At 44.2% G+C, this 288,358-nt stretch overlaps 5 protein-coding genes and 2 pseudogenes across 13 annotated transcripts in view; 5 read left to right on the forward strand and 2 right to left on the reverse strand.

Moving 5' to 3' along the window:
* The first annotated feature begins 1,426 nt into the window (after positions 1 to 1,426).
* LOC135575018 (general transcription factor II-I repeat domain-containing protein 2-like) lies at positions 1,427 to 3,964 on the forward strand (annotated as a pseudogene).
* A 14,147-nt stretch (positions 3,965 to 18,111) lies between these two features.
* LOC135575019 (putative nuclease HARBI1) lies at positions 18,112 to 19,613 on the forward strand. The gene is made up of 4 exons (XM_065027145.1): positions 18,112 to 18,351; positions 18,421 to 18,536; positions 18,633 to 18,744; positions 18,839 to 19,613. The coding sequence occupies exons 3-4, from the start codon at positions 18,633 to 18,635 to the stop codon at positions 19,207 to 19,209; spliced, it is 483 nt and encodes a 160-aa protein (XP_064883217.1). The 5' UTR covers positions 18,112 to 18,351; positions 18,421 to 18,536; the 3' UTR covers positions 19,210 to 19,613.
* Positions 19,614 to 20,731: 1,118 nt separating this feature from the next.
* On the forward strand, positions 20,732 to 154,657 carry LOC115141934 (neurofibromin-like; annotated as a pseudogene).
* Positions 78,249 to 83,799, reverse strand: omgb (oligodendrocyte myelin glycoprotein b). Its single transcript, XM_029681357.2, has 3 exons — positions 83,341 to 83,799; positions 79,912 to 80,121; positions 78,249 to 79,601 (listed from the first exon to the last, which is right to left on the reverse strand). The coding sequence occupies exons 1-3, from the start codon at positions 83,352 to 83,354 to the stop codon at positions 78,611 to 78,613; spliced, it is 1,215 nt and encodes a 404-aa protein (XP_029537217.1). The 5' UTR covers positions 83,355 to 83,799; the 3' UTR covers positions 78,249 to 78,610.
* LOC115141935 (mucin-2) lies at positions 86,634 to 90,889 on the reverse strand. Its single transcript, XM_029681356.2, is given in 3 exon segments — positions 86,634 to 88,689; positions 88,691 to 90,154; positions 90,679 to 90,889. Coding segments are annotated over 2 exon segments (1,782 nt in total). The 5' UTR covers positions 90,112 to 90,154; positions 90,679 to 90,889; the 3' UTR covers positions 86,634 to 88,328.
* A 467-nt stretch (positions 154,658 to 155,124) lies between the features above and the next one.
* LOC115141937 (A-kinase anchor protein 1, mitochondrial-like) lies at positions 155,125 to 172,409 on the forward strand. Of its 2 annotated transcripts, none has more exons than XM_029681358.2 (11): positions 155,125 to 155,409; positions 161,635 to 163,403; positions 166,129 to 166,253; positions 166,411 to 166,537; positions 166,634 to 166,761; positions 166,970 to 167,147; positions 167,245 to 167,395; positions 167,859 to 167,926; positions 168,125 to 168,198; positions 168,511 to 168,576; positions 168,813 to 172,409. In XM_029681358.2, exons 2-11 carry the CDS (start codon positions 161,660 to 161,662, stop codon positions 168,873 to 168,875), a joined length of 2,724 nt encoding a protein of 907 aa, XP_029537218.1. In that variant the 5' UTR covers positions 155,125 to 155,409; positions 161,635 to 161,659; the 3' UTR covers positions 168,876 to 172,409. The 2 variants fall into 2 exon arrangements, with proteins under 2 accessions (XP_029537218.1, XP_064856533.1); XM_065000461.1 differs by lacking the exon at positions 155,125 to 155,409 and adding an exon at positions 160,828 to 160,846.
* Positions 172,410 to 186,069: 13,660 nt separating this feature from the next.
* LOC115141938 (RNA-binding protein Musashi homolog 2-like) overlaps positions 186,070 to 288,358 on the forward strand; it is a 384,574-nt gene continuing 282,285 nt past the window's right edge. For all 8 annotated transcript variants that reach the window (XM_065000462.1, XM_065000464.1, XM_065000468.1 and 5 more), the window contains exons 1-6: positions 186,070 to 186,269; positions 186,600 to 186,640; positions 186,933 to 187,014; positions 187,595 to 187,679; positions 192,104 to 192,145; positions 254,286 to 254,378. In XM_065000462.1, coding sequence (XP_064856534.1) covers positions 186,205 to 186,269; positions 186,600 to 186,640; positions 186,933 to 187,014; positions 187,595 to 187,679; positions 192,104 to 192,145; positions 254,286 to 254,378 — 408 coding nt within the window. In that variant the 5' untranslated portion in view covers positions 186,070 to 186,204. The remainder of the gene's footprint in view (positions 186,270 to 186,599; positions 186,641 to 186,932; positions 187,015 to 187,594; positions 187,680 to 192,103; positions 192,146 to 254,285; positions 254,379 to 288,358) is intronic.

The raw sequence follows: 288,358 nt of genomic DNA on the forward strand, positions 1-288,358 counted from the left end.
GTAGGAGCAGTGTAAAAACAAACAGTGCACATTAATCAACATTTCAGTAAAAGTGCCTCAGTTCCTGGGCAGGTTATTAAAAACAATTACAATAACAATAGAGACAATCAATGAGCAGTGAGCACACGCAGCATAGGACAAGCAAGACATAGCATGCACACAGAGCAACATAGCACAAAAAGCAACAAGACGAAATCCATAAAAGCAGTGTTTCCACACCTCACAAGCTACAGACAACAGACGACATGGAAAGCTGCAATACAGAAGTAGGGATTATGTTCACAAGTCTGACTGGCCTTTAGCCATGTTTTTTATGTGAAAGTGTGATAGGTGGTGTAGTTTTGTATGTCTGATGGCAGCATATTCCAGACATGGGAAGCAGAGAAACAGATGAACTAAAGGTGCTTTTCTTTAAGTGAACTATACAGTCACCTCTCATGGCAGGCCTTGTAGATCTGCTGCCATATGTTTGGGTTTTCTGTTTAACAAAAGTACTGAGTGGAGGGGGAGCCAGGCCATTTAGGATCTTGAATACAAGACATGCATCAGTGTATTGCACAATCATTTTCCAACTCAGGGGCTCATGCTTTCTGAGGATGTAACAGTGATGGTGGCTATTGGGCTTCATATCAAGCACTTTGAGAGCCTGTTTGTAGACTGAATGGGTTTTAATGTTGTACAGCAAGCTTGGGCTCAACTATTCAAGCAGTATGTTAAGTGGGGGAGTATCATAAATTTAAGTACAGTTTTGCTACCTCTGTATTCAAACAATTTTGTATAAATCGGAAATGAGCGAGGTTGAATTTGGTTATTTGAGTTACCTTTTTTACCTGCTTTTTACCTGCTTTTTAAAAGAAAGGTTGGTATCAAGTATGATGCCATGGTACTTAAAATCAGATACCACCTGGAGCTTCTCCTCTGACACATAGACATCTGGCTCAGTAGCATCAATTGCCCTCTTTGTGAAGAACATGCAGACAGTTTTCATCACATTGAAATGCAAACATGAGTCACTGAGCCACTTTGCAACCTGTACCAATGCAGCTGTCAGTTCTTGTGCAGCTTGTTGCTTTCTCTTTGCATGCACATATATCACTGTATCATCTGCATACATATGAACTTCAGACCCACTACAGACAGAAGGCAGATCATTAATGTACAGGCTGAAGAGGAGGGGCCCTAGCATTGACCCTTGGGGCACGCCCACACCATAGCTGAGAGTGGGCGACAGCTCTTTGCTCACTCTGACACGCTGAGTTCTGCCTTCAAGGTATGATGGGGGGGGGGGGGGGTAATAGATCCAACGGGATGTGTCGAGTTGTTTGGGAACTCGGCTGGGGTGTTCAGAGATTATTATTTTATGTACACCATTTATTTTCCTTTTATGTGTACGCAGCTGTAACTACTATCCACTTGTACCCAGCGATGACTTGCACTAAAGTTCGATTACTGTTCGATGACGATGACTAGTACCTTAAATCTATTGACATGGAACTGCCATGGTCTAGGGCACATATGTCAGAGTCAAGGCCCGCGGGCCACATCCGGCCCGCAAGAAGGTTTTTTACGGCCCCTGGGATGATCTTGATTTATTATTAGAACCGGCCCGCAGCAAGCCGGCAGCCCGCAGATCTTTTACACGCACCAATACTACATTTCCCACAATGCAAAGGTGACGCACCGAGCAGTAGGCTGCTTCATTTCAATATTTATTGGCACAGCAGTCGTCAGCATCACAGTAAAATTAACTTTCAGATACCCATCAAAAATGGCAAAACGGAAGGTGGATACTGAGAACCGGGGGTTTCAAACAAGGTGGGAGTCGGAGTATATGTTCACGAAGGTAGCTGGAAAACCTGTGTGTCTTCTGTGTGGAGAAAGTGTGGCGGTACTGAAAGAGTATAATCTGAGACGACATTATGAAACGAAACACGCGGACAAAAACAAGAATATGGACATGGAACAAAGGCTACAAAAGGCAGAGGAATTAAAACGAGGCCTCAAATCTCGACAGGCTCTGTTCAAAAAGCCAAATCACAAGGCCAGGCTGCTGTCAAGGCCAGTTTTATTTTGGCAGAAGAGATCGCTAAATCAGCCCGGCCATTTACGGAGGGGGATTTCATCAAAAACTGCATGATTAAAGTTTGTGACGAAGTTTGCCCAGAAAAAGGCAACTCTTTTTAAATGTGAGTCTGAGCAGAAACACCATTGCCGAGAGAGTAGACCAGTTGTCCATCAATCTAAAAGAGCAGCTTGTGAAAAAGGGAAAAGATTTTATTGCATATTCCTTGGCTGTGGATGAGAGCACCGACATTTCTGACATTGCCCAGTTGTCAATTTTCATCCGCGGAGTGGACTCCAACCTAAGCGTGACAGAGGAGTTTTTGGCTTTACGTCCTATGCATGGCACAACTACGGGGCATGATTTGTATGAAGAGGTGTCAAGATGTGTAAATGAGATGGAGCTGCCTTGGGAAAAACTCGTGGGTTTGACAACCGACGGAGCACCTGCGATGTGTGGACACAGGAGCGGACTGGTGGCGAAGATACGGGAAAAGATGCAAGAGGAAAACGCGACAGGTGAGCTGACAGCTTATCATTGTATCATACACCAGGAAGCGTTGTGCGGTAAAGCCTTGAAAATGGAGCATGTAATGAGCATCATCACGCGCACAGTTAACTTTATCAGAGCCAAAGGTTTGAATCACCGCCAGTTCAAGGCATTTCTGACGGAGTTAGAAACGGAGCATGGTGATTTGCCTTATCACACAGAGGTGCGATGGCTAAGCCAGGGAAAGGTGCTTCAAAGATGTTTCGAGCTTCGTGAGGAGATTTGTCTGTTCTTGGACAGCAAAGGGAAAGACACAACACAACTCCGAGACGAAATGTTTCTGTGTGAAATGGCTTTTCTGTGTGACATTACGAGTCATCTGAATGCAATAAACTTGCAGCTGCAGGGTCGGGATCGTGTCATCTCTGATATGTACAGTACAGTGAAGGCATTTAAAACCAAACTGACTCTGTGGGAGACGCAGATGCGGAAAGAAAATTTGAGCCACTTTCCCAGCTGCCAGACCATGAAAGAGAAGCTCTCTACCAGTGCGTTCCCGAGCACACAGTTGGCTGATAAAATAGGTATGCTTGCCGCTGACTTTCGACGCCGATTTGCTGACTTTGAAGCACAAAAAAGCAGGTTGGAACTGCTCGGTAACCCATTTGCTGTTGACGTGGAAAGCTCACCACCAAACCTCCAAATGGAGTTGATTGACCTCAATGCAATGATGCACTGAGGGCAAAATATGCGGCAGTGGGTGCTGCGGAGTTCGCCCGTTTCCTCCCCGGCACAATGCCCCAGCTGCGCATCCAGGCTGCTCAAACGTTGTCTATGTTTGGCAGCACATACCTGTGTGAACAACTGTTTTCTTTGATGAACCTGAACAAAACATCACACAGAAGTCGACTTACTGCTGAACACCTCCACTCAATTCTGAGGATTTCTTCAGCTCAGAGCCTTACCCCGAACATTGATGAACTTGTGGAAAAGATGGGACACCACCAAGTATCACCCTCAACCTCAAACAAGTGAACATTACTGTGCAATCACATATTTAGAGTTTTTACTCAGTTCAAGTTTAAAAGTTAAAATTTAATATTTGTTTTCACTGCATGTTACTTCTCCTTAAACAAAGTGTTGTTTTTGATTAATAGATTTTTGCACTTTATTTTTTTGTATTTCAATCCAATTATATTTTAAAAATATTTCAGTTGAGTGGATGATAGAAAATTGCTATTATTGTTTTTTCTTTGAAGTAAATTTAGCCCACTTTTGCTAAAATAGAAAATATAGTCTACTGATGGTGCCTTGAATACCGGTTTCTTTCATTTAATGTTCATGTTATGGGGATATTTATATAAAGGAAATTTGTCTTTTGTGTCTGTTGAAAATTAAAGATTACTGACAGAGCCATAAGAAAATATTGCTTTATTTATCTGATCATATTGTAATATATTTGTTAGGTTTTCAGTAGGTTCAATTAGGTTCACTAGACTATATGCGTCATTTAAAAAATTTTCAATGAACATTCGAACAGTCCGGCCCTCGTCTTGTAGCTGATTTTTTTATTTGGCCCTCCGTCCATTTGACTTTGACACCCCTGGTCTAGGGCATGCAATAAAACTGAAAAAGATACTATGTGCTCTAAAAAAGGAAAAAGCAGACATCGCGCTATTACAAGAGACACACCTCTGTGAAGCTGAACATGCCAAACTCCACAGAGCTTGGGTGGGACAGGTGTATTTCTCATCTTTCAAATCAAACAGTAGAGGCACAGCCATACTTATCCATAAAAATGTTCCATTCGTAATTGACAAAAACATATCTGATCCGGAGGGGAGATTTATTTTGATAACTGGGTCACTATATGGTAAACCAATTACTATCTTAAACATATACGCCCCTAACACAGATACTCTGCCTTCATGTCAAAAATGATAACCCTGCTCAATGAGCATTGTGTTTCCTTTGGCGTGGTGGCCGGAGATTTTAATTGTACCCTTAACCCAACCCTAGACAAATCATCTCAAGTCCCCACCACAAATCCGATATCTGCAAAGATGTTGAACTCTCTTACTAAAGAGATGGGACTGATAGATATCTGGAGAGAGACTAATAGCACATCTATGGACTATACATACTACTCTAATGTCCATAACACCTACTCCCGTATAGATTACATTTTTATCCCAAAGAGTTTCATAAATTCAGCCACATGTACAATCGGACCCATAGCTCTTTCAGATCACGCCTTTGTCCACCTCCGCTTTGACCTCTGCAAAAACATCCCGAGGTCAAAGAGCTAGAAATTCAACACCTCCATGCTATCAAACGTAGCGTTCCATACATTGGTAACTACATGGATAGACAACTACACACAAGACAACAAAGATTCTCCTGTTTCTCCGACCACAATGTGGGACGCTGCTAAAGCCACACTAAGAGGTAATCTAATTGCATATGCTTCCTCTAAGAAAAAAGCAATGGAAGCACACAGGCTAGATCTTGAGAAGGAGCTGGAATTCTGTGAAAAAATACATAAACAATCCCAGACAGCACCTCCTGGAGTCATCTTAAAGCAGCCAAAGCCAAACTGAATTTGGACTACACTCGGGAGATAAAAACAAGTTTTCTTTACTAAACAGAAATACCATGAGTATAGCAATAGGCCCAGTAGATTGCTTGCTAACCAATTAAAAAAGGAGCAGTCAGAGCGTACAATCATGGCTATCCGAACAGCAGAGGACGAGGTCACATATGACCCAAAAAAGATCCATTTAACTTTTCATGATTTTTACTGCAAACTATATGCCTCTGAGAGAAAACACATGGAGGCAGAACTCCACTCTTTCCTAGAGGGAATCTCGCTACCTAAACTATCAGAGACCGACTGTTATGCAGGTGAGTGAGGACCCAAAAGCGGTTTAACAGAAACAGAGTCTTTTAATGTCCAAACACAGGGAAGACATAAATCCTCTTCAGATGTATCGGTTGACAAAATAGACAACCCGCAGAGAGGGCGACAAATAAATCATAAAGTCCTCTGATCTTTACAGGAGAGTCCCCTTCTAGCAGCAGAGGAGAATAGCAGGGTTAGCGGCAACAGACTGCTGGTCTCTCCGGGTAGGCGCGGGTTGTAGAGGACAGAGGTACCTGATCACACGTAGCATCTGATGAAGAGGCAGATTACGACAGGACGGTACAAGGATGAAGCAAACGAGAATCTGACAAAGACAGAAGCAGAAACAGAGAGAGAAATAGAGACCTAATCAGAGGGAAAAAAGGGAACAGGTGGGAGAGAGTAAACGAGGTAATTAGAGGAGATGAGGAACAGCTGGGGGAAGGAAAGGGAGAGAAGGTAACCTAATACGACCAGCAGGGGGAAACGAAGTGAAGAGAAAGAACAGGAACAAGACATAACATGACAATACATGACAGTACCCCCCCCACTCACCGAGCGCCTCCTGGCGCACTCGAGGAGGAAACCTGGCGGCAACGGAGGAAATCATCGATCAGCGAACGGTCCAGCACGTCCCGAGATGGAACCCAACTCCTTTCCTCAGGACCGTACCCCTCCCAATCCACTAGGTACTGATGACCACGGCCCTGAGGACGCATGTCCAAAATCTTACGGACCCTGTAGATAGGTGCGTCCTCGACAAGGATGGGGGGGGGGGGGGGGAGACGAACGGGGGCGCGAAGAAAGGGCTTAACACAGGAGACATGGAAGACCGGGTGGACGCGACGAAGATGTCGCGGAAGAAGAAGTCGCACTGCGTCAGGATTAATGACCTGAGAAATACGGAACGGACCAATGAACCGCGGGGTCAACTTGCCAGAAGCTGTCTTAAGGGGAAGGTTTTGAGTGGAGAGCCATACTCTCTGACCGCGACAATATCTAGGACTCTTAGTCCTACGCTTATTAGCGGCTCTCACAGTCTGCGCCCTATAATGGCAAAGTGCAGACCTGACCCTCTTCCAGGTGCGCTCACAACGTTGGACAAAAGCCTGAGCGGAGGGGACGCTGGACTCGGCGAGCTGGGACGAGAACAGAGGAGGCTGGTACCCGAGGCTACTCTGAAAAGGAGATAGCCCGGTCGCAGACGAAGGAAGCGAGTTGTGAGCGTATTCTGCCCAGGGGAGCTGTTCTGCCCAAGACGCAGGGTTACGAAAAGAAAGACTGCGTAAGATGCGACCAATAGTCTGATTGGCCCATTCTGCTTGACCGTTAGACTGGGGGTGAAAACCGGAAGAGAGACTGATGGAAGCCCCAATCAAACGGCAAAACTCCCTCCAAAATTGAGACGTGAATTGCGGACCCCTGTCCGAAACGGCGTCTGACGGAAGGCCATGAATTCTGAAAACATTCTCAATGATGATTTGTGCCGTCTCTTTAGCAGAAGGAAGCTTAGCGAGGGGAATAAAATGAGCCGCCTTAGAGAACCTATCGACAACCGTTAGAATAACAGTCTTCCCCGCTGACGAAGGCAGTCCGGTAATAAAGTCTAAGGCGATGTGAGACCACGGTCGAGAGGGAATGGAAAGCGGTCTGAGACGGCCGGCAGGAGGGGAGTTACCGGACATAGTCTGCGCGCAGTCCGAACAAGCAGCCACGAAACGACGTGTGTCACGCTCCTGAGTGGGCCACCAAAAACGCTGGCGAATAGAAGCAAGCGTACCCCGAACGCCGGGGTGGCCGGCTAACTTGGCAGAGTGAGCCCACTGAAGAACGGCCAGACGAGTAGGAACGGGAACGAAAAGAAGGTTCCTAGGACAAGTGCGCGGCGACGGAGTGTGAGTGAGTGCTTGCTTTACCTGCCTCTCAATTCCCCAGACAGTCAACCCGACAACACGCCTCTCAGGGAGAATCCCCTCGGGTCGGTGGAGGCTACTGAAGAACTGAAGAGACGGGATAAAGCATCAGGCTTGGTGTTCTTAGAGCCCGGACGATAAGAAATAACGAACTCGAAACGAGCGAAAAACAGCGCCCAACGAGCCTGACGCGCATTAAGTCGTTTGGCAGAACGGATGTACTCAAGGTTCCTATGGTCAGTCCAAACGACAAAAGGAACGGTCGCCCCCTCCAACCACTGTCGCCATTCGCCTAGGGCTAAGCGGATGGCGAGCAGTTCGCGGTTTCCCACATCATAGTTACGTTCCGACGGCGACAGGCGATGAGAAAAATACGCGCAAGGGTGGGCCTTGTCGTCAGAATGGGAGCGCTGGGAAAGAATGGCTCCCACGCCCACCTCTGACGCGTCAACCTCGACAATGAACTGTCTAGAGACGTCAGGTGTAACAAGGATAGGTGCGGATGTAAAACGCTTCTTGAGGAGATCAAAAGCTCCCTGGGCAGAAACGGACCACTTAAAGCACGTCTTGACAGAAGTAAGGGCTGTGAGAGGAGCTGCCACCTGACCGAAATTACGGATGAAACGACGATAGAAATTCGCGAAGCCGAGAAAGCGCTGCAGCTCGACACGTGACTTAGGGACGGGCCAATCGCTGACAGCTTGGACCTTAGCGGGATCCATCTTAATGCCTTCAGCGGAAATAACAGAACCGAGAAATGTGACGGAGGAGGCATGAAAAGAGCACTTCTCAGCCTTCACATAAAGACAATTCTCTAAAAGGCGCTGGAGGACACGTCGAACGTGCTGAACATGAATCTGTAGTGACGGTGAAAAAATCAGGATATCGTCAAGGTAAACGAAAACAAAGATGTTCAGCATGTCTCTCAGTACATCATTCACTAATGCCTGAAAGACAGCTGGAGCGTTAGCGAGGCCGAACGGCAGAACCCGGTATTCAAAGTGCCCTAACGGAGTGTTAAACGCCGTTTTCCACTCGTCCCCCTCCCTGATGCGCACGAGATGGTAAGCGTTACGAAGGTCCAACTTAGTGAAAAACCTGGCTCCCTGCAGGATCTCGAAGGCTGAAGACATAAGGGGAAGCGGATAACGATTCTTAACCGTTATGTCATTCAGCCCTCGATAATCCACGCAGGGGCGCAGGGTCCCGTCCTTTTTCTTAACAAAAAAAACCCCGCTCCGGCGGGAGAGGAGGAAGGGACTATACGGTACCGGCGTCGAGAGCTACAGACAAATAATCTTCGAGAGCCTTACGTTCGGGAGCCGACAGAGAGTATAGTCTACCCCGGGGGGGAATGGTTCCCGGAAGGAGATCAATACTACAATCATACGACCGGTGCGGAGGAAGGGAGGTGGCCCTGGACCGACTGAACACCGTGCGCAGATCGTGATATTCCTCCGGCACCCCTGTCAAATCACCAGGCTCCTCCTGTGAAGAAGAGACAGAGGAAACAGGAGGGATAGCAGACATTAAACACTTCACATGACAAGAGACGTTCCAGGAGAGGATAGAATTACTAGACCAATTAATAGAAGGATTATGACACACTAGCCAGGGATGGCCCAAAACAACAGGTGTAAAAGGTGAACGAAAAATTAAAAAAGAAATGGTTTCGCTATGATTACCAGAGACAGTGAGGGTTAAAGGTAGCGTTTCACGCTGAATCCTGGGGAGAGGACTACCATCCAAGGCGAACAAGGCCGTGGGCTCCCTAACTGTCTGAGAGGAATGTCATGTTCCCGAGCCCAGGCTTCGTCCATAAAACAGCCCTCCGCCCCAGAGTCTATCAAGGCACTGCAGGAAGCTGCCGAACCGGTCCAGCGTAGATGGACCGACAAGGTAGTACAGGATCTTGAAGGAGAGACCTGAGTAGTTGCGCTCACCAGTAGCCCTCCGCTACTGATGAGCTCTGGCTTTTACTGGACATGAAATGACAAAATGACCAGCGGAACCGCAATAGAGACAGAGGCGGTTGGTGATTCTCCGTTCCCTCTCCTTAGTCGAGATGCGAATACCCCCAGCTGCATAGGCTCAGCACCTGAGCCAGTGGAGGAAGATGGTAGTGATGCGGAGAGGGGGCAACGGATAACGCGAGCTCCCTTCCACGAGCTCGGTGACGAAGATCAACCCGTCGTTCTATGCGAATAGCGAGTTCAATCAAGGAATCCACGCTGGAAGGAACCTCCCGGGAGAGAATCTCATCCTTTACCTCCGCGCGGAGACCCTCCAGAAAACGAGCGAGCAAAGCCGGCTCGTTCCAGTCACTGGAGGCAGCAAGAGTGCGAAACTCTATAGAGTAATCAGTTATGGATCGATTACCTTGACATAGGGAAGACAGGGCCCTGGAAGCTTCTTCCCCAAAAACAGAACGATCAAAAACCCGTATCATCTCCTCCTTAAAGTTCTGATACTGGTTAGTACACTCAGCCCTCGCCTCCCAGATTGCCGTGCCCCACTCACGAGCCCGTTCAGTAAGGAGAGATATGACGTAGGCGATACGAGCTGTGCCCCTGGAGTACGTGTTGGGCTGGAGAGAAACACAATATCACACTGGGTGAGGAACGAGCGGCATTCAGTGGGCTCCCCAGAGTAACACGGCGGGTTATTAATTCTGGGCTCCGGAGACTCGGAAGCCCTGGAAGTAGCCGGTGGATCGAGGCGGAGATGGTGAATATGTTTCGAGAGGTCGGAGACTTGGGCGGCCAGGGTCTCAACGGCATGTCGAGCAGCAGACAATTCCTGCTCGTGTCTGCCTAGCATCGCTCCCTGGATCTCGACGGCTGAGTGGAGAGGATCCGAAGTCGCTGGGTCCATTCTTGGTCAGATTCTTCTGTTATGCAGGTGAGTGAGGACCCAAAAGCGGTTTAACAGAAACAGAGTCTTTTAATGTCCAAACACAGGGAAGACATAAATCCTCTTCAGATGTATCGGTTGACAAAATAGACAACCCGCAGAGAGGGCGACAAATAAATCATAAAGTCCTCTGATCTTTACAGGAGAGTCCCCTTCTAGCAGCAGAGGAGAATAGCAGGGTTAGCGGCAACAGACTGCTGGTCTCTCCGGGTAGGCGCGGGTTGTAGAGGACAGAGGTACCTGATCACATGTAGCATCTGATGAAGAGGCAGATTACGACAGGACGGGACAAGGGTGAAGCAAACGAGAATCTGACAAAGACAGAAGCAGAAACAGAGAGAGAAATAGAGACCTAATCAGAGGGAAAAAAGGGAACAGGTGGGAGAGAGTAAACGAGGTAATTAGAGGAGATGAGGAACAGCTGGGGGAAGGAAAGGGAGAGAAGGTAACCTAATACGACCAGCAGGGGGAAACGAAGTGAAGAGAAAGAACAGGAACAAGACATAACATGACAATACATGACACCGACTAAGAAGATCTCAGCTCCCCCTTCACTCCTGAGGAGATCCTGGAGGCAATTACCTCCATGCCACCTAATAAGTCCCCAGGCCCAGATGGATTCCCCAGAGAGTTCTACAAAGCTTTTTGGCCCCAGCTCAGCCCTATCTTCATGCCGATGCTGGGGGATTTTTGCAAAAACGGAGTTCTCCCAGACTCAATGCACACAGCTCGCATTACAGTGTTGCTCAAAAAGGACAAGGATCCCCTATCCTGCTCGTCCTTCTGGCCCATAAGCTTGTTGGATTTCGACTATAAAATAATTGGGAAATTGCTCGCCAAAAGACTAAACACTCTTCTTCCCAAAATAATAAAAGCGGACCAAACTGGATTTATTAGAGACAGATACTCTTCTGATAACATTCGCCGTCTTTTTGATATTATTGATCAAGTAAACGCACAGAAGACGCCTGTCCTGCTGGCTTCACTGGATGTTGAGAAGGCGTTTGACAGGATGGAGTGGAGCTTTCTGTTTCCAGTCTTAGAAAAGTTCAATATGGGCCCAAATTGTATTAAATGGATCAAATCACTATACTCTCATCCAAATGCCATGGTGACTACTAATGGACTGAACTCTGACAGATTCCCTCTGGAACGGGGCACAAGACAAGGGTGCTCGCTGTCCCCCCTGCTCTACTTGTTGGGGGCGGAGCCTCTGGCAGAGCTGATAAGGAGCAATCCAAGTATTATGGGTTTTTCTGCAGGCGGCCTGCAGCACAAGATTTCGCTTTACGCGGATGATGTCTTGCTCTACATATCCAACCCTGAGAAATCCCTCCCTCTCATTTTAGACACAATTGCTCAGTATGGCAAGTTTTCAGGTTATAAGATAAATTTGAACAAATCCACTGTCTGCCCTCTCAATATTACACTCACCAGCTCTATGAAGACACTATGTCCTTTCCAATGGAAAACACAGGGGTTTCAATACCTCGGGATCTTCATAACACCAGATCTGAATAGCCTTTTCAAGGAAAATTATCTTCCACTCCTGGATCGAATCAAGAACGATCTCCAAACCTGGATCTCCCTCCCAATTAGCTTAGTAGGAAGAATTAATGTCATCCGTATGAATGTCCTCCCTAGACTGAACTACTTATTTCAGATGCTCCCATGCTATCTCCCAGTTTCCTTTTTCAAAACAACTAACCAAAGCATCCACAAATTTATATGGGGCAATAAAAAACCTAGGATCAAGTTTTCCACTCTATTAAAAACCTGAATCTAAGGGTGGTCTTGCCCTTCCCTCCCTTCAATTGTAATACTGGTCTGCCCAAATCCGCAACATGCTAACATGGATCACAAACAGACAGGAGTCAACGTGGATTCAGATAGACGCCCAATCCGGTGGTTCATTGCCCTTAAGCTCAATTATATTCATTAATAACTTTAGTGAAGTGGGCAACAAAGCCAAAACCTTTGATTTACAGCACCAAACCAAATCAAATCAAATGTATTTATATAGCCCTTCGTACATCAGCTGATATCTCAAAGTGCTGTACAGAAACCCAGCCTAAAACCCCAAACAGCAAACAATGCAGGTTTAGAAGCACAGTGGCTAGGAAAAACTCCCTAGAAAGGCCAAGACCTAGGAAGAAACCTAGAGAGGAACCAGGCTATGTGGGGTGGCCAGTTCTCTTCTGGCTATGCCAGGTGGAGATTATAACAGAACATGGCCAAGATGTTCAAATGTTCATAAATGACCAGCATGGTCGAATAATAATAAGGCAGAACAGTTGAAACTGGAGCAGCAGCACGGTCAGGTGGACTGGGGACAGCAAGGAGTCATCATGTCAGGTAGTCCTGGGGCATGGTCCTAGGGCTCAGGTCCTCCGAGAGAGAGAAAGAAAGAGAGAAGGAGAGAATTAGAGAACGCACACTTAGATTCACACAGGACACCGAATAGGACAGGAGAAGTACTCCAGATATAACAAACTGACCCTAGCCCCCGACACATAAACTACTGCAGCATAAATACTGGAGGCTGAGACAGGAGGGGTCAGGAGACACTGTGGCCCCATCCGAGGACACCCCCGGACAGGGCCAAACAGGAAGGATATAACCCCACCCACTTTGCCAAAGCACAGCTCCCACACCACTAGAGGGATATCTAGCACCCTACTAGCGTGGAGGGACTGTAAGAAATACCTGGGCATTTCCTCCCAAATATGTTCTCACTCGCCTATAGTAGGCAACCCAGACTTGCCAAAAGCCCTGAGGGATGCCAACTTTAATCTTTGGCATACTCTAGGAATCAGGACCTTTTCAGCCCTATTTCATCAGAAAACCACCACACTGAAATCCTTTAAAGAGCTCTGCAGTGAAGTCAATGTGCCAAGATCCCATTATTTTAAAATATCTTCAAATTAGACATGTAATTTCCTCATTTACCTCCAAGAGGAGGTTTAGAACTAAGTTGAATGAAGTTGAAACCCTTCTTGTCACAGCACAATCCATTAAAGGCAAAATATCTTACATCTATAGACTCCTTTCTGAGAAAGGAGGCTCCTCCTTTACTCCTTTGAAAATAATTTGGGAAAAGGACCTTGGTCTGACTATCAGTGATGAGTTATAACATTGTAGGATTTTTAATGAATTTATTTGCAAATTATGGTGGAAAATAAGTATTTGGTCACCTACAAACAAGCAAGATTTCTGGCTCTCACAGACCTGTAACTTCTTCTTTAAGAGGCTCCTCTGTCCTCCACTCGTTACCTGTATTAATGGCACCTGTTTGAACTTGTTATCAGTATAAAAGACACCTGTCCACAACCTCAAACAGTCACACTCCAAACTCCACTATGGCCAAGACCAAAGAGCTGTCAAAGGACACCAGAAACAAAATTGTAGACCTGCACCAGGCTGGGAAGACTGAATCTGCAATAAGTAAGCAGCTTGTTTTGAAGAAATCAACTGTGGGAGCCATTATTAGGAAATGGAAGACATACAAGACCACTGCTAATCTCCCTCGATCTGGGGCTCCACGCAAGATCACACCCCGTGGGGTCAAAATGATCACAGGAACGGTGAGCAAAAATCCCAGAACCACACGGGGGGACCTAGTGAATGACCTGCAGAGAGCTGGGACCAAAGTAACAAAGCCTACCATCAGTAACACACTACGCCGCCAGGGACTCAAATCCAGACGTGTCCCCCTGCTTAAGCCAGTACATGTCCAGGCCCGTCTGACGTTTGCTAGAGAGCATTTGGATGATCCAGAAGAAGATTGGGAGAATGTCATATGGTCAGATGAAACCAAAATAGAACTTTTTGGTAAAAACTCATCTTGTTGTGTTTGGAGGACAAAGAATGCTGAGTTGCATCCAAAGAGCACCATACCTACTGTGAAGCATGGGGGTTGAAACATCATGCTTTGGGTCTGTTTTTCTGCATAGGGACCAGGACGACTGATCCGTGTAAAGGAAAGAATGAATGGGGCCATGTATCGTGAGATTTTGAGTGAAAACCTCCTTCCATCAGCAAGGGCATTGAAGATGAAACGTGGCTGGGTCTTTCAGCATAACAATGATCCCAAACACACCGCCCGGGCAACGAAGGAGTGGCTTCGTAAGAAGCATTTCAAGGTCCTGGAGTGGCCTAGCCAGTCTCCAGATCTCAAACCCATAGAACATCTTTGGAGGGAGTTGAAATTCAGTGTTGCCCAGCAACAGCCCCAAAACATCACTGCTCTAGAGGAGATCTGCATGGAGGAATGGGCCAAAATACCAGCAACAGTGTGTGAAAACCTTGTGAAGACTTACAGAAAACATTTGACCTCTGTCATTGCCAACAAAGGGTATATAACAAAGTATTGAGATAAACTTTTGTTATTGACCAAATACTTATTTTCCACCATAATTTGCAAATAAATTAATTAAAAATCCTACAATGTGATTTTCTGGAATTTGTTTTCTCATTTTGTCTGTCATAGTTGAAGTGTACCTATGATGAAAATTACAGGCCTCTCTCATCTTTTTAAGTGGGAGAACTTGCACAATTGGTGGCTGACTAAATACTTTTTTGCCCCACTGTATATGTGTACGTATGTGTATCTGTGTGTATGTATGGATGTGTGTGTGTGTATATATATATATATATAAAAAAAAACTTGTATTATTTTTCTTAATCTTTTATTTTAATTGTATTTTTTAAAAATGTATTATTATTATATATTTTAACTTATTTTTTGTATCTTTTTTTAAGCCTGTCACATCTGTGAATGTGGAATGTGTTGTTGGTTGATTGAAAAACAAGAAAACTTAGTAAAACTTTAAATTGAAAAAAAAAGAAAATACATGGTAGTCTATTATGCAGTAATAATCACATTGTATGCAAAACAGAGTAATGTTGTCCGGAATACTGTGTAGAACATTCCAACACACACACACACACACACACACACACACACACACATACACACACACACACACACACACACACACACACACACACACACACACACACACACACACACACACACACACACACACACACACACTAGCATTAGTTTGATTAATGGAACACACACACATAGCACTTCAGATATGTCCCACAACCAACATTCAACCAAATATCAATGATTCACTGTAAAATAAATGTCCTGTAAAATAAACCACACTTAATTTACAAAAAATAAAATAATAAATGATGCCGGACACTCAGTGAGAAGGGAATGAACTGGTTAAACTTCTCAAGAAAAACACTCAAATTTCAGTCTTCTGTGGATAGCCTGCATTTACATTTTCTGTATGGTAGTGTGACCTTTGACCTGTAGATGGTAGTAAAGGTATACTTTTGCTGCAGATCCACTTCCACAGCACAAACCTTTCTGGACAAGTAGCCTACACATTTGTCCCTAGCATGTGTGTGTGTATTTGAAGCAAAAAAAGACTGAATATTGCAACACACTTTTATGATACAGATTCATTCCTCATTATGTAGCACTGCACAGCTATAGTTTTTTCAAATGCCAAATGCACCTGCAGCATGTTTCTGGCTTATCTGAGTGGCTTGTGTTGTGAGAAGAGAACCAGAATTCAAACAAGAACTCCTGGGGCCTGTTGCACAAAAGTAGAATTAAGACATCCGGGATAAATGACTCAGCTGAGCTCAATGAAGCCAAAACATGTGCGTCCAGGCTTAATTGGTTGCACAAAGACCAAGCCAGGATGAGCAGACACGGATTCATTAAGCCAGGTGAAACCAATCCTGGATAGGTGCGCGCTCACGGCTCACTCAAATAGACCCCGCCACAGATCACAGATTAACTGATTTACCATGGCAACTAGAGCCGCGTACTTTTCCCCGTCGGAAGCACAAATCCTCATGGAGGCATACAAGGAGGTAAAAGATATAATTAAGAAGAAAGGCAACACCGCCACAGTGATAAAGCAAAGAGAAAAAGCGTGGCAAAGTATTGCAGACCGCCTGAATGCGTAAGTAGTGCACAATTACACACTCACCGCTCCGCTGAAACATCACAATTACAATTCAAATATTTAATTCACATCTCCAAAAATGCAGTTGTACTGTAATTATGAAACGGTTAAATTTTTAATTGAAATGCACTGCAGATATGAGTGAAATTGTGTAAAGTAACTCCATCACACTGTATAAAGCTATGATACATTTTTTGATATTTTTACTGAAAACAAGACAAAAATACCAAGTAATTTTTTGCAGTGTGAATCCATTAAATGTGTGTGTGTGTGTGTGTGTGTGTGTAGATTAAACATGAACGGGCCAAAACGGACATGGCAGCAGGTCAAAATCAAATACAAGAACATTCTGCAGAATGGTATGGTCCCTGACTAATATTTAACAAAGCACAAGCATATATTGTACCCAGAAGGTGCCTGCTCACACATTGTCTGAACTGTTTTAGCAGTGAAAAAGAATACCCACAGACAAGGCACGGGTGGTGGGTCACCAAAGGCTGACCTTACCCCAGCAGAGGACATGGCCTTGGAGCTAAATAAAGGCAGGCCCGTCTTAGAGGGGATCCCTGGGGGGAAAGAGACGAGCATAGGTTCCTCCCAAGATGCCACCCGCTTCATTCAAGGTATGTCCTTCCATCTCTACATGGGATACAACCACATTCATATTGAATCAATTTGGACTGTCTGACTTTGGTTTACCTATTGCCTTGCAGTGCCTGGCAGCACTGTGTTCCTGTTAGAGCCACCAGCACAAGCACCAGACGATGCTGATCCAGTGAGTACTCCATCAAAGGCATACTGTAGGCCTGGCATGTCTTGTCTACTAGCTTCAATATGAATCCGATTAAATGTGATAGGGTGAAGGCCCCAGTGCAGCAGCAACAGCACATGATGGAGACGATGATGAGGAGGAGACCATCTCTCTGGATTCCAGAAGGCATGAGGTATCATGTTAAGACTGTGAAAGTACTATTTACTCTACAATGGTGAGGAGTCCTCATCAAAATCAAAAAATCTAATTTCTTTTACAGGACCCAGATGCTATACAGTGGGAAAACCAGCCTGGCAACATAGTGCGTATTAATAAAAGGACACCACATCCTGCCAAATTCCAGCTGCGCTAATTGTATTGTGTTCACAGAGCTCACAAGCTATCAGAAAGTTGTATGGCAACCACCTCCGGCGCCAAATAGAACTGGCAGACATAGACATTCAGTACAAGAAGAAAAAGATGGAAAATCTTGCACTGGAGTCCGAAATAAAAAAGAGGACAATTAGGAAACTGGACCTTGAAATAAAAAAACTTGAGAGGGAGGTGAGATATGCCTTCAATGTACACTGTATGCTAACTGTAACACAAATGTATTAATCATTATTTTTCTTTCCTCCCCAGCTCCAAGAAGATGACACAGCTCAAAATAAAATTAGGTATATTCTCGTAAAGTCAAGTGAGCCATGACATATGAGCTCTTATTGTGAGCACACAGGACGGTGGCATCTTTCTAAGTTTTTTTATTTTCCCAGCAATCAGTACAACCAAGTCATCGTTATAAGGCATCGCCCTCTTTGCCCACCCCCCAGCACCAGGTGTGGCCACTGGCCTATATGAAGGCCCAAAATTGTGTGTTCCTTTCTGCTCTGACAATGGCATGCCCATTCGTGCGAGATGTGGTGGATGAAGAAGCACTTGTGCTGAGGAGAGCCTTCAGGCGAGAAAGGGTCTTCAGGGACCGGTTGGACCCACTGGCCTTCCCTGATGACCATCTATATGAAAGATACAGGTTTTCTGCAGATGGCATCAGGTATCTATGCAGACTACTGGGTCCCAGGATTAAGCACCGCACTGCACGGAGCCATGCACTGAGTGTGGAGCAAATGGTTTGTGTGGCCTTGCGCTTTTTGCTAGTGGAGCCTTCCTGTACTCAGTGGGGGATGCAGAACAGCTGAACAAGGCCACAATTTGCCACACAATAAGGAGTGTGTGTCTGGCTATCAAAGCATTAGCAGATGTCTTCATCTCCTTCCCTGGCCACAGAAGACTCTGTGACATCAAAGAGGAGTTCTATAGGATTGCAGGTAAGAGGATCTACAAATTACAGGACAACTGTTAACACATAGTAGGATACTCATTACTTTGTGTGACAGGTTTCCCCAATGTCATTGGTGCAGTGGACTGCACACACATAAGGATAAAAGCCCCCTCAGGTGCCCATGAGGCCGATTTTGTGAATAGGAAATCCTTTCACAGCATTAATGTTCAGGTGAACATAACTTTTTGATATTGTCCATTGACGAACACTCTGCATTGCCAGTGATGTGCATTGATTGGTGTAATATTCCTCATCTTATGATTTCAGATGGTCTGCAATGCTGACTGTGTGATCAGCAATGTTGTGGCAAAATGGCCTGGCTCAGTCCATGACTCCAGAATCTTTCGGGCCTCTGAAATCTATCAGTGCCTATCACAAGGTAAGCCACACAACCCCTATTTATAACCATCATGGCTGTGTCAAGAATATCACTGTGTTTATGAGGTAGTAATGATGAGATTTTGTGTTGACAGGTGAATTCTCTGGTGTGTTGCTGGGAGACAGGGGGTATGGCTGCCAGCCTTTTCTCCTGACACCTTTCACAGACCCCCAGGAAGCACAGCAGGCCTACAACCATGCCCATGCCAGGACCAGGGCCAGAGTTGAAATGACCTTTGGCCTCCTGAAGGCACGCTTTCACTGCCTTCACAAATTAAGGGTCAGCCCTGTTAGGGCATGTGATATTACTGTGGCTTGTGCTGTCCTCCACAATGTGGCCTGCCTGAGGAAGGAGAGGGCCCCCAGAGTGCCACCAGCCATGGACTGGGACAATCCGGCAATCTTCCCTGATGACGACAGTGGTCGGCTGCTGAGGGACCAATATGTGTTGAATTATTTTAGTTAGTATGTGTGCTTTCAATTTTGGTTAAATATGTCCTGCGGTGGCAGAGGAATTTGGGTTTTTTTGGGTTCGTTTTTTGACGAATTTGGCCTCTTATGATGTTTGTGCGGTATACTGTGTGTAATACAAGGCTGCAGGGAGGCTACTGCATCCATTCATTTGTCTGTTCAGTTGATGTGTATGGATTTGTCCTGCATTTATTTTAGTGTGCAGACATGCAGGGTGTGTTATATACAGACCTTTGAATGTGTATGTATCATTTTGTATAATATGCTTGGATTCTGTGCTTTCCATCTTGTAGAGTCACTGTGACTTCAGTTTCGAAAGGAGCTGATGGTTTACCTGCTTTGTTTTGTCCTTATTCAATAAAGGAACATAATGTTACACATTGTGTTTTTATATTCATATGGAATGTGTATTTGTTTATATGACAGAGTACTAGGGCCACACTGAAGAAAAAGGATAAAGTCATAAATTTATGAGGCTGGTTCTTTCTGCAGAAAAGCTACATATTGTTTTTACAGTTTTGATACTTATGACAATGTGATACTTAATATTCTGGCACATCAGCATGTCTTTGTTTATGAAACCATACTGAAGTACAATTTCACGAAATGCCCCACATCTGTCATTTTAACAACTGTCCTCCTTTAAAACAACTGGTTACAATATTATGACTTGTGTTTTTTTCCCCTCTCTGGCCCTAATATTCTATCATTTTATATATAGCCTTATAGTCTATGGGAAACTGTAAATTATCTAATGATAGCAACATCATCTAAACATCATTTTTTTATCCAAAATCATTGAAATTAATGATCACAAACGTTTAAATAATAACAGTGGGTCTAGTTATATGTGATAACAATGTATAGTGAGCAGTGAAATAACTATTGGTTTCCATTTGTGGTGACTGCTGACTGACATTAGGGATGAGATTAAATAGATCCTGGAATTTAGCCTGGTCTGGAGCAGGCTAGCTCCACAGAATAAATCTCCATGGTAATTTATACCATAACATATCCTCCTGCCCCCTATCCATCTTTAGTGCAACCGGATTACGGATCAATTGAGCCAGGATCACCAAGATATCCTCGCTTAATCCCTTATCCTAGTTTTGTGCAACAGGCCCCAGGATGTCATTTTATAATATTGTTAAATATTTTAAGTAACATATGGTAGCATACACGTTCCACATGGTAGCAAATCAAGATAGCTAGTTAGTTATATGTTACAACGTTACATTATATTGCCTTGCCGATGTTTTTTATTTTTTTTAATTATTTTTATTTTTATTATTTTTATTAATATCAAATCAATACATAAAGCACATGAGGGAACACAAGCATACATAGATTACAAACAATAGACAATCGAGCTAGGGGGTACAATATCACATTACAATTACACAAGGACCTTAAGGGACATGCATATGCTTACAATTCTAACAGCTTTTTTGTTAGTAGAGCATTTGCCTTGCCAATGTTTGTGTGAATCCTATTCTCGCCGACCTTCCACATCAACAAGCGACGCACGCGCATCTTTGCTCAGCTGTCTCCTGTCCCTATCGGTTTCACTGGGAAGACTTCCGGTTGTGTCATGGCGGCATGGTAAAGCTTGCTCAAAGGGAAAAATAACCAACCCGTACTGTCTTTTTTAGACAGCGGTTTGGGGATTTATTTCGGGCTTAACATCGCCACGAACGTCCACATTCGTATTGGGAATTGCAAGCACTCATTAGCGGTCTCCATCCGCTCGGCCATGGCGGCACATAAACCAGTGGAATGGGTTCAGGCCGTGATAAATAGATTCGACGAGCAGGTAATAAAGTGTTTATGAGTTGGAAGTGGGAGGAACGTTAGTTAGCTGCAACCAGTTAATCTTTTGTAGATGGCTTGTGTCTGTAGCTAACTTATTTCTGCAATCGCAAAGTTTATGCTACCATGCTTTCTTGTTGTGTACAGTAGGTAGGTTGGTACTAGTAATATAGACAAAGTAACGTTAATAAACGTTACGACACATTTTTTATCTGTGGTTTAGATTGTGTAACAAACGTGCAAGTTACTTTCAGTTAGCAAGCTAACTAGTTAGCTACCCATGTAACTAGCTAGCTAGCCAACTAAACATGCATTTTCATGTTACATAGATTTTGGGTGTTGGTATAGCTAGGACTGTTAATAGACGGCTAATAACACACAACGGTTAATATTGATTAATTCTGCCAGACAATTTGGGGAAAAGATATCACTACTAGCTAGCTACTCATAAAGTTAGCTAATTGTAAACAAATGAGGTGTGACATGCACTGATTAAAATAAAATGATTAAAATGAAGTACTCTAGCTTGTTACCTTGCACATTGTTACTAGTTTTATTAGGTTTGAGTCAACTGAATGGACATATGCCTCCCTCCCTGTTATGTCACATGCAGTGAAAAAAACCCCGAAGAAAGCACGCTCCTTGCATGCTGTCAGCCAACAGTCATGTTACCGAATGTGGGTTTGCAACCTGGCCATGTTTCTGCTCTGAGGTAAAGGCCTCAATACTAAGATAAAAAAGCATTATGGATCTGTACTAATTGGCAGACATACGTTTTTGTATAATACCTACTTCTATAATTACTACATCCTTAAAGTAATATATTAGTACTGTGAGTTTCTTAATCAAACACAGATTTATGTGCTTGTGGTCACCACAGCAGCAGTCTACAAGGCTCGCCCAACAACCACAGATTGTTGGTGACATTGACAAGTTAAGCAACTTTGATTGTTTTAAGTAGATATTGCTAGATTCTGGCAAATAAAGGAACAGTCCACCCTAAAACTATCTTTTGGTATTTGTTTCATTAGTCCATTGTTGACATAGTCCCAAAATGTTTTGCTTGTCAGCAATCAGTTTTTCAAGCTAGACTATATATACAAAAGAATGTGGCCACCCCTTTCAAATTAGCCATACCCGTTGCTGACAGGTGTATAGAATCGAGCACACAGCCATGCAATCTCCATAGACAAACATTGACAATAGAATGGCCTTGCTCAAGAGCTCAGTGATGCTCAACGTGCACCGTCATAGGATGCCATCTTTACAACAAGTCAGTTTGTAAAATGTCTGCCCTGCTAGAGCTGCCCCGGTCAACTGTAAGTGCTGCTATTGTTTAGTGGAGATGTCTAGGAACAACAATGGCTCAGCCGTGAAGTGGTAGGCCACACAAGCTCAGACAACGGGATCGCTGAAATGTGTTGTGCCAAGAAATTGTCTGTCCTCGGTTGCAACACTCATTACCATGTTCCAAACTGCCTCTGGAAGAATTCTCAGCACAGGAACTGTTAGTTGGGAGCTTCATGAAATGGGTTTCCATGGCCGAGCAGCCGCTCACAAGCCTAAGATCACAATGCAAAGCGTCGGCTGGAGGGGTGTAAAGCTCGTCGCCATTGGACTCTGGAGCCATGGAAACGCGTTCTCTGGAGTGATGAAAAATGCTTCACCATTTGGCAGTTTGACGGATGAATCTGGGTTTGGCAGATGCCAGGAGAACGCTACCTGCCCGAATGCATAGTGCCAACTGTAAAGTTTGGTGGAGGAGGAATAATGGTCTGGGGCTGTTTCATTGTTTGGTCTAGGCCCCTTAGTTCCACTGAAGGGAAATCTTAACGCTAAGCATACATTCTAGATGATTCTGTGGTTCCAACTTTGTGGCAACAATTTGGGGAAGGCCCTTTCCTGTTTCATCATGATAATGCCCCTGAGCACAAAATGAGGTCCATACAGAAATGCTTTGTCGAGATCGGTGTGGAAGAACTTGATTTGCCTGCACAGAGCCGTTAACTCAACCCCATCAAACACCTTTGGGATGAATTGGAACGCAGACTGCGAGCCAGGCCAAATCGCCCAACATCAGTGCCCGACCTCACTAATGCTCTTGTGGCTGGATGGAAGCAAGTCCCAGCAGCAATGTGAGAACATCTAGTGGAAATCCGTCCCAGAAGAGTGGAGGCTGTTATAGCCAAATTGGGGGGACCAACTCCCTATTAATGCCCATGATTTTGAAATGAGATGTGTGACAAGCAGGTTTCTACATACATTTGGTCATGTGGTATATGTAACTTTCAATATACAGCATATGCTATTTTCCATAATTGATAGACTATCCCTTTAAGGGTGCCAAAGATTCCTCTAATGAACTTGAGATTTAAGCTGTGAGTCATTGGGTCATGTAGTCTAGCCAGTCCATCAATCATTTTTTACACTGTCTGTTGTCCCTAACTGTTTCTCATCAGGAGTCATTATCAGTCACCATGTATCATATTGTAAGGTTGTAAACAAGTCAGCTGGAGTATTTTATGTTGCTTGAGAGCTGGTATGTCTGTAGAGCAGCTCTGGTTTTCAATTTCATCCATTGGAAACTGGGCTTTGTCTGTTTTGGTCATCAAAGACCCCTGCCAAAGGGACTGAAACAGATGGTTCTGTTGGGATGGTTCTTGCAACCATGCTGCAGTGCAAGCAATGCTGCCAGAAATTCTTCACTTAAGACTGATTTGAGTGAAATCTGTTCTACAAATATACTTGAAAAGGGTTAGGCCTAGTTTAGGGCTACCAGAGATTGCACTATGCAATGGTTTGGATTTAGCCTAAACTTGCTTTAAGTGCCATCGCGCACTGTCAACTGCCCTCAACTCCAGTACAACTTCAGGTATAAGACTCTCTCTCATACCTCCCTTTTATTTGCCTTTTTGAAAGGGAATATCAGCACTTTGTGTTCAGTTTGGGTAGGTTCTGGGCCTCTGGTTTCAGAGGCTACAGAGGGGTATTGTACCCAGACTTAGCGGCTCTGCTCGGCTTATTACAGTTTGATGAAAATATAATAAGGGATTAAAACCACCTTGTGTTAAGACTATTTAGACGCCTCTAAGTCAGGGGTACTCGAGTACTATTTGTGAAGGTCGGGTCACACACATTTCCAAGGTGTCAAAGGTCCAGATGGATAATATAATTTATTGGCGTAGTAACAAACCCCCACCTCGCAACCCCAAACTGTTCACACCCTTCTTGTTGGTGTTGAGAGAATGTTTCAGTTTCAAAGTCAATTTCCCACAATTCTACACATTTTGCACGGGGCAGAGGTGTTTGCTGCTGTTTTTAAAGCTAATTACCTGGAATTCTATGCATTCTTCCATGTCTTGCGTGTTTATATGATACCAGGGGTTGAAGCCTGACCAAGTAAAAAAATACAATAAATATACAGTGCAGCCTCATCATAAAATTGATTAAATAAAACATTTTCCTTGGCAGTCTACACACAATATCCCATAGTTACAAAGCGAAAACAGTTAAGTATTCAGGCACTTTGCTATGAGACACAAAATTGAGCTCAGGTGCATCCTGTTTTCTTTGAGTATCCTTGTTGTTTCTACAACTTGATTGGAGTCCATCTGTGGTACATTCAATTGATTGGGCATGATTTGGAAAGGCACACATCTATATATATATATATATATATAGAAGTCCCACAGTTGACAGTGCATGTCAGAGCAAAAACCAAGCCTTGAGGTCGAAGGAATTGTCCGTAGAGTTCCGAGACAGGATTGTGTCGAGGCACAGATATGAGGGAAGGGTACAAACAATGTCTGCAGCATTGAAGATCCAAAGAACACAGTGGCCTCCATCATTCTTAAATGGAAGAAGTTTGGAACCACCAAGACAATTCCTATATTTGGCTGCCTCGCCAACTGAGAAATTGGCGGAGAAGGGCCTTGGTCCGGTAGGTGACCAAGAACCCGATGGTCACTCTGACAGAGCTCCAGAGTTCCTCTGTGGAGATGGGAGAACTTTCCAGAAGGACAACCCTCTCTGCAGCACTCCACCAATCAGGCCTTTATGGTGGAGTGGCCAGACGGAAGCCACTCCTCAGTAAAAGATACATGACAACCCGCTTGGAGTTTGCAAAAGGCACCTAAAGACTCTGACCGTGAGAAACAAGATACTCTGGTCTGATGAAACCAAGATTGAACTCTTCGGCCTGAATGCAAAGAGTCACGTCTGGAGGAAGCCTGGCACCATCCCTACAGTGAAGCGTGGTGGCAGCATCATTCTGTGGGGATGGTTTTCAGTGGCAGTGACTGGGAGACTAGTCAGGATTGAGTGAAAGATGAATGGAGAAAAGTACAGCGAGATCCTTGATGAAAACCTGCTCCAGAGTGCTCAGGACCTCAGATTGGTGCAACGGTTCACTTTCCAACAGGACAATGACCCTAAGCACAAGCCAAGACAATGCACGAGTGGCTTCAGGACAAGTCTCTGAATGTCCTCGAGTGGCCCAGCCAGAGCCTGGACTTGAACCAAATCAAACATCTCTGGAGTGACCTGAACATAGCTGTGAAGAGAAGCTCCCCATCCAACCTGACAGAGCTTGAGAGGATCTGCAGAGAAGAATGGGAGAAACTTTCTAAATACAGGTGTGCTATTCTTGTGGCGTCATACCCAAGAACACTCGAGGCTGTAGTTGCTGCCAAAGGTGCTTCAACAAAGTACGGACGAAAGGGTCTGAATACTTATGTCAATGTGATATTTCCGTTTTAAAATAAATATATAAATTAGCAAAAGGTAACTTTTTTATTATGCAGTATTGTGTGTAGATTGATGGGGGAAAAAACAATTACAGCCTTCTAAAATTGATGTAACAAAATGTGGAGGAAGTCGAGGGGTCTGAATACACACTATATATATTTTGACCCCGTTCTGGGTCCGAACATTGTCCGCCAGTTGAAGATGGGGGCTGTAAGTCATAGGATTATATGTGTTGGCTTTATGAGGGGAAGTTCATGCTCAGAATCAGATTTTCTGTGTGAACCTTTCTTATTTTGTCTGGAAACAATGAAAGGGTTGTGAACATTGAACACTTAAGTCTAAATCACAGTTGTTTGCAACTTCAGATTCCTAAATTGACTTTGTTGTTATACATGTCAAAATGCTCCCCCAGAGAGGTTGGTGGATGCCAATGTGCTGTACTAGATTAATGAGAAAAGTACCTCAACCTAGTAGTATTTGGCCTCACAGCCCAGAATTGCCATATTTCCTGTCACGAACTCTGATACCTCCTGCGCCCCGACCTGTTGCTTTGGCCTGTTGATTTTCTTATTTGTATTTTGTTCATAGGTGTTTGTGTCAACACCTTCTGCTAGCCAGCTAGCTAGCTCGGTTGCAATGTAGCCCACTTCGCTTGGAATAGCGAACAAACATTTCCAGTGCTTTAGAAGCTGAGTGTATTACGCTCTTGTCCGGGACAATGTTGACAATCTGGAGTTCCATTGTGGCAATTGTTTGCTAGTGAGGAATGAAGGAATGAAGTTGCAGGGTAGCCTAGTGGTTAGAGCGTTGGACTAGTAACCGGAAGGTTCAAACCCCCGAGCTGACAAGGTACAAATCTATCGTTCTGCCCCTCAACAGGCAGTTAACCCACTGTTCCTAGCCCGTCATTAAAAATAAGAATTTGTTCTTAACTGACTTGCCTGGTTAAATAAAGGTTAAAAAAAAATATTCTTAGCAAGCAAATCAAGGGAGGGACTGTGAGATGTTCTGAGCAGATTGATATAAGGAATGGCTTTCCTGCACTGGTTCCTCCTCTCTTGATCTGACAGGTCCAGACATCCCACAGCAGGCAGTGCCCCATCTCTGGTAACCAAAGGCGTACGTTATCCTGCTCCTCGTGGGCCCTTGAAAGGTTTAACGAATTGTGTAAGGGGTAGAAATGGGCAGATTTATCCATTCCCTTCTCTGGCCGTTGTATTGGGACGTTCAATGGTGAGAAATGTCTCAGTCCCTGGAGCAAAAACTTTGCTATGAGTACTGGACATCAATAAGCTGCTCCCTAACATTATAAACCAGCATCAGGACATCAATAAGCTGCTCCCAAACATTATAAACCAGCATCAGGACATCAATAAGCTGCTCCCTAACATTATAAACCAGCATCAGGACATCAATAAGCTGCTCCCTAACATTATAAACCAGCACCAGGACATCAATAAGCTGCTCCCAAACTTTATAAACCAGTATCAGGACATCAATAAGCTGCTCCCTAACATTATAAACCAGTATCAGGACATCAATAAGCTGCTCCCTAACATTATAAACCAGTATCAGGACATCAATAAGCTGCTCCCTAACATTATAAACCAGCATCAGGACATCAATAAGCTGCTCCCTAACATTATAAACCAGTATCAGGACATCAATAAGCTGCTCCCTAACATTATAAACCTGTATCAGGACATCAATAAGCTGCTCCCTAACATTATAAACCAGTATCAGGACATCAATAAGCTGCTCCCTAACATTTTAAACCAGTATCAGGACATCAATAAGCTGCTCCCTAACATTATAAACCAGCATCAGGACATCAATAAGCTGCTCCCTAACATTATAAACCAGCATCAGGACACCAATAAGCTGCTCCCTAACATTATAAACCAGTATCAGGACATCAATAAGCTGCTCCCTAACATTATAAACCAGTATTAGGACATCAATAAGCTGCTCCCTAACATTATAAACCAGTATCAGGACATCAATAAGTTGCTCCCAAACATTATAAACCTGCATCAGGACATCAATAAGCTGCTCCCTAACATTATAAACCAGTATTAGGACATCAATAAGCTGCTCCCTAACATTATAAACCAGCATCAGGACATCAATAAGCTGCTCCCTAACATTATAAACCAGCATCAGGACATCAATAAGCTGCTCCCAAACATTATAAACCTGTATCAGGACATCAATAAGCTGCTCCCTAACATTATAAACCAGCATCAGGACATCAATAAGCTGCTCCCAAACATTATAAACCTGCATCAGGACATCAATAAGCTGCTCCCTAACATTATAAACCAGCATCAGGACATCAATAAGCTGCTCCCAAACATTATAAACCTGTATCAGGACATCAATAAGCTGCTCCCTAACATTATAAACCAGCATCAGGACATCAATAAGCTGCTCCCTAACATTATAAACCTGTATCAGGACATCAATAAGCTGCTCCCTAACATTATAAACCAGCATCAGGACATCAATAAGCTGCTCCCTAACATTATAAACCTGTATCAGGACATCAATAAGCTGCTCCCTAACATTATAAACCTGCATCAGGACATCAATAAGCTGCTCCCAAACATTATAAACCAGTATCAGGACATCAATAAGCTGCTCCCTAACATTATAAACCAGCATCAGGACATCAATAAGCTGCTCCCTAACATTATAAACCTGTATCAGGACATCAATAAGCTGCTCCCTAACATTATAAACCTGCATCAGGACATCAATAAGCTGCTCCCAAACATTATAAACCAGCATCAGGACATCAATAAGCTGCTCCCTAACATATTAAACCGGCATCAGGACATCAATAAGCTGCTCCCAAACATTATAAACCAGCATCAGGACATCAATAAGCTGCTCCCAAACATTATAAACCAGTATCAGGACATCAATAAGCTGCTCCCTAACATTATAAACCTGTATCAGGACATCAATAAGCTGCTCCCTAACATTATAAACCAGTATCAGGACATCAATAAGCTGCTCCCTAACATTATAAACCAGCATCAGGACATCAATAAGCTGCTCCATAACATTATAAACCAGCATCAGGACATCAATAAGCTGCTCCCTAACATTATAAACCAGCATCAGGACATCAATAAGCTGCTCCCTAACATATTAAACCTGCATCAGGACATCAATAAGCTGCTCCCAAACATTATAAACCTGTATCAGGACATCAATAAGCTGCTCCCTAACATTATAAACCAGCATCAGGACATCAATAAGCTGCTCCCTAACATATTAAACCTGCATCAGGACATCAATAAGCTGCTCCCTAACATTATAAACCAGTATCAGGACATCAATAAGCTGCTCCCTAACATTATAAACCAGTATCAGGACATCAATAAGCTGCTCCCTAACATTATAAACCAGCATCAGGACATCAATAAGCTGCTCCCAAACATTATAAACCAGTATCAGGACATCAATAAGCTGCTCCCTAACATTATAAACCAGTATCAGGACATCAATAAGCTGCTCCCTAACATTATAAACCAGTATCAGGACATCAATAAGCTGCTCCCTAACATTATAAACCAGTATCAGGACATCAATAAGCTGCTCCCTAACATTATAAACCAGTATCAGGACATCAATAAGCTGCTCCCTAACATTATAAACCAGCATCAGGACATCAATAAGCTGCTCCCTAACATTATAAACCAGCATCAGGACATCAATAAGCTGCTCCCTAACATTATAAACCAGTATCAGGACATCAATAAGCTGCTCCCTAACATTATAAACCTGCATCAGGACATCAATAAGCTGCTCCCTAACATTATAAACCTGTATCAGGACATCAATAAGCTGCTCCCTAACATTATAAACCAGTATCAGGACATCAATAAGCTGCTCCCCAACATTATAAACCTGTATCAGGACATCAATAAGCTGCTCCCTAACATTATAAACCAGTATCAGGACATCAATAAGCTGCTCCCTAACATTATAAACCTGCATCAGGACATCAATAAGCTGCTCCCTAACATTATAAACCAGTATTAGGACATCAATAAGCTGCTCCCTAACATTATAAACCAGCATCAGGACATCAATAAGCTGCTCCCTAACATTATAAACCAGTATCAGGACATCAATAAGCTGCTCCCTAACATTATAAACCAGTATCAGGACATCAATAAGCTGCTCCCTAACATTATAAACCAGCATCAGGACATCAATAAGCTGCTCCCTAACATTATAAACCTGCATCAGGACATCAATAAGCTGCTCCCAAACATTATAAACCAGCATCAGGACATCAATAAGCTGCTCCCTAACATATTAAACCGGCATCAGGACATCAATAAGCTGCTCCCAAACATTATAAACCAGCATCAGGACATCAATAAGCTGCTCCCAAACATTATAAACCAGTATCAGGACATCAATAAGCTGCTCCCTAACATTATAAACCAGTATCAGGACATCAATAAGCTGCTCCCTAACATTATAAACCAGCATCAGGACATCAATAAGCTGCTCCCTAACATTATAAACCAGCATCAGGACATCAATAAGCTGCTCCCTAACATTATAAACCAGCATCAGGACATCAATAAGCTGCTCCCTAACATATTAAACCTGCATCAGGACATCAATAAGCTGCTCCCTAACATTATAAACCAGTATCAGGACATCAATAAGCTGCTCCCTAACATTATAAACCAGTATCAGGACATCAATAAGCTGCTCCCTAACATTATAAACCAGCATCAGGACATCAATAAGCTGCTCCCAAACATTATAAACCAGTATCAGGACATCAATAAGCTGCTCCCTAACATTATAAACCAGTATCAGGACATCAATAAGCTGCTCCCTAACATTATAAACCAGTATCAGGACATCAATAAGCTGCTCCCTAACATTATAAACCAGTATCAGGACATCAATAAGCTGCTCCCTAACATTATAAACCAGTATCAGGACATCAATAAGCTGCTCCCTAACATTATAAACCAGTATCAGGACATCAATAAGCTGCTCCCTAACATTATAAACCAGCATCAGGACATCAATAAGCTGCTCCCTAACATTATAAACCAGCATCAGGACATCAATAAGCTGCTCCCTAACATTATAAACCAGTATCAGGACATCAATAAGCTGCTCCCTAACATTATAAACCTGCATCAGGACATCAATAAGCTGCTCCCTAACATTATAAACCTGTATCAGGACATCAATAAGCTGCTCCCTAACATTATAAACCAGTATCAGGACATCAATAAGCTGCTCCCCAACATTATAAACCTGTATCAGGACATCAATAAGCTGCTCCCTAACATTATAAACCAGTATCAGGACATCAATAAGCTGCTCCCTAACATTATAAACCAGTATCAGGACATCAATAAGCTGCTCCCTAACATTATAAACCAGTATCAGGACATCAATAAGCTGCTCCCTAACATTATAAACCAGTATCAGGACATCAATAAGCTGCTCCCTAACATTATAAACCAGTATCAGGACATCAATAAGCTGCTCCCTAACATTATAAACCAGTATCAGGACATCAATAAGCTGCTCCCTAACATTATAAACCAGCATCAGGACATCAATAAGCTGCTCCCTAACATTATAAACCAGTATCAGGACATCAATAAGCTGCTCCCTAACATTATAAACCAGTATCAGGACATCAATAAGCTGCTCCCTAACATTATAAACCAGTATCAGGACATCAATAAGCTGCTCCCTAACATTATAAACCTGCATCAGGACATCAATAAGCTGCTCCCTAACATTATAAACCAGTATTAGGACATCAATAAGCTGCTCACTAACATTATAAACCGGCATCAGGAAATTGAGTCTCATAGTTAATGTGGGATTCAATGACATTGTAAAGGGAAGCTCAGAACAGCTTTTAAAGAACTGATTGGATCAGCAAGCACCCTTTAATATATGTCCCTCTGCCCTCCCTAAATCGTGGCTTTGAACGTTTCAGCAGACTTTTAGCCCTCCAAAACTGACTACGAGACTTGCAGCTCTGGGTGTAACATTTTTTGGACAATTTTGATTACCTTCTGGAAGCAAAGCTAATTTTATAAGGAGGATGGGATCCACCCAAATCATTTGGATTCCTGGATCCTTTCACAGCATTCTAAGGCAGCCTTGAGACAATTACTTATAATTGACTCAAGCACAGCTCAGTTAATCCCTAACATTAAGATGTCATAATGGTTCAGCAAATGTACATTATCCCAGGGGTGTTGGAAGACCCAATGTAAGCAACCTAATTGATTTCCCTCTTACTGCCCTGAATGCCTCTGCTGATCCCACAGCTATTTATTGTATGCAGTAGTCATGTGTTTATGAACCAGTTATACTGTTAGCACTGAGGCGGTGTACCCTAGTAGGAAGTCCACTGTGTGCAGCTCACCCTGCACTAATATAAATAACATGAGAATGTGCTTCTACACCTGCATTGCTTGCTGTTTGGGGTTTTAGGCTGGGTTTCTGTACAGCACTTTGAGATATCAGCTGATGTACGAAGGGCTATATAAATACATTTGATTTGATTTATTAATGCAAAGCTAGCCGGTTAAGCAATGAAAACAATCAAGCCTCCTTGAAAAGTGCTAAAAATAGCCAACGTTATGTAGCTTCAGAAACAAGGTTCATGAAATCAATAATTTGCTAATGACAGATGACAATCTCTAAAACTCACATAGATAAAAATGCCTTTAATACAATTTATAGTAACACTGTTAACAAGGCATGTCATAAAGGCTGTAGTTTTGTCGCACCTGAATTACTAAATAGAGCTATGGCAACATGGAACTCTAATCCAGCAGTAGAATGGGATAAAAGAAATACAGCTATAAATGCACCTTATGGAACAGCGGGGAATGTGAAGAGACACATACAGGTACAGACACGCACACGGGCGCTAGCACACACTCTACACACGTACATTGTAATATTGTTGTGTAATGGATTCATACATTTTGTGTTGTTGATAACAATTGGTAAGACAGACAAACATTGTCTTATTATATGGTGTCCCTTCCATTAATGAATTGATGGTATTCTAAGAGAACGGCCCTTGTATTCGCATGAAGATCATTGAGTCAAATGTTTTATGTTACACAAATTATACATAATTCTTCTTAATGTGAATGTTCTAAACTTCCCATCAAGGGACAATAACAGTTCTCTTTTCATGAAAAATAGGCCTCACTTTAATTACATTTCTTCTCGTGGCCCTGTCCTGTCATCCAATGTTTCTCTCCTTTCCCCTGTTTACCCCGATCATGTAATCCGAACACAGTGCTTTGGTGTGTACGTATACAATGTTAATCAGCTCTGCCAAAGTGCACATACGGGAAGAGATGGCTCCATGACCTTTCAGAAATTCCAATCCCGGCCTGTGAAACAAAGTGCTTACTGTCTGTGGTCCCGGACAGACCGGAGCTGAACTGGATGTGAAAGATTTGAAGCAGGGATGGTCCCGTGTGGACAGTGTGCACTCCAGTTCAGACTCCTGATTATTTTCTTACCCCCTGTCTTGGGACTTAAATTCCCAGGCCCAGGTTTCTCCCTGAGGGGCCCCAGTGGTAAAGTGGATCCCGATAGTAAGCAGTCATAGGTCTGCTGCTTAAGGCTCATGAACACTCCAGGCCTGATGTGCTCTGCATACGCACTAGCCAGCTACACCTCTAGGCAAGCTTAAAGGGGCTCCTCCTGCCCACAAGGTCTGGCCCAGCTGTGGATGTGATGTCTTTGTTCACACAGATGTAGCCTGCAGATGTACAGCTGTGGGTGTACACCAGAGTTGTGGCAGGGCGAGGTTCTTGATAGCACAGGGCTTCATTGTTCTGACTGCAGGACGTCTGTTCCTTGCCCTTCGTCAGGTGTTGTAGGTGTCCTCATAGCACCAGAGGTGTGGCATAACACTAGTGTGAAAAATATTAAATGTAGATATGTCTAGTGTGGATGTGTAGACATGTGTAAACACAGGATAAGAAGGTTAAACCATGGCTTCATGTAATTATATTAGTCTTGCTCAAACCTGCTGCATATAGTGCATTTGGAAATTATTCAGATCCCTTGACTTTTTCCACATTTTGTTATGTTACCGCCTTATTAAAAAAAATAATTGTATCGCAATCTTCACACAATACCCCATAATGACGAAGTGAAAACCGTTTTTTAGATTTTTTGCAAATGTATTAAAACAACCTACTTTAAACCCCTTTTTTCTCCCCCTATTTCGTGATATCCAATTGGTAGTTAGTCTTGCCCCGTAGTTGCAACTCCCGTGCGGACTGGGCAAAGGTCGAGAGCCATGCGTCCTCTGAAACACGACCCTCGCCAAGCTGCACTGCTACTTGACACACTGCTCGCTTAACCCAGAAGCACCAAGATGTCGGAGGAAACACCGTACAACTGGTGACCGAAGCCAGCGTGCAGGCACCTGGCTGCCACAAGGAGTTTGAGCGCGATGGGACAAGGACATCCCAGCCGGCCAAACCCTCCCCTAACCCGGACGACTTTGGGCCAATTGTGCACCGCCTCATAGGTCTCCCAGCCGGGGACCAAATCTGGATCTGTAGTGACGCCTCTTGCACTGCGATACAGTGCCTTAGACCGCAAGCGCTACTCGGGAGGCCGATAGAAATACCTTATTTACATACGTATTCAGACCCTTTGCTATGAGCCTCGAAATTGAGCTCCGGTGCGTCCTGTTTCCATTGATCATCTTTGAGATGTTTCTACAACTTGATTGGAGTCCAGCTGTGTAAATTCAATTGATTGGATATGATTTGGAATGGCACACATCTGTCTATATAAGGTCCCACAGTTGCCAGTGCATGTCAGAGCAAAAACCAAGCCATGAGGTCAAAGGAATTGTCTGTAGAGCTCCGAGACAGGAATGTGTCGAGGCACAGATCTGGGGAAGGGTACCAAAAAATGTGGAGGAAACCTGGCACCATCCCTATGGTGAAGCATGGTGGTGGCAGCATCCTGCTGTGGGGATATTTTTCAGGGACTGGGAAACTAGTCAGGATCGAGAGAAAGATGAATGGTGCAAAGTACAGAGAGATCCCTGATGAAAACCTGCTCCAGAGCACTTAGGACCTCAAACTGGGGTGAATGTTCAACTTCCAACAGGACAACAACCCTAAGCACACAGCCAAGACAACGCAGAAGTGGGACAAGTCACTGAATGTCCTTGAGTGGCCCAGCCAGAGCCCAGACTTGAACCCGATCAAACATCTCCAGAGAGACCTGAAAATAGTTTTGCAGCGACGCGCTCCATCCAACCTGACAGAGCTTGAGAGGATCTGCAGAGAAGAATGGGAGAAACTCCCCAAATACAGGTGTGCCAAGCTTTTAACGTCATAGCCAAGAAGACTCGAGGCTGTAGTTGCTGCCAAAGGTGCTTCAACAAAGTACTGAGTAAAAGGTCTGGATACTTATGTAAATGTAATTTCCGTTCTTAACTTTTAAAATAAATGTGCAAATATTTCAAAAAGCCTGTAGATTGAGAAATAAACAATTGAATCCATTTTAGAATAAGACTAACGTAACAAAATGTGGAAACATGTAGGGGTCTGAATACTTTCCGAAGGCACTGTGTGGTCCACTGTCTAACGCGTTCACCCGTGGCTAGATTCTCTTGTGACTTTAGAAAAAATGTTTTTCTTTCTCTTAGCTTCCCGTTAAAACAGGACATCAGAACAACCACACCAAAGTCAGCACAGAGCACAACAAGGAATGTCTCATCAACATCTCTAAGTACAAGTTCTCCCTCGTCATCAGTGGCCTCACGAACATACTAAAAAATGTGAACAACATGGTAAGTGGAGCTTTTAACTTAACACTTAGCTGTTTATTTGACTTTAGCATGAGTAATGGGCATCACTACATTGCACGTCATCAACCCTACTAGAGGCCGACCGAGTAATCGGCATGGCCGATTTAACTTGAAATCGGCCCTAATTTTCATAACAGTCGGTAATCAGCATTTTTGGACACCGATTACATTTCAATTCACGAGGAGACTGCGTGGCTGGCTGACCATCTGTTATGTGAGTGCAGCAAGGAGCCAAGGTAAGTTCTAGCTAGCATTAAACTTATATTATAAAAAAAAACAATACAATACATCTGATATTACTAGTTAACTAGCTTGTTCTGCGTTTCATATAATCAATGCTATGCCTGTTCATTTGTCATCAAATCACAGCCTACTTCGCCAAACGGGTGATGATTTAACAAAATTTTCAAAAATCGTTGTACAAATATACCTAACCATAAACATCAATGCCTTTCTTAAAATCAATATACAAGTATATTCTTTAAAACCTGCTTATTTAGTTAATTTATTTTAATGTTAGCAGGCAATATGAACTTGTTATGGCTGCAATCCCAATAACGGGGTAAGTGTCATCAACAACCGCTGAATAGCATAGCGCTACATTCAATAAATATTACTAAAAATATTCATATTCATGAAATCACAAGTGCAATATAGGAAAACACAGCTTAGCCTTTTGTTAAATTATGCGTTTCTTTTTTTTCTTCTTTTAAATGTATTTTTTACCCCTTTATTTTCTCCCCAATTTCGTGGTATCCAATTGTTGTAGTAGCTACTATCTTGTCTCATCGCTACAACTCCCGTACGGGCTCGGGAGAGACGAAGGTTGAAAGTCATGCGTCCTCCGATACACAACCCAACCAGCCGTACTGCTTCTTAACACAGAGCGCATCCAACCCGGAAGCCAGCTGCACCAATGTGTCGGAGGGTACATCGTGCACCTGGCAACCTTGGCTAGCGCTCACTGCGCCCGGCCCGCCACAGGAGTTGCTGGTGCGCGATGAGACAAGGACATCCCTACCGACCAAGCCCTCCCTAACCCGGGCGACGCTAGGCCAATTGTGCGTCGCCCCACGGACCTCCCGGTCGTGGCCGGTTACGACAGAGCCTGGGCGCGAACCCAGGGACTCTGCTGGCGCTTCAGTACAGCGCCCTTAACCACTGCGCCACCCGGGAGGCCCCGAAATTATGCTTTTCAGTGAAAGCAATCCAAGCGTTTGTAAGTTTATCGATCGCACGACAAAACATGAAGTACACTTAGCATCAGGAAGCTTGGTCACGAAAATCAGAAAAGCAATCAAATGAATCGTTTACCTTTGATGATCTTCGGATGTTTTCACTCACGAGACTCCCAGTTACACAACAAATGTTCCTTTTGTTCCATAAAGATTATTTTTCTATCCAAAATACCTCCTTTTGTTTGGCGCGTTATATTCAGAAATCCACAGGAAATAGCGGTCACGACAACGCAGGCAAATTCCAAATAGTTTCCATAATGTCCACAGAAACATGTCAAACGTTTTTTATAATCAATCCTCAGGTTGTTTTTAAAATATATAATCGATAATATATCAACCGCAAATGTCTTTCACAGTAGGAGAGGGAAAAGCAATACCTATCCAAAGTCTGTTGCGCGAGCAAAACTCATGTGACCACTTGACGCGATGTTATCGTTCTGGCTCATTTTTCAAAATAAAAGCCTGAAACTATGTCTGAAGACTGGTGACACCTTGAGGAAGCGATAGGAAAAGGAATCTGGTTCATATCCCTTTTAAATCCAGCAAAGGGTGGCTATGGAACATGGAGTTTTCAAAATAGAAGCCACTTCCTGTTTTGATTTTCCTCAGGGTTTCGCCTGCAATATCAGTTCTGTTATACTCACAGACAATATTTTGACAGTTTTGGAAACTTTAAAGTGTTTTCTATCCAATACTAATAATAATATGCATATATTAGCAACTGAGACTGAGGAGCTGGCCGTTTACAATGGGCACCTTTTCATCCAAGCTACTCAATACTGCCCCTGCAGCCATAAAAAGTTAACTAGGGAAATTGTGTCGCTTCTCTTGCATTCATTGCAAGCAGAGTCAGGGTATATGCAACAGTTTGGGCCGCCTGGTTTGTTTCAAACTGTATGAAGACCATTTCTTCCTAACAAAGACCTTAAATAATTTGCCAGTATTTTACATAATTATGACATAACATTGAAGGTTGTGCAATGTGACAGCAATATTTAGACTTAGGGATGCCACCCGTTAGATAAAAAACGGAACAGCTCCGTATTTCACTGAAAGAATAAACTTTTTTTTTTCAAAGTGATAGTTTCCGGATTTGACCATATTAATGACCCAAGGCTCGTATTTCTGTGTTTATTATAATTAAGTCTATGATTTGATAGAGCAGTCTGGCTGAGCGGTGGTAGGCAGCAGCATGCTCATACGCATTCATGCAAACAGCACTTTCCTGCGTTTGCCAGCAGCTCTTTGCATTGCTTGAAGCAATAGCGCTGTTTATGACTTCAAGCCTATCAACTCCTGAGATTAGGCTGGCAATGTCACGTTCTGACCTTAGTTCTTTTGTTATGTCTTTTGTTTTAGTATGGTCGGGACGTGAGTTGGGTGGGTTGTCCCTTTTTCTATGTTGTGTTTTGCGTTTGGCCTGGTATGGTTCTCAGAGGCAGGTGTCGTTAGTTGTCTCTGATTGAGAATCATACTTAGGTAGCCTTTTCCCACGTGTGTTTCGTGGGTGATTATTTTCTGTTGTGTGTATGTCACCTTTCAGAACTGTTTCGTTCCTCCTTTGTTATTTTTTTTTGTGTTCTCGGTTTAATAAATATATGACGAACACTTACCACGCTGCACATTGGTCCTCACCTTCTTCCACCAACGACCGTTACAGGCAATATTATAGTGCCTATAAGAACATCCAATAGTCAAAGGTATATGAAATACAAATGGTACAGAGAGAAATAGTCCTATAATAACTACAACCTAAAACTTCTTACCTGGGAATATTGAAGACTCATGTTAAAAGGAACCACCAGCTTTCATATGTTCTCATGTTCTGAGCTAGGAACTTATACGTTAGCTTTCTTACATGGCACATATTGCACTTTTACTTTCTTCTCCAACACTTTGTTTTTGCATGATTTAAACCAAATTGAACATGTTTCATTTATTTGAGACTAAATTGATTTTATTGATGTATTATATTAAGTTAAAATAAGGGTTAATTCAGCATTGTCATTATTACAAATATATATACAGTGGGGAGAACAACTATTTGATACACTGCTGATTTTGCAGGTTTTCTTACTTACAAAGCATGTAGAGGTCTGTAATTTTTTATAATAGGTACACTTCAACTGTGAGAGACTGAATCTAAAACAAAAATCCAGAAAATCACATTGTAGGATTTTTAAGTAATTAATTAGCATTTTATTGCATGACATAAGTATTTGATCACCTACCAACCAGTAAGAATTCTGGCTCTCACAGACCTGTTAGTTTTTCTTTAAGAAGCCCTCCTGTTCTCCACTCATTACCTGTATTAACTGCACCTGTTTGAACTCGTTACCTGTATAAAAGACACCTGTCCACACACTCAATCAAACAGACTCCAACCTCTCCACAATGGCCAAGACCAGAGAGGGTGTAAGGACATCAGGGATAAATTGTAGACCTGCACAAGGCTGGGATGGGCTACAGGAAAATAGGCAAGCAGCTTGGTGAGAAGGTAACAACTGTTGGCGCAATTATTAGAAAATGGAAGAAGTTCAAGATGACGGTCAATTACCCTCGGTGTGGGGCTCCATGCAAGATCTCACCTCGTGGGGCATCAATGATCATGAGGAAGGTGAGGGATCAGCCCAGAATTACACGGCAGGACCTGGTCAATGACCTGAAGAGAGCTGGGACCACAGTCTCAAAGAAAACCATTAGTAAAACACTACGCCGTCATGGATTAAAATCCTGCAGCGCACGCGAGGTACCGCTGCTCAAGCCAGCGCATGTCCAGGCCCGTCTGAAGTTTGCCAATGACCATCTGGATGATCCAGAGGAGGAATGGGAGAAGGTCATGTGGTCTGATGAGCCAAAAATAGAGCTTTTTGGTCTAAACTCCACTCGCCGTGTTTGGAGGAAGAAGGATGAGTACAACCCCAATAACACCATCCCAACCGTGAAGCATGGAGGTGGAAATATCATTCTTTGGGTATGCTTTTCTGCAAAGGGGACAGGACGACTGCACCGTATTGAGGGGAGGATGGATGGGGCAATGTATCGCGAGATCTTGGCCAACAACCTCCTTCCCTCAGTAAGAGCATTGAAGATGGGTCGTGGCTGGGTCTTTTAGCATGACAACGACCTGAAACACACAGCCAGGGCAACTAAGGAGTGGCTCCGTAAGAAGCATGTCAAGGTCCTGGAGTGGCCTAGCCAGTCTCCAGACCTGAACCCAATAGAAAATCTTTGGAGGGAGCTGAAAGTCCGTATTGCCCAGCGACAGCCCTGAAACCTGAAGGATCTGGAAAAGGTCTGTATGGAGGAGTGGGCCAAAATCCCTGCTGCAGTGTGTGCAAACCTGGTCAAGAACTACAGGAAACGTATGATCTCTGTAATTGCAAACAAAGGTTTCTGTACCAAATATTAAGTTCTGCTTTTCTGATGTATCAAATACTTATGTCATGCAATAAAATGCAAATTAATTACTTAAAAATCATACAATGTGATTTTCTGGATTTTTGTTTTAGATTCCGTTTCGCACAGTTGATGTGTACCTATGATAAACAATTACAGACCTCTACATGCTTTGTAAGTAGGAAAACCTTCAAAATCAGCAGTGTATCAAATACTTGTTCTCCCCACTGTATAAGATTTTAAAAAATCTGTTAAAAAAAAATCGGTCAAGGTTTATATATATATATATACATATGTGTAAGAATTGACCCGATTTAAAAATATATATAAAAAAATCGGCATTGGCTTTTCTTGGTCCAGTAATCGGTATAGGCGTTGAAAAATCATAATCGGTCGACCTCTAAACCCTACCTTCTAGTAGGCATGTGTATTGTGTGAAAACTCCAATTCAACTCAAGTGTAGGATGCACACAAAGGGCTGGAAGTGTTGTTTGCTGAATCACTGTGTCATCTGTGTCTGTAACCTCTCTCTCCAGCGTATATTTGGGGAAGCTGCTGAGAAGAACCTCTACCTCTCCCAGCTAATTATCCTGGACACACTGGAGAAGTGCCTAGCATCGGTGAGGAAACCCCCATACAGTCTGCATCCACTGTATCCCACCGTACATTACCTTTAGTTGGTCTGCTAACTTATCCCACTACAGTTGTTTGTGTGTGCTTGTGTATAAACCGTTCTCCATTTGAGTTTTTAGTCCTCCCAACTCACAGTTTTCTGTTATTGAATATTATCAGTCAAGAGCACTGGCCTCAATATATTGGCTCTTATTGCACCAATATTCTAAAACGCTATGGGTCTTCCAACACAACGTCAGCATTACTTTGGTTGGCTGGATCTCTGTTCTGTCTCTCTCTGTTTTTTCCAGACAGACCTCTGTTAATACACTTAAACCCCTTCCTTCAGTCGTGCTTTCTCTTCACCTCTGAAATAGGTGCCTCTGCTCTGATCTGTTCTGCAACTGTGCAGCAGAAGATTACATTTGCAGGTGTTTCCTTGACTTTTGTTAGTGCTTTCACTGCCTCCAATGGGATTCCCGGAAGTTTCCTGTATAGGTTTTTCATTAGTGCATGTTGTCAGATAGAACCCAGCTGCTCCCCTCATGGATGCTATGGAACTCTCGTTTTGAATTTGACATCTTACGTTTTAAAATTGAAGTATAGTAGTTGTGTTGTTTTGTGTTCGACTATTTCCTACATAAGGGTGAGCAACAGGTTTTGAATGCAGTTGTATGGAATCTGTCCTGGTATGAGGCTTCCAATTTGACCCAACGAGTTTTGGAAATGAGCCAATGGGAGCGCTGGTGAATCCCAGGTGGGACATGCTGTGCTTTTGCCCCAAAGAGAGGCACTTTAACCCACACATGTATAGCATATCCAGCTGGATAAATCCAAAGTACAGTCGTGGCCAAGAGTTTTGAGAATGACATACATTTTCACAAAGTCTGCTGCCTCAGTTTGTATGATGGCAATTTGCATATACTCCAGAATGTTATGAAGAGTGATCAGATGCATTTGCAATTGATTGCAAAGTCCCTCTTTGCCATGCAAATGAACTAAATCACCAAACAACATTTCCACTGCATTTCAGCCCTGCCATAAAAGGACCAGCTGACATCATGTCAGTGATTCTCTTGTTAACACAGGTGTGAGTGTTGACGAGGACAAGGCTGGAGATCACTCTGTCATGCTGATTGAGTTTGAATAACAGACTGGAAGCTTCAAAAGGAGGGTGGTGCTTGGAATCATTGTTCTTCCTCTGTCAACCATGGTTACCTGCAAGCAAACACGTGCCGTCATCATTGCTTTGCATAAAAAGGGCTTCACAGGCAAGGATATTGCTGGCAGTAAGATTGCACCTAAATAAACCATTTATCGGATCATCAGGAACTTCAAGGAGAGTGGTTCAATTGTTGTGAAGAAGGCTTCAGGGCGCCCAAGAAAGTCCAGCAAGCGTCAGGACTGTCTCCTAACGTTGATTCAGCTGCGGGATCAGGGCACCACCAGTACAGAGCTTGCTCAGGAATGGCAGCAGGCAGGTGTGAGTGCAGTGAGGCGAAGACTCGAATGGACAAGAATGGGCTGCCATCAGTCAGGATGTGGCCCAGAAGTTAATTGACAGCATGCCAGGGTGGATTGCAGAGGTCTTGAAAAAGAAGGGTCAACACTGCAAATATTGACTCAACTTCATGTAATTGTCAATAAAATCCTTTGACACTTATGAAATGCTTGTAATTATGCTTCAGTATTCCATAGTAACACCTGTGGAAATTATTATTTCTGTCATTCTCAAAACTTGTGGCCACGACTGTATGTGAGAAGTTGCCACTGATAACCTGAAAAGCACTCCTTGTTTTCTCAGATAACCTAAAGAATCCAGCTTGCACACATACTTTCCTCTCATGGTTTTCCTTCTCTTTTTCTATGTCTTCCTCTTCCCACTGTCCCCCCAGCAATCCAAGGACTGCCTACGCCTGGATGAGACCATGCTGGTAAAGCAGCTGCTGCCTGAGATCTGTCACTTCATCCACACGTACCGCGAGGGCCACCAGCACGCTGCAGAACTCCGTGCCTCCGCCTCAGGGGTCCTCTTCTCCCTCAGCTGCAACAACTTCAATGCCGTCTTCAGCCGCATCTCCACCAGGTAATGCCTGATCCTGAGGAGCTACAGAGTGTGTTGGCTAATTCTGTGTCAATGTCACTGTTGATGAGCAGTTGAACAGGTGTGTTAGTACAGGGCTGGAACAATAGCCTGCCCACCCTGTTGTTCTTCCAAGGTCCATGGCAATTGATCTACGTTTATTGTCTTTTGTCAAAAAATGCATTTGTCTTTTAAAAAGTTCCACTAGACCTGATTTTCCCAGAAGTGTAATATTACAAATTATTTTATGCCCTCAGAAGTCATAATGATGTTTGTGCCCCCATTCCTGCTCATGTCATATGAGAAGTTAACTTGTTTGTGTACCTAAGCAATTCCGTTTAGCAGCCAGTCATGGACAAGGTCACCGTGACTGAACTGTTAGCCCAGTCATGAACGAAATCCCTCCCTCCCCACCCAGGATGTTCAGGATGGTGCAACGTTATAGAAAGTAAAGAGTGCGATCAGGATTCCCTGTTTTATTGTTCTATTAGGTTCATTTTCCCTCATGATGAAATTGGGGAGGGCACTGTGGATCTGTCTCCGTACGTTCGTCACTACGATGAATGATACATCCAGCTATAGAGATCTGACATTTATAAAATGATACTGATTGGCCCAAGTGGGGTGCTATAGTAATCAACTGAAATTCCAAACTTTGAACAAGCATATTTCCTATCACTTTTGAGTTATTGTCATGAAATGTGGTTAATATTTGCAGCCTCTCATGAGCAACAAGTTTACCATGACAACTTATAATTTCAGTACTTACAAATGAAATGTCTTTCCACACAACATACAGTGCATTTGCTAAGTATTCAGACCCCTTTTTTCCACATTGTTAATTTACGGCCTTATTCTCATCAATCTACACACAAAAGCCCATAATGACAAAAAAAACAACAAATACCTTATTTACAGAAGTATTCAGCCCCTTTACTATGAGACTTGAAATTGAGCTCCAGTGCATCCTGTTTCCATTAATCATCCTTGAGATGTTTCTACAACTTGATTGGAGTTCTGCTGTGTAAATTCAATTGATTGGACATGATTTGGAAAGGCACACACCTGTCTATATAAGGTCCCACAGTTGACAGTGCATGTCAGAACAAAAACCAAGCTGTGAGGTCGAAGGAGTTGTCTGTAGAACTCCGAGACAGGATTGTTTCGAGACACAGATCTGGCGAAGGGTACCAACAAATGTCTGCAGCATTGAATGTCCCCAAGAACACAGTGGCCTCCATCATTCTTAAATGGAAGAAGTTTGAAACCACTAAGACTCTTCCTATATCTGGCAGCCCGGCCAAACTGAGCAATCAGGGGAGTAGGGCCTTGGTCAGGGAGGTGACCAAGAACCCGATGTTCACTCGGACAGAGCTCTGGAGTTCATAAGTGGAGAAGGCACATGACAGCCTGCTTGGAGTTTGCCAAAAGGCACCTAAAGGACTCTGATCATGAGAAACAAGATTCTCTGGTCTGATGAAACCATGATTGACCTATTTGGCCTGAACGCCAATCGTCACATCTGGAGGAAACCTGGCACCATCCCTACGGTGAAGAGTGGAGGCAGCATCATTCTGTGGGGATGTTTTTCAGTGGCAGGGACTGGGAGACTAGTCAAGATCGAGGGAAAGATGAACGGAGCAAAGTACAGAGGTCCTTGATGAAAATCTGATCAGGACCTCAGACTTGGGCGATGGTTCACCTTCCAACAGGACAACGACCATTCGCACACAGTCAAGACAGCGCAGAAGTGGCTTCAATACAAATCTCTGAATGTCCTTGAGTGGCCCAGCCAAAGCACGGACTTGAACCCGATCGAACATCTCCAGAGTGACCTGAAAACAGCTGTGCAGCGACGCTCCCCATCCAACCTGACAGAGTTTGAGAGGATCTGCAGGGAAGAATGGGAGAAACTCCCCAAATACAGGTGTGCCGAGCTTGTAGTGTCATACCCAAGAAGACTCAAGGCTGTAATCACTGCCAAAGGTGCTTCAACAAAGTACTGAGTAAAGGGTCTGAATACTTATGTAAATGTGAGACATTTCTAAAAAACAGTTTTTGCTTTGCCATTGTGCGGCATTGTGTGTAGATTGATTCGGGGGGGACGGGACAATTTAATCCATTTTAGAATAAGGCTGTAGAAAACTTTAAGGGGTCTGAATACTTTCCAAATGCACTGTAAGTTGGAAGAATTGAGACAGACCTCCACATCATTCGTCAGGGGCAACGTTTCTATCTGCAACATTCTGAACGTTTCACATCATTGATCCACATGTCAGTGTTCTGTCTTGAAGGAAGATGGGATGTCAAAAAGCCAGGCTCTACAAGGCTGTCCTCTTTTCCCTATTGTCCACGCCTTCTTCTTTCCCTCCTTTCTAATGAGAAGCTGTGGTAGAATAAAATCTCAGGATATCATGTTTGACAGGACAAACTTGTTCCCTGGCTGTGTTTAAAATTCCTTATCCATTGTGTTCTCCCCCAGGTTGCAGGAGCTGACAGTCTGTTCAGAAGACACTGTGGATGTCCATGATATAGAGCTCATGCAGTACATCAATGTGGACTGCTTCAAACTTAAAAGACTGCTCCAAGGTAGCTACTCACTCAATTCCCTGTATGTCATACTTCATGTATTTTTAAACTCCTGGATTCTGTGTATTTTGATGTTTTTTGCTAATACTCTATTACTTTTCACTGCGTCCTCTCAGAAACGGTATTCAAATTCAAAGCCCTGAAGAAACCTGCCCAACTTGCTGTCATTAACAGTTTGGAAAAGGTTTGTGTGCCAATATATCTGTATTCAGTGCTGCTGTTTTGTGTTTATGAAGTTGGTGTATTATATTATTTGTGGTTTTCACTACTGCCACCTCTTGGCTGCTGGTGAAATGTTTAAAATAAAATGTTCCACTTTGAGGACATCACTATGCAGGTTTCCATTGACCCAGGTTTATTTGGCAAAAGATGATGAAAACAATGTATTTAAAATAAATGATTGACTAATAACTTAGAAGGTACACAACTATAAAACTCCACAATACAGTTAATTGCTAAATATATATTTGTTTAACTTCAAAATAATATATCTTTGCAGGACACTATCCTGACTATTATCCTGACTTTCAAGAAGGCCTGAATTACTTTTACTTGCTTTTCTGGTTGGCTGAATGCAAGTTGCACTATCCAATTATTTTACAGGAGTGCAAGTTTCACCATGGCACGGACCGTTTCAATACGTGGCCACATGAGACTCATTTAAATATGGCATGTAGTAGTCAATTCTTACATTATTTCCATGCTGGATTTTGCGGGCTACCTGAGACATGAAGCAGATAGGAGGGAGGGCTACCTGAGACATGAAGCAGATAGGAGGGAGGGCTACCTGAGACATGAAGCAGATGGGAGGGAGGGCTACCTGAGACATGAAGCAGATGAGAGGGAGGGCTACCTGAGACATGAAGCAGGTGGGAGGGAGGGCTACCTGAGACATGAAGCAGGTGGGAGGGAGGGCTACCTGAGACATGAAGCAGATAGGAGGGAGGGCTACCTGAGACATGAAGCAGGTGGGAGGGAGGGCTACCTGAGACATGAAGCAGATGGGAGGGAGGGCTACCTGAGACATGAAGCAGGTGGGAGGGAGGGCTACCTGAGACATGAAGCAGGTGGGAGGGAGGGCTACGTGAGACATGAAGCAGGTGGGAGGGAGGGCTACCTGAGACATGAAGCAGGTGGGAGGGCTACCTGAGACATGAAGCAGATGGGAGGGAGGGCTACCTGAGACATGAAGCAGATGGGAGGGAGGGCTACCTGAGACATGAAGCAGATGGGAGGGTGGGCTACCTGAGACATGAAGCAGATGGGTGGGAGGGCTACCTGAGACATGAAACAGATGGGAGGGAGGGCTACCTGAGACATGAAGCAGATGGGTGGGAGGGCTACCTGAGACATGAAACAGATGGGTGGGAGGGCTACCTGAGACATGAAACAGATGGGTGGGAGGGCTACCTGAGACATGAAGCAGGTGGGAGGGAGGGCTACCTGAGACATGAAGCAGATGGGAGGGAGGGCTACCTGAGACATGAAACAGATGGGAGGGAGGGCTACCTGAGACATGAAACAGATGGGAGGGAGGGCTACCTGAGACATGAAGCAGGTGGGAGGGAGGGCTACCTGAGACATGAAGCAGGTGGGAGGGAGGGCTACCTGAGACATGAAGCAGATGGGAGGGAGGGCTACCTGAGACATGACACAGATGGGAGGGAGGGCTACCTGAGACATGAAGCAGGTGGGAGGGAGGCTACCTGAGACATGAAGCAGGTGGGAGGGAGGGCTACCTGAGACATGAAGCAGGTGGGAGGGAGGGCTACCTGAGACATGAACCAGGTGGGAGGGAGGGCTACCTGAGACATGAAGCAGGTGGGAGGGCTACCTGAGACATGAAGCAGATGGGAGGGAGGGCTACCTGAGACATGAAGCAGATGGGAGGGAGGGCTACCTGAGACATGACGCAGATGGGTGGGAGGGCTACCTGAGACATGAAACAGATGGGAGGGAGGGCTACCTGAGACATGAAACAGATGGGAGGGAGGGCTACCTGAGACATGAAGCAGGTGGGAGGGAGGGCTACCTAAGACATGAAGCAGGTGGGAGGGAGGGCTACCTGAGACATGAAGCAGATGGGAGGGAGGGCTACCTGAGACATGACACAGATGGGAGGGAGGGCTACCTGAGACATAAAGCAGGTGGGAGGGAGGGCTACCTGAGACATGAAGCAGGTGGGAGGGAGGGCTACCTGAGACATGAAGCAGGTGGGAGGGAGGGCTACCTGAGACATGAAGCAGGTGGGAGGGAGGGCTACCTGAGACATGAAGCAGGTGGGAGGGAGGGCTACCTGAGACATGAAACAGATGGGAGGGAGGGCTACCTGAGACATGAAACAGATGGGTGGGAGAGCTACCTGAGACATGAAGCAGATGGGTGGGAGGGCTACCTGAGACATGAAGCAGATGGGTGGGAGGGCTACCTGAGACATGAAACAGATGGGTGGGAGGGCTACCTGAGACATGAAACAGATAGGAGGGAGGGCTACCTGAGACATGAAGCAGGTGGGAGGGAGGGCTACCTGAGACATGAAGCAGATGGGAGGGACGGCTACCTGAGACATGAAACGGATAGGAGAGAGGGCTACCTGAGACATGAAGCAGATGGGAGGGAGGGCTACCTGAGACATGAAACGGATAGGAGGGAGGGCTACCTGAGACATGAAACGGATAGGAGGGAGGGCTACCTGAGACATGAAACAGATGGGAGGGCTACCTGAGACATGAAGCAGATGGGAGGGAGGGCTACCTGAGACATGAAGCAGATGGGTGGGAGGGCTACCTGAGACATGAAACAGATGGGTGGGAGGGCTACCTGAGACATGAAACAGATGGGAGGGAGGGCTACCTGAGACATGAAGCAGGTGGGAGGGAGGGCTACCTGAGACATGAAACAGATGGGTGGGAGGGCTACCTGAGACATGAAACAGATGGGAGGGAGGGCTACCTGAGACATGAAGCAGGTGGGAGGGAGGGCTACCTGAGACATGAAACAGATGGGTGGGAGGGCTACCTGAGACATGAAGCAGATGGGTGGGAGGGCTACCTGAGACATGAAGCAGATGGGTGGGAGGGCTACCTGAGACATGAAACAGATGGGTGGGAGGGCTACCTGAGACATGAAACAGATGGGAGGGAGGGCTACCTGAGACATGAAGCAGGTGGGAGGGAGGGCTACCTGAGACATGAAACAGATGGGTGGGAGGGCTACCTGAGACATGAAACAGATGGGTGGGAGGGCTACCTGAGACATGAAGCAGATAGGAGGGAGGGCTACCTGAGACATGAAACAGGTGGGAGGGCTACCTGAGACATGAAGCAGATGGGAGGGACGGCTACCTGAGACATGAAACAGATGGGAGGGAGGGCTACCTGAGACATGAAGCAGGTGGGAGGGAGGGCTACCTGAGACATGAAGCAGGTGGGAGGGAGGGCTACCTGAGACATGAAGCAGATGGGAGGGAGGGCTACCTGAGACATGACACAGATGGGAGGGAGGGCTACCTGAGACATGAAGCAGGTGGGAGGGAGGGCTACCTGAGACATGAAGCATATGGGTGGGAGGGCTACCTGAGACATGAAGCAGATGGGTGGGAGGGCTACCTGAGACATGAAACAGATAGCAGGGAGGGCTACCTGAGACATGAAGCAGATGGGAGGGAGGGCTACCTGAGACATGAAGCAGGTGGGAGGGAGGGCTACCTGAGACATGAAGCAGGTGGGAGGGAGGGCTACCTGAGACATGAACCAGGTGGGAGGGAGGGCTACCTGAGACATGAAGCAGGTGGGAGGGCTACCTGAGACATGAAGCAGATGGGAGGGAGGGCTACCTGAGACATGAAGCAGATGGGAGGGAGGGCTACCTGAGACATGACGCAGATGGGTGGGAGGGCTACCTGAGACATGAAACAGATGGGAGGGAGGGCTACCTGAGACATGAAACAGATGGGAGGGAGGGCTACCTGAGACATGAAGCAGGTGGGAGGGAGGGCTACCTGAGACATGAAGCAGGTGGGAGGGAGGGCTACCTGAGACATGAAGCAGATGGGAGGGAGGGCTACCTGAGACATGACACAGATGGGAGGGAGGGCTACCTGAGACATGAAGCAGGTGGGAGGGAGGGCTACCTGAGACATGAAGCAGGTGGGAGGGAGGGCTACCTGAGACATGAAGCAGGTGGGAGGGAGGGCTACCTGAGACATGAAACAGATGGGAGGGAGGGCTACCTGAGACATGAAACAGATGGGTGGGAGAGCTACCTGAGACATGAAGCAGATGGGTGGGAGGGCTACCTGAGACATGAAGCAGATGGGTGGGAGGGCTACCTGAGACATGAAACAGATGGGTGGGAGGGCTACCTGAGACATGAAACAGATAGGAGGGAGGGCTACCTGAGACATGAAGCAGGTGGGAGGGAGGGCTACCTGAGACATGAAGCAGATGGGAGGGACGGCTACCTGAGACATGAAACGGATAGGAGAGAGGGCTACCTGAGACATGAAGCAGATGGGAGGGAGGGCTACCTGAGACATGAAACGGATAGGAGGGAGGGCTACCTGAGACATGAAACGGATAGGAGGGAGGGCTACCTGAGACATGAAACAGATGGGAGGGCTACCTGAGACATGAAGCAGATGGGAGGGAGGGCTACCTGAGACATGAAGCAGATGGGTGGGAGGGCTACCTGAGACATGAAACAGATGGGTGGGAGGGCTACCTGAGACATGAAACAGATGGGAGGGAGGGCTACCTGAGACATGAAGCAGGTGGGAGGGAGGGCTACCTGAGACATGAAACAGATGGGTGGGAGGGCTACCTGAGACATGAAGCAGATGGGTGGGAGGGCTACCTGAGACATGAAGCAGGTGGGAGGGAGGGCTACCTGAGACATGAAACAGATGGGAGGGAGGGCTACCTGAGACATGAAGCAGGTGGGAGGGAGGGCTACCTGAGACATGAAACAGATGGGTGGGAGGGCTACCTGAGACATGAAGCAGATGGGTGGGAGGGCTACCTGAGACATGAAGCAGATGGGTGGGAGGGCTACCTGAGACATGAAACAGATGGGAGGGAGGGCTACCTGAGACATGAAACAGATGGGTGGGAGGGCTACCTGAGACATGAAACAGATAGGAGGGAGGGCTACCTGAGACATGAAGCAGGTGGGAGGGAGGGCTACCTGAGACATGAAGCAGATGGGTGGGAGGGCTACCTGAGACATGAAGCGGATGGGAGGGAGGGCTACCAGAGACATGCAACGGATAGGAGGGAGGGCTACCTGAGACATGAAGCAGATGGGAGGGAGGGCTACCTGAGACATGAAACGGATAGCAGGGAGGGCTACCTGAGACATGAAGCAGATGGGAGGGAGGGCTACCTGAGACATGAAGCAGATGGGTGGGAGGGCTACCTGAGACATGAAACAGATGGGTGGGAGGGCTACCTGAGACATGAAACAGATGGGAGGGAGGGCTACCTGAGACATGAAGCAGGTGGGAGGGAGGGCTACCTGAGACATGAAACAGATGGGTGGGAGGGCTACCTGAGACATGAAACAGATGGGTGGGAGGGCTACCTGAGACATGAAACAGATGGGAGGGAGGGCTACCTGAGACATGAAGCAGGTGGGAGGGAGGGCTACCTGAGACATGAAACAGATGGGTGGGAGGGCTACCTGAGACATGAAGCAGATGGGTGGGAGGGCTACCTGAGACATGAAGCAGATGGGTGGGAGGGCTACCTGAGACATGAAACAGATGGGTGGGAGGGCTACCTGAGACATGAAACAGATGGGAGGGAGGGCTACCTGAGACATGAAGCAGGTGGGAGGGAGGGCTACCTGAGACATGAAACAGATGGGTGGGAGGGCTACCTGAGACATGAAACAGATGGGTGGGAGGGCTACCTGAGACATGAAACAGATGGGTGGGAGGGCTACCTGAGACATGAAACAGATGGGATGGAGGGCTACCTGAGACATGAAGCAGGTGGGAGGGAGGGCTACCTGAGACATGCAACGGATAGGAGGGAGGGCTACCTGAGACATGAAGCAGATGGGAGGGAGGGCTACCTGAGACATGAAACGGATAGCAGGGAGGGCTACCTGAGACATGAAGCAGATGGGAGGGAGGGCTACCTGAGACATGAAGCAGATGGGTGGGAGGGCTACCTGAGACATGAAACAGATGGGTGGGAGGGCTACCTGAGACATGAAACAGATGGGAGGGAGGGCTACCTGAGACATGAAGCAGGTGGGAGGGAGGGCTACCTGAGACATGAAACAGATGGGTGGGAGGGCTACCTGAGACATGAAACAGATGGGTGGGAGGGCTACCTGAGACATGAAACAGATGGGAGGGAGGGCTACCTGAGACATGAAGCAGGTGGGAGGGAGGGCTACCTGAGACATGAAACAGATGGGTGGGAGGGCTACCTGAGACATGAAGCAGATGGGTGGGAGGGCTACCTGAGACATGAAGCAGATGGGTGGGAGGGCTACCTGAGACATGAAACAGATGGGTGGGAGGGCTACCTGAGACATGAAACAGATGGGAGGGAGGGCTACCTGAGACATGAAGCAGGTGGGAGGAGGGCTACCTGAGACATGAAACAGATGGGTGGGAGGGCTACCTGAGACATGAAACAGATGGGTGGGAGGGCTACCTGAGACATGAAACAGATGGGTGGGAGGGCTACCTGAGACATGAAACAGATGGGATGGAGGGCTACCTGAGACATGAAGCAGGTGGGAGGGAGGGCTACCTGAGACATGAAACAGATGGGTGGGAGGGCTACCTGAGACATGAAACAGATGGGAGGGAGGGCTACCTGAGACATGAAGCAGGTGGGAGGGAGGGCTACCTGAGACATGAAACAGATGGGTGGGAGGGCTACCTGAGACATGAAGCAGATGGGTGGGAGGGCTACCTGAGACATGAAGCAGGTGGGAGGGAGGGCTACCTGAGACATGAAACAGATGGGAGGGAGGGCTACCTGAGACATGAAGCAGGTGGGAGGGAGGGCTACCTGAGACATGAAACAGATGGGTGGGAGGGCTACCTGAGACATGAAGCAGATGGGTGGGAGGGCTACCTGAGACATGAAGCAGATGGGTGGGAGGGCTACCTGAGACATGAAACAGATGGGAGGGAGGGCTACCTGAGACATGAAACAGATGGGTGGGAGGGCTACCTGAGACATGAAACAGATAGGAGGGAGGGCTACCTGAGACATGAAGCAGGTGGGAGGGAGGGCTACCTGAGACATGAAGCAGATGGGTGGGAGGGCTACCTGAGACATGAAGCGGATGGGAGGGAGGGCTACCAGAGACATGCAACGGATAGGAGGGAGGGCTACCTGAGACATGAAGCAGATGGGAGGGAGGGCTACCTGAGACATGAAACGGATAGGAGGGAGGGCTACCTGAGACATGAAACAGATGGGAGGGAGGGCTACCTGAGACATGAAGCAGGTGGGTGGGAGGGCTACCTGAGACATGAAGCAGATAGGAGGGAGGGCTACCTGAGACATGAAACAGATGGGAGGGAGGGCTACCTGAGACATGAAGCAGGTGGGAGGGAGGGCTACCTGAGACATGAAGCAGATGGGTGGGAGGGCTACCTGAGACATGAAGCGGATGGGAGGGAGGGCTACCAGAGACATGCAACGGATAGGAGGGAGGGCTACCTGAGACATGAAGCAGATGGGAGGGAGGGCTACCTGAGACATGAAACGGATAGGAGGGAGGGCTACCTGAGACATGAAACAGATGGGAGGGAGGGCTACCTGAGACATGAAGCAGGTGGGTGGGAGGGCTACCTGAGACATGAAGCAGATAGGAGGGAGGGCTACCTGAGACATGAAACAGATGGGAGGGAGGGCTACCTGAGACATGAAGCAGATAGGAGGGAGGGCTACCTGAGACATGAAACAGATAGGAGGGAGGGCTACCTGAGACATGCAGCAGATGGGAGGGAGGGCTACCTACATTTACATTTATAGGCTGTCACCAATTGATTAATGCGCAAATTGCCGAAAACAAACTTCATGTTTATTCGATACCTAGGTTTTGGCCCTAATTTTAGTAAGGGGGGGTCTGACTTCATTACGTCCAACTGTTTTTATCGACAAGACAGTTGAATGGAAATGCACCGTAGCAGGCAGTTGATATATTTTCTATGCAAACATTCTAAATGTTGTAAAAAATAACTGGACAAGTTCATGGAAACGTACAGTACCAGTCAAAAGTTTGGACACTTACTCATTCCAGTTATTTTTTTCTACATTGTTGAATAATAGTTAAGACATCAAAACTATGAAATAACACACGTAGCCATGTAGTAACCAAAAAAGTGTTAAACAATTCAAAATATATTTGAGATTCTTCCAAGTAGCCACCTTTTTCCTTGATGACAGCTTTGCACACTCTTGGCATTCTCTCAAACAGATTCATGAGGTAGTCACCTGGAATGCATTTCAATTAACAGGTGTGCCTTGTTAATTTGTGGAATTTCTTTCCTTAATGCATTTGAGCCAATCAGTTGTATTGTGACAAGGTAGGGGGTATACAGAAGATAGCCCTATTTGGTAAAAGACCAAGTCCATATTATGGCAAGAACAGCTCCAATAAGCAAAGAGAAACAACAGTCCATCATTACTTTAAGACATGAAGGTCAGTCAATACAGAACATTTCAACAACTCTGAATGTTTCTTCAAGTGCAGTCGCAAAACCCATCCAAGCGCTATGATGAACTGGTTATCAGTTTCATCATAGCACCACAGGAAAGGAAGACCCAGAGTTACCTTTGCTGCAGAGGATAAGTTCATTAGAGTTACCAGCCTCAGAAATTGCAGCCCAAATAAATGCTTCACAGAGTTCAAGTAACAGACACATCTCAACATCAACTGTTTCGAGGAGACTGTGTGAATCAGGCCTTCATGGTCGAATTGCTGCAAAGAAACTCTACTAAAGGACACCAATAAGAAGAAGAAACTTGCTTGGGCCAAGAAACTCGAGCATTGGACATTAGACCGGTGTAAATTGGTCCTTTGGTCTGAGGAGACCAAATTTGAGATTTTTGGTTCCAACCGCCGTGTCTGTGTTTAAAATTCAAGACACACTTAACCAGCATGGCTACCACAGCATTCTGCATTAATACTCCATCCCATCTGGTTTGCGCTTAGTGGGACAATGACCCAAAACACACCTCCAGGCTGTGTAAGGGCTATTTGACCAAAGGAGAGTGATGGAGTGCTGCATCAGATGACCTGGCCTCCATGATCTTCCGACCTAACCCAATTGAGATGGTTTGGGATGAGTTGGACCATGTGGGAACTCCTTCAAAAATCATTCCTCATAGTTTTGATGTCTTCACTATTACTCTACAATGTAGAAATGAAGAAAAATACTTGAATGAGTACGTGTGCCCAAACTTGTGACTGGTACTTTAGCTACTGTCAGTTCTAGAGGACAGTTACATGTTTTTGTTCCTCCGCAGGCCTTTTGGAACTGGGTGGAGAACTACCCTGATGAGTTTACCACGCTCTACCAGAGACCACAGACAGACATGGCAGGTCAGTATTCTCAATAGCCTTGTATTGGACTGAAACAGATACTGTCACAACATGCACTTTAAAAAAAAATGCCATGTTAAATCTCAAAACAGATTAAAGGGACAGGGAACAGTTAAGGACACTCAAGAAGTTCGGTGAGTTTAGGGCTATCTCACTCATGTGTGTCTGTCTCTGTGCACGCCCTTTAGATGCTGCGGAGAGGCTGTTTGACCTGGTGGACAGCTTTGCTGAGAGTGCCAAGAGGAAGGCAGCGGTGTGGCCTCTACAGATCATTCTCCTCATCCTCTGTCCCGAGATCACACACGTCATCTCTCGAGAGGTGGTGGAGGAGAGCAAGGCCAACAAGGTGAGATGAGAGAACACACACACACACACACACACACACACACTGAGATTAAATAGGTAGTGTGACTTATAGTTGCTTTCTCTGTCTTGCTACAGAAGCTGTTCCTGGAGAGCTTGAGGAAGGCTCTAGCAGGCCAGGGGGGCAGCAAGCAACTAACAGAGAGTGCTGCCATCGCCTGTGTCAAACTGTGCAAGGCCTCCACCTACATCAACTTGGAGGACCACTCCGGCATCTTCCTCCTGGTGCAGTCCTTCGTGGTGGACCTCAAGGTCAGAACGACCAACCACTCTGTTGCCATCTGGGGGCTAGGGAATGCTACAGCAGTGGTGTCAAATCAAACACACATGGTTAGCAGATGTTATTGCGAGTGTAGCAATGCTTGTGGATGCTTGTCTGGGTTTTATGTTCGTCATTTATGTTGTGGAGTAAAATTGACAATGTCCTTTTCTGTATAGACATTTCTATCTACAACGTCCTGAACGGTAAACTCTGATTGATATGCCTACGGCTACCCCTTAGACCTTTTAGAAGTGCAACTGTTGTGCTAGTGCTACAGCTATGGAGCTATGACCATTTTTCTAATACCCATCCAACTATCTCAGAACTACACAAAGTCCTTTGTGTTATGGTTAATTGTGAATTTGGTTCATTTGGATATTGCAGACGGTGACATGCAGCTTCCTCCTCCTATCTATTCCATCAGGCCCTGCTCTTCAGCCCCACCAAGCCCTTCTCTCGCGGGGCAGGCAGCCAGAATGCAGACGTGGACCTCATGATCGACTGCTTCGTCTCCTGTTTCCGTATCAACCCTCACAACAATCAGCACTTTAAGGTCAGTCAGTCTGCTCACCTCAGTGCATCGGTTGAGAAATGTGCAGACCATGTCTGAATGATGCTTTACCTAACTGTCAAAGTGGCAATTTTGACGAAACATTGTCTTTATTCATCTCCTCAGGTCTGTTTGGCCTCGTCCTCCCCCTCTACCTTTCACTTTGTTCTGGTCAACTCCCTGCACAGAATCATCACCAATGTAAGTGTGTACCGTCTCCACTACTACTTACTACCAAGTTCAGTCTAAGTACAGTTGATAGGACGGTGTTGATCTCAATTGCCGTTCCTACAGGAGTGCAATATTAATGATTGTCTCTTTTATCCTCTTCGTCCTTTAGTCTGATCTGGACTGGTGGTCTAAGATTGATGCAGTGTACTGCTACTCTGGAGAGCTGCGACTAATGTTCTCAGACACTCTGAGCCGAGTGATGCAAGGCCTTCACACACATGCCCCACTACGCATGACACCGGTGAGAAAGGGGACCACACACACTCATATTCACACTCACTGTCGCACCAATTGTTGGAAACCCACTTACCTTTTGTTTTCCTGTATAAGCCAACCACCTAGGACCACTATGTCTTAGTTACACATAAAGGTACAACTTCTCTCTCTGACAGAGTCTGTCATTTAAAGAGAAGATGACCACCAGCCTTAAGTTCAAAGAGAGAACCACAGATCTGGACACACGCAGCTACAAGTGCCTCCTCCTCGTCCTGGTCAAACTCATCCACGCCGACCCCAAACTCATGCTGCACGTACGTCTTACACCAACCACCACATACATACTGAGACAATGTCCCTTGGCTCTGTTTGAATAGTTTTACACCCTCCCTTCCACTTGTGTGAATGTTTGTGTTTCCTCTCTGCCCTTACTTTCACCCATACATGCACGTTTAACGTGTGTGTGTTGTAGAACCCAGGGAAGCAGGCTCAGGAGACTCAGAGCAGCACAGCAGAGCTGATCGCAGGCCTGGTGCAGCTGGTGCCCTTGGCCAACACAGCCCAGCTCTCCCAGGAAGCCATGGAGGTCAGTTTATACTCCTTCTCTCTTACTCCCACTCCATCCACTCTGCTTCTTTATTCTTTCTCATTCTGTCCATTTCAACTCTATTCCCTAGCATTGAATTGTCAACTTCAAGTAAGGCACATTTCTCTCTGTCTCTGTTTCTCCCTGCCCAGGCTTTGCTGGTGCTGCACCTGCCTGAGACCATTGAGCTGTGGAACCCTGAGGCCCCCATTGAAACCTTCTGGGACATCAGGTACAAGGACATGGTTTAGTTCTATGGGCTTTTCAGTCCAGATATATTCCATGTAGACAGACACACTGGTCATGGATTCAGTAGTAGCCCCAGTCTTTAGGGGCATGTGTTGAGATTCCATTGGGCTTTAACACTTGCCTATCCCATTGCAGCTCCCAGGTTCTCTTCCTGATATGTAAGAAGCTGATTGGTCACCAGATGGTGAACAGTACAGAGGTGTTGAAGTGGCTGAGGGAGATCCTTATCTGCAGGAACAAGTTCCTCCTCAAGAACAAGGTGAGGTCAAGGACTCTAACCTCACATGAGAATAACCATTGAGGGCTAAAAAGCACTTTCAATGGAGAATCTCCATTTAACATTATTTTTAGTCTAGGACGAGGCTTAGGTCTAGAAAACCGTCCAGAGAGTTTTGCGTGTGTTGGACATGTCTAACTCCTCTCTGCTCCTCCAGGAGTGTGCCACGCAGGGCAGTGGAATCCCCATCTGCAGAAAGGCCCAGACCAAACTGGAGGTGTGTCTATACATGTTTCTGTGGAGCCCTGACACCGAGGCCGTGCTGGTGGCCATGTCCTGCTTCAGACACCTGTGTGAGGAGGCTGACATCCGCTCTTCCGCTGACGAGGTGCCCGTCCAGACCATCCTGCCCAACTACGCCACCTTCACAGAGTTCGCCTCCGTCAGCAACATGATGGCCACCGGTCAGTAAAAACATTGTGTTTTGTAGACTACTTTAACGTGGTCTGAGAGTCACGATATAGGCCAACGCTTTCAGAAAATGACTCCCTCTACGTGTTCCACTATGTGTTTGGTAGGACGCTCCACCCTGCAGAAGAGAGTGATGGCCTTGTTGAGAAGGATAGAGCACCCCACTACAGGAAACACTGAGGTGTGAAAGAATAGAGAAACATTAAATACAGTTTATCCTTGCTTACATCCCTCTAGTATTTGACGTATCCCTCCTTGTTTCCATGTCTCACCCCAGGCATGGGAGGACACGCTTGCAAAATGGGAGCAGGACACCAAACAGATTCTTAACTTCCCCAAAAACAAGGTGGAGGATGGTCAGGTAAAAGCACTTCAATTTTAGGATTTAGGTTTGTTTCACCGTTAATAAAAATAACACAGGGAACCACTGCTCCAAACTTGACCTAAATACCTGCTCGCTGTCTCCCCCTGCAGGAGTGGATCAACATGACAGGTTTCCTGTGTGCTCTGGGAGGGGTGTGTCTGTCTCAGCGCAGCAAACCCTGTGGCCCCGCTGCCTACAGCCCCCCCATGGGCCCCATGAGCGAACGTAAGTACTCCATGGTCTCTGTGGGCTCCTGTGATGTCTCCAACGCTGGAACTTCAGCCACCTGCTCTTCCTCCACTGAGACCCCCCTGGGCAGGTTCCTGGACCGCCTGCTTGCTCTGCTGGTATGTGGTCATGAGAGGGTGGGTCTGCATGTCCGCACCAATGTCAAGGAGCTGCTGGGGCTGGAGCTCAGCCCGGTCCTGTACCACATGCTCTTCAACAAGCTCAGGAACAGCATCGGACGCTTCTTCGACACACAGGGGCCGGTGAGTGGATGGGCTGGGGAGGAGGATGGGGACGTTAACCAATGATTTGAATTGTATTAGCATAGAAAATCTTATTAGGACAGGTAGGGTGCTGCAATCAGCATATCACATTTTATTAGTTCTTTATCAAATATTGGTCCGTTGACATTAGCAGGAATGTAGTTAAGACTGATTTAATGGATTTGTCTCTGTGCTATTGCAGGTCCCCATCAATGATACTAACACACAGTTTGTAGAACAGACCATCGCCATCATGAAGAACCTACTGGACAACCATGCTGAGGGCAGCTCAGAGCACCTGGGACAGGCCAGCATAGAGACCATGATGCTCAACCTGGTCAGGTGAGAGACACTCACTTACTCACCCAGGTCGCAGTTGTAGCCTACCTGGTTAAATAAAGGTGAAATAAAAAATAAAACTTAGCTTATGAAATGTCTAATCAGTTGTCACTCTTCAGGACCTTATTCAGTCTTATCTCACCCCCCTAGGTACGTGCGTATTCTCGGCAACACGTTGCATGCCATCCAGATGAAGACCAAGCTGTGCCAGTTGGTGGAGGTAATGATGGAGAGACGAGACGACCTGTCCTTCTGCCAGGAGATGAAGTTCAGGTGAGAGACAGACAGCACCCCCCCTGGACAGACCTAAACAAGCCAAACTAGCTAAACGCTACTTAAAAGTGTCAGTCAGTAGTTCAAACAATAAAAAAGTGTCTCCCTGTTTTGGTAAAAAGCTAAGGGACGGGGCTGGAGAAATATAACCACTCTCAAATTCATGGACAGAGCTATGGACTGACAATCCCTGATATAAAATTCTAGTTTTAACCATGTTTTGAGGCTGTATTGTTTGTTTACATTTACTTTGTTTACAAACATTGGAGTAAAATACGCTTATATTTTGGGTCCTCATGGGGTACGACAGTTGAACGTAGCTCATGAGGCATTTATAAGTTATATTCTTCAAGACTCAATGGGTATACATCAGAGGTGAGACCAAGTCATTGTTTTACAAGTCTCAAGTCATAATGTGCTCTTCACCAAATGTAATAGGATTTCATATTTTTAACAAGAGTAATAGTTATTTCAATGGAAATACATGGGTAGCCATGAGAAAGACCCCCCCCCCACCCAAATAATGATTGATTATCGAGGATCACTATGGTGCGCAATTGGGCTATGTAGGCTTGTACACAATCCCCAAACCTTAACACACACGCACACTGTGTGTGTGGTTACACTATGCCAACATATGTCAATGGTTTTAGGAACAGCAGTAACATCAGGCAGGATTTAGGCTTCCAACTGCCGTGCCAGTTGTAGCTCAATCTTGGGTGCAATGATCATGTTCCCACACTGACTGACTGTGTGGAGGCGCATTGATTTAACTTTACACTAGCCTACATGATATACTAGTAAAGTAATAAAATACACACTGCTCAAAAAAATAAAGGGAACACATCCTAGATCTGAATGAATGAAATATTCTTATTAAAAACTTTTTTCTTTACATAGTTGAATGTGCTGACAACAAAATCACACAAAAATGATCAATGGAAATCAAATTGATCAACCCATGGAGGTCTGGATTTGGAGTCGCACTCAAAATCAAAGTGGAAAACCACACTACAGGCTGATCCAACTTTGATGTAATGTCCTTAAAACAAGTCAAAATGAGGGTAAGTAGTGTGTGTGGCCTCCACGTGCCTGTATGACCTCCCTACAACGCCTGGGCATGCTCCTGATGAGGTGGCAGATGGTCTCCTGAGGTATCTCCTCCCAGACCCGGACTAAAGCATCCGCCAACTCCTGGACAGTCCGTGGTGCAACGTGGCGTTGGTGGATGGAGCGAGACATGATGTCCCAGATGTGCTCAATTGGATTCAGGTCTGGGGAACGGGCGGGCCAGTCCATAGCATCAATGCCTTCCTCTTGCAGGAACTGCTGACACACCCCAGCCACATGAGGTCTAGCATTGTCTTGCATTAGGAGGAACCCAGGGCCAAACGCACCAGCATATGGTCTCACGAGGTCTGAGGATCTCATCTCGGTACCTAATGGCAGTCAGGCTACCTTGGCCCCCCAAAGAAATGCCACCCCACACCATAACTGACCCACTGCCAAACCGGTCATGCTGGAGAATGTTGCAGGCAGCAGAACGTTCTCCACGGCGTCTCCAGACTGTCACGTCTGTCACATGTGCTCAGTGTGAACCTGCTTTCATCTGTGAAGAGCACAGGGCGCTAGTGGCGAATTTGCCAATCTTGGTGTTCTCTGGCAAATGCCAAACGTCCTGCACGGTGTTGGGCTGTAAGCACAACCCCCACCTGTGGACGTCGGGCCCTCATACCACCCTCATGGAGTCTGTTTCTGACCGTTTGAGCAGACACATGCACATTTTTGGCCTGCTGGAGGTCATTTTGCGCATTTTGTGTTCCTCCGGCTCCTCCTTGCACAAAGGCAGAGGTAGCGGTCCTGCTGCTGGGTTGTTGCCCTCCTACGGCCTCTACGTCTCCTGATGTACTGGCCTGTCTCCTGGTAGCGCCTCCATGCTCTGGACACTACGCTGACAGACACAGTAAACCTTCTTGCCACAGCTCGCATTGATGTGCCATCCTGGATGAGCTGCACTACCTGAGCCACTTGTGTGAGTTGTAGACTCCGTCTCATGCTACCACTAGAGTGAAAGCACCGCCAGCATTCAAACGTGATCAGCCAGGAAGCATAGGAATTGAGAAGTGGTCTGTGGTCCCCACCTGCAGAACCACTCCTTTATTGGGGGTGTCTTGCTAAATGCCTATAATTTCCACCTGTCTATTCCATTTGAAATTTATTGTCAATCAGTGTTGCTTCCTAAGTGGACAGTTTGATTTCACAGAAGTGTGATTGACTTAGAGTTACATTGTGTTGTTTAAGTGTTCCCTTTATTTTTTTGAGCAGTGTATTTAGCTGTCGGCTATATTAGCCACAACTTACCGTTCTTTGTGCAGCTTCAAATGTCGAACAAAGTTATAAATTGTTGCGCCTCCGTCTGTAATTTTCTTCCTGCCTGTTTTGCAAGTTGCAATCTGTTTTTTGTCTGTACAGCGTCATCTTTATCTGTTTTTTGTCTGTACAGCGTCATCTTTATCTGTTTTTTGTTGGTACAGCGTCATCTTTATATCTGTTTTTTGTCTGTACAGCGTCATCTTTATATCTGTTTTTTGTCTGTACAGCGTCATCTTTATCTGTTTTTTGTTGGTACAGCGTCATCTTTATATCTGTTTTTTGTCGGTACAGCGTCATCTTTATATCTGTTTTTTGTCTGTACAGCGTCATCTTTATATCTGTTTTTTGTTGGTACATCGTCATCTTTATCTGTTTTTTGTCTGTACAGCGTCATCTTTATATCTGTTTTTTGTTGGTACAGCGTCATCTTTATATCTGTTTTTTGTTGGTACAGCGTCATCTTTATATCTGTTTTTTGTTGGTACAGCGTCATCTTTATATCTGTTTTTTGTTGGTACAGCGTCATCTTTATATCTGTTTTTTGTCGGTACAGCGTCATCTTTATCTGTTTTTTGTTGGTACAGCGTCATCTTTATATCTGTTTTTTGTTGGTACAGCGTCATCTTTCCAAGGGCTCCATCTGAATTCACCCATCAGCGTTCCTCTGCACTGCCACGCGCAACTTTCTCTCAGCTGGCACAATTTGATTGGCTGCTGTCCGATTCAAACTGTAATCCGTTAAATGAAGAGTTGATGCGCTGGACACTTTTTAATAGCTTAATTTTTAATATTTGGGTTTCGATCGGGTGTCAGGTCGAGTCATAAGGCATATCTGTTTTTTGTTGGTACAGCGTCATCTTTATATCTGTTTTTTGTTGGTACAGCGTCATCTTTATATCTGTTTTTTGTTGGTACAGCGTCATCTTTATATCTGTTTTTTGTCTGTACAGCGTCATCTTTATATCTGTTTTTTGTCTGTACAGCGTCATCTTTATATCTGTTTTTTGTCTGTACAGCGTCATCTTTATATCTGTTTTTTGTTGGTACAGCGTCATCTTTATATCTGTTTTTTGTCGGTACAGCGTCATCTTTATATCTGTTTTTTGTCTGTACAGCGTCATCTTTATATCTGTTTTTTGTCTGTACAGCGTCATCTTTATATCTGTTTTTTGTTGGTACAGCGTCATCTTTATATCTGTTTTTTGTTGGTACAGCGTCATCTTTATATCTGTTTTTTGTCTGTACAGCGTCATCTTTATATCTGTTTTTTGTTGGTACAGCGTCATCTTTATATCTGTTTTTTGTTGGTACAGCGTCATCTTTATATCTGTTTTTTGTCTGTACAGCGTCATCTTTATATCTGTTTTTTGTTGGTACAGCGTCATCTTTATCTGTTTTTTGTCTGTACAGCGTCATCTTTATATCTGTTTTTTGTTGGTACAGCGTCATCTTTCCAAGGGCTCCATCTGAATTCACCCATCAGCGTTCCTCTGCACTGCCACGCGCAACTTTCTCTCAGCTGGCACAATTTGATTGGCTGCTGTCCGATTCAAACTGTAATCCGTTAAATGAAGAGTTGATGCGCTGGACACTTTTTAATAGCTTAATTTTTAATATTTGGGTTTCGATCGGGTGTCAGGTCGAGTCATAAGGCATGAGTCATTGGTGTTAAAATCAAAGTCGAGTTGCAAGTCATTATATTTGTGACTCCAGTCTGACTCGAATCCAAGTCATGTGACTCGAGTCCACACCTCTGGTATACATCATTTGTTTATAAGGCCAAAAATGTCTGTAGCAATTGCTGATTGCCCCTTTAAAGGCTACCAATAATGAACCTTTTTAAAAAGATTTTTGTTAATTCAACCCCTCACCACGTCTCTTCCAGGAACAAGATGGTGGAGTACCTGACAGACTGGGTGATGGGCACCTCCAACCAGGCTGCTGATGACGATATCAAGTGTCTGACCAGAGACCTGGACCAGGCCAGTATGGAGGCGGTGGTGTCTCTGTTAGCTGGCCTGCCTCTACAACCAGAGGAGGGAGACGGGGTGGAGCTGATGGAGGCCAAGTCCCAGCTCTTCCTCAAGTAACTACAACATGCTTTACTCATATACATTTGAGTCATGTAGCTGACACTCTAATCCAGAGAGACTTAGTTATCTGTTGCTGCTCTTCAGCTTTCTGTTTACTGTGCATGCTGTAACATTTCCACACGCAAAATAAACTCTGTTTCTGTATAGAAGTAAAGGAATGCATTTACTTAAATGTGCACTTAATTTGAATCCATACTGCCTGGTAAGTGTTCTGAACCCTGCTTTACCCCCTGTACCCAGGTACTTTACCCTGTTTATGAACCTGCTGAATGATTGCAGTGAGGTGGAGGATGATGGCCAGCCGGTGGTTGGGAGGAAGAGGGGCATGTCTCGACGCCTGGCCTCCCTCAGACACTGTACTGTCCTGGCCATGTCCAACCTCCTCAACGCCAACGTGGACAGCGGACTAATGCACTCTATCGGTGATCATAGCTTCCAAAATGAACAATCAAACCTCAGTTAAAATGTCCCTGCATCCACTTCCACCCTTCATCTCTCTCTGTCGCTCTGTCTCTCTCTCACTCCTCCCCCACCATCCATCCTTCTCCAGGTCTGGGCTACCATAAGGACCTGCAGACACGGGCCACCTTCATGGAGGTTCTGACTAAGATCCTCCAGCAGGGGACAGAGTTTGACACACTGGCAGAGACGGTGCTAGCTGACCGCTTTGAGAGGCTGGTGGAGCTGGTCACCATGATGGGAGACCAGGGAGAGCTGCCCATCGCCATGGCACTGGCCAATGTGGTGCCAGGATCCCAGTGGGTATGTACAAAAAAGAGCACTAGGTCATTTTTGTCTCATCTTGGGGTGACCAACCTTCACACTGAAGAGCACTACAATAACACACCTGTTTCTGCTAGTCAAGGTGCTGATTCATTAGTAGAATCAGACATGTTAGTGCAAGGCTGGAGTAAAAGCCTGCATCTCCTGTAGCTCTCCAGGAAAAGGGTTGGCCACCCCTGTGCTAGTATGAGTGTGTTAGTTCTAGTAGTTCTAGAAAGGTGTTTACGCATTTTTGTGTATTCAAGTTTTTGTCTGCGTGTGTCTTCTTCAGGACGAGCTGGCCCGTGTGTTGGTGACGCTGTTCGACTCCCGCCACCTGCTGTATCAGCTTCTGTGGAACATGTTCTCAAAGGAGGTGGAGCTGGCTGACTCTATGCAGACTCTGTTCAGAGGCAACAGCCTGGCCAGTAAAATCATGACCTTCTGTTTCAAGGTAAAACCACATTTCTCTCCCATACAGACAATTTTAAATAGTAGAACCTGAAGCACTCACACCAAGCATGACATTTTAAATAGTAGAACCTGAAGCACTCACACCAAGCATGATATTTTAAATAGTAGGACCTGAAGCACTCACACCAAGCATGATATTTTAAATAGTATAACCTGAAGCACTCACACCAAGCATGACATTTTAAATAGTAGAACCTGAAGCACTCGCACCAAGCATGATATTTTAAATCCATTTTAACGTTGAAATCCTTTGTCAGGTGTACGGGGCGGCGTACCTACAGAAGCTACTTGAGCCTCTACTTAAAGGGGTCGTCACCACCCCAGAGTGGCACAACATCAGCTTTGAGGTGGACACAACAAGGTAGGAACCTTCACTGGAAGCATTCCAACAGTTAGTTTGACTGTGGTAGCCTGTTGTGGTGGTAAGGGATAGCACATCGATTTGAGCAATTATGGGGGGGGGGTAACCTTGTTAAATGGAAGTTACCAAGGCAATTTTTACTTTCTATTTCATGAATGACAGTTGTAGGATTCTCCCCTTCCTCTCTTTCCCCCCCTCCGTTTCCTCTCTTTTTGTCCTCTCCACCCTCCCTGTCTGTAGACTAGAACAGTCGGAGAACCTTGAGGAGAACCAGCGGAACCTTCTCCAGATCACAGACCGGTTCTTCCTGGCCATTATCAACTCCTCCAGCGAGTTCCCTCCGCAGCTACGCAGTGTGTGTCACTGTCTCTACCAGGTAGGCTCATATTCCACCCCTGGCCCGACACTGCTCTCTGGGTGGGTGGAGTGCTGTCGCCACTGGCTTCCTTCTTCCACACTGTGCCGGTAATGGCATTAGTCAACAGCTCTCACTCACTCTAATACACACACTGCCACAACCTTCTTACTTTCCTCTGACTTTCCACTAACATTGCCGCTATCCATACAGTGGTTCCTCCTTTTAAAAATTCTGTGCTTACACCGCGGGACTTAGAGGTAACTAGCGTCACAGCGTCATTCATCCAGACCACCACAAGGGGGAGTTAGAGCACTCATTATGCATTTGGGTCCCAATGTTTTTATATGACCAATCAGATCGAGTGGTTCCAAAGACGAATTTGACTCGAGCCACCCTTCCCTGGTGACTTCCTTCAGCAAAGATGGCTGACAAAACATTACGGTGGAAGCAAATCTAAGTAATTATAACGTCATAACGAGTTAAGCAAAAACTGTACAATTGAGAGGAATATGTTAATATAGAAAAAAACGATTGTGCATATTTTTTTGTCAAAGTTAATTTACGAAATTCGCTATTTAGCAAGTTTTTTTCCAGTCATATCCAATACCAGGTGTATCAAACTCCATTCTTTGAATGATGCTGTGGCTGCATGTATGTGTTACAATTATATACTACAACAGTGTTTACCGCTCCTGGGACATCAATGACTACACATTGTAACTATGCAATAGACTAGAAACATGATTTAAGTAAAGGCTGATTTGTAATTCATATATACAAAAAAAAACAGTCCACTACACTTCCTATGCATATCTAACTCCCTTCATCTGCATTAATCTGAGGAGGTTCTCCCAGCCATGTGGACGACTTGAAAACAGGGCAGCAAAGTTTGTTTGTCACCAGAGCGGTTTAGAGCATAATACTATTTACCTGTGAGTTATCAGACCTTCATACAAACTTGCTATGCTAAATTCTTGACGCACAACCGAAGGTGCTGCCACATCCTGCCAGCACGCCCACAAGCGAGCCACTTGGGCGAAGAATGACGTGTGGAAGAGGGTGAGGAACGAGATGTGTGTAACAATCCAGGCTATTTGCTCTGAGACCGGCATAATAATGTAATGAAACAAACAGGAAGCAGGTTTCGAACCCTCAACATTCTCAAATCAAATTTTATTGGTCACATACACAAGGTTAGATGTTAATGCGAGTGTAGCGAAATGCTTGTGGTTCTAGTTCCGACCATGCAGGAATAATTAACAAGTAATCTAACAATTTCACAACTACCTTATACACACAAGTGTAAAGGAATGATTAAGAATATGTACATATAAATATATGGATGCGCGATGGCCGTGCGGCATAGGCAAGATGAAGTAGATGGTATAGAGTACAGTATATACAAATGAGATGAGTAATGTAGGATATGTAAACATTATATAAAGTGGCATTTTTTGAAGTGACTAGTGGAGGTCCACCGATTTTATGATTTTTCAACTCCGATACCGATTATTGGAGGGGCCAAAAAAAGCCGATACCGATTAATCGGACAATTTAAAAAATATATATTTAAAAAAAGTTATTTTATTTATTTATTTGTAATAATGACAATTACAAAAATACTGAATGAACACTTTTATTTTAACTTAATAAAATACATCAATCAAATCAATTTGGTTTAAATAATGCAAAAACAAAGTGTTGGAGAAGAAAGTAAAACTGCAATTTGTGCCATGTAAAAAAGCTAACGTTTAAGTTCCTTGCTCAGAACATGAGAACATTTGAAAGCTGGTGGTTCCTTTTAACATGAGTCTTCAATATTCCCAGGTAAGAAGTTTTACGTTGAGGTTATTATAGGAATTATAGGACTATTTATCTCTATACCATTTGTATTTCATATACCTTTGACTATTGGATGTTCTTATAGGCACTTTAGTATTGCCAGTGTAACAGTATAGCTAGCTTCCATCCCCCTCCTGGGCTCGAACCAGGAGCTCCTGAACCAGGGCTCCTGGGCTTGAACCAGGAACACATCGATAACAGCCACCCTCGAAGCAGCGTTACCCATCGCTCCACAAAAGCCGCGGTCCTTGCAGAGCAAGGGGAACAACTACTCCAAGTCTCAGAGCGAGTGACGTTTGAAATGCTATTAGCACGCACCCCGCTAGCTAGCTAGCCATTTCACAACGGTTACACCAGCCTAATCTCGGGAGTTGATAGGCTTGAAGTCATAAACAGCGCAATGCTTGAAGCACAGCGAAGAGCTGCTGGCAAACGCACAAAAGTGCTGTTTGAATGAATGCTTACGAGCCTGCTGCTGCCTACCACCGCTCAGTCAGACTGCTATATCAAATCATGGACTTAATTATAACATAATAATCACAGAAATATGAGCCGTAGGTCATTAATATGGTCAAATCCGGAAACTATAATTAAAAAAATAAAACGTTTATTCTTTCAGTGAAATACGAAACCGTTCCATATTTTATCGAACGGGTGGCATCCATAAGTCTAAATATTCCTGTTACATTGCACAACCTCAATGTTATGTCATAATTACGTAAAATTCTGGCAAGTAAGTTTGCAACGAGCCAGGCAGCCCAAACTGTTGCATATACCCTGACTCTGCGTGCAATGAACGCAAGAGAGGTGACACAATTTCCTTAGTTTAATATTGCCTGCTAACATGAATTTCTTTTAACTAAATATGCAGGTTCAAAAAATATGTACTTCTGTGTATTGATTTTAAGAAAGGCGTGGATGTTTATGGTTAAGTACATTCGTGCAACGATTATGCTTTTTTCGCAAATGCGCTTTTGTTAAATCATCTCCCGTTTGGCGAAGTTGGCTATCTTTGTTAGGAAGAAATAGTCTTCACAGTTCGCAACGAGCCAGGCGGCTCAAACTGCTGCATATACCCTGAATCTGTTGCACAGAACGCAAGAGAAGTGACGCAATTTCTCTAGTTAAAATAAATGTATGTTAGCAGGCAATATGAACTAAATATGCAGGTTTAAAAATATATACTTGTGTATTGATTTTAAGAAAAGGGTTGATGTTTATGGTTAGGTACACATTGGTGCAACGACAGTGCTTTTTTCGCAAATGCGCTTGTTAAATCACCCGTTTGGCGAAGTAGGCTATGATTCAATGATAAATTAACAGGCACTGCATCGATTATATGCAACACAGGACCAGCTAGATAAACTAGTAATATCATCAACCATGTGTAGTTAACCAGTGATTATGTTAAGATTGATTGTTTTTTATAAGATATGTTTAATGCTAGCACCTTACCTTGACTCCTTGATGCACTCACATAACAGGTTGTCAGCCTTGCCACGCAGTCTCCTCCTGGAGTGCAATGTAATCGGACATGATCGGGGTCCAAAAATGCCAATTACCGATTGTTATGAAAACTTGAAATCGTCCCTAGTGACTAGTGATACATTTATTCCATCCAATTTTTAATTATTAAAGTGGCTATAGATTTGAGTCTGTGTGTTGGCAGCAGCCACTCAATGTTAGTGGTGGCTGTTTAACAGTCTGATGGCCTTGAGATAGAAGCTGTTTTTCAGTCTCTCGGTCCCAGCTTTGATGCACCTGTACTGACCTCGCCTTCTGGATGATAGCTGGGTCAACAGGCAGTGGCTCGGGTGGTTGTTGTCCTTGATGATCTTTTTGGCCTTCCTGTGACATTGGGTGGTGTAGGTGCCCTGGATGGCAGGTAGTTTGCCCCCGGTGATGCGTGTGCAGACCTCACTACCCTCTGGAGAGCCTTACGGTTGTGGACGGAGCAGTTGCCTACCAGGCGGTGATACATTCTGACAGGATGCTCTCGATTGTGCATCTGTAGAAGTTTGTGAGTGCTTTTGGTGACAAGCCGAATTTCTTCAGCCTCTTGAGGTTGAAGAGGCGCTGCTGCGCCTTCTTCACGATGCTGTCTGTGTGAGTGGACCAATTCAGTTTGTCTGTGATGTATATGCCGAGGAACTTAAAACTTACTACCCTCTCCACTACTGTTCCATCGATGTGGATAGGGGGGTGTTCCATGATATTTTTAAGATATAAGTGTTGACTGAATATAAGCAAGTGATGTCTGATAAATAATCAAGTTATGTTTCTCCAGAAATAAATAATTCTAAATAACAAACTGTTTTTATTTACAAATTAGTGCGAATGTCTCACCCCATGTTCAAGAATTGCCTTTTTCTCACTCACTCTTGGTTAAATGAAAACGAAATCTTCAAAATATTGTCACTTTTTAATGTACTATTATAGAAATCCCTTAGGATCTGTGAGAATATCTAAGGGGCTTTTATATCATTCTAAATTCATTAATAATAATCGCTTTGTTTAAAAAGTAACGATATTTGGGAGATTTGGTTTTCATTTAATCAGGAGTGAGCGAGAAAAAGGCAATTCTTGAACATGGGGTGAGACATTCTCACTACTTTGTAAATAAAGCCGCCAATAATTGCATTTAGAGGATTGGAGGATTCTAAATTAATATCTAAAGGGCATTTTCCGTTTATCTGAGAATATCTAATGGAAAATTCCCCTTAGATATTAATTTAGAATCCTCCAATCCTCTAAATGTAAATGTTGGCAGAGAATCATTTCATTGAAACACATATTTGTCGACGTACTGTTGGCCTACCATAGGTGAAATGAGTCTCACTAGTGTTGAGTAATGTGCTGTTAAAAATGGTGTAGGTCTTTATTTATGGAAAAAGCATATTGAAGTTCGAGGCAATAGGATTTAAAGCAGTACGATTTTTGAAGCAATAAGATTTCCGTATCGTTTCGCCCTGTTCTGAGACAATCATGTGGACCAATGAGATTTTTGTTTTCACTCAATCTCCGTTTGAGTATTGGTTAGACTAGAATTAGAAAATTATGGTGTAGAAATGTTATGCTCTTAGTGTAACCTTTTTTTGTACTAGGCAAGCCAGTTAAGAACAAATTCTTATTTTGGGATTCTTTAGCTAAATAGTCCAGTACTGTACTGCTGACAGACTCGTTGTACAGCGCCATATTTTCCATTCCATCCTAACAGAAACCCAGATAGTTTTTTAGTTTTTCTTGGAATAGAAACACCATAATATTAATCAAATTAATTAAGCAAGTACCATTCAAAAGTTTGGAAATATCTACCCATTTCAGGATTTTTCTTTTTTTTAAACTATTTTCTACATTGTAGAATAATAGTGAAGACATCACAACTATGAAATAACACATATGGAGTCAGTTAAGAACAAATTCTTATTAACAAGGACAGCCTACTTCTTCCTCCCTGTCTCTCGCATGCCCGCATTCTTGTTTTTCTCGGAATAGAAACACCACAATATTAATCAATCCCATGTACTATGTTATTACAAAAGGTTTTAAAGTCTCTAGTAGTGCCAATATGGGAGACAATCGAATGCTTCTCAGAGGTGCCCTCTGGTGGTCAAAATAGCACTAACGTGCATTAATGTAAAATATGGCTGACAATTAATTAACGTGCCATAGAATGCTGCAGCAGCCCGCAAGTATGATGCAACTTTTAAAGGAGGAACCACTGTACTCTGCCCTCTCCTACATGTTCTCTCTTCATGTACTGTGACAGAACAGAATAAGGGCTGTACCTTCAATGGTGGTAGTTTGAAAAGGGGGAACATATGCAGTTGAATTACCTGGCTACAGCAACATCAAGACACCACAAAGCAGCTAGTGTGTGCCTGCTCACAGTCACCCAACCTCACACACACACACACACACACACACACAGAGACTTCCGTCTCTATTAAGCCTAACTTTTCCATGAAAGAACACCTCTGTATGGGCACATGCTACCCCAGCCTGTTTCCTGCTGTTTCCATCTATCTGCATGTCTGATGAGCCGACACCGCTGCCCTACTGCTCTCTGATTCCACAAAGGCGGAATTTCTCCCTACACTGACTTAAAGTAACACATCAGCTGTTTTGATATCTCATTGAGATGAACACAGGGTGCTTTGGAACCACTAATGTTATTTTGTGGCACAGAAAGTGAAGTTTATACATATCGATCTCCATTTGCTCGATACTCTCCCATACTACTACCATAGTGCTAAAGTCTGCCTGTAAAAAAAACCTGCACAGACACATGCTATGCTGTTCAATAGTAGGGCTGTGCTGGCAGATGCTCTTGTGTAGCGTGTGTGTGTGTGTGTGGCCGGTGCTGTGACCTGTTTGTGCTCATCTCTGTTCTGTAGGCTACTTGCCACTCTCTACTGACTAAAGCCACAGTTAAAGACAGAAAGGAAAACAAAAAAGCAGTAAGTTCAGAGAACTTTTTCCTCAGCCACTTTATTTTCAAAAGCAAAAATACGTTTTTGTTGCATTTAAAAAAAATTGATTTATTTTTATGGTTTGATTTAGTGCTTAATTTGTTCATCTTGAAACGGTTTTCACATTCAAGTCTGTGTTCAGCCTTCTCTTAAAATCCTTGTACTAATACAGGTGCCAACTTAGTTGCTTCCATTTCCTATTAACCATGCCAAGAAACCAGTGCATTCCGTTACAGCAGGGGTGTCAAACTTTATCCATGGCGGGCCTAGTGTCTGCGGCTTTTAGTTTTTTCCTTTCAATTAGGACCTAAACAACAAGGTGAGGGGAGTTGTTTACTAATCCGTTTTTAATGGTCGATAAAGTACAAGGGAGGATTGTAAACCCGCAGACATTCAGCCCTCGGTGGAGTGAGTTTGATGCCAGCATTCTCTTTTCTTTCTCCCCTTTCCTTGATTTCTTTTTCTTTCTTTCCTTTCTCTTTCTTTCTTTCATCAATGTAGTGTAAAAAAATGAAAAACAAGTTTAAACATTACGAGCTATAGGTACTTTAAATATATATATATATATATATATATATATATATATATATATATATATATACGGCTTATATATATATATATATATATATTTATATATATATATATATATATTACCCTGTTTTCGCCCCAATTTCGTGGTATTGGTAGTTTTGCCATTGGTAGTTAGTCTTGTCTCATCGCTGAAACTCCCGTACGGACTCAGGAGAGGCGAAGGTCTCAAGCCGTGTGTCCTCTGAAACCCAACCAAGCCGCACTGCTTCTTGACACAATACCCGCTTAACCTGGAAGCCAGCCACACCAATGTGTCGGAGGAAACACGGTATACCTGGCGACCGCGTCAGCGTGCATGCGCCCTGCCCGCCATAAGAGTCGCTAAAGCGTGATGGGACAAGGACATCCCTGCCGGCCGAAACCTCCCCTAACTCGGACGATGCTGGGCCAATTGTGCGCCGCCACATAAGTCTCCAAGTCGGCTGTGACAGCCTAGACTCGACCCAAGATCTCTAGTGGCACAGCTAGCACTGCGATGCAGCCCTATTTGGAGTTAAATACTTTGTGATTAGGGTCGCAGCACATCTGCAAGCACAGCACCAAAGACTGGGCAAATATTATTTCTCTCTTTTATTTTGATGTGTTAAAGTGCTGTATACAGCATCCTATGTATAAAAGTTGTCAATTGGCCTAAGTTCCCAAATTTAAGAGGATTCTTGTGGTATTTGCAGAAATCCATTCAGGTGTATTTTGTGGCTTTTGGCAAATGCGCGCTAATGATCCAAAGTTGCACTATTGCTACTGTTTGAAAACGCAGTCCAGTTCAAAGTTAATGATCGCAGGCCTATGTGGCAAATGGCTTAGCTCTGATTTGGTTATGGGGCACTGATCTGCCTAGACGCCAGTCCTGGACAAGACAGATATACATCTGGTTTTATTTACTGCAGTGTCTATTAATTGTTCAAAGGCACGGCCGCTTTCCCGCTCAATATTGCTATAGAATTTTCCCAAACGCCTTACTATACGTCATTCCTTAACATTCTATGAATTTATAAAACCATGAAAATGACCATATCTAAGATCTCCTGGGTGTGTAAATGAACAGATATGATTGAGATTTGATGTTGCTAAAACACTGTCAGTTCCATTAAAAACAAGCTCTTTGTCCTCTGCTGCTGGCATTTTGTTTGTTTTTCAAAGGCTTAATTTTCCTCTAAGCTTTAATTAAAGTGTTCTTGTCATAGTTACAGAAATCCAGAGAGAAGGACGTGAATAAAAATAATAATTCCCTTGTTATGTCGAGATCACAACTTATCTATCTCATGATCACTACATAACAAAAGTTGTTGTAACCCCTTTTCTTAGGTTACAGCCTTACACACAATAACCCATAATGACAAAGCAAAAACAGGTTTCTAGAAAATTATGGAAATATCACAAATACATAAGTATTTAGACCCTGTTTAGACCCTGTGTTGTAGCACCTTTGGCAGTGATTACGGCCTTGAGTCTTCTTGGGTATGACGCTACAAACTTGGCGCACCTGTATTTGGTGAGTTTCTCCTATTCTTCTCTGCAGATCCTCTCAAGCTCTGTCAGGTTGGATGTGCAGTGTTGCTGCACAGCAATTTTCAGGTCTCTCTAGAGTTGTTCGATCAAGGTTCAAGCCGTGCTTTGGGTTCAAGCCGTGCTTTGGCTGGGCCACTCAAGGACATTCAGAGACTTGTATTGAACCCACTCCTTCGTTGTTTTGGCTGTGTGCTTAGGGTCATTATCCTTTTGGAAGGTGAACCTTCACCCCAGTCTGAGGTCCTGAGCACTCAGGAGCAGGTTTTCATCAAGGAGCTCTCTGTAGTTTGCACCGTTCATCTTTCCCTCGATCCTGACTAGTCTCCCAGTCCCTGCCGCTGAAAAACATCCCCACAGCATAATGCTGCCACCACCATGCTTCACCGTAGGGATGGTGCCAGGTTTCCTCCAGATGTGAGACTTGGCATTCAGGCCAAATAGGTCAATCATGGTTTCATCAGACCAGAGAATCTTGTTTATCATGGTCTGAGAGTCCTTTAGGTGCCTTTTGGCAAATTCCAAGCTGCTGTCATGTACCTTTTACTGAGGAGTGGCTTGCATCTGGCCACTCTACCATGAAGGCCTGATTGGTGGAGTGCTGCAGAGATGGTTGTCCTTCTAGAAGGTTCTCCCATCTCCACAGAGGAACTCTGGAGCTCTGTCAGAGTGATCATCAGGTTCTTGGTCACCTCTTTTCCCCCAATTGCTCAGTTTGGCTGGGCGGCCAGCTTTAGGAAGAGTCTTGGTGGTTCCACATTTCTTCCATTTAAGAATGATGGAGACCACTGTGTTCTTGGAGACCTTCAATGCAGCAGAAATGTTTTTGTACCCTTCTCCAGATCTATGCCTCGACACAATCCCGTCTCTGAGCTCTACGGACAATTCCTTCGACCTCATGGCCTGGTTTTTGCTCTGACATACACTGTCAACTGTGGGAACTTATATAGACAGGTGTGTGCCTTTCTAAATCATGTCCAATCAATTGAATTTACCACAGGTGGACTCCAAGTTGTAGAAACATCTCAAGGATGATTAATGGAAACAGGATGCACCTGAGCTCAATTTCGAGTCTCATAGAAAAGGGTCTGAATACTTATGTAAATATATTTTTTTAAATATATATATTCGCTTTGTCATTCAGGGGGATTGTGTGTAAGTTGAGGAACATTTGTAATTGAATCCATTTTAGAATAAGGCTGAACCAAAATATGGAAAAAGTCAAGGGGTCTGAATACTTTCCGAATGCACTGTCTGTCTTCTCTGGACTTTTGTACTTAGCTCCCTCCCCCTCCCTCCCTCCCTCCCTCCCTCCCTCCCTCCCTCCCTCCCTCCCTCTTGCACTTTGACTCTTCCTTTATTTCTCTCGCTTTTTTCTTTCTCTCTCGTTCTGTGGTTGGCTTTGAGAAGGGTGGTGTGAGATCTTTTCAGTCATGTCGTACAAGCATCTAACTTTTCTTATTTTGTCTTCTCCCCACTCTGTTCCCACCCCTCCTGCTCTCCTCCCTCCCCATTGTTCTCCATCACCCTCCTCTTCCACTAGGTGGTGAGCCAGCGTTTCCCCCAGGACAGTATAGGGGCGGTGGGCAGTGCCATGTTCCTGCGCTTCATCAACCCTGCCATCGTGTCGCCCTACGAGGCAGGCATCCTAGATGAGAAGCCCCCACCCAGGATAGAGAGAGGACTAAAGCTCATGTCCAAGGTATGGGTTGGGAGCTTCCATCTTACTAAAATAAGCACCTCGTGAAAACGACAGTAGTGGCTTTGACCCGAAAGAGTTTGATAAAGTAATTGTAAAAAATACATTTTATTTATGACCTTTTATTTGAGTTAATTTGCGCTCTGTTTTGTGTTTTTGTCTCTGTCTTCAGATCCTCCAGAGCATTGCCAACCATGTGTTGTTTACCAAAGAGGAGCACATGAGGCCTTTTAACGACTTTGTGAAAAGCAACTTTGATGCAGCCAGGCGGTAAGCTAGGTTGAAGATGACAAAAAACTCTTTGCAACAATGGATTTGGAAGGGCACAGTTCTGAGATTTGTGACGACATCTTAACCTGTATATTTTCTGACATGGACGGTAAGTCAGAAGAATTTTAATACCAGCAAAGCTTTTGACAAAAAAGCCTCGCGTTGAAAGCGGATAATAGCACACACTGCTCTCTCAGTATTTTGAAAAGCAGGAACTGATCCGAGTCCCGACTTCGTTATAAAGCTGAGAATTACATACCTAGACTCGTTTTCTAAAATATTAAAGATTTTTGTAATCGATTTCCAGTTTTGTTTGAGCAATCTGTATTGTCCTGTAGGTTCTTCTTGGACATCGCATCTGACTCTCCTCCAAGTGACTCAGTCAACCACAGCCTGTCCTTCATCAGTGATGGCAACGTTCTGGCCCTCCACAGGCTGCTGTGGAACAACCAGGAGAGGATCGGACAGTACCTCTCTAGCAACAGGTCAGTAACCTGATGAGTCACCAGTCATCATGTTATTATGTGCACTACCAGTATAGCCCTCTTTGTCTGACAGCGGTCTCTTTCCCCTCTTTCCATTCCATAGGGACCACAAGGCAGTGGGCAGGCGGCCGTTTGACAAGATGGCCACCCTCCTGGCCTATCTGGGGCCACCCGAGCACAAACCTGTGGCCGACACACACTGGTCCAGCCTCAACCTCACCAGCTCCAAGTTTGAAGAGTTTATGACCAGGTAACTGTTCTCCTACTGTAGAGTTAGTGTGTAAAATGTTCAAAGACACTCCGGATGCTAGCAGTTAGTGAGTGTAGTTGATTCAGAAGCATTCTATTTTCCGTTTGTCCCTGATTTCCAGGCACCAGGTCCATGAAAAAGATGAGTTCAAAGCCCTGAAGACCCTCAACGTCTTCTACCAGGCTGGCACCTCCAAGAATGGCAACCCACTCTTCTACTACATTGCTCGCAGGTAAGACCAATCCAAGGAGTGTATGTTGGCGTCTATGTATATTATTGTTATTATAAACCAGCTTGATAAACAAACTTTATCAACACAATATCAGGGAAGCGTCCTTTTGAAGTTGATACTCATCTAGATTGGGCCTTGCGTTGGTAGGGAGAGGGATTGTGTCCTCCTAAAATTTTACCACTGCTGACTTCCAAGCTGTAAGGGAGAAGACCCAGGAAGGTCCATTCACTCATTACAGCAGGCTTTATGGGGCTTTTTATCATAGCCTCTTAGTTCCAACTCAGCTGAAGAGGAGGGCTACCCTATGCCTCCTCCCCAGGCTGCTGCCCACTGTTCTGAGGGAGTCAGGATGTCTGGTGAACCAGATTTAGAGCTACCCTTTACCTCTGTCTTTGTGTGTGGTAGGGAGTATAGTGGGGGGAAGTCTGCACCTTACAATAGTGGAAAGAGGGTCACTTTCTGACCAAATGGTCAATGATGTGTGAGGATTTCAATGCCCAGAGGAGAATAGTTTGGTTTCATTTTGTTTTAACTTTCTGTTATTTTTAGGAGCTTATAAAGAGTCAAGGTGTTTGTGTGCATGCATGTTAGGGTTTTAAGTACTTCTAGACATCCCCCCCCTAACCAAGCTGATGCCAAGGTGTAAAGATGAGGTATCTCACATCATACTCTGACTCATCCAAACCACACGTACAGTAAATGCATTCTAAATGTTCTGTTTCTGTGTTTATATCATAGAACGCATCAAACGCAGCAGCGTTTGTCAACAGAACACACAAGCAGTATAGACTACATGGAGTAGAGCATTCATGTTTCCACGCCGATAGTATTATTAGTCATGTATGTGTATACATTTGCCCTAGATATTATTTGTATGTGCGTTTGAAAGATATAGTCATACAGCACAACTACACTCACAAATTGTTGGAAGATGAGAGAGAATACACAATTATATTCATTTTTTTTAGGCAGTAACAGTCGAACATTCTTGAAAATTAAAACAAAACTCCCTTTAACATTCTGGGTCAAATGTACATAGGGTTAGCCCTCTCAAATCCATCAAGACTTGGCTCTAGTCTCTTTAGGAGGCTTTGAAGGCAGTCACTGTGACTAAAAGGTTCAAGGAGACAGCAGAACACACAATCTGTGTGTGTAGACCGTGGCCTCTGCTCCGCGTGCTTCCTGTGTTGGGCTTCTTGGTGGCAGAGTGCGGACGCCCCGTTGTGCTTGTGCGTGTGGAGAGGCCATGCGAGCGGGTGGAGGTGAACACGAACAGTGTCTGATCCCCCGAGCCGTTGGCCACCCCCCTGTCTCCATGCATCCCAGGCTCCAATAACGCAGACTTAGCCAGGTACCCAGAAGTGGCGACTGCAGCCCTAGCCGGTGGGAGGCCTCCACGGCCCAGCTCTCTGGCATCAGCCCCCAGCGGAGGCTCTGTGTAGGATGCAAAGTGCCACTCCCCTCCTGGAGTTGCCAGATGGGCTTGCCCACAGGTTGGCCTAGTGTAGCAGGGGCAGCCCAACACGGCAGCGCGGGTATGTTCGGCCCAGAGCAAGAGCCTTGTGATGTTCTCCTCCTCCTCACAAGCCCAAGGGTTATCCCCAAGCGTCAACAACTCGAGCCCCTCCAACCGGTCAAACACCCCCTCCGGCACCCAGGAGAAGCGATTAGCGTGCAGGTAGAACCTCTTCAGCCTGGGCAGCCGGTCCAACGACCCCAGGAGGATCTGAACCAGGTAGTTGTGGGACAAATCCACCATCTCCAGATTATGAGGCATGTTGGTGGGCACCGTCCAGAACCGGTTGTGACTCAGGTTGAGGGCGTGTAGGCTGGGCAGGGTGTTGTTGATGAAGACCACCCTCTCCAGCTCGTTGGCTGACAGGTCCAGAACCCGCAGGTTCCAGTGGTAGGCTGTGTCGTTCTTGTCCAGGGCTCGGAGCTGGTTGCCGGCAGCCCGGATGTCCCACAGGGCCCTGGGCAGGCCGGAGGGGAAGCGACCCAGGAGATTATAGGACAGGTCCAGGGTACGCAGGTGGGCGTAGTGGCTGAGCTGGCCCTCCAGACCACGAAGGCTGTTGGGAGAGAGGGGGAGAGGTCAGATGTTAGAATCACAACTATTTGACACAACAGGGGATAAATAAAAGATGCCTGTGGAATTGTTAGTTTAAATCAAACCACATACTGACCAAACATGAATTGCGAGAGTTTCTTCAACTGAATATGCAAGAAAGACTGAATGTAATTATTAGGATCCCCTCCCTGCTGATTCTGTCTGGCTATAAGTCATGTTGCTGCTCAATCTCAGAACCCAGACGTTTAGAGGTAGGATCCAACCTGATGAGAAGGAAGATGATAAAGATAAGGAAGAAGTTGTCTTCCTACCTGTTTTGTGAGAGGTTGAGGAAGCGAATGTTGTGCTGCAGGCCTGGGGGCAGCTGTGAGAGGTGCCGTGAGGAGCAGTCCACCACACGGTGGCCCCGGCTGCAGGAGCACACGGCGGGGCAGATGGACAGGACCAGCCCGCCCAGCACCCCCGACAGGAGCAGCAGGAGGAGGCAGGCTAGCGGGGTGCGGTAGAGCATGATGAAGGCTCTGAGAGAGGGAGAGACCCAGTGAGAGGAGACACTGGACTGTACCCAAGGACATAGATCTGCAACACTTCTTTGCTCCCACGATTTATATCGACTCACAAATGGAAGGGCACAGTTCTGATCCTGTATGCTGCCCTACCAAGCAAAAAGGTAACTGCTCATAGTGTGGAACTGAGAAAAATAGCTTTTATTTACCTTGGTTTCACAGTAACTTTATGCAGTTACTGCTAACATGACCCCCATTTTCTCCAAAACACAATAGAAGCAGGATACTTGTCCACATGATTAAGCATGTATTTAATGTAGGAAAAATGATTAAATAATTTTCGACCAAATTAGCAATTACTTCCTTTTTGCTTGGTAGGGCAGTATGGATCTTCGTCAAAACCATCACTCATTCACACACATCTGCAGAATAATAATACTAACAGTTAAATTAGCTACCGACATCATTAGCATTTAAATATTGGTTAGCAATAGCTCACTTAAATCCAATCCTTGCTAGCTTTTCCAAGCTGCAATTACCAGGAGCTTAAAGGGATATATCGGAATTTTGTCGTTGAGGCCCTTTATCTACTTCCCTAGAGTCTAGGGCTTACATAATTTAGTCGATTGTATGGTTGATAGGCTGTTGGTCGACGAAGTTTTTTTTTGTTGTCGAGCAGTAGCAAATATATTTTTAAATTATGGCACACATATTAAAAAAATAAATAATAATAATAATAATGAATGCACAGGAGACAACTATCTGATTCACGCCTGTCTCAGTGGACCAATCCATTGTGGAGGCCTGTCTCAGTGGACCAATCCATTGTGGAGGCCTGTCTCAGTGGACCAATCCATTGTGGAGGCCTGTCTCAGTGGACCAATCCATTGTGGAGGCCTGTCTCAGTGGACCAATCCATTGTGGAGGCCTGTCTCAGTGGACCAATCCATTATGGAGGCCTGTCTCGGTGGACCAATCCATTGCTGAGGACATGGGGTTGGCACACCAGTATCACCAGTAGTACATTTACCGTTAATTTTGAATCTACAATGTTTGTGTGGATACAATAATTTCTGTTAATGCATTTAATATATTACTATTACAGTCTTACCGTTGTATTGTAGGATTGGACATGTTGTTTGCAGAGCGCACAGCCTAGGCCACAAGTTTGTGTTTATTTCATTTATGAGTTGTCAATTTATTCATTGTCTTTTGTTTGGAGTGCTTCTGTCAATGTTGAGTAAGGACATGCATAGAAGTATACCTAGGCTACCTGGCCTGAACGCAGATGTATGTAGGTTAAGTGTGCCCGTTTTGGGGATCTGATACTATTTCTGATTGTCTTAAATCACCAACACTGTGTAGCTTCTCAAAGTCATTTTTCTTCACCTCAAACAGCAAGTAAACAAAGTCTGTTTTTACATCCCATTGAGAATGACAATAGTTCCTCAATGTAGCCTATTTGAAAAATCTTTCCAGCTCTCTCTCTTTCTATAACCACTCGCGTGAAAGGGGAAAGAAATGTCATGCTCTATCTATGGACACGTCATAAAATAGGCCTACCTGATTGCTTCTTATCCGTTGCACAAATACAACAGGCTATTAATAGTTGATACAATGTTTCAAGTTCCTTGCAAACAAGCCATGCATAGCCAATGTGATTTATAGGATATTTATTATCGGGATATTTTCTACCTGGTGTAGCCTGGCAACTGATGGAGCATAACCCCAGAATCTGCTAAGGCCAGCAGCAGTGGCAGGAGGGTCGAGAACAGGTTTTTGTTGTCCGGTTAGGCTCTATTGATCTCTGGCTCCCTCTTGTAATTTGTGTCTTAATTTTAAATCGCAGTGCTTAAAGCATCAGACAAGCTCAGTAGCCTACATATAGTTTAATTTATTCAAACATAGTGTGTGTCTATATACGGAAAAATACAAGTTTTAAAATTACGTCCAATCGATTGGTCGACCAAGATTTTTTTTTGTCGGGGACAGCCCTACTAAAGTCAATTAAACTAGTGGATACCATTTTTGGATACCATTTTTATGTCCAGTATGAAGGAAGTTAGAGGTAGTTTTGAGAGCCAATGCTGTCTAGCAATAGCGTGAAGACTGGAGGTCTATGGGTATCTGCCAGCATGCTAGTTTTCAAACATAGATTGCTAGACAACGGTGGTTGGTGGAGTTTTAGCTACATTATCACCCTTATTCATAACCTGCCTAGTTTCCCCCCAGTGGAATCTCTGTAGAATTTATTTAATACCTTGTCTGGAGCTGCTGCTGTTTTGAGATAACCTTTGATGCATAGCAACAGCCTCTCAGATGGGAGAGAGGCAGTATTAAACACCTGGACACAGTAGTAAAACACACTGGTTCTGCTGCCCACAGAACAATCCAGCCTGTTAGAAAGTCATGACTGGGAACCAGCTGGGTAGATTGGACCTTACTTAAACCAGAGCCCTCTCCCTTCCCATACCCCTCTCCTCCCTATCGTTCCCATTCACATCATTAACACCCCTCTGACATTTATAACAGTATATCATTGTATCGCCAGGCTATATGGTAACTGTCCTCGTTGAGGGTCAGACTGATATATCTAATAGCTTTGATGCAGTTTACAAGGGCCCCAGTCAGTCTGTGTGCCGTTAAGCTTGATGCCTTGCCAGCGGGTAGGAGCTCGGAAATACTGCAGTAAGAGCCGGCTGAATTCAGTTAGGGCGGCAAACACACACACACTCTTGATCCCATACGCACGCACACAAACAGTTGTGTTGTGTCCTGTCATCTCTGGCACAAATGACTGGTTATCTGGGGTGTGTGTGTGTGTGTGTGTGTGTGTGTGTGTGTGTGTGTGTGTGTGTGTGTGTGTGTGTTAAGAAGAGCTTGCCAAACACATGTGTCGCAGGTTAATAGCATTACATAATAAGCTGAGCTCTCTCTAGAAACTTGTTCAGGTCATGGCATACTGCAAGTTAGTCTGAGGTTGCATTTAACCTGTATAACAATAGTTGCAATAGTAACATACCAAATTGAGAGAGAGAAGCATATAGTAAATCTCTAATGAGAAGCATTAGACTGACATCGACAAATCACCCTGCTGCAGTCCACTGAGCTAATGTGGTACAGAATCAAATACATCACTGCTCTGTGAAGCACTGTGTCCTGTCATGTGCGCATGTCTTAGCATGTACACCCGTCTCTCCTAACGTTTTTCTCTCCATGCCATTAGTCACTCACCTTATCCTCTCCATTGCTTCAGTCCGTCATCTCGCTCTTTTCTTCCTCCTTCCCTCGGCCAGCCCTCTCACTCGCTCCCCCTTGTTTTTTTTCTGAGCAGCGGAGTGGAGAGAGTGATTGTCAAGTCAAATCTGGGGGGTGTTAGTTGTCAATATTCTTGCATCCTTTCTATTTCTACTCTGTTTTTGCGCTGGCTCTCTTTTGGGGTCTTTTTTTTTCAATATCTTCCTCACTTGTACACTTGCTTTATATTTTCTCCCTTGCTTTTCTTCCTTCTCTGGTGAAGGTGGACCTCTCTTCCTTCTATCTCCCCCCTCTTACACTCGCTCTCTCTCTCTCTCTCTCTAGTGCTGTGTTGGCACTGGTCAGTGGTGGGCAGGCTCTCTCGTTCTGTCTCAATACCCTCTTCTTGGTTATGGCGTCCTCCTGGCGTGCCAGAGCCGGGTGCCCTCGATAGCGCCAGTCAGTCTCCTCCGCTCCTCTGCAGGCTCTTGATGCAGCACTGTGCTCAAGGAAAGAGCAGTCTGAAAGGGGGAGAGAGAGGAGGAAGAACAAGTGAGGGAGGGGGAGAGGAATGGAGGATTGCAGCACAGTGCCGGCCCCCTCTGCTGCTAATGAGGCAGGGGTGGGGAGAGGAATGGAGGGTTGCAGCACAGTGCCGGCCCCCTCTGCTGCTAATGAGGCAGGGGTGGGGAGAGGAATGGAGGATTGCAGCACCGTGCCGGCCCCCTCTGCTGCTAATGAGGCAGGGGTGGGGAGAGGAATGGAGGGTTGCAGCACAGTGCCGGCCCCCTCTGCTGCTAATGAGGCAGGGGTGGGGAGAGGAATGGAGGGTTGCAGCACAGTGCCGGCCCCCTCTGCTGCTAATGAGGCAGGGGTGGGGAGAGGAATGGAGGGTTGCAGCACAGTGCCGGCCCCCTCTGCTGCTAATGAGGCAGGGAGGGGGAGAGGAATGGAGGATTGCAGCATAGTGCCGGCCCCCTCTGCTGCTAATGAGGCAGGGGTGGGGAGAGGAATGGAGGGTTGCAGCACAGTGCCGGCCCCCTCTGCTGCTAATGAGGCAGGGGGGCTGTGGTGACTTCTCCTCGCTTTTTTCATACACAAACAGTGCATTTGGAAAGTATTCAGACCCCTTGACTTTTACCACATTTTGTTACGTTACAGCCTTATTCTAAAATGGATTGAATTCCGCCCCATAATGACAAAAAAATAATGTTTTTTAGAAATGTTTGCAAATGTAAAATATCATGTTTACATAAGTATTCAGACCTTTTACTCAGTACTTTGTTGAAGTACCTTTGGCAGCAATTGGGTATGATGCTACAAGCTTGGCACACCTGTATTTGGGAAGTTTCTCCCATTCTTCTCTGAAGATCCTTTTAAGCTCTGTCTGGTTGGATAGGGAGTGTCGCTGCACAGATATTTTCAGGTCTCTCCAGAGACTCTTTGATCGGGTTCAAGTCCGGGCTCTGGCTGGGCCTGAAGCCACTCGTGCATTGTCTTGGCTGTGTGCTTGTTGTCCTATTTTAGAATAAGGCTGTAACTTAACTGTGGAAAAAGTGAAAGGGGCCGAATGCTTTCCGAATGCCCTGTATCTAACATCACATCTGGCACCTGCAACGACTGGCTGCCTCCACCGCCCTCAGCAGCGAATTAGCACTGTTTTTGTATTAACGGTACAGTTTTTAGTGGGTGTGTGTGCTGTGATTTGATTACTTCATTTTGAGTGGAGTGATTTGGGGGTGCCACTGGAGATTTAGATTCTAATTATGTTTTTAAATCAGCATTTCATGAAGTCACTTCTGTGCCCACATGCCTTTCCCTGTTTGGGTCTGTCTGTCTGTCTGTCTGTCTGTCTGTCTGTCTGTCTGTCTGTCTGTCTGTCTGTCTAATTCTTTAATAGTTTGGCAGATTGTGTCTGGCCAATGAAACAGTCCTCTGTAGTAGGTTTGGGGCTTCTCTCGTGGAAATATACACGAAGCATAACATTATGCTTATTGTTCTAGGCATTCCGTACTTAGCACCACAGAACTGCTCTGTTCTGCAACTAGCCGTAAGCAAGCAGTGAATATTTCATTCTGCACTTCTGCCGAAGCAGGCCGCCCTGCTACTGCTGGCAATATCAGTCAGCGACAAGCCAGCATTAATTGCTGGCAGCAATCACCATTCACAATTCTCCAGACAAAATGTCAGCAAATGAAACGCAGTAAGAAATACCCTCCATAGTACAGTGCATGGTGCTAGCATGGCAACGCCAGACCAATCCAAAGTGTGAAACTGCATAGCTACTCCAATCTGCTGTGTTTGTTCCGGATGTTCAACCAATAAGCTGTGAGAGTCTGTGATATCAAACTAATGTGGGCTATTCATCTCAGATTATTAGATGGGATCATTGAAAATGACTATCTGATTTCTGTAAATTTGTCATGTTGAAAGCTTTGTTAATAAGTTGAAGCATCAAGAGAATTGCATACACGAACCACAAGTGTTTGTACGAGGGAAAATATGTTTTCACAGGTTTCCCACCTTGCAATCTACTTGTGAAAACCAACGGTAGTCACAGCACATGCAATTGTTTTAGAATGATGAGCACAGAAAATATGTATTGTCATACTAAAAGTCATACTCTTACTATAGCTTATCATGATAGTAGAACGAATTGACCTGTGTTGAGATGAACATGGCATGGATTCTGTTTGTTGCAAATTGAACCGACTGTGTTGAGATGAACATGGCATCTGTTTGTGTTGGAGATTAAGATTGACCCCGACAGGCCTGATATGACAGACTGAGTTGGTGGTTTGAAATCTACATCAGACTTGGAACTGCAGATGTGTAAAGAGTTAGAATGAAACAGGACTGCAATTATTCTCAAGTTTAGCTACTTCTCGTGCTGCTTCCTCTCTACTTCTCTTGTGTTTCTTTCATGTCTGTGGCAGTATCAACACAGGGAGTTCTACAATCATTTTTCAATAGAAACATATCCCTTTTAGTACTCAGCTGGAGAATATGCCTGGAAGAAGTTGTGAATTTGAGTAGTGGGGGGGTGGTGAGAGGTAAGGGATTTATGATGGCTGTATCTTCCAGGCAACGCTCTTTATAGGGAGGGATGAAGCAGGTGCCGTGGCTGGCATCTGGGCGGGTGGAGTGGGGGATTGGCTTGTGGTGTAGGCAGATGATGCTCTTTCCTCAATCACCACCCAGCAGAATGAATTATAGCCTGGTGCTAACCAGTGAGCCTGTAGTCTGCCTCACTGTATGAGGCTAATGTAGTACACACATTCACACCAGTATTTACCATAATTGGATTTATTGCATAAATACGTGATTGATGAACAACGAGCATTTAACATCTAATTTGTTGACAAGTATGTGTAGGTGATTGGGTGTGGTGGTTGCTTTCCGTCTCCCATCTTGTTTCTGTGGTTTCTCTTCAGATGAGTGTCAAAGGAATTTAATATTTCATATATGTGTTCATTAACCAATTCAATTAAAATCACTCTGTCTTGGTTCTAAGAATTTGTAAGATCCTTATTTGCATAAAATAGACAGAGACCAGTCTATCAAAATTAGCCAATAGCATTTATTCTCGAGAGCGCGCTGCCCCGAGAACCATGTACAACAGCTTATATTTCACATATGACGTCATAGGTTTTAAAATGTCCTTCCCCTCTCGACCAGGACAAAGCAGGTTCAAAAGTTCATTACAACTCTCTAGCGCACATACATGACATACAATATATCTGGATTAACTCCTAAAGTCTCACCATAATTTATTACCACATTAGCAGACAGTTCCACATACGGAAAACCGCCACAGAGTGATCGCCACAGAGTTATAGTTGAGTCGGTTCAAACAGGTTAATGACCCTCTTTGCTTACTTAAGACACACACACACACACACACACACACACACACATTCCTTCCTACACAATAGTTATCATTTCCAATTACCCCTTATCCATGCTACATAACCTCTTTCTTAGGAACTAACATTATTTAATCAGATATTGTAAAACAGGGTAGAGTTGAATTAGTTATAGTTCTATTTAAATGTAGATATTGTTTAGTCATTATTCATAAAATTCCTAACAATGAGACATTGAGGCATTTTTTGTGGGTCTGACATTTCCCTCTTTCTGTCTCTCTTTACTGTTAGTATACTGCTGCACAGCTCTGAAGTACACTGGGAGCAACTGCAACACTGCAGTAAGGCACTGACTAACAGTGTTGGGCCAGCCCCACTGAGAGACTAACTCCCTGCTCACTCTTTCTCACATTCATTCTATCAATTGTTCCTCAGTTTAATTATATAATTCACCCTTTCGTTTCATTTATTTTTAGTACTTCTTCTTTCACCGTGAATGTTTCAGCCTGGGTAGATTGTTTTCATTGACTTGACTTATGCTCTGAGAATGTTCACTTGCCACACACACACACACACACACACACACACACACACACACACAAAATATTACAATTACATTACTTCAGCAGTGCATCCTTCTCTGAATTATCTCACCGCTGGGTATGATGCTGATGTTTAGGCCTTTACATCCTGTGTGATTCTCTCCAAAAAGTACACTGGAGAAAAGCAATTATTGTAGCATGAAATAATTATCACTGCTACAGATTGGTCAGGCGGAATTAAAATGGATCTGAAAAGTATCCACATATTGAATCAAAACATTTGGGAAAGCTTTCTGAGTGTACGTTTGGTTGCCTTCATACCAAAGAAAGATCATAGGTAAAAAAGCTGATTATTGTGGCCAATGTCAGTTATCCTGTTAAATAGGGAGAGGGTTAGCTTGGTTTTCACAATCAAACTATGGCTATAAGCCTAGTTGAAGATCCATTTCATGGAATGTTTTATCAGATAGAGGTATAGATAGAGGAAGCAAAACACTGATAAGCATCAGTTTAGTTTTTTGGTTAGTGGTTTCCTTTGTTGGGTGGTGGGGGAGGAGATTGGGTTTCCTGTGTGTTGCTATCTGTCACTGCTTGGAGATGGGTAAAGGCGGGTCCGGGGGGATGGGGAAATATGTGCTCTCTGGTGGAGGGGGGCTGGCCTGGTCTGAGGGGGACGCAGGTGAACACCCAACAGTGGTGGAGGAACAGCTTCTGGGATATCTGGTGGCGTATGAGAGGGAAAGGAAGAGCGATTGGGAGCATTGTCTGGCCCCAGATCAACATCCTGCAAGGAGGAAGGAGGCTGATGGTCATGGGTGGGTGCTGTGGCAGTGGTCTCTGAAGACGTCGGTGGCGGAGGAGATGAGGAGTTGTCTGGAAGTTGTACCTCCTCAGTATTTTCTTTGTTCAACGCAGCAGTCCCGTTGCACGGTTTAACAATCTGAAACCGTCTCTCTTCCGAATGTACTTCCTGACGGAATCTCACCCATCTGGAATTCCTGGTCAGTATCCTGGATCAGAGAGAACCTCTTGGAGAGTTGCTGAGACAGGAAGCCAGAGAAGGAGATTCCATTGGAACCCCTCAGATGGACATCACCACTATCGTCATAATCCTGTTGAGACTGGACTCCACCGTCCAGAAACGGAGAGGGGCCTGCCCAGGCTGTATTCTGCAGCTGGATCCTCTGTTGTCTTTGCTTCCTCACGAAGATGACCCCGAAACCCACCAGCATCATGAACAGCGTCCCACTAATCAGTACAGCCACCGCTGTGCCATGGTTCCCCGTCTTTTTTCGCTCGTCTTTGTTTGCAGTTTTTGTCGGAGGCTTTGGTTTCTTTTTTGCCGTGGTGGTGGCAGTGGCAACTTCTTTTTTAGTGGGGACCAGTGGTGTGGATTGACCCTTGCTGCTGGTAACGTCAACACTAGAAGTAACAGTGGTGGCTTCAGTGGTGGCAAGGGTCTTGGCAGGCTTGGTCGACGTCCATGGAGTGGAGACGTGGGTTGAAGATTTGGTCATGGCTGTAGATGGAGTTAGGGTGGTGGGGGAAGTGGCAGTACTAGGCAGCTCAGATGGGCCTGTTGGACCTCTTTCAGTGGGGTGTGAAGGGGTTGATCTCCTGCTTGTGACTGGGGCCTGGGAGGCGGTGCTGGATAGTTGAGCCTCTCCACCTGTGTTCAAAGTATATTCCGCTCTAGTCGGTGTCACTCCAAATCCAACAACAGTTGGCGTGGGTCGGTTCCTGTCTGTGGAGTCGTTGGACTGCGATATTGGAGAATTGGACAGAATAGGCCCCGTTTGGATCTCTGTTGGTTGATTTGGTGTCGGTGAGGTTGTTTGAGTGCACAACTCAGAAGGTCTAGGTGATGCTGTTGGACTAACTTCGTCCTTGCCGGAGGGTGTAACTTGCCTTACCAGAGGTTGATTCCACATAGCGGGCGAAGTTTCCCGGGCTCCATCTGCTGTGATCTCCACCGTAGACTTGTTTTTATATCTTGTTGTTTGGCGGTCCTGAGGTGACTGGGAGTTCCTCTTTGTGCTCATACGCAAAGGCTGCATTGAAGGCCGATCGTGGCTGAGAATGTTTCTGGTCGACACCTGGTCTGAAGTCTGTGGTTCACTTTTCACTGTGAGCTTCAACTCAACTGAAGATGCTACAGTGCTATGTTGTCCTTCATCCGGTGCGTTGTTGAGGGGCTCTTGAGCCATTTCTAAGGGTGAAACTTTATTGTCCGAAGTTGCAGTAACCTCACTGCTTCTGAAGTTGGTAGAGTGGAGGTTAGGTTGAAGTGTCACTGTGCCATTCAGTCCCCGTGGCAGCATCCACAGAAACGACACAATAACAAGACGCTTTCCCTCCATTGCTGTTTCCTGTTAACATCTGAATTCTGCTGTGTCCTGATGACTGATGGATGAAAAGAAGAAAAGCAACTGTCATTACTGTATCTACAAACGCACTGTACCATGAGGAAACAAGCAACATTTTAGCATAAAGGGCTGTGTGGTAAAATGTGATCGCCACTTTTGGCATTTCCTTCCTCAACTACAATTCAAAGTAGGCATACAATATTTAGAGTAAATGTGATCTGTTAATACGATCAGAATGTTTAATGGAGGAATCAAACAATATTTTCTGGTTTTGTCCCATTTCTAAGAATGAATGGCTTATAATGTTTCACATCAGGATGTCTTTGTCCAATCAGTATTGATTAGCTTACATTAGTGATAGTGTTTGTATAATGTGCTTTTTCACCCCCTACTTACCATTTAAAACTCCCACATCCCACAAACAACTCTGTATTTAAAAGCCTTTTATTCACAACTGCTTGCACATTCTCTGGCATATTACACATGTCCTCATTAGAGCCACAGATCCTGCAATAACCCATTTATATTTACATCACCCACCCTAAAGTTGGTTGTACTCACCTGAGGCTACACAGGATGTAACCCTCGAATCCTGGCCGTTCACAAAAATCAGAAACCCTGTATGAGTTGGTGTGTCTCAGTTGGGAGAGGTCCCCATAGTTTGGTGTACATGAAGCCCAGAAAGCAACCGCTGTAGAAGGCTGCGAGGCCACAGCCTGGTAGAATTACAGAACCTTCGCTTGCCTCACTTGTCAGGAAGTGAGAGCTGTGAAACTGAGGTCTGATGACAAATGACACCCTGTTTGTTTTAACAGAGCAAAGTTTGCAGTGATGGAAGAAGAGTGGTTTGTGATTTGAGCACTGGATGTTTCAATACAAAGATGTACATATTTCATTTTAATATGCACTCTGGGATAGTTGTCTTTGTCATATAGTTTGTTACAGACAGTACTGAATGCTGTGCTCTTGGGAAGTTTCTGTTAAATAAATAGCTGCCTATCACTCCTGTAGAGATTGTGTGAAAGTAGTTGGCCGCCTTGCTGCTGAATCCTGTTACATGGGAAGTGTTTCAGTTGTCGCTATCACTCATTCTGTTCAATTATACAGTCGTGTTTGTTTTCTGTATTTGTGCTTTTGGGTTAAAACTGTCAACAGAAATAAGATGCAGTTAAAAAAATATTCAAACACAGCAAGGTCTAGGGCAGTGGTTCTTAACCTTGTTGGAGGTACTGAACCCCACCAGTTTCATATGCGCATTTACCGAACCCTTCTTAATTGGAAAAATAAAATGTGTTTTTTTTTTCAAATTCAAAACATAGGTATATATTTTACTGGTGCACAAAATTAACCGTGCATCAACATCACTGTGTTCAAATAACAAAATAATCAAAAAATGATTTTCACACAAAAACATAATAATGAATATTTACTGCAAATCAGTGTGACTTCTGCTGTTGCCTTTCAGAGACCAGTTCAGAAATGCGCGGCTTCACCTTGGCAAGTGCCACTCTCATGTCATTTTCGCAACAAAGTCTGTTCCTTTTCTTCGTTTTGATGTCCATCCTCGAAAAGGATTGCTCGCAAAGATATGTTGTAACAAACGGTATGAAAATCTCCAGAGCTTTCTTAGCAATAACAGGGTACGTTACCATTTGTTGACACCAAAACGTTAAAAGCGTTGTTGTTCTGAAGAGTTGCTGTTGAACCTGGCTCTGCTGAATTTCAATGATTTCATCGAGGTATTCATCATTGACATCTGTTGTCTCAACACTAAACGTGAACGGCTGTCTCACCCATGCTGGATATGACTCTCTTGTAGGGAAGTATCCGTGGAGAGACTTTGCAAGCTCATCTAAGTGCGTGGCAATTGCTTGCTTCAGTTCCGCGGGTACAGAAATGTCTCCGATTCCAGATACATCTTCGATCTTACTTATTACACAGTCGTCCAGCAGGGGAAAGTTTGCAAAGTTATCGTTCTCTGTTCGTCGTTTCCATAACGGTAGCTTTTTTTGAAAAGCCTTCAGGTTTTCCTCCGCTTCGATGATGTTGACTCCACCGCCCGGCATCTTTTGATTGAGATGATTGAGAGCTGTGAAGATATCAGCCATGTACGCTAAAATGAGAATGAACTCAGAATTTTTGAAGCAATCTGCATGACAATGTTGGTGCTCTTGCAAAAACAGGGCTAATTCCACACGCACGTTAGAATGGTACAGAAGTACCTCGAATTCAGAGCCCATTTCTTTACACAGCTCACTGAAGATGTGGTGCCTCAGAGCACTAGTTCGCACATAGTTCACGCATTCCACTACAATTTTTAATACTTCTGCCAGTTTTGGAGGCAAGGTTTTTGTTGCCAACGCATGCCTGTGCAGAATATAATGCGTAACAATGATGTGTGGTGCATCGGCTTTCACTAGCGCACCAAAACCAGACTTTCTTCCCAGCATGACTGGAGCTCCATCCGAACAAACTGCAGAAACCATATCCCACGAAAGATTGTTGTCTTTGAAGAAGTCATCCACAAGTTTCTGTACATCGGCTGCCTTAGTTGTTGTTGTAAGAGGCTTACAAAATAAAACATCTTCCTTTATCACGTCGTCTTTCACATAGCGCACGAATACAGCAAGCTGGCTTAGATTGGAAACGTCTGTGGTCTCGTCGAGTTGAGGGCTGAATTTTGCCGGGCATGAAATCAGATCTGCAACTACTTGAGCCAAGATGTCTTTGCTCATGTCCTCTATTCTGTCGCTGATGGTGTCATTTGAAAGAGGAATTTGGAATAACTTAACTTCAGCCTCTTTTCCCAGCATGATATTCGCCATCTTCAACACAGCTAGTTTTATGAGTGTTTCACCAATGGTGTGTGGTTTGCCCAGCTTTGCGATCAGGTAAGCAACTTCGTATGATGCTGTGAGGATCGGTTTGTTGATGGCTACAAAGCCGAGAACAGGCAGAGTAGCCTTTTCATCGAATCTGGCTCTCTTCACCTTGAATTCAGTGAGCGTTGTGTTCTTGTATTTTCCATCTCCATGCAGTTTAAGGAAGTGTTCTCTTAGTTTTGCCGGTGCTAGACTAGAATTGCTCAACTTGGCATTGCAAATCATGCAGTTAGGACGCTGACTCCCATCACGTTCCGTTATACATGTGAATCCATATTGTACATATTTGTCCGACCACTTTCTTTTTTTGCTCGACATAGTAAGTATGAAGGGATTAAAATATTAAGAAAGAAATCACAAGACGTACCATCACGACAGTCACAAGTCGACTACTGAGCGCACCAAATTCCCTGCAGCACAGATAGGCCAAGCGATGTAGCGTGATCACCTGCAGCCAATGATGGCCAAGCGGGGCGTGTCATCACGAATCATATGAGTCGGATGTGTGTCTTGACCTCCGCCGAACCCTTGAGACTGACTCACCAAACCCCTGGGGTTCGATCGAACCCAGGTTAAGAACCACTGGTCTAGGGCATAGTGTCAAAGACAAGCGGTGGTTGTTTCAGTGTTTTCAGTTGAATTGTTGAACATAGACTGTGGTCACCACTACAGCGTTGTTCTCCTTCCTTTCACACGCCAACAATATCAAGCCCACATTTCTCTTTTCATGTACACTACCGCTCAAAAGTTTGGAGTCACGTAGAAATGTCCTTTTTTTTATTTTTAAGAAAAGCTATTTTTTTTGTCCATTTAAAGTAACATCAAATTGATCAGAAATATAGTGTAGACATTGTTAATGTTGTTATTGTAGCTGGAAACACATTTTTTTATGGAATATCTACATAGGCGTACAGAGTTCCATTATCAGCAACCATCACTCCTGTGTTCCAATTGAGCGTTGTGTTAGCTAATCCAAGTTTATCATTTTAAAAGGCTAATTGATCATTAGAAAACCCTTTTGCAATTATGTCAAATGTTTTTCTGATTAAAGAAGCAATAAAACTGGCCTTTAGACTAGTTGCGTATCTGGAGCATCAGCATTTGTAGGTTCGATTACAGGCTCAAAATGGCCAGAAACAAATAACTTCTGAAACTCTTCAGTCTGTTCTTGTTCTGAGAAATTAAGGCTATTCCATGCAAGAAAATGACAAGAAACTGAAGATCTCACACAACGCTGTGTACTACTCCCTTTGTAGAACACCGCAAACTGGCTCTAACCAGAATATAAAGAGGAGTGGGAGGCCCCGGTGCACAACAGAGCTAGAGGACAAGTACTTTAGAGTGTCTAGTTTGAGAAACAAGCACCTCACTAAAGTCCTCAACTGGCAGCTTCATTAAATAGTCCCCGCAAAACAGCAGTCTCAACGTCAACAGTGAAGAGGTGACTCCTGGATGCTGGCCTTCGAGGCAGAGTTGCAAAGAAAAAGCAATTTCTCAGACTGGCCAATAAAAAGCTAAGATTAAGATGGTCAAAAGAACACAGACACTGGACAGAGTAACTCTGTCTCGAAGGCCATCATCCAGGAGTCCCCATAGGGCGGCGCACAATATGCCCAGCGTCGTCCGGGTTTGGCCGGGGGTAGACCGTCATTGTTAATAAGAATTTGTTCTTGTTTGACTTGCCTAGTTAAATAAAGGCTACACACACACCACACTCACCAAAAAGTTATTTTGTTGGCATTTACATATGTCCCCATTACCAGTGAAACATAAACAAAACCTAGGTTTCAGATAGCCTTCCACAAGCTTCCCACAATAAGTTGGGTGAGTTTTGGCCCATTCCTCCTGACAGAGCTGGTGTAACTGGGTCAGGTTTGTAGGCCTCCTTGTTCGCACACGCATTTTCAGTTCTGCCCACAAATTTTCTATGGGATTGAGGTCAGGGCTTTGTGATGGCCATTCCAATACCTTGACTTTGTTGTCCTTAAGCCATTTTGCCACAACTTTGGAAGTATGCTTGGGGTCATTGTCCATTTGGAAGACCCCTTTGCGACCAAGCTATGATGTCTTGAGATGTTGCTTCAATATATCCACCTAATTTTCCAACCTCATGATGCCATCTATTTTGTGAAGTGCACACCCATAACATGATGCTGCCACCCCCGTGCTTACCGGTTGGGATGGTGTTCATAACAACGGTCATTATGGCCAACAGTCATATTTTTGATTCATCAGACCAGAGGACATTTCTCCAAAAAGTACGATCTTTGTCCCCATGTGCAGTTGCAATGGCGGTTTTGGAGCAGTGGCTTCTACCTTGCTGAGCGGCCTTTCAGGTTATGTCGATATTGGACTCGTTGCACTGTGGATATAGATACTTTTGTGCCTGTTTCCTCCAGCATCTTCACAAGGTCCTTTGCTGTTGTTCTGGGATTGATTTGCACTTTTCGCACCAAAGTACGTTCATCTCTAGGAGACAGAACGTGTCTCTTTCCTGAGCGGTATGACGGCTGCGTGGTCCCATGGTGTTTATACTTGCATACTATTGTACAGATGAACGTGGTACCTTCGGGCGTTTGGAAATTGCTCCCAAGGATGAACCAGACTTTCTGAGGTCTTGACTGATTTCTTTTGAGTTTTCTATGATGTCAAGCAAAGAGGCACTGAGTTTGAAGGTGGGCCTTGAAATACATCCACAGGTACACCTCCAATCGACTCAAATGATGTCAATTAGCCTATCAGAAGCTTCTAACGCCATGACATCAATTTTCACAGCTGTTTAAAGGCACAGTCAACTTAGTGTATGTAAACTTCTGACCCACTGGAATTGTGATACAGTGAAATAATCTGTTAAACTGTTTTTGGAAAAATGACTTGTCATGCAGAAAGTATATGTCCTAACCAACTTGCCAAAACTATAGTTTGTTAACAAGAAATTTGTGGAGTGGTTGAAAAATGAGTTTTAATGACTCCAACCTAAGTGTATGTAAACTTCTGACTTCAACTGTATGTATATGTCAAGCAGTGATGTTTAAGCTCTGTCTGCCCGTGGCTTCTTCCTCGGTGCTCACTGTCACGGTGTCTGTTTCCATCTTGTTCAGCTGTGTATGTAACATTACACGTAAACCCTGTTTCTTGTCTGCATCGAAGTAGCGGTCCAAATCAAATCAAATTTTATTTGTCACATACACATGGTTAGCAGATGTTAATGCGAGTGTAGCGAAATCCTTGTACATAGCGTGGTGGCAACACAGTAAAGAGAGAGCCACCGAATCGCTTGTTCACAGCCTGTCGGCAGTTTTGTTGAGCAGGTGTTTCAATGCCATGACAGAGGGTATCACGTCTGCTGCAGGCGCAGTTGATGAGCTTATTTATCGAGTCAGTTGTTTGAATGGAGCTAGCTAGTGTGCTCATGTTTCAAAGATGTTATCATAGGCGATTTAAATAGCAGCAGCTGTATGACAACCAGCATATTCCTGAGCATGCAATACGACTTTCCTCAGTACGAAATCCTCAATTACCCACTCTGCTGTCAGACTTAGCATGCTCATAGGGCTGATATCACTGGTCCACATGCCAGTCGTGAAGCTAATAGCAGTGACGCTATTACTGTGTAACTGCGGTATGGCAACATCTGAAAAATAGTGCACTTGGTAGTGTGTACCGGTGCTCGACCAGTTGGCGAAAGCCAACATCACCTACGACAGAGAACGGTTGATTGTCAAGGGCAATGGATTCCATTACCTTGCCGTTCATGGATTTTGCCTTTAAGTTGTCTCGCTGAAATGTCCTTAATCCTTCAAATGACTGCTCGACTTGTTGACTGCTCGATCCACACAGCAGACATTGTGGGCTTGGTAAGGAATGCTGTGTTGCACGTGTAGTTCAACATTTTAGGTGGCGTCATTACATCATGTGCCTACATTATATAGGTATGCACGTCATTTGCCTACATTATATAGGTATGCACGTCAGCTTTGACATCGTCTTTGCACCTCGGCGTTAAACTAGACATCGGGCCGATACCGATGTTGGCCTTTTTAGCAAATTTTGGCCGATTTCTGATATGGTCACCGATATATTGTGCATCCCTAACATCCATTATACTCTATAACTGTTCTAAAGTCACCATTGGCCTCATGGTGAAATCCCTGTGCAGTTTCCTTCCTCTCCTGCAACTGAGTTAGGAAGGACGCCTGTATCTTTGTAGTGACTGAGTGTATTGATACACCATTCAAAGTGTAATTAATAACTTCACCATGCTCAAAGGGATATTCAGTCTGTTTTTTTGTGTTTTTTTTCTACCCATCTACAAATATGTGCCCTTCTTTGCGAGGCATTGGAAAACCTCCCTGGTCTTTGTGGTTGAATCTGTGTTTGAAATTCACTGCTCAACTGAGGGACCTTACAGATAATTGTATTTGTGGGGTACGGAGATGAGGAAGACATTCAAAAATCATGTTGAACACTATTATTGCACACAGAGTGAATCCATGCAACTTATTATGTGACTTGTTAAGCAAAGGTTTACTCCTGAACTTATTTAGGCTTGCCATAACAAAGGGGTTGAATACTTATTGACTCAAGACATTTCAGCTCTTCATTCGTTGTTCATTTGTTAGAAATCTTACAAACATGTTTCCACTTTGACATAATGGGGTGTTGTTTGTAGGCCAATGACAAAACATCTCCATTTAATTGATTTTAAATTCAAGCTATAACACAACAAAATTAGGGAAAAGTGCAACTCCAAATTAGGACGGTGTTAATGTTTTGTACACTCAGTTTATATCCTATTTCTGTTTTGTCCGAGTTTGGATTGCAATTTGACTTGACACTTGGTTCTTCATCATGTTCTTGTTCATCAATGCAGTTTGTGTCAAATTAAAGCATCCTCAGTCAACCTAATCAAGGGCAGAGATTTTAATATTTCAATTAAATAATAGTTTTGTAAACTGCCCTAGGGGCTATGTTCCTGATATAAACTGAAATACAACATACACTTTTGTAATTGATTATATTAATAGAACCTATTAAACTAGTGCCAGGAGAGGTTTTTTACATTAATGGAATAATGTCTTGCTGCTTTTTGTTCTCTGTTGCTCTGTCTGTATGATAAGTCTTTCTTGTCCTATGTTGCTCTGCGTGTGCTCACTGCTCAATGATTGTCTATATTGTAATTGTTTTTAATAACCTGCTCAGGGATTGCGGTTGAAAATTAGACGGCTGGCTAAAACCGGCACTTTTACTGAAACTTTGATTGCACTGTCCCTGCAAAAATAAAATAAACTCAAACTCAATAATTTCACAGCATCCATTTCACTGCGATCGTTGTACACATGCCACCCCCTGTATTCATTGCAGTCAGTGCTTGACTTGGACAGGAGCTGAGTACCGGCACTCTTAAATGTTCTACTGCTTGAGTTCCTGTTCCTTTCATAGAATCTTAGATCAAAAATATTGTGGAGCTCCTGCTCCTCTCATAGAATATTAGATCAAAAGTATTGTGGAGCTCCTGCTCCTCTCATATAATATTAGATCAAAAGTATTGTGGAGCTCCTCCACCTAAATATTAACAGTACCCAAAATGAGTACCGGAACCTATTTCAGTCAAAGTCGAGCACTGATTGCAGACCACCATTTTCTGAAGCTCTTGTCTAAACACCATTGTGTTCTTACTCCATCGATTTGAAACAAGAATGCCATTCATTCACACATGATTACAAAACAGCCATTTATTTGGGTTGGGGCATTTAAACAGACATTGTATTTGAACAGAAAGTAGAAAAGAAGTTTGACTTAGTAGAGAGATGAGTGGAAACAAAAGATGTAAGAGTTCTGTGAGTGCTCGACTGACACATGAAGGTAGAGGGGCAGACTTATTAATGTAGCAAGGAGGCTTTGCAGACCCATTGCATTCTTTGTGCCCAGCCAAGGATGGCAACAAGATGTTTAAAGTTTACCCTTGATATAGTATTTGTGTCAGGACCCGGTTACGAACCCGGGTCTCCGGAGTGAGAAACAGTCACTTAACCAACTGAGCCACGAATAGTTGGCAGAACCCAGAAGATGAGGCAGACACAGCAGTACTTGAGACAATGTATTTAATGAAGTAAAAAGTGAAGTTCTTCGGGAAAACATGTAACTCCACAACATCAAAAGGAATTCCACAAGAACAAAGGTAATCCTCCAAGACAAAAAGGTAAATCCACAAGGTGGAAGGTATAGCACAAAAAGCCTCAAAAACAAACAAACAAGAACAAAAAACAGAATTCCACAAGAGAGTCCACCGGGATCAACAAGAGTTCACAGAGTACTAGGGCTGGGTGCTAACATACAAACACAGAGCAAAGGACTGAGGAAAACAAAGGGTTTAAATACAATCAGGGGAAACGAGGCACAGGTGCAAATAATAATGGGGATCAAGGGAAAACAAAAGGTCAAAAGGCACAATGGGGGCATCTAGTGACCAAAAACCGGAACAACCCTGGCCAAATCCTGACAATTTGTGCATGGAATCACTTAGGATGAGGGAAAGGAAGTTCACTTGAGTTGGTGTAAAGTAATAATTTGAACTTAACTCATGTCTGAAGAGCAAGCATGTTGGCATATTTCAATTTAGAAAAATTAAAAAATATATAAAAAAAACAACATCAAACAAGATATATAGACGTACAAGACCAAAGTTCAACAGGTACAGGACCAGACAAGTAAACAGGATAGGCTTCCATTCTATTACATATTGTAGTTGTGAGTGTACAACCAGTCCAAAACCAGATATCTCAATTTGACGCATGTCTTATGTTTAACAAAATATACTTTCTACATATACTCAATATTACACTTAGTTAATCAAATATTCCCAGTACTACTACTGCCATTATGTATAGTTGGCATAGTGTACTGTTAATTTGATTGAATGGGGCGGCACGTAGTCTAGCGTTTAATAGCGTTGACACAGTAACCAAAAGGTCACCGTTCCACCAATTCAAAAGTTCTCTCTAGAAATCAAAATTACATCAGATTAATGCATTTTACAAAGCAAATATGTATATATATATATATATATATATAAATTCGATTACATATAGATGCAGTTCTTAGAAAAAATAACATTATTGGTCTTGACTTGTTGAGGCATAAGACTGGAGGTGATCTGGCCTTTTGATATCTCTGTGCCTTAGTGAAGTTAAGCTCCTAGCCAGGCATGGCTCTCTGAGGCTAGAGGGAGTGCATGCAATGCTCATCACACCACTAGGGGCATGTTCTCTAGATCCTGTGGGACTTCCAGACACGAATCACTGGAGCTGAAACACTGCATATGCATGGGCATTTCTCCAGCTGTTCCTGGATCTCCAGTTTGGCTCCTTACCCCTTCTCTTGCCTGCTACTTTCCTTCCACTCTTCTTCTCCCTGCTCTTCATCATCCACCTGGACCTCCTCCAGCATGACGCTGGCATCGCAGGGCCCCACTATGCCCCCTCTGTGTGCTCTGTGCCCTCGTAGCCTATGCCACTCACCAGGTCCACATTACTGCGGGTGGGGCGAGGGGCACGGGCCTGGCGCCTAAGACTGCACACCTGGCAGGCCAGGACCACAGTAGAGACCAGCAGACACAGGACCATTATATATTTATATTTCATAAAACGGCATTAGCACTTACCTGTCCAGAAGTATGTCCTGTCCTTGCAGAAACAGCTCCTCAGCTCCTGTTTGAATCATAACACTCAAAGATTCCTCAAACAAAAAATCTGTCTCGCTTTCCCGATCAATCTCTTCTATAATCTGGTGCAAATCTGTATACTTTTGACTTCATTTTTCATGATTTATTCGCCATGATGTCTTCAATGGAATCGTTGAAAATACAACTTTCCAAAATACTGCTGTGCGTAACAAGCGTCACAGCAACTCCTCTGATAGTCAAGGCGAGAATGGAGTTCCTTACGCGTGCATTTACAAACAAGGAATGGTGGTCCAACCCAAAACCATTACATACTGGCGTTTACCTCAGCTTATTGGCTATCTACCCAGCTATATTTCAAGAAGATCAGTGGTCATTGGGCAGAAATACAGTCAATCAACGAAGCTTCGCTAAAATTATTGGTGCGCAAGGTAGTCATTGCACGTAGTCTTCAAATCAGTTCACTTCGGTCAATACTCCCCGCAAAAAAAAACAATGACATTTGGCTGTGTTGCAAACATCCAGAGGAATGCACTGAAACCAACCATGACTAGATAAACTATTGTTTACCGTGTGTAATTACGTCGAATGCTCTGTAAAAAATTGATAGAGATGGAATTCACAGCACAAACGGGTTACAGAATGTTTAGATTTAGGCTAAAACACTGGGACCCTCAGGAAGAGAAATAAGAGCAAGATATCAGAATGGAAGTCATCATTTTACCTTCACATGGGAATGTGTAAAAACTGTCATGACGGAAAATGTTTTTGTTGTTGATTGCTCTTCTCAAACAAAAGAATGGTATTTGTTCTCTGTAATTGCTATTTTAAATCGGAAAACGTAGTTTGATTACCAAGATCCTAATCTTTTGAAGGATGTAAAACACTTGCATTTTCAAGAATGTTTAATGTTACGACGTTGTATTTTTAGTTGTCACTCTGAAATTTCCCCTGATGTTGATCCCTGTACGGGGATCGCAGCCATAAGAGGGTTTTAACGTTTAAATATAGTTATAGAAGTTGTATGAGAAACGTATGCTTAGGGGTCTGCAGAGTGATTTCAGGGTGTTTTTTCAAATGTATTATTTGCGGACCCCCCCCCCCCCACCCAATGTTTTTATAAATATTCCTACCAACAACAAAATAAACACATTTTGAATTACATATTTACAGTAGAAAATATCTTCTTTCTGATGATGTCAACTTTATTTCTCAACTCCTAATATTGAGTTCATTACACTCATTGGAGCTTATTACACTGTCTGACATAAACTTTGAAAAGCACCTGCGTACGGGTCACGGGAAGTGCTGCTGGTAAGCTTTCTTGACTTCCACATTTTTGCCAACACATGGCTAACCTTTGTTTAACCAGATAAACGGCTGCATTTAGCAAAAATGTGTTTGGATGACCTTTTCTACAAATAGGCTATGTTGGAGTTTACACTTCCTCTTCAAATTATTACGTGAGTAGGTCAAAATAATGAAAAATATCTACCGAGTCGTGATAGTTTATTACTTCTCCCTGCCGTTATCATTCATCTGATAAGACCAGACGTGATTTATAAAACATTTTGCTAACTAGCCCAGATAAGTCATCCATTCTGTCACAGTACATCACAGTTTACTAAATGAATGAATTAATAAGTCAATGTGTTACTCAAGTAGACTTGCCTTACCATAGAACTAACTGGCTACAAGTTATTTATGCAGTACCTTTCAGGAACGTATTATGTACAGTAAATGTCAGAATAATCTAGACATCTTTGTTAAATTTGTCCAAATCGTCGTTTTGTCATTTTCATTGCAATGTCCACTTAAGTTAAAATAAGCTGAATCTTACCGCAGAAACACATTATTTGGTCATTACTTTTTTTGTACAATTTATGTTGGAGATTGTGTGGGCATCACTTACCTGGGCAAGGGGACAGCCTGTGAGTGAGTGAGTGTGTGGGGCAAGGTGAACTAGACTGGGAATATGTCAGTATAAGGAGCGGGCGGTGTGTGTGTCAGAATTGGCACCTGCTGTGACCCAAGCCTCTTGAAATGCACCCCCCTCCCCCTTCAGTCTTTTTCTGACTTGGTTATTTCTGGGTTCGTTGAGCCTCCTCTGTAGCCCACGACGTCTGAAAAGAGACACAAGGGTGTATGTAAATTAGTATAAGCCCACAATTCAGTCTGAGACTGCCAGCTACCAGTAAATGATACTAATAATACTGCTAGCGATGAACTCTTTCTAGGCCTGAGAAGCTGAATTATTTTTTATTTATTTAACTGTTATTTTGACAGTCATGCTGAGACCAAGGTCTCTATTTCAGAAGAGCCCTGTAACAAAAATATGTTGTGTACAGTATTACAATAGAAAGCTCATTCACAACAAGTTCATGTACAAATTAAGTGCTTTCAGAATGGTATGAATTTCAGATTTTTATCTGTATGAATCCACTGTGAGACTGTTCTATCTAAACCAAAGAGACCAGACAACACCAGTATTTTGGAATTTATTTAACCGGTAAAAGTATTTATTTTTTAGAGGTAGACCTGGCTGGCTGAGAGTGCACTTTCTACCAACTCATCTTCCATCAGACCTATCCTCAACTTCTCCTTCCCTTCTCTTTCCGCAGGTTTAAGACAGGCCAGATCAACGGAGACCTTCTAATCTACCATGTGCTGCTGACCCTGAAGCCTTACTACGCCAAGCCCTACGAGATCGTAGTGGACCTGACCCACGTGGGGCCCAGCAACCGCTTCAAGACAGACTTCTTGTCCAAGTGGTTTGTGGTGTTCCCGGGCTTTGCCTACGAGAACGTGGTGGTGGTCTACGTGTACAACTGCAACACGTGGGTGAGGGAGTACACCAAGTACCATGAGAGGCTGCTGACAGGCCTGAAGGGCAGCAAGCGGGTGCAGTTCATCGACTCGCCGGTGCGGTTGGTGGAGCATGTAGAGGCAGAGCAGCAGAAGCTCCCCGCAGCCACGCTAGCCCTGGAGGAGGACCTCAAGGTGTTCCACAATGCCCTCAAAGTGGCCCACAAGGACACCAAGGTCTCCATCAAGGTCAGTAGCACACTGGTCTGTGTGTAACCCTAACTTTCACACTGGCTACATGGAAAACAGGGTATGGGGAACAAGGAAGTATGGAGATAGAGGGCAGGCAGAAACAGCAGGAATTGTTTACAAAAAAAGTGCATTGGACATTTGTCGCAATATCAAATAATTTCTGGGTAACAATTAAGTACCTTAATGTGATTGTTTTACGTTAAAAATGGTCAAAAAGAAAGAGGAAAAAAATGTTTTTAGCAAAGGGCAGTTTCTCAAGCAAGAATTTTGACAGAACTGTCAGGGAGTGAGTGGGGAGGCAAACTGAAAATTAGCTGTGATTGGCATAGTACCAAAACTTACTCTCTTTATTATTGGTCTATTAACTAATTTACAGCATGGTGATGTCACCATGGGAGGTCAAATCTCCAGAGCACCAAAACAGGCTGAAATTTCAGGCAGTCTTTTCAAACAGCTTCAATGTCCTTTTCACAATTTTACAATATTATTCCATCCTCATAGTGTAGAAATATGCAATATAAAAAACACAGGAAAATCATGTTTTTCACTTCTCTATGCCTCAATTTGAATAGATTAGTTTGTTGCCAAAAGGGAAAGTGGAAGATTGAATTGATTGGTTATTGAGTCCTGCTTTGTGTTAGCAGCATAACAGCTGGTCTGTGTTGTCATTGTTGTCATGTACACACTTGTCTCTCAACAACAACCCTCCCTATTATCCCAGGTGGGCTCCACGTCCGTCCAGGTGACGTCAGCAGAGCGTACCCGTGTCCTGGGCCAGTCCGTGTTCCTCAACGATGTGTACTATGCCTCTGAGGTCGAGGAGATCTGCCTGGTGGATGAGAGCCAGTTCACCCTGACCATGGCCAACCAGGGTACACCCCTCACCTTCATGCACCAGGAGTGTGAGGCCATTGTCCAGTCCATCATCCACATCAGGACGCGCTGGGAGCTGTCGCAGCCAGACTCAATCCCCCAGCACACCAAGATCAGGCCCAAAGATGTGCCGGGCACCTTGCTGAACCTCGCCCTGCTCAATCTGGGCAGCTCTGACCCCAGCCTCAGGTCAGACATTCAACATAGCTAGCTTCTAGGGGTCAATCAGGGCAGGTCTTGGTGTAGCATGTTCTCTGAAATATGAGCAGTAGCTAAATGAAACAATTAATTTCCTGCAACTTCTTCATCCAACTTCCTGCTTTGAAATGGAATATAGTAACTAACTGTGTCCCCTCCACAGGTCTGCAGCCTACAACCTGCTGTGTGCCTTAACCTGCACCTTCAACCTGAAGATCGAGGGCCAGCTGCTGGAAACCTCAGGCCTGTGTATCCCTGCCAACAACACCCTTTTTATAGTCTCCATCAGCAAGACGCTGGCCGCCAACGAACCCCACCTCACCCTGGAGTTCCTGGAGGAGTGCATCTCCGGCTTCAGCAAGTCTAGTGAGTCTAGAACACGGAACGTGCATAAATGCATTGACTGAAATTAATTCCAAAAGATGGCCGCTCTTGTCTTTTCTATCGCACACCTGCTTGCCTACTCTTTTTATTTACAGACTCACACCGACACACTAACTTTCTCTCAACACACAAATGCAGACACGCACTCACAGACCGGCCCAACGATCCACGTCAACCTGACCAGTTGCCATTAGTTTTGGGGGGACTGTTTGATTGCCATATCCATCAGTGTGTATTGAGCCATGGCTTCAGAGTCCTCCACTCTCAGTGTGGGTGTCTTGTCATTCATCCACATGCCAACCTCTGTTCCTCAACACTGCAGCAACAACAGAGGAGCTGGTGTTATTCAACCTCTGTTCCTCAACACTGTAGCAACAACAGAGGAGCTGGTGTTATTCAACCTCTGTTCCTCAACACTGCAGCAACAACAGAGGAGCTGGTGTTATCCAACCTCTGTTCCTCAACACTGTAGCAACAACAGAGGAGCTGGTGTTATTCAACCTCTGTTCCTCAACACTGTAGCAACAACAGAGGAGCTGGTGTTATCCAACCTCTGTTCCTCAACACTGCAGCAACAACAGAGGAGCTGGTGTTATCTAACCTCTGTTCCTCAACACTGTAGCAACAACAGAGGAGCTGGTGTTATCCAACCTCTGTACCTCAACACTGCAGCAACAACAGAGGAGCTGGTGTTATTCAACCTCTGTTCCTCAACTCTGTAGCAACAACAGAGGAGCTGGTGTTATCCAACCTCTGTTCCTCAACACTGTAGCAACAACAGAGGAGCTGGTGTTATCCAACCTCTGTTCCTCAACACTGCAGCAACAACAGAGGAGCTGGTGTTATCCAACCTCTGTTCCTCAACACTGTAGCAACAACAGAGGAGCTGGTGTTATTCAACCTCTGTTCCTCAACACTGTAGCAACAACAGAGGAGCTGGTGTTATTCAACCTCTGTTCCTCAACACTGTAGCAACAACAGAGGAGCTGGTGTTATCCAACCTCTGTTCCTCAACACTGCAGCAACAACAGAGGAGCTGGTGTTATCCAACCTCTGTTCCTCAACACTGTAGCAACAACAGAGGAGCTGGTGTTATCCAACCTCTGTTCCTCAACACTGCAGCAACAACAGAGGAGCTGGTGTTATTCAACCTCTGTTCCTCAACTCTGTAGCAACAACAGAGGAGCTGGTGTTATCCAACCTCTGTTCCTCAACACTGTAGCAACAACAGAGGAGCTGGTGTTATCCAACCTCTGTTCCTCAACACTGCAGCAACAACAGAGGAGCTGGTGTTATCCAACCTCTGTTCCTCAACACTGTAGCAACAACAGAGGAGCTGGTGTTATTCAACCTCTGTTCCTCAACACTGTAGCAACAACAGAGGAGCTGGTGTTATTCAACCTCTGTTCCTCAACACTGTAGCAACAACAGAGGAGCTGGTGTTATCCAACCTCTGTTCCTCAACACTGCAGCAACAACAGAGGAGCTGGTGTTATTCAACCTCTGTTCCTCAACACTGTAGCAACAACAGAGGAGCTGGTGTTATTCAACCTCTGTTCCTCAACACTGTAGCAACAACAGAGGAGCTGGTGTTATTCAACCTCTGTTCCTCAACACTGCAGCAACAACAGAGGAGCTGGTGTTATTCAACCTCTGTTCCTCAACACTGTAGCAACAACAGAGGAGCTGGTGTTATCCAACCTCTGTTCCTCAACACTGCAGCAACAACAGAGGAGCTGGTGTTATCCAACCTCTGTTCCTCAACACTGTAGCAACAACAGAGGAGCTGGTGTTATCCAACCTCTGTTCCTCAACACTGTAGCAACAACAGAGGAGCTGGTGTTATTCAACCTCTGTTCCTCAACACTATAGCAACAACAGAGGAGCTGGTGTTATCCAACCTCTGTTCCTCAACACTGTAGCAACAACAGAGGAGCTGGTGTTATTCAACCTCTGTTCCTCAACACTATAGCAACAACAGAGGAGCTGGTGTTATCCAACCTCTGTTCCTCAACACTGTAGCAACAACAGAGGAGCTGGTGTTATTCAACCTCTGTTCCTCAACACTGCAGCAAAAACAGAGGAGCTGGTGTTATTCAACCTCTGTTCCTCAACACTGTAGCAACAACAGAGGAGCTGGTGTTATCCAACCTCTGTTCCTCAACACTGCAGCAACAACAGAGGAGCTGGTGTTATCCAACCTCTGTTCCTCAACACTGTAGCAACAACAGAGGAGCTGGTGTTATCCAACCTCTGTTCCTCAACACTGTAGCAACAACAGAGGAGCTGGTGTTATTCAACCTCTGTTCCTCAACACTATAGCAACAACAGAGGAGCTGGTGTTATCCAACCTCTGTTCCTCAACACTGTAGCAACAACAGAGGAGCTGGTGTTATCCAACCTCTGTTCCTCAACACTGTAGCAACAACAGAGGAGCTGGTGTTATTCAACCTCTGTTCCTCAACACTATAGCAACAACAGAGGAGCTGGTGTTATCCAACCTCTGTTCCTCAACACTGTAGCAACAACAGAGGAGCTGGTGTTATCCAACCTCTGTTCCTCAACACTGTAGCAACAACAGAGGAGCTGGTGTTATCTAACCTCTGTTCCTCAACACTGTAGCAACAACAGAGGAGCTGGTGTTATCCAACCTCTGTTCCTCAACACTGTAGCAACAACAGAGGAGCTGGTGTTATTCAACCTCTGTTCCTCAACACTATAGCAACAACAGAGGAGCTGGTGTTATTCAACCTCTGTTCCTCAACACTGTAGCAACAACAGAGGAGCTGGTGTTATCCAACCTCTGTTCCTCAACACTGCAGCAACAACAGAGGAGCTGGTGTTATCCAACCTCTGTTCCTCAACACTGTAGCAACAACAGAGGAGCTGGTGTTATCCAACCTCTGTTCCTCAACACTGCAGCAACAACAGAGGAGCTGGTGTTATCCAACCTCTGTTCCTCAACACTGTAGCAACAACAGAGGAGCTGGTGTTATTCAACCTCTGTTCCTCAACACTGTAGCAACAACAGAGGAGCTGGTGTTATTCAACCTCTGTTCCTCAACACTGTAGCAACAACAGAGGAGCTGGTGTTATCCAACCTCTGTTCCTCAACACTGCAGCAACAACAGAGGAGCTGGTGTTATTCAACCTCTGTTCCTCAACACTGTAGCAACAACAGAGGAGCTGGTGTTATTCAACCTCTGTTCCTCAACACTGCAGCAACAACAGAGGAGCTGGTGTTATTCAACCTCTGTTCCTCAACACTGTAGCAACAACAGAGGAGCTGGTGTTATCCAACCTCTGTTCCTCAACACTGCAGCAACAACAGAGGAGCTGGTGTTATCCAACCTCTGTTCCTCAACACTGTAGCAACAACAGAGGAGCTGGTGTTATCCAACCTCTGTTCCTCAACACTGTAGCAACAACAGAGGAGCTGGTGTTATTCAACCTCTGTTCCTCAACACTATAGCAACAACAGAGGAGCTGGTGTTATCCAACCTCTGTTCCTCAACACTGTAGCAACAACAGAGGAGCTGGTGTTATCTAACCTCTGTTCCTCGCCACTGCAGCAACAACAGAGGAGCTGGTGTTATCTAACCTCTGTTCCTCAACACTGTAGCAACAACAGAGGAGCTGGTGTTATCCAACCTCTGTTCCTCAACACTGTAGCAACAACAGAGGAGCTGGTGTTATCTAACCTCTGTTCCTCAACACTGTAGCAACAACAGAGGAGCTGGTGTTATCTAACCTCTGTTCCTCAACACTGCAGCAACAACAGAGGAGCTGGTGTTATCCAACCTCTGATTCTGTGTCTGTGTTTAGGTATAGAGCTGAAGCACCTGTGTCTAGAATACATGACTCCCTGGCTGCTCAACCTGGTGAGGTTCTGTAAGCACAATGACGATGCCAAACGTCAGCGCGTCAGCGCCATCTTGGATAAGCTCATCACCATGACCATCAATGAGAAGCAGATGTACCCCTCTATACAGGCAAAGATCTGGGGCAGCCTTGGCCAGGTGAGTAACCACACACACACACACACACACACACACATTCATACATCCTTGTTGTTTGACCTCAGTGTTTGACTAAAATGTAAATCTATCTTAGAGGGCACATGTTTACTTAATGTACTGTTAAATGTCTCCAAGCCCAATAAAAACGGCCCATGTTGGCTTTCTCAGAGATGAAGGCTTGCAGAGATGGGAGGAAGTCATGTAGAAGATGGGGACATATTGCATTTTTATAAGCACAAGGAATGCTTTATAAATCCTCCAACAGCCTGTTTTTCAATAAAAAAAATGTTTTTAAATATATTTTTTAATTGACAGTATCGAAATGACAGTACTTTGGGGTTTGAAGTGTTCTTCCTAAACAGCATTAGCATCTACGTTGTAAAAGTTTAATGGCTTGTCTCAAATGACTGTAGTATAGACATCTGAATATATCTCCATAGATAATAAACAACACATTCTAAACTCCTCTCTAAATTTTCATAACCATATTCATTCTGGGTGGTTTACAAGTGCACTTTTTGGGGAGAAGGGCAGTTCTGTGTTTCTGAGATATGACCTGTCAATTCTACACAATATATTTATTTCTGAACAGTCCCTAACGTTTAGCCCCACTGAATGCAACCCAGGTTGTATGTGACCTGGTGACCTGACCTGTGACCTCTGCCCTCAGATAACGGACCTGCTGGACGTGGTGTTGGACAGCTTCATCAAGACCAGCGCTACAGGAGGCCTGGGCTCCATCAAGGCTGAGGTCATGGCTGACACGGCTGTGGCTCTGGCCTCAGGGAACGTCAAACTGGTCTCCAGCAAGGTGGGTATCTACACTTTGAGCTAGTTTACGCAGGCTAACACATGCTAACACATGCTAACTGGGCCAACTGTTTTCAATGGCAAAATTGCTAACAGTTAAGTGTCAGTCTAGATGCACTGGGAACACTGTCTTATGCTAACAGACACTCCATGTCAAGCCCAGTGTCCCAACATGGATGACATCACTGTCCTTGTCTTAATGAACCCTCTGGTCGGAGATCGTTTTCCTCTCAAACGCCACAATGTCACTAACTCAAAGTATGCTTTAGAACAACTCTGTTAGAATCTTAATCGCGGCCATTTACAATTCCAATTGGGATTTTCTAAATCATTATTTGGGATTAAGCAAATAAATATTTCTGTATTATAAATATTAAGATGCAAACAGTTTTAGTATGATACAAAGATAAACTCATCAAAACAGTGTCCTAGACACCATATATTAAATGCTGTTTTTAATATAAAATGTCTTTCAAACAAAGACATTTGCATTTAAATTGATTAATCCTTACCAATTTGCTTTAGTTACAGCTTCTTTACACATCATCCAAACTGACCGACTCATCAACCCCATCTGTGAGCTGTTTATCCCAATTGTCCCTCTTACTGAAATAGAAACACACACCCTCACAGCCCAGGCTGACAATAGTAAGCCAGGCCCTCACTCCTATTAAGGCAGACACTGTAAAGCATGGCAGTGAATGGTGATCATTGTGAAGATGTTTTGCTAAGGAACAGCAAACACAGTGCTCTTTTAGTTGAGGTGTCTCAGCACCCATTTTAGTCATTTACATCTATTTAAGTGACTAATCAATGACTTTAAGCTTCACATTTGATGAATCATTTTCAGGGTTTGTATGTTCTGATATAGTAGTCTTAATGTCCACGTCATCCATCAGAGGGTGGGCATTGTTTGGTTGGCATGTTACAGCCCAGCCGCTACTGATGTCATGACAGGCCAGCTATTGGGGACAAAGGGGACTTTGTCTGGTCCCCATGGCCTATTTGTCACCCGGGGCTTGAGCCAATGGTGTTTTATTTACAGATATAATCACTGCCATCTTCTCTCTGCCTCCTATTTCGCCAACATCCCAAAATACATCTGAAGTTTTTTTAGGGATACCGCTCGCGTTTAAAATCAGAATAAGAACAAAAAGATGCTGCTCTTGGCAGATATTAATATTGTTGAAATTAACGTCATCAGGAAGTTAAAATAGTCCAGCACAAAGTATATGATGTCATATCACTGACTCTACCTTCTAATACCGCATATTGATTGGCTATTTCCACACACCCTCTGACCAGGTGATTGGCCGGATGTGTAAGATCATCGACAAGACGTGCCTGTCTCCCACGCCCACCCTGGAGCAGCACCTGATGTGGGATGACATCGCCATCCTGGCCCGTTACATGCTGATGTTGTCCTTCAACAACTCTCTGGACGTGGCCACTCACCTGCCCTACCTGTTCCACGTGGTCACTCTGCTGGTGGCCACCGGCCCCCTGTCCCTCCGCGCCTCCACACACGGCCTGGTCATCAACATAATCCACTCTCTCTGCACCTGCTCCCAGCTCAACTTCAGAGGTGAGGAAGCACACCGTATCTACCCTGCAGACTATATACCATCTGTAGTTAAACAGCATACCCTTCCCTGGTCATTAATGTGTATGGATGCCACTGGGCTCCCTTGCTAGTAAGATAATTGAAAGACCCAATGTAAGCACTGCATGCAGTGAACCATGAAACTACTCAATAGAGGTCAATGTCTGTTATTTATGTTTGTTTAAAACAGTTTGCTATAGATATCAGTGTTCAGGGTTTCTCTTTCAGAAGAGCAACAAGTCATATTTTCCTCTTGTCATGATCTCTTCCAGAGGAGACCAAGCAGGTCCTGAGGCTGAGCCTGACAGAGTTCTCCCTGCCTAAGTTCTATCTGCTGTTTGGCATCAGTAAGGTCAAGTCTGCTGCGGTCATCGCCTTCCGCTCCAGCTACCGCGACCGCTCCTTCTCCCCCGGGTCCTACGAGAGGGAGACCTTCGCCCTCTCCTCCCTGGAGACCGTCACTGAGGCCCTGCTGGAGATCATGGAGGTGGGGGAGACACACACACACACACACACAGGCATGCTCACACACACACACATTACATACTATACTATACTATACATTATACTATGTACCGTCCAGAATACAAGCAAAATACCAATATCTGACTGAATATGTCCTCTCTTGTAGGCGTGCATGAGGGACATCCCAGCGTGCAAATGGCTGGACCAATGGACCGAGCTGGCTCAGAAGTATGTCAGATTTCTTTTGAGACATATTCACTTTGACCACTATCAATGAATGTCTCTCAGTGCATTCGGAAGGTATTCAGACCACTTCACTTTTTCCACAATTTGTTACGTTATGGCCTTATTAAAAAAAAAAAAAATCCCTAATCAATCTATACACAATACCCCAAAATGACAAAGCAATAACAGGTTTTTAGAAGTTTGTGCAAATTTATAAAACACATAACTGAAATATCTAATATACATAAGTATTCAAACCCTTTACTCAGTACTTTGTTGAAGAACATTTGGTAGCAATTACAGCCTTGTCTTCTTGGGTATGATGCTACAAGCTTGGCACACCTTTATTTGGGTATTTTTCCCGTTCTTCTCTGCAGATCCTCTCAAGCTCTGTCAGGTTGGATGGGGAGTGTTGCTGCACAGCTGTTTTCAGGTCTTTCCAGAGTTGTTTGATCGGGTTCATGTCCGGGCTCTGGCTGGGCCACTCAAGGACATTCAGAGTCTTGTCCCAAAGCCACTCCTGCGTTGTGTTGGCTGTGTGCTTAGGGTCTTTGTCCTGTTGGAAGGTGAACATTCAGCCCAGTCTGAGGTTCTGAGTGCTCTGGAGCAGCTTTTCATCAAGGGTCTCTCTTTACTTTGCTCCGTTCATCTTGCCCTCAATATTGGCTAGTCTCCCTGCTGCTGAAAAACATCCCCACAGCATGATGCTGCCGCCACCATGCTTCACCGTAGGGATGGTATTGGCCAGGTGATGAGCAGTGCCTGGTCTCCTCCAGATATGAAGCTTGGCATTCAGGCCAAAGAGTTCAATCTTGGTTTCTCAGACCATATAATCATGTTTGTCAGACCAGATAATCTTGTTTGTCAGACCAGATAATCTTGTTTGTCATGGTCTGAGATAGGGTTGCATATTTTGGGGAATATTCCGTGGTGGAAACTTCCTGTGGGAACATATGGGAATTAACGGAAATATATGCAAATTAATATGAATTGTTTTTTTGCATTAGATATATTTACCATATCATATGGAGACAAACATAATTGCAAATGATAAAAATCCTTCCAATAGAAAAAAGAAAACGATTAAGTTACGAATAGAACTTAATTCATTAAATGAGTTCACTCTTCACATGGGATGAACTTTAATTAAATGAGTTGACTCTTCACATGGGATGATTTCACTGAACAACAAAATGGATTGTTGAATGATCCCCAATAATCTATCACATCTCCCAAAAACGTTTTCAACATGAATCTGTAAAATGACAGTCTAGAAACTAAAGCTTAGGTTGTCTTCCTCTCAGGCTTCCATGTATTCTGCCTGGACATCCTCAATGTCGACCTCTTGAACATCAGACTCTGAGGCCTCATTTTCACTGTCACTTTCCAACCTTGTTGAGGATGGCTTGTTGTCAGGTTGAAAAAGCCTCAAATTTGCCCGGATGGCCACCAATTTTTCAACCCTTGTATTGGTCAGCCTGTTGTGTGCTTTGGTGTGTGCATTCCCAAACAAGGACCAGTTGGCTCTGAGGCGACTGATGCTGGTGGGATTTGGAGGATGATGGAGGCAACAGGGGAAAGAGCCTCCGATCCGCAAAGTCCCTTCCACCAGGTGGCTGATGAGATATGTTGGCACAACTGCCATATTGCATCTCCATCCCAAAGCCCTTGTACTTCGCCAGACTGCAAAGAGCCTTTCCCTCATCCAGGCCAAGGTGGCGAGACACAGTTGTGTTGACACCATATGCCTTGTTGATCTCCGCACCAGACAGGATGCTCTTGCCAGCATATTTGGGGTCCACCATGTACGCTGCGGCGTGTATGAGATTCAGGCAGTAGTCTTCACTCTTTTTAATGTATGTCAGAATCGCAGTTTCCTCTGCTTGGAGCAACAGTGAAGTGGGCATGGCAGTTTGGATTTCTTCTCTCACATCTGCAAGCAGAGTCTGAACATCAGACAGGATGGCATTGTCTCCCTCAATCTGTGCAATGGCTACTGCTATAGGTTTCAGGCTGCTTACCACTCTCTCGGCAGACTGTGATATGGCCATTTCTTGGAGAGACTCCTTCCCCTCCAGGAGACTGTCAAACATAATAACAACACCAACCCAACGGGTGGTGCTGGGCAGCTTCAATGTGGTGTTCTTATTCTTCTCACTTTGCTTGGTGAGGTAGATTGCTGCTATAACTTGATGACCCTTTGCATACCTAACCATTTCCTTGGCTCTCTTGTAGAGTGTGTCCATTGTTTTCGTGTGGAGCATATTCAATGCATGAGCAGCACAGTCAATGGGTGTGATGTGAGGGTAGGACTCCTCCATTTTAGACCAAGCAGCCTTCATGTTTGCAGCATTGTCTGTCACCAGTGCAAATACCTTCTGTGGTCCAAGGTCATTGATGACTGCCTTCAGCTCATCTGCAATGTAGAGACTGGTGTGTCTGTTGTCCCTTGTGTCTGTGCTCTTGTAGAATACTGGTTGCGGGGTGGAGATTATATAGTTAATTATATCATCATATACTTTCTCTTCCAATACACATGGCCTGTGAGCATCAGAGGTGAACCATTTGCATACACAGCTCAAGCAAGACATTCATCAGCATTTCTGACTACGTTCCTCCATTGAGTCAAAAAAACTGTTGCTATCGATAAGGTGTCTGATTCATCATTTTCAACTCAAATAGAAGTGGAGGGACTTTTGTCAGTGGTTGCTTGTTGTGAGCGCAGAGGGAACTTAATGCTCTTGGCCAGATGGTTCTGCATCTTTGTTGTATTTTTCACATATGATTTGGCACAGTATTTTCAAATGTACACAGCTTTTCCTTCTACATTAGCTGCAGTGAAATGTCTCCACACATCAGATAGTGCCCGTGGCATTTTCCTGTAAAGATTAGAAAAAAACAAATACAATTCCATGTACAGTTAAATTGTTAAGCAGTTAGATTAAACAACTCCTTTGTAAGATAAATGTTTCAAATTGAAACATGTATGGAAACAGGTGAATTAACACTCCTCAGTTAGCAGGCTCAAGCAAGCTAAAACCAACATGGTAGCAAAAACTAATTAGCAGACATTTTTAACAAGTTAGAAATTATTTAAACACACTTTGTTGTAGGCTACTATTTACTAGTTAACAAAAAATAATGTATGTTCTATAAAATATATTTACCCCACCCAGTATTGTAATCCAGATTTAACAGAAAGCATGTAGTAGTGTGGGCTCAATAGCATCTCATTATTGTGCAAGATCTTGAGAATCAGCTGTACAGGCATGGAAGAGTGCACTGCACATGTAATGGAAGAATGCACTGCGCATGCAGTGTGTTGCAATTCCATTGAATTGGTGATAGTTTAATCAAAATATGCCACAAGACCTAGAATTGCCTTGTGTATCCCACTTTTTTTAATGAATTTAAGCAAAATTCCCAAAATTCCTAGGCTTAACTTCCCATGGAAAATCTCCAGAACAATTCCGGAAATTTACCTGAAAGTTTTCAACCCTTTGCAACCCTAGTCTGAGAGTCCTTTCGGGGCCTTTTGGCAAACTCCAAGCCGACTGTCATGTGCCTTTTACTGAGGAGTGGCTACCGTCTGGCCACTCTACAATAAAGGCCTGATTGAGGGAGTTCTGCACAGATGGTTGTCCTTCTTGAAGGTTCTCCAATCTCCATAGAGGAACTCTGGAGGTTTGTCAGTGACCATTGATTTCTTGGTCACCTCCCTGACCAAGGCCCTTCTACCCCGATTGCACAGTTTGGCCGGGCTGCCAGCTCTAGAGTCTTGGTCAGGGACCACTTCTTCCATTTAAGAGTGATGGAGGCCACTGTGTTCTTGGACCTTCAATGCTGCAGACATGTTCTGGTACACTTCCCCAGATCTGTACCTCGAACACAATACTGTCTTGGAGCTCTACGGACAATTCCTTCGACCTCATGGCTTGGTTTTTGCTCTGACATGCACTGTCAACTGTGGGAACTTATATAGACAGGTGTGTGCCCTTTTTAAATCATGTCCAATCAATTGAATTTACCACAGGTGGACTCCAAGTTGTAGAAGCATCTCAAAGATGATCAATGGAAACAGGATGCACCTCCGCTCAATTTCGTGTTCCAATAGCAAATGGTCTGAATACTTATGTAAATAATGTATTTCTGTTTTTTATTTTTAAAACATTTACAAAAATGTCTAAAAACATGTTTTTGCGTTGTCATTATGGAGTATTGTGTGTAGATTGAGGATTTTTTTTATTGAATACATTTTCTAAGGTTGTAATGGAGCAATGTGGACAAAGTCAAGGGGTCTGAATTCTTTCTGAATGCACTGTATATACACTCTATTGTGCTCTTCTCAAATGCCACCTATGTCGTCCACCAGGTTTGCGTTCCAGTACAACCCGTCCCTGCAGCCCAGAGCCCTGGTGGTGTTTGGCTGCATCAGTAAGAGGGTGACCCACAGCCAGATCAAACAGATCATCAGGATCCTCAGCAAGGCCAGTCCCCTGCTCAGCATAGACCGGGTGGGTCTACACACACACGCTGTTGGAGAGTTTTAATGAGCAACTCTGTCTTACAGAATTAACACATATACACACACGCACACACACACACACACAGGCTGTTGGAGCGCTGAGTTTTAATGAGCAACTCCATCTTCCAGAATTAACACACACACACACACACACACACACAAACATTGAGGGGTGGTAGTGAGTGTATTTTACCTTTCCTTAGCTCAGTCTGCCAATTTTTGTCTGGCTCAGTCTGTACAGGCTAGGCTGCCTGTGGGTGCTATCTGCAATATGTGTGAGCTCTATCTGCAATATGCAGAGAGCTAAGTGTTTATGAGTGCACCAACCCACTAATCCAATGGTTTCTAATCCTCTAGCTAACATTATGGATACTATGATACACTCTCTCCCTTTTCTTCTCTACCCCACTACTATCTCTCCCTCTCGTTTTATTTCCTCTTTTTCATTTTCGTTCTTTCTTTCTTTTATCTCTATCTCTCACCCCACACCCTCTCTCTTTCACTCATCCTCTCCTGTCCTCTTCCTCCACAGGGGCTGGAGAGCTGCTTAAAAGGACCTGATAACTACAACAGCCAGGTGTTGATTGAGGCCACAGTCATCGCTCTGACTAAGCTGCAGCCCCTTCTCAACAAGGTACACAAACCGCAAACACAGAACACATGCAATGCATAATGTGATTGTCTGTGGTCTACTGCTTGTCAAATTAAAGTTTTTTTGGTCACGTACACAGATTTGCAGATGTTATCGCAAGTGCAACAAAATGCTTGTGTTCTACTATTCAATAAAGAACCCAGCTGTAAGTTGTTGGTTCGTGATTTTTAATAACAATTTGGAATCGGAGGAAGGCTAGATTTGTTCTTTGTTATCTTAATGTGCTTGGTGCTGTTCCCGTATATAATGTATGTAACCTCATGGGTTATACTGTATGCTCCTCCAGGACTCCCCCATGCACAAGGCTGTGTTCTGGGTGGCTGTGGCTGTGCTGCAGCTGGATGAACTCAACCTGTACTCTGCTGGGACGGCCCTGCTAGAGCAGAACTTGCACACTCTGGACAGCCTGAGAGTATTCAACGACAAGGTAACAGGCAGACACTCACTCTCAGTTCAATGACAAAAATTAAACATATATTGACACTATTTATTTGCTGAATACACCCCCCCCCTCCTATCAAGAGTCCAGAGGAGGTGTTTATGGAGATCAGGCATCCTCTGGAGTGGCATTGTAAACAGATGGACCACTTTGTGGGCCTCAACTTCAGCTCCAACTTCAACTTCGCACTGGTGGGACACCTGCTGAAAGGTAAGGAGAGGGCACAGGGCACCTGACTACATCTTGGCCCTAGCAACTCCCCTTCCTGTGACTGTACTGTGTATCATATAAACCACGGCTTCTCTGTCAATATTTCTTAAGTAAACATTCTGAAAATAAACATTCTGAAAATGTTTGAATTTGTTTGGGTCTAATCTACCTAGATAAAGGATAGACGAAGTCGTTGGCCTGACTTGCCGAGCCACTAATGAAAACCTGTCTTCCCACTCAGTCAGAGTCCTGCAGTGACAAAGAGCTTGGCAGCAGTTGTTGGTGTTTTCACTTGTCTCTGTAGTCTGTACTTGTCACTAGCTGCATTTAATGTTGTGTACTCTGTAGACCTTGATGTGTTTTAATGCTAACTGTGTTGAATTAATATGGCTATGTTACAATCTACCAAGCAACAGTGGAGTGGTGTATGGCTAGGACTTACGTGCCACTCTGTTTCCCTTCTGTGCGTGTCAATGTGAAGGCTACAGACACCCGTCCCCCACCACGGTGGCTCGTACGGTGCGTATCCTCCACACGCTGCTGGCCCTGGTGGGAAAACACCTCAACTGTGACAAGTTTGAGGTCAACAGCCAAAGCGTGGCCTACCTGGCAGGTCAGTTCCAGTCACAGTCCTACACACTGACTCCACTCACCCACACTTTGTGTTGACTCACCAGACCTTCATTTTTTGTCAACTCACTGGACCTGCAATGTGCTTTTTGGATAGCAAGCAGTGCGTTGTTTTACAAACATGATTTGTTAAACAGATATGATACTCTGTCATGTACTGCCCCCCATTGTTGGAGTTGATTCCCTGATGCCGCTGAGGCATTTTAAGACTGGTGTTAAATTCATTAATTGAGGATTGCAGTTGTTCCCATTGATGTAATGGTTTATTTGTTGAAAGTGTACTATTGTAATTGTACCCTGTAGTCTATCTTTATTCTTATTTTATTTGGAATGTTTATTTTAAAATATTTGTGCTCAGGGCACAAACCTACAAGCCCTTAACCAACAGTGCAGTTTTAAGAAAAAAGAAGTGTTAAATTATTGACTAAATAAACTGAAGTAAATAGAAAACAGCAACGAGACTATATACGGGGTACGGATACTGAGTCAATATGCGGGGGCACAGGTTCGTCGAGGGAATTGAGGTAATATGTACAGTACCAGTCAACAGTTTGGACATAACTTCTCATTCAAGTGTTTTTCTTTATTATTACTGTTTTCCACATTGTAGAATCAAACTATGAAGTAACACATGGAATCATGTAGTAAACAAAAAAGTGTTAAACAAATCAAAATATATTTTACGTTTGAGATTCTTGAAAGTTGCCACCCTTTGCCTTGATGACTGCTTTGCACACTCTTGGCATTCTCTCAACCAGCTTCAAGAGGTAGTCACCTGGAATCCATTTCAATTAACAGGTGTGCCTTGTAAAAACTTAATTTGGGGTTTTCTTACCTTCTTAATGTGTTTGAGCAAATCAGTTGTGTTGTGACATGGAAGGGGTGGTATTTAGAAGATAGCCCTATTTGGTAAAAGACCAAGTCCATATTTTGGCAAGAACAGCTCAAATAAGCAAAGCGAAACAAAAGTCCATTATTACTTTAAGACATGAAGGTCAGTCAATACGGCACATTTCAATAACTTGGAAAGTTTCTTCAAGTGTAGTCGCAAAAACCATCAAGCGCTGTGATGAAACTGAATCTCATGTGGACCAGCACAGGAAAAGAAGACCCAGAGTTACCTCTACAGCAGAGGATAAGTTCATTAGAGTTACCAGTTTCAGAAATTGCAGCCCAAATAAATGCTTCACAGAGTTCAAGTAAAAGACACATCTCAACATCAACTGTTCAGAGGAGACTGTGTGAATCAGGCCTTCATGGTTGAGTTCTGCAAAGAAACCACTACTAAAGGACACCAATAATAAGAAGAGACTTGCTTGGGCCAAGAAACACGAGCAATGGACATTCGACCGGTGGAAATCTGTCATTTGTACTGAAGAGTCCAAATTTGAGATTTTTGGTTCCAACCGCCGTCTCTTTGTGAGACGCGGAGTAGGTGAACTGATTATCCCCGCATGTGTGGTTCCTACCGTAAAGCATGGAGGAGGATTTGTGATGGTTTGGGGGTGCTTTGCTGGTGGCACTTTGATTTATTTAGAATTCAAGGCATACTTAAACCAGTATGGCTACCACAGCGTTCTGCAGCGATAAACCATCCCATCTGGTTTGCGCTTAGTGGCATTATAATTAGTTTTTCAACAGGACAATGACCCAAAACACACCTCCAGGCTGTGTAAGGGCTATTTGACCAAGATGGAGAGTGATGGAATGTTGCATCAGATGATCTGGCCTCCACAATCCCCCGACCTCAACCCAATTGAGATGGTTTGGGATGAGTTGGACCGCAGAGTGAAGGAAAAGCAGCCAACAAGATCTCAGCATATGTGGGAACTCATTCAAGACTGTTGAAAAAGCATTCCTCATAAAGCTGGTTGAGAGAATACCAAGAATGTGCAAAGCTGTCATTTTATTTCATTTTTTATTATTTTTTCACCTTTATTTAACCAGGTAGGCTAGTTGAGAACAAGTTCTCATTTGCAACTGCGACCTGGCCAAGATAAAGCATAGCAGTGTGAACAGACAACACAGAGTTACACATGGAGTAAACAATTAACAAGTCAATAACACAGTAGAAAAAAAAAAAGAAAAAAAATGGGCATATACAATGTGTGCAAAAGGCATGAGGAGGTAGGCGAATAATACAATTTTGCAGATTAACACTGGGGTGATAAATGATCAGATGGTCATGTACAGGTAGAGATATTGGTGTGCAAAAGAGCAGAAAAGTAAATAAATAAATAAAAAAACAGTATAAAAACAGTATGGGAATGAGGTAGGTGAAAATGGGTGGGCTATTTACCAATAGACTATGTACAGCTGCAGCGATCGGTTAGCTGCTCGGATAGCTGATGTTTGAAGTTGGTGAGGGAGATAAAAGTCTCCAACTTCAGCGATTTTTGCAGTTCGTTCCAGTCACAGGCAGCAGAGTACTGGAACGAAAGGCGGCCAAATGAGGTGTTGGCTTTAGGGATGATCAGTGAGATACACCTGCTGGAGCGTGTGCTACGGATGGGTGTTGCCATCGTGACCAGTGAACTGAGATAAGGCGGAGCTTTACCTAGCATGGACTTATAGATGACCTGGAGCCAGTGGGTCTGGCGACGAATATGTAGCGAGGGCCAGCCGACTAGAGCATACAAGTCGCAGTGGTGGGTGGTATAAGGTGCTTTGGTGACAAAACGGATGGCACTATGATAGACTGCATCCAGTTTGCTGAGTAGAGTGTTGGAAGCCATTTTGTAGATGACATCGCCGAAATCGAGGATCGGTAGGATAGTCAGTTTTACTAGGGTAAGTTTGGCGGCGTGAGTGAAGGAGGCTTTGTTGCGGAATAGAAAGCCGACTCTTGATTTGATTTTCGATTGGAGATGTTTGATGTGAGTCTGGAAGGAGAGTTTGCAGTCTAGCCAGACACCTAGGTACTTATAGATGTCCACATATTCAAGGTCGGAACCATCCAGGGTGGTGATGCTAGTCGGGCATGCGGGTGCAGGCAGCGATCGGTTGAAAAGCATGCATTTGGTTTTACTCGTCATCAAGGGAAAGGGTGGCAACTTTGAAGAATCTAACATATGAATTATATTTTGATTTGTTTAACACTTCTTTTTTGTTACTACATGAATCCATGTGTTATTTCATAGTTTGGTAGTCTTCACTATTATTCTACAATGTAGAAAATAGTAAAAAATAAAATAAAGAAAACCCTTTGAATGAATAGGTGTGTCCAAACTTTTGACTCTTACTGTAAATGTAGGTAGAGGTAAAGTGACTATGCATCATATTTTATTGGTCACATACACGTGTTTATTATATGTTATTGCGGGTGTCGCGAAATGCTTGTGTTTCTAGCTCCAATAGTGCAGTGATGTCGAACAATTTCACAACAATACACACCAATCTAAAGTAAAATAAAATATAAATATTTGGATGAGCAATGTCAGAGCGGTGTACACTAAGATACAATATGTATGAGATGAGTAATGCAAAATATGTAAACATTATTGAAGTGGCCATTGATTTCAAGTCTGTATATAGGGCAGCACCCTCTAATGCAGGGGTGTCAAAGTCAAATGGACGGAGGGCCAAATAAAAAAATCAGCTACAAGACGAGGGCCGGACTGTTCGAATGTTCATTGAAAATTTTTTAAATGACGCATATAGTCTAGTGAACCTAATTGAACCTACTGAAAACCTAACAAATATATTACAATATGATCAGATAAATAAAGCAATATTTTCTTATGGCTCTGTCAGTAATCTTTAATTTTCAACAGACACAAAAGACAAATTTCCTTTATATAAATATCCCCATAACATGAACATTAAATGAAAGAAACCGGTATTCAAGGCACCATCAGTAGACTATATTTTCTATTTTAGCAAAAGTGGGCTAAATTTACTTCAAAGAAAAAACAATAATAGCAATTTTCTATCATCCACTCAACTGAAATATTTTTAAAATATAATTGGATTGAAATACAAAAAAATAAAGTGCAAAAATCTATTAATCAAAAACAACACTTTGTTTAAGGAGAAGTAACATGCAGTGAAAACAAATATTACATTTTAACTTTTAAACTTGAACTGAGTAAAAACTCTAAATATGTGATTGCACAGTAATGTTCACTTGTTTGAGGTTGAGGGTGATACTTGGTGGTGTCCCATCTTTTCCACAAGTTCATCAATGTTCGGGGTAAGGCTCTGAGCTGAAGAAATCCTCAGAATTGAGTGGAGGTGTTCAGCAGTAAGTCGACTTCTGTGTGATGTTTTGTTCAGGTTCATCAAAGAAAACAGTTGTTCACACAGGTATGTGCTGCCAAACATAGACAACGTTTGAGCAGCCTGGATGCGCAGCTGGGGCATTGTGCCGGGGAGGAACGGGCGAACTCCGCAGCACCCACTGCCGCATATTTTGCCCTCAGTGCATCATTGCATTGGAGGTCAATCAACTCCATTTGGAGGTTTGGTGGTGAGCTTTCCACGTCAACAGCAAATGGGTTACCGAGCAGTTCCAACCTGCTTTTTTGTGCTTCAAAGTCAGCAAATCGGCGTCGAAAGTCAGCGGCAAGCATACCTATTTTATCAGCCAACTGTGTGCTCGGGAACGCACTGGTAGAGAGCTTCTCTTTCATGGTCTGGCAGCTGGGAAAGTGGCTCAAATTTTCTTTCCGCATCTGCGTCTCCCACAGAGTCAGTTTGGTTTTAAATGCCTTCACTGTACTGTACATATCAGAGATGACACGATCCCGACCCTGCAGCTGCAAGTTTATTGCATTCAGATGACTCGTAATGTCACACAGAAAAGCCATTTCACACAGAAACATTTCGTCTCGGAGTTGTGTTGTGTCTTTCCCTTTGCTGTCCAAGAACAGACAAATCTCCTCACGAAGCTCGAAACATCTTTGAAGCACCTTTCCCTGGCTTAGCCATCGCACCTCTGTGTGATAAGGCAAATCACCATGCTCCGTTTCTAACTCCGTCAGAAATGCCTTGAACTGGCGGTGATTCAAACCTTGGCTCTGATAAAGTTAACTGTGCGTGATGATGCTCATTACATGCTCCATTTTCAAGGCTTTACCGCACAACGCTTCCTGGTGTATGATACAATGATAAGCTGTCAGCTCACCTGTCGCGTTTCCTCTTGCATCTTTTCCCGTATCTTCGCCACCAGTCCGCTCCTGTGTCCACACATCGCAGGTGCTCCGTCGGTTGTCAAACCCACGAGTTTTTCCCAAGGCAGCTCCATCTCATTTACACATCTTGACACCTCTTCATACAAATCATGCCCCGTAGTTGTGCCATGCATAGGACGTAAAGCCAAAAACTCCTCTGTCACGCTTAGGTTGGAGTCCACTCCGCGGATGAAAATTGACAACTGGGCAATGTCAGAAATGTCGGTGCTCTCATCCACAGCCAAGGAATATGCAATAAAATCTTTTCCCTTTTTCACAAGCTGCTCTTTTAGATTGATGGACAACTGGTCTACTCTCTCGGCAATGGTGTTTCTGCTCAGACTCACATTTAAAAAGAGTTGCCTTTTTTCTGGGCAAACTTCGTCACAAACTGGCCGGGCTGATTTAGCGATCTCTTCTGCCAAAATAAAACTGGCCTTGACAGCAGCCTGGCCTTGTGATTTGGCTTTTTTGAACAGAGCCTGTCGAGATTTGAGGCCTCGTTTTAATTCCTCTGCCTTTTGTAGCCTTTGTTCCATGTCCATATTCTTGTTTTTGTCCGCGTGTTTCGTTTCATAATGTCGTCTCAGATTATACTCTTTCAGTACCGCCACACTTTCTCCACACAGAAGACACACAGGTTTTCCAGCTACCTTCGTGAACATATACTCCGACTCCCACCTTGTTTGAAACCCCCGGTTCTCAGTATCCACCTTCCGTTTTGCCATTTTTGATGGGTATCTGAAAGTTAATTTTACTGTGATGCTGACGACTGCTGTGCCAATAAATATTGAAATGAAGCAGCCTACTGCTCGGTGCGTCACCTTTGCATTGTGGGAAATGTAGTATTGGTGCGTGTAAAAGATCTGCGGGCTGCCGGCTTGCTGCGGGCCGGTTCTAATAATAAATCAAGATCATCCCAGGGGCCGTAAAAAACCTTCTTGCGGGCCGGATGTGGCCCGCGGGCCTTGACTCTGACATATGTGCTCTAATGTGCTAATGATAACTATTTTACAGTCTGGCCTTGCGATAGAAGCTATTTTTCAGTCTTTCGGTCCCAGCTTTGATGTACTTGTACTGACCTCTACTTATGGAAGATAGAGGGGTGAACAGGCAGTGGCTCGGGTGGTTGTTGTCCTTGATGATCTTTTTGGCCTTCCTGTGACATCGGGTGCTGTATGTGTCCTGGAGGGCAGGTGGTCCCCGGTGTTGTTTTGGGCAGACCGCACCACCCTCTGGAGAGCGCTGTGGGCGGTGAAGTTGCTGTACCAGTCGGTGATACATTCTTACAGGATGCTCTCAATTGTGCATCTGTAGAAGTTTGTGTGGGTTTTAGGTGCCAAACTATATTTCTTCAGCCTCCTGAGGTTGAAGAGGCGCTGTTGCGCCTTCTTCACCACACTGTCTGTGTGGGTGGACCATTTCAGTTTGTCAGTGATGTGTACACCGAGGAACTTGAAGCTTTCCACCTCCACTGCTGTCCTGGTGATGTGGATATGGGGGTGCTGTTTCCTGAAGTCCACGATCATCTATTTTGTTTTGTTGACTTTGAGTGAGAGGTTATTTTCCACACCTCACCTCCTCCCTGTAGACTGTCTCGTCATTGTTGGTAATCAGGCCTACTACTGTTGTGTCATCTGCAAACTTGATGATTGAGTTGGAAGCGTGCTTGGCCACGTGGTCATGGGTGAACAGGGTGTACAGGAGGGGGCTGAGCACGCACCCTTGTGAGGGCACCGTGTTTAGAAAAAGCAAAGTGGAGGTATTGTTTCCTACCTTCACCACCTGTCAGGAAGTCCAGGACCCAGTTGCACAGGGCGGGGTTCAGAAACAGGTCCTCAAGCTTAATGATGAACTTGGAGGGTGCTGTGGTGTTGAATGCTGAGCTATAGTCAATGAACAGCATTCTTACATAGGTATTCCTCTTGTCCAGATGGGATAGATGCCAATTGCATGGTCTGTGGAGCTTTTGAAGTGGGTCTAGGGTGTCAGGTAGGGTGGAGGTTATACGATCCTTGACTAGTCTCTCAAAGCACTACATAATGACAGAAGTGAGTGCTACTGCACAATAGAAATTTAGTTCAGTTACATTAACTTTTTTGGGTACAGGAACAATGGTGGCCATCTTGAAGCATGTGGGGACAGCAGACTGGGATTGGGAGAAATTGAATATGTACTTAAACACTCCTGCTGTGCATGCTCTGAGGACGGGTCTCGGAATTATGTCTGAGCCAGCACCCTTGCGAGGGTTAACACGCTTAAATGTCTTACTGACGTCAGCCACGGAGAAGGAGAGTAGCGGGCCGTGTCGGTGGCACTACGTTATCCTCAAAGCAGGCGAAGAAGGTATTTAGCTTGTTCGGAAGCAAGACGTCTGTGTCCGCGAATTGGCTGGTTTTCTTTTTGTAGTCCGTGATTGTCTGTAGAACCTGCCACATACATCTCGTGTCTGAGCCGTTGAATTGCGACTCCACTTTGTCTCTATACTGACATTTTGCCTGTTTGATTGCCTTACGGAGGAAATAACTACACTGTTTGTATTCGGCCATATTCCCAGTCACCTTGCTATGGTTAAATGCGGTGGTTTGCGCTTTCAGTTTTGTGTGAATGCTGCCATCTATCCATGGTTTCTAGTTAGGGTAGGTTTTAATAGTCACAGTGGGTACAACATCTCCTATACGCTTCCACACCATCTGTGTATTCGTTGATGTTCTTCTCGGAGGCTACCCGGAACATATCTCAGTCCGCGTCGTCAAACCGATCTTGAAGTGTAGATTCCGTCATCGATGTAGATGACGTCATCGATGCACTTATTGATGAAGCCAGTGACTGATAAACTGGATGAACTCCTATCAAGACTATTATCCAATGACTGCACGTTGGGTGATAGGACTGATGGTAGAGGCGGGTTACCCACTCGCTGTCGGATTCTTACAAGGCACACCGACCTACGACCCATATATCTCTGTCTCTTCTTCATGCGAATGACTGGGATTTGGGCCTTGTCCAGTTTCTGAAGTACATACTTTGTGTCCGACTCATTAAAGAATAAATCTTTGTCTAGTATTTTTTATTTGATTTAACTAGGCAAGTCAGTTAAGAACAAATTCTTATTTTCAACGACGGCCTAGGAACAGTGGGTTAACTGCCTGTTCAGGAGCAGAACGACAGATTTGTACCTTGTCAGCTTGGGGATTTGAACTTGCAACCTTCTGGTTACTAGTCCAACGCTCTAACCACTATGCCACCCTGCGTAATCGCTGTTCTGTGATCCAGAAGCTCTTTTCGGTCATGAGATGGTGGCAGAAACATTATGTACAAAATATGTTACAAATAACGCAAAAAACGAACACAGTAGCACAATTGGTTAGGAGCCCGTAAAACGGCAGCCATCTCCTCCGGCACCATTATGTATATTCATGAATGTTTATGCAAAGATGGAAGTGTCCCATTACTGGTTTTCACCCTGATTGTGTGTGTGTGTGTGTGTGTGTGTGTGTGTGTGTGTGTGTGTGTGTGTGTGTGTGTGTGTGTGTGTGTGTGTGTGTGTGTGTGTGACTGTTTGCAGCCCTGCTCACCGTGTCAGAGGAGGTGCGTAGTCGCTGCAGTCTAAAACACAGGAAGTCTCTGCTGCTGTCTGAGATGGCCATGGAGAACATTCCCATGGATACCTACTCTCTGCAACACACTGACCCCAGCTGCAGGTGAGGCGCTCTCTACATCAAGACACTTTGATCCTGAATAGGTTTTAACTTTAGCTGAAGACGAAGCCCATTTTCCTTTATCCATAGTTGCATCTTGGTACAGTGCCTTGCGAAAGTATTCGGCCCCCTTGAACTTTGCGACCTTTTGCCACATTTCAGGCTTCAAACATAAAGATATAAAACTGTATTTTTTTGTGAAGAATCAACAACAAGTGGGACACAATCATGAGGTGGAACGACATTTATTGGATATTTCAAACTTTTTTAACAAATCAAAAACTGAAAAATTGGGCGTGCAAAATTATTCAGCCCCCTTAAGTTAATACTTTGTAGCGCCACCTTTTGCTGCGATTACAGCTGTAAGTCGCTTGGGGTATGTCTCTATCAGTTTTGCACATCGAGAAACTGAAATTTTTTCCCATTCCTCCTTGCAAAACAGCTCGAGCTCAGTGAGGTTGGATGGAGAGCATTTGTGAACAGCAGATTTCAGTTCTTTCCACAGATTCTCGATTGGATTCAGGTCTGGACTTTGACTTGGCCATTCTAATATCTGGATATGTTTATTTTTGAACCATTCCATTGTAGATTTTGTTTTATGTTTTGGATCATTGTCTTGTTGGAAGACAAATCTCCGTCCCAGTCTCAGGTCTTTTGCAGACTCCATCAGGTTTTCTTCCAGAATGGTCCTGTATTTGGCTCCATCCATCTTCCCATCAATTTTAACCATCTTCCCTGTCAATGCTGAAGAAAAGCAGGCCCATACAATGATGCTGCCACCACCATGTTTGACAGTGGGGATAGTGTGTTCAGGGTGATGAGCTGTGTTGCTTTTACACCAAACATAACGTTTTGCATTGTTGCCAAAAAGTTCAATTTTGGTTTCATCTGACCAGAGCACCTTCTTCCACATGTTTGGTGTGTCTCCCAGGTGGCTTGTGGCAAACTTTAAACAACACTTTTTATGGATATCTTTATGAAATGGCTTTCTTCTTGCCACTCTTCCATAAAGGCCAGATTTGTGCAATATACTACTGATTGTTGTCCTATGGACAGAGTCTCTCACCTCAGCTGTAGATCTCTGCAGTTCATCCAGAGTGATCATGGGCCTCTTGGCTGCATCTCTGATCAGTCTTCTCCTTGTATGAACTGAAAGTTTAGAGGGACGGCCAGGTCTTGGTAGATTTGCAGTGGTCTGATACTCCTTCCATTTCAATATTATCGCTTGCACAGTGCTCCTTGGGATGTTTAAAGCTTGGGAAATCTTTTTGTATCCAAATCCGGCTTTAAACTTCTTCACAGCAGTATCTCGGACCTGCCTGGTGTGTTCCTTGTTCTTCATGATGCTCTCTGCGCTTTTAACGGACCTCTGAGACTATCACAGTGCAGGTGCATTTATACGGAGACTTGATTACACACAGGTGGATTGTATTTATCATCATTAGTCATTTAGGTCAACATTGGATCATTCAGAGATCCTCACTGAACTTCTGGAGAGAGTTTGCTGCACTGAAAGTAAAGGGGCTGAATAATTTTGCACGCCCAATTTTTCAGTTTTTGATTTGTTAAAAAAGTTTGAAATATCCAATAAATGTCGTTCCACTTCATGATTGTGTCCCACTTGTTGTTGATTCTTCACAAAAAAATACAGTTTTATATCTTTATGTTTGAAGCCTGAAATGTGGCAAATGGTCGCAAAGTTCAAGGGGGCCGAATACTTTCGCAAGGCACTGTAAGTATCTTTACCAAGATGCAACTTATGTTCTTGGTAAATATCTTTACCATCAAGCTTGAAGTGTTATTTCCGTACCTGTGGCCCCCATCTCCTCCCCTCAGGACACTGAGAGAGTGCCAGCTGTGGGCATCTCCCAAGGTGTCAGAGCGCTATCTGAATGCCTACTATCCTACGGTGGGGCAGATCAGCCCCCGTACACGCAAGTCCATGAGCCTGGACATGGGCCAGGCCTCCCATGCCAACACCAAGAAGCTGCTGGGTAACTATAACATTGCTGCTAAACTACACTGGTAATGTTGTCTAGGTGTTCCCCTTAGCATTGGAGTAGCATTTTATACTGCTGCGCCAGAAGTGTATCATGCAAGCAGTTTTTTTGGGTGTATACTCTGTCTATGCTTTGAAGCCATGCTAATGCTGACTATCACCAGGCAGTATTGACTACAGCGTTAGTTGCGTCTCATGTCCGGCAAGAAATACACCCCTGATCTAAGAGTGCTGTAAGATGTACATCCCATGTCACCACTCACCACCTTATCTGCCTAGACCCTCTCCTCACCCTCTTCAATCATTAGCTCTACACTCTCTGTCTGTGGTATATTTCTTCAGGAACCAGGAAGAGTTTTGATCACCTGATATCTGACTCCAAAGCACCAAAGAGACCAGAGACCGAGTCTGGCGTCACCACCCCGCCTAAGGTTAGGTGCGTGGCCGAGAACGACAATGAGATAGACAACCAAAGAATGGGCCACTCCCACCTCCGCAAGATGTCTGTGACCGAGTCCAATGTCCTTTTGGACGAGGAGGTGCTGACTGACCCCAAAGTCCAGGCCCTGCTGCTCACTGTGCTGGTGAGAGGATTATCACACAAACTCACACCTGGCAAAATAAGAAATACTTATAAAGCGGGTAATAATATAATAATAATAATATAATATGTAACACACTCACTGGACATACAGTACATGTTGCACATAGTCAGTGGACCACTAGTTACTGCTCGGGTCCAAGTAGTTATCATGAATGGATTGCACATCGGGAGGCAGCAACATGCTGTGCATTTGGTAAGTATTCAGACCCCTTGACTTTTTCCATATTTTGTTTGTTCCCCTCATCAATCAACAAAATGTGGAAAAAGTCAATACTTTCCGAATGTAGCATACAGCTTTCTACTGTATATAACTGGTTCAGTCTATAAACGTATGCTGTATGTTTCTCTGTCCAAGGCCACCCAGGTCAAGTACACCACAGATGATTTTGACCAGAGGATCCTGTACGAGTATCTAGCTGAAGCTAGCGTCGTCTTCCCAAAAGTCTTTCCCGTCGTGTAAGTAAACATGCCCGAAAATCCCCAGGCAAAACCAAATACATAGCCTAAGAGCCTACTTTTCCCTAAGCTAATCTAGAGCCTCTAGGGAGAGGCCTGTCCTGCTCCAAATGCATCATGGGAGTTGTAGTGTGGTTTATCTAGCTATAGAGATTCTATGTGGGCGGCTGTATACAAGTAAAAATGTCACAGGTTCAAAATATAGATTTTTTTACATTTATTTTTATTTCACCTTTATTTAACCAGGTAGGCTAGTTGAGAACAAGTTCTCATTTACAATTGCGATCTGGCCAAGATAAAGCAAAGCAGTTCGACACATACAACAACACAGAGTTACACATGGAATAAACAAACATACAATCAATAATACAGTAGGAAAATCTATATACAGCATGTGCAAATGAGGTAGGATAAGAGGTAAGGCAATAAATAGGCCATGGTGGCATGTGCAGAAGATGAATGTGCAAGTAGAGATACTGGGATGCAAAGGATCAAGATAAATACAAAAATACAGTATGGGGTTGAGGTAGGTTGGATGGGCTATTTACAGATGAGCTATGTACAGGTTAACTTGAGAACTGTCTCATATGAGGCCTAGTTATTCACCAGTGTGTTTGAGTCCTGTCATGATATGTGTTGAACGGGTCACTGGGAAAGGGTGTTGCCATGCAGAGTGAGGTGTGTCTGTAATGATTATGGGGCCTACCTAGCTGATGTTTATCTTTGTTTCCTCCTCTTCTCAGCCACAACCTGCTGGACTCCAAGATCAACACGCTGCTGTCTATGTGCCAGGATACCAACCTGCTGAACCCAGTGCATGGCATCGTTCAGAGTGTGGTCTACCATGAAGAGTCTCCTCCACAATACCAACCCTCCTATCTACAGAGTATGTACATTCATCTACAGACATGCTCTTCCCATCTCTCTCCTCTGTTCCTCATCTACCTCATTTCGCATCATTCATCTCTCTCTGACCCCTCCCTTTGTCTCTCTCTCCTGTCGATCGCTGTCTGTCTCTCTGCCCCTATCTCCTCCTCTACTTTTCTCATCCTTCATTTCTCTCTCTCTGTTTCAGTCCCCATCTCCTCCTCTACATCTCATCTCCCATCCTTCACCTTTCTCTGCCCCCTCTTCCTCTCTTGCCCTTTCCCCTGACTGTTATGTTGTGTTTTCTTCTTTAGCAGTTTAACTTTGCCAATGATACCTTTCTCCCTCCATTACTTTTTTCCTCTCTCTCTCTCTCTCTCTCTCTCTCTCTCTCTCTCTCTCTCTCTCTTTCTCTTTCTTTCTCTCTCTTTCTTTCTCTCTTTCTCTCTCTCTTTCTCTTTCTCTCTCTCTCTCTCTCTTTCTCTCACACAGGCTTCGGCTTCAATGGACTTTGGAGGTTTGCCGGACCATTCTCAAAGGTATGATTCATTGCCCTCATATTTCCCTTTCATTCTCCCCAAGGCAGTGCGGCCGTGCTGGAAGAATTTAGCCCCGGTAAGCAATTACAGCCTTGCCAGGGAGCCTGCCGATTGCCCCAAGATTTATTGGACATCCTCCACTCTCGCTCTCTCTCTCTCTCTCTCTCTCTCTCTCTCTCTCTCTCTCTCGCTCTCTCTCTCTCTCTCTCTCTCTCTCTGTCTCTCTCTCTCTCTCTCTCTCTGGCCACCTCAGTTTCCCTTATGATGGTTCTGAGTAAATAGGACAAGCAGATTCTTCTAACTCTGAGTTGATGGTCTGGTTTCAGAATGGGGCCACATATACAGTACCAGTAAAAAGTATAGACACACCTACTCATTCCAGGGTTTTTATTTATTTATACTGCCCCTACCTTATCACAGCACAACTGATTGGCTCAAACGCATTAAGAAGGAAAGAAATTCCACAACTTTTAACAAGGCACACATGTTAATTGAAATGCATTCCTGGTGACTACCTCATGAAGCTGGTTGAGAGAATGCTAAGAGTGTGCAAAGCTGTTATCAAGGCAAAGGGTGAAAACTTTGAAGAAGTTATTTCATAGTTTGGGATGTGTTGGGATTCTCTCGCTGTTCTATATGTGTTGGGATTCTCTCACTGTTCTATATGTGTTGGTATTCTCACTGTTCTATATGTGTTGGTATTCTCACTGTTCTATATGTGTTGGGATTCTCTCACTGTTCTATATGTGTTGGGATTCTCTCACTCTTCTATATGTGTTGGGATTCTCTCACCCTTCTATATGTGTTGAGATTCTCTCACTGTTCTATATGTGTTGGGATTCTCTCACTGTTCTATATGTGTTGGTATTCTCACTGTTCTATATGTGTTGGGATTCTCTCACTGTTCTATATGTGTTGGGATTCTCTCACTCTTCTATATGTGTTGGGATTCTCTCACCCTTCTATATGTGTTGAGATTCTCTCACTGTTCTATATGTGTTGGGATTCTCTCACTGTTCTATATGTGTTGGGATTCTCTCGCTGTTCTATATGTGTTGGGATTCTCTCACTGTTCTATATGTGTTGGGATTCTCTCACTCTTCTATATGTGTTGGGATTCTCTCACTCTTCTATATGTGTTGGGATTCTCACTGTTCTATATGTGTTTAGATTCTCACACTGTTCTATATGTGTTGGGATTCTCACTGTTCTATATGTGTTGGGATTCTCTCACTGTTCTATATGTGTTGGGATTCTCACTGTTCTATATGTGTTGGGATTCTCTCACTGTTCTATATGTGTTGGGATTCTCTCACTCTTCTATATGTGTTGGGATTCTCTCACTCTTCTATATGTGTTGGGATTCTCACTGTTCTATATGTGTTGGGATTCTCTCACTCTTCTATATGTGTTGAGAATCTCTCACTGTTCTATATGTGTTGGGATTCTCTCACTGTTCTATATGTGTTGGGATTCTCTCACTGTTCTATATGTGTTGGGATTCTCTCACTGTTCTATATGTGTTGAGATTCTCTCACTGTTCTATATGTGTTGGGATTCTCTCACTCTTCTATATGTGTTGAGATTCTCTCACTGTTCTATATGTGTTGGGATTCTCTCACTGTTCTATATGTGTTGGGATTCTCTCACTGTTCTATATGTGTTGGGATTCTCTCACTGTTCTATATGTGTTGAGATTCTCTCACTGTTCTATATGTGTTGAGATTCTCACACTGTTCTATATGTGTTGGGATTCTCACTGTTCTATATGTGTTGGGATTCTCTCACTGTTCTATATGTGTTGGGATTCTCTCACTGTTCTATATGTGTTGGGATTCTCTCACTGTTCTATATGTGTTGGGATTCTCTCACTGTTCTATATGTGTTGAGATTCTCACACTGTTCTATATGTGTTGGGATTCTCTCACTGTTCTATATGTGTTGAGATTCTCACACTGTTCTATATGTGTTGGGATTTGATACTGTTCTATATGTGTTGGGATTCTCTCACTGTTCTATATGTGTTGGTATTCTCTCACTGTTCTATATGTGTTGAGATTCTCACACTGTTCTATATGTGTTTGGATTCTCTCACTGTTCTATATGTGTTGGGATTCTCTCACTGTTCTATATGTGTTGGGATTCTCTCACTCTTCTATATGTGTTGGGATTCTCACTGTTCTATATGTGTTTAGATTCTCACACTGTTCTATATGTGTTGGGATTCTCACTGTTCTATATGTGTTGGGATTCTCACTGTTCTATATGTGTTGGGATTCTCACTGTTCTATATGTGTTGGGATTCTCTCGCTGTTCTATATGTGTTGGGATTCTCTCACTCTTCTATATGTGTTGGGATTCTCACTGTTCTATATGTGTTGGGATTCTCTCGCTGTTCTATATGTGTTGGGATTCTCTCACTCTTCTATATGTGTTGGGATTCTCACTGTTCTATATGTGTTGGGATTCTCACTGTTCTATATGTGTTGGGATTCTCTCACTGTTCTATATGTGTTGGGATTCTCACTGTTCTATATGTGTTGGGATTCTCTCACTGTTCTATATGTGTTGGGATTCTCACTGTTCTATATGTGTTGGGATTCTCACTGTTCTATATGTGTTGGGATTCTCTCACTGTTCTATATGTGTTGGGATTCTCACTGTTCTATATGTGTTGGGATTCTCTCACTGTTCTATATGTGTTGGGATTCTCTCACTGTTCTATATGTGTTGGGATTCTCACTGTTCTATATGTGTTGGGATTCTCTCACTGTTCTATATGTGTTGGGATTCTCACTGTTCTATATGTGTTGGGATTCTCTCACCCTTCTATATGTGTTGAGATTCTCTCACTGTTCTATATGTGTTGGGATTCTCTCACTGTTCTATATGTGTTGGGATTCTCTCACTGTTCTATATGTGTTGGGATTCTCTCACCCTTCTATATGTGTTGAGATTCTCTCACTGTTCTATATGTGTTGGGATTCTCTCACTGTTCTATATGTGTTGGGATTCTCTCACTCTTCTATATGTGTTGGGATTCTCTCACTCTTCTATATGTGTTGGGATTCTCACTGTTCTATATGTGTTTAGATTCTCACACTGTTCTATATGTGTTGGGATTCTCACTGTTCTATATGTGTTGGGATTCTCTCACTGTTCTATATGTGTTGGGATTCTCACTGTTCTATATGTGTTGGGATTCTCTCACTGTTCTATATGTGTTGGGATTCTCTCACTCTTCTATATGTGTTGGGATTCTCTCACTCTTCTATATGTGTTGGGATTCTCTCACTGTTCTATATGTGTTGGGATTCTCACTGTTCTATATGTGTTGGGATTCTCTCACTCTTCTATATGTGTTGAGATTCTCTCACTGTTCTATATGTGTTGGGATTCTCTCACTGTTCTATATGTGTTGGGATTCTCTCACTGTTCTATATGTGTTGAGATTCTCTCACTGTTCTATATGTGTTGGGATTCTCTCACTCTTCTATATGTGTTGAGATTCTCTCACTGTTCTATATGTGTTGGGATTCTCTCACTGTTCTATATGTGTTGAGATTCTCTCACTGTTCTATATGTGTTGAGATTCTCACACTGTTCTATATGTGTTGGGATTCTCACTGTTCTATATGTGTTGGGATTCTCTCACTGTTCTATATGTGTTGGGATTCTCTCACTGTTCTATATGTGTTGGGATTCTCTCACTGTTCTATATGTGTTGGGATTCTCTCACTGTTCTATATGTGTTGAGATTCTCACACTGTTCTATATGTGTTGGGATTCTCTCACTGTTCTATATGTGTTGAGATTCTCACACTGTTCTATATGTGTTGGGATTCTCTCACTGTTCTATATGTGTTGGGATTCTCTAACTGTTCTATATGTGTTGGGATTCTCTCACTGTTCTATATGTGTTGGGATTCTCTCACTCTTCTATATGTGTTGGGATTCTCACTGTTCTATATGTGTTTAGATTCTCACACTGTTCTATATGTGTTGGGATTCTCACTGTTCTATATGTGTTGGGATTCTCACTGTTCTATATGTGTTGGGATTCTCACTGTTCTATATGTGTTGGGATTCTCTCGCTGTTCTATATGTGTTGGGATTCTCTCACTCTTCTATATGTGTTGGGATTCTCACTGTTCTATATGTGTTGGGATTCTCTCGCTGTTCTATATGTGTTGGGATTCTCTCACTCTCCTATATGTGTTGGGATTCTCACTGTTCTATATGTGTTGGGATTCTCACTGTTCTATATGTGTTGGGATTCTCTCACTGTTCTATATGTGTTGGGATTCTCACTGTTCTATATGTGTTGGGATTCTCTCACTGTTCTATATGTGTTGGGATTCTCACTGTTCTATATGTGTTGGGATTCTCTCACTGTTCTATATGTGTTGGGATTCTCACTGTTCTATATGTGTTGGGATTCTCTCACTGTTCTATATGTGTTGGGATTCTCACTGTTCTATATGTGTTGGGATTCTCTCACTGTTCTATATGTGTTGGGATTCTCACTGTTCTATATGTGTTGGGATTCTCTCACTGTTCTATATGTGTTGGGATTCTCTCACTGTTCTATATGTGTTGGGATTCTCTCACTCTTCTATATGTGTTGGGATTCTCACTGTTCTATATGTGTTGGGATTCTCACTGTTCTATATGTGTTGGGATTCTCTCACTGTTCTATATGTGTTGGGATTCTCACTGTTCTATATGTGTTGGGATTCTCTCACTGTTCTATATGTGTTGGGATTCTCACTGTTCTATATGTGTTGGGATTCTCTCACTGTTCTATATGTGTTGGGATTCTCACTGTTCTATATGTGTTGGGATTCTCTCACTGTTCTATATGTGTTGGGATTCTCTCACTGTTCTATATGTGTTGGGATTCTCACACTGTTCTATATGTGTTGAGATTCTCACACTGTTCTATATGTGTTGGTATTTAATACTGTTCTATATGTGTTGGGAGTCTCTCACTGTTCTATATGTGTTGTGATTCTCTCACTGTTCTATATGTGTTAAGATTCTCACACTGTTCTATATGTGTTGGTATTTAATACTGTTCTATATGTGTTGGGATTCTCACACTGTTCTATATGTGTTGGGGTTTGATACTGTTCTATACGTGTTGAGATTCTCACACTGTTCTATATGTGTTGGTATTTAATACTGTTCTATATGTGTTGAGATTCTCACACTGTTCTATATGTGTTGGTATTTAATACTGTTCTATATGTGTTGGGATTCTCACACTGTTCTATATGTGTTGGGATTCTCTCACTGTTCTATATGTGTTGGGATTCTCACACTGTTCTATATGTGTTGGGATTCTCACACTGTTCTATATGTGTTGGGATTCTCTCACTGTTCTATATGTGTTGGGATTCTCACACTGTTCTATATGTGTTGGGATTCTCACACTGTTCTATATGTGTTGGGATTCTCTCACTGTTCTATATGTGTTGGGATTCTCACACTGTTCTATATGTGTTGGGATTCTCTCACTGTTCTATATGTGTTGGGATTCTCACACTGTTCTATATGTGTTGAGATTCTCACACTGTTCTATATGTGTTGGGATTCTCACTGTTCTATATGTGTTGAGATTCTCTCACTGTTCTATATGTGTTGGTATTTAATACTGTTCTATATGTGTTGGGATTCTCACTGTTCTATATGTGTTGAGATTCTCTCACTGTTCTATATGTGTTGGTATTTAATACTGTTCTATATGTGTTGGGATTCTCACACTGTTCTATATGTGTTGGGATTCTCACACTGTTCTATATGTGTTGGGATTCTCTCACTGTTCTATATGTGTTGGGATTCTCACACTGTTCTATATGTGTTGGGATTCTCACACTGTTCTATATGTGTTGGGATTCTCACTGTTCTATATGTGTTGGGATTCTCACTGTTCTATATGTGTTGGGATTCTCACTGTTCTATATGTGTTGGGATTCTCACTGTTCTATATGTGTTGGGATTCTCACACTGTTCTATATGTGTTGAGATTCTCACTGTTCTATATGTGTTGGGATTCTCACTGTTCTATATGTGTTGGGATTCTCACTGTTCTATATGTGTTGGGATTCTCACTGTTCTATATGTGTTGGGATTCTCACACTGTTCTATATGTGTTGGGATTCTCACTGTTCTATATGTGTTGGGATTCTCTCACTGTTCTATATGTGTTGGGATTCTCACTGTTCTATATGTGTTTAGATTCTCACACTGTTCTATATGTGTTGGGGTTTGATACTGTTCTATACGTATTGGGATTCTCTCATTCTTCTATATGTGTTGGGATTCTCACTGTTCTATATGTGTTGGGATTCTCTCGCTGTTCTATATGTGTTGAGATTCTCACACTGTTCTATATGTGTTGGGATTCTCACTGTTCTATATGTGTTGGGATTCTCTCACTGTTCTATATGTGTTGGGATTCTCTCGCTGTTCTATATGTGTTGGGATTCTCACTGTTCTATATGTGTTGGGATTTGGTACTGTTCTATATGTGTTGGGATTCTCGCTGTTCTATATGTGTTTAGATTCTCACACTGTTCTATATGTGTTGGGATTCTCACTGTTCTATATGTGTTGGGATTCTCACTGTTCTATATGTGTTGGGATTCTCACACTGTTCTATATGTGTTGGGATTCTCTCGCTGTTCTATATGTGTTGAGATTCTCACACTGTTCTATATGTGTTGGGATTCTCTCACTGTTCTATATGTGTTGGGATTCTCTCACTGTTCTATATGTGTTGGGATTCTCTCGCTGTTCTATATGTGTTGGGATTCTCTCACTGTTCTATATGTGTTGGGATTCTCACTGTTCTATATGTGTTGGGATTCTCTCACTGTTCTATATGTGTTGGGATTCTCTCACTGTTCTATATGTGTTGGGATTTGGTACTGTTCTATATGTGTTGGGATTCTCTCGCTGTTCTATATGTGTTGGGATTCTCTCACTGTTCTATATGTGTTGGGATTCTCTCACTGTTCTATATGTGTTGGGATTCTCTCGCTGTTCTATATGTGTTGGGATTCTCTCACTCTTCTATATGTGTTGGGATTCTCACTGTTCTATATGTGTTGGGATTCTCTCACTGTTCTATATGTGTTGGGATTCTCTCACTGTTCTATATGTGTTGGGATTTGGTACTGTTCTATATGTGTTGGGATTCTCTCACTGTTCTATATGTGTTGGGATTCTCACTGTTCTATATGTGTTGGGATTCTCTCACTGTTCTATATGTGTTGGGATTCTCTCACTCTTCTATATGTGTTGGGATTCTCACTGTTCTATATGTGTTGGGATTCTCTCACTGTTCTATATGTGTTGGGATTCTCTTGCTGTTCTATATGTGTTTAGATTCTCACACTGTTCTATATGTGTTGGGATTTGATACTGTTCTATATGTGTTGTGATTTGATACTGTTCTATACGTGTTGGGATTCTCTCACTGTTCTACATGTGTTGGTATTTAATACTGTTCTATATGTGTTGGGATTCTCACTGTTCTATATGTGTTTAGATTCTCACACTGTTCTATATGTGTTGGGATTTGATACTGTTCTATATGTGTTGGGATTTGATACTGTTCTATATGTGTTGGGATTCTCTCGCTGTTCTATATGTGTTGGGATTTGGTACTGTTCTATATGTGTTGGTATTTAATACTGTTCTATACGTGTTGGGATTCTCACTGTTCTATATGTGTTGGGATTTGGTACTGTTCTATATGTGTTGGTATTTAATACTGTTCTATACGTGTTGGGATTCTCACTGTTCTACATGTTTTGGGATTTGGTACTGTTCTATATGTGTTGGTATTTAATACTGTTCTATATGTGTTGGGATTTGATACTGTTCTATATGTGTTGGGATTCTCACTGTTCTATATGTGTTGGGATTCTCACTGTTCTATATGTGTTGGGATTCTCTCGCTGTTCTATATGTGTTGAGATTCTCACACTGTTCTATATGTGTTGGGATTCTCTCACTGTTCTATATGTGTTGGGATTCTCTCACTGTTCTATATGTGTTGGGATTCTCACTGTTCTATATGTGTTGGGATTCTCTCACTGTTCTATATGTGTTGGGATTCTCTCGCTGTTCTATATGTGTTGGGATTTGATACTGTTCTATATGTGTTGTGATTTGATACTGTTCTATACGTGTTGGGATTCTCTCACTGTTCTACATGTGTTGGTATTTAATACTGTTCTATATGTGTTGGGATTCTCACTGTTCTATATGTGTTTAGATTCTCACACTGTTCTATATGTGTTGGGATTTGATACTGTTCTATATGTGTTGGGATTTGATACTGTTCTATATGTGTTGGGATTCTCTCGCTGTTCTATATGTGTTGGGATTCTCTCACTGTTCTATATGTGTTTAGATTCTCACACTGTTCTATATGTGTTGGGATTTGATACTGTTCTATATGTGTTGGGATTCTCACACTGTTCTATATGTGTTTAGATTCTCACACTGTTCTATATGTGTTGGGATTTGATACTGTTCTATATGTGTTGGGATTTGATACTGTTCTATATGTGTTGGGATTTGATACTGTTCTATATGTGTTGGTATTTAATACTGTTCTATATGTGTTGGGATTTGGTACTGTTCTATATGTGTTGGTATTTAATACTGTTCTATACGTGTTGGGATTCTCACTGTTCTATATGTGTTGGGATTTGGTACTGTTCTATATGTGTTGGTATTTAATACTGTTCTATACGTGTTGGGATTCTCACTGTTCTACATGTTTTGGGATTTGGTACTGTTCTATATGTGTTGGTATTTAATACTGTTCTATATGTGTTGGGATTTGATACTGTTCTATATGTGTTGGGATTCTCACTGTTCTATATGTGTTGGGATTCTCACTGTTCTATATGTGTTGGGATTCTCTCGCTGTTCTATATGTGTTGAGATTCTCACACTGTTCTATATGTGTTGGGATTCTCTCACTGTTCTATATGTGTTGGGATTCTCACTGTTCTATATGTGTTGGGATTCTCTCACTGTTCTATATGTGTTGGGATTCTCTCGCTGTTCTATATGTGTTGGGATTCTCTCACTCTTCTATATGTGTTGGGATTCTCACTGTTCTATATGTGTTGGGATTCTCACTGTTCTATATGTGTTGGGATTCTCTCACTGTTCTATATGTGTTGGGATTCTCACTGTTCTATATGTGTTGGGATTCTCACTGTTCTATATGTGTTGGGATTCTCTTACTGTTCTATATGTGTTGGGATTCTCTCACTGTTCTATATGTGTTGGGATTCTCACTGTTCTATATGTGTTGGGATTCTCACTGTTCTATATGTGTTGGGATTCTCTCACTCTTCTATATGTGTTGGGATTCTCTCACTCTTCTATATGTGTTGGGATTCTCACTGTTCTATATGTGTTGGGATTTGGTACTGTTCTATATGTGTTGGTATTTGGTACTGTTCTATATGTGTTGGTATTTAATACTGTTCTATATGTGTTGGGATTTGGTACTGTTCTATATGTGTTGGTATTTAATACTGTTCTATATGTGTTGGTATTTAATACTGTTCTATATGTGTTGGGATTTGGTACTGTTCTATATGTGTTGGTATTTGGTACTGTTCTATATGTGTTGGTATTTAATACTGTTCTATATGTGTTGGGATTTGGTACTGTTCTATATGTGTTGGTATTTAATACTGTTCTATATGTGTTGGTATTTAATACTGTTCTACATGTGTTGGGATTTGGTACTGTTCTATATGTGTTGGTATTTAATACTGTTCTATATGTGTTGGGATTTGATACTGTTCTATATGTGTTGGGATTTGATACTGTTCTATATGTGTTGGGATTTGATACTGTTCTATATGTGTTGGTATTTAATACTGTTCTATATGTGTTGGGATTTGATACTGTTCTATATGTGTTGGGATTTGATACTGTTCTATATGTGTTGGGATTTGATACTGTTCTATATGTGTTGGGATTCTCTCACTGTTCTATATGTGTTGGGATTCTCTCACTGTTCTATATGTGTTGGGATTCTCTCACTGTTCTATATGTGTTGGGATTCTCTCGCTGTTCTATATGTGTTGGGATTCTCTCACTCTTCTATATGTGTTGGGATTCTCACTGTTCTATATGTGTTGGGATTCTCTCACTGTTCTATATGTGTTGGCATTCTCTCACTCTTCTATATGTGTTGGGATTTGGTACTGTTCTATATGTGTTGGGATTCTCTCACTGTTCTATATGTGTTGGGATTCTCTCACTGTTCTATATGTGTTGGGATTTGGTACTGTTCTATATGTGTTGGGATTCTCTCACTGTTCTATATGTGTTGGGATTCTCTCACTGTTTTATATGTGTTGGGATTCTCTCACTGTTCTATATGTGTTGGGATTCTCTCACTGTTCTATATGTGTTGGGATTTGGTACTGTTCTATATGTGTTGGTATTTAATACTGTTCTATATGTGTTGGGATTCTCACTGTTCTATATGTGTTGGGATTCTCTCACTGTTCTATATGTGTTGGGATTTGGTACTGTTCTATATGTGTTGGTATTTAATACTGTTCTATATGTGTTGGGATTCTCACTGTTCTATATGTGTTGGGATTCTCTCACTGTTCTATATGTGTTGGGATTCTCTCACTGTTCTATATGTGTTGGGATTCTCTCGCTGTTCTATATGTGTTTAGATTCTCACACTGTTCTATATGTGTTGGGATTTGATACTGTTCTATATGTGTTGTGATTTGATACTGTTCTATACTTGTTGGGATTCTCTCACTGTTCTACATGTGTTGGTATTTAATACTGTTCTATATGTGTTGGGATTCTCACTGTTCTATATGTGTTTAGATTCTCACACTGTTCTATATGTGTTGGGATTTGATACTGTTCTATATGTGTTGGGATTTGATACTGTTCTATATGTGTTTGGTATTTAATACTGTTCTATATGTGTTGGGATTTGGTACTGTTCTATATGTGTTTGGATTTGATACTGTTCTATATGTGTTGGGATTTGATACTGTTCTATATGTGTTGGGATTTGATACTGTTCTATATGTGTTGGGATTTGATACTGTTCTATATGTGTTGGGATTTGATACTGTTCTATATGTGTTGGGATTTGATACTGTTCTATATGTGTTGGTATTTAATACTGTTCTATATGTGTTGGGATTTGATACTGTTCTATATGTGTTGGGATTTGATACTGTTCTATATGTGTTGGGATTTGATACTGTTCTACATGTGTTGGGATTTGATACTGTTCTATATGTGTTGGGATTTGATACTGTTCTATATGTGTTGGGATTTGGTACTGTTCTATATGTGTTGGTATTTAATACTGTTCTACATGTGTTGGGATTTGATACTGTTCTATATGTGTTGGGATTTGATACTGTTCTATATGTGTTGGGATTTGATACTGTTCTATATGTGTTGGGATTCTCTCACTGTTCTATACTTGTAAGGATTCTCACACTGTTCTATATGTGTTGGGATTTGATACTGTGCTCTTTATTGCGTTTCGATGTTCCTAACATACAGTATTGCTCACCATGTGTCTGCTGCAGAATATGTAACTGTATCGATCCCCCCCTTCCCCATCACTACAGAATATGTAACTGTATCGATCCCCCCCTTCCCCATCACTACAGAATATGTAACTGTATCGAGCCCCCCCTTCCCCATCACTACAGAATATGTAACTGTATCGAGCCCCCTTCCCCATCACTACAGAATATGTAACTGTATCGATCCCCCTTCCCCATCACTACAGAATATGTAACTGTATCGATCCCCCTTCCCCATCACTACAGAATATGTAACTGTATCGATCCCCCTTCCCCATCACTACAGAATATGTAACTGTATCGAGCCCCCTTCCCCATCACTACAGAATATGTAACTGTATCGATCCCCCCTTCCCCATCACTACAGAATATGTAACTGTATCGATCCCCCCTTCCCCATCACTACAGAATATGTAACTGTATCGATCCCCCTTCCCCATCACTACAGAATATGTAACTGTATCGATCCCCCTTCCCCATCACTACAGAATATGTAACTGTATCGAGCCCCCTTCCCCATCACTACAGAATATGTAACTGTATCGATCCCCCTTCCCCATCACTACAGAATATGTAACTGTATCGATCCCCCTTCCCCATCACTACAGAATATGTAACTGTATCAAGCCCCCCTTCCCCATCACTACAGAATATGTAACTGTATCGATCCCCCCTTCCCCATCACTACAGAATATGTAACTGTATCGATCCCCCTTCCCCATCACTACAGAATATGTAACTGTATCGAGCCCCCTTTCCCATCACTACAGAATATGTAACTGTATCGATCCCCCTTCCCCATCACTACAGAATATGTAACTGTATCGAGCCCCCTTCCCCATCACTACAGAATATGTAACTGTATCGAGCCCCCCTTCCCCATCACTACAGAATATGTAACTGTATCGAGCCCCCTTCCCCATCACTACAGAATATGTAACTGTATCGATCCCCCCTTCCCCATCACTACAGAATATGTAACTGTATCGATCCCCCCCTTCCCCATCACTACAGAATATGTAACTGTATCGAGCCCCCCCTTCCCCATCACTACAGAATATGTAACTGTATCGATCCCCCCTTCCCCATCACTACAGAATATGTAACTGTATCGATCCCCCTTCCCCATCACTACAGAATATGTAACTGTATCGATCCCCCTTCCCCATCACTACAGAATATGTAACTGTATCGATCCCCCTTCCCCATCACTACAGAATATGTAACTGTATCGATCCCCCATCACTACAGAATATGTAACTGTATCGATCCCCCTTCCCCATCACTACAGAATATGTAACTGTATCGATCCCCCTTCCCCATCACTACAGAATATGTAACTGTATCGAGCCCCCTTCCCCATCACTACAGAATATGTAACTGTATCGAGCCCCCTTCCCCATCACTACAGAATATGTAACTGTATCGATCCCCCCTTCCCCATCACTACAGAATATGTAACTGTATCGATCCCCCTTCCCCATCACTACAGAATATGTAACTGTATCGAGCCCCCTTCCCCATCACTACAGAATATGTAACTGTATCGAGCCCCCTTCCCCATCACTACAGAATATGTAACTGTATCGAGCCCCCTTCCCCATCACTACAGAATATGTAACTGTATCGAGCCCCCTTCCCCATCACTACAGAATATGTAACTGTATCGAGCCCCCTTCCCCATCACTACAGAATATGTAACTGTATCGATCCCCCTTCCCCATCACTACAGAATATGTAACTGTATCGATCCCCCTTCCCCATCACTACAGAATATGTAACTGTATCGAGCCCCCTTCCCCATCACTACAGAATATGTAACTGTATCGAGCCCCCTTCCCCATCACTACAGAATATGTAACTGTATCGAGCCCCCTTCCCCATCACTACAGAATATGTAACTGTATCGATCCCCCTTCTCCATCACTACAGAATATGTAACTGTATCGATCCCCCCTTCCCCATCACTACAGAATATGTAACTGTATCGAGCCCCCTTCCCCATCACTACAGAATATGTAACTGTATCGAGCCCCCTTCCCCATCACTACAGAATATGTAACTGTATCGATCCCCCTTCCCCATCACTACAGAATATGTAACTGTATCGAGCCCCCCTTCCCCATCACTACAGAATATGTAACTGTATCGAGCCCCCTTCCCCATCACTACAGAATATGTAACTGTATTGATCCCCCTTCCCCATCACTACAGAATATGTAACTGTATCGAGCCCCCTTCCCCATCACTACAGAATATGTAACTGTATCGATCCCCCTTCCCCATCACTACAGAATATGTAACTGTATCGATCCCCCTTCCCCATCACTACAGAATATGTAACTGTATCGAGCCCCCTTCCCCATCACTACAGAATATGTAACTGTATCGATCCCCCCTTCCCCATCACTACAGAATATGTAACTGTATCGAGCCCCCCTTCCCCATCACTACAGAATATGTAACTGTATTGATCCCCCTTCCCCATCACTACAGAATATGTAACTGTATCGAGCCCCCTTCCCCATCACTACAGAATATGTAACTGTATTGATCCCCCTTCCCCATCACTAAAGAATATGTAACTGTATCGAGCCCCCTTCCCCATCACTACAGAATATGTAACTGTATCGAGCCCCCCCTTCCCCATCACTACAGAATATGTGGCCCTTTGACACTTGTAGGTGTTCTTAGACTCTCTGTTTTTACTGTGCACCCATTGTCCCTCGCTCCACTTTCTTCCAATTAAGGGTGCCATTTGCCATCTGCTTGTTTGGAGGAAAGTCAAGCCTGGTCAAAGGCTGAGGATCAATTTCTCCTTATTTAGCTCAGGGAGACATTGGACTGTTAGACTGTGATTTGTTGGCCCGTGTTCGCCTCACTCACTCTTTCTTTCTTTTCCTTTTTTCTCTCTTCCATTCCTACCCCCTACCTGACTTTCTCTCCTTTTCTTTCTCGATCCCTTTCCACCTCTTCCTCTATCCCCCCCCCCCCCCATCTCATGTCAAACCATCAGCAAACTCAAATCCCAGACTACGCTGAGCTGATTGTGAAGTTCCTGGAGGCCTTGATTGACCGCTACCTGCCAGGTACAGAGGAGGAGAGGAGCGAGGAGCAGCTCCGTACCCCCACCTCCCCATACCCCCCGTCACCCAGAGCCAGCTCAGCATCACCGCTAACCTCAACCTCTCCAACTCCATGACCTCCCTGGCCACCTCGCAGCACTCTCCAGGTTAGCATAGTATACATGCGTGAACACAATCTTTACTGATCCAACCTGGGAGTAACACAGGCTCAACAGCAGACCAGTGCCCCTAGAGCACACGCACACACCATTTATACATAGGAGCCGACACACAAATACACCACTAACATCCTACTTATGATGCTTGCTGAGTCCTACCAATGTAAGGTGTTCTGTAGAGTATCTCGAGGCAAAGTGTCTGTGGGTGCTGTTGCTGTGGGTTATTTCTAGGTCTCCCGCTAGCTTTCTCTACATTTGAAACTGGTATCTCTTCTGACAATATTATGATGATTCTGCTACTGCTGTGCACTAAAGATATCAAATGTTGCAAGATGTCAGAAAAGCACTGCAAGATTTTAATTATTGCCAAAAACAACATAATTACTTGGACAAATGCTGGAATGTAGTGTGTTTGAAATATGCAGGGGTACTTAGTTAGCACCATCAAACATTACAGATATTTCATTTTTTATGTTGCATGTGTCGACTGTCTGTCATGCTAATCCCCTCCCTCTCTCTCTGGGTCTAGTCTGTGTGTAACCTCCCCATCATGCTCTACTCGCTGTGGTGTAGTCTATAGACGGTCCCCAACTCTCTCCCATCCCAACAAAAACATCTGGTACAAATTACAACCATGGAGCCTCTCTGGAGTCGCTAACGCTAGCCCCAGTTTGCAAACTGTGGTGACTCGCATCACGTGTCCATTTCTGTCTGTTGTTCTCACTATGCTAGCTGCTAGCTTTTAGAATCACCAAGCTAATACCAGTGTTTTTGTTATTACCTGTAGAATAAATGGATTGTATTATTTCTATGTATCAGTGCTATATTGCTGAAGTAGTTATAATATATTGTTAGCCTTCCCACAGAAAAATATACATTTCATTCTTAATAGACTTTCATACAGTTATTCATGACATTTAAAACACCTCCAGGTATTGTCTTTGCGTTACACTCTGTTTCTGGTTACTTTTCAATGGTCTGTATTTGAAAACCACCTCATTGAAATCTCTTAATTTCTTCACGTCAATGCTAAAGATCCATTTTGCTCTCTATTTTCATTCAGTGTTATTTGACTTTCATTCTCTCCCTGTTTTTGTTCTGTTACCCTTGTTTTAATGTGTTTCTCATCTCCTCAGTTGCTGTGGTCATTCTTTCTTGTTTCTGTCCTTCTCTCTCTGTGAAGCCTCTCTGCCTTGCTCTAAGTCAGCCGTTTTTGCGCCACACCTCCTCCCAGGTACTCTTCCTCTTTGACCTTGTGACCCCAGAAGTCAAACAAGGTCAATTAACCTCATCCCCCTGAGTAAAAAACACCAAAATGACTAATCTAATGTGAGAAGTGAGTGTGAGAAATCCCCTAACTGTACCCAGTGCCAGAATAGCATCTTAAAATCTGCCACCCACTGCCAAGCAAAGGGTGATCTTGTTGTTTGTGCTGGTGTGATTGTAAGAAAGGAATAAAGGTCTGGGGGCAGAATTACCATTCAACAATAAAATACTTTATTAGAGGGTAACTTGTGCTCTCTGTCTGACAATGTAGAGGAAGATGGAGATGTTGAATTCATTCAAGGTGAGAATATGTCTTTAGTTTTATACCAAAGCTATGGCACAGCGCCATCTGTTCTTCAACAGTGGTATTGAATCTGAGTGACTGAGAATGACTCTCTCCCTTCTCTTCTCATCTTCCCTTTCTGTTCTCTTCTTCCCTCTGTCCAGTCGTGGATAAAGAGAATGTGAAGCTCTCCCCCAGCGCAGCTCTCTCCACCAGTGGACGGATCCGCCATGGCTCTGCCAGTCAGGTGCAGAAACAGCGCAGCTCAGGCAGCTTCAAAAGGCCTAGCATTAAGAAGATAGTATGAGAAAAAGAGCGATGGAGAGAGGCCTTCCTGCCCACCATGCCACACATCTTCCTGCACTCCTCTTTTTACCCTTTTTGTTTTGTTGTTTTCATGATGGACGGTGGATCAACCTGAGGATCAGTGTTGTTTTGGGGAAGTAGCTGCCTTTGTCTCTGTGTTCCTTTGGTTGTCAGGCATCTGGAGCATTGCAACATGAGAGGTTTGGATGGGTGAAGTTACTTGCGTACAGAAAGTTGGGCCAAAAATTTTTCTATTGAGTTTTTGTTCATTAAAAGGACTGAAACTGTCATGGTGACTGAAATAATCCATTCATTCAGTAGTCATCTTGATTTTTTTTCTCATTCTGTTGAATTCTCAAAGAATCCAGATATCAGTTATATATACATACATACATACATACAGTTGGGCAAAAAAGTATTTAGTCAGCCACCAATTGTGCAAGTTCTCCCACTTAAAAAGATGAGAGAGGCCTGTAATTTTCATCATAGGTACACTTCAACTATAACAGACAAAATGAGAAAAAAATATCCAGAAAATCACATTGTAGGATTTTTAATTAATTTATTTGCAAATTATGGTGGAAAATAAGTATTTGGTCACCTACAAACAAGCAAGATTTCTGTCTCTCACAGACCTGTAACTTCTTCTTTAAGAGGCTCCTCTGTCCTCCACTCATTACCTGTTTTCATGGCACCTGTTTGAACTTGTTGTCAGTATAAAAGACACCTGTCCACAACCTCAAACAGTCACACTCCAAACTCCACTATGGCCAAGACCAAGGAGCTGTCAAAGGACACCACAAACAAAATTGTAGACCTGCACCAGGCTGGGAAGACTGAATCTGCAATAGGTAAGCAGCTTGGTTTGAAGAAATCAACTGTGGGAGCAATTATTAGGAAATGGAACACATTTCACACAAGATCTCACCCCGTGGGATCAAAATGATCACAAGAACAGTGAGCAAAAATCCCAGAACCACAAGGGGGGACCTAGTGAATGACCTGAGTAACAAAGCCTACCATCAGTAACACACTACGCCGCCAGGGACTCAAATCCTGCAGTGCCAGACGTGTCCCCCTGCTTAAGCCAGTACATGTCCAGGCCCGTCTGAAGTTTGCTAAAGAGCATTTGGATGATCCAGACGAAGATTGGGAGAATGTCATATGGTCAGATGAAACCAAAATATAACTTTTTGGTAAAAACTCAGAATGCTGAGTTGCATCCAAAAAACACCATACCTACTGTGAAGCATGGGGGTGGAAACATCATGTTTTGGGGCTGTTTTTCTGCAAAGGGACCAGGATGACTGATCCGTGTAAAGGAAAGAATGAATGGGGCCATGTATCGTGAGATTTTGAGTGAAAACCTCCTTCCATCAGCAAGGGCATTAAAGATGAAACGTGGCTGGGTCTTTCAGCATGACAATGATTCCAGACACACCGCCTGGGCAACGAAGGAGTGGCTTCGTAAGAAGCATTTCAAGGTCCTGGAGTGGCCTAGCCAGTCTACAGATCTCAACCCCATAGAAAATCTTTGGAGGGAGTTGAAAGTCTGTGTTGCCCAGCAACAGCCCCAAAACATCACTGCTCTAGAGAAGATCTGCATGGAGGAATGGGCCAAAATACCAGCAACAGTGTGTGAAAACCTTGTGAATACTTACAGAAAACGTTTGAACTCTTGTCATTGCCAACAAAGGGTATATAACAAAGTATTGAGATAAACTTTTGTTATTGACCAAATACTTATTTTCCACCATAATTTGCTAATAAATTCATAAAAAATCCTGCAATGTGATTTTCAGGATTTTTTTTTCTCATTTCGTCTGTCATAGTTGAAGAGTACCTATGATGAAAATTACAGGCCTCATCTTTTTAAGTGGGAGAACTTGCACAATTGGTGGCTGACTAAATACTTTGTTGCCCCACTGTACATACATACATACATACATACATACATACATACATACAACTTATTCCGTGTAAGAACTGGACAACTTGATGTTTGGTGACTGCTGCATTATGTGACATAGGAAGATGAGTGGGCGAATCAATGTTGGCGTCTGTGTTGGACCATTATGACATTGAAAAAACAGAGGGATATTGAACCTGTATACTGAAGGACAGGCTCTTGCCTCAGCTCCAACCCAACAGTCTACTCCAAACCAACCCCACTACTGCCTCACACCACCACCTCACAGCAAGGCTGCAGCAGCCAGTCGCCACCTCCATCTATGCCGGGTTGACCAAATGTCGTTAGCAAAACCTTCACACCACAGTCTTAACCTGGATTTGGACGAACATTGTCATTTTGATTCTTCCCAGTTGTGTACATATTTATGTATAGAAACTATATACTCAATAATAATAATAATAATAATTGGGTTGTTTTATCCATGGTGTGCCTTTGCCAGGGTTTTCCGATACGTTTATGTTTGTATAATATATATATATATGTATAATTGGTCTGGAAAAGAACAGGTACTAATTATATAGAGACTATTATGTTGACTCTAGGTGAATGTAGAGGTGCGTTAACTATGTCATGATCATCAAGTATACTATCACCAATAATACCCTGCTGCCTGAAAGTATTTAACCTGTACAGATAGTCCTCACTAAATATTGAAGCTATTCTTTTTTAAACATTTGCCATGCAAGAATATGAATTTCAAGATACTGTATAAACTTGTAAATATTTAAAGGCCTTTATTTTATTGATTTGTATCATTTTTTTCGCTATATTTCATTTGGATTGGTTTACAGTTCTGACCGTGACTAGGAAAATTAAGTAATATGCCAAACCCCATCAGTATTAGCAACTACTTGAATACTTAAATTGACATAATATACAGTTGAAGTCGGAAGTTTACATACACCTTAGCCAAATACATTTAATCCTAGTAAACATTCCCTGTCTTAGGTCAGTTAGGATCACCACTTTTATTTTAAGAATGTGAAATGTCAGAATAATAGTATAGAGTGATTTATTTCAGCTTTTATTTCTTTCATCGCATTCCCAGTGGATCAGAAGTTTATATACACTCAATTCGTATTTGGTAGCATTGCCTTTAAATTGTTAAACTTGGGTCAAACGTTTCAGGTAGCGTTCCACAAGCTTCCCTCAATAAGTTGGGTGAATTTTGGCCCGTTCCTCCTGACAGCTGGTGTAACTGAGTCAGGTTTGTAAGCCTCTTTGCTCGCATGCGCTTTTTCAGTTCTGCCTACTTATTTTCTACAGGATTGAGGTCAGGGCTTTGTGATGGCCACTCCAATACCTTGACTTTGTTGTCCTTAAGCCATTTTGCCACAACTTTGGAAGTATGCTTGGGGCCATTGTCCATTTGGAAGACCCATTTGCAACCAAGCTTTAACTTGAGATGTTGCTTCAATATATCCACCTAATTTTCCATCCTCGTGATGCCATCTATTTTGTGAAGTGCACCAGTCCCTCCTGCAGAAAAGCACCCCCACAACATGATGCTGCCACCCCCCTGCTTCACGGTTGGGATGGTGTTCTTCAGCTTGCAAGCATCCCCCTTTTTCCTCCAAACATAACGATGGTCATTATGGCCAAACAGTTCTATTTTTGTTTCATCAGACCAGAGGACATTTCTCCAAAAAGTATGATCTTTGTCCCCATGTGCAGTTGCAAACCGTAGTATGGCTTTTTTATGCCGGTTTTGGAGCAGTGGCTTCTTCCTTGCTGAGCGGCCTTTCAGGTTATGTCGATATAGGACTCGTTTTACTGTGGATATAGATTATTTTGTAAGTGTTTCCTCCAGCATCTTCCCAAGGTCCTTTGCTGTTGTTCTGGGATTGATTTGCACTTTTTGCACCAAAGTACGTTCATCTCTTGGAGACAGAATGCGTTTCCTTCCTGAGCGGTATGACGGCTGCGTGGTCCCATGTTGTTTATACTTGCGTACTATTGTTTGTACAGATGAACGTGGTACCTTCAGGCGTTGTGGAAATTGCTCCCAAGGATGAACCAGACTTGTGGTCTGCAAAAAACTATTCTGAGGTCTTGGCTGATTTCTTTTGTTTTCCCATGATGTCAAGCAAAGAGGCACTGAGTTTGAAGGTGGGCCTTGAAATACATCTACAGGTACACCTCCAATTGACTCAAATGATGTCAATTAGCCTATCATAAGCTTCTAAAGCCATGACATCATTTTATGGCATTTTCACAGCTGTTTAAAGGCACAGTCAACTTAGTGTATGTACACTTCTGACCCACTGGAATTGTGATACAGTGAAATAATCTGTTTGTAAACAATTGATGGAAAAATGACTTGTCATGCAGAAAGTATATGTCCTAACTGACTTGCCAAAACTATAGTTTGTTAACAAGAAATTTGTGGAGTGGTTGAAAACGAGTTTTAATGACTCCAACCTAAGTGTATGTAAACTTCTGACTTCAACTGTATATCAAAATATTGCTGTTGATCACTGTGTAAGTCTACCACCTGTCTTAAGATTGTGTGATACAGAGTTGATTGCATTGAAGTTCTGGTTTGATAAGATTCCAATACGTTTTCCTGATTTCCTATTCACATACACAGAGGTTCTCTCTGGTTGAATGAGGTTGAATGAATTCTACCTATGAGTTCTCTCCTATGGCCAAATGAAAAGTTGTGAGGGGAAATGAGGGCAGCCATTACTTTGTCTGAAAGTCGTTGTTCCTCTAAAGTACCAGAGTCATCCACACCCTTCATCTTGATTATAACCTTTTCATTTGTGCATATCAGTAAGGCTATATGGTGGAAGCTCTACCATTACACCACGTATACCCATCTAGATTCCTGACCCTTTGTATCTGCAGACATGGAAGGGTTGGGAACGGCTGTTAATGAACAGTCATTGGGACAGGACCTCAATCCCAGATGCCCTTGCGTCAGATCCAGGGACACTGCACCAAAGACTAGCTTGCACTATGGGAAAGGATAATGAGGATATCCATTCATTCAAAACATGTTTTAGAAATGTTGCTCTAAATGAACCATTAATACTTTTGTGTGTGTGTGTGTGTGTGTGTGAGAGAGAGCAAAGCTGTCAAGGCAAAGGATGGCTACTTTGAAGAATCTCACATTTTAAATAGATTTGAATTTGTTTAACACTTATTTTTGGTTACTACATGATTCCATATGTATTATTTCATAGTTGTGATGTCTACACTATTATTGTACAATATAGAACATAGTCAAACTAAATAAAACCTTGGTATCAGTAGGTGTGTCCAAACTGGTACTGTATATCAGAACTTAAGAAGGGTACCAAATGCAATTTACACAAATGGATAACAAGGAAACCAAATAAATGAATAAATATTGTTTTTGAATCCATGTGACAACTAAGATTAGACAACTGTCAGGGAAAACAGCTTGGATGAATTAATCAACAGAGTAATCGTCAGAACATGTCAGTTTTCCATAGCCGCCTTCAGGATCTAGAATGGCCTTTTGGTGCCCATTGGGATGACAAGGATATATATTGTGAGTAACCATAGACTCAAATGAGTGGTTGGCATGCACTATTCTGATTCACAGGCAAGAGTTTTGTGAAGTTGAATATCATAAAATGTAACATGTTTTATTTGAGGTGCAAAATATTTTGTCACTGGAGTGTTGTTCCGAATGTTTTTCTTTACGCGGTATATTCACATTTTTTGTACAATTTGAAAATGGTATATTTACTATACTGTAAATACTTGGGATAATATTGTATAATTTCTTTTTTTTGTAAAGCAGTAATTTACTGTATAATGTGTATAACACATACATGTAATTTTCCATTGTTAATAAAAGTTTTGCGCTCCACTTAAAAGCCATGATTTGTTAACGCCATCTGAAGTTATTGGTAGTGGAAGTGTTCAAGAAAAAAAATCTACAATGCAGAGCACAACCTAGTCCTATGGGAAAGTCTCAATTGCATCTCCTCGCGCCCCCGCTCTTCTTCAAACCCCATTGGAGGAAAAGGTCAGAGGGGAGGGACTTCTGACTTTCTCATCCAATGGATTTTTGAGGTGGCGAGGAGAGAGGACGCAAGGAGAGTGCTAATTGAGATAAACTCACATGTTGGCGGCGCCCTAATTGGGAAGGACGGGTTATTGGTACTGCCTGTAGCGGAATTTAATGGATTCGTATTTGATGCCATTCCATTGTTTCCTTTCCAGACATTATGTGCCGTCCTCTCAGCAGCCTCCACTGGACTTCTCTCAATGTGTCCAATGAGACAATGTACTGCAAGGACATTCGTTTCATATCAAATTACATTATTTAGTTAAAGGACTACTGGGAGATAATTGTGTCCTTAATTACAATCAAACTTGACTGCATCTGTCTTAACTCCGCGAGACTACCTTCGCTATTGTCGTCTCTCTTCTGCACCATTATCGCGAGGTTTGATCAGCTGTTAGGTCTGTTTTTAGAGTCTAGTGCTTGGACGGTCAACACGTGGGGAGGATAGAGAAAGAGAGACAGACACAGTAGGGGTAGACGTTGAGATTGAGTCAGGCCCGGAAAACGTAACATATCACGATCATTAAATTCACTGTGGCGGCACGGTGGACGTTTAAATACTGTAAGTATAATCCAAAAGTGTTAGTGTAAAATTGACAGCCATGGGCCCACAGATGTCAGATTGATATGTAGTCTGTCTAACTACATTCTAAATATATCGAGTTGTTTAGCCGGTTGGCTACAATGTTGCGCTACTAAGTGTTCCATTCCAAGAAATGGAACAGTCGTTTTATTAAATTGGTTATAAATATTCTGCCACTATAGTCATCTGCAGCCCATGTCATTGAGTGTGTAGTTCACGCAGACATCGAACTGTGTAGTTTATTCTGCGTTCTAAAATGACAACGGTCTCAAAATATACATGTTATGTTAATTTTGTGGTCTGTAGTCACCATTTTGTTGTTAATGAGTTTGCTTGAACGGATCATGTGAATTGCTAGCAAACAAGGTGGCTATCCATCATGCCCAGTTAGCAAGCTAACGTGAATGTTTCGTGGCCCACGATGCAGAGTTAGCCTAGCATTTCCAGGCTAGCCTACATGGCGACCACAAGATCACAATGCAAGATATATACGACGTTTGGTCACGAACTACTGTCTTGATTCTCTGCCAGGACACAATTGAAATGATATTGCCCCTACATTGTAGCGTAATCGTTTGTCGCATGCCTAGCATCAACACTGTGAATTGAGTCATAGTTCAGACTCAACGAAGATGGCTAACCGTATTCTAATGGTGGCTTAATGAATTAGGCACGTAAATGCACTGTTTCACCAATATTTCTTATATGTTTGGTTAAATCATGAATGTAATAATGTTTTGATTTTTAACTCGTGGTCCATGGGTTTTTAACGGGTTCATCAGTGTTTGTTACAATAGTGTAGGGCTAACTTGATAACGTTACATTGTAAATCATCAAGTGCTGCGGCCTACCATGTTTTTATTACACTCAATGTGTAGGTCATAGCTAGCAAGTTACCTTGCCCAGACATTATGCGGCTATTGCTCAAGCACTGGGAGCCTCGAAACTTTGCCAGTTAGCCTACATTTAACAGCGTCATTTGTCAGTCTGCTTTGGAATGACAATGTGTAGCTATAGCCTTGCTGTAGGTTATTAAGTAGCGGTGTATAGGCTATTTCTGAAGCCCCATAGCAGCGTCTAGGCAATTGTAGCCTGACACTTTTTAATTCAGAGGTCCGGTTTTATGGGACGCTGTCGGCTTGCAATGAAACTGTAATTTAAATATTCGGTATCACAACATTATTATTATAGGGCCTATAATGAACTATTGTTGTTCCCGCTTTTTAGAGTACTGCTATGGGAATAGTTATCGTAGGATAGCCTACAACTGCGGACCAGAAATCTCTCGACTGGGGGAGAAGCATTATTATCGTGGGTATGCTTTGCAAGGTTGCCTCGTATTCCAAGTGCAGCATCGCTGTGTAATAAACTGCTCGTGCTCAGTGCATTGAATGGTTTGTGAAGTGTAAAGCAAATGCCGAGTGACCCTTCCCTCGTCTACCTCCAAGGTCGTACATATCTCATCTTGATTCTTTCGAGTCTACAGTCAGGCCTGCTTAGGCATGCATATACATGCTGTGTGTGGGTGTACACAGAGCGAAACACTAACCGAATCCTTTTATTAGGTACTGGAGTAACTTTGTTTAGTTGGCCGTTATTCTAACCTTGTCAAAGGTGACTGTCAGAACAACTTATGACACTGGATTTTCGGGGGTGGGTTTTGCAGTCCAGAACTTTTCCTGTTGAAAAACAATATCCCAAGTATAAATAAGTACACACACGTAATCGTACCCAAAATATGTTTTGCGCAAAACTGCAAACTTCAAGGAGTTGGTCTGAAGAGTGCACTCTGTCACTGTCCTCCCCTTTGCTTGAGGGAAAACTATAGGATCAATAGACCACTAGGTAGCCTAGTGGTTAGAGCGTTGGGCCAGTAACGAAAGGTTGCTAGATCAAGTCCTGGAGCTGACAAGGTAAAAACATCTATCGTTCAAGGCAGTTAACCCACTGGTTCATAGGCCGTCATTGTAAATAAGAATTTGTTCTTAGCTGACTTGCCTAGTAAAATAAAATATATAAATAAAGAACAAAGGCCCACCCCCATCTTGTGCCATGTCATGAATACTTGGACTATTACAAAGTGACATTTGTTGTGTAAATCGGGTGATTCAATTAGGTGAAAAGGAGCCTGGAGTGCATCTTTAACAAAAAAAAGCTAGCAAGGTGTCATGGACCTTCACACAGGGTCTGTCATGTGAAACTAGTCTGCAGAATGAGAGGAATCTATGATGAACCAGCCTTGAGTACAGCATATAAAGTGAAGTTCCAGCATGTTGTTTAATCCAACATGGTATGTCGTATTTTTATAGTATTGTGTGTGTATTCTACAATGTAGAAAATAGTTTTAAAAATACTTTAAATGAGTAGTTGTGCCCAAACTTTTGACTGGTACTGTAGTTGTGGCTATCAAGAAAATGGAGGGTATAGGAGCTAGCGTTGCTTGAGTATTTTGTGCCAAACAGATGCTTGTCATTATATTAATGAATTCTGACCATTTGGAAAAGTGTAAACAACATTAAATAAGTGTACAAGAGAGTATGTTCTAACGGAAATTATAAACTGGGTGGTTCGAGCCCTGAATGCTATTGGTATTTGGCCAATATACTACGGCTAAGGGCTGTATCCAGGCACTCGATGTTGCTTTGTGCACAAGAACAGCCCTTAGCTGTGGTATATTAGCCATATACCACACCCATTAATTTGCTTAAAAATAATATAAGTAAAGCCTTTATTACAATAGACTAAAAACAGTTGCATGCATTTGTGAATTGCAGTTTTTTTTTTAGGCTAAATATTCAAAGCTCCATTTGTTTAATTTTAAAACTAAAATGCTTGATTACATTTCAAAGCATGAATGTCTACTATGCTGTGTGATTGCATTAATTAATTAATGATTGATACGGTAGCCTTTTTATTGAAATATCAGCCTAAGTAAGGTATTAAGGCTAAACAGGAAACACTCTTAGGCCTACAACTTGATGATGGTTATGCTAGGCTGCTATACAAAGCCTACTAATGATAACAACATGACTTATGATAATGAGGGTCATGATGATAATTGTAATAAGAATAAGGAGATTTAAAAAAGGAGGGTATAGGAGTGAGCGCTGCGTGCATATTATGTGATGAACAGGTGCTGTTACAATATTTTTCTGCCTGTTTGGGACCGTGTAAACAACACTAAATTCTAAGTAATGCCATTCTGTTCTAACCACCAAAATTGTAAAGCCTTTATTACAGCATAGCAAAGATTTAAAAACAGCTCAATCTGTGAAATTTCTTTATCAGACATTTTGCCGTTGTGAGAGGCTTGGCGCTGACAGAATCTCTATGATATTAAACAAATACTCAGAGAAGCAGGGGCTCTCTTTTTTTTCTTTTTTTCTTCTACTGTGTTATTGACTTGTTAATTGTTTACTCCATGTGTAACTCTGTGTTGTTGTCTGTTCACACTGCTATGCTTTATCTTGGCCAGGTCGCAGTTGTAAATGAGAACTTGTTCTCAACTAGCCTACCTGGTTAAATAAAGGTGAAATAAAAAAATCTTTAGCTATATTTGGAGGATTTTTAAAGCCATTAGATTATAGACTTAATTAAACTGGAGTGTCCTCTATACTCAATTTTCTTAGACAATTAGGCTAAGACAAACTATTTTCTTGTTGCTGCTTCCTCCGCCGCTTTGTTGTCAATCCCAATATGCAGGTAAACTTTGATATTATGCACGTAGCAACATAGGGAAAGGTGCGAATTCTTCAGCGCAATGAAGATTGTTTCAGAACCAAGGACGGCGACCATATCTAACGCAGAAGAAAACGCGTTTCTTATAAAATATTAGAGTTGCACCATTATTTTTACATAATATAACCATATGCAATTTCACATGTTTTAGAGTGATAGACTGCCATCCCTGTGGCCTCCACAATGGATTAGTCCACTGAGACAGGTGCCAATCAGACAGGTGTCTTCTGCACTATGAAAAAATAAAGTGAATTGCGGCTGCTTAACTGAAGAAATCTTGGTCCACCAACAGTCGACTAAATTGGGCAGCCCAAATTACAGGACACAAACCGTTGCGCCTGGCACCTACAACAATACCCTGTTTAAAGGCACTTAAATATTTTGTCTTGCCCATTCACCTCTGAATGGAACACATACACAATCCAGGCCTAAAAATCCTTATTTAACTTGTCTCCTCCCCTTCATCTACACTAATGTGAGTGTGACATTAATAATAGATCATAGCTTTCACCTGGTCAGTCTGTCATGGAAAGATCAGGTGTTCTTAATGTTTTGTATACTCAGTGTATGCTAATGATAGAAGCTACACAATCTATATGATTTGCCTACAGAGAATATTGAATTGGACAGCAAGGGATGTATAATTTGCTAACCAGGTCTAAGCACCTTGTCATTCACTATGGAACATGACACCGAGGCTCTGTTTTGATAGAGAAGTAACTGGGTCATGACAAAGGGAGAACAGGTTTTGAAATGGGTTGACACAGGCAGACCTTTTTTTTCCTACTAGTTCTTTTGACCAATCAGATCAGTTCTGAGAAATATCTGAAGTGATTGGTTAAAAGACCAATTCATGGGAAAATTCTCAAAATTGGGCTCTTTGTGTAAACATAGTATTGGTGACCATGTATAAGAAACCCACATTTTTGATCTCTCTGCCCCACTGAAAACAACTCTGATCTTGGTTTCTCTGGAGGCATTTGAAGGCTACCTGTTTTTCCCCTGCACATCAACATCTTTACCTGAGTCATTTTAAGGGCAGCCTACCATTCACCTATAATCCTATGTCATTCATCAACAAGCCTCTTACAGGTTCCTCCATCAGGTGAAATACGTGAAAGTTCTGTGTGCTTCAGTTTTGGGGTATGAAGAAACTGAAATATTGTTAAAATCCCAGTGACTAGAGCCTCCTCACAGACAGCTCACATTCAGAAAGGCTATCATGGCCCTGGCTGTCCACCTGTACTGTGCAGACTGACTGTCAATTCCAGCTTTACAGTGGCCTGGAACGCGCAGAACACAGTTCAAAGTCCATGTTCATGGTGATCAGACCTGGCTCGTGTGTGTGTGTGTGTGTATTGGTGCTTGCTATGGGGCAGTGGAAGCCCAGCTGCCACACACCCTAGTAGGCTGCGGAAAGAAGGGGGGGGGGTTCCTTCCTTCTACAGGCTGGACCTGCTCTCGGTCTGTTAAGGAAAGGCATGCACAGACTTCATTTTTTTTATATGGAGTGCTTTGACCAATCAGCAGTGGAGCAGCTGGGCATGCTCAGTAGGTACAGGGAGGTTAAACATTAGCCCTGGTGGTGGCACAACCGCTCCTCCTGCTAGAAACTAGATCTTTGTGTTGCAGCTTGTTTTGGTTCACAAGTAGAAACAAATATTACTTCTAAGCCACGGTAATGGGAATTTCTGTCTTTGAACATTTCTCAACGAGGCAATAGAAAACCATGGTGTGACCTATGTCTAGTCTGGGGCTTTTATAGGCATACATGTATGTTAGGTTCAGGCTGTTGTGTCTTTCTTCACCGGGAGCTGTTGACAAAAGTGCTATGTCTTCAGTGTTTTATGTATTCCAAAGCATTGTGCAGTTCATCAATTCAAGTTGTGTGGCATGAAGAAAAGAATTTGCAGGAATGATTTCACTACTTTACTGTAAGTCATTTGTTAGTCTAGGCCTATTCACAGGAGTAACGCCTTATCAGGTTTCATTTCAGTAGTTTCTTTGAAGCTCTGCTCCCACCTGTAAACTGCCATGATCGTTTTTAAAACATTTCTTGTAAGTCTTTTTGGCCAAGCTACCATAGGACAGTTCCCTTTTGACCATCACATGTTGTTCTCCCAGTGCCGTGCTTATTGTCAGCTGTGTGAACAGGGCTGATGCATTTGGAATCTATTTGCCGCTCACACACCCTTCTAGATTTTGTGGGCGTGATTACACACACACTATAGAATACCTGCTATGGTCTTTACACTATATTACCCAGGTGTATTATGCCATTTTTTGGGGTGAGTGTCAAATGAGACACTTAGGCTATTCAAAATGTTGACCACTGTCTTAACTTGAATATCTTGTTTGACACTATAATCCTGCACTCCAAATGAGTGAAACTAAAAGACTCACAGATCTCCCTCCAATAAGCTAACCTTAGCCTTTCTCGCCCTCTTTCTCCCTCTCGCTCTACAGGTGTAGCTGCTAGGGTCCTGAGGAGATGCCACTGAGGTTCCGGTCTATTGTCCCGTACACACTGCCTGGAGTGCTGGCGCTTATAGGCTGGTGGTGGTACATCTCACGCAAGAAAGAGCAAATCACCAACCATGACAGTGAGGAGGGGGCAGCGGCCATGGGCTTGCTGGCGTCCCCGGCCCCCAGTGATGGCAGCAACGGCCTGGTAGAGAAAGGGACAGTGTCCTTCTGCGCCACAGCCACTACCCCCACAACCAGCAGCAGCAGCTGCAGAGAGAGAACAGCCAGCAGCAGAGTCAGACCATCCAAGGCCAAAGAGCAAAGGTCAACAGAACAGGAGGTCGTAGCACAAATTCACATCCCGGCCATTAAGGCCCAGGCAGTAGAGGTACAGAGTACGTCATGTTCACCTACAGAGAGGGCCTCCCACCACCCAGACAGAGCCAACGCAGTCACAGAACCTGGTGTAGATAGGTGCCAACAGACACCCAGGAGCAGTTCTTCTCCTGCAGCCTCACCCTTACAAACACAGACCAGGAAGGAGAGCTGGGCTCTCCACGGAGAACACGGGGCCACTGGGCAGAGACCGCCAGTCGCCATTGCCTATGTTACAAAGCCGGTGAAATCAATGGTTACTGAGCAGGTCCCTGCTTCAGTGAAGGAGGCCATCGCCACAACATCAGAAGCACTTGTTCTCTCCCAGACGGCCCACGCCACGACTAGTTCCTCCACAGCAGCAGACCTGATGAATGCAGAGAGGCCTGAGCCAGAGGGGGAGGTGGCAGCAGCACATGAGGCAGCAGTGGCCTTCAACCAGAACCTACAAGTGGAGCTGGTGGCTAAAGATGCCCTCCTGGTCCCCTCCAGCAGTACCAAAGATGAGCTGCTCTCCTCGTCCTTCATCCCAGCTGAGACACCGGCCCAGGCCCTGAAAGTAGTCACACATGAGCTTCTTTTCCCAGAGACCCCCACATCTTCGCAGGGCTCCTACCATGCTGTTGTGACTAGTATTTCGGCCTTCCCCGCCCAAGGCCACCAGCAGGAGAATGGGGCCCCCTGCAGCAGCGAGGAGCTGGAGGACCTGGCAGCAGGTCTGATCACTGAGGTCATCTGGGCAGCCACCCAGGAGGTCCTCAGCGTTGCCTCCTGTCCGGAGACCTGGCTCGGCCAATCCGCTGCCGAGCCCTGCTGCAGAAGCACCCCGCTGGCCAATGGGAGGCCATGCTCTGAGCAAGAGCCACTCACAAGGAACATGCAGGAAGGGTCCTCCCCAATAAGCCACGCTGAGATGGAGTGGAGAGCACAGCAGAAAGAAGGGATGCCCAACGGTTGCCCGCCCGCCCCGGCATGGGAGCCAATGGGGACCGCAAACGCACTGAATAACCCCTGGGCGGCAGCAGCAGCATCCTCGCAGGAGGGGAGGCGTGAGGCCAGCAGCGTACCTGTCAACCTGGACAAACTGAAGGGAAATGAAGGGGCGATGGTGGCCGAGGACTCAGCCTGCAGTACGTGCCACTCTGAGGATGGGGTCAGCATTGAGGACCAGCAGAGCAGGGAGAGCCAGGAGGATCTGATCCAGGTGTCAGGGATGTCTGAGGGAGAGGGTGGTCTGCGCCAGGTCCCAGAAGAGGTAGTGACCACGGAACAAGTGATGGCAGCCCTACCAGGCCATGTGCTGGGGGCTGTTGGCGAAATGAAGAGGCTCAACGGCATGGCCCTGAGGAATGGTTCTCACGGGATGAGTGAGACTGAGACCGATCAGTCTGGAGGTAAGATTACAGACCACACCATGTAGTGGAGTCAGGCTCATAGCAGCACAGATCTACACATGGCTGAGGGGAATGTTTGATTGGTTGGACTATCATTTGGAAAGTCACCGGCTTTGGTCTTAGATCTGGTAAAATAACTCTATTCATAAGTAGACAAGTGTGTGTGAATTGGGGGTAGGGAGTTTAATGGTCTCTGCTTCTGTGCTGTACCTTTCCAATTCTAACTAATGAGATCACCAAATAGTAGCTGTAAGAGTAAATGTCTGAAGTGGGCCAAAACAAGTTGCCCATCTAAGAAATGCTTGCAGAATCATGTTGTGACTACTAGCTAGTCTGCCACCAGCAAAAAAAAGCATACAGTTGAGGTGATAGTATTCTTTACTGTACTTTACTTAATGTTCTTTGCTGTTGATGGTGGCTAATACAGAACAGTGTGGTAGCTAGTTACCTTTCATAGTGTAGGTTGAAGTTAGTCTTTAGATGCTGTTTTACTACTTACCACCCTGAGGCTATAGGGACTCTAGCTGTGTTTCTACTAGATACCACCCTGAGGCTATAGGGACTCTAGCTGTGTTTCTACTAGATACCACCCTGAGGCTATAGGGACTCTAGCTGTGTTTCTACTAGATACCACCCTGAGGCTATAGGGACTCTAGCTGTGTTTCTACTAGATACCACCCTGAGGCTATAGGGACTCTAGCTGTATTTCTACTAGATACCACCCTGAGGCTATAGGGACTCTAGCTGTGTTTCTACTAGATACCACCCTGAGGCTATAGGGACTCTAGCTGTGTTTCTACTAGATACCACCCTGAGGCTATAGGGACTCTAGCTGTGTTTCTACTAGATACCACCCTGAGGCTATAGTGACTCTAGCTGTATTTCTACTAGATACCACCCTGAGGCTATAGGGACTCTAGCTGTGTTTCTACTAGATACCACCCTGAGGCTATAGGGACTCTAGCTGTGTTTCTACTAGATACCACCCTGAGGCTATAGGGACTATAGCTGTGTTTCTACTAGATACCACCCTGAGGCTATAGGGACTCTAGCTGTGTTTCTACTAGATACCACCCTGAGGCTATAGGGACTCTAGCTGTGTTTCTACTAGATACCACCCTGAGGCTATAGTGACTCTAGCTGTATTTCTACTAGATACCACCCTGAGGCTATAGGGACTCTAGCTGTGTTTCTACTAGATGCCACCCTGAGGCTATAGTGACTCTAGCTGTATTTCTACTAGATACCACCCTGAGGCTATAGGGACTCTAGCTGTGTTTCTACTAGATGCCACCCTGAGGCTATAGGGACTCTAGCCGTGTTTCTACTAGGTGCCACCCTGAGGCTATAGGGACTCTAGCTGTGTTTCTACTAGATACCACCCTGAGGCTATAGGGACTCTAGCTGTGTTTCTACTAGATGCCACCCTGAGGCTATAGGGACTCTAGCTGTGTTTCTACTAGGTGCCACCCTGAGGCTATAGGGACTCTAGCTGTGTTTCTACTAGATACCACCCTGAGGCTATAGGGACTCTAGCTGTGTTTCTACTAGATACCACCCTGAGGCTATAGGGACTCTAGCTGTGTTTCTACTAGATGCCACCCTGAGGCTATAGGGACTCTAGCTGTGTTTCTACTAGGTGCCACCCTGAGGCTATAGGGACTCTAGCTGTGTTTCTACTAGGTGCCACCCTGAGGCTATAGGGACTCTAGCTGTGTTTCTACTAGATACCACCCTGAGGCTATAGGGACTCTAGCTGTGTTTCTACTAGATACCACCCTGAGGCTATAGGGACTCTAGCTGTGTTTCTACTAGATACCACCTTGAGGCTATAGTGACTCTAGCTGTATTTCTACTAGATACCACCCTGAGGCTATAGGGACTCTAGCTGTGTTTCTACTAGATACCACCCTGAGGCTATAGGGACTCTAGCTGTGTTTCTACTAGATACCACCCTGAGGCTATAGGGACTCTAGCTGTGTTTCTACTAGATACCACCCTGAGGCTATAGGGACTCTAGCTGTGTTTCTACTAGATGCCACCCTGAGGCTATAGGGACTCTAGCTGTGTTTCTACTAGATGCCACCCTGAGGCTATAGGGACTCTAGCTGTGTTTCTACTAGATGCCACCCTGAGGCTATAGGGACTCTAGCTGTGTTTCTACTAGATACCACCCTGAGGCTATAGGGACTCTAGCTGGACTTTTTGCTTAGGGGGCAAGTTGTGATGTCACCAACGGGAAGAACCACACCCAATGCCTGCTGGGTGTTCCTGAAAAGGTTAGTGGTCACACAGAAGGTGAAGACTCAGAACAGTCCAGTGAAGGTGTCATTGTGTTTTTGTTCTGTCAGAGCAGCACTGTGATCAGATATGCCTGGTAAGAGCCATAGTGGTGTGCACGTGTTGGTGGACTTTGGATTCCTGTTGGGTTAGTGGCCTTATGCCCTGCTTGTCATTTGTTTGATTAACAGCTCAATGACTTGTGTGTGGTGGGCTGAAGTGGGTGATCTGGTGTATGTGTCTTAAACTTTGAGTTGTGTGTGTAAATGTGCACATGTCTGTCTTTATTTCGTTTTTTAAAAAACGTTTATTTATCCAGTTGTGTGTGTGTGTGTGTGTGTCAGGGTACATGTTTAGGTTAGACTCCAGTCATGTTTGGATGTGTAATTGTGAGTTGGTAAAATACCTGTCTGACTCAGGACTGTGTGTGTCTGGATGTGTTCAGGCTCGGATGTGAACAGTATGGACTCGGTGGATAGTGGCTGCACCATGGGGGCTAGGGATAGTAGTGGCAGCCCTGCCATGGCTCTGGGCTCTGAACTTATCGTTTGGGAGATTGAGGTGCCAAAGGTGAGCCTGCTCCATCCCAACACCCACACCCAGAGACTTGACTAGTATTCAGAGGAAAATCCACTAGTTCCTTAGAAATGAGTCTCTTATCACATTCATTCTAACCCAATATCTCCTTGTAATGTCTTCTTCCGTTTCTGTTCTCTCCCTCTCTCAGCATCTGGTGGGTCGGTTAATTGGGAAACAGGGGCGATACGTGAGCTTCCTGAAGCAAAGCTCTGGTGCAAAGATTTATATCTCCACCCTCCCTTACACTCAAGAGTTTCAAATCTGCCACATAGAGGGTGAGTGGGGTAGTCCTCAACCGTCAGGAGCACATGAGTGCTGTAGATGGTCTACTGGTAGTAGAATTCTGCTGTTTTAATGTGTTTTCCTACTAGGCTCCCAGCAGCAGGTGGACAAAGCCTTGTCCCTGATCGGGAAGAAGTTTAAGGATTTGAACCTGACCAACCTCTATGCCCCCCCACCTCTGCCGCTCACGTTGCCCTCGCTGCCCATGACCTCCTGGGTAAGCATGGTACCTAGAGAGCCTGGAGGGTTGTGCAGGGATCCCTTCTCTTTCTGTCTGTCTCTCAAATCTGTTCAAACATGCTTTATTTGCACGACAGTTAAGGTGCTGCTAATTGATTTGAAAGAAAGTGGATTAACTTAAAGAATGAGATGTTTGCCCTTCTGGCTTCTCATTTGACAGTTGTTAACTATGTTTCTTCTCTCAGCTCCTGCTCCCCAGCGGTGTAACCGTGGAGGTGATCGTAGTGAACATTGTATCGGCGGGTCACCTCTTTGTCCAGCAGCACACACACCCTACGTACCACGCCCTGCGCAGCCTGGACCAGCAGATGTTCCTGTGTTACTCCCAGCCAGACACACCCACCCTGCCCTCACCTGCTGAAGGTAAGACCCCCCCTAGGAAGGACATGGGTGTCTTTTGAACCAGTTGTGTGTGTGTGTGTGTAATCCAGACTCTATGCTTACCCTCTCTCTGTCTCAGTGGGGGTGATCTGTGCGGCGCCGGCGGTAGAGGGAGCCTGGTGGAGAGCCCAGGTCATCTCCTTCTACCAAGAGACCAGCGAGGTTGAGATCCGGTATGTGGACTATGGTGGCTATGACAGAGTGAAGATTGACACACTACGGCAAATAAGGTGGGCCCCCCCCTCAGACTCTGAAGGCTGAAAAAGCATGGCTAGTTGATGCACATTTTCAGAGTTTTGGGCAATTTCTTTCCAACTCAAGTCTATTCAGAGAAAGTTGTCAGAACTGGAATTCAGAAGAACTGGAATCTTTCCATACTTTCAAAGCTGTTTTCATTTAATTTTCCTTCATTTCTTTCTTAAGTTGACTTGTTTAGGTAAAATAGACACCAGTCCTGCTAGGTATAGTAGCCCGTCATTGTAAGTAAGAATGTGTTATTAACTGACTTGCCTAGTTAAATATAAGTCAAATAAAAAATGCAGTATTCATTCAACCATTTTTGTTTGGAAATTGTGCCCCCCTCTGGTCAAATAGTTTTGTCATATTTAGAGAGAACGGAATGTTATGTAAGAAGGGATGGTGGGTCTTTCTGCACACTGACTGAATGCTCTTATTTAAAATCTGTATTTTCAGGTCAGACTTCGTAACATTACCGTTCCAAGGTGCAGAAGTATTACTGGACAACATCGCCCCCCTTCCAGGTAACATCAAATAGCTAAATAAAAGGACATGGTACAGTTTACTTGCGATAGATGTCTTATTCTCAAGGACACTTTCCAAAATCAAGAAACTTTCCCAATTGAATGTCTAACTGTTCCAAAGTCAGCCTGCCTGTGGAAGGTCGTCAAATATGCTGTTGTCATTTATGTTAACAAGTCTGTAAATGCATCCATCCACAGGAGAGAAGAGCTTTTCAACCGAGGCCTCCTCTGCACTGGAGGAGATGACGAGAGGGGTAGCACTGCTTGCACAGGTACCACAAATGCAGCATCTAGCACCAGGCAGCTAACTGGAAGACACTGTCCTATACTGCACTCTACTGTACTGCACTATACTCTGCTGTAATGTACTGTACTCTACTGTAATGTACTGTACTCTACTGTAATGTACTATACTCTGCTGTAATGTACTGTACTCTACTGTAATGTACTATACTCTGCTGTAATGTACTGTACTCTACTGTAATGTACTATACTCTGCTGTAATGTACTGTACTCTACTGTAATGTATTGTACGCTCCACTGAAGGTAATTGGTTGCTAACCTGGCTGTTTCCTTTCTTCCAGGTCACAAACTACGACAACAACACTGGTCTCCCATTGGTCCAGATGTGGAACATGGTTGGAGAAGAGGTACGTTTACTTTTTTGGGAAGTTTAGACAAAGTATTTGAAATATTTCAGTGTAATTGTAAGCATTTCCATTTGGTGAAGTGGATATTCTTTCATTGTGGTGTATGGTTCATTAACTTCTGTATTTAAAAATGCAAGACATTTTCACCTAAACATTCTGATGGCTGGCAAACCACTCGGTATCAATTGTTATTTTACACTAATGATGAATCTATCTTTCTCTCCATTTCCATCCAGCTGATATCAGTTAACCGCACACTGGCAGAGCGAGTGATGGGTACCTGGGTGGACAGCTTTTGAACCTTGCTGCCCCCCACCCATCAACCCCTTCTCAGTTTTACCACACCCCTCCTAGATCCCTTCTTCTGACCTAATCTCTGGAGGCTGACCCAACCAGCCCTCCAGAAACACCCCATAACACTTCAATGGAAGAACACAACCACTGGATTTGGGAATAATTTGTTTTTTTGGGGGCATTTTTACCCTAGATTTCACAAAGAAATAAAAATGGTTGTATGCAGAAAAATCTGAAGTACTGCTTCAGAATAAGCCAACTCCCCTCCTCTCCTCCCCCACACACCAAAAGAACTTAAAGAAGGAAAATAAAGTACTTGTACATTTTAAAAATAGATCTATATTGTAACTAAAGGTTGATCTGATTTTTCGTCCTACCTGACATTTCACTCCACAACTTTGCCTGTGGATTCTCATCATGCTGTGGATGTATATCTCAACTCAATAGGAAACAGTGTCAATGGAGAACTAACCTCACTGTCAGCTGTAATTACATGTATACACTTGTATAGTGATATCAACGGAATTGGGCTTTGAAGACTGGGCTAAGTGTGGGGTTTCTATATTGTATGTAGTGCAGTAGCCAGTCCCCATTTCATGTGCCGGCAGGCTGTGTCTCGTCGTTTGGTCTCATCATGACAGCCGGGGACATACAGGCCTGGGGGGGCTAAGAATGGCGTCTGGATTCATGGTTGTGAATGACGACCTCGTCTGTGGAGACAAATGTAGATCTCCGCTTTGTTGCCACTAACCACAGTCAAGGAAACGGACAGGGTGGGGGTGATTCCTTTCTCCATCCACCTGACTGGGAGAATGTGCAGAACCGGAATCCCAGGAGTCGTGTGAAGGCCCGCTCAGCTGCCTTGGCCTCTCCAGTCTGTACAACACTGTGGCCTTATGGAGAAACCAAACGGGCTTCCTTTTCTGGGATCTCCAACTGACCTGCAAGCAGACCAACCTGACCCCTCTTTCCCCATGCAATCGCTGGTTGCCTTCAGCGTCTATCCATTGTCCTGCCTGGCATCTCAGCTGATGCACTCACCACTACATTTCAGATCCACTACTGTTGTCTGGCACTGGAGTTGTTGAGTCTGGGACATGATGTGGAAGGGTAGGGATGCACTATCTCCCCCCCACCTTCTCGACTGACTCCAGGGGCCTCGCGCAACTCTTGGTGCAACTGTCTAAGGCCTTTGGGTGAGGACACCGCCGTGCGGTTAACATTGGTGTGTGTGTGGAAACACTACAGCCACGGACAGGCCTCTGATACCTGACCAGGAACTCTTACAAAGCATCTTACGTTAACGTAATTTAGCCCTGCTCAGTCAGGTTAACCTGCCCAACCTGCTTATATTAAAATCAGTCTGTCTCCTAATATGCATGTTAACCTGCCCAGGTCTGCGTCCTTATCGTCTTCACTGTGTTTTCTTCTACATACTACCCCGTAACATTATTACACTTTACATTTGTGCAGTTGCAGTTTCCATACTTACAAGCAGTTTAATGGATCCAAAATGAAGTCTTGCTGACAACACGAGGTTTGACTGTGTTTTTGTAGCCCATTTGCACTGTGGGAAATGAGGTCCTTGACGGTACCGGTCCTCTTCACTCAGCAGCGTATGAAAGTGCAGTACAGAGAAAGTGAGCCATTAGAATCAGTCTCACACTGCAGATATTATTGTAAATGATGGCATCATATACTGTATATCTGCTTTGGTCTTGTTGGGTTTTGCATAGGAATTAATTGCTTTGTCATTTATTGAACAGAATACACTTTTTTTTAAATATTTAACTGCTAATTTTTGCTGATGCGTGGTGTTGTCGTCGCCCCCGAATTGAATTGCTCTGGTAATAAGACAGCTTCCGTCCCTCTGCTTGGTCTTATTGAAGTTAAGAACCAGGATAGATTTAGGATATTACTTAACGGTTTTGCTTGACTATTCCTGCATTACTATTAAACTTGAAAGTGTTGGCATGTAAACCACATTACAATACTTACTTCCTATACATATTGATCACATAGGTTAACTGCACTTTATCAACCTTGCTGCTAGAGTATATATTTCACACATTTTGTGTGATTGATTGAACCATGTTTCAGGAATGGTTAGTTATGAGGTTGATGCACATGCTGCAAGTTCAGAAGGCAGCTGTATGCAAGGTGTTTTTAAATGTCAGTTACTAGTCAGTCCAGTGTTGGTACCCGATAACTGTTAATGTTTCTGGAACCATAAGAAATCAGGCTTCTAGCTACTGGACTGAACAAAAATATAAACGTAAAATGTTGGTCCCGTGAGCTGAAATAAAATAACCCAGAAATGTTCCATCTGCACAAAGTGTATTTCTCTCAAATTTTGGACACAAGTTTGTTTCCATTCGTTTTCGTGCGCATTTCTCCTTTGCCAAGATAATTCATCCACCTGACAAGTGTGGCATATCAAGAAGCTGATTAAACAGCATGATCATTACACAGGTGCACCTTGTGCTGGGGGACAATAAAAGACCACAATGTGCAGGTTTTATTCACACAAGACAATGCCACAGATATTTTGAAGAGTGTGCAAATGGCATGCTGACTGCAGGAATGTCCAACTGAGCTGTTGCCGGAGAAGTTTGTTAATTTCTCTACCATAAGCCGCCTCCAACATCGTTTTAGAGAATTTGGCCGTACGTCCAACCGGCCTCACAACCACAGACCACATGTCACCACGCCAGCCCAGGACCTCCACATCCGGTTTCTTAATTTCTTTCTGTAATAATGCCCTTTTGTGGGGGAAAAACTATTCTGATTGGCTGGGACTGGCTCCCCAGTGGGTGGGCCTATGCCCTCCCAGGCCCACCAATGGCTGCACCCCTGCCCAGCCATAAATTAGGGGCTAATGAATTTATTTAAATTGACTGATTTCCTTCTATGAACTGTAACTCAGTAAAATCTTTGATTGTTGCATGTTGGGTTTATGTTTTTGTTCAGTATAACTTACAACATATTCTAGGGACTTACATGTCCTGGCTTGCTTGGGTTCGAGTCCAAAGCTGGCGTGGAGCAGGAGCCATATTGTTTGATATTTTCAGCCCCTTCACTTCATGTTTCAAAGAGCCATTTCAATCAATGTCCTCTTCTCTTTGATTCCAGCTTGATTATGTCACAATCAGTATAGATTAATTACTCCATTGATCCAAATGACACCCTTCTGTCCTGTCACCCAAACTCCTATCATGCTTGATCGAACTAGAATTATTTCTTGACTTGTGCAGGTCTGTGTAAATAAGATATTTCACTGGACTTTTGTATAACACTGGAAACAAAGGGAACATGTGTTTTTTGTTCACCCCTTCCAAAACCGCTCATTGTTCTGTTGGTAGGACTGGTTTGAAGTGTTTGCTTAGCTAGATAATTAATCATTTGATTATTTAAATGAGTAAGAAATCCTGCCCAGAGCATTTAACATGTACAGGTCAGTTTTTGCGAGGCTCATCAAAGGTTTGGTTCTTGGTTGTACAGATCTATTAAAAAATAAAATAAAGTTATAAAAAATGCTACTCTTATGTTCTGAAAATGTTTGTCTACATTACACCATATATGTGGAGGTGAACATCTAGTATACAGTTTATGTCCAAGCAATGTCGATTCAATACTCCCACATGCACAGAATCACATATTGCACTTTATGACAACTGTTGATGTAAAAAGGGCTTTATAAAATTTGATTGAAATTTCATAGCAAACAGTTAAAGGGCAACTCTCACTTTTCAACCTCATTTTCATTGTCTCCAGTCCATTGTTTACATATGTGAAAACAGTTCATTTCTACATTTTATAGAAAAAAATCCAGCCTGATATAGAGGTCCTGGATGGCAGGGAGCTGTGCACAGTGATATACCGGGCCGTACTCACTACTCTCTGCAGCGCCTTGCGATCGGATGCCAAGCGGTGATGCAGTAAGTCAAGATTCTCTCAATAGAGCTGTAAAACCTTTTGAGGATCTTAGGTCCCAAGACAAATCTTTTCAGCCTCCTGAGGGTGTTGTGCGTTGCCTTCTTCACGACTGTGTTGGTGTGTGTGGATCATGATAATTCCTTAGTGATGTGGTCCACTACAGCACTGAGGATGGGGGTGTGCTTAGCCCTCCATTCTCTGTAGTCCACGTTCAGCTCCTTTGTATTGCTGATGTTGAGGGAAAGGTTGTTGTCCTCGCACCACACTGCTATGTCAAGTCAATTCAAATTTTATTGGTCACATACACATCGTTTGCAGATGTTATTGTGAGTGTAGCGAAATGATTATGCTTCTAGATCCGACAGTGCAGCAGTATCTAACAAGTAATATCTAACAATTCCACAACAAAACCTAATATCTAACAAATTCCACAACAAAACATAATACAATCTAGTAAAGGACTGGGATAAGAATAAATAAGTATAAAATATATGGATGAGCAGTGACAGAGTGGCTAAGATGAAATAGATAGTAAAGAATAGATAGTGAAGGATACAGTTTACATTATATACATATGAGATGAGTAATGCGAGATATGTAAACATTCTTAAAGCGGCATTATTAAAGTGGACAATGATATCAAGCAGTCGCCTCTGTGCTAGTGGTGGCTGTTTTACAATCTGATGGCCTTGAGATAGAAGCTGTTTTTCAATATCTCTGTCCCAGCTTTGATGCACCTGTACTGACCTTCTGGATGGAATCGGGGTGAACAGACAGTGGCTCGGGTGGTTGTTGTCCTTGATGATCTTTTTTGCCTTCCTGTGACATCGGTGTTGTAGGTGTCCTGGAGGGCAGGTAGTTTGCCTCCGGTGATGCGTTGTGCAGACCGCACCACCCTCTGAAGAGCCTTGCGGTTGTGGGCGGTGCAGTTGTCGTACCATGCGGTGATACAACCCGACAGAATGCTCAATTGTGCACCTGTAAAAGTTAGTGAGGGTTTTCGGTCTCCGAAAAAAGCCAAAAGCCAAAATGTTCAGCCTCCTGAGGTTGCACCTTCTTCACTATGCTGTCTATATGTGTGGACCATTTCAGTTTGTCGGTGATAAGAACACCGGGGAACTTAAAACTTTCCATTGGGGGGTGCTCCCTTTGCTGTTTCCTGAAGTCCATGATCATCTCTTTGGTTTGCTGACATTGAGTGAGAGGTTATTTTCCTGACGCTACACTCCGAGAGCCCTCACCTCCTCCCTGTAGACTCTCATCGTTGTTGGTAATCAAGCCTACCACTGTGGTGTCGTCTGCAAACTTGATGATTGAGTTGGAGGCATGCATGGCCACGCAGTCGTGGGTGAACAGGGAGTACAGGAGGGGGCTGAGCACGCACCCTTGTGGTGCCCCGGTGTTGAGGATCAGCGGAGTGGAGATGTTGTTACCTACCCTCACCACCTGGGGGCGGTCCGTCAGGAAGTTCAGGACTCAGTTGCACAGGGCAGGGTCAAGACCCAAGGTCTCAAGCTTAACGATGAGTTTGTAGGGTACTATGGTGTTGAATGCTGAGCTGTAGTCAATGAACAGCATTCTTCCATAGGTATTCCTCTTGTCCAGATGGGATAGGGCAGTGTGATGGCGATTGCATCGTCTGTGGACCTATTGGGGTGGTAAGCAAATTGAAGTGGGTCTAGGGTGACCGGTAGGGGGGAGGTGATATGATCCTTGACTAGTCTCTCAAAGCACTTCATGATGACAGAAGTGAGTGCTACAGGGTAATAGTCATTTAGTTCAGTTACCTTAGCTTTCTTGGGAACTGGAACAATGGTGGCCATCTTGTAGCACGTGGGGACAGCAGACTGGGATAGGGATTGATTGAATATGTCCTTAAACACACCAGCCAGCTGGTCTGCGCATGTTCTGAGGACGAGCCTAGGGATACCGTCTGTGCCAACAGCCCTGATAAGGTTAAACACGTTTAAATGTTTTACTCATGTCGACCACGGAGAAGGAGAGCCCACAGTCTTAGGTTGCGTGCCGCGTCGGTGGCACTGTATTGTCCTCAAAGCGTGCAAAGAAGTTGTTTCATTTGTCTGGAAGCAAGAAGTCAATGTCTGCAACGGGGCTGGTTTTCTTTTTGTAGTCCGTGATTGTCTGTAGAACCTGCCATATACATCTCTTGTCTGAGCCGTTGAATTGCGACTCCACTTTGTCTCTATACTGACGTTTTGCCTGTTTGATTGCCTTACGGAGGGAATAACTACACTGTTTGTATTCTGTCATATTTTCAGTCGCCTTGCCATGATTAAATGCTGTGGTACTTGCTTTCAGCTTTGCGCGAATGCTGCCATCAATCCATGGATTCTTGTTAGGGAAGGTTTTAATAGTCACAATCGGTACAACATCTCCTATACACTTCCTGATAAACTCGCTCACCGAGTCAGCGTATACTTCAATGTTGTTGTCTGAGGCTACCCGGAACATATCCCAGTCCACGTGATTGAAGAAATCTTGAAGCGTGGAATCTGATTGGTCAGTCCAGCGTTGTTTAGGCCTAAGCACAGGCGCTTCCTGTTTTAGTTTCTGCCTATAGGAGGGGAGCAACAAGATGGAGTCATGGTGAGATTTGCCAAAAGGAGGGCGGGGGAGGGCCTTGTATGCATTGCAGAAGTTAGAGTAGCAATGGTCGGGCGTGTTACTCACTCGTGTACAGCAATCGATATGCTGATAGAATATAGGTAGAATTGTTCTCAAATTAGCTTAGTTAAAATCCCCAGCTACAATAAATGCAGCCTCAGGATATATGCTTTCCAGTTTGCATAAAGTCCAGTGAAGTTCCTTGATGGCCGTCTTGGTATCCGTTTGCGGGGGAATATACATGGCTGTGACGATAACGGAGGAGAGTTCTCTTGTGAGATAATACGGTCTGCATTTGATTGTGAGGAGTTCTAGGTCAGGTGAACAAAAGGACTTGAGTTCCACTGACCTTCTCCCTATAGGCTGTCTCATCATTGGTGATCAGGCCAACCACTGTCGTGTCGTCAGCAAACTTGATGTGGTTGGAGTCGTCCATGGCCACGCAGTCATGGGTGAACAGGCAGTACATGAGGGGACTAAGCACGCACTCCTGAAGGGCCCCCGTGTTGAGGGTCAATGTGGTGGATGTGTTGTTGCCTACCCTTACCACCTGGTGTGGCCCGTCAGGAAGTCCAGGATCCAGTTGCAGAGGGAGGTGTTTAGTCCCAGGGTCCTGAGCTTAGTGATGAGCTTGGTGGGCAATATGATGTTGAACGCAATAGTCAATTAAAAGCATTCTTATGGAGGTGTTCCTCTTGTCCAGGTGGGAGAGGGCAGTGTGGAGTGCAATACAGACTGCGTCATCTGCGAATTGGAGTGGGTCAAATCAAATCAAATCAAATTTTATTTGTCACATACACATGGTTAGCAGATGTTAATGCGAGTGTAGCGAAATGCTTGTGCTTCTAGTTCCGACAATGCAGTGATAACCAACAAGTAATCTAACTAACAATTCCAAAACTACTGTCTTATACACAGTGTAAGGGGATAAGGAATATGTACATAAGGATATATGAATGAGTGATGGTACAGAGCAGCATACAGTAGATGGTATCGAGTACAGTATATACATATGAGATGAGTATGTAGACAAAGTAAACAAAGTGGCATAGTTAAAGTGGCTAGTGACATAAGAATGCAGTCGATGATCTAGAGTACAGTATATACATATGCATATGAGATGAATAATGTAGGGTAAGTAACATTATATAAGGTAGCATTGTTTAAAGTGGCTAGTGATATATTTACATCATTTCCCATCAATTCCCATTATTAAAGTGGCTGGAGTTGGGTCAGTGTCAATGACAGTGTGTTGGCAGCAGCCACTCAATGTTAGTGATTGCTGTTTAACAGTCTGATGGCCTTGAGATAGAAGCTGTTTTTCAGTCTCTCGGTCCCAGCTTTGATGCACCTGTACTGACCTCGCCTTCTGGATGATAGCGGGGTGAACAGGCAGTGGTTCGGGTGGTTGATGTCCTTGATGATCTTTATGGCCTTCCTGTAACATCGGGTGGTGTAGGTGTCCTGGAGGGCAGGTAGTTTGCCCCGGTGATGCGTTGTGCAGACCTCACTACCCTCTGGAGAGCCTTACGGTTGAGGGCGGAGCAGTTGCCGTACCAGGCGGTGATACAGCCCGCCAGGATGCTCTCGATTGTGCATCTGTAGAAGTTTGTGAGTGCTTTTGGTGACAAGCCGAATTTCTTCAGCCTCCTGAGGTTGAAGAGGCGCTGCTGCGCCTTCTTCACGACGCTGTCAGTGTGAGTGGACCAATTCAGTTTGTCTGTGATGTGTATGCCGAGGAACTTAAAACTTGCTACCCTCTCCACTACTGATCCATCGATGTGGATAGGGGGTGTTCCCTCTGCTGTTTCCTGAAGTCCACAATCATCTCCTTAGTTTTGTTGACGTTGAGTGTGAGGTTATTTTCCTGACACCACACTCCGAGGGCCCTCACCTCCTCCCTGTAGGCCGTCTCGTCGTTGTTGGTAATCAAGCCTACCACTGTTGTGTCGTCCGCAAACTTGATGATTGAGTTGGAGGCGTGCATGGCCACGCAGTCGTGGGTGAACAGGGAGTACAGGAGAGGGCTCAGAACGCACCCTTGTGGGGCCCCCGTGTTGAGGATCAGCGGGGAGGAGATGTTGTTGCCTACCCTCACCACCTGTGGGCGGCCCGTCAGGAAGTCCAGTACCCAGTTGCACAGGGTACTGACCCAGGGTCTCGAGCTTGATGACGAGCTTGGAGGGTACTATGGTATTGAATGCCGAGCTGTAGTCGATGAACAGCATTCTCACATAGGTATTCCTCTTGTCCAGGTGGGTTAGGGCAGTGTGCAGTGTGGTTGAGATTGCATCGTCTGTGGACCTATTTGGGCGGTAAGCAAATTGGAGTGGGTCTAGGGTGTCAGGTAGGGTGGAGGTGATATGGTCCTTGACTAGTCTCTCAAAGCACTTCATGATGACGGAAGTGAGTGCTACGGGGCGGTAGTCGTTTAGCTCAGTTACCTTAGCTTTCTTGGGAACAGGAACAATGGTGGCCCTCTTGAAGCATGTGGGAACAGCAGACTGGTATAGGGATTGATTGAATATGTCCGTAAACACACCGGCCAGCTGGTCTGCGCATGCTCTGAGGGCGCGGCTGGGGATGCCGTCTGGGCCTGCAGCCTTGCGAGGGTTAACACGTTTAAATGTCTTACTCACCTCGGCTGCAGTGAAGGAGAGACCGCATGTTTTCGTTGCAGGCTGTGTCAGTGGCACTGTATTGTCCTCAAAGCGGGCAAAAAGTGATTTAGTCTGCCTGGGAGCAAGACATCCTGGTCCGTGACTGGGCTGGGTTTCTTCTTGTAGTCCGTGATTGACTGTAGACCCTGCCACATGCCTCTTGTGTCTGAGCCATTGAATTGAGATTCCACTTTGTCTCTGTACTGACGCTTAGCTTGTTTAATAGCCTTGCGGAGGGAATAGCTGCATTGTTTATATTCGGACATATTACCAGACACCTTGCCCTGATTAAAAGCAGTGGTTCGCGCTTTCAGTTTCACGCGAATGCTGCCATCAATCCACGGTTTCTGGTTTGGGAATGTTTTTATCGTTGCTATGGGAACGACATCTTCGACGCACGTTCTAATGAACTCGCACACCGAATCAGCGTATTCGTCAATATTTCCATCTGACGCAATACGAAACATGTCCCAGTCCACGTGATGGAAGCAGTCTTGGAGTGTGGAGTCAGCTTGGTCTGACCAGCGTTGGACAGACCTCAGCGTGGGAGCCTCTTGTTTTAGTTTCTGCCTGTAGGCAGGGATCAGCAAAATGGAGTCGTGGTCAGCTTTTCCGAAAGGGGGGCGGGGCAGGGCCTTATATGCGTCGCGGAAGTTAGAGTAACAATGATCCAAGGTTTTACCACCCCTGGTTGCGCAATCGATATGCTGGTAAAATCTAGGGAGTCTGTGATGATTGTGTTGATGTGAGCCATAACTATCCTTTCAAAGCATTTCATGGCTACAGATGTGAGTGCCACGGGGTGATAGTCATTAAGGGAAAGGGGATACCTAGTCAGTTGTACAACTGAATACATTAAACTGAAATGTGTTTTACGCATTTAACCCAATAAGACAGGTTACTTTGGCATTCTTGGGCACGGGGACTTTGGTGGTCTGCTTGAAACATGCAGGTATTACAGACTGGGTCTGGGAGAGGATGAAAATGTCAATAAAGACACTTGCCAGCTGGTCAGCTCATTCTCTGAGTACACATCCTGGTAATCTGTCTGGTCCCACGGCCTTGTGAATGCTAACCTGTTTAAAGGTCTTACATTGGCTATGGAGAACGAGATCACACAGTCTTCTGGAAAAGCTGGTGCTCTCATGCATCGTTCAGTGTTGCTTGCCTTGAAGTGAGCTTAGAAGGAATTTAGCTCATCTGGTAGGCTCGTGTCACTCCAGATGTTGTTCTTTATGATTTTGTGATTGCACATAAAGGAAGATAGTTCCTACATATTGTGTCCTTTCTGTCATCCTGTGAACCCTGTTCATTGCTGCTCGCAGATACATCTGTAAGTGATATTTCATATCTTCATATGAAATACGACTTACAAATATAGCTGCGAGCAGTAAGAAGTAAGGTCTTTAATTTAGGATAAACGGGATATATCTGACATGATTGTCCATGTGTAGGCTATTTTGGACAGAAATGGGTTTTATTAATCACAATAGAGCACATTCCGAAATTATTGCTAAGAGTTCGTTTTAATGAGCCGATAGAAAAACTATACTATCACTACCTCAGGGTGAGAAATTAACCCACTAGTAATAATCAGTCATTTGAGGTTATTTCCATATCTATACAGTGTATACTCACATCGATTTAACACTAGCCTTTCACAGGCAATAGATCATGCCTTTTGAAGATGTACCGTGCAGTGCTGTTTAATGGAGCTGCCAGCCAGGTAGTATCTATCTCAAAGAGGTCAGTACACTCTGAACAAGCTCCTTTTTGCCTCTCTCTATGAGGTGGCAATGTGAAAGCAAGAAGCCTCTCTAGGTAAAGACTCATGAATTACAAAAAGTGTTCTGCCCTTTGACTCTGGCTGCCAGGGAACTGTTCTTCCTCCTTTACAGAGGAGCAGTGAGGTGGTGCACTGCTGACTGGTTAAGTACAGTACTCCAACAAAGAAGAATAAGTGATTCTCTCTCTGCACAGGGGCTGGGCAAGAAGAGTGGTGCAGAATAAAGAGCAGCTGGGTGACTGACACCTAAAATAATTCAGCTCTGGTTACAAGCAGAATGAGGAGAGCAGAGGGAGTTGGACAGAATGGGTCAGTAGACATCACTAGTTGTGGTGGTGGCTCTTTCTTGGAATTCTGTAATAATGTTGTTGTCATGGTGTTTTAGTGACTCATTCATTTATTTTTGGACCAGTATCTGTCATCCTATCACCTCGTGTGATATCTGTCTCGGAGAAAGGCCTAGAGCAAAACCTAATAGATTAGGGCGTAGAGTCACAAATACCTTATTTATTCTGCTTCCTGCATTGTGAGTGCTGTCAATTGATAGCAGCATCTTGATAGTGGGATCTTCCATTGACAACAGAGGCCTCGGGTGAGACATGTGAAATGGCCACAAGATGGTGTAAGAAGTCAGAAGATCAGCCGTAGATAGTGTGTTCCTGACAGCCCAGATATTGCTATGCAAAGAGCTGTTGCTGTCTAGGAACATGATGAGCTTCCAGATCCATTGAAGTCCCAGTCCTAGTCCCAGGCGAGGGAAAGAGTTTGGTCTTTTGGATCCACACAAACAGCACATATACTGTATGGTCGATGTAACAGCATAGATAGTCCAAATAATATATATATTTCCGAGCACACGGGCTGGATGCAATTGAATATTATGAGCTCATTCATGTTGCCCATAAATCAAAGCCAAAGTTTTGCCTATTGTACCTCTTAAACATATTTGTTATTTAACCTTAACCCCGGAATGAATGCCACTTAGGCATCTTTTCCGTGGGTTTGTGCCAGGCTACGTAGGGTGGCAGTTCTCATTGAGTTGCAGTTACAGTCTGTCCATAAGTGGGACCTGTCACTGTGAAAGGTCTACTGGGACTGACAAGTCACCCATGAAGACAGCTTAACAACACAGTAGCAAAGCAAAGCCTAGAGGAGATGTCAGTCAACAGGATGGGACAAGTGGCACTTAGCCTACTATAGAATTATAAGTGGGCAGACACAGAAAATAAATATTGATACACAATAACTGAGTGAATAAATGTATATTAAGATAATAACAAACATCAGGTAACCAAAATGAGCATATATGAAAGTATTTTGTGTGTTTTTGTAGTTCAAGTATGAGTGGGTGCTCAACACCATTTGATCTACTAATGTGTCTTGGAGAGTATTACAAAGTAGTGCGGATAGCCTACCTGCCCATGCAGGGGTCTCTCTCTCTACCAGCTGGTGAGAGAAGCTGTGTCTTTGATGCTCAGACCCTTAGCTTTTTGATGAAAGTTCATTAGAATGAAAGCTCACAGCTTTTGTTTTAAGGCTTTTCTTGATGTGCCAGGTTAAAAAAACACACAAAAACAGGATGGATTTTTATTAAACTGAATGTGCCAGTGTGTGTGTGACTGTGTGTGGCTGTCACTGCACTAAAGCTGTTGGCAGCAACAGGCATCGGACAACGCTGACACATCACACTGTAACCAAAACAAAACATAGTGCAACCAGTCGACAAAGGCAAAGTCATGTGATACTGCTCTGGGCATGGAGAGCTTTTTTCATAAGCAAATTATAAGTGTTTTAATTAGTAACACATAAAAACAGATAGGGGTTTTGTCCACTTGTGGAAATCTTTCAACATTTAATGAAGACACATAAAAACAAAACAGGATCTTTGCCATGCAATCAGCCGACGTGAAATGATCAGGCTGCATTTAAACAGGATGGAAGGAAAATACACTTGGGATCTGTTCACATGGGGAATTCTGTTCTAACATGTCTTGTTTTTCTTGGTGTTAATTGAGCAGACAAAACATAAACCGCTGCAGCACACTAATCTGGTATATTTTAGCCATGTCAGTTTGGTCAGCAATATGTTACTATTTGGACACTAATATGTCAGTTTGGTCAGCAATGTGTTACTATTTGGACACTAGTATGTCAGTTTGGTCAGCAATATGTTACTATTTGGACACTAGTATGTCAGTTTGGTCAGCAATGTGTTACTATTTGGACACTAATATGTCAGTTTGGTCAGCAATATGTTACTATTTGGACAGTAGTATGTCAGTTTGGTCAGCAATGTGTTACTATTTGGACACTAATATGTCAGTTTGGTCAGCAATATGTTACTATTTGGACACTAGTATGTCAGTTTGGTCAGCAATGTGTTACTATTTGGACAGTAGTATGTCAGTTTGGTCAGCAATGTGTTACTATTTGGACACTAATATGTCAGTTTGGTCAGCAATGTGTTACTATTTGGACAGTAGTATGTCAGTTTGGTCAGCAATGTGTTACTATTTGGACACTAATATGTCAGTTTGGTCAGCAATGTGTTACTATTTGGACACTAGTATGTCAGTTTGGTCAGCAATATGTTACTATTTGGACAGTAGTATGTCAGCTTGGTCAGCAATATGTTACTATTTGGACAGTAGTATGTCAGTTTGGTCAGCAATGTGTTACTATTTGGACACTAATATGTCAGTTTGGTCAACAATATGTTACTATTTGGACACTAGTATGTCAGTTTGGTCAGCAATATGTTACTATTTGGACAGTAGTATGTCAGTTTGGTCAGCAATGTGTTACTATTTGGACACTAATATGTCAGTTTGGTCAGCAATGTGTTACTATTTGGACACTAGTATGTCAGTTTGGTCAGCAATATGTTACTATTTGGACACTAGTATGTCAGTTTGGTCAGCAATATGTTACTATTTGGACAGTAGTATGTCAGTTTGGTCAGCAATGTGTTACTATTTGGACACTAATATATCAGTTTGGTCAACAATATGTTACTAGTAATATGTCAGTTTGGCCAGTAAAATGTCAGTTTGGCCAGTAATATGTCAATTTGGACACCAATATGTCAGTTTGGTCAGTAATATGTCAGTTTGGCCAGTAATATGTCAGTTTGATCAGTAATGTGTCAGTTTGGCCAGTAACTTGTCAGTTTGGCCAGTAATATGTCTGTGGTAAAAGGATTTATTTCTATGCTTAGCGGGTTTCTCATTCTCATTGGAATATCTGTCTGCCACGCTATGACAATCCCAAACCATTACATTTATCAGGAGCTGACTTCTAAATGGTATGATATACTATAGATATGGGGCAGGACAATGGAGTGGCAGACAATAGCATACTATGCTGCTCATTCTCCCACATAGAAGGAACTCTCTCAAACATTGTGTTGCTTACCTAGTATCATGCAGCCTTGTGAGGACTAGGACTAGTTAGGACTAGGACTAGTTAGGACTAGGCAACATGTTGCTCATTACTTGTAACTACTAAATGACTAATTAGCAAGTAATGATCAAATGTCGTACCAATCAAATGTTATTATTTGTCACTTATCAGCAGGTATTATATTATATGTATTAGTAACATTGTGGTTACCACACAGTAATCAGAATAGCGACTTGGTTTATTTTCCTTTCCAGTTCATTGTCTTTAGAGAAGCGTCTGGTGGTAATATTGCACTGCATACATGGTGATTTAAATGATAGCAGTTGATTATGTTGTCTACAGTCGGTTTTAACAGATTCAGAGGCCACTGCAAAATGTGTAGGGAAATGAAGTGACTCCTCCAAGACCCCAGTTGGTTAATGAAGTCACAGTTTGTCATTTCCTATTATCTTTGGTTTTGATAATGCTACAGTCTCCTCTTCTCTCCTCCACTCATCTTCCCAAGAAGAGAAAGTCTTGGGGGATCCTCTTATCTCCGTTACTTGGTGTGATCTGTGAAAATTGCCTCTTTACAATACATTCTAATAGCAGCTCCAATTTGTCAGAAATCCCTGGGGCTCCAGGAGGCTCCAACTAACTCCAGTCTGTCAGGTCTGTTGCTTTATTTCATTCTGTTCCATCCGTGTTAAATCCCACCACCAGTGAACCTGTTCTCTCTGTATCTGATGTAATCAATGCACACATTTGTGTGTGTCGCTCTTCAGATAATGTTGACTCACTGATTGAGGAGCTGGCTATTATTTGCTCGCCACAGCTGTGTACAGCTCCAGATTAGGTTCGTAGATGGCAGGTTGTACATTGTAACCTTTAAACCAAATAGTTTAAAAATAATTTAATAACATTACTTAAAGCATAATAAAAGTGTAGTTGATCGATATCAAGATAAACGCTGTGTTTTATGATAAATGTAAGTAATATATGGCATATTGTTGTGGAAGTGACCATACTCCTGCTATAATAAACTGAGCATGTGTGAAAATGAGGGGTCCTTTTAAAGATGTCAAATCACAGGTTGTTGATGGCTGGAGACATTTCTATACAGTGATAAACATACAGTAGAGCTATACTGTTCTGGCTCTCTCTTTTTTAATAACCCGATTATATCTAACAACAATGTTAGGGCTCTGTCTCCATTGTGTTGTATCCTCATGTCCTCTGGTCCTGTCCTCTTCCCACCTCTGTCCCTCATGTGGTTCTGTAAGTATTCTTAGGTTGATTATTATGTTGCATGTTGTGAGGAGAGAATATAATTTGAGGAGAGGAAATGCTTTTTTTACCCACATGTAGCCATTTAATTGTGTGAAGGTTTATCAAATAGATATTTGGTATTTTGGCAGAACTTTATTTTATGATGCTTGTTTAATAATTGGATGATGCCCTAGCACCCTAAATAACGTATGATAGTCATTAAGTAATGTTCTTGTTACTGTTAATTATATAATTATAAAAAATTGTGTAGCTTGAATTACAGCAAGCTCCGCTTAATTTAAAATGTCATTATAAACTTCATGAAAGTTAAATAGGCAAGTAGAGGTGATGTTTTTTTGTGTGTGAAATTTGAAGATCATTTTTACAATGAGCACTGACTGCTCCATAATGATTATGAAGCCATGGACCTAGATTTTAGCATGTAGCTTTAATACTGAAACCAACCTTGTCTGTCTGTGAGAAGCCTCAGATGCAGATGCAAACATGAAATTCCAACAGGTGCAACCGAGTATCAGTCATTAGATTGTCAAGTTGAAATGTCAACAACAACAAAAAGCTCCTCAGCAAATATTGTGTTTTTCTGTCTTGCCAACTGGAATCTATCCATCAACAATTAATTAATCCCTTAATGTCAATCATCTGCAATGAATACAAAATAACATTACACTGTCATCTAAATGATTGCGTGAGGTGAACTATGATTTTGGTTGCAGCATAGGATTTTGTTGTGCGCTCACATTGAATTTCTGAGTAAAAAGTAACCAACTGCTAGGGGAGGAAGGGGCCCAATGGTGCCTCTCTCTGTGTAGTTAGCCAACAGTAAGACAGCTCCTAAGTGCTAGCTAGCCAGTGAGGTGAAACCGCAAGCCTCCACATGCCAGTCAATCGGTCAGATTTAAGTCGACTTTGCCAAGTCTTTGGCTTGATGTGTGCAGCCTTTATTTCATGTGGTTTGAAAGCTCTACTTAAGGGGGAAAAACACAAATAAAGAAGTGGGTAAACAAAAGATTGATGACCTGTCAATGGGCCCTCTTCTTCCACCCCTGTCTCTCTCTGTCTCTTTTTTCTTTCTTTCTTTCTTTCTCTCTCTCTATCTCCTATATGAAGTGAGATTTGTTAAGCTACCCATCAAGCTGCAGAGTTTTATGTTTTATGTCAAATTCACAGATGTTACAGAGGACTGAGTGACCATCTGAAATATATTCCAGTATCATGATAATCTAGGAAATAGCCTATACCAGGCAAGGACACATACATTCTGTGTAACTGAATAGAACATGTTGTTAGCATGCTCTATAGTTTTCCACCTACTAACTTCACAGTTATGGTGGCGCACACACACACACACACACACACACACACACACACACACACACACACACACACACACACACACACACACACACACACACACCTAGTTAGGTTCATCTGTATATGGGCGGGGAATGCTTAATGACGTCAATTGAATTGGTTAGGTGACGAGCCCTTACCCCGCCCCATGTGGGTCGAGGGAGGGAGGGAGGGAGGGAGACACAGGCTGAGCTGATCCCACGTGTGACGCTTGCATTCCCGGCTCAGTAAAATTCTCTTTAGCGTGCTTCGGTGTAGCGTTGTGCCGCCTGTCTTCGTTAGTTACTGGCTATAGTTGGGTTAGCTATGGAGGGAGACGGGAGCCAAGCCACATCTGGAGGAAGTCCTAATGATTCGCAACACGACCCGGGGTAAGACTGCGAACAGCGCTGACACTTTTATCGTTATACATTGTGTCAATATTGCCCGGCTTATCAAAGCACTGACATTGATGTTGCCTTCCGGATGTAGTCAACTACACCTTTGTTTGATTATATTAGCAAACGGCCTGCCCCTTTTTTCTATAGCAATAGCTCTTTGGGCTTGATAACTAGAGCTCTCTTGCTGCTGCTCTGCCTACGTTTTGTTCGCTTTCTGTCGCTATATTAAGTAGTTAGCTAGAGCTAGCCAAGTAGTTAGCTACACGTCAAAATGGCCGATCTGACATCTGGACTCACTTCTGCTGTGTTTTCCCCTTACAGTAAAATGTTTATCGGTGGTCTCAGCTGGCAAACTTCACCAGGTAAGGAAATAATTTGCGGACTACAGTGTGGCATTGTCGGGTTGTGTTTTGTAGTAGCCGAGGCTGCCGGAGCTAGTTGCAACGTCTGATTTTGTGTGTGTATGTGTGTGTGTACCTACCTACTTCAGTGCGCGCAAGGTTATTTTTATTTGATATCATTTGAAGTCCTCTATTCGACCCCTATGTGCATACTAGTAACTAGAGGCATTTAAAGCTCATACATATAGTATTTTCTATATTTGACAGAAGAATGAAAACGACCAGTAACCTCCCGTTTGTGTTTCTTTTGCAGACAGCCTTAGAGACTATTTTACTAAATTCGGGGAAATCAGAGAATGTATGGTGATGAGAGATCCAACGACAAAACGCTCCAGGTAATTAGCTAATATATCCCACCTGTGTTTGCAATTGTATTAATTGTGGTTTTGCAGTGTCCTTATGATTACGCAAAATCAGTTAGCAAGCAAGCAGCCATTTATTTTTTGTCGCACGTCGAGCTTTTACAAGCGATTGAATCAGAGCTTTGCAAAGGTAACGCAATTTGACATTGACCACCACTAAAGATAGAATATTGGTGGTTCTTTGAATATGCCTGAAAATATGGGAAATAATTAATGACACTTCATTCACATGATTCTTTGTGCAGCATTAAAAGGAAATTGCATTTATATTTAAGAAATAATTGAATATGATATTATGAAAGTTCAACTATTTTGATATCAAGTAGCCTATGGATACACCAACATAGCCAACTTTGGTAAATATTTGTTACAATGTAACATTTGGCTGCATTATATATTTGTTAGGCTACAATGTAGCCTGCCATTTGGCTTTATTGTTTGTATCAATGTAACAGCTGTAGTTATACATACAACTGACTGATAGGCTGTTTGACCACTCTCCTGCGCCACTGACTGACTCACTGATTACAATGTTCCTTGTTTATTTCCACAGGGGCTTTGGATTCGTTACTTACGTAGATGCTGCCAGTGTAGATAACGTCTTAGCTCAGCCACATCACGAATTAGACTCAAAAACGGTATGTCTCCTCTCTTCTGTCACTTTTTAAGTGTTTTTGCTTTTGTGACCCACCTGCCTGGCATGATTGGCTATGTCGTATTGAGTTGTCTTTTACGGAGTTGTGATATGTTATTTGAATTAGTCACACACAGCCACATGCAATAAGTAGCCCCCAGAAATGAGGAGACCTTCTGCTAAACCTTTCTTTACCATTGAGGGCCATAGTACATAAAGTAAGTTGAGCACTGATGGCAACTGCAAAGCTTTCTGTCCGCAACATCTGAGTGTTTTGAGATGGGGAGCAATTTTATTGTTAAATCTGCATATTATATAAAGTGATTGTCATTCTGTATTTGTTTTCTGTGAAAATTCATTCCCAGCTGTCTTTATAGATTTTAGTATGCTATATATGCATTGTTGTACGTTTTTGTTTTTGATGCACCGTATTCAATCAGGCATTTTCTGTTTACAAAATCTAGTTCTAAATAAATGTGATTTTTAAAAAGCACCCCACCTTGAGTTAGCTTGAATTTTTCATCCTCCCAAGTCTGTTGTCTGCATATTTATCCACCTCCTCTGTCTGCATATTATCCACTTCCTCTCTGTCTGCATATTATCAACTTCCTCTCTGTCTGCATAGTATCCACTTCCTCTCTGTCTGCATAGTATCCACTTCCTATCTGTCTGCATAGTATCCACTTCCTCTCTGTCTGCATAGTATCCACTTCCTCTCTGTCTGCATAGTATCCACTTCCTCTCTGTCTGCATAGTATCCACTTCCCCTCTGTCTGCATAGTATTCACTTCCCTTCCCTTCCCCTGCATTTAGTGTTTCATTTTCCATATGGGTCAGTTTTCTTGTCCTTGCTGATTCTTGTGCTACTCTGTTGGTTAATATACATTGGATTGTAATGCCATTGGATTGAAATGAGAATACACTGACATTTTTTTTACATACATTAATTGTACATTTGCAAACAAACTTAAATGTGTTTGCAAAATAACTTCTCCACTTTTCATATCACTTAACTCAATTTGTGAGTTAATAAAATCTATGAAATTGTGCATGACACTAACATTACAGTAGTTTTAGGTTAAGTAATACTGTGTAGCTACACTGTAACTGCCTATGTAACTACCATGTAAAGATGTATGGTAATGTGGGACCAAAAATACTGATTCATTGTAAAGTCACACCGTACTCATGTTCTGTATGTGGTTGTTGTAGTGTATGCCCTAACTTAGCTGTGTGAGTGAGTGCTCAAAGGGCTTGTTCTTTAGGAGCGGTGGAGTGAATACAAGCAGCCTGTATTGTCCTCAAGGACTCACACGAACTGCTCTGACATTGCCGGAAGCTTTAGGTTTATGAAACAGATAGCTGAAGATGGAAAAGGAAATGCCTAACTTTCCACATGTCACTTCTGGAAAACTACACCGATATTATTTTAAATGCGCACTTCTATGTATTTTGTAGCCTAATGAATTGTTTATAATACAGGGATTTTTATGATTGCAGATTTGAATGTAATGTTGAGATGAATTAGTACACCTCTAGTTTCAGCCCAGCAAAGGAAGTAGACTCTCACACACACACACTCCCTAACTCTCACATACACACTCCCTAACTCTCGATGTGTACCTTAAAGTGTGCTTTGATGCAATCTCTCCCCTCTCCTTTCTGGACCTGCGTCTACATAGGCTTATTTGAAAACGGCTAATGACATTATCCATGCATTAAGGGACCAAGAGTAGAGTCTTTAGAGGATCTACTGCTTGTTTCGTATAATGTAATAGAGGCAACATTGAGCTGCCAACTCACCTCTGTGCCTTGGGAGGTGTTCTACATTAAAGTGCTGAAGTGCAGTGTGAAATGGAGGAGAGTCACATCTCACCATAAAGGTCCAATGCAGCTGTTTTTATCTCGATATCAAATCAATTCTGAGTAAAAATTAAGTACCTTACTGTGATTATTTCAAATAAAAATGTGTAAAAAATAAACAAAAATAGCTTCTTAGCAAATAGCCATTTTTAAAGCAATAATTTTACTAGGGCTGTCTAGGAGTGGTCTGATTGGGAGGGGGAAACTGAAAATGTGCTGTTATTGACAGAGGTTTGGAACGCTTATTGGTCTAAGTAATTTACTGCCTGGTGATGCCAAAACTCCTGACCAAAACAGGCGGAAATTTCAGGCGGTCTTTTCAAACAGCTCTTACACTAAAAGGGCATCAGCATTATCATTTTCCCAGTATTATTCCTACCTCAGTGTGGAAGTGAAAATAAAACACACTGCCAGGTGAGGCTGGGCTGGAAAATTCAAGTCCGTGCAACAAAGACATGGTTTGGTTTGTCTGCATGGGGAATTCAATGCTACTGTGTTTTGTCCTTTCATCAGGATACAATCAGTATATATTCTTCTAACATTCAGTCTACAAGAATCCCTATTAGAATAGCATATCCTTGCAAAATGCCCTTAAACCCTAATTAATTGTACAACGTTAACTTGTTACTAGTTTTAGTACAGAGTTACTTCACAGGTACACGAGCAGTTAGCATTATTTCAATTTTGAGATGCCTTTTTTACATTGTGGCACATCTATTTCCCTCGATTGGATACGCCAAGGCTGCGGCACGTACTGCATGTACATACTGCATGTACTTGACATGCATCATGCTTTATGTAATCCTTTACAACATGGAAATAAAGACTTGGGGTTGAATAATGCTCAGTGTCTGTCGACGATAGGATTTCTGCTGATGTCATTTGTGAAAACAATCTCTTGTAGACTAAACACTTTTCTGGCTAAAACATTCCACACTCCGCTAATGCATTCAGACAGCTGAATTCAGACAGTCACTTTCTAACAGCGTCTATTTTTGTCCGTCACACACTGACAGCTCTCTCTGTTACATTTCCTTCTGTTCTTTTTTTAAAGCAATTGACTAGCTCTCAACCTACTTTATGCACAATATTCCACTAATGGTCTTTTCCCCCTTTAGCTATGTGGCCTTAAAGATGAAAATGTGAAAGGAGAAATCCTTTGTTCACAGGAAGAGTGAATGTTGCTGTCGTATTCAACCTTACTGTGACAAATGGAAAATGTGTCTTGAAAGTCCTGGCTGTTTTAATGCACTGACTGTCCCATTTACCAGGATGTGTTCTTGTGCATGATTTCACCTTTTAGAAGTGTGTCAGAGGGGAACATTAATAGGCAAATTCATGTTTCTCAGTTGATTTGCACACGTTGTTCTTGAGGAAGTCCTGTGGTTGTGGTTAGTTCTAACACCTGACTTGATATCACACACATTTTAGTTTAAATTTAGTTTAATAAATAGTGAAAACATAAATGACTGTTGTGCAGTAAACTGATGCAACAATTAATAATACAATACCTTTTGCTTTCAGGTCTCATTGTATTCAATCCCAAATGTGCCAATTCACATTGGCTGCCATAATAACCCCTTGGATAGAATCAGGAAATAATTCTATCTAGCTGTTCTCCATAAAAGCATGCAGCCAAGCAGCCTTGTATGACCCATGTATTTGAAATCCATAATATAAGCTAAAAGAGTAGATGACTCAGGACAGCATTATGTGTTTTGAAATTAAAATGATGTTTTCCAGGAGGGAAACATTTAGTGGCTTTGAATAGCATTAATTAAAACCCTCTCATTCAATACATATTGAATGGACTTTTGATTTAGACTTAATTACTGCACAATTATGGCATTAAGTGGTCTATGTGCCATCAATAAAAATGTATAATTCTATGGTGCTTTTTTGCTGCTACATTTTTCACATCGTGCTTAAATAGCAACCTGGGCATTAATGCTAGTTATTCATTTTTCTTGGTCAATATACGTTGACTAAACCATGTGTGAAGGGCTATTGAGTTATTAATCAGCTATGCTTCTATGGAGTAATGCAAGATTGTGTGAATTGACGGACCTGGACTTTTTGATGAGGCAAAGGGAAATTAAAATGGTGCTTTTGATATAAATCAGCCAGCTTTAATATGACTTGATTAATCTGTGTGAAATCTCACACTGATAATAGTTTACTCGTGTAGGGTGCTTGAGCCCTATGGTTCCCCAGTACAGCTGGTTCTCTTCTCTCCCTGGTAGTTCATTGGTTGATTCATGTCATTGATTGACTAAAGAAGTCCCAGGTCTGAATCAGTCCTTGATCAGAGGGAATGGATGGAAACCAGCAGTCCTGAAGGGGACTTGCGGACCTCGAGGCCTGATTTGAATAGCCCTTGTGTAGTGTCTCTGTACTGTCAGTTTTGAGGGTAATCCTAATATTGTTTGTGTCGTGCATGCCGTTATGTGTGATCCATGAGGAATGCTTTAAATCCACACATCCAAGTCCCTGTCATTAGTTGTTTAAGTGATTGACAACATTTATTATTGATATCTAATCCTCTCTCTTCTTTATATTTACCAGATCGATCCTAAAGTTGCCTTCCCTAGACGTGCTCAACCCAAGGTAAGACAACATGCACATTTTGTTTTTAACCTCTTGTGGAGAGGTCTTTTCGTTTATGGTTTGTTGGTTGGTTTCTATAACACTGGGTGAATTGCTGACCTGCAGTGAAGAGAGTACTCTGTGGAGCTTTTGTGAGGGTCTGGTCATGAAACAGCAGCTAGAGCTGCCGATTTTAGTTTTGGTATATAAGTGTCACTGTGAGGCAGGCTGGTCTGGAGCTTGCTACAGGTAGATGACTGGCTGTCTGATTTATCCCATAGCTGCACCACCACCGTACTTGTTTACATCAGCATGTTGTCTAGAAACCGTAGTGAGGTAGAATTTCCCTGGGTGACTGCTCTAAAGGCTTCGCTGCATTTGATCGAATGAGAGAGTATCACATTGTAGTTGTTCACACAATGTTTTTTCCCTGAAGACGCTGAGATTGATTGGGGAATTTTATTTTTTTGGAGACATAAAAAGAGCCATTGTTACTCTGTTACCAAGATCAGGTTTCAAACTGAGAATTGACGAAGGTAAAGCTTTCCAAGCCGAGGCACATGTTCTCTTAAGGCTGGGTATGACTACAGTATGAAATTGAGAAACATCTAGAGAATGTGCTTGTTTCTTGATACAGTCTGTCTTCTCCCCTTGTTTCCAGCGGCAGGTAGCCTAGCAGTTAAAGCGTTGGGCCAGGTTACTTGTTTGAAAACCTGAGCCGAAGGTGAAAAATCTGTCTGTGCCCTTGAGCAAGGCACTTAACCTTAATTTGCTCCAGGGGTGGCGTACTACTATGGCTGACCCTAGAAAACCACACATTTCACTGCACCTATCCTGTGTATGTGACAATACAACATGTTTATTTTTTTTAATGCACCTCTTCATGTCAAGTCTAATGGTGTCCAGTAATAGTGATGATACTGACATGAGTCCAGTCTGACTGTACAGTACTTAGTTCAAGTGCAGACTGTTTTGATATTCCAGCGTATGCTACTCTCTTCCACAGATTTGTATGGTGCTTTGATATTTTCTGCTCTGTGTGCAAAAAAGAACCCTTGATAAAAATTATGTAATCATTTTTTAATAAACATGAATTTGATTCAAGGACATTTTTAACAATAAAGAAAGATGCATGCACTGTGCAGGCCTATGTAGGTGTTTGTTTCTAAAGACCAATAACACTGTAAATGAACTTGAAGGTGAAATCACACCTTGAGTTGTCTTTTGACCCTTGAGAGCAGGCTCATTAGCAGAGAAAAAGGCTGTATTTGTTTTAAACCTGAGTGGAGAGAGAATGTGGCTGTCAAAGAACATAGAGCTATAGGATTGAAGGGCAGTTAAATCAGCATTGCAGGGGGTTTTGGTGCATGTAAAATGTTGTACAATAATGTTCAAGCCCTCAGGTTATCGTCGTCGTTTAGAGCCAAATGAGTGTTGTTTTCTGTTGGTCAGTAACACTGGCTCAGGGTTTTTAATGCCTGTGTTGGATTCCTCAGTCAGCGCTTACCTCAGATCATGCTGTCGGCTGCATACTCATTCTGTCCCAGATTTGAGTGTGTACAGTGTGTGTGGGACAGCGCAAGAAACATCCACCTCAGGCCTTTAAAGCTGGGTAGGGATGGACTGCCTCTGGCTGGCCGGCAGGCTAACTCTACAATACGGGAATAGCTTCAAGGGTGGCAGGTGTCCACAGCACACTGGTCCAGCTAATTGAAATGAAGAACTTTCCCTGAGTGGACAATCACTGGAGGAGAAATTACGCACTCACTCCCTTGACCGTACACATGCCAGTCCAGTCACTCTGGTCCAAGGCAGCACAGGCAGGCTGGCTCAGGGCCTGGGGCTCCGAGATGAACAGGCATTAAATTAGGCTGCAGAAGTCAGAAGACAACACAGCCGCTAGGTGTTTTCTGTTAAGCGAACCACCCAATAATAAGCTTTATGCAAATAAATGTATGCCATCGCATACAATCATGTGAAATTATGGCATTGTATTTGTGACTTACTTTCCCCATATTTTGGAGTGTGTTGAATATAACTGAAAGAAGCAGGCGTATGTTGTGTACTGTGGCTAGCTAGGGTGTCAGGTTTAACTACATGGAAAAGTAAAGCTGAGTTTGGGGGATTATTACCAAACAGACATATAGTGCCTTTGGAAAGTATTCAGACCCCTTGACTTTTTCCACATTTTGTTAGGTTACAGCCTTTTTATAAAATGTATTAAAAAAAAAAAAATTCACCTCATCAATCTACACACAATAGCCCATCATGACAAAGCAAAAAACAGGTTTTTAGATTTTTTTTCTCCAAATGTATAAAAAAAAATCTAATGAAATTCAGACCCTTAACTCAGTACTTTGTTGAAGCACCTTTGGCAGCGATTACAGCCTTGAGTCTTCTTGGGTATGATGCTACAAGCTTGTCACACCTGTATTTGGGGAGTTTCTCCCATTCTTCTCTGCAGATCCTCTCAAGCTCTGTCTGGTTGGATGGGGAGCGCTGCTGCACAGCTATTTTCAGGTCTCTCCAGAGATGTTCGATCTGGTTCACGTACAGGCTCTGACTGGGCCGCTACGGGTACAACTCCGGACCTTATACAGTATGACGTGATTAATCTGTTGTAAGATGGCTGAATATGTGCTATGATGGGATCAGAGTTTTTATAATAAGGTCACATGGTTAAAAAAAAATAAAGGAAAAACTCCTGTCTTTGGGGAGGATGAAAACCCTGTTGAACTGCAGCAACCTTATGCATATGAATGATATTTTATAGGACTAGAGGAGTTTCCTATACACAGACACAGAGAAAGCATAATTTGACAATAAAACTCACAAGGCTGAGCTTGCTTTATGCAGGTTTACATCTTGTAGTCCTGCCCTATGCAACTGAACAACTAAGAAACAGTGTACTTAGTCTGTTATTGTGTTTACTGGTTAATTCCAGTGGATTGAAAAAGTATAGGTAGCCTTGTCAGCCTAAATTTGAATAAAAACCAAATTTGATCCCATTCATATTTTCTCCCAAACAAATGGGCTATAAATACACAATGTTCCCGCATCGTTTACCCTGGCCAGAGGGACAAGGCGCATAGTAGGTCAGACTGAAAAATGGTCTCAGGCGGCAGGGTAGTCTAGTGGTTAGAGCGTTGGACTAGTAACCGAAAGGTGGCAAGTTCGAATCCCCGAGCTGACAAGGTACAAATCTGTCGTTCTGCCCCTGAACAGGCAGTTAACCCACTGTTCCTAGGCCGTCATTGAAAATAAGAATTTGTTCTTAACTGACTTGCCTAGTAAAATAAAGGTAAAAAAAAAAAAAATCCAGCATGTCAGATCCCTAGTGTTTAGCTGTATAGGCTGCTATATTTATGGAAGAGTTTTGCTTGTCTATCGGCAGTGATGTGTTATCACGCTTGCTAAATGAATACCGGAGGAAAGTGTAGAGCGCGCCTTGAGCTTTCGCGTGCCCTGCGATTTCCGTGAATGTGATTAGTCTAGACACGCAAACAGTCTGCACTCTGATGTGAAGGACGGATAAATTGTGCGCGAGTTGACAAATCGGTCTAACAGCACTTTCTCCCACTTTTTAACGCGTTGCGTCAATACATTTTATTAAATGAAATCAAAAGTGCTGTGGCGCTGCCCCACACCTGATTGAAAAGTGCTGTGTCAAATTATAGTCAAGTCAAACCTTGAGTAGTTAGTTAATATACTGCCTGGCAAGTACGATGTAGTTGTAGCCAACTAACGTTAGGTAACTAGCTAACTTACCGGTACGTACTGCTGTAATGCTATGCGGTTCTAAGGATAGCTTAGCCAACAAATTGTCAGCAAACATGACGTGTAACTAAACTTATTTGAGAAGTATTTTATTACATTGCGTAACATTATAGTATTTGTCATTATGTAAAGCAATGAATTTGTATCTGCTCTCGGCGGACTTCAGCTGCATATTTTCCAACACCTTCAAATCAGAAAACGTTGAAGAATTTATGAAGAATTGCATTGTGGGCCCTAAAAGTACGGAAAAGGTATCCGCTGCATGTATATACTTCGTATTTTGTGGAATTTATACGACATCTGGCATACTAACTATATCCATATTGTAATGAAACAGCAGGGAGCAGGTTTCGAACCCTCGACCTTCTATCCCGAAGTCCAGCGCGCTATCGACTGTGCCGCAAAAGCATACTCAAATGCGATATCCGCGCGTATAAACCCACTACTCCCTCTTTTCAAAGAGCGCTGGCTTGCAACTCTACGTCTTACAGGAACGCGCTCATCGGCCAAGCACATGCACTGTCGTGGATGCAATGTCCGATTCACTTCTGACTAGTGATGGAAATTTTTCAGACTACCCTGGCAACTTTGTTTTCTCCAAATAGAACCTAGCAACACGTTTAGCTACTTTTTACAAATGTATTTCGAACTTTTAGCAACTTTTGAAAAGTGACTCGAACGCTAAAATGCACGCATTTTCCCTCTAAAGGACACAAAAACGATTTCTCTGTCGCACACTCAGTCACAACACACATGCCTGGCTGCAAAAGTGCAGTGTGAGTGACGTCAGGAGCAGGCGCTCAGTTCGTGCACAGGCAGCAGCAGGCCAGCAGCAATTTCAGCAAATTGGTAATCGTTGTTAGCTGACTGCAGTAGCAGTAGTACGGCTTCGAAAAGCCAAACCCAATGAATATAGTTGGTCATGAAAGTTTGATCTTGAACAAACTTACAACGTCAATCAACATGTCTCAATCACAATTGTACAGCCAGAAGAACAGAAAAGAGTGGGAGTCTGTACCTGAACAAATGTTAAATAATATTTTTTGCCAAGCTGGCCAGTCAATTTGAGTAACGTTACTGTGTATTCTATGTAATAACGCAGTTTTACGTTATCACGCAATGACATCACAACGTCATTTAGCAACAAATCAACCTGCCTCTAGCAACTTACCTTGAAAATTAGTTGGCAACACTGCTTCTGACACCTAATGAAACAGCAGGGTGCAGGTCTTGAACCTTCTAACCCGAAGTCCAGCGCGCTATCGACTGTGCCGTGCTTATAAACCCTGGGTTTTTACAATACTATGACCAATAAGCATACTATATACTCAATTCATGTCACAAATAGTATGATGACTGCGGTTAGTATGAGTATTCAAACACAGCTAAACACTCGCATATTTCATAGTGAGCTATTGAGGGACAGAGAGAGAGGGGCACAGTATAAGCAGGTCGGTCACCAGGCGGACAGAGTCAGATCCGTGAACTAGGCCCATCTATCGGCAATCAAAAGCAGTATCTCTAAATGGAATGCTGTATCTTGCAATTTCTTGGCTTGCAATGTCTCGCAACTTCAGTAAAGCAGGGCCTATCGTCAGTGAAAAGGCTAGGATATTCCACATGCAACAGACTGAACAAACACTTGCACCATTAGCAAAGAGAAGGAGCAGGGGTGTAATCATTAGTCCAAACAGTTGCAAAACATTTTGCAACTAAAACTAGTTTCTATTGGACAAATATAGGTAGGTCCCGCCCCTTTCGTTTCGCTTGCTTCCATTTAAGAAACGTTTTACAACTGAATCGGCTTAATAAATACGCCCCCATGCGAGCCAGCATGAGGGGGAGAGAGTATGGGGCAGGCGGAAGGAACCGTGGTGCGCATGGCTAACGTTATATGTATGACCTTATTATTCGTATCTTTGAGCTATTTGCTTAGGTAGCTATACCCTAATGTTAGCTAGCTAACATAAACCTGTTTGGTTAGCTACCTGCAGATTCATGCAGGGTAGTAACCTCATGAGTTGTGATTATGGTTCATTGTTTATCTGGCAAGCTAGCTAACGTATGACCCATTGACCCATTGAACCTGGTTGGTTAGCTACCTGCAGATTCATCAAGACAAAGGGTGGCTACTTTGAAGAACCTCAAATATGTTGTAATGAAACAGCAGGGAGCAGGTCTCGAACCCTCAACCTTCTAGCCCGAAGTCCAGCGCGCTATCGACTGTGCCACAAAAGCATGCTCCAGCGGCAGAGTTGATATCCGTGCTTATAAACCCAGGGTCGATACACTATTTTGATGAGTTGATTAACACTTTTTTTGGTTACTCCATGATTCCATATGTGTTATTTCATAGTTTTGATGTCTTCTATTATACTTCAATGTAGAAAATAATACAAATAAAGAAAAACCCTTGAATGAGAAGGTAAGTCCAAACTTTTGACAGGTACTGCATATATTAGTGTTGTATTTTACATTAGTATTTTGAGCAGATTGTTGACAAAAAAAGTACAACTAAATACATTTTAATCCCACTTTGTAACAAAATGTCAAGGAGTGTGAGTACTTTCTGCAGACACTGTATGCCATTGTTTGAACACTTGAAGTGTGTCATGATTCATGATTGTAAATGCCTGTTCTTGTTCTCTCCCCGGTCATCGAAGAAAATGTTCTCTCTACCACTTTCAGAGCCTGACATCCATTGGTTTTGAGAACCTGTAGATGTCTCTATAATCTCTGTTCATATTTTGTAGGTTGAAAATAATAATAATCATATGCTGGGCCTGTGACCAAACCACCAGAGAGAATATCCTCCACAAAATGTTCAACACCCCGATTTGGCCAATAAATGGCTGTTATTTTTGAAAAGAAAGTAAACTATGAATGGTTTTCCAACTCCAACGCTCGGTGGGCTCGTGAGAGACCATTCTCTGGGAGAGGGAGAGAGGGGAAGAAATAAAAATGTTGAGCACACACTGCACAGCATAATGGGCTCCTTGAGTTCCCCCCACTAACACGCACCCTCCCTGAGTGCAGAGGCTTTGGCATTTACTGCCATGAGAACTGTCAAAACAATACCTCAGTGGGTGCTGTTCTCTCTGCACAGCATCCCACATCCAACCCAGGCCTCTACAACAACGCCCTGTGTGACTACTGGAAGTGTGTGTGTGGTGTTGGGTGGAGGGTGAAGTAAGGGTAGGGGGTTGGTGGTAGGTAGGAATTGAGTCCACAGTTGTACTTTTACATGTAATTTTCCCTTTTCTTCTGGTGCCCTGGTGTGAGAGCGGTGTGTACTGAGAAGTAGCTGAGCCGTTAACTCTGGCCGTGGGGGGGTTGGAGGAGGGTGAGTGTGATGCAGAGTGTGAGAACTCCTGGCCAAGTTTTTAATGAAGTCCAAAGGTGAGGATGTGTGAAGTGCTGAACTCTCCGTCTCTCCCTCCTCACAGTGGACGCTTGGCCCCCACCAGGAGAGGGGCACCGGTCCAAGAGCCTAGTTCTCAATCTCCTGTGTGGCCCAGCACTCCGACACCAATTAAGAACCCAGCAAACCACTGCTTAGTCCCATTCAATCTGCTCTCCCTTCCTTTCTCTGTGTGTGCCTCTCTCCCCCTCCTGCTGCAGTTCTAGCAGTCCATGTTTTTTCTGTTGATGACCTGGCAAAGTAGTTCCTCTCCTTTTTTCCCCCTCAGTTCTCTGATATTTGCAGCAGGTGCTCCACTTTTCTGCTGTTGGAGTAATTGAATTGGACAAGAAGGCTTTGGTTAAACCTTACACCACTCGGATTCTTTGAGGGTCTTGGCGTATACGTTGCATAGACCTATAGATGTTTGATGCTCTGAAATGAAAGGTAGGATAATACAAAGAAATGAGCCTGCATTCTACCTTTGATGACATCACAACAAGGAGTTGTTTTGGACTAAGAAAACTGCTATCTACAATGTACAAGCAACACCAACTGTAGTAGGGACTTATTTCTTAGTTTTGATGTGGTGTCATCAGCGGTCAGTAATTCTGACTAGGCCCTGTACTATATGGGCAATTCCAGACAAAGTGAAGCTGAGACTCCGATTTTTCACCCTAAAATATATTTCAAACAAAAACCTTTTGATTTAAAAGTTAAACAAACCATACAACTCTATGCACAAGGACTACTTTTAATCATTTACACAGAACATTTTATGAAAACACATTTACTTGAAGAACAGTGCAGATTAAAAGTTTGGTAACCGAATGACGGCACAAAACAGAAACACAAAAAGCACACACTTTGTCTCCACTGTTCTTCAAGTAGATGTGTTTTTGGAAAAAGTTCTGTGGAAATTGTTGAAAGTAGTCCTTTTAAAGGAAGAAGTGAAAAAATATAATATAAAAGCAACATGCAAACATACAACAATTTAAAAGAAAAATATAAATGCAACATACAACAATTTCAAAGATTTTACCGAATTACAGTTCATATAAGGAAATCAGTCAAATTAAATAAATTCATTAGGTCTTCATATAAGGATTTCACATCTGGGAATACAGATATGCATCTGTGGGTCACAAAACTTGAGACATCTGTGACCACCATATGCCTCATGCAGCGCAACACATCTCCTTCAGATAGAGTTGATCGGGCTGTTGATTGTGGCCTGTGAAATGTTGTCCCAGTCCTCTTCAATGGCTGTGCAAAGTTGCAGGATATTGGCTGGAACTGGAACACGCTGTCGTACATGTCGATCCAGAGCATCCCAAACATGCTCAATGGGTGACATGTCTGAATATGCAGGCCAAGGAAGAACTGGGACATTTTCAGCTTCCAGGAATTGTGTACAGATCCTTGCGACATGGGGCCGTGCATTATCATGCTGAAACATGAGGTGATGGATGAATGCCTCAAAATCTCAAGGTATCTCTGTGCATTCAAATGGCCATCGATAAAATACAATTGTTTGTCTGTAGCTTATGCCTGCCCATACCATAACCCCACCGCCACCATATACGCTATCGGCCCAGTACAGTTGAAACCTGGACTCATCTGTGAAGAGCACACGTCTCCAGCATGCCAGTGGCCATTGAAGGTGAGTATTTTCCCACTGAAGTCAGTTACAATGCCGAACTGCAGCTAGCTCAAGACTCTGAGTATGATGAGCACACAAATGAGCTTCCCTGAGATGGTAATTGACAGTTTGTGCAGAAATTCTTTGTTTGTTCGAACTCAGTTTCATCAGCTGTCCGGTTGGCTGGTGTCTGACGATCCTGCAGGTGAAGAAGCCGGATGTGGAGGTCCTGTGCTGGCGTGGTTACACACGGTCTGCGGTTGTGAGGCCGGTTGGACAAACTGCCAAATTCTCTAAAACAACATTGGAGGCGGCTTATGGTAGATAAATTAAAATTTAATTCTCTGGCAACATCTCTGGTGGACATTCCTGCAGTCAGTATGCCAATTGCACGCTCCCTCAAAACTGGAGGCATTGTGTTGTGTGACAGAACTTCACATTTTAGAGTGGCTTTTTATTGTCCCCAGCACAAGGTGCACCTGTGTAATGATCATGCTGTTTAATCGTAATCTTGATATGCCACACCTGTCAGGTATATGGATTATCTTGGCAAAGGATAAATGCTCACTAACAGGGATGTAAACACATTTGTTTACAAAACTTGAGAAAAATACGTTTTTTGTCCCTGTGGAATATTTCTGGGATCTTTTATTTCAGCTCCTGAAACATGGGACCAACACTTTACGTGGGGCATTTATATTTTTGTTCAGCATAGTTTCACTTTGCAATCATTGGTTTTTGTTTGACGTACATTTTAAAGTGAAAACCTGAGTCTTAGCATCACTCTTTTACTGTGTAATTGCCAATATGTTTTTCTGAAACTAAATAGTCTTGGACTGAAGCTCTAGGCTGAACCACTGTGTCTCTCACTCCGGGTCTGAAATGACATGACTGGCCACAGTTGGTCAAGCCCTGCCTCCCTCTGCTCTCAGCTCACTGCCTAGGCATGCGTCACAGAGGCCTGCTGAATGTATCCCTACCCTGCTGTTGCTGCCCTGGCGGCTGGAGGGGGTTTGTTGGGGAGTCAGTCAGTGTGTTCGTGTGGAACAGAACAGGCAGGCAGCAGAACAGGAGAGGGTCAGGACCCGGGAGTGGAGGCTGCTGGGGTTGGCCTTCCCCAAACTGATCCTGAGTGACGTTAATGAGGAGCACGCCAGAAGAGAGAGAACCATGCCGGGTCAAACAAAAGTCGCTGGTTCTCAACAGTCAACATGGCTGCTTCCATAGCCCTGCAGTCTACCTCTACTAGACATTCTCTAGTCTCTGGATGAAGGAGGCAGGAAGGACTCCTTCCCTTTCACTCTACCCCTGTCCTTCCTCCTTCACCTCTTCATCTTCAAACAGAGCAATGTAAACATGTATCTCATGACAAGCCTTTCTCTGATTGTCCTCTTGTTGAGCTGCACATGAGGCTGTAAAAGCATGGAGTTGATTGAAAAGGACAGAAGACATTGTTTTGACAGGTATTTTTTTCCCTCTGTCTATTTAGTATGCACTGATAGTATTGTACCAGTCACCATTGATTTGCTTCCTTTAATCCATTGTTCTAACTGCACTCCTCCCACCCCTCCTTTTACACACTCCTCCCACCCAGGCACAACCCCATCTGTATAGCATCACTTTCTGTGTTTCTGCACAATACACTATATATACAAAAGTATGTGGACACCCCTTCAAATTAGTGGATTTGGCTATTTCATCCACACCTGTTGCTGACAGGTGTATAAAAGTTACAAACTGCCCCTGGAAGCAACATCAGCACAAGAGCTGTTTGTCGGGAGCTTCACGAGATGGGTTTCCATGGCAGAGCAGCTGCACACTAGCCTATGATCACCATCCTCAATGGCAATCATCGTCTGGAGCTGTGTAAAGCTCACCGCCATTTGACTCTGGAGCAGTGGAAACGCGCTCTCTGGAGTGATGAATCTCGCTTCACCTTCTGGCAGTCTGAAGAAAGCTACCTGCCCAAATGCATAGTGCCAAACCTTTAAAGTTTGATGGAGGAGAAATAATGATCTGGGGCTGTTTTTCATGGTTCGGCCCCTTAGTTCCAGTTAAGGGACATCTTTGTTACAGCATACAATGACATTTTAGACAATTCTGTGGTTCCAACTTTGTGGCAACAGTTTAGGGAAGGCCCTTTCTTGTTTCAGCATGGCAATGCCCCTGTGCACAAAGTGAGGTCCATGCAGAAATGGTTTGTCAATATTCGAATGGAAGATCTTGACTGGCCTGCACAGAGCCCTGACCTCAACCCCATGGAACACCTTTGTGATGAATTGGAACGCCGACTGCGAGCCAGGCCTAATCGCCCAACATCAGTGCCTGACCTCACTAATGCTCTTGTAGCTAAATGGAAGTAAGTCCCTGCAGCAATGTTCCAACATCTAGTGGAAAGCCTTCCCAGAAGAGTGGAGGATGTTATAGCAGTAATGATGGGACCAACTCCATATTAATGCCTGTGATTTTGGAGTGAGATGTTCGACGAGCAGGTGTCCACATACTTTTGGTCAAATAGTGTATATGGATGGAAAATTGGTGCAATTCTTTACTCTGAACTTGACTTCTCACGGTGCAGTGCTGTCAGACATATTTCAAACCCCCTGTGGACTGAGACAGGTTATTAAACAGTGACAAACTGGGTTTGGAGCAACCTCTCCTTTACCACGGTGATGTCTGCCAGAGAGAGAGAGAGAGCGATGCTGTTGTCGGAGCGGGGAGAGAATGATACCGTGTAGGAGCTAGGAGACGGCATGCCAGTCCACTCCCTTCTCTTTGATACTGGTGCTATTTCATCATAAGGCTATGCAGTATAGCGCTGTGTGTGTGTAAGACAGGTGAGCGGACTAGACTTTTAGTGGCATCTTCTACTAGGAATTTTTAAGAGTCAATGAACAGCGATCCACTTTTTAAAGGGGTTTTGGTAATTAGAATGTGTATACATTTATTTATACAAGCTTATAAAAAAGTGTGTTGCCATTCAGTTTTTGTATGACACTGGAGCAAGGCAACCTTGAACTGCTTCTGAATTTTAAATATCCATTATAAATTGGGACATGGAATTAAAGTCTGCCTGTAGCCAGCTATTATGACTGTGAGCTTAGACATTGCTTATGGCGGTTCATGCTAGCAATCGGATACTAGCCAGTCAGTTGTCAGTAACAAGGGAGTCAGACTCCTTTAACGCCACTGCGCCCGGTTCCTGTCCGTCTGTCTCTGTCTGAGGCACTGGATATTTTGCGGAAGGCATGACTAATCAATCCTGTTTGTGTATGCCACAGAGAGTGAGAGGGAGAGCAGCCCAAATAACAAGGGCTGGCTGACCTGCCGCGTCGGCGTCCTTGCCTGCCGATTGTCCTTCAGCCGGCTGCTGAGCTGTGCTGTGTTGGAGCCTCACCAACACCACAGCACTTATCTGACTGGGTGACTGTGGAGGCTGCTCTGCTCTGCTCCTCTTTTCTCTGCTGCTCATTCACTGCAGCACAGAATATACCCTTTTTGTCTGGCAACCTAATCTCTCTGTCTCTCGGTCTCTCTGTCTCGGTCTCTCTGTCTCGGTCTCTCTGTCTCGGTCTCTCTGTCTCGGTCTCTCTGTCTCTCTCTGTGTCTTTCTCTCTCTCCCTGCCTCTCGGTCTCTCTGTCTCGGTCTCTCTGTCTCTCTCTGTGTCTTTCTCTCTCTCCCTGCCTCTCGGTCTCTCTGTCTCGGTCTCTCTGTCTCTCTCTGTGTCTTTCTCTCTCTCCCTGCCTCTCGGTCTCTCTGTCTCGGTCTCTCTGTCTCTCTCTGTGTCTTTCTCTCTCTCCCTGCCTCTCGGTCTCTCTGTCTCGGTCTCTCTGTCTCTCTCTGTGTCTTTCTCTCTCCCTGCCTCTCGTTTGCTCCAGCTTTTCCTACAGCATGATAAATCTGATGCTAAATTTAGAGGCCATTTTTATTGAGCAGTGAGGGATTACTGGCACAGAGAGAGCGGGCGAGAGAGAGAGCGTGTGTGAGAGATGGGGAGAGGGCGAGAGAGAGAGCGTGTGTGAGAGATGGGGAGAGGGCGAGAGAGAGAGCGTGTGTGAGAGATGGGGAGAGAGGGAGAGAGAGAGAGAGTGTGTGAGAGAGGGAGGAGAAGGGAGAGCGAGAGAGAGCGAGAAGAGCGAGGGGGAAAGAGGGAAAGAGTGGCAGGCTTTCTATCTCCAATAGGCCTAACAGGAGGAGCTTACGTTCTGTTTTAAAGCACCCTCTGTGTTTATATGTTGTACCGTCACATCAGTACACCTGTCTAATAGCTACATGGTATGGTCTCCCATTATCAATCATTCCTGTTACAAAGAATGGGTTTGGTTAGAGAAGACACATTTCTGTTGGACATTCATGTATACATTACACAATATCGTAATCTTCTAAGGCCTGTTTTCTGATATCTATCTTATTTTCTAATGTGTAGGCTGTAGTTTCTCAGAAGATGATGGTAGCCCTTCCATGGTGCTGACTCAGCACCCCCCGTGTTAACGGGTTCCTGGTGCTCTGACACAGAGTGAGGGTGTTATAGATGCTGCTGGTCTTTAGGTCCTAGACATAATGCTTTGCTTCAGGAGGAAGGCAGAGCAGCAAAGCTCTGCTCTATAATCTCACCACACATAGAACAGGGTCCTGGCCTCTCCCACATGTTGATGCGTAAGAATTTATAGCCCTCTTCCCAGTCTCTCCCCTCCACCCATCCTATACACGTCTTCACATTGTTACTCACTCATTCACCTTGGCCTTCCTCTGGAAAATACACTGTTACTCACTCATTCACCTTGGCTTTCCTCTGGAAAATACACTGTTACCCACTCATTCACCTTGGCCTTCCTCTGGAAAATACACTGTTACCCACTCATTCACCTTGGCCTTCCTCTGGAAAATACACGGTTACTCACTCATTCACCTTGGCCTTCCTCTGGAAAATACACTGTTACCCACTCATTCACCTTGGCCTTCCTCTGGAAAATACACTGTTACCCACTCATTCACCTTGGCTTTCCTCTGGAAAATACACTGTTACCCACTCATTCACCTTGGCTTTCCTCTGGAAACTACACTGTTACCCATTCATTCACCTTGGCCTTCCTCTGGAATATACACTGTTACCCACTCATTCACCTTGGCCTTCCTCTGGAAAATACACTGTTACCCACTCATTCACCTTGGCTTTCCTCTGGAAAATACACTGTTACCCACTCATTCACCTTGGCTTTCCTCTGGAAAATACACTGTTACCCACTCATTCACCTTGGCTTTCCTCTGGAAAATACACTGTTACCCACTCATTCACCTTGGCCTTCCTCTGGAATATACACTGTTACCCACTCATTCACCTTGGCCTTCCTCTGGAAAATACACTGTTACCCACTCATTCACCTTGGCTTTCCTCTGGAAAATACACTGTTACCCACTCATTCACCTTGGCTTTCCTCTGGAAAATACACGGTTACCCACTCATTCACCTTGGCTTTCCTCTGGAAAATACACTGTTACCCACTCATTCACCTTGGCTTTCCTCTGGAAAATACACTGTTACCCACTCATTCACCTTGGCCTTCCTCTGGAATATACACTGTTACCCACTCATTCACCTTGGCCTTCCTCTGGAAAATACACTGTTACCCACTCATTCACCTTGGCTTTCCTCTGGAAAATACACTGTTACCCACTCATTCACCTTGGCTTTCCTCTGGAAAATACACGGTTACCCACTCATTCACCTTGGCTTTCCTCTGGAAAATACACTGTTACCCACTCATTCACCTTGGCTTTCCTCTGGAAAATACACTGTTACCCACTCATTCGCCTTGGCCTTCCTCTGGAAAATACACTGTTACCCACTCATTCACCTTGGCCTTCCTCTGGAAAATACACTGTTACCCACTCATTCACCTTGGCTTTCCTCTGGAAAATACACTGTTACCCACTCATTCACCTTGGCCTTCCTCTGAAAAATACACTGTTACCCACTCATTCACCTTGGCTTTCCTCTGGAAAATACACTGTTACCCACTCATTCGCCTTGGCTTTCCTCTGGAAAATACACTGTTACTCACTCATTCACCTTGGCCTTCCTCTGGAATATACACTGTTACCCACTCATTCACCTTGGCCTTCCTCTGGAAAATACACTGTTACCCACTCATTCACCTTGGCTTTCCTCTGGAAAATACACTGTTACCCACTCATTCACCTTGGCCTTCCTCTAGAAAATACACTGTTACCCACTCATTCGCCTTGGCCTTCCTCTGGAAAATACACTGTTACCCACTCATTCACCTTGGCTTTCCTCTGGAAAATACACTGTTACCCACTCATTCGCCTTGGCTTTCCTCTGGAAAATACACTGTTACTCACTCATTCACCTTGGCCTTCCTCTGGAATATACACTGTTACCCACTCATTCACCTTGGCCTTCCTCTGGAAAATACACTGTTACCCACTCATTCACCTTGGCTTTCCTCTGGAAAATACACTGTTACCCACTCATTCGCCTTGGCCTTCCTCTGGAAAATACACTGTTACCCACTCATTCACCTTGGCCTTCCTCTAGAAAATACACTGTTACCCACTCATTCACCTTGGCTTTCCTCTGGAAAATACACTGTTACCCACTCATTCGCCTTGGCCTTCCTCTGGAAAATACACTGTTCAGTATAATTAGTTACCTGCTAAGAGGAATAGAGTAATAACTACCTACAAGATGCAACAGTGGTTAAGGTTGCATTTTAAGACAGGCAGTGAGGGTTTTAAGAAGGCAAAAAGCCATCGTCGGTCAAAGGACCTGATTGGCCTATTTTTGTTGATTGACAGCCTGAGATGGTGTTTTCTTCATCCTTGTCAACAGTAGACAGGCCCACCCTCTTCACAGAGGTGGCATTCTCACAGCTTGTTGATACCATCCCGCTCTACTTATAATCACCATTGTTTTAGTCAAATAGCTATATTTGACTGTTGTGTGTTTCTTAGGCCTGTCACTGTCTTTTCCCTTCTTCCTTTAAAAGCTTGTGAGGCCTTGAGAGCCTGTTTGAGTTGATCCGACTAAACCACTATAATCAGCCTCACTGAGAGCAGGCAGAGAGTGGGAGGGAGGGACGGAGAGGGAAAAAAGAGAGCACTTACACTGCAAACCACTCCTCTCCCCAATGCTTCTCTCCATCAAAGACAAAAAAAAGCTATTAAAGTCATAAGCCACACGAGGGGAAAATGACGGCAGGCACAATAGGCTTTACCCAGAGAGAAGAGCGCCCGTAGGAGTAAATGTCAACTCCTGCGGTGAGCCCAGGTTATGTTCTGGGTTGCTATGGCACTGTCTCTCTGGAGCCAGGCTACAGCCAGTTCTCCTCTAGTCTCCTCTTCTCTGTTCGGGGTGAAAAGTCTGTTTGCATTGGCTTTGCAGTTGTGTACCACACGTATGTCGTCTATTGACTGTGTGTGTGGTCATGTAGGGCACTGTAACACTACTGTACAGTGTAGTGGCTGCAGTGTCCGTTATTGATTTGGACTTCAATATTGCACCATGGATCCCCTCTATACTCCATCAGTGACCTGACTACCTCCAGGCAGTCCCCACAGCTGTGACCTTTCTCGCCCTCTCAACCCTCCCCACTTCTCCCCCTTCTCTGTCCTAGGTCATTGGTACCCCAGCCTCTCTCAACATGGCATTGTGAAGCGGTGGACTCTGGGAGAGAGATGTGCACTCTCTGGAGTGTATTGTTTCCACAGCTGCCACATCACGGGTCAGTCCCGTCATGTGCCTCACCACACTGACCTTGGGGACCACTGGCAATTGATGTGCCCTCAAACAGGGACACGGCCAGCATGGACACTCTCACTGCTCTGGACAAAAGTCCATTAACAACATTTACCATCACTGCAATGCTATCAGATACTGTTCAACAAGCCAAGGCAAAGAGCTGTTGTTTGCTGTATGTGTAACTAAGCTACAGGGAATCACTGGGTGTATGATTTGAGTTATTTTGAAATACTTTTGCAGGAATTCAATTTGGGACACTTCTTTTGCAATAAAGAAAACAAGCAAACACCAAAGTATTACAGTTGCATAATATGATGAAGTAACAAGTGTAAATGGCTGGACAAAAGCTGAGTATAAACCTAGACTAGAGAACGTATTCTGCCAGTCAGAGATTACAGTCAACCGTCTTTCCTGTTCTTTGTTTTGGATTCCGTTGTCCTCACACCTACTACGTCCCCTCAATACCACACTTCCACAAATCCTTGTGCTCCTCTGTCTGGTGTGAACGCAGCACACAATCTCACAGCTATGCTTTCTTCAGACATGCTTTACCTTTATACATGCATAGGGGAGTAGGTGGAGAAGACAGCACTATGCTCAGAGGGCAAGGGAAGGGCGTAGGTGGAGGGAGGGAAGGGCGTCGGTGGAGGGAGGGAAGGGCGTCGGTGGAGGGAGGGAAGGGCGTAGGTGGAGGGAGGGAAGGGCGTAGGTGGAGGGTAGGTGCAGGGAGGGAAGGGCGTAGGTGCAGGGAGGGAAGGGCGTAGGTGCAGGGAGGGAAGGGCGTAGGTGGAGGGAGGGAAAGGCGTAGGTGGAGGGAGGGAAGGGCGTAGGTGGAGGGAGGGAAGGGCGTAGGTGCAGGGAGAGAAGGGCGTAGGTGCAGGGAGAGAAGGGCGTAGGTGCAGAGAGAGAAGGGCGTAGGTGGAGGGAGAGAAGGGCGTAGGTGCAGAGAAAGAAGGGCGTAGGTGCAGGGAGAGAAGGGCGTAGGTGCAGGGAGAGAAGGGCGTAGGTGCAGGGAGAGAAGGGCGTAGGTGGAGGGAGAGAAGGGCGTAGGTGGAGGGAGAGAAGGGCGTAGGTGCAGAGAGAGAAGGGCGTAGGTGCAGGGAGAGAAGCCAATTCAGTTATTTAGTTGATCAGAGTACAGGCTAGGCAGCCATTGGTGAATGAATGGGGTTTTATTGTGATTCGATCTTCCAAAGATACTGCACATCATATATCTGCTGCAGAGGGACAAGAGATAGCCATGAGAAAGTGAGTTTTGATCCATCATGGAAATAAAAGTGCAGAAAACAAATTGGCTACCTATTTAAAAGAAGATGGAGAACAAGCTATGAAGGAAAAATACTGGAGTTTTGGTGCAGGTACAACAACCTAGTGCAAAAATAATATTGTGATATTGTCAAAATGATACGATATATCGTCAACAATAATATCCCGATATGTAACTATCAATTTCTTAATCTCATCACTAGTAAAAATCCACCACAGATAAAAATGTTGCCACTTTACAGGTGGTTTGGCAACAGTGTGTGCAGGCCTTTATTCCCAACTATTTAATGCATGATTGTGTTTATCCACAGCCTTAAGAGGCATCTGTCCTTACGTCTGTTCTCTCACTAACATGGCAGAGAGGAATAGACAGTCAATGAGAGGTGATTTATAGATGTCTATAGTACAACACACGGGCTCTGCCTGCCGCTCACACAATTACACACTGGTTTAATATGGCCACGTCTATCAAAGCAGCCAGCTAATGGAATAGAAATGATACAAAGTCATTAACATTGAAAGAGCACAGCTTTTATAAATGATCTGTCTGTTCGCTCAGTCCGGACTGCAGTTCTGTATGGCTTGCGAAGTGTGAGGGAAGGGAAAATGAGAGTGGGTGAGGAGAAAGGCTAGTGCAGAGTGATAAACTGTGTAAAGATGGTGCTTGAAATGTCCATTCTCTCCCTGCAGTTATTTAAGTGTGTTAGAAATGCCAGGTTGAATGGTTGTGTGTTAAAGGATTGTGATTGATGACACAGGGTCCTCTACAGTGATTAGCCTATTTGATTTATTTTTCAAATTCATCGTAGGTTGTACTAAGGTATTCATTCAGTGCATAACTTACAATGCGATTCAAGAATGATTTTACTTTCCTTATTGAGTAAAAGGGATTCATAATAGATTGATGTAGGGAAGTTTTCAAGACGTGTGTGTTTCTGTGTGTGTTGGTGGAGCTGATGTCTTTAAGGAGCAGTCCTGGTGGTGAGGAGGCAGATGAGACGGTGAAGAGTTCTTGGTGGCTCTGTGAACGGGGACTACATCAGTGGTCTGAGGGCTCCCTCTTGTTCTCTAGTGGCTCTGTAATAGGGACAACATCAGTGGTCTGAGGGCTCCCTCTTGTTCTCTAGTGGCTCTGTAATAGGGACTACATCAGTGGTCTGAGGGCTCCCTCTTGTTCTCTAGTGGCTCTGTAATAGGGACAACATCAGTGGTCTGAGGGCTCTCTCTTGTTCTCTAGTGACTCTGTAATGGGGACAACAGTGGTCTGAGGGCTCCTTCTTGTTCTCTAGTGGCTCTGTAATAGGGACAACATCAGTGGTCTGAGGGCTCCCTCTTGTTCTCTAGTGGCTCTGTAATAGGGACTACATCAGTGGTCTGAGGGCTCCCTCTTGTTCTCTAGTGGCTCTGTAATAGGGACTACATCAGTGGTCTGAGGGCTCCCCCTTGTTCTCTAGTGGCTCTGTAATGGGGACAACATCAGTGGTCTGAGGGCTCTCTTGTTCTCTAGTGGCTCTGTAATGGGTACAACATCAGTGGTCTGAGGGCTCTCTCTTGTTCTCTAGTGGCTCTGTAATGTGGACAACATCAGTGGTCTGAGGGCTCCCTCTTGTTCTCTAGTGGCTCTGTAATGGGGACAACATCAGTGGTCTGAGGGCTCTCTTGTTCTCTAGTGGCTCTGTAATAGGGACAACATCAGTGTCTGAGGGCTCCTTGTTCTCTAGTGACTCTGTAATAGGGACAACATCAGTGGTCTGAGGGCTCTCTCTTGTTCTCTAGTGGCTCTGTAATGTGGACAACATCACCTCCAATTGACTCAAATGATGTCAATTAGCCTATCAGAAGCTTCTAAAGCCATGACATCATTTTCTGGAATTTTCCAAGCTGTTTAAAGGCACAGTCAATTTAGTGTATGTAAACTTCTGACCCACTGGAATTGGGATACAGTGAATTATAAGTGAAATAATCTGACTGTTAACAATTGTTGGAAACAAAGTAGATGTTCTAACCGACTTGCCAAAACTATTATTTGTTAGCAAGAAATTTGTGGAGTGGTTGAAAAACGAGTTTTAATGACTCCAACCTAAGTGTATGTATACTTCTGACTTCAACTGTATATATGTGTGTAAATGTATGTGTATTTTCCAAGCTGTTTAAAGTTACAGTCAACTTAGTGTATGTAAACTTCTGACCCACTGGAATTGTGATACAGTGAATTATAAGTGAAATAATCTGTTTTAACAATTGTTGGAAAAATTACTTGTGTCATGCACAAAGTAGATGTTCTAACCGACATGCCAAAAAATATAGTTTGTTAACAAGAAATTTGTGGAGTGGTTGAAAAAAGAGTTTCTCGCACGCACGCGTGTATATGGGGGATTAGAAATGATGCAGACATTTATATTAATGGGTGCTACAATCTATTTGTATTTTTAAAGCTGATTGTGCTCCTAATCAAGGAGAAGCTCCTAATGCTCATTTAGCTTTCCAGGGGTTTCGATGTTGCCTGACCACTGACTTTAGACAGGTGTGTGTCTTGTGTCTACTGTGGTCTGTCTCCAGCAGTGTGTGTGTTGTATTTAGCCCTCACCTGGCTGGAGGGTGGGTGTGTTTGTGATGGAGGCATCTCTCTATTTTTTTGGCAAAATCTACATCATCCATGGACCATTTCTGCGAGAACAGTAACCAAAATGAATGCTTAAGCGCTTGCTCACACTTTTCTTACTCTCACTCAGTCAATGTCCTTCCCATCTCTCTTCTGATCATTTCACATTTTGCTCCTTAGCACTCTCCTGAGCAGCCTCTATAAGGGAGAGCAGCCTCTTCTCACTTCCAGACCCATTATTCTCCTTCACCTAATAGAGGATACTTAAACCTCTCTGTTGTGTGTGTGTGTGTTTGCCCTCCTTCTCCATACATTAGTCAGGAGTACATCTTTTTCTCAGGATGGACAACAGCTGTGCACCTAACCTGTTGTGCAGTCAGCATGTTGTGTCTCAGTTCAGGGAATGCCATCTCAGCAAGATACTTACTGCGCAGAAAGATAAACTAGTGTTTGCTGGAGACTGAGGTTGTCTAAATCAAATCAAATTGTATTTGGCACATGCGCCGAATTCAACCGGTGTAGACCTTACAGTGAAATGTTTACTTACAAATGAAATGCTTACTTGGTCAGCCCATGCTCAGAGTACACGTCCTGATAATCCGTCTGGCCCTGCTGCCTTGTGAATGTTGACCTGAGTGTGATCACACAATCGTCCTGAACAGCTGATGCTCTCATGCATGTTTCAGTGTTACCTGCCTTGAAACGAGCATAGAAGTTATTTAGCTCGTCTGGTAGGCTCGCGTCACTGGGCAACTTTCGGCTGGGCTTCCCTTTGTAGTCTGTAGTAGTTTGCAAGCCCTGCCACATCCGACGAGCATCGGAGCCGGTGTATTACGATTCGATCTTAGTCCTGTATTGATGCTTTGCCTGTTTGATGGTTCGTCGTAGGGCATAGCGGGATTTCTTATAAGCTTCCGGTTTAGAGTCCTGCTCCTTGAAAGCGGCAGCTCCACCCTTTAGCTCAGTGTGGATGTTGCCTGTGATCCATGGCTTCTGGTTGGGGTGTGTACGTACAGTCACTGTGGGAACGACATCCTCGATGCACTTATTGATAAAGCCAGGGACTGATGTTGTGTACTCCTCAATGCCATCAAAAGAATCCCAGAACATATTCCAGTCTGTGCTAGCAAAACAGTCCTGTAGTTTAGCATCTGCTTCATCTCACCACTTTTCAACAGTGCCGTAATATAGTTGAATTAGTTTAGTATTAGTTGAGCATTGTTCTCAACAATTTCCTCGCTCAGGATCTGCAGCATAATGTTCTCTGTCTTAACTGGGAAGCAAATAGTGTCGAAAAATGAGATTGTGTGCCGTCATCGGTTGCTAGTCTATTAGCATTAAACACCAATGCATTTCCATTGGTTCTGTCAGCTCCTATTGCTCTGGCTCTTAACAAATAGATGGGCTTCTCCTTTTTTCTCCTTTGTCATGATATGTTAAACACAGTTCTATATTAAGATTTACCAGCTATGTTTCTCTGGGATTTTCTGCTTCTCCACTTGCCTGTTACTCTGTCAGGTTTTTATTGAAAAACAAGGTGCACATTTAACATACTGCAGGAGCCATTCGACAGCTGGAACAGTGTAGGTGACAGCTCATGATTTATTCAATAATAGTCTGCTTTTATTTATTTATTATTTTGTCAGAGAATTATACTTTTGAGTTAGAGGATTTACTGATTTGAGTGTACTTCTCTTGGTGGAGTTAGTCTGTCATCTGTCTGCAGCTGAGGCCATGTTTAACACCCACCAATCAATATTTTCTTTCTGTTTTTCTCAGTCAAATTGCAGCAGAGATGACTTTGTTCACATTTTTTCTCTGTCCGTCTCACACTAATGCATTTCCATGTTAGATTGACGTTCCTCATCAATGGTTTCTCTCCCAACATGGCTCCCATCAGGCTGTACTGTATTGTGAGTGATGGCGATAGTAACACGCCTGCCATTATTCAGTAAAATAACTGACGTTGAGCCATTTGTATTGGCACATTTGCTCAGCCTATTTGAAAATAAATAAATGTTTCTGTTTGCCAAACATGACGTTAAATGTGCAAGCAGCAGAGTGTTATAACCAGTCCTTCTGTCTGTCTGTGTTTGTTTAAAGGGTTGAACCACCACTGCTGTCATTGTTAAAGCTGCAATATGTAACTTTTTGGAAGACCTGACCAAATTCACATAGAAATGTGTGTTTATAGATCTGTCATTTTCATTGAAAGCAAGTCTAATATGCAGTAGATATGTTCAATGTGAGCTATTTCTATGCTTCCCATTCTTAAGTTTAGTTTTTGCGTCTTTTACTGTCGGTTTTGTCAACCAGCTTCAAACGGCAGAAAATACAACATTTTTGGTTATTGAAAATATATTTCACAGGGATTTACATGGTACAATGATACTGTACACTATACTTGCTTGTTTTGTCACAAACAATTAGAAAAACTATTCGAATTTTTGCCCTCGGAAATGGAGGAGCCATTTCTGCATATTCCACCTTTAAGTTAAAATCCATCTCAGGCAATTTCATCCTGGGTATTCACTCAGGCTCATTCATGTTGAATTCCACTGGCATTTTATAAAAATTGTGCAGTAATGTTTGTCATGCATTTAAAAATAAAGTGGTATTAGGAAGTTGAGGGAAGCTGGTATGTGAAGTGTGTTTGAGTGGCATGTTGGTGTTTGTTATCCTTGTGGATGAGTACTGAACCCTTCCAGACCTGTTGTTTCTAATCAGCTATACCTATGCTGTCTCCACTCCTCTGCCCACAGTGTGTGCTATCCTCTACTGCTTTCCTCCCTGGGCAGTCTTTATAAACACCAACCCAGGGATGTTTGAGGTAATTGGTGTGCACCACAGTCATGCGTGTGTACAAGGATCCCTGAGCTGACACTTGACATTCTAATCCTGCTGTGTTTCGCTTGGCTCAGTGTCTCAGCACTGATATGAAAGCAAAGATGGCGTCTCGGGTATGCATTTGTCTCTACAGGGTGCAAACATTGGACGACTCCGGTTGTTTGCTTTTCTTCAGGTGGCCATTTACATCCTGATTTACATGTTTTCCCAGCATGCTCTCTGTGTTGCGATAGGGGGGGGGGGGGCAGAGTGTTTTCTGAACAGGCACATTTCAAAGTGAAGTGGTCTGACAAATACCCAGTTAGTATGCAGTGTTACACTTTTGCAGAGCAGTGTTTGGATTTGAACCTATGTTCGCAGCAGTACACAGTACAAGTGATCCAGAGACTCAGCAACCCAGCTGTTGCAGGAGACTAGGGGAGTGTGACACTTTCCATCCACAGGTGCAGGCAGCCAGGCCTGTCCTCTCCTCTCTTCTCCTAAGCTTAGACAGATAGCATGCTGCTCCAACAGTTTGTTTTGCTGTTGTTTTAGTAAAGCAACACTGTTTCCCTCTGTGTCAGCTGTCGTGTCTCTCAGCATCAAAGTGAGAGGGGCCTCCTTGAAGTTCACTTCGCTAAGATAGAGCAGCTCCCTCCCTCCCAGGCTGGATCTAGACAGAACCTCCATGTTCAACAGATTTATACCCCCTCCTCCCCTCCTTCCGTTTTATTTACCTATCTTTTACAGTTGTTACTTTGGGGAAATTGGGGATGTTCAAAGGGGGGACAGACGGGAACAGGACGAGGTCCAACTTCTTCTTCTCTCCACTCCAATCTCCTCAATGACAGCTAATGGAGCTTTGGGCTTCAAAGGCTCAGAGCCACAGACTGACAGACTGACTCCTGAGTCTCTACTCCAGCCACTCAATCAGGCTACACCACCAAGATTAAAGGTAGCCTGCATTAGCCAGGCCTGCTCTGCCCCAGCCCCCGACCCAGACCCAGACCAGCTGCTGCTCTCTGACTGGCAGGGAAGAGGAGGAGGCAGGAGACGGGGAACCAGCAGCACCTGGTTGTGTAAAAGGGGGCGTGGGTGTTCGCCCCACACCTGAAAACAGATGTCCCTCTCTGAATCCTTTAGATTCAGCTCCTTTGATAACAAGCCACTCGGCATGGAGAAGGGGATTCATATTCTAATCAAATGGTCAGGAAGGAACAGGCTATTGGACACTTAAAAATTATTGTCATGTGATTGTATTTGTGTAATAAAGTAATACATGCAACATGATGATAGTAATATAGTAATGATGATATACTTATAAGTGTATTTTATCCTATTTTGAGAATATCTATGAATAATGTATTTCCCATTTTGTTAGCTTAATTAGCAACGACAACCTTTTGTTCCTCCATGTTCCTTCCAATGGAGTCCCAAAACCCATTGTGAAAATGATCAGAGGTTACACAATTGATGACGTTCTTCCCAGATAGGATTTATCATTAGTAGGTATCTCTGTTTTGAATGACTATTGAAGTGCAGCAGCAGCGGCTAGGCAGCCTGTCCTGAGACGTGAGTACTGTTCCGTAGTGCATTGTGTCTCAGTCAGTCTGTGAATAGCTGCATCAGTACCAGCCAAAAGTTTGGACACACCTACTCATTCCAGGGTTTTTCTTTATTTTTACTATTTTCTACATTCTCTACATATGGAATCACAAATTAATCAAAAAGTGTTAAACAAATCCAAATATAATTTATATTCTTCAAAGTATCCACCCTTTGTCTTGATGACAGCTTTGCACACGCTTGGCATTCTCTCAACCAACTTCACCTGGAATGCATTTCCAACAATCTTGAAGGAGCCGAGCAGTTGTTGGCTGCTTTTCCTCCACTCTGCGGTTCAACTCATCCCAAGCCATCTCAGTTAGGTTGAGGTCGGGGGATTGTGGAAGCCAGGTCATCTGATGCAGCACTCAATCACTCTCCATCTTGGTCAAATAGCCCTTTAAAAAATGATAGTCCCACTAAACGCAAACCAGATGGGACGGCGTATCGCTGCAGAATGCTGTGGTTAAGTGTACCTTGAATAAATCACTGACAGTATTACCAGCAAAGCACCCACACCATCACACCTCCTCCTCCATGCTTCACGGTGGGAAATACACATGCGGAGATCATCCTTTCACCTACTCTACGTCTCACAAAGACATGGCGGTTGGAACCAATTTGGACTCAGATCAAAGGACAGATTTCCACCGGTCTAATGTCCATTGCTCGTGTTTCTTGGCCCAAGCAAGTCTCTTCTTCTTATTGCTGTCCTTTAGTAGTGGTTTCTTTGCAGCAATTCGACCATGAAGGCCTGATTCACACAGTCTCCTCTGAACAGTTGATGTTTCTGTTACTTGAACTCTGTAAAGCATTTATTTGGGCTGCAATTTCTGAGGCTGGTAACTAATGAACTTATCCTCTGCAGCAGAGGTAACTCTGGGTCTTTCCTGTGGCGGTCCTCATGAGAGACAGTTTCATCATAGTGCTTGGTGGTTTTTAGCGACTGCACTTGAAGAAACTTTCCAAGTTATTGAAATGTTCTGTATTGACTGACCTTCATGTCTTAATGTAATGATGGACTTTTCATTTCTCTTTGCTTATTTGAGCTGCTCTTGCCAAAAGATGGACATGGTCCTTTACCAAATAGGGCTATCTTCTGTATACCGCCCCTACATGTCACAACACAACTGATTGGCTCAAACGGATTAAGAAGGAATGAAATTACACAAATGAACTTTTAACAAGGAACACCTGTTAATTGAAATGAATTCCAGTTGACATAGGCTCCCAAGTGGCACTGTGGTCTAAGGCACTGCATCTCAGTGCTAGAGGCGTCACTACAGACACCCTGGTTCAAATCCAGGCTGTTTCACAACCGGCCGTGATTGGGAGTCCCATAGGGCATCGCGGTTTGGCTGGTGTTGTACGTCATTGTAAATAAGAATTAGTTCTTAATTGACATGCCTTGCTGGTTGAGAGCATTGTGACTGACATTGACTTTCCTCCCTGCGGTGAAAGTGTTGCATGCATGGTTTCTTCTCTGGTTCTTACCGTATGATTGTTTGGGTCTAATGCTATAGATTTCCAGCCCTGCAGTGTTTCCAGCGATAATGACTGCAGGAAGCCACAACAAGGTTATTCTGGGCCTGGTGTTTGCTTCTCCGAGCTGCATGGGTGTCTTTTCTCTTCACCAGAGAATGCATTTTCCTCTTGCATGTGTTTATTAGAAGAATGGTCTAAAGTTGGAGATGCTCTGAATGTAAAATATTTTTGGACTGCAAAGGAATTGCGATCAGCCTGCATTCGATATACAATACAGCCTTTTCGAATAGTTTATGTTTGGGGTCAATTAGCAAAGGTTTGCCATTTAATCAAATACATTTTACTCAATGTGCTGTTATCTGCAGTCGCTTTGGGAAAAGCAAACAAAATGTGTTTATTCAATGTTCCTATAGAGGAACACCGTCTGTCAGGATGGTGCATATAGACCTCTCCGGAGGTAGGAAACAGCTCAGAGAAGAATCATTCAAGAATTTAAAAGCCATTGAAGTAATCATAAAGCCGGGCTTTGATTGCCAATCTCTGCTAAGTGTTGTTCTACCCCTGTCCCTCAGACAAGAGAGAACATTCTCTGCTAAGTGTTGTTCTACCCCTGTCCCTCAGACAAGAGAGAACATTCTCTGCTATGTGTTGTTCTACCCCTGTCCATGTCCCTCAGACAAGAGAGAACATTCTCTGCTAAGTGTTGTTCTACCCCTGTCCCTGTCCCTCAGACAAGAGGAGACAACCAGGAGCTGAGAAAAGGCTTACTCTCCCTGGGCCTGACGTCACCGTTTCCTCCACTCTCACCACTCGCAGTCTTTAAATATGAATGGCCTGCTATTCTGGGACTCAACAGAGAGAAAGTGCAAAGTGAATAGAAATAATTGTGTGGGCAGGGCAATGTTTTTAAATCACCCAGTTAGTGATTATTTTTAGGAAACAGCCTGGTTTCATTCATTCACTCTGGGTGTATGTGTGGGTGGGAGGGTTGGCTGGTAAGCAATGTTATTGTGTGTGTGTGCGTGCGTGTGTGTGTGTGTGTGTGTGCCGTAGTCACCGGAGAGCTGCTCCAAAGGGGAACTTTCCCGGCTAAGGTTTCCATCGAGACCCATTGGAGATTATGGCTGTGATCTCTCTTAAGATCTCGCTGCAAAATCATCTCCAGTAACAGGCATATGAATTATGCACTCTCCTCAAACCCTGACTAATCTTTTCTCGCTCTCTTTCGTTCTTTCTTGCTCTGTTCTCTCACTCTGTTCTCTTTCTCACACACTCTGTTCTCTCTCTCACACACTCTGTTCTCTCTCTCTCTCGCTCTGTTCTCTCGCTCTGTTCTCTCTCTCTCTCGCTTTGTTCTCTCGCTCTGTTCTCGCTCTCTCTCGCTCGGTTCTCTATCTCTCTCTCTGTTCTCGTTCTCTCGCTCGGTTCTCTCTGTCTCGCTCGGTTCTCTCTCTCTGTCTCGCTCGGTTCTCTTTCTCTCTGTCTCGCTCGGTTCTCTCTCCCTCTGTCTCGCTCGGTTCTCTCTCTCTCTCGCTCGCTCGGTTCTCTCTCGCTCTGTTCTCTCTCTCTCTCGCTCTGTTCTCTCTCTCTCTCGCTCTGTTCTCTCTCTCTCTCTCGCTCTGTTCTCTCTCTCTCTCTCGCTCTGTTCTCTCTCTCTCTCGCTCTGTTCTCTCTCTCTCTCGCTCTGTTCTCTCTCTCTCGCTCTGTTTTCTCGGTCCCTCTCGCTCTGTTCTCTCTCTCTCTCTGGCTCTGTTCTCTCTCTCTCTCTCTGGCTCTGTTCTCTCTCTGGCTCGCTCTGTTTTCTCGCTCTGTTTTCTCGCTCTGTTCTCTGTTCTCTCTCGCTCTGTTCTCTCTCTCTCTCTCTGTTCTCTCTCTCTCTCGCTCTGTTCTCTCTCTCTCTTGCTCTGTTCTCTCTCTCTCTCGCTCTGTTCTCTCTCTCTCTCGCTCTGTTCTCTCTCTCTCGCTCTGTTTTCTCGGTCCCTCTCGCTCTGTTCTCTCTCTCTCTCTGGCTCTGTTATCTCTCTCTCTCTGGCTCTGTTTTCTCGCTCTGTTCTCTCTCTCTGTTCTCTCTGTTCTCTCTCTCTCGCTCTCTTCTCTGTTCTCTCTCTCTCTGTTCTCTCTCTGGCTCTGTTCTATCTCTCTCTGTACTCTGTTTTCTGTTCTCTCTCTGTTCTCTCTCGCACTCCTCAAACCCTGACTAATCTTCACCCGCTCTCTATCGCTCTTTCTTGCTCTCTTGCTCTGTTCTCTCACTCTGTTCTCTCTCTCACACTCTGTTCTCTCTCTCACGCTCTGTTCTCTCTCTCGCTCTGTTCTCTCTCTCTCGCTCTGTTCTCTCGCTCTGTTCTCTCGCTCTGTTCTCTCCCTCTCGCTCTGTTTTCTCTCTCTCTCGCTCTGTTTTCTCGGTCTCTCTCTCGCTCTGTTCTCTCACTCTGGCTCTGTTCTCTCTCTCTCTCTCGCTCTGTTTTCTCGCTCTGTTCTCGCTCTGTTTTCTCGCTCTTCTGTTTTTTCACTCTGTTCTTTCTCTGTTCTCTCGCTCTGTTTTCTCGCTCTTCTGTTTTTTCACTCTGTTCTTTCTCTCTGTTCTCTCGCTCTGTTCTCTCGCTCTGTTCTCTCTCTCTGTTCTCTCTCGCTCTGTTCTCTCTCTCTGTTCTCTCTCGCTCTGTTCTCTCCCTCTGTTCTCTGTTCTCTCTCGCTCTGGTCTCTCTCTCTCGCTCTGGTCTCTCTCTCTCGCTCTGGTCTCTCTCTCGCTCTCTTTCGTTCTTTCTTGCTCTGTTCTCTCACTCTGTTCTCTTTCTCACACACTCTGTTCTCTCTCTCACACACTCTGTTCTCTCTCTCTCTCGCTCTGTTCTCTCGCTCTGTTCTCTCTCTCTCTCGCTTTGTTCTCTCGCTCTGTTCTCGCTCTCTCTCGCTCGGTTCTCTATCTCTCTCTCTGTTCTCGTTCTCTCGCTCGGTTCTCTCTGTCTCGCTCGGTTCTCTCTCTCTGTCTCGCTCGGTTCTCTTTCTCTCTGTCTCGCTCGGTTCTCTCTCCCTCTGTCTCGCTCGGTTCTCTCTCTCTCTCGCTCGCTCGGTTCTCTCTCGCTCTGTTCTCTCTCTCTCTCGCTCTGTTCTCTCTCTCTCTCTCTCTCGCTCTGTTCTCTCTCTCTCTCGCTCTGTTCTCTCTCTCTCTCGCTCTGTTCTCTCTCTCTCTCGCTCTGTTTTCTCGGTCCCTCTCGCTCTGTTCTCTCTCTCTCTCTGGCTCTGTTCTCTCTCTCTCTCTCTGGCTCTGTTCTCTCTCTGGCTCGCTCTGTTTTCTCGCTCTGTTTTCTCGCTCTGTTTTCTCGCTCTGTTCTCTGTTCTCTCTCGCTCTGTTCTCTCTCTCTCTCTCTGTTCTCTCTCTCTCTCGCTCTGTTCTCTCTCTCTCTTGCTCTGTTCTCTCTCTCTCTCGCTCTGTTCTCTCTCTCTCTCGCTCTGTTCTCTCTCTCTCGCTCTGTTTTCTCGGTCCCTCTCGCTCTGTTCTCTCTCTCTCTCTGGCTCTGTTATCTCTCTCTCTCTGGCTCTGTTTTCTCGCTCTGTTCTCTCTCTCTGTTCTCTCTGTTCTCTCTCTCTCGCTCTCTTCTCTGTTCTCTCTCTCTCTGTTCTCTCTCTGGCTCTGTTCTATCTCTCTCTGTACTCTGTTTTCTGTTCTCTCTCTGTTCTCTCTCGCACTCCTCAAACCCTGACTAATCTTCACCCGCTCTCTATCGCTCTTTCTTGCTCTCTTGCTCTGTTCTCTCACTCTGTTCTCTCTCTCACACTCTGTTCTCTCTCTCACGCTCTGTTCTCTCTCTCGCTCTGTTCTCTCTCTCTCGCTCTGTTCTCTCGCTCTGTTCTCTCCCTCTCGCTCTGTTTTCTCTCTCTCTCGCTCTGTTTTCTCGGTCTCTCTCTCGCTCTGTTCTCTCACTCTGGCTCTGTTCTCTCGCTCTGTTTTCTCGCTCTGTTCTCGCTCTGTTTTCTCGCTCTTCTGTTTTTTCACTCTGTTCTTTCTCTGTTCTCTCGCTCTGTTTTCTCGCTCTTCTGTTTTTTCACTCTGTTCTTTCTCTCTGTTCTCTCGCTCTGTTCTCTCGCTCTGTTCTCTCTCTCTGTTCTCTCTCGCTCTGTTCTCTCTCTCTGTTCTCTCTCGCTCTGTTCTCTCCCTCTGTTCTCTGTTCTCTCTCGCTCTGGTCTCTCTCTCTCGCTCTGGTCTCTCTCTCTCGCTCTGGTCTCTCTCTCGCTCTGGTCTCTCTCTCTCTCGCTCTATTTTCTCACTCTTTTCTCACTATTTTCTCTGTTCTTTCTCCCGCTCTGTTCTCTCGCTCTGTTCTCGCTCTCTCTGTTCTCTGTTCTCTCGCTCTGTTCTCTCGCTCTGTTCTCTCGCTCTGTTCTCTGTTCTCTCTCGCTCTGTTCTCTCGCTCTTTTCTCTGTTCTCTGTTCTCTCTCTGTTCGCTCTCTCTCTCACTCTGTTCTCTCTCGCTCTGTTCTCTCTCTCTCGCTCTGTTCTCTCTCTCTCGCTCTGTTCTCTCTCTCTCACTCTGTTCTCTCTCTCTCACTCTGTGCTCTCTCTCTCGCTCTGTTCTCTCTCTCTCGCTCTGTTCTCTCTCTCTCGCTCTGTTCTCTCTATCTCGCTCTGTTCTCTCTCGCTCTGTTCTCTCTCGCACTGTTTTCTCACTCTGTTCTCTCTCGCTCTGTTCTCTCTCGCTCTGTTCTCTCTCGCTCTGTTCTCTCTCGCTCTGTTCTCTCTCGCTCTGTTTTCTCACTCTGTTCTCTCTCGCTCTGTTCTCTCTCTCTCTCTCGCTCTGTTCTCTCTCTCTCTCTCTGGCTCTGTTCTCTCTCTGGCTCGCTCTGTTTTCTCGCTCGGTTCTCTCTCGCTCTGTTCTCTCTCTCTCTCTCTCGCTCTGTTCTCTCTCTCTCTCGCTCTGTTCTCTCTCTCTCGCTCTGTTTTCTCGGTCCCTCTCGCTCTGTTCTCTCTCTCTCTCTGGCTCTGTTCTCTCTCTCTCTCTCTGGCTCTGTTCTCTCTCTGGCTCGCTCTTTTTTCTCGCTCTGTTTTCTCGCTCTGTTCTCTGTTCTCTCTCGCTCTGTTTTCTCACTCTGTTCTCTCTCGCTCTGTTCTCTCTCTCTCTCTCGCTCTGTTCTCTCTCTCTCTCTGGCTCTGTTCTCTCTCTCTCTCTCTGGCTCTGTTCTCTCTCTGGCTCGCTCTGTTTTCTCGCTCTGTTTTCTCGCTCTGTTCTCTGTTCTCTCTCGCTCTGTTCTCTCTCTCTCGCTCTGTTCTCTCTCTCTCTCTCTGTTCTCTCTCTCTCTCGCTCTGTTCTCTCTCTCTCTCGCTCTGTTCTCTCTCTCTCTCTCGCTCTGTTCTCTCTCTCTCGCTCTGTTTTCTCGGTCCCTCTCGCTCTGTTCTCTCTCTCTCTCTGGCTCTGTTATCTCTCTCTCTCTGGCTCTGTTTTCTCGCTCTGTTCTCTCTCTCTGTTCTCTCTGTTCTCTCTCTCTCGCTCTCTTCTCTGTTCTCTCTCTCTCTGTTCTCTCTCTGGCTCTGTTCTATCTCTCTCTGTACTCTGTTTTCTGTTCTCTCTCTGTTCTCTCTCGCACTCCTCAAACCCTGACTAATCTTCACCCGCTCTCTATCGCTCTTTCTTGCTCTCTTGCTCTGTTCTCTCACTCTGTTCTCTCTCTCACACTCTGTTCTCTCTCTCACGCTCTGTTCTCTCTCTCGCTCTGTTCTCTCTCTCTCGCTCTGTTCTCTCGCTCTGTTCTCTCGCTCTGTTCTCTCCCTCTCGCTCTGTTTTCTCTCTCTCTCGCTCTGTTTTCTCGGTCTCTCTCTCGCTCTGTTCTCTCACTCTGGCTCTGTTCTCTCTCTCTCTCTCGCTCTGTTTTCTCGCTCTGTTCTCGCTCTGTTTTCTCGCTCTTCTGTTTTTTCACTCTGTTCTTTCTCTGTTCTCTCGCTCTGTTTTCTCGCTCTTCTGTTTTTTCACTCTGTTCTTTCTCTCTGTTCTCTCGCTCTGTTCTCTCGCTCTGTTCTCTCTCTCTGTTCTCTCTCGCTCTGTTCTCTCTCTCTGTTCTCTCTCTCACGCTCTGTTCTCTCTCTCGCTCTGTTCTCTCTCTCTCGCTCTGTTCTCTCGCTCTGTTCTCTCGCTCTGTTCTCTCCCTCTCGCTCTGTTTTCTCTCTCTCTCGCTCTGTTTTCTCGGTCTCTCTCTCGCTCTGTTCTCTCACTCTGGCTCTGTTCTCTCTCTCTCTCTCGCTCTGTTTTCTCGCTCTGTTCTCGCTCTGTTTTCTCGCTCTTCTGTTTTTTCACTCTGTTCTTTCTCTGTTCTCTCGCTCTGTTTTCTCGCTCTTCTGTTTTTTCACTCTGTTCTTTCTCTGTTCTCTCGCTCTGTTTTCTCGCTCTTCTGTTTTTTCACTCTGTTCTTTCTCTCTGTTCTCTCGCTCTGTTCTCTCGCTCTGTTCTCTCTCTCTGTTCTCTCTCGCTCTGTTCTCTCTCTCTGTTCTCTCTCGCTCTGTTCTCTCCCTCTGTTCTCTGTTCTCTCTTGCTCTGGTCTCTCTCTCGCTCTGGTCTCTCTCTCTCGCTCTATTTTCTCACTCTTTTCTCACTCTTTTCTCTGTTCTTTCTCCCGCTCTGTTCTCTCGCTCTGTTCTCGCTCTCTCTGTTCTCTGTTCTCTCGCTCTGTTCTCTCGCTCTGTTCTCTGTTCTCTCTCGCTCTGTTCTCTCGCTCTTTTCTCTGTTCTCTGTTCTCTCTCTGTTCGCTCTCTCTCTCACTCTGTTCTCTCTCGCTCTGTTCTCTCTCTCGCTCTGTTCTCTCTCTCTCGCTCTGTTCTCTCTCTCTCGCTCTGTTCTCTCTATCTCGCTCTGTTTTCTCACTCTGTTCTCTCTCGCTCTGTTCTCTCTATCTCGCTCTGTTTTCTCGCTCTGTTCTCTCTCGCACTGTTTTCTCACTCTGTTCTCTCTCGCTCTGTTCTCTCTCTCTCTCTCGCTCTGTTTTCTCACTGTTCTCTCCTTTTCTCGCTCTTTTCTCTGTTCTCTCTCACTGTTCTCTCTTTCTCTCGCTCTGTTCTCTCTTTCTCTCGCTCTGTTCTCTTGTTCTCTCTCACTCTGTTTTCTCGCTCTGTTCTCTCTCTGTTTTCTCTCTCTTCTCTCGCTCTGTTCTCTCTCTGTTCTCCCTTAAGACCCTAGAAAAGGTGTCCTGAGCAGGGCTGTATGTGGTGTGGTGTAGTTAAATTAAGTGTATTAGGTACTTCCACTGGTTACCAGGCTGACCTCTCTGACCTTCTCATCAGTTTTTATTTTGAGGCTAATAAAGGGCGGAGAGAAGACAGGCTTTAAAAAAATCACTCTGCCAGAATGCCACCTTGAGATGATTGAACTGTGTTCAGTGGACCGTCAGAGAAGACTGCATGTACTGTAATGTACATCTCCCTCTTATGTCCAGTCACGCTTCACGCTGGTTGGTGAGATATGTCCACAGTCCACACTATATTGCTAATAGCCCTTCCGCCCCTGTTTTCAACCGGGTCCAGCTCTAGTCTCTCTCACTCTCTCGCTGCTGCTGCCGCCTCCACCGCCGTTCTCCAGGTACTGTGTGCTGCTCTGTGACTTTACCACCGCGCTGGAAAAGTTTTACATTTAGCCTAGGTTTGTTGGTGTTTGTGTGTGCCTGTATGTTCCAGCCCCGTGGAGTAATGATATACTAAAACCTGTAATATGTTAATGATTCAGCCACTGCTTGGGGTGCAAAGGAACCACACTGCAGCTTATTCACAGCACATTCATAGTGTTTGGCCTGATGTCTATATATTATATACATGTTGCTGAAAGAATTCCCTTAATGATGACACTTTCCCCTGGTTGGTTTACACCTATGTGTCCTCTCTATCCTCTCTAGCTCTGTGTAACGTCGAGAGAGAGAGAGATTCTTCTTTGTAGTGTGTCATGCCTTTTCCTGTCTTATTAGAAACTGTCAATGTAACATAAGGCTTTTCATCTAATCCGCATGGGATTTCCTGATTCTGCACCCCAGCCCCCATGGTGGGAAAATATGCTGTTTCCGTACCACATACCATCCATATAGCATGCAACAATAAGCTGGTCGGTCAACACACCTTCTTTATCCACATGCCCATCATGCATAACCTCACAACATTCATTTCATATTTGACACATTTACTGTAGTTAGCAGATCTGTTATCTAGAGTGATGTGCAGTCTGTGTGAACAGCTTGGGTTGAACAATGACTTTGAATGAGGATACTGGAGTGCTGACCAGTAGTAGGATCAAAAATGCCTCAAGGTCTGTGTAGTCTTGTTTCTGCTTGGTGGCTGTGATAAGTGGGAGGCAGCGCTACATGGCATCATGCTGGGGTTCTTCTCTCTTACGGGTGGACAGGACAGTGGTGCAGCTCAGAACATCCTGGTCATGACTGACGGAGCCACAGCACCAGGCCAGCTCCAGCTAGCCTTCAGCTGAATTGGGGATTTGTCCATATAAGGAGACAGTCAGCTGCTCTGAGGGGCTACATGTGCTCTGCCTCTGCTGCAGGTGTGTGTGTGTCCAAGCACCGTGTCTGACCAATGAGATTGCTTACACACCATATACACACTTACCTGTTCTCATTGTCTCAGTGTAGCTGCTTGAAGTGGCTTTATAACTGCATGTCATCATGACTAATCAGTGTTGATTGCTGGGATGGTTCCTGAACAGAAGGTCAGGGTATTGACTACGTAGCTGGTCTTATGTGTTAGTTCAATGCAGCAGTACCTTGGGTTGTACTGAGTCCTTTAGCTTTGGTCCAGTTGTGTTGCGGCTGCCTGGCACAGGCTATTTTGAGTCGATGTCAGGCTTTGGAAAGAACTGAATCCTGGGAGGTAAGCCAACCCACCTTCCTCTTACCCTTACCGTAGCTTGCTCTGCTGGAGCAGAACAGGAGAGGACGAGGACACACTTTCACTTGGGCCTCTAATACGTTCTGGGGGCATACGATATGTCTCGTATGAAGACAGTTACAGCGCGCCTTGGCCCGAAACCCAAACACCGTCTTCAGGGAGCGCTAATGATGCATTTAGCCACGAGGCTAACACTGCCCAGTCATGCCTTTCAAGGCCTTTAACTCTCTCGCTCTTTCGTGCTCTTTTTGTGAATTTACACAGATTATTTTACAACTGCATTGTCTTCAGTTTTGCTGAGTTGGGCAAAAATTGCCCCAGCCACACAACGGGTAAAGGAGCTGGAGCGGCTAAGCACTGTGCTGCTGCCTGCCTGCCTCCCAGGTGAAACTATACCATTAGAGACACCATTCACCTAGCAGAAGACGCAGAGCAGACAGCTCTCTGTTGGGGTTTTAATGAGGGAACAGGTTATTATAGCCAAGTCCTTTCTCATTTTATCTCATCTGTTTAGACATGGCTGACCACTAGCCTGAACAACATTTTGTTGCTTTGGTCATGTCTTAGCTTTCTGAGGTTGGACAGTCAATTGTCTCTCTCCACCTCTTCTCACTGAACCAAAGCATGGAGTGGAGTGGAAAGGACACGAGTCTGTCAGGTCTTCATAATCATTTGGGTTTGACAGTCAAGTGTAGAAGGAGATGAAACGAGGAAAAAGAAGAGCCGCCTCCCAGGGGGTTATTGTGGGAAGAGTGTCTGCTGTCCTAAATACATATATTCACTAATATTTCACTCATGACTCCAATAGCAAACCTGATGGGTATCTTTTATCACTCTGTTCAGTGTGCCGGTATAATAACAATACATCCGCTCTCCAAGATGAGGCTAGTATCGTCAGCCAGGCACCTTAGTGGCACGGACTATTTGTAGCGTTTCAGGCAAAAGAATACTGTACCATACAATTTGCCATAACACGTTCTCCATACACAACAAGGAGTGTAAGTGGGAGAAACAAGCGCTGAGACAGAAAAATCAATGGGCAGGGTTGAGGGCAGCGGGGCTTGAAGCAAACTAACTCTTTCACACACTCGCTGCCTCAAGGAGTCTGTCAAACAGAGAGAGTTCTGAGTATCTCGCCAAACTCCAGGACCGAGGGGAAACCCTGTTCTAGAAAGTGCTGGTAGATTATGGATACATTTTTATTGCTGAATGAAAGGGGGGAACGTAAACAGTAAGTCATTCACTGAATATGAATCGCTATAGTTTGTCCTGACTATGAATAATTTACTTGGCAATCCCTTTGCTGTGTGGTGCAATCCCTTTGGTGTCATTCAAGAAGCGTCTGAATGCACACAAGTGGGTGTGAAACTACACATGCACGACACGCAACACGAACACTGGTGATGGTTTAGCTGGGTTTTGATCGACAGGTGCTGTCACTCTCCTCCCTCTTCCATCATTGTCACAGACGTTGGTCGACTCTCCTCTTCTAGTGTCTCACTGGTAGAATGTAGATCCTTTGGAAGGCAGATTCCACAGCAATGTTATTTTTGTAATCCAAAGAGATCACGTCGGTTCTGTATGATTTTCCCTGTCATCCCCGGAGAGAGGGTACGAGATCCATGACTGATTAGCTCATCTTTAAAGCGCCAATCAGCAGTTGAAAGAAAAACAAAGTATTCTCTTCCCCTGTTTCGGTACAAAGCCTGGGGATGAGGCTGAAGAAAACGCCTCTGTGCTGACCATCCATGATATCAAAAATATAGTTCTAACCATGTTTTGCGGCCATATAGTGTTGGTTTGAATTTACTTTGTTTACAAACATTGGACAAAAACAAGCTTATATTTTGGTGTCTGATGGGGTATGAAGTTGAAGTAAGCTCATGAGGCATTTATACTGAACAAAAATATAGACGCCACATGCAACAATTTCAAGGATTTACAGTTCATATAAGGAAATCAGTCAATTGAAACAAATTAATTAGACCATAATCTATGGTTTTCACGTCACGGAATACAGATATGCATCTGTTGGTCACAGATGCCTTTTTAAAAAATGTAGCGGCGCTGATTGTAAAACCAGTCAGCGCGACTCATCTCCTTCTCATAGAGTTGATCAGGCTGTTGACTGTGTCCTGTGGAATGTTGTCCCACTCTTCTTCAATAGCAGTGCGAAGTTGCCGTGCATTATCATGCTGAAACATGAAGTGATGGCGGTGGATGAATGGCACACAAATGGGCCTCAGGTTCTCATCATGGTAACTCTGTGCATTCAAATTGCCATCAATAAAATGCAATTGTGTTCGTTGTCTGTAGTTTATGCCTGCCCATACCATAACCCCACCGCCACCATTGGGCACAATGTTCACAACGTTGACATCAGCAGTGGTCTGCGGTTATGAGGCAGGTTGGACCTACTGCAAAATTCTCTAAAACACATTGGAGGATGCTTATGGTAGAGACTTTAACATAAAATTCTATGGCAACAGATCTGGTGGACGTTCATGCAGTCAGCAAACCAATTGCACGCTCCCTCAAAACTGAAGACGTCTGTGGAATTGTGTTGTGTGACAAAACTGCACATTTTAGGGTGTATTTTTATTGTCCCCAGTACAAGGTGCACGTGTGTAAAGATCATGCTGTTTAATCGGTTTATTGATATGCCACACCTGAAAGGTGGATGGATTGTCTTGGCAAAGGAGAAATGCTCACTAACAGGGATGTAATCAATTTTGCATACAACATTTAAAAGAAATAAAAAATTTTTGCATATGGAACATTTCTGGGATATTTTTATTTCAGTTCATGAAACATGGGACCAACACTTTCCATGTTGCATTTATATTTTTGTTATAAGTTATATACTTCAAGAATCAATGGGTACATATCATGAATGTATTAGTTGAAAGATCGATACAGTTAAACTGCAGCCCTCCGATACTTTTTTTTTTTACCCCCTTTTTCTCCCCAATTTCGTGGTATCCAATTGCTGGTAGTTACTATCTTGTCTCATCGCTACAACCCCCATACAGGCTCGGGAAAGACGAAGGTCAAAAGCCACGCGTCCTCCGAAACACGACCCAAACAAGCCGCACTGCTTCTTAACACGGCGCGCATCCAACCTGGAAGCCAGCCGTACCAATGTGTCGGAGGAAACACTGTGCACCTGGCTACCTTGGTTAGTGCGCACTGCGCCCGGCCCGCCACAGGAGTCACTGGTGCGCGATGAGACAAGGATATCCCTACCGGCCAAACCGGCCCTAACCCGGATGACGCTAGGCCAATTGTGCGTCGCCCCACGGACCTCCCGGTCGCGACCGGCTGCGACAGAGCCTGGGCGCGAACCCAGACTCTCTGGTGGCACAGCTAGCACTGCGATGCAGTGGCTTAGACCACTGTGCCACCCGGGAGGCAGCCCTCCAAGACTTTTGGATAGAATTCAATATTTTTCTAAAATTGCATATACCTCATATGCCTCACATTAGTATGTGTTCTGTTGTGCAAGCAGCTTGTTCTTTGTTTTTTAGTTGTGTCAACATGAAACCTCCACAGCCAGGAGTGGACAACCAGTCCATATGAATAGAGAAAGAGATCTATTAAACCAATTCACCATAGACTGTTTGTTGTAACTCATTTTATATCGGCTGGCTCTCTCTCTCTCTGTACCCTCTCTGACTGTCGTGTCAACATGGTAATTAGTATGCTCAGACAAAGGTGTGCCCCCATGGAACCCGACTCCACCGCCCTTCACCCTTCATTAGCAAGGTCACTTCCTGGAGTGTATGGCCGTGGCGTGGACCCATGAATCAGGCCCACCTGACAGCTTATCACACACACACACACACACACACACACACACACACACACACACACACACACACACACACAACTTATGAAGTGTTATAACATGTCAGATGGCCAGAGGGAGCGTCAGGTCTGCATATCTGAGAGGGGCGATGCCCTCCTATTGGTATTCCCTACAGCTCTGTTCTGCTCTGCTCTGCCAGGGACCCAGCCACCAGGTAAATGTCTAAGGGCTGTTGGTGTAGCTGGGGCTGTCACCACTAATATATGTGCACAGGGGGCAGCTATAGAAAATGTCAGTGTTCTGGCCTTTCTAACCCAGTGTCAGCAGGCGAGAGTTGGAAGGAAAGCAGGGTGGAATGGAAGGAAGTAAGCCTAGTAGGTCTGATGTTAGTTGTTGTACTGTGCTATACTGGCACCTCTCTTTCCATTGTGTTAATGGTTAGACTGCAGCTGAATATGGAACAGACAGAGCAACACTTAGTCACATTGGTTCAAGGAAGGAATAGAAAATAAATGCCACTATGTTAAATAGGATTATTGTTAGTGGGTTGTTGTAAATGTTACTGCTTAAAAATATTGCATTTCAGTGTTCGCTTTTGGCAGTCAATTATCATTGATTATTATTGTAGCTAGCGCTTTTCTGCAAAATTATTCTATTAATTTTAGTTTCCCCTTAATGGGGCCTGATGAACGTGTTAAGTAGAGAATTGTCCCTAAAGGTACTCTTCTTGTCACTGTGGAAGTGATGCGGCACAGCACTGAGCTGGATGATCAATCTGCCGTGTCCTCATTTCATCTGATTTGCAAGCTAGAGAGAATTAAGTAATTGGCATTTATGCAAAACAAAATAGAATTTGCTTTTAAAAAAAACGTTTTTTTTTTTTCAAGTACTGTAGAACCAAATCTGTACACTGTGTCTACTCTAGGGTTATATATGCCTGTCTGTCTGTCTTAATTTACGATATGTGTGCGAATGTGCATTTAAGTACATTTGTGCATTTAAGTGTGTGTGTGTGTGTGTGTGGATGCAATATATTTTGTGCTTTGGCTCTAGATACAGAGAGCAGCAAGATTGGCATCATTTCACCTGTCACAGAGCAGATCCAGTTCATATGGAGAAGGAAGATGTACCTACAGTGCCTTCAGAAAGTATTCACGCCCCTTGACTTTTTCCACATTTTGTTGTGTTACAACCTGAATTTAAATTGGATTAGATTGAGATTGAGAATACCCCGTATGTCAGTGGAATGAAAAGCTGAAATGTCTTGAGTCAATAAGTATTCAACCCCTTTGTTATGGAAAGCCTAAATAAGTTCAGGAGTAAACATTTGCTTAACAAGTCACATAATACGTTGCATGTACTCACTCTGTGTGCAATAATAGTGTTTAACATGATTTTTTAATGACTACCACATCGCTATACCCCCCACATACAATTATCTGTAAGGTCCCTCAGTCAAGCAGTAAATTTCAAACACCGATTCAACCACAAAGACCAGGGAGGTTTTCCAATGCCTCACAAAGAAAGGCACATATTTGTAGATGGGTAGAAAAAGGCGGACATTGAATATCCCTTTGAGCATGGTGAAATTATTAATTACACTTTGGATGGTGTATCAATACAACCAGTCACTACAAAGATACAGGCGTCCTTCCTAACTCAGTTACCGGAGAGGAAGTTACAGTTGCAGAGTTGAATGGATGTGATGGGAGAAAACCTTGTAGTTACTCCACAATACTAACCTAAATGACAGAGTGAAAAGAAGGAAGCCTGTACAGAATACAAGTATTCCAAACACATGCAACCTGCACAAGTGAAACTGCAGAACATGTGGCAAAGAAATGCACTTGATGTCCTGAAAACAAAGCATTATATTTGGGGAAAACACAACACATCACAAAGTACCACTTCATATGTTCAAGCATAGTGGTGGCTGCATCATGTTATACTCCTCGTGGTATGCTTGTCATTGGCAAGGACTAGGGAGGTTTATTGGATAAAAAGAAACAGGATAGAGATAATCCTAGAGAAAAACCTGGTTCAGTCTGCTTTCCAACAGACACTGGGAAACATTCGCTCTTCAGAAGGAAAATAACTGAAAACACAAGGCCAAATCTACACTGGAGTTGCTTTCCAAGACGACATTGAATGTTCCTGAGTGGTCTAGTTGCAGTTTTATCTTAAATGGGCTTAAATATATGGTAAGACTTGCCAATGTCTGTCTAGCAATGATCAACAACCAACTTCACAGAGCTTAAAGAATTTTGAAAATAATAATGTGCAAGTATTGTACAAGCCATGTGTGTAAAGCTCTTAGAAACATACACAGAAAGACTCACAGCTGTAATCGCTGCCAATGGTGATTTTAACATGTATTGACCCAGGGGTGTGAATAGTTACACAAATTAGATATTTCATTTGCAAAAAATGTGTAAAAACATGTTTTAATTTTGTCATTATGAGGTACTGTGCAGGGGTTTTTGTTTTTTCCTTTAAATTATTAGACAACCAGGTGAGTGGAGTTCCTTACTAATTAGTGACCTGAATTCATCAATCAAGTACAAGGGTCCGTGCCACTCGGAAGATATTCTCTCCATGTCATTATACAGCGCAGTAATCCAAGACGGAGAGGGGGAGAGCGAGCGAGAGAGAGCCTGATCACTGTGACTGACCCAAACTTAAGGAAAGTTTTGACTATGTACAGACTCAGTGAGCATAGACTTGCTATTGAGAAAGACCACCGAAGGCAGACATGGCTCTCAAGAGAAGACAGGCTATATGCGCATTGCCCACGAAATGAGGTGGAAACTGAGCTGCACGTCCGAACCTCCTGCCCAATGTATGACCATATTAGAGAGACATATTTCCCTCAGATTACACAGATCCACAAAGAATTCGAAAACAAACCCAATCTTGATAAACTCCCATATCTAGTGGGGGAAATACCACTGTGTGCCATCACAGCAGCAATATTTGTGACCTGTTGCCACAATAAAAGGGCAACCAGTGAAGAACAAGCACCATTGTAAATACAACCCATATTTATGTTTATTTATTTTCCCTTTTGTACTTGAACTATTTACACATGAAATGACATTTGAAATGTCTTTATTGTTTTGGATCTTTTGTGAGTAATGTTTCTGTTATTTCACTTTTGTGTATTATCTACTTCACTTGCTTTGGCATGTTTCCCATGCCAATAAAGCCCTTCAATTCAAATTGAGAGAGAGATGCACTTGGACTGGCTTTGAACAAGCCTTATCATACTAAAGCAGGGCCTGGTCCTCTGTTTACAGTGTAAACCAATCAGACCACGTGTGTATGACTGCTTCTATTAATAACAGCAGACAGGCTGTTTGAGTTCAAATATATGTTTGAGTTCAAATATAAGTCAGATGTATTTTTTCAGTTGATATCGCCCCGAGACAGACGTTAAATTACTGCCACAGAGCAGCATTTCAACTGATGTCTTTGTGTGGGTACTGTAGAGTGGAGAAGTGAAGGACATTGGGTACCAGTCAACATTTTGGACGCACACAAGGGTTTTTCTTTATTTTTTACTTTTTTCCACATTGTAGAATAATAGTGAAGACATCAAAACTATGAAATAACACATGGAATCATGTAGTAAACAAAAAAGTGTTAAACAAATAGTGGACAAAAAAGTATTTAGTCAGCCACCAATTGTGCAAGTTCTCCCACTCAAAAAGATGAGAGGCCTGCAATTTTCATCATAGGTACACTATGACAGACAAAATGGAGAAAAAAATCCTGAAAATCACATTGTAGGATTTTTAATGAATTTATTTGCAAATTATGGTGGAAAATAAGTATTTGGTCACCTACAAACAAGCAAGATTTCTGGCTCTCACAGACCTGTAACTTCTTCTTTAAGAGGCTCCTCTGTCCTACACTCGCTACCTGTATTAATGGCACCTGTTTGAACTTGTTATCAGTATAAAAGACACCTGTCCACAACCTCAAACAGTCACACTCCAAACTCCACTATGGCCAAGACCAAAGAGCTGTCATAGGACACCAGAAACAAAATTGTAGACCTGCAGCAGGCTGGGAAGACTGAATCTGCAATAGGTAAGCAGCTTGGTTTGAAGAAATCAACTGTGGGAGCAATTATTAGGAAATGGAAGACATACAAGACCACTGATAATCTCCCTCGATCTGGGGCTCCACGCAAGATCTCACCCCGTGGGGTCAAAATGATCACAAGAACGGTGAGCAAAAATCTCAGAACCACACGGGGGGACCTAGTGAATGACCTGCAGAGAGTTGGGACCAAAGTAACAAAGCCTACCATCAGTAACACACTACGCCACCAGGGACTCAAATCCTGCAGTGCCTGACGTGTCCCCCTGCTTAAGCCAGTACATGTCCAGGCCCGTCTGAAGTTTGCTAGAGAGCATTTGGATGATCCAGAAGGAGAATGTCATATGGTCAGATGAAACCAAAATAGAACTTTTTTGGTAAAAACTCAACTCGTCGTGTTTGGAGGACAAAGAATGCTGAGTTGCATCCAAAGAAGACCATACCTACTGTGAAGCATGGGGGTGGAAACATAATGCTTTGGGGCTGTTTTTCTGCAAAGGGACCAGGATGACTGATCTGTGTAAAGGAAAGAATGAATGGGGCCATGTATCGTGAGATTTTGAGTGAAAACCTCCTTCCATCAGCAAGGGCATTGAAGATGAAACCTGGCTGGGTCTTTCAGCATGACAATGATCCCAAACACACTGCCCGAGCAACGAAGGAGTGGCTTCGTAAGAAGCATTTCAAGGTCCTGGAGTGGCTTAGCCAGTCTCCAGATCTCAACCCCATAGAACATTTTTGGATGGAGTTGAAAGTCCGTGTTGCCCATCAACAGCCCCAAAACATCACTGCTCTAGAGGAGATCTGCATGGAGGAATGGGCCAAAATACCAGCAACACTGTGTGAAAACGTTTGACAACTGTCTTTGCCATAAAAAGGGTATATAACAAAGTATTGAGAAACTTTTGTTATTGACCAAATACTTATTTTCCACCATAATTTGCAAATAAATTCATTAAAAATCCTACAATGTGATTTTCTGGAGAGAAAAAAAATCTCATTTTGTCTGTCAGTTTACTATGATGAAAATTACAGGCCTCTCTCATCTTTTTAAGTGGGAGAACTTGCACAATTGGTGGCTGACTAAATACTTTTTTGCCCCACTGTATATTTTATTCTTTAGGTTCTTGAAAGTAGCCACCCTTTGTCTTGATGACAGGTTTTCCCAGTCTTGACAATCTCTCAAACAGCTTCTTCTGGAATACATTTCCAACAGTCTTGATGGAGTTCCCACATATGCTGAGCACTTGTTGGCTGCTTTTCCTTCACTCTGAAGTCCAACTCATCCCAAACTCATTTGAGTTGAGGTCGGGTGATTGTGGAGGCCAGGTCATCTGATGCAGCGCTCTAATGTATTTCCCATTTTTTTAGCTTAATTAGCAACGACAACCTTTCATTTCTGCATGTTCCTTCCAATGGAGTCCCAAAACCCATTGTGAAAATGATCAGAGGTTACGCAATTGATGACGTTCTTCCCAGATAAATCCTATCATCAGTAGGTATCTCTGTTTTGAATGACTATTGAAGTGCAGCAGCAGCGGCTAGACAGCCTGTCCTGAGACGTGAGTACCGTTCCGTAGTGCATTGTCTCAGTCAGTCTGTGGATAGCTGCATCTACAGTACCAGCGAAAAGTTTGGACACACCTACTCATTCCAGGGTTTTTCTTTATTTTTACTATTTTCTACATTCTCTACAAATGGAATCATGAATTAATCAAAAAGTGTTAAACTAATCCAAATATATGTTATATTCTTCAAAGTATCCACCCTTTGTCTTGATGATAGCTTTGCACACGCTTGGCATTCTCTCAACCAACTTCACCTGGAATGCATTTCCAACAGTCTTGAAGGAGCCGAGCAGTTGTTGGCTGCTTTTCCTCCACTCTGCGTTTCAACTCATCCCAAGCCATCTCAGTTAGGTTGAGGTCGGGTGATTGTGGAGGCCAGGTCATCTGATGCAGCACTCTATCACTCTCCTTCTTGGTCAAATAGCCCTTACACAGCTTGGAGGTGCGTTTTGCGTCATTGTCCTGTTGAAAAACAAATGATAGTCCCACTAAGAGCAAACCAGATGGGATGGCGTATTGATACAGAATGCAGTTGTAGCCATCTCTCGCTCTTATATGATTCCATATGTGTTATTTAATAGTTTTGATGTCTTCACTATTATTCAACATTGTAGTAAAATAGTAAAAATAAAGAAAAACCTTTGAATGAGCAGCGGTGTCCAAACTTTTAACTGATACTGTACATGCCACAGAACATGTTACCCAAGGTGAAATGAAATATTTTCTCAGCTTTTATTTTACATTAAGAAATGTATCAACACCATAAATAATATTTGCGATGATATTAACATGGTTTTGTTGATGTTGCCTTGGTCATGGGGTGGTCTTGATCAGTTTTGTATTTCATTTAATTTCATCAGATTTTCACAGTGAATTTACTGAACTATCTTGCTGCTGGTCAACATTTTAATAAGAAAGACTCTTTCTAATCAACAATCATTCTAGTGCTTGCAATCAAAAGTCAATCAGAAGACTAACATTAAGCCTTTTGCATGTTATATTTTGAGGTTTAAAAAAACCCAAATGTTCCCCAATGGTAAACAGCTCTAGCTGCTGTCTGCTCCACCTAACCGGAATGGCTGTGTGTGGACTGAGTGCTGGATCACAGAGTGCATGTTTGCTTTTGTATATCTAAGTGGGCCCTTTACATGGAGTGATCTCCTCTCCTCCACTCTTCACTCTGTGTGTGTTAGACAGCCGAGGTGGCGCCGGCCCGCCTGCCCGTGTTGTGTGTCACACAGACCTGGCTAGTGTTTTAGAGGCCCAGGCTAACAGGGAGCTCAGAGCCAGGCAGAAAGTGTTTTGGACGGGTGGGCCGTGAAAACATACGCAGCTCTGTGGTCGGTTAGCGAGGCGGCGGGTGGCGTTTAGAGAGAACACACTGGTTACCCAGACCGTGCAGCCATGTGGCCACAACCACATGGCTGCCCAGGCCAGAGAGGGGGAGAGAGAATAGAGAGAGGAGAGCAGACCGACTGATAGAGAAGAAAGAGGGAGCTACAGACGATGGGTGGATGTTGGATGGATGGAGGTATTGAGCAGTTCAGAGATCTTGTTGCCACACTTCATTCTGCTTATTTAACTTGCATAGTTTAATAAAAGTTTAAATAAAAAATACAAATATATATTTATAAATCCACATGTTTGACCCATGTTATGTGTGCATACTGTTTAAGCTTTTTCCATGCTTTACATGGAACTGCAAAGTGTTGACACTTCTCTGTGAAGAATCCTATTTTTACTTTACATTATGTAGTAGTCTTGAGTCCTGGTTGTCTCTTTTCACGGAAAGGCATTACCACAGAGAACTAGACTTCTCACTCAAGTTTTCAGCCAACACTTCACCACTGAGAAACAGTGTCCTTGGTCTCCCAGGAAATTCCCAGCTACTGTACAGATAGATGGTTGTGGGGAAAGAAACATTTAGAAAAATTCTCTAGAATGCAGGGATGACATAGAGAAGAATTGAGCATGGTTATCCAAGCCCTCAGGGTGGAGCAACATGTCAGAGACAGTGTCCTGTCCTCTATCCAGCGGACCTATAGGACGGCAGGGAAAGGACAGCCTGTATGTAGAGCTAACAGCTGGTTGGTTGACGTAGGCAAGTTGTGTCGGTGGTGAGTTGTTTGCCGGGTTGACGTCACGGCTACATCAGCGTTCCTCACTTCTCCTTACTCCCCCGGAGCAGCTGAGGCCTGCAGTCTTCTCCACAGGGACAGCCTCTCTGTGATCTGGAGCCGCTGAGGCCTGCAGTCTTCTCCACAGGGACAGCCTCTCTGTGATCTGGAGCAGCTGAGGCCTGCAGTCTTCTCCACAGGGACAGCCTCTCTGTGATCTGGAGCAGCTGAGGCCTGCAGTCTTCTCCACAGGGACAGCCTCTCTGTGATCTGGAGCCGTTGAGGCCTGCAGTCTTCTCCACAGGGACAGCCTCTCTGTGATCTGGAGCAGCTGAGGCCTGCAGTCTTCTCCACAGGGACAGCCTCTCTGTGATCTGGAGCCGCTGAGGCCTGCAGTCTTCTCCACAGGGACAGCCTCTCTGTGATCTGGAGCAGCTGAGGCCTGCAGTCTTCTCCACAGTGACAGCCTCTCTGTGATCTGGAGCAGCTGAGGCCTGCAGTCTTCTCCACAGGGACAGCCTCTCTGTGATCTGGAGCCGCTGAGGCCTGCAGTCTTCTCCACAGGGACAGCCTCTCTAAGGTCCATTTCCACAGGGACAGCCTCTCTGTGATCTGGAGCAGCTGAGGCCTGCAGTCTTCTCCACAGGGACAGCCTCTCTGTGATCTGGAGCCGCTGAGGCCTGCAGTCTTCTCCACAGGGACAGCCTCTCTGTGATCTGGAGCCGCTGAGGCCTGCAGTCTTCTCCACAGGGACAGCCTCTCTGTGATCTGGAGCCGCTGAGGCCTGCAGTCTTCTCCACAGGGACAGCCTCTCTGTGATCTGGAGCAGCTGAGGCCTGCAGGCTTCTCCACAGGGACAGCCTCTCTGTGATCTGGAGCAGCTGAGGCCTGCAGTCTTCTCCACAGGGACAGCCTCTCTGTGATCTGGAGCAGCTGAGGCCTGCAGTCTTCTCCACAGGGACAGCCTCTCTGTGATCTGGAGCAGCTGAGGCCTGCAGTCTTCTCCACAGGGACAGCCTCTCTGTGATCTGGAGCAGCTGAGGTCTGCAGTCTTCTCCACAGGGACAGCCTCTCTGTGATGTGGTGCCGCTGAGGTCTGCAGTCTTCTCCACAGGGACAGCCTCTCTGTGATGTGGTGCCGCTGAGGCCTGCAGTCTTCTCCACAGGGACAGCCTCTCTGTGATCTGGAGCCGCTGAGGCCTGCAGTCTTCTCCACAGGGACAGCCTCTCTGTGATCTGGAGCAGCTGAGGCCTGCAGTCTTCTCCACAGGGACAGCCTCTCTGTGATCTGGAGCAGCTGAGGCCAGCAGTCTTCTCCACAGGGACAGCCTCTCTGTGATCTGGAGCAGCTGAGGCCTGCAGTCTTCTCCACAGGGACAGCCTCTCTGTGATGTGGTGCCGCTGATGCCTGCAGTCTTCTCCACAGGGACAGCCTCTCTGTGATCTGGAGCAGCTGAGGCCTGCAGTCTTCTCCACAGGGACAGCCTCTCTGTGTTCTGGAGCCGCTGAGGCCTGCAGTCTTCTCCACAGTGACAGCCTCTCTGTGATCTGGAGCAGCTGAGGCCTGCAGTCTTCTCCACAGGGACAGCCTCTCTGTGATCTGGAGCCGCTGAGGCCTGCAGTCTTCTCCACAGGGACAGCCTCTCTGTGATCTGGAGCCGCTGAGGCCTGCAGTCTTCTCCACAGGGACAGCCTCTCTGTGATCTGGAGCAGCTGAGGCCTGCAGTCTTCTCCACAGTGACAGCCTCTCTGTGATGTGGTGCCGCTGAGGCCTGCAGTCTTCTCCACAGGGACAGCCTCTCTGTGATCTGGAGCCGCTGAGGCCTGCAGTCTTCTCCACAGGGACAGCCTCTCTGTGATCTGGAGCAGCTGAGGCCTGCAGTCTTCTCCACAGGGACAGCCTCTCTGTGATCTGGAGCAGCTGAGGCCTGCAGTCTTCTCCACAGGGACAGCCTCTCTAAGGTCCATTTCCACAGGGACAGCCTCTCTGTGATCTGGAGCAGCTGAGGCCTGCAGTCTTCTCCACAGGGACAGCCTCTCTGTGATGTGGTGCCGCTGAGGCCTGCAGTCTTCTCCACAGTGACAGCCTCTCTGTGATCTGGAGCCGCTGAGGCCTGCAGTCTTCTCCACAGGGACAGCCTCTCTGTGATGTGGTGCCGCTGAGGCCTGCAGTCTTCTCCACAGGGACAGCCTCTCTGTGATCTGGAGCCGCTGAGGCCTGCAGTCTTCTCCACAGGGACAGACTCTCTGTGATTTGGAGCCGCTGAGGCCTGCAGTCTTCTCCACAGGGACAGCCTCTCTAAGGTCCATTTCCACAGGGACAGCCTCTCACCACACCCAGCAGCACAATCCCTAGCTAATCCCTGTTTTCACCCCACTCTGCTCTGCTTAGTAACAAGGGAATAATACATGGGTAGTTGTGGTGGTCCAATACACATGCTCTGTGACGGTACCTGGTGCTGACATTGAAGGGGATGTGAAGATGGTGAATGTTGTGAAGGTTATGGATGGTGTTGAGAGGGGATCAGTGGGGTGATTGATTTTTAGGTTACTGAATTCACAAGGCTTTAATATAATTATTTCCTGTAGGGATTTTAGATGTACCCCTGCTTATGTTTGACCTGTAACTGAAATACAGTGCATTCGGAAAGTATTCAGACCCCTTCCATTTTTCCCAAAAATGTTACGTTTCAGCCTCATTCTAAAATTAATACAATATTATTTTCCTCAATCTACACACAATACCCCATAATGACAAAGCGAAAACATGTTATAATTTTTTGCTAATTTATTAAACATAAAAAACAGACACCTTATTTACATATGTTACGCACGCCTCTATGAAGAGGGAACGCAACACCCTGCTACAACTAAACTCTCCGTGAAGTGAAAAAGGTATGGACTGTAGGTGCAAGTAAGAATGACAACAGGCAGAATGTGGTACCGTTTACAAGGACTTTATTCCTTTACACAGTAATATGGGGAAAAGGGTCTGGACGGAACCAAAGCAAAGAAAGTAAATCTCAAAACCCCCCCTCTCCTATCTTACCTGCCTACCCACTACTTACCTAATTTAGCACCACCTGGTGCCCTAACCAAAATACAGGGGGTGGTCCGCCCAGGTCTTACCTAGTGTGCCTAGACAGCGAATATGCTACGGGTATATGTATGCCCGCGGGCCTCTTGCCTAAGCACTCCCTAGGTGCCTTCCCCTTCCCCCCTGGGAACAAATGAAACAGAATATTAAACAATTTCACAAACAAACAAAGGACATCAAGCTCTATCTGAGCAACAAACTCACAAAACATACCAACTCTCAGCAATGAACTCCCAGCTAAATCTCCCTCTAGCAAAATCTCTCAGAAAATCTCCCTACAAAAAGATCTCCCTCCTGAACAGAACACTGGCTTTTATACAGCGTCAGAAGGAATTTTTTTATTTATTTTTATTTCACCTTTATTTAACCAGGTAAGCAAGTTGAGAACAAGTTCTCATTTACAATTGCGACCTGGCCAAGATAAAGCAAAGCAGTTCGACACATACAACGACACAGAGTTACACATGGAGTAAAACAAACATACAGTCAATAATACAGTAAAAAAAACCAAGTCTATATACAATGTGAGCAAATTAGGTGAGAAGGGAGGTAAAGGCAAAAAAGGCCATGGTGGCAAAGTAAATACAATATAGCAAGTAAAACACTGGAATGGTAGTTTTGCAATGGAAGAATGTGCAAAGTAGAAATAAAAATAATGGGGTGCAAAGGAGCAAAATAAATAAATAAATTAAATACAGTTGGACCTGAAAATACCTGTGACGCAAAGTTCCCCATCCAACCTGACAGAGCTTGATAGTGTGGGTCAATTCCTTCAACAAATGATCAGGTCTATATAATTATCAAACATACAGTAGTAATGGAAAGGAAACACGGACTCTTTGTTTAAGTATTAAAAGTATCCTTTAGTAATACAATTGTAGGCAGAAGTTGGTACAGAGTACAATATATAAATACACACACACACACACACACACACACACACACACACACACACACACACACACACACACACACACACACACACACACACACACACACACACACACACACACACACACACACACACACACACACACAAAGGGCCATCTCTGGCTGGTGGCCTACCTTTTTACCCTCCTCTCACCCCACAGGATCCAAGCTTATCCCTCCCCAATTTCATCTATAGCCCTAAATCCTCCTGATCGGATCATTCCCTGGCAGCCACCACCGTTACGTTGTGTCTACCCCCCCAGAAGTGGTTCACTCCAACAGGTAATCCAGGGGATGTTTTCCACACACTCTATGGGCTCTTTTCACTGGAGTGCACAACTGTTTCTGTATTTTTCCTGGCCACCTTACTGAGCCCTGTACAGTTCAGGATTTAAGCATTGTGTGTCGGTCTCTCTAGTCGGCCCACTGTTTGTATTCCATTGTTGTCCAAGGTAAAGCCAAGGCCTGGTGGGCCCTACTATTTGCCAGATTGCTTTGGCTGATATGGTGAAAAAGCTTTTTTTAGTTAAAGTTTGAAAAGGTATCAGATGCAGAGAGATTTGACAAGCAGTTTTCTTGAGCCTCCCTCCGTCAGAGTCATGGAATTTTTATTTGTATTTATTTATTTAACCTTTATTTAACTAGGCAAGTCAGTTAAGGGAGTGTTGAACAGCACTTTCTCTCCCCGCACCCCCTCCCCTCGGCCCTCCTCCCTGTGGCCCTGCTCCAGGCCCCCGTCCTCCAGGCCTCTCTCCCCTGCTCTCCGCTGACCAGCTGGGTCCAAATTACAAAGAGCCTACCACACTGCCACTTTATGTGCAATTCCACTTTTTTATTGAGAAACAAGATTGTTTTTCGCCTCACAAATTGTATTTGGTTTTGTGCTCCTTCCTGCAACCCCTACATGCCCCCCCCCCCCCCCCCCCTCCCTCAGAACACAGCAGTGCCCTACTGTGTTGACAGACATCACTTTTTTTGGGCCAATGACTGGAATGCATTCTCCCATTTTTATATTTCTCTTTTTGATACTCTGTTCAGTTGTTCTCTGACTGGAGGGAACTTAGTAATCAGTTCTTTCCTTCCTCTGGAACAGAAGATTGTTCCAGAGACTTCAATCTCAGAAGATCAACATTATGATGACCTTCTAACACTGAGAGGAGGCTGTTGATGCTCAGAGGAGCAGACAGGCCACAGTGCATCAGGAAGGGTCAATCTGTGGGGAATGACATATTTGTGTGATGTTTCTAAAGTCTATCGGCCTACTGCTTTCATATCAATGACTATGAGCTGGACAACATCCAGACAGATTCTGAATGGTTTGAGCTTGGTGTGATAAGGTATGGTTTAATCATCTAGGAAGTTACTCATACCATTCTATTTTGATAGATCTAGACAATAGAGCACAGTGCTGCTCTATAGATAGACAAAAACTGTATTTTGAATTGTTCATCATGAAATAGTTCTCTAGGCTAGGGAACGGTTATGTTGTATAGTTTCTGGTTATTCTTCCCCATAGATGTGAAGCTCAGTGATCAGAGTGTTATTCCATGTGTCGTTTCCTGCTCCACGGCTTTAGACAGTCAGTGTATGTATCGTCTGCTGCACGGAGGAAAGTCATCTCCTTCCAAATGACCAGGAACATTGATAGATCTGTTAGTGAGGACATTCAAGTCCGCATATCTCTTTCATTATATTCCTCAATGGCAACTGGGGAAATTTTACTTCAGTATCGGCAAGGTCTATTATAATGGAAAAGGAGAGAAAATTGTCACTTTAAACATGTATATGGCTTCAAGCGTAATAGTGAAAGTAATTTGTTAAGTGCTTATAAATCCCTTGCTAAAGTTTCCAAGATTTCTGCCTAAAGCAAGCACTTAATTAGCATATTAATTTTTCAGAATGGCTTTGAGGAGCGCTCCTCAATTTTTCCCAATTTCATTTTTTTCACTCCCTTAATGTGAAAATATTTTCTCCCGTTCTGCAATTTATTTATCAAAGCTGAAGCTTCATTTGGATTCACTGTGAGTTTTTTCCTGTGTGAGTCTGGGAGGAGGAGGTGTATCTGTGCTCGGCATCACTGGGGCCCTATAATAAGCTATACGCTGCTTCTATCAATCTTCATAACTGTAAAATAATCTATTGACTATGGGTAGGAGTGTAAAGCACATGTAATCATTAAGATAAGAGAAAGGAGTGGGTATTGCCTCTGTTTGTCAAGATAGAATATTGCTGCCTGTTCTACCAAGGCGATATTAAAATAGCATGCTGTAAAATAAAGAAACAGCCGTGACAGCTTCATGTCATTCTCCTGAACACCAGGGTGTAATGGTGATGTAATGACCTCAGCTCTAACCTGAAGATGAAATCAACATGGTCTTTGATGTAAGGTGATTGCAGAGCTGCATTGCTTTGAAGCCTATAGGTTACACTATATTTACATCAAGGAGTCCACATGGTGCATGGTTATGTCAAAGCAGGGCTCCTGTTTCATGAATATCCTCTGAGGGAACAGAACGGAAGCTTCTGTTCTGCAGCCGTACAGCAGGTCTCGGTTCCACATCGTCTCGGCATTGAGAAAGGTTGGTTAGGTTATGTGTTCAGTCTGGAATCTGGCCAATAAATGGATCTGATTGAGTACTAGGCTACTACACTCTAATCCTTGATAGTTGACCCTGCTTTGACCTTCTGGATTACTCTCAAAGGAGTGATGATTTTTGTCACTACAGTACATTCCCCATTTTAAAGGGACAGGTTCAAATGGCACATGATCTATGTGGAGATAACTGAAGCCAGACATAATACTGTGCTGTATGTCTGGTGCTACACTTTCATATTATTGATGCTGTTCCTGAGTTGTTTACATTATAGAAATAGCAGGAAAGGGTTGAACCATGTGTAGAACAGAATGGACCCTCTGAGCAGCAAACACACACGGTAGGAAAAGAAACGGAGAACAATTGTCAGAAAATGGAACATAAATACAAAAAATCGAATGGGATGAATGTGTAGCAGTGTGTTGCCTCCGTCAACCAGATCATTGTGTCTCAATGACACACACACACACACACTCTATCTCACTGGGGGGTCCTGTGGAGAGGGTGTTTGGCTGGGTGGCCTGGGCCGGGGACCAAAAACAGGCAGCCTCTCTCTGCATCCATCCAGGCAAATGTAACTAATCAGCTAAGCGGGAGCTCTCAGTCAAACAGGACTATGGCTGTCAGTCAGGGTTAGCGGCTGCCGAGCACATTTGAATATGTGCATTACAATTCCACTTCGCAAATATGGACAAATTGGAGCTCTGCGGCTAAATTTAGTGAGCGTGAATAGAATGTGGCAAGCGTACTGTCACACTGTCACTCAAAAAGCCAGTGACACGCCTGGCATAAGCTAAGGGGGGGGGGGGGGGGCTTTTTAACTCGCAGCCACTGTCTTTCAGAAAACTTCATTCTCTGATGCTTGTTGGGTGGGGGCTTATGTATAAGGACCTTGGTAATCAGTGCTGGATATGTGATTTGAGATGATGGAGGAGGGGAGTTGATTATCTCACCTTAATCAGGCGGGGTCCAGATATAAAGAGGCAAAGCTGATGAAGAACATCAGCTGAGTCTCGTATAGGGGCGTCTCGTCCAATCAAATCAGCAGAGTCTTGTATAGGGGCGTCTCGTCCAATCAAATCAGCTGTCTCGTATAGGGACGTCTCGTTTTCCTCTTACATAGTCTGAACAACAGTAGTAGTCAGACTCAATCACAGCCTTCGTCATCAACCACAATCAAAGTGGAGAGGCTGGCACTTAATCACAAGTAAATAAGTAAACGCAAACTAACGCATGTCGTAACACAGACCACTCTACTGGACCCTTGGGGAGGTTTTAGAGATGGGACTGCGAGAGTTGATACCCAACAGGTGTTCCCCTCGACACTCCTCCCTCCTCTTTTCTTTTTTTCTGATTAGTATTAACACTAATCAACACTAATATGCATCTCCTGCATATATCACACTGTAATATTTAGTCAGTTCATATTGGGACAGCGTCACTTTTTTCCACAATCCATGACTGTTTTCCTTTAGTTGTCCTGCTCTGTGCCTGGATAAAGATCTGTGTTTGAGGGCGTTTTTCACTACAGCACATCATCTAATGAAAGATCTTAATTAGATCTCCTCTGTGCCCAGAGAAATATAGATGCAATAATCAGTCTTCACTCCTATCTATCGGTTTTGCTTCCATTCTATGAGGCTCTAGGACACTTTCCGCCTTTGTCATCCATCCTCCTTTTGTTAGTCAACTTTGAAATCCTCACATCCTCTGAAGGAAGTCTTGAGTTGCAGTTAAATAACTATTCTCGTGCTCTTGGAAAGAGTCACTGATCTCAATCCCCCTGTGATCAGAGCAGAGAGAGAGGCTGCTTTCTTCTCCTGTTGAGGCGTGTCCTTACAACGAGGAGAGGCGACTGACTCCATCCATTACCTCAACCTCTCCATCACATCACGGCCCCCTGAGTGATTCTGTTGGCTCCTCTCTGCTTTATGACTCTGTTTATCTTCTGACGGACACAACCATCTACAAACCACCTTTTTCCCCTTTACCTTCCACCTTCTTTCCGTCAATCGATCCAATTCAAACAAACTTGTACGAAATAGAGGCAGGACAATGTCTGTCTGCTTTACAGGAAGAAGCTGTGGAGTGTTATCTGAGCTAGATACGTTAGACGGTGTGTCTGAATATTTCTGTGAGGGATGTTGAAGCTGAGGGTGGATTGTGATGTCTAAAGTAAATGCCCTGGCCCTAGACGCTCTCTGTCAGTGGTGTAGAGGGTCTAATGAATGTTGAAAAGGTGTGAAGAGGCCAGGTCCTTCTACACCATCCCCTCACTGTGGACAAGGTGCTGAACTACTGCAGTGTCTTCACTGCAGCTGCTGCTTCAAACTATCTCTTCTAAGAGTTGCTCTGAAAGCCTGTTCTAACCATCAGCCTGTATGCTAATGTGTAGAAGGAGGGAGTCAGCAGTCATATGCCAGGTGAGAGGAGGAGGGAATGAGATGGTCAGCAGTTTTACCAGGTGCCTGCCTTATGAGCATTCTTAAAAAGACATAGAAAAATACATTTCCTCTAAAACAAATGTTTTAGCATTTCATTGCACATGTAAATGTAAATGTCAGTAACTTTTTATTCTTGTCCTTGATTTGGTCCTCTATCTGCTCTTTATGGTTGACTTGATGCTTGCTTGCCAAACAGGCTGGGTTGAAAAGTGCCTCTACATCATAAGCTGAAAAAGAGGAGAGAAAATGTTAGGGAGAGTGGATGAAGCTAGACTAAACCTGCTGTTGATGACAGACAACCTTTTCTTCATGGTCTCCATCATCTGTGAAACAGCCCACCTGTTTCCCTCCTATTGTCATTGGTGTTTTATCAGCACTTCACAGCCCAAACAGGCAGAAGAAGTCGGCCCACTCCAAACGTGTCAAGGTGTGTGTGTGTGTTTGTGTCTCAGTGTGTGTTTGTGTCTCAGTGTGTGTGAAAGGGAATCTTTCAGCGGCAGGCTGACAGCTGACATTCTCAAAAAGGGGTAAGCAGGAAGGCCGGAGGCATTTGGAGGCACAGGAATGGAGAAGAATTATCAATCTCGATCCATGAAAGACGACAGGGCCTAAACAGCAGCATCAGCAGCTGGAGACTGACTGAGAATTCCCCAAGTCAGCGACTGGTTCCCTGCACAGATAGAAAACACATTCCATTCTCTCCTCCATCACCGTCAGGCCGTACCGTTCGCTGGTGTGTCATTCCCATTTCTCCACTCGGCGCTCTCCAGAGACTGCTTTTTCATATTCATGGATTCGGCCTGGGAATTTATGTACTTGAGATTGCAAAGATGCCTAAATCTCTGCCTGGACCGACACTATTCTCTCCCCTAAACCAGGGGTAGGCAACTAGATTCAGCCACGGCTGATTTTTGTCTGAGCGGATGGTCAGGGGGCCAGAACATCATAATAATGATTTCTGCAATGCAAATTGACCACGACTAAGTCCAAAAATACATTGTACTTTGATTACATTGAGACACGATCACATGCCTTTTTTTTATCATGGGAATAATGGGAACAGATTTCCTAAATTAAACTTGTTTTTAGCTGAAGTCCTGGTGATTTTAGTATTTTCTGACCAATAAACTAAAATCCAGCTGCCGACGCCTGCCCTTAGCTCTCTATCTCTGAGCACTGACTACAGTTTCTGGGTGGAGAGGAGAGGTAAAGACCAGGCATTGTTTTGTGTTCATTCCTCTGTAACACCTACTGAACCTCTCCCCTCCCCTCCTCTCCTCACAACACAACTCTCCCTCGTCTCCCTTTCCACCACTGCTTCACAGATGGAGCTTTTCAAATTTACACAAATAATGAGACAACGTTTGGTGTTGTAACTAACTGCACCTGCCAATCCCCCTGTGATCAGAGCAGAGAGAGAGGCTGCTTTCTTCTCCTGTTGAGGCGTGTCCTTACAACGAGGAGAGGCGACTTACTCCATCCATTACCTCAACCTCTCCATCACATCACGGCCCCCTGAGTGATTCTGTTGGCTCCTCTCTGCTTTATGACTCTGTTTATCTTCTGACGGACACGACCATCTACAAACCACCTTTTTCCCCTTTACCTTCCACCTTCTTTCCGCCAATCCATCCAATTCAAACAAACTTGTACGAAATAGAGGCAGGACAATGTCTGTCTGCTTTACAGGAAGAAGCTGTGGAGTGTTATCTGAGCTAGATACGTTAGACGGTGTGTCTGAATATTTCTGTGAGGGATATTGAAGCTGAGGGTGGACTGTGATTTCAAATCAAATAACATTTTATTGGTCACATACATGTGATTAGCAGATGTTATTGCAGGTGTAGCGAAATGTTTGTGCATCTAGCTCCGTCAGTGTAGTAATATCTAACAGTTTCACAACATATACTGTAATACACATATACTGTAAATCTAAGGAATGGATTAAGAATATATATACACTACCATTCAAAAGTTTGGCGTCACTTAGAAATGTCCTTGATTTTTAAAGAAAAGCACTTTTTTTTCTCCATTAAAATAACATAAAATTGATCAGAAATACAGTGTAGACATTGTTCATGTTGTAAATGACTATTTGTATGGAATATCTACATAGTCGTACAGAGGCCCATTATCCGCAACCATCACTCCTGTGTTCCAATGGCACATTGTGTTAGCTAATCCATGTTTATAATATTAAAAGGCTAATAGAGCATTAGAAAAACCCTTTGCAATTATGTTAGCACAGCTGAAAACTGAAGAAATAAAACTGGCCTTCTTTAGACTAGTTGAGTATCTAGAGCATCAGCATTTGTAGGTTCGATTACAGGCTCACAATGGCCAGAAACAAAGAGCTTTCTTCTGAAACTCGTCTGTCTATTCTTGTTTTGAGAAATGAAGGCTATTCCATGCGAGAAATTGCCAAGAAACTGAAGATCTTGTACAACACTGTCTGCTACTCCCTTCACAGAACAGCGCAAACTGCCTCTAACCAGAATAGAAAGAGTGGGAGGCCCCGGTGTACAACTGAGCAAGAACACTTTGATTTTATTTTAATGGACAAAAATGTGCTTTCTTTCAAAAACAATGAGATGATTAATGCAAGATACGGAGACTTTATTAAAGTGGCTCGTGTTTAATTTCCTTAAAGTGGCCAGTGATTCCTAATCTATGTCTTTAGGCAGCAGCCTCTGATGTGCTGGAGTTGGCTGTTTAACAGTTAGTTGTGTAGTATAGAATATAATATGTGATATGTAATATGTAAACACAATTTAAAAGTGACTATGATACCGTAGGATAGTGTGGAGTGCAGTTTATACATATGAGATTAGTAATGGTAGATACGGAACATTATTACAGTGGCTAGTGATCTGTTTCTAAAAGTGGCCAGTGATTCCTAATCTATGTATATAGGTAGCCACTCCTGATGTGCTAGTGGTGGCTGTTTAGCAGTCTGAAGGCCTTGAGATAGAAGCTGTTTTTCAGTCTCTCGGTCCCAGCTTTGATGCACCTGTACTGACCTCACCTTCTGGATGGTAGCGGGGTGAAAAGGCAGTGGCTCGGGTGGTTGATGTCCTTGATGATCTTTTTGGCCTTCCTGTGACATCGGGTGGTGTTGGTGTCCAGGAGGGCGGGAAGTTTGCCCCCGGTAATGTGTTGGGCCGACTGCACTACCCTCTGGAGAACTTTGCGGTTCCCAGCGATGCGGTTGCCGTACCAGGCGGTGATACAGCCCGACAGGATGCTCTCAATTGTGCATCTGTAAAAGTTTGTTAGGGTTTTATGTGTTAAGCCACGTTTCCTTAGCCTCCTGAGGTTGAGGGTCCACCCTCACTGTCTGTGTGGGTGGACCATTTCAGTTTGTCCGTGATGTGTACGCCGAGGAACTTGAAGCTTTCCACGTTTTCCACTGCTGTCCCATCAATGTGGATAGGGGGGTGCACCCTCTGCTGTTTCCCGAAGTCCACGATCATCTCCTTAGTTTTGTTGAGGTAGAGTGAAAGGTTATTTTCCTGACACTACACTCCGAGAGCCCTCACCTCCTCCCTGTAGGCTGTCTCATCATTGTTGGTAATCAAGCTTACTACTGTTGTCGTCTGCAAACTTGATGATTGAGTTGGCCACGCAGTCATGGGTGAACAGGGAGTCCAGGAGGGGGCTGAGCACACCAATGGGGCCCCAGTGTTGAGGATGTCTAAAGTAAATGCCCTGGCCCTAGACGCTCTCTGTCAGTGGTGTAGAGGGTCTAATGAATGTTGAAAAGGTGTGAAGAGGCCAGGTCCTTCTACACCATCCCCTCACTGTGGACAAGGTGCTGAACTACTGCAGTGTCTTCACTGCAGCTGCTGCTTCAAACTATCTCTTCTAAGAGTTGCTCTGAAAGCCTGTTCTAACCATCAGCCTGTATGCTAATGTGTAGAAGGAGGGAGTCAGCAGTCATATGAGGAGAGAAAGAGACAGAGAAAGGAAGAGAGAGTATTCAGTAAGACGGATAGAGGAAGGGCAGGAGGAGGGAAGATGGAAGGCCTGTTGTCTGGTGTCAGAGAAGGGGAGATGGAAAGAGACGGAAGGATAGGGATGGAGAGAGGAGGGGGAAGATGGAAGGCCTGTTGTCTGGTGTCACGGTGGAGAGAAATGGACAGAGTAATTGCGTTGTTCCAGGGCCTGAGAGATCCCTTCAACCATGACACACACACACACACACACACACACACACACACACACACACACACACACACACACACACACACACACACACACACACACACACACACACACACACACACAGAGGCTCACGTGCCTGTCAGGAGGCATAAAGACAGCAGGAGCTGAAAAAAGCTAACTCTCAGTAGACAAGTTGAGGCAGCCTGCTAGCGCAAAGCCCAGCCTGAAAATGACTGGAGAGAAAGACATACAGGCAGATCATCTATCAAGGGAAGCAGATGAAACTACAGGGAGGGAAAGATGTCAGACGGACGGAGAGAATAGAAGGAAGGCAGAGAGAGATGGAGACTGAAGTGCTGCTGGCTTGCTGCTCATATAGATGGCGGGTGATAAATGTGAGCAATGTTGATGGTTTCCATGGCTGCACTTGGCCATCCATTGTTTCGAGATGTGTTGCTAGTGCTGATGGGTAGTCCAACCTATGGTGGTGGTGGACAAGGGGAGAGATGTGCTCTCTCCTCCTACCCACTGGGTGTTAACCTTGACTCCTTTCTCCTTTCTCCTCTCTCCTTTTTTCCTTCTCTTCTCTCTCCTGTCTTCTCTCTCCTCTCCTCTTCTCTCTCCTGTCCTCTGCTCTCTCCTCTCCTCTTCTCTCTCCTGTCCTCTTCTCTCTCCTCTCCTCTTCTCTCTCCTGTCCTCTTCTCTCTCCTCTCCTCTTCTCTCTCCTGTCCTCTTCTCTCTCCTCTCCTCTTCTCTCTCCTGTCCTCTTCTCTCTCCTCTCCTCTTCTCTCTCCTGTCCTCTTCTCTCTCCTGTCCTCTTTTCTCTCCTGTCCTCTTCTCTCTCCTCTCCTCTTCTCTCTCCTGTCTTCTCTCTCCTGTCCTCTTCTCTCTCCTCTCCTCTTCTCTCTCCTGTCCTCTTCTCTCTCCTCTCCTCTTCTCTCTCCTGTCCTCTTCTCTCTCCTCTCCTCTTCTCTCTCCTGTCCTCTTCTCTCTTCTCTCTTCTCTCTCCTGTCCTCTTCTCTCTCCTGTCCTCTTTTCTCTCCTGTCCTCTTCTCTCTCCTCTCCTCTTCTCTCTCCTGTCCTCTTCTCTCTCTCTCCTCTTCTCTTCTCTCTGTCCTCTTCTCTCTCCTGTCCTCTTCTCTCTCCTGTCCTCTTCTCTCTCCTCTCCTCTTCTCTCTCCTGTCCTCTTCTCTCTTCTATCTTCTCTCTCCTGTCATCTTCTCTCTCCTATCTTCTCTCTTCTGTCCTCTTCTCTCTCCTATCTTCTCTCTTCTGTCCTCTTCTCTCTCTTGTCCTCTTCACTCTCCTATCTTCTCTCTCTTGTCCTTCTCTCTCCTATCTTCTCTCTCTTGTCCTTCTCTCTCCTATATTCTCTCTCTTGTCCTCTTCTCTCTCATATATTCTCTCTCTTGTCCTCTTCTCTCTCCTATATTCTCTCTCTTGTCCTCTTCTCTCTCCTATATTCTCTCTTGTCCTCTTCTCTCTCCTATATTCTCTCTTGTCCTCTTCTCTCATATATTCTCTCTCTTGTCCTCTTCTCTCTCCTATATTCTCTCTCTTGTCCTCTTCTCTCTCCTATATTCTCTCTTGTCCTCTTCTCTCTCCTATATTCTCTCTTGTCCTCTTCTCTCATATCTTCTCTCTCTTGTCCTCTTCTCTCTCCTATCTTCTCTCTCCTGTCCTCTTCTCTCTCCTATCTTCTCTCTCTTGTCCTCTTCTCTCTCTTGTCCTCTTCTCTCTCCTATCTTCTCTCTCTTGTCCTCTTCTCTCTCCTATATTCTCTCTCCTCTGCTCTTCTCTCCCCCTTCTTCTTTCTCCTCTTGTGTTTGAAAGTCAAAGTTTCAAAGCTCAGTGTGTGGCCTTGGGAAGGACCTGGCATAGGTAGTGACATTGGCGACAGGTACCCCTCTGGACACGTCCCCACACACCCCAACAAATGAGCGCAGACTTGCAGCTCACATGCTACACTACTCGGCACTCTCTTCAGACTCGGCAAACGATGATTCTGGGCCCTTACAGTGAATGTTCTTGAGATTTGTCCTCTAAAATGCTTTCACGTGTTGCTGATCTCTTTTCTCTCTCCTTTTTCTCTCCTTCCAGATGGTCACAAGAACAAAGAAAGTATTCATAGGAGGATTATCAGCGAACACAGTAGTTGAAGATGTGAAGCTGTATTTTGAACAGTTTGGCAAGGTAAGGCTTATTTGGAAGTGATGTCCTCTTCTTGTCCTGAGCCATTTCAAGATGATAGACTCTAGCGGATGAGGATGTTCTGTGGCACTCTAATTGCCAGTCAATAGCCTCATCAAGTCTCTTAATAGAGATCTGAGGAGGTCTACAGACTCATTCCCTGGGATGTGTCTGGTTCCTCCACTGTCTGTGGAGGCTGGTTGTTTATATGAGTCTCCCCATGTAGTCATATCCTGCAGCTTGTACCATAAGACCTGTTGTCAGCCATGTAGGGGGACTGATTCCATCGTCACTTCTGAAGTGTCTGTTTTAGCTTCTCCTTAGCATTGTTTGAATATTCTCCTTATTTTACAGAGAAATTAGAGACACAGCCAGGTTTTGATTGAGTGGCCTGGTTTTTCCTGGTTCGCTAAGGCTTTGTTTGAATATTTAGAAAATTCATCCTAGGTTTTTATATATATTTCCACACTGAGGTTGAAATAATACGGTGAAATTGTTAACATTAAGATAGTGCACTTTTAGTGTAGGAGCTGTTTGAAAAGACTGCCTGAAATTTCAGCCTGTTTTGGCAGGATGGACTTTTGGCCTGCCTGGTGATAACACCAGGCGGTAAATTAGTTAATACCCCTGCCCCCCGACCCCCCCTCAGGTCACCAATAAGAAAGACAGTTCCAAACCTTTCTGCCAATAACGGCTAGTTTTCAGTTTTCTCCTCGTCACTCAAACCTCTCCCAAACAGTCCTAGCTAAATTCTTGCTTGATAAATGGCTCTCTGCTAAGATCTATTTTTGTATTTTTTAATGATTTTAATTGAGAACAATCACAGTAAGGTTACCCAGAAATGATTTGAATTTGGACCTCTTAAGGATTGTACCCTTTTTTTCAATTTTCACTTAAAATGACATACCCAAATCTAACTGCCTGTAGCTCAGGACCTGAAAGGATATGCAAATTCTTGATACCATTTGAAATAAAACACTTTGAAGTTTGCGGAAATGTGAAATTAATGTAGGACAATATAACACATTAGATCTGGTAAAAGATAATACAAACCAAAAAAACGTTTTATTTTTCATCAGCTTGAAATGCAGGAGAAAATCCATACTTTCAGATAGGAGTCTAGGTGTAATTTGGATTTTGGCCACCAGATGGCAGCAGTGTGCGATCCAGTGAAGCTTTACATTACTGCACAATATTTTGTATCAAGTCTGCTAGGAGTTTGCCCAAATTGTAAATTACTAAGTTTTCAAGTACACAACTATAGAGAACATACAAAAATGCTATGGTAATTTTTTTTTTTTGCTTACACACTCCCAGGACTGTCCTACATGATGGATCATTAGCTTATACGATTACTTTCACACGTCTAGCTGGCCGGGCGGGGTGGGTGTGGAGCCAGAGACAGCAGTGGGGTCAAACTGTGGACCCCAGTTCCTACATTTGAACATGAAAATGAATTTTATCAAACAAAACTATGCTACATTTAATCTCTGGGACACTCAGAATGACACATCAGAGCAAGATTACTGAATGTAAGTACATTATTTACCTTCAGAGGTGAATGTATCAAACCAGTTAATGGTACCAGTTAATGGTATTTTTTCACTGTAATAGCTACTGTTAATTGGACACTGCAGTTAGATTAACAATAATTTACGTTTTCTGCCCATATATGACATGTCTATGTATCGGAAAGCTGGCTGTTGTATACAACGTCATTCTAGTCACATTAGCGCACATTAGCAACAACTGTCCTGGTTTAGGGACACCCATCCCATAGAGGTTATTAAGGAATGGGCCACATGGTTCTTGTCCTGGAAGCCTCTAGATCTCATCTCTCCTGGGTTAGAGGAGGCCCAATCAAACTGACTGACAGAGAGGGGCTGGATCCTGGCCCTATACCCCCTGCACCCCGACCCCCGCAGGTCACCAGACTGGACCCATGGCCGCAGGGCCCCGTCTGTCTGCCCGCACTATTGCCCCCTCTCTGTGTGTGTGTGTGTTTGTGAGAGCGTGCACGTGTGTGTGTGTGTGTGTGTGTGTGTGTGTGTGTGTGTGTGTGCACTTGTCAGTGAGGAGTCCATCTGAGTGAATAAAGCAGTTAATTAGCCAGTGTCCTCTCAGAAAAATGAGAGCAGACCTGTACCAAGCACAGCAGCTGTGTTTTGGGGGGAAGAAGTCAGAAGTGGAGGGATGGATGGAGGGAAGAAGTCAGAAGTGGAGGGATGGATGGAGGGAAGAAGTCAGAAGTGGAGGGATGGATGGAGGGAAGAAGTCAGAAGTGGAAGGAAGAAGTCAGAAGTGGAGGGAGGAAAAGAGCGAGGTAGGAGGGGGGCTGGAAGTGAGTTGTCTGAAATGTAAACTTTGGGAATCCATTTGCAGCCTGCTCTTGATGACTCCCATGTCGGCACTACTGATACCTGTGTGTGTGTGTGCACATGTGCGCTTGTGTTTGTGTGTGTATTAATGTCTGAGTGTGCATGTGTCAGTGTGTGTTTCGCATTTGTGTTTTGTTTGGTGCGGATCCAGAATTAGCCAATTAGCAGAAAGTGCTGCTGGCTTTGTGTGCTTCATTGGGGTGGGAAGCAGGTGGTGTGGGGAACCAGGGTCATAGGATCTGTCTTCTCACAGACTGTGCTCTCCCAGACCTAGCAGGCTGCGGTGTGTGTGTACTGCTATGACAGAGTGCTCTCCAGAAGAGAGGCCTTTCCTCCCTGTTCTATGCGTCAGCTCCAAAGTGCATCTCAAACAGAGGAGTCCTAGGCTACAGGAAGCTAGATGTACTGTACTGGATGAGTCTGTTTAAATGGACCAGGGACACTACCACCTCTGTTTAGATACAGTCATCTATTTCTCAGTGCTACACTATGTATTGTCTTAATACATGGGATATTATTTGCATATGGTACTAATTAATCTCCTTCCTCTGTCCTCCAAGAGTAGTGCTTTATCAGCTAGCTATACTCAGTGTTATAAACCTAATGCAGTTTTCACTAAGTCTTGACAAAGTGAACAATTCTCTCTCAGGAGTTTTACAGTTGTGTCTAAACAACATGGGGACGGCACAAGTTAGATGATTCATCTTCATGATTATGCAATGGGGCACTTTTAACCTCTACCCACTTCCTGGCGTAATCTCCAAATTAGCAGAAAAGGGGGGGCCCATTCACCCCATCTCCCTCTTGCATTGTTAACACCCAGAGCAGGGTAATTAGCCTGGCTTGCTAATGCTTAGTCATACATACCTTTGTTATAATCGGCTTGGAGTTTGTCTCAAAACAAAGTGAACTTATCTGGCTGAGCTGCAACAACTCCTGCTTGGGTTGTTGATCCTGCTCTGACCTCACCTTTCACCTGTCATCAGATATACTGTACCTGGACTTTACTTTGAGACAAACCCAGTGTTTAGTTTAATTTGGCCTGTCATATCAACAGACATATTACATTTACATTTAAGTCATTTAGCAGACGCTCTTATCCAGAGCGACTTACAAATTGGTGCGTTCACCTTAAGACATCCAGTGGAACAGCCACTTTACAATAGTGCATCTAAATCTTTTAAGGGGGGGTGAGAAGGATTACTTTATCCTATCCTAGGTATTCCTGAAAGAGGTGGGGTTTCAGGTGTCTCCGGAAGGTGGTGATTGACTCCGCTGTCCTGGCGTCGTGAGGGAGTTTGTTCCACCATTGGGGGGCCAGAGCAGCGAACAGTTTTGACTGGGCTGCGCGGGAACTGTACTTCCTCAGTGGTAGGGAGGCGAGCAGGCCAGAGGTGGATGAACGCAGTGCCCTTGTTTGGGTGTAGGGCCTGATCAGAGCCTGGAGGTACTGAGGTGCCGTTCCCCTCACAGCTCCGTAGGCAAGCACCATGGTCTTATTAGTCATATTACTATTATTTGTGGTTATATAATGTGTTTATCTTGATGTACTGTTCTAATGTGTGAATCTGACTTCATAGAAATCGAATCCATTTAGAATTCTCAGACTTTTACCTCTGCCCCAAAAACATTCTCTGCACAGTACAGCAGAGCCTCCAAAGCTAAAAGGTACATTGTTTAAAATGGTTGAATCCTTAAGCTCCTTTTTCCCAATTCCCTGCTGGAGAAGGAAGCAGGAGTGTAGACTCCATCTCTAGGGGTTACTGAGGGAGGTAGACTCCTTATCTCTAGGGGTTACTGAGGGAGGTAGACTCCTCATCTCTAGGGGTTACTGAGGGAAGTAGACTCCTCATCTCTAGGGGTTACTGAGGGAGGTAGACTCCTTATCTCTAGTGGTTACTGAGGGAGGTAGACTCCTCATCTCTAGTGGTTACTGAGGGAGGTAGCCTCCTTATCTCTAGGGGTTACTGATGGAGGTAGACTCCTTATCTCTAGGGGTTACTGAGGGAAGTAGACTCCTCATCTCTAGTGGTTACTGAGGGAGGTAGACTCCTTATCTCTAGGGGTTACTGAGGGAGGTAGACTCCTCATCTCTAGGGGTTACTGAGGGAGGTAGACTCCTCATCTCTAGGGGTTACTGAGGGAGGTAGACTCCTTATCTCTAGGGGTTACTGAGGGAGGTAGACTCCTTATCTATAGGGGTTACTGAGGGAGGTAGACTCCTTATCTCTAGGGGTTACTGAGGGAGGTAGACTCCTCATCTCTAGGGGTTACTGAGGGAGGTAGACTCCTTATCTCTAGGGGTTACTGAGGAAGGTAGACTCCTTATCTCTAGTGGTTACTGAGGGAGGTAGACTCCTTATCTCTAGTGGTTACTGAGGGAGGTAGACTCCTCATCTCTAGGGGTTACTGAGGGAAGTAGACTCCTTATCTCTAGTGGTTACTGAGGGAGGTAGATTCCTCATCTCTAGGGGTTACTGAGGGAAGTAGACTCCTTATCTCTAGGGGTTACTGAGGGAAGTAGACTCCTTATCTCTAGGGGTTACTGAGGGATGAAAGAGGGGAGTAGACTCCTCATCTCTAGGGGTTACTGAGGGAAGTAGACTCTTCATCTCTAGGGGTTACTGAGGGAAGTAGACTCCTTATCTCTAGGGGTTACTGAGGGATGAAAGACGGGAGTAGACTCTTCATCTCTAGGGGTTACTGAGGGAAGTAGACTCTTCATCTCTAGGGGTTACTGAGGGAAGTAGACTCCTCATCTCTTGGGGTTACTGAGAGAAGTAGACTCCTTATCTCTAGGGGTTACTGAGGGATGAAAGAGGGGAGTAGACTCCTCATCTCTAGGGGTTACTGAGGGATGAAAGAGGGGAGTAGACTCCTCATCTCTAGGGGTTACTGAGGGAAGTAGACTCCTCATCTCTAGGGGCTACTGAGGGAAGTAGACTCCTTATCTCTCGGGGTTACTGAGGGAAGTAGACTCCATCTCTAGGGGTTACTGAGGGAAGTAGACTCCTTCTCTCTAGGGGTTACTGAGGGAAGTAGACTCCTTCTCTCTAGGGGTTACTGAGGGAAGTAGACTCCTTATCTCTAGGGGTTACTGAGGGATGAAAGAGGGGAGTAGACTCCTCATCTCTAGGGGTTACTGAGGGAAGTAGACTCCTTATCTCTATGGGTTACTGAGGGATGAAAAAGGGGAGTAGACTCCTCATCTCTAGGGGTTACTGAGGGAAGTAGACTACTCATCTCTAGGGGTTACTGAGAGAAGTAGACTCCTTATCTCTAGGGGTTACTGAGGGATGAAAGAGGGGAGTAGACTCCTCATCTCTAGGGGTTACTGAGGGAAGTAGACTCCTCATCTCTAGGGGTTACTGAGGGAAGTAGACTCCTTATCTCTCGGGGTTACTGAGGGAAGTAGACTCCATCTCTAGGGGTTACTGAGGGAAGTAGACTTCTCATCACCAGGGGTTACTGAGGGAAGTAGACTCCTCATCTCTAGGGGTTACTGAGGGAAGTAGACTCCTTCTCTCTAGGGGTTACTGAGGGAAGTAGACTCCTTCTCTCTAGGGGTTACTGAGGGAGGTAGACTCCCCATCTCTAGGGGTTACTGAGGGGAGTAGACTCCTTATCTCTAGGGGTTACTGAGGGAGGTAGACTCCTTATCTCTAGGGGTTACTGAGGGAAGTAGACTCCTCATCTCTAGGGGTTACTGAGGGAAGTAGACTCCTTATCTCTAGGGGCTACTGAGGGAAGTAGACTCCTTATCTCTCGGGGTTACTGAGGGAAGTAGACTCCTCATCTCCAGGGGTTACTGAGGGAAGTAGACTCCTCATCTCTAGGGGTTACTGAGGGAAGTAGACTCCTTCTCTCTAGTGGTTACTGAGGGAGGTAGACCCCTCATCTCTAGGGGTTACTGAGGGGAGTAGACTCAAATCAATCAAATCAAATTTTATTTGTCACATACACATGGTTAGCAGATGTTAATGCGAGTGTAGCGAAATGCTTGTGCTTCTAGATCCGACAATGCAGTAATAACCAACAAGTAATCTAACTAACAATTCCAAAACTACTGTCTTATACACACAAGTGTAAGGGGATAAAGAATATGTACATAAAGATATATGAATGAGTGATGGTACAGAGCGGCATAGGCAAGATGCAGTAGATGGTATCGAGTACAGTATATACATATGAGATGAGTATGTAAACAAAGTGGCATAGTTAAAGTGGCTAGTGATACATGTATTACATAAAGATGCAGTAGATGATATAGAGTACAGTATATACGTATACATATGAGATGAATAATGTAGGGTATGTAAACATTATATTAGGTAGCATTGTTTAAAGTGGCTAGTGGCTATTTTACCTCATTTCCCATCAATTCCCATTATTAAAGTGGCTGGAGTTGAGTCAGTGTGTTGGCAGCAGCCACTCAATGTTAGTGGTGGCTGTTTAACAGTCTGATGGCCTTGAGATAGAAGCTGTTTTTCAGTCTCTCGGTCCCAGCTTTAATGCACCTGTACTGACCTCGCCTTCTGGATGATAGCGGGGTGAACAGGCAGTGGCTCGGGTGGTTGTTGTCCTTGATGATCTTTATGGCCTTCCTGTAACATCGAGTGGTGTGGGTGTCCTGGAGGGCAGGTAGTTTGCCCCCGGTGATGCATTGTGTAGACCTCACTACCCTCTGGAGAGCCTTACGGTTGTGGGCGGAGGAGTTGCCGTACCAGGCGGTGATACAGCCCGCCAGGATGCTCTCGATTGTGCATCTGTAGAAGTTTGTGAGTGCTTTTGGTGACAAGCCGAATTTCTTCAGCCTCCTGAGGTTGAAGAGGCGCTGCTGCGCCTTCTTCACGATGCTGTCTGTGTGGGTGGACCAATTCAGTTAGTCTGTGATGTGTATGCCGAGGAACTTAAAACTTGCTACCCTCTCCACTACTGTTCCATCGATGTGGATAGGGGGGTGTTCCCTCTGCTGTTTCCTGAAGTCCACAATCATCTCCTTAGTTTTGTTGATGTTGAGTGTGAGGTTATTTTCCTGACACCACACTCCGAGGGCCCTCACCTCCTCCCTGTAGGCCGTCTCGTCGTTGTTGGTAATCAAGCCTACCACTGTTGTGTCGTCCGCAAACTTGATGATCGAGTTGGAGGCGTGCGTGGCCACGCAGTCGTGGGTGAACAGGGAGTACAGGAGAGGGCTCAGAACGCACCCTTGTGGGGCCCCAGTGTTGAGGATCAGTGGGGTGGAGATGTTGTTGCCTACCCTCACCACATCTCTAGGGGTTACTGAGGGAAGTATACTCCTTATCTCTAGGGGTTACTGAGGGAAGTAGACTCCTCATCTCTAGGGGTTGCTGAGGGGAGTAGACTCATCATCTCTAGGGGTTACTGAGGGATGAAAGAGGGGAGTAGACTCCTCATCTCTAGGGGTTACTGAGGGATGAAAGAGGGGAGTAGACTCCTCATCTCTAGAGGTTACTGAGGGATGAGAGAGGGGAGTAGACTCCTCTTCTTTATGGGTTACTGAGTGATGAAAGAGGGGAGTACACTCCTCATCTCTAGGGGTTACTGAGGGATGAAAGAGGGGAGTAGACTCCATCTCTAGGGGTTACTGAGGGATGAAAGAGGGGAGTAGACTCCTCCTCTTTAGTGGTTACTGAGGGATGAAAGAGGGGAGTAGACTCCTCCTCTTTAGTGGTTACTGAGGGATGAAAGAGGGGAGTAGACTCCTCATCTCTAGGGGTTACTGAGGGATGAAGGAGGGGAGTAGACTCCTCATCTCTAGGGGTTACTGAGGGATGAAAGAGGGGAGTAGACTCCTCCTCTTTAGGGGTTTCTGAGGGAAGAAATAAGCTCTCAGAATTCTCTTCATAGCCCCAGAGTCAATGCGTGAAACTGAATCTCCTTGTGAAGATTGAAAACACAGTTGATTCAGTGTTGGTCAAAGCTGTCTCACCCCTCTGTGTAATCACAGTGATGTTGGAGCTGTCTCACCCCTCTGTGTAATCACAGTGAAGTTGGAGCTGTAGCTTGGCTCCTTGTTCTTCTCCTGCAGATGAGTAGAAGGCAGAGGGCACAGACCAAAGACAACGTCCTCACACCCCTCATACTGCCCAGGAAGGATTTGAAATGAATATATTCAGAAAAATATATTTGAATTGGGCATTTTCCTTTTTTGTCAAAATAGTAATTGATTATTTCAACTAAGGTTATTTGTGGAATTGTGTTGATTCTGTCACTGGGGGGTGAGAATAGCTTTGCTTCATCTACCTCACAGACGCACAGGGTATCAGCTAACCTCCTTACCCTTATCTTTCTTAACCAAACCTGTTCACAACCTTTAATGTTGGTCCCATAGTGGAGGTCTGTCAGCTTTTGACTTAACCTGTTCACCACCTCCTCCACTGGGCCACATGCCAGCCCAATAACAGCTTGCTGTTTAGTCCAGGGGCTTGTGATTCTCCTACAGAACCAGGTTGTGAATACCATTTTGGCTTTGCCTTTAATACAAGGTTAACATGTCTTATTTGACTGGTTCACAGCACCAGGGAACTGCTGCGCTGTGGGCTGCTGTTTGCTCTTCTAACAGTTTACTGTGTAAATGATCTGTAAAGCAGGTTTGTTTGGTACCCAACTGACTCCTCCTCCGCTCTGTTCCCTCTTGCGGTTGCAGGGCTGGGCTGCTCTGTGGTTTTAATCCTGGTGAAATCACCGGCGGTTACGGCTTGTGCCTGTAGAATTGAATGAAGGAAGAGAGAGCGAGAGAGCTAACTGAACCTGCCCATTCAGTGGAGAGAGAGAAATAACAAGACAAATGATTTAATATTCTCTCTAACCTTTGTTTGCTCTGGGTACTGGCAGTGTTTCCTGTAGTCAAGAGGGATGGTTTTTAAACGCTCACTTGGGAATAGGAAGTTGCCTCTTGGCGATGTTTTCCATTCTAATTCAGGTCCCTCTGCTTTTTCTTGCCTGCGTGTGTGGGTTAGCCTACAGAGGTGATTGGTCTTTCGGTACTAGCTTCTAGGAGGCTATGTGCCATTCAGAGGATGTGCACTCCACCTCAGTTGTATCCCAGCTCTTAGGGGAAATGTCCTCCTCAATGTCAAACCCTAAGAGTCTATCTATGGGTAGTGCATATGTGGCTCTGGTTAAATGTAGTGCACTATAAAGGGAATAAGGTGTAGTTTGAGACTCAACCTGTTCCATGATTTTCATCAGGTCATTAACCATTCAATTAAATGGCCCCTCATAGTCCACATTCATTCCCCAAACTCATTCTAGCTCACTAATGGTCATCCTAACTAATGGCTTTTCTCCTGAAAGTCCCTGAGCTCTGAGATGATTTAGTGGGTGAGAGGGCAGGACTGCAGGTCTTATGCATGTCGTCAGAGTTGTGTCCCTCATAGTTTATCAGCAATTATGAAATTCACCACCTATCCACAAAAGTAATGCCAATGAACAAAATTCAGCACTCTTGTTATTTGATGTCGATATACTAAATGTTTTTGGCTTTGGTTTTACAACCTACAGATCCCCTGGTCAGTGTGTTTCAGGGTTCCTCAGTCCTCACCGTTATGGTTTGGCGTCCATGCAACACTTTAGACCGGTAAATCCTCCTAGACTCCTCTAGGGTAAGACGGGATTGCCTCAGAACTAAGTCATTGGGTCATTGGTATAAAACACCTGTCAGTTCTACTCAAAGACCAAAGCTGTTTAAAGAAGATTGAATGGATTGCTGGCACCTGTTCACTTGGCTAAATCTCATATAGATAGCGGACGACAATCTTTGGTGATTGGTGGGGAATGTGGAGTGATGCAGAAGGAAGGAGAACGGCTGTTTGAAGTACACAAGGTAAAGCATTCTCTGCTCTGAGATTGCCCACATTTTGAAGATTTTTTCAAAGGGATCTGGCAGAGCTTTGGATGAGCTCAACTTATCCGGCTTCCGCAGTGAGTCTCCTCCTGTCAGATAGCATTGGCTTGTCTCGTCTGTCTCGCAGCGCCCTGAAGGAGAGAACAGATTACGATCGGCTCAGGCATGAAGTGTGCCAATTAAATCAGACCGAGGAGCTATTAGGATTTAAAGAAACTGGTTCTTCCTCAAAATGGCATTTCCTCCTATCCACCAGCGCCACACGATGCCCTGCCGAGATGGTCCCGGACTCGTAATAACTTTCCACCTGGGGGCCTGTACCTGTGATCTTCAACCAGGGGAAGGAGGCATCCAAGATATCCAGGCTGAAATAAGCCTTCCCTGCCAAGGCTGCTCTGAACACCTGCAACGCCTGGCTCTTTCTCTGCTGCTGGGAGCCGGCAGTAAGGAACAGCAGGTGGCTGGTTCTCTAGCGAAGATGCAGAGAACCATTCAGTAAACACTGGCTTGAGTGACGGGCTCCCTCTCACGCTCCACTCGACCTCGAGAGTTAAGGCGAAACGCGATTATGCTGTTGTATTTCAAGCTATGGTGAGCAGTGACCTTAAGAGTTGAGCTATCTGTTTCTGTCCTATTGTTGTGTCTTTTACAGTTAGGACTAAGACTGTACAGAGATACCTGTGGTCGCCTCGAGTGGAGGAGCTAAGTTAAAATCAACATTTGAGTTCTCAGCGTGAAAACAGACAAGAAAAAGAGGGAAAGAAAATGATCATGCTATAGGTTGCTTCTTAAGCCTTTACAATCCCACCTCCCCTCAACACACACACACATTCCGATTGTTAAGCCTTTACAATCCCACCTCCCCTCAACACACACACACATTCTGATTGTTAAGCCTTTACAATCCCACCTCCCCTCAACACACACACATTCTGATTGTTAAGCCTTTACAATCCCACCTCCCCTCAACACACACACACATTCTGATTGTTAAGCCTTTACAATCCCACCTCCCCTCAACACACACACACATTCTGATTGTTAAGCCTTTACAATCCCACCTCCCCTCAACACACACACACATTCTGATTGTTACGCCTTTACAATCCTACCTCCCCTCAACACACACACACATTCTGATTGTACAACCGCAACAACACTGGCTGCCTGTGACGGCTCATTTAGAAAGAAGAAAAACCACCGTCTCCCATTGGAATAACTGCCTCCCACTCAAAGCACTTTTAAAACACCGCAAATGGCCTTGTTTTTTTCTCCCTCCCTCCCTCCCTCCCTCCCTCCCTCCCTCCCTCCCTCCCTCCCTCCCTCCTCCCCTCCCTCCCTCCCTCCCTCCCTCCCTCCCTCTCTCCTTGCAAGGTAGGACTTGTTTTTGTCTGTAGCTTGATGCAAAGGCTTAATGAAGCCTCAAAGGTATTGAACATCATATACAATTACTATGCTTACACAGCGGAGGAGGAGTGTATAACACACACAGGCTCAGCCGGCACAGCGCGGTACGATGCGCCAGAGACCCAGCATTGCAACAGCTCCAGCACAGTCACGACTGACGCGTCAGACCAAAAGACGGATATTAGGAGGAGCGTTCACCATGAAACACTCACTGTCAAGACCTTCTCTTTTGCCGGGTCTAATTAATGTTAACAACAGCAGGGAGGGTCTGTTTTAATAGACATGTGTAGGGTTTGGAGGAAGGGGAGTGCAGCGATGACAGAATGATGCATGGTAGCTAGATAATCAGTAAAGGCTAGTCCAAAGTGTTAAAGTTGCATTATAAAGGTCTTGTGTAATTTCAGCCAGTAGTTTTGAAAGTAGCACTCACGAGCCAAAACGGGACCCCGTAAATTGTGCACAGTTGTGTACAACGCCATCCATTTCGTATTATATTTTACATCCTGCAAAAAACATTATAATACACATATTTAAATGTTCCTGCAATTCGTCTGATATGTTACGAATTCCAATTCGTACAATATGTTACGAAATAAAAATGTAAGTGCTTACTATACTGTACAATCTCTTTAAGGAACGGGAATGTCAGAACTGGTCCATCCCTCACTGAATCTCTTCTCATCTCTGCTTTCCATTCTTGATATACCCAGAGACTGTCATTGATAAATAGTTTCAAGTCAGCATAATTGAGATACTGTGGATAGACAGATTGCTGCATAGATTAAAATATGACATACTGCAGATCTACACAGGCTGGCTAGATATACAGTAGATAAGACAACAGGAAGTACACACGTACTGTCTTTGGTCGGCTGCTCCTGTACTGCTATATGTAAATGTGTCTTGGTGAGCTCTCCTCTTAGTGCACATTCTCCCCATAGGAGTCAAGTGCACGAGGAAAGGGGTGAAGGACTAGCAGGCGGTGCACTAATTAACTGAAATGCCAGCGCATTACGTGGGTTTTAATGAACTTTCAAAACCAGAGCCCACTCCAAGGGGTGCCCCTGCCGGGCAAAACAGTGATGACAGTGCCGGTCGTCAGAGTGGTCCAGCATACACAATGGGGAACAAACGTTCAGGCTCCTACTCCTGCTGCTGTGAGGAGAATCTTCCTGGGGTAGAGTGTAGAAGAGAAGCAAGGTCAACTACGACAACCCATGGCCATCTCAGTGTTGTGTCTGGGTCTGGGAACACAGAACTAACACAACCAGGGGGTGCTCTTACTGCGACTGGTCTCAAGGCCACATCCCTGTCACACACACAGCCAATCCACATCAGCCTCTGATAAACAAGGCCATAGGCTGTAGTTGATGCACTTTCACAGGTTAACGATAAAATGGCAGGAAATTTAAAGTGTTGTATTTTTTGCCCAGTTATTTTTTATGATATACCAATTAATGCAACAACGACATTGTTGTATTGACATCACATGACGTCACACACAAAATGTATTACTTATTTGCAACATGATCATACCAACTACCGTGCAAATACGAACATGATTACAGATTACAGTTTTTTCCCTCTTAAAATGGACATTTGTACATAGACAAGGTAAAGCAGGAATGTAATTAGCTGCCTCTATCCCCTCCTGCTATGTAATGAAGCAAGTGTGTTAGAAAATGATGAGCCAATGAGGCAGGCTTCTCCACCTCAGTACTGGCTCTGCTCCCAGATACACCCCATTTAGATGTGATATGAAGAAAGATTCACTGTCTATTAATACGAGCAGAAGATTCTCTTTACATTCTTTAAAATGGCCCATTCATCCTCCTCTTATATTAGGGGTTGAAATATCACCTGCTGTAGTTTTCTCTCACTTAATTTTCTTTTTCTGTTTTCTGTTTTTTTTCTCATTGTGTGTAAATGCTTTTCACATCTTCTGCCACTTGTAATTAACAACACAAAACAATACTGACGCTACAGCTCCTCAGAATGTCGCCCTGATTTGTCATGCTGTTGCCTTTTTAATCCAGAAACATAAAGACAGATTGCAAGTTTAAACAACAGGATTCTCGACTTGATCAACCTGTCTCTCTGGCGTTTCTCAGGAAACATACCTCAATGAAAGAGTGAATAATTAAACGGGAGGAGGAAAAAGGAGAAGAACAAAGGCTTAACAAGCTTTTTAATTTTCTCCCACAGCAGGTGGTTGTCATCCATCTGAGAGTAGTTACAGACAGCTGACGAGACTCCACTGCAGAGAGACCGAGAGAGAGTTCACGTCTGTTAGTGTGTCTGTGTCTCTGTGTGTGTTGGGAGGACAGGTTGGCAGGGGAGCTGGTGGTCTCTGTACACTATCACCCTCTCACCCCCCCAATGATCACACATTGCCGCTCTGCCCTCTGAGATTGGCACTGCCCACAGGTGTTTGACCTTTTGGGGCGGCAGGGTAGCCCAGTGGTTAGAGCGTTGGACTAGTAACCCGGAAGGTTGCAAGTTCAAATCCCGAGCTGACAAGGTACAAATCTGTCGTTCTGCCCCTGAACAGGCAGTTAACCCACTGTTCCTAGGCCGTCATTGAAAATAAGAATTTGTTCTCTGCCTGCCTGATAGTTATAAAAAATGCCTGGTCAGAACAAAATAAAGATCACTTATGCTTTTGTAATCCTTTGAAATCCTCTGTAGTCTCTGCCTTATGGCAAAGCATGTTGTCTTAACTTGGATACAGTGACTGAGGGACTGGCATAAAGTCTGAGAAACACCACCTGTTACAACGGGAAAAGTGAGACTAGATATAAAGGCAGATTAACTGAAAACACTATGGACATGCAGCAAGACTACCTACATTGAGACTAAATAAATAAAGTTAAATTACCCCTGTGTCCAGACCCTTCATGTCTGTTTAGGCCAATGACTGTCTTCCTCGATGTCTACCCTAAGGAACGACAGAGCTCTGTAGACAAACCAGCAACTGTCCATCTTTCTGTGTACATGTGTCTTTGGGGGGAAAAACAACATTGACACTAAGTGTCGAAAGGGGGCTAAATCACTCGCACCAGAAGGCTAATGAGAACAAAGCAAAAGGTCCTTTCATTCCCCTCACCCCCCAATCTCTCCCAACATTTTCCCCCAACCTCTCCCCTCATGCCCCAACCTTTCCCCTCACCCCCAACCTCTACCAACCTCTCCACTCACCCCTCAACCTCTCCCCTCAAGCCCCAACCTCTACCAAACTCTCCCCTCATGCCCCAACCTTTCCCCTCACCCCCAACCTCTACCAACCTCTCCCCTCATGCCCCATCCTCTACCAATCTCTCCACTCACCCCTCAGCCTCTCCACTCACCCCCAACCTCTACCAACTCTCCCCTCCCCCCAACCTCTACCAACCTCTCCTTTCACCCCCAACCGCTACCAATCTCTCCTCTCACTATCCCCAAACCTCTCCCCTCACCCCCAACCTCTACCAACCTCTCCACTCACCCCCAATCTCTACCAACCTCTCCCCTCACCCCAACCTCTACCAACCTCTCCACTCACCCCCAACCGCTACCAACCTCTCCACTCACCCCCAACCTCTACCAACCTCTCCCCTCACCCCCAACCTCTACCAACCTCTCCCCTCACCCCAACCTCTACCAACCTCTCCCCTCACCCCAACCTCTAACAACCTCTCCCCTCACCCCAACCTCTACCAACCTCTCCCCTCACCCCCAACCTCTACCAACCTCTCCACTCACCCCTCAACCTCTCACCTCACCCCAACCTCTACCAACCTCTCACCTCACCCCAACCTCTCCCCTCACCCCAAATTCTATTTAGTGACAGTGTCCACACCAGCCTAGGAAATAGGGGGAACCCTTTAGAAAATGCACACAGGCAGTGGGAACCCTTTAGAAGACACACAAGCAGGTGGAACTCTTTAAAAGAAGCACACAGGCCGGCGGAACCCTTTAGAAGACACACAGGCAGTGGGAACTCTTTAGAAGACACACAAGCTTGTGGCACTCTTTAAAAGAAGGACACAGGCCTGCGGAACCCTTTAGAAGACACACAGGCAGGGGGAACCCTTTAGGAGACACACAGGCAGGGGAACCCTTTAGAAGACACACAGGCAGGGGGAGCCCTTTAAAAGAAGCACACAGGCAGGGGGAACCCTTTAAAAGAAGCACACAGGCAGGGGGAGCCCTTTAAAAGAAGCACACAGGCAGGGGGAGCCCTTTAAAAGAAGCACACAGGCAGGGGGAACCCTTTAGAAGACACACAGGCAGGGGGAACCCTTTAAAAGAAGAATACAGGCAGGGGGAGCCCTTTAAAAGAAGCACACAGGCAGGGGGAACCCTTTAAAAGAAGCACACAGGCAGGGGAAGCCCTTTAAAAGAAGCACACAGGCAGGGGGAACCATTTAAAAGAAGCACACAGGCAGGGGGAGCCCTTTAAAATAAGCACACAGGCAGGGGGAGCCCTTTAAAAGAAGCACACAGGCAGGGGGAGCCCTTTAAAAGAAGCACACAGGCAGGGGGAGCCCTTTAAAAGAAGCACACAGGCATGGGGAGCCCTTTAAAAGAAGCACACAGGCAAGGGGAGCCCTTTAAAAGAAGCACACAGGCAGGGGGAGCCCTTTAAAAGAAGAACACAGGCAGGGGGAGCCCTTTAAAAGAAGCACACAGGCAGGGGGAACCCTTTAAAAGAAGCACACAGGCAGGGGGAGCCCTTTAAAATAAGCACACAGGCAGGGGGAGCCCTTTAAAAGAAGCACACAGGCAGGGGGAACCCTTTAGAACCCTTTAGATGACGCACACAGGCAGGGGGAACCCTTTAAAAGACACAACTTTTTCCGCTTATTCCATTTGTAGTATATATACATTACCAGTCAACGTTTAGACTCACCTACTCATTCAAGGGTTTTTCTTTGTTCTTTACTATTTTCGACATTGTAGAATAATAGTGAAGACATCAAAACTATGAAATAACACACATGGAATCATGAAGTAACCCAAAAAGTAGCCACCCTGCTTTGATGACAGCTTTGCACACTTTTGGCATTCAATTAACAGGTGTTCCTTGTTAAAAGTTTATTTGTGGGATTTCTTTCCTCAATGCATTCGAGTCAATCAGTTGTGTTGTGACAAGGTAGGGGTGGTATACAGAAGATAACCCTATTTGGTAGAATACCAAGTCCATATTATGGCAAGAACAGCTCAAATAAGCAAAGAGAAAAGACAGCCCATCATTACGTTAAGACATGAAGGTCAGTCAATCCGGAAAATATTCTTAAAGCGCAAAAACCATCAAGTGCTATGATGAAATTGGTTCTCATGAGGACCTCCACAGGAAAGACCCAGAGTTACACCTGCTGCAGAGGATAAGTTCATTAGAGTTACCAGCCTCAGAAATTGTAGCCTAAGTAAATGCTTCACAGAGTTCAAGTAACAGACACATCTCAACATCAACTGTTCAGAGGAAACTTCATGGTCGAATTGCTGCAAAGAAACCACAACTAAAGGACACCAATAATAAGAAGAGACTTGCTTGGGCCAAGAAACACGAGCAATGGACATTAGACCGGTAGAAATCTGTCCTTGTGTCTGATGAGTCCAAATTTGAGATTGTTAGTTCCAAACACCGTTTCTTTGTGCGACGCAGAGTAGGTGAACGGATGATCTCCGCATGTGTGGTTCCCACCGTGAAGCATGGAGGAGGAAGTGTGATGGTGGGGGTGTGCTTTGCTGGTGACAATGTCAGTGATTTATTTAGAATTCAAGGCACACTTAACCAGCATGGCTACCACAGCATTCTATAGCGATACGCCATCACATCTGGTTTGCAGGCTGTGTAAGGGCTATTGAACCAAGAAGTAGAGTGATGGAGTACTGCATCAGATGACCTGGCCTCCACAATCACCCGACCTCAACCCAATTGAGATAGTTTGGGATGAGTTGGACCGCCGAGTCAAGGAAAAGCAGCCAACAAGATCTCAGCAAGTGGGAACTCCTTCAAGATTGTTGGAAAAGCAATTCCTCATGAAGCTGGTTGAGAGAATACCAAGAGTGTGCAAATTTGTCATCAAGGCAAAGGGTGGCTACTTTGAAAAATCTAATGTCTATTTTGATTTGTTTAACACCTTGGTTGCTACATGATCCAATATGTGTTATTTCATAGTTTTGATGTCTTCACTATTTTTCTACAATGTAGAAAAAGAAAAATATAAAGAAAAACCCTTGAATGAACAGGTGTCTCCAAACTTTTGACTGGTACTGTACATCTTTTTTGAAAGCAGCCCACCTTGTAAACAGCCACTGCAACATCCCTCTCTTTTGACCTCGCCATTTGTAAACCCTCCTCTTCTCAAACCCTACAACTTGATCATCCAGACAAATAAAAACCATATAATTTGATTCAAGTTTGTCGTAATCTGTGTGACTGGATCTTATCACCACCTCCACATCCTCCATTTGAATCGATGCTACTAAAAGGCCTCATGCATTTAGCTGTTTAACCACTGCACAGCTCATTTTGTTTTACAAGTTTCCTGATAATCACAAGCCGCTGGTAATCATCTTATTGAGTGAGCCCCCATTATTTTCCTTGTGTGTGTAAGCAACCTTTTGTGTGCATAACATCTGTGTGTGTGTGTTTGCATGCTTGTGTTCTACACAGTGTTATGCTCCAAGGCCAATGTGGAGCAAATTGTTTCTCTAATTTGCCCAACGCTTTGAAGCTCTTCGTCCTCCTGCTGTTGGGAAATGGCCCTTTACTTAATAAGGGCCAATTAGACTCAAAGAGCTTTGCTACTTCCCCTGATGTGGCCAAGGCTTCATGTTACAGTTCATCCAGTCCACATTCATGTATTTTCTCACATTCATATTGTCTCCCATTTGGGGACATTTGTAAGCTCAATAAACACATTTTCACCCTCAAAGTTCAGTCAAAGTCCAAGTTACCCATGCAGATCTCAAGTTGGGACTCAACCCTTACTGAACAGATTTCCCTTTGGTTGTGTCCCACCCAGAGATGATGCCTTTCTCCCCTCATGTTTTGTCTCTTGTGGTGTGCAGTGTGCATCATCCTGTTTAACAGTGTGTATGAAGAGGTCAATTCCTGGCTAGTGATGTGACTTTGGCCTGTGTTGTGTGTGAGCTTTGTTAAATGAGGCTGAGAGAGAGCAGGGCCTGGTGCTCAGATCTGTCTGGTTACTAGAAATGTAGATTTTGGACATTTGGAAAATATCCTTAGGATATGTGCTGTCCTCAGTGCTCACCAAAATAAAATTTTAAAAACTGTGGCACAACACAGGGCTGAAACCCACAACAAACCGAGCCAGAGGACACTGCTTAGACCACACAGAGCCAGAGGACACTGCTTAGACCACAGAGCCAGAGGACACTGCTTAGACCACACAGAGCCAGAGGACACTGCTTAGACCACACAGAGCCAGAGGACACTGCTGAGACCACACAGAGCCAGAGGACACTGCTTAGACCACACAGAGCCAGAGGACACTGCTTAGACCACACAGAGCCAGAGGACACTGCTGAGACCACATAGAGCCAGAGGACACTGCTTAGACCACACAGAGCCAGAGGACACTGCTTAGACCACACAGAGCCAGAGGACACTGCTGAGACCACACAGAGCCAGAGGACACTGCTTAGACCACACAGAGCCAGAGGACACTGCTTAGACCACACAGAGCCAGAGGACACTGCTTAGACCACACAGAGCCAGAGGACACTGCTTAGACCACAGAGCCAGAGGACACTGCTGAGACCACACAGAGCCAGAGGACACTGCTGAGACCACACAGAGCCAGAGGACACTGCTTAGACCACACAGAGCCAGAGGACACTGCTGAGATCATTGCGCCACGGCAGTTCACAAATAGAAGGCAGGGAGAGTACTCGATAATAGAAGGCAGGGAGAGTACTCGATAATAGAAGGCAGGGAGAGTACTCGATAATAGAAGGCAGGGAGAGTACTCGATAATAGAAGGCAGGGAGAGTACTCGATAATAGAAGGCAGGGAGAGTACTCGATAATAGAAGGCAGGGAGAGTACTCGATAATAGAAGGCAGGGAGAGTACTCGATAATAGAAGGCAGGGAGAGTACTCGATAATAGAAGGCAGGGAGAGTACTTGATAATAGAAGGCAGGGAGAGTACTTGATAATAGAAGGCAGGGAGAGTACTCAATAATACTAAATGGAAACAGCACTTTTTGTATTTTTTATGATTTAGTTTTATGCTTTCCCCAAACCATAGCCCTAACACACTCGGAATTAAAACCTAAACCGAACTCTTTGAGTTGTTTTTGTTTTAACCCTGTAACCACGGGGAATTAATGGGTCAAAAATCGAAGTGAAACTATGAGTTTAAGTTGGCTCAGACAAGCCCACCGGGTCCCAGGAACGACACACTCCATTTGCTGTGGCATTGAAGCGGCTGTGCCAGAGCCTCCTGTTCTGATCTGGCTGAGGCACCAGACACACACACACACACACACACACACACACACACACACACACACACACACACACACACACACACACACACTGATGGCACACCACTGGACCTGTGTTTATGTCCAGCTGGGGCTACTAACTCACAAGGACACACACGCTCACATGAATGGCTGTTCTGTTCATGAGCCATGGGAAATCCCTTTGCACAGACTTATCTTTTGAATTCTGTGGCTTGTTTCAAATGTTGTGAACTTATTGATCTTTTTGAGTGTTGATGCTCATCGTTTGAGACCGAGATCAACTGTAGCTTGCTCAAGGGTTGGCTTGCCTGGTTTAGATGTATCCCTGTCAAAATGAAACAAAATAAGAATGCGTCACGACATGGAATTTTAATAGGTGCAAAATAGTGTCAAGGACAAAAAAACAAAGCAATGCTCTGCTTGCTGCAATTGGAGATGATGATGATGATGGTATTTACATTCTTCCTCAGAGAGAGGAATAATAATTGTGCAGGACTGCAGAGCTGAGCTGATCAGCGCACCAAGCCTGACTGTGACCTTTCAAAAAAGAGAGACAATGCATATACAGTACATGCACCGCCTAGCATAGATCTCATTTCAGGCCTCTTTTATATTCTAATTTATGAACAATTTATGGGCAACCAGGGAGGAATTTGGAGACTGTGTTTGGCGAGGCAGAGGCCCTCTCCCAGACAAAGTGAGCATTTGAGGCATTAAACACAATGCCCTGTGTTAGTGTGTCTGTCTGGAGCGTGTGTGTGTTTCCCTGAGAGAGTTAGGGATGTGTTTCTACCTCTGTGTCCACATCTGTCTCTGAGAGAGTTAGGGATGTGTTTCCGCCTGTGTCCACAGCTGTCTATGAGAGGGGAATACTTTGGCACACACTGTGTGTGTGTGTGTGTGTGTGTGTGTGTGTGTGTGTGTTGCAGTGCTTTCTTCCTCCCCATCACACCTGATTCCCTTTGACAAAAAAGACCCTAATGGCTGAATATTTTGTGTCTGCTCAAAGCAAGCGAAGACTAAATCCTGACTCCCCAGATGTTCCCCAGATGTTCTCTCCCCCAGTTTCTGACAGATTCACTCGCAAGTGTTTTCATTTCAGCATTTGGAGACCTCTGAAACAAATTATTCCAAATGATGACAGAAAAGCTCCAGAGAGCCTTGGCTGCTCCCCTGTGGGGAAACAATGGCCATGTTAATTTCTGGTTCGTTGGCCTGGCAGTGTGAGAGGCAGGGGTAGGTAGGGACAGCAAGACACGGAGAGAGAAGCAGCTGAGATGGAGCATCACTGTCTCATCTGACCTTGCAGTGTGAGCCAGCAGAGGCATTTGAATTGGGAAGGAGAAAAGAGGAGACTCAGATGGTCTTTGTGTTGAAAGGCTGAGGACAGAATCAGAGACATTTCTAAGGCTTCGTGTTATACCTCCTCACTGACCTTCAGTCTCACCACTTTCCTCTCCTCCATTGTTGAAGTGATACTCTTTTTTTCCAACAAGCCCAGAGTGAGTGTGGTTGCTCTCCCAGGAGTTAATAACCATTCACACTATCAGAATGCTTCATTACGCACCTTGACCTCACTGGCATTTCACTGCTGCCTGGATATTAAGACTGCATGGGGCTGCAGAAGTGCCTCTGAAAAACCTTCTGGGAGACCTGAGAGGAAGGGAGAGTGGGGAAAAAGGAAAAGAAAGGGAGATTGGGAGAGAGTGAGGGGGAGAGGTTTTATTTGGGAGAGGAGGGAATTGTTTCACTTCACACCCACCAACCTCCCACGGATAGTGTGGTGCAACACTTTTGTAATTACTGTGGCTGAGGCTCTGAGTGTTCCATTATCTCAGACATCTTTTTCTCCATTTTCCCTTCTTTTGTTGTTTAGGTATATGCTGTGAAGTACTACAGCACTCCAAGGCTGTAGGGTCCTACTATTAATGCAGAGGCCTTTTATTGATGTGAATTAAATGACACATTTTTCAAGACATAGATGTTTGTGTCTAACCATAAAACAAACACGCTTTGAATTGTAATGTTTATGATCCTCTCTTGAAAGGACAGTGATCATTGAGCTGACACAGGGATTGGACATCTGCGCCTGTATTTTCTCTCTCTCTCTCTGTTTCATGTATTGAGAACCATACAGCGTAGGCCATCCGCCTGGCTCTGCTTCTCGAGAGCAGTAAGCACCTTGCATCGTCGCCGCTTGCACCTCTATTACTACATTAGAGCAAATGAATTAGCACTGAAGTGGATATCAAATGATATCTTTTATTTCCCTCCGCCTGTGTCCTGGCATGAGGCACAGAGACGGGCTTTATAAATAGCCGTGGTGGATGAGAGTGGAGCATTGTGAAACTAGTATGGACGCCCCGGTTGCTGGGTTAGTCATGGCTGGCGCAGGCAACTGGCTGCGTGGCTCTGAGCCAGACTGCCTAGAGTAGAAACTAACCTCCTCTATTGAGCCAGACTGACTAGAGTAGAAACTAACCTCCTCCCTTGAACCAGACAGCCTAGAATAGAAACTAACCTCCTCCCTTGAGCCAGACTGACTAGAGTAGAAACTAACCTCCTCCATTGAGCCAGACTGACGAGAGTAGAAACTAACCTCCTCCCTTGAGCCAGACTGACTAGAGTAGAAACTAACCTCCTCCCTTGAGCCAGACTGCCTAGAATAGAAACTAACCTCCTCCCTTGAGCCAGACTGACTAGAGTAGAAACTAACCTCCTCCATTGAGCCAGACTGACGAGAGTAGAAACTAACCTTCTCCCTTGAGCCAGACTGACTAGAGTAGAAACTGACTCCTCCATTAAGCCAGACTGACTAGAGTAGAAACTGACTCCTCCATTGAGCCAGACTGACTAGAGTAGAAACTAACCTCCTCCATTGAGCCAGACTGACTAAAGTAGAAACTGACTCCTCCATTAAGCCAGACTGACTCGAGTAGAAACTGACGACCTCCATTGAGCCAGACTGGGGGAGTGGCAAAACAGCTGATCTAGTTCATCTAGATCTATACTGTAAATTGCTCAGGATGTGTCTTCAACACAGATCAACATTGTGATAATGGTCCTCTGACTGAATACAAGACTCACTGCTCTCTCACCCCATTGTCTCACCGCACTCCCACCCCATTGTCTCACCGCTCTCTCACCCCATTGTCTCACCGCTTTCTTACCCCATTGTCTCACCGCTCTCTCACCCCATTGTCTCACCGCTCTCTCACCCCATTGTCTCACCGCTCTCCTACCCCATTGTCTCACCGCTCTCCTACCCCATTGTCTCACCGCTCTCTCACCCCATTGTCTCACCGCTCTCTCACCCCATTGTCTCACCGCTCTCCTACCCCATTGTCTCACCGCTCTCACCCCATTGTCTCACCGCTCTCTCACCCCATTGTCTCACCGCTCTCCCACCCCATTGTCTCACCGCTCTCTCACCCCATTGTCTCACCGCTCTGTCACCCCATTGTCTCACCGCTCTCTCACCGTTCTCACACAGTTTAATAATGTGTGAATCAAATTGTTCCCGGTTTCACAGGTACAGCTTATGAGTAGAAACTGGAGCTAAATTGGAAGTTGAACATTGTGTGAAGTGCTACTCTGTGAAGAGGGGGTTGATCCAGCACCCATTAATCCACTCCGTAGCCACTGAATCCTAAACGGTACTTGTGGCAACAGTGCAGAGATGAACTTAACTACTCCATTTCGCTCAGCTATGTCCTCTCTCCACAGTACAGAGACATCATCCCGGCTGACCCATATTTGTGCTGCTGCAGGCGCAACTTTGGCTAGATTCCAAACTGAAAACGTGCCATCCTCCCTTTGCTCTGCCCTTGTTGACTTGCCTCTCCAGGAAATTTCACTTAGCCTATGAGAGTGTTGGGTCCAGCTATAATTATATTGCTTAGAGCAGGTTTAGGCAACTAGATTCACCCGTGGGCCGATTTTTGTACACTACAAATTGACCACAACTAAGCCCAAAAAGAGATTGTATTTGAAAATAAGTCATTTCATACCTTGATTACATTGGGACATGATGTCTCTTTTTTTATTTATGGGAAAACTTGGGAAAAGATTTCCTCAATGAAACTATGACCAAATATAATTTTTTACTAAAAACTTTGGGGGTGGAAAAAAATTCACGACCCCTGGCACACAGTCATGGACAAACGTTTTGAGAATGACACAAATATAAATTTTCACAAAGTCTGCTGCCTCAGTTTGTATGATGGCAATTTGCATATACTCCAGAATGTTATGAAGAGTGATCAGATTAATTGCAAAGACCCTCTTTGCCATGCAAATGAACTGAATTGTCACGCCCTGACCTTAGAGAGCCTTTTTATGTCTCTATTTGGTTTGGTCAGGGTGTGATTTGGGGTGGGCACTCTAGGTTTTTGTTTTCTATGATTTTGTATTTCTATGTTTTGTCCGTGTATGGTTCTCAATCAGGGACAGCTGTATATTGTTGTCTCTGATTGGGAACCATACTTAGGTAGCCCTTTTCCCTCCTTTCAGGGTGGGAAGTTAACTTTGTTTGTGGCACATTGCCCTTAATCTTCACGGTTGTTTTGTATTGTTTATTGTTTTTGTCTGCGTTATTTCTAAATAAAAGGAATATGTACGCTCACCACGCTGCGCTTTGGTCCACTTCCTTTGACGGCCGTGACATGAATCCCCAAAAAACATTTCCACTGCATTTCAGCCCTGCCACAAAAGGACCAGCTGACATCATGTCAGTGATTCTCTCGTTAACACAGGTGTGAGTGTTGACGAGGACAAGGTTGGAGATCACTCTGTCATGCTGATTGAGTTTGAATAACAGACTGGAAGCTTCAAAAGAAGGGTGGTGCTTGGAATCATTGTTCTTCCTCTGTCACTCATGGTTACCTGCAAGGAAACACGTGCCGTCATCAATGCTTCACACAAAAAGGGCTTCACAGGCAAGGATATTGCTGCCAGTAAGATTGCACCTAAATCAATCATCAAGAATTTCATGGAGAGCGGTTCAATTGTTGTGAAGAAGGCTTCAGGGCACCCAAGAAAGTCCATCAAGCGCCAGGACCGTCTCCTAAAGTTGATTCAGCTGCGAGATCGGGGCACCACCAGTACAGAGCTTGCTCAGGAATGGCAGCAGGCAGGTGTAAGTGCATCTGCACGCACAGTGAGGTGAAGACTTTTGGAGGATGGCATGGTGTCAAGAAGGGCAGCAAAGAAGACACTTCTCTCCAGGAAGAACATCAGGGACAGACTGATATTCTGCAAAAGGTACAGGGATTGGACTGCTGACAACTGGGGTAACGTTGGGGCATCCGGAAAAAAGCTTGTCCGGAGAAGACAAGGTGAGCACTACCATCAGTCCTTTGTCATGCCAACAGTAAAGCATCCTGAGACCATTCATGTGTGGGTTTGCTTCTCAGCCAAGGGAGTGGGCTCACTCACAATTTTGCCAAAGAACACAGCCATGAATAAAGAATGGTACCAACTTCTCCCAACCATCCAGGAACAGTTTGGTGACGATCAATGCCTTTTCCAGCATGATGGAGCACCTTGCCATAAGGTAAAAGTATTAACTAAGTGGCTCGGGGAACAAAACATCGATATTTTGGGTCCATGGCCAGGAAACTCCCAAGACCTTAATCCCATTGAGAACTTGTGGTCATTCCTCAAGAGGCGGGTGGACGAACAAAAACCCAGAAATTCTGACAAACTCAAAGCATTGATTATGCAAGAATGGGCTGCCATCAGTCAGGATGTGGCCCAGAAGTTAATTGACAGCATGCCAGGGCGGATTGCAGAGGTTTTGAAAAAGAAGGGTCAACACTGCAAATGTTGACTCTTTGCATCAACTTCATGTAATTGTCAATAAAAGCCTTTGACACTTATGAAATGCTTGTAATTATACTTCAGTATTCCATAGTAACATCTGACAAAAGTATCTAAAGACACTGAAACCGCTAACTTTGTGGAAATTAATATTTGTGTCATTCTCACAACCTTTGGCCACGACTGTAGAGTGTACTTTCCATCCACTATCCTCAGATCCGCCAGGATGAGCCCTTAAGGGCAGGGGTTAAGGACATGAGATGTTATGAATGGAATCCAGTCCCTTACTCACTGAGTTGACCTGTTCTCGTTGGTATGTCCTGTCATAATGGCCAAACAACAGCCCAATCAGGGAGAGGAAGTGTTTGTCTTCATGATTTCCTGACACTTAGTTTGACCTTTGACCTCTACATCTCCTCCAGGTTATTCTGTGGCTGCATCTGCTAGCACTCTGCCCGGCCCTAAAAATAAACACCTTGCTAAACTAGAGCCGGAGGCTAGAGGCAATTTAGAATGTTGGAAGGGCTGTTGACATTGCAGGAAATGTTGAGGTGATTGGTCTGAAAATGCCTCTGGTGTAACCAACCACAAGGACCGTCATATCCTTGCTGCTTTTCTCCGAAGAAGACAACCAACGAGGAGCGTCTCTTCCACTCAGACGCTGCACTTCCACTCTCCCCTCTGGCTTGTGGAGTTCTTTTTGACCTTCATCGACGAATAGCTAACACTGAGAGAGAAAGAGTGAGGGCAAATGTAAAAGCTGTGCCAATAATCCATTAGTGCTCCACAATGAACAGAGGAGACAGAGATTCTGTTCATTTCACCGGGCCTTAATTCAATCAGTCATCTGCTGTCTGTGACTTCGGTTTGTGTTCAAGGAAACTTGATTAAAGACGTCGTGAATGATTCGATTGTTACACATTTGCTGGTGTTTACTTTGGGAATTATTGGAAACACGCCGGCATGGAACATTGTGGGGAAGAGAGAGGAGAGCTTTGTGACGGACTCTTTCACTGATTCTAGACCTGTCATAAGCTGTTTTCTTATGCTCTGATAGTTTGAGCTCTTTCACTGACTCCAGAACTGTCACATAATGTTTTGCTACTCTGATTGTAGTAAGACTGTTTAACTCAATGCTCTCTAACTGATCTTAGACCAGTCTGACAGCGCTCTGCTGTTCCGGAGGCTAACTCACAAAATCTGGAGACGCAGAAAATAAATGTTTTTAACCTTGCCCCCCCCCCCCCTTTTCCCTCCTTTCTTCTCTCCTCTCTCTCCTTCCGTCTCTGAAGGAGAAGACCAGTTATTTACTGAGCTGGGTCTGCTCTGGCTGGCTGGGCCCAAAATAGAGGCACAGTAATCACAATTACACAGCCAGGGTGGAGGGTTGAAGTGTCATTTAGAAAGATAATCAAAAAGTCATCTCTCTCTCCTTTCTCCTCTGCCCTTCTCTCTCTCTTAATGCTGTTTTCCTCCCACTTGGCAATGTTTCAAGACGCCTTCTTTTCAGAGGCAATACAGTGGCCGGGCTACAGGCAGAGAAAAGGTTTGGAAGGTCAATTATCTGACATTTGACTTGTGACCCAGTGTGTGGTGAAAAATGGCAAGAGTCATTTTAGGGCAAGAACAAGTTGAATGTATCTTTCAGAATATAATTTTGCAGTAATTCCCCGCTGCAACGATTCCCTCACACAACCTCCCACAAGATGTTCAGTCTGAGCTGGAGCTGCATGCAGCTGTACTATTTCAAAGTTCCTTCATTAAAACACTAACCGCCATTTAATTCCTCAGGATATCAAATTTCCTTTTCACATTAATGCTCTCTTGTTAGGTTTACTTAGAAAACTAATCAGGCTAAATGAGTAAAGTAGAGAGCCCCAGTCTGCAGACACATTGCTATAAGTCTCAGAGAGAGGATCTCCTCTCCAAGCTGCCTGTGATGGATATACTTTGATTTACTTCCTGCACTGGGGAGACAGGAAGGGGGGGGAAGATGCCACTCTGATAGGCAGCTCGTGCTGCTCTGCAGTTTTTTCCCCCGGGTGAAGCATGTCATCGGGACTGAAGTGGAGGAGAGGAGTGAGAGAGCCTGCATCAGTCACAGCCAGGCTCCAGATGTACCCAGCCTCCTGGGCATAACTCCTGGGCTTACAGGTGATCCGTGACAGAAGATGGCTCTTGACACGAGGATATATCCTGTCCTAGGTGTTTTAAGGTCATTTGGAGGAGAAAACAAGTCTATTTTTGTGGAGGTCTTTCTTAAAAGCAAGGTTCCACAGAGGTACTTAAGGATTGTAACTCTCTCTTTCCAGTAAGCCCTGTCATTAGTTTTTTAGTTTTTATCTCAGAAGCATAAAATGGCAAACAACAAACCAATAATGGCATGGAAAGCTGAAAATGAATCGACTTGAGGGAAACTAAATGTAATCGCAGATGCTGAAATTCTGATTGACTGACACAATTTAATTTCCTCTTACTCAAGGGTCACATCAATTTGCTGAGTGTTAATTCCATTAAAACCCGATTATAAAGATGTATAAAATAATCCAACTGCACATAAAGAGAGCACTGGGAAGCAGGCTAAATGGATTTGGGAGGAGCAGCACTGGGAAGCAGGCTAAATGGATTTGGGAGGAGCAGCACTGGGAAGCAGGGTAAATGGATTTGGGAGGAGCAGCACTGGGAAGCAGGGTAAATGGTTTTGGGAGGAGCAGCGCTAGGAAGCAGGGTACATGGGTTTGGGAGGATCAGCACTGGGATGCAGACTAAATGGGTTTGGCAGGAGCAGCACTGGGAAGCAGGCTAAACAGGTTTGGGAGGAGCAGCACTGGGAAGCAGGCTAAACAGGTTTGGGAGGAGCAGCACTGGGAAGCAGGCTAAACAGGTTTGGGAGGAGCAGCACTGGGAAGCAGGCTAAACAGGTTTGGGAGGAGCAGCACTGGAAAGCAGGCTAAACAGGTTTGGGAGGAGCAGCTTTGCAAGGAGCCAAGCAATTTGTGTGTGTGTGTGTGTAGAGTCTTGGCCAAAAGTTTTGAGAATGACACAAATATACATTTTCACAAAGTCTGCTGCCTCAGTTTGCATAATGGCAATTTGCATATACTCCAGAATGTTATGAAGAGTGATCAGATGAATTACAATTAATTGGAAGCTCCCTCTTTGCCATGGAAATGAACTGAATCCCCAAACAACATTTCCGCTGCATTTCAGCCCTGCCACAAAAGGACCAGCTGACATCATGTCAGTGATTCTCTCGTTAACACAGGTGTGAGTGTTGACGAAGATAAGGCTGGAGATCACTCTGTCATGCTGATTGAGTTTGAATAAGACTGGAAGCTTCAAAAGGAGGGTGGTGCTTGGAATCATTGTTCTTCCTCTGTCAACCAAGGTTACCTGCAAGGAAACACTTGCCGTCATCATTGCTTTGCACAAAAAGGGCTTCACAGGCAAGGATATTGCTGCCAGTAAGATTGCGCCTAAATCAACCATTTATCGGATCATCAAGAACTTCAAGGAGAGCGGTTCAAATGTTGTGAAGAAGGCTTCAGGGCACCCAAGAAAGTCCATCAAGCACCAGGACCGTCTCCTAAAGTTGATTCAGCTGCGGGATCGGGGCACCACCAGTACAGAGCTTGCTCAGGAATGGCAGCAGGCAGGTGTGAGTGCATCTGCACGCACAGCGAGGCAAAGTCTTTTGGAGGATGGCCTGGTGTCCAGAAGGGCAGCAAAGAAGACACTTTTCTCCAGGAAGAACATCAGGGACAGACTGATATTCTACTAAATGTACAGGGATTGGACTGCTGAGGACTGGGGTAAAGTCATTTTCTCTGAAGAATCCCCTTTCCGATTGTTTGGGGCATCCGGAAAAAAGCTTGTCCGGAGAAGACAAGGTGAGCGCTACCATCGATCCTGTGTCATTCCAACAGTAAAGCATCCTGTGACCATTCATGTGTGGGGTTGCTGCTCAGCCAAGGGAGTGGGCTCACTCACAATTTTGCCTAATAACACAGCCATGAATAAAGAATTGTACCAACACATCCTCCAAGAGCAACTGCTCCCAACCATCCAGGAACAGTTTGGTGACGATCAATGCCTTTTCCAGTATGATGGAGCATCTTGCCATAAGGCAAAAGTGATAACTAAGTGGCTCGGGGAACAAAATATCGATATTTTGGGTCCATAGCCAGGAAACTCCCCAGAACTTAATCCCATTGAGAACTTGTGGTCATTCCTCAAGAGGCGGGTGGACAAACAAAACCCCACAAATTCTGACAAACTCCAAGCATTGATTTATGCAAGAATGGGCTGCCATCAGTCAGGATGTTGCCCAGAAGTTAATTGGAGGGGGGTGTTCGAGGGGGAGTACGTGGGTGCATGTTTGCGGGGGGTGCGTGTTTGCGGGTGGTGCATGGGTGTGTGTTTGGAGGGGTGTGTGGATGCGAGTTTGGGGGGTGGGTGCGTGGGTGTGTGTTTGGGGAGGGTGCGTGGGTGCGCGTTTGTGGGTGTGCCTGGTTACGTGCGTCCGTGTGTTCATGCGTCCTACAAGGTCATGTGACCTCTCTCTCTGCAGTGAATTCTGATCACTTTAAATCTGGGTGATTGACATTCACACTGTGTGAATAAATGGCTGCATTTAAGGATCTTGATAAGCGGCGTGAATTAGCATTGATTGAGAGCTTGATTTACTTAAGACGCAGCTTGCTGGAAGGGAAGGAGCCAAGTTGCAGTAGAAAATAGCACTGAAGGAAGACCAATTCTCTGAATATCTAATGATACAGTTAAAGTCGGTTGTTTACATACACCTTTGCCAAATACATTTAAACTCAGTTTTTCACAATTCCTGACATTTAATCCTTGTAAAAAATACCCTGTTTTAGGTCAGGATCACCACTTTATTTCAAGATTGCGAAATGTCATAATAATAGTAGAGAGAGTTATTTATTTCAGCTTTTATTTCTTTCATCACATTCCCAGTGGGTCAGAAGTTTGCATACATTCAATTCGTATTTGGTAGCATTGCCTTTAAATTGTTTAACTTGGGTCAAACGTTTTGGGTGGCCTTCCACAAGCTTAATTTGGGTGAATTTGGCCCATTCCTCATGCCAATATTGGTGTAACTGAGTCAGGTTTGTAGGCCTCCTTGCTCACACACGCTTTTTCAGTTCTGCCCACACATTTTCTATGGGATTGAGGTCAGGGCTTTGTGATGGCCTCTCCAATACCTTGACTTTGTTGTCCTTAAGCCATTTTGCCACAACTTTGGAAGTATGCTTGGGGTCATTATCCATTTGGAAGACCCATTTGCGACCAAGCTTTAACTTCCTGACTGATGTGTTGAGATGTTGCTTTAATATATGCACATCATTTTCCATCCTCATGATGCCATCTATTTTGTGAAATGCACCAGTCCCTCCTGCAGCAAAGCACCCCCACAACATGATGCTGCCACCCCCGTGCCTAACGGTTGGGATGGTGTTCTTCGGCTTGCAAGCCTCCCCCTTTTTCCTCCAAACATAACGAATGTCATTATGGCCAAACAGTTCTATTTCTGTTTCATCAGACCAGAGGACATTTCTCCATGTGCAGTTGCAAACCGTAGTCTGGCTTTTTTATGGTGGTTTTGGAGCAATGGCTTCTTCCTTGCTGAGTTGCTTTTCAGGTTATGTCGATATAGGACTTGTTTTACCTTTGATATAGATACTTTTGTACCTGTTTCCTCCAGCTCCTTCACAAGGTCCTTTGCTGTTGTTCTGGGATTGATTTGCACTTTTCGCACCAAAGTACGTTCATCTCTAGGAGACAGAACGTGTCTCCTTCCTGAGCGGTATGACGGCTGCGTGGTCCCATGGTGTTTATACTTGCGTACTATTGTTTGTACAGATGAATGTGGTACCTTCAGGCGTTTGGAAATTGCTCCCAAGGATGATCCAGACTTGTGGAGGTCTACAAATAGTTTTCTGAGGTCTTGGCTGATTTCTTATGATTTTCCCATGATGCCAAGCAAGGAGGCACTGAGTTTGAAGGTGGGCCTTGAAATACATCCACAGGTAAACCTCCAATTGACTCAAATGATGTCAATTAGCATATCAGAAGCTGCTAAAGCCATGACATCGTTTTCTGGAATTTTCTAAACTTTTTAAAGGCACAGTCAACTTAGTGTATGTAAACTTCTGACCCACTGGAATTGTGATACAGTGAATTATAAGTGAAATAATCGGTCTGTAAACCACTGTTGGAAAATGATTTGTGTCATGCACAAAGTAGATGTCCTAACTGACTTGCCAAAACTATAGTTTGTTAACAAGAAATTTGTGGAGTGGTTGATAAACGAGTTTTAATGACCAACCGAAATGTATGTAAACTTCTGACTTCAACTGTATATACTGATGACTGGAATACATCAACCTGAACAGATTAAGTGTTGCTAATGGAATGTTGGTTCCTGAGTCCATTGTTTTGTTCATGATTACATTGTTGCACCTTGAGTCGGATTGACTTGCAAATCTCTCCTCCATGGACAACTGTATCCTTCAATACTAATTTATTAATCTCAATGTTTAAAGCCTACCTAGCAGCACATCACCTTCTAACAACAACATCTATATTTGCTATATCAGTAATTGTCTATTTTATATGTTGCATGTTTACATGTTTAACTATTAGTAGTAGACCTTGTATTAATGGAAGTTGTATAGTCATTACTCCGAGTTGCCTCTGTTTGTCTGGTAAAAGGCAGCCCTTTCACTGTCTCGAAGTACGTCTTAGCTATCAATTCATCTAGAAAATATTAAACAGTGGTTTCAAAGCTTGGAAATAGTTTATACTCACTCTGTACTCAGCCTCTTGTGACGGTGCAGGTTTATTTGTCTAGTTAATACAGGTGAATGTGGACTGAGTGAAGAGACTTGTTTTGGATCATCACCAGACCTTGCGCACCATTTACCGACAGGACTTGTTGACTCAGTTAGGGCAGCAGAGGAGGTCTCTCTCTCTCCATCTCTCTGCCTTTTTACAAGCTCGCGGCAGAGAAAAGCGCAGCTGCATTTGATTTTCATTTAGTCCAACAACTGTTTAATTGAAGGTATGTGAGTACAGACAGAGCTGCTCCTGGGAAATAGTTATCTGGAGCGCTTCTATCCAATCCATCTGTAAATGAGAAGGCAGGTGGGTGGGTTAGTTCTGGCGCCGGTCTCTACCGGTGTATGTGGTCAAACTGGCATATTTGTCTTTCACTTTGTAGTCTGGCAGGGCACCTAAACAGCTGGCTCCTGTTGAACCTGGCCTCTATCAATCACTGAGAGAGGAACAAAACAAAGTATATGGTTGGACAGTGGGCAGGTAGGGGAGGGATGACTAGGCACCTTGTCTTCACTCATTGGATTAGCGATATGATGCTCTCAGTTAACTCTAGTTTCATTACTTTATATGAAGGAAAAAGAGACTGATGCCAACTCTTTACATGTTGGAGAGTTTCGGAGTTAGAGAGACTGTAGACAGCAGAGTTTTTCCTCTCACCAAGATGTTGTAAAATGGTAATTTGCTTTTGTGACAGAATAAGAAACAGTAGAATACATCAGAAGACTGAACGTGAAATCTAAAATGAGTTGAAAAGGAATTCTAGATGGTTTGACAGAATGACTTTAGACCTTTGGTTGTCAAATGTTTGTTGCGTTATATGCCCATAACATGACCTTCATCAGACCAACAGACCCAGGCACACACCCCAACACACACAATAACAGAACATCACATTTGCCATTCATCAGGTATATCCAATAGCTCCTCATCTGGCTCCCCCTCCCCAAGTCCCCAAAAGCCCCTGCAGCCCTCGGTGACTCGCAGCCAAGACCCCAGTCAGTCACTTTTATATTTAGATTGTCCTGCTTATGTTGTAAATATCAGCGTTAGTGTTTACAAGCCTTTTCCATGCTCTTCTCATGGTCTCTGGTGGGCACCCCTCTGTTCAGAAGCCCTGCCTGGTGTTGTCATTCTCTCTGTGACTGGCAGGGCGGGCATGGTGGGGGGTG

The sequence above is a fragment of the Oncorhynchus nerka genome, linkage group LG14 (genome assembly GCF_034236695.1).
Source record: "Oncorhynchus nerka isolate Pitt River linkage group LG14, Oner_Uvic_2.0, whole genome shotgun sequence".
NCBI lineage: Eukaryota > Metazoa > Chordata > Actinopteri > Salmoniformes > Salmonidae > Oncorhynchus > Oncorhynchus nerka.

Bases quoted from the DNA above. Each gene is read 5' to 3' on its own strand.
- LOC135575019 (XM_065027145.1), top strand. From the start codon at position 18,633: ATGGTCTGCAATGCTGACTGTGTGATCAGCAATGTTGTGGCAAAATGG. The intron at 18,745-18,838 runs GTAAGCCACACA...TTGTGTTGACAG, and splicing joins CTATCAGTGCCTATCACAAG to GTGAATTCTCTGGTGTGTTG.
- omgb (XM_029681357.2), bottom strand. The intron at 79,602-79,911 runs GTAGGAAGACAA...CTCTCCCAACAG, and splicing joins CTCAACCTCTCACAAAACAG to CCTTCGTGGTCTGGAGGGCC.
- LOC115141937 (XM_029681358.2), top strand. From the start codon at position 161,660: ATGCCACTGAGGTTCCGGTCTATTGTCCCGTACACACTGCCTGGAGTG. The intron at 167,148-167,244 runs GTAAGACCCCCC...TCTCTGTCTCAG, and splicing joins CCTGCCCTCACCTGCTGAAG to TGGGGGTGATCTGTGCGGCG. The intron at 167,396-167,858 runs GTGGGCCCCCCC...CTGTATTTTCAG, and splicing joins GACACACTACGGCAAATAAG to GTCAGACTTCGTAACATTAC.